Raw genomic sequence first — 206,973 nt, forward strand, 5'->3', positions numbered from 1 at the left:
ACGTGGCAAATTGCATCATACTTTTGCCATATGACGTTAGACACCGCACCAGCCAATTCAGGCGCTCCCAGTTCGAGCCTCCGCAGACCCAGCGGGTCAGCAACCCTACCGGCGAGCGCTGGGCGTCCCGTCAGGCCGCACCTGCAGCCCTCGCCTCTTCCCGTTTGCGACGCTCTCCCTGCCCGGCCCAGTTCCTCCCCCCTTCCCCGCCGCCCTGCTGACTGGCAGTTGCCTGCACCAATCCTAAGGCACCCCGGGTCGGGGGCGGGGCCTCACGCCAGAGTTGCCCTGTCAGTGCAGGTGGAGGCCCCCGAAGGGGCAAAGTGGCAGGAACCTCTTAAAGGGCGAGAGCGGCGGAGGGCGAGAACGCGGCCCGGCCCGGCCCGGCCAGGTCCCCGCCCAGTCCAGCCCAGGTGAGCCTGGACCTCCTGGGGGACGAGCCCGGGTCCCGGGAGGGACGGGGTGAGAGACAGACGGACGCACTCCCCAGGGGCCCGGGGCGTCCCGCGGGGAGCGGGGAGAGGTCTGGTTCTCAGGGTCGGGGGTGCTATAGAGGTCCCCAGTTCCGAACTGGGGGTCCAGTGGGGGGGGGGTCTGGGATTCCTGAAGTTCAGGGTGCGGGGAGGGGCAGGGGAGTCAGGAAGGGGGTCCTAGAGCTCGCGTCCGGAGCTGGGCGCTTGGCGCGCGGTCCCAGCCGGTTCCGGGCCTGTCTGGGGCGGGGGTCCAGGGTGAGGTCTCTGCGGAGGGCTGCAGCCCAGGCTTCCCCCACCACCACCCCCTCAACCCCGCCCTGTCGGCCCCGCGTGCTCCGGCGGGGCGGGCTGCAGCGCCACTGGAGCGGGCGGGAGGGCGGCGTGCGCCGGGAGCGGGTAGCCGGGTCCGGGCCCCCGCGCCCCGCTCCGGGCCTTACGTAACTGACTTTGAGTTTCCGGACTGAGGGACCCGCGAGCTGGGGCGCCGGCTCTGCCGGCCAGGGTGGCTCTGCTGTCGCCGCCCCCGCCGCACACTCTCCCTTTCCAGGCTGGGTTTAGGGGACTTCTCTCTGCCTCCCGTCGGCCGGGTCTCCCTGTCGGGCTCTGGTTCCGGCTCGCTCTCATCTCCCGGTTCCCTGTGACTCTCGTCTCCTCTGTGTGTGGCCCGGCCTCTCCCGGTCCTGCCCTCATCTACACTTTCCAGCAGACCCCACCTCTGTGGGTTGGGATAGGACTTCTCTCCTCCAGCAAATTGGAGGCCAGGACGTGTCCAGACCGACCTCAGCCCAAGCTTGCCCCAGGAGGGCGGGGAGGACTACCTGGTAGGATTGGGGGAGGTTACTCCGGAAGCCCACAGATTCTTCTGGGAGAGGAGCGACTGAATGTGACCCCTTAAACTCCCAGATTAGAGCTGAAGGCAGCTCCCCACCTCCCCCACCTTTGCTTCTGAGGCCTTTTTCTCCAGGAGGAGGTTTGGGGAGAGCTTGACCTGGGTTGGGGCTTCGGGCAGCTGGAAGTCCCTGGAAGAACTGCTCAGCTGCTGAAGGATGAGGGTGGGTCCCCGGGCGGGGGGGCGGGCGGCCAGAACACTGGCGGCAGAGCCCTAGAGGTTACTTACTGCATGCGCCTACCTTCACCCCAGTTACAAGCTGGGGACTGGCCTTGGCAGGAGGCTGGGGGTGGGGAGGGGATCAACAGGAGGCCACCAGAAGACTTTTCATTGGCCGGGGGTGGGGGTGGGGTGGGGAGGGAGGTATAAGTGACAGACTCTCAGGTCTAAGGGGCACTTAGTGGGGTCACTCTCTGCCTTCAGGGTCCTTCTGAGGGTCAGGGAAACAGACACCTCAATAACTCCTGCACCGCTGCTGTCCGGTGCATGTAAACAAGGTGTTAAGAGCACTGGTGAGGTGGGAGTTGTTCATTCTGACCAGGGGTGGGGAGGAGAGACTTGGCAGAGGGGGTGGGAGTTGGGGAAGAAGGGCTTTCCGAAGCTGTAGGGAGCAGAGAGGAGGGACAGAAGGGCACTTCGGGGACCCTATAGACTTTTCTTGCAGCAGAACTGGGTTTGAAGCCTGGCCCTGCCATTTTCTTGCTATGTGACCTTGCATGAGTCACTTCACCTCTCTGAGCCCCAGGTTCCTCCTTTGTCAATAATCCAGATCTTACAGGCATTAGCAGAATCAAATGAGCACTGAGTGTGCAGTGACCAGAATGGTAGCTGGTCTGGGAACAGGCCAGCAGGGGTGCATTAAGAAAGGAATAGAGTGAGGAAGCCCTGAGGTTTCCTCTGTGTATACAGGAGAGTCAGGCAGGACCTGCCAGGTCCCTGGCAATGTGGGATACGGGTGGAGTGTCTTGTGTGGGTGACACCCATCTGTTTTCTGATCAGTCCATCTCTGAACTGCCTAGACCAGGCTAGCCTCCTTCCTGAAGGCCCCAGGCACCAACAGAAGCTCCCAGGCTGCCTCGCTCCCTAGGCCAGTGGGAATGGGGCCGTGGCAGGGCAAGGCCAGCACCCTGTTTGCAGAATGGACACTGGCCGGGAGCCTGGCTGCCTGCGCTGGGCAGGAACATCCCAGCCTGGCTGGGAAGATGCTGACACTGTAGAGGCCTCTGGAGGCCCAGAGCTCTTCTGGCTGGAGTTGGGTGCGGCTGATAGGATCTGAGACAGAGGCTGGCCAGGGTGGGAGCGAGGAAGGGAGGTGCAAGGAATGACCCCCTGGAGGGGGAGCCTGAGCAGAGCGTGGAACCAGAGAGGAATTTCATGTGGTTATTCCCCAGACCTTCCCGGAGCACCTCCTGTGTGACTGTATGGCTCTGCTAACCAAAGGGCTGAATGTGCTGTGCTGTGCTTAGTCACTCAGTCGTGTCTGCCTCTTTGCAACCCCACGGACAGTAGCCCACCAGAATCCTCATGGGGATTCTCCAGGCAAGAATACTGGAGCGGGTTGTCATGCCCTCCTCCAGGGGATCTTCCCAACCCAGGGATTGAACCCAGGTCTCCCGCATTGCAGGCGGATTCTTTACTGTCTGAGCCACCAGGGCCAAATAGGATACCCATGAAAGGCTCACCGCAGAAGTCATGGTGGCCTGAGACTTGTTGGGGGTTTGCGGAGTAGACCTTTATGACGGTCCCCTGGGGGATGGGTCACTCAGAATTTCTCCAGGGCCTAAGATTCTGATGTTGGTTAACGGGGCAGGATTCTACTCCCTGATCGTCTCTGGGCAGTCACTTTTCTCCCCAGGGTTGCAGTTTTCTCTTTCTGTGAAGGAACGTAGAGTCTCTAAGATCTTCCAGCTTTCATTACTGCAGCCCCCAGGACCTAGTTTGGGACTATCCTCACCCCACGTGAGGGGAGGGGAGAGAATGGGGATAAGGGCAAAGTTGAGTGTAATGGGCGCTCAAGTCCTGTTCTTGGCCTGTGTTCTCAAATCATAGTTAGAACTGTAGCCTCTTGAGCACTTGTGCAGGGTGCGCTATGCCAAGCCTTTCATATGCAACATTATGTATTCCTCATCATCCCAACATCCTTGTGAGGGAATAGGTATTATCCCTATTCAGGGAGGTGAATTGACTTGAGCAGAGTCACATAACTAGGAAGTGACTGGGCTGCGATTCTAAGCCAGGTCTGTCTGACTCCAAAGCCCAGATTCAGCTACAAGAGGGAGACTCCACCCAGTAGGTACTGAGGCGCCCGCATTACTTAACCCTTACTTGCAGAACCTGCCTGACCCCTGCTGGGTGAGCTCACAGCTCTGAGATGTTCAGGCTAGGGAGGTGGGGGACAGGCTGTGTGGGTGCCCTCTGGGCCCAATGAGCAGGGGGGAAAGGAACAGAAGGAGCAACTTGTGGGTCACGGCCTCACAGGGAACTTCTCCAAAGGGCCAGTAAGAGCTGGGCATGAAAGGCACCCTGGGGTATATGGCCAATTTGGATCTCAGTTTTTCCATCAGGAAAGCATGGGTTTGGAGTCTTTGAGTGCAGACATTCCTTGGCCTGCGGGTGAGTGGCTGAAGTTGGCTATGGGGTCAAGGGTTAGAGGAGGGGTCAGGTAGCAGTGACTGAGCCTGTGGAGGGAGAGCTTGGATCCTGGGCTGGCTGTTTGACATTTGAAAGGCTTGGCACAGAGCGCCATGCACAGTAAATGCTCAGGAGGCTGCAGTTCTAATTATGATTCGAGATTTCAGATGAGAAGGGACTGAAGCTGGATATGTGCAAAGGCTTGTCTGGGGCTAGACAGATAGTATTGCAGAGACTGAAGGGAAAAATGGAAGGGAGAGCAAAATCCAGGCAGGTGCCAGCTGGACTCTTGGCTCAACCACTGACCTAGGTTTGGAGATGTGAAGTAAGGGCCCAAGAACGCACAGAGAAGAGTCCCATCACCTCACTGTGCTCATCTGTAAAATGGGAATAGTAATTCTGTCTTGGTCCACTTCCTGGGTTACTGGGAAGGTCAAAATGCCTCTTCGGCATTTGTGGAATCAGATGAGAAGGTGGGGGCTAGTTATTTTTCAGTTCAATGCTGCAGTTCTGGCTGTATGTTTGTGGGGAGGGAGCATTTCTGGTAACAACTCTGCAGAGATGCTTTACCCTGGGGATGCATTGGAGATCAGCCCTATTTATGCCACCAATAAATGTCACCGCTATTTATTGAGTATAATTAGTTACCATACACCAGGCACTGGGCTTAGAGCTTCACCTCTTGTGTCCTTTCATCTCTACCTTCTCAGGTGGCCTGACCCACACTAGAGGCCTCTGAAACCCATGCCTACAGCTCCCTATGGTAACAGTAGCAAACATTTCTGAAGAGTTTACTCTGTTACTGTGTGCCAAGCATTCTTCAAAATGTTTTACATATATTAACTCAATCTTCAAAACAACCCTGGAGGTGGGTACTAATACTTTCCCCATTTTACTGAAGAATAACTGAGGTGCAGAGAAATGAAGAAATAGGCCTGGTATCACAAAGCGAGTGTGTCGTAGAGCCAGGGTATGGACCCAAGTTCTTAAGTCTCCTCCTTGAAGCGCTCATCACAATTGCAATTCAGTTTTTATAAGATTGCCTCCTCACTGACTGTAGCTTCCATGAGGGCAAGGACTGACACCTGGAACACAGTAGGTGCTCAGCTAATGTTTGTGCACAGGGATCCCGCTGCTTCCAGTGGGCTGGGCCCTGGGAGACCTCATGAGCTCAGGGTAGATTATCAGATTGCTGACCAAGAGGGTATCTGTCCCAAAGAGCCCCCGAGGCAGAGGGAGGGTTCCTCTGGGCCCATGCTCAGGCCAAAGAGGGACCCCGAAGACATGTTTGTTGGCTGTTGTGTGTCTCACTGATGTCTTTTCCTTCCATGTGCCACTGTGGCGATGGCTCCGCGGCTTCTCCCCGACGGCTGCGTGACCCCGTGGCTGCTTCTGGGTGAGTACTGGTTCTGCTAAGGAATAGCCACATGGCTCTAAGGCCACTGGGAGGTATAAAGGGAGGCCTGGGGTGGGGGGAGGAAGAGCCGTGGGAGGGTCCTAACTCTGAAGTTAGATTACTGTCACAACCAGCTGACTTCTAGCCGGATGCCTAACATGCTGATGTGGTGATTTTGGGGTCACGTGACACAATGCAAAGGTCTCAGGGGCAGATTGGCCTGGAATGGAATCCTTATTCTGCCATGTGCAGGCTAGGTGGCTCTTTGCATCTCAGTTTCGCCTCTGTGAGGTGGGACTATTGACACCTACCTGATACAAGCATGTTCGTTGTTTTATTCGCATGAACCCCACGAGGGCCAGGATGTTTGTTCTCCTGCTCACTGCTGTCCCCTAGCACTGAGGATAGAATGGCTCGTCGTAGATGTGCAGTGAATATTTCTGAATGAAAGCACATATAAATTTGGAATCACGGTGCACTCATCGATGTACTTTGTATTGGATTAAAAGGCTAATGCATGTGAAGTGCCCAGTGTTATAGGGGCTCATGAACATGAATCCCCTCTTTGCTCCCAAGATGGTGAACTCCTTGGGGTCAGGTCTGTGTTAAGTGAGCCCCGGGTCCTCTGAACTGAGTGTGGGGTCAAGTACCAAGCAGGCATCAGGGAGCAGAGAGAGTGGCCTAGGCCGCTAGACTCAGGGCCTCTGCTTAGGTCTGGGGAAGGAGTGGTGAAGCTTCTGGATGTCATCAGAAGGGTGGGGCTGCTTGCTGGGGAGGTCTAGGGCTGAAGGCGGGAGGGATGAGGAGGGACTCTGCCTCCCAAGACTGCTACTTTCCTAGCTGTGAGACCTCGGACAAGACACAACCCTCTCTGAGTTCTGGAGACCTCATCAGAGACATGCATATCCTGACACCTGCCCGACGTGGGCGGCGGGAGGAGCTGGGGAGAAGTGCTGGACACAGGCCCTGCTGGGTAACTGCTGGTTTCCTCCCCGCCCTGGGCTCATTCTGGGAGGGGACGAAGCAGAGAGTTCCTCTTTTTGGCTCCTTTCTCCTACTTTTAACTTCCCACCCAGGAGGAACTAGAATCTAGGGGTCAGGAGCCCCACACTCCCCAGCAGGCTGGCCAGGGTCCAGGGATAAGGGCTGGCCTCTGCCCAGTGTGGGAGTGGCTGAGTGGAGGACTCAGCTCTGCCATTTTTTTTTGTTGTTGTGTGACTTGATTCAATAACCCACCATCTCTGGGCCTCGGTTACCTCACCTGTTAAAATAGGGTGAGTAAAACATACTTCCCTAGAAGGATTATTTAATGAGCAAATGGGTGGAGCAGGAACTATCCTCACTGTTAGTGTTTGGCCCTGGAGGTTCCAGTGGGGGAGCCTGGAGAATTGCATCCTGCCTTGGCCTGGGGATCCTGAGATTGGAGTCATCATATGTACTATTGCCGCTTATTGGAATTTTTTACTATGCTGGGCTGGTTATTATATGTTATTCTAGACACATTATCTCATCTAGTCCTCCCAGTGACCCTATGAGGTAGGCATTATGGCCCCTACTTTATGGATGATGTAATTGGTGCTGAGTAAATATCAAGTGAGTTACCCAGAGTCACAGGGTTATTTGGGAGTGGAGTTGGGGCTCAGACTCAAGTCTGCTCACCCCACGGCCACAGTTCTTAGTGTGAAACTCACCTGCCCCATGAAGGTAGAGGCTGGGTCCGAGTCTTTTCTGTCTGGGTCCGAGTCTTTTCTGTCTATCTCCATCACCCAGCACAGGGTTGGTGGGGGCTGCTGGACTTTCTGCTACACACACACACACACACACACACACACACACCCCACCCCCACCTAGTCTGGTGCTCCAAAAGTATTGAAAGGAGAGAATAGAAAGCCAAAGGCCTGACAGCGTAGTAGTCGAGAGTCAGATAGACCTGGCTTTGAATCCTGGATCTGTTGCTTTCTAGTTGTGTGACCTTGGGCAAGACATTTAACCTTTTAGAATCATAGTGTCCTTATCTGTAAAATGGGGATAAAGAAAGAACCTGCCTACCTCTTAAGAATTCTTATGAGGACTAAATGATGCACGTAAGGCACATGGTGAGTACTCAATGATCGCAATTATTGTTATTATAGTTATAATTATGAGTATTATTTTGGGATTACAAAAACATCCCTCTTAAGACAGTGGAGACCAGGCATGGGAGGAACCTGCCGGGGATGAGTGGGTAGTCACCAATCTAACAGGTTCTGAAAGGCGCCCACATGTGGGAAGGGAGGAGGCCTCTTGGAAGTAAGAATGTCCTTCCCTTTCCTAGCTGTCTGCTTTCACTCACGCCCACTCTACCTGGCTCCGTTCTGGGCATGGGGCACAGAGGTGAATCTATGTCATCTCTGCCCCCACCGTCTCCTGCCTTGAGGATCTCAGAGTCTGGTTGGGGAGGAGGACACAGAAACTACTAACTCCACCTCTGATTGATGCAAAGTGTGACTTGCGAATATCTCTTCAGGCAAAGACCAGGAGAAAGGGCTGTCCTAGTGGAAGGAATTGCTTTGCCAAGAATAGAGCCGTGACCTGCACTTGGGGGAACACGGCTGAAGAGACAGGTTCAGGGGAGTTAGGGGACTTGACGTGGAGGCCACAGGGGCTGTTGGACAGGAAGCTGGGGAATGGGGTGGTCAGGCTTGTATTGCAGGAGGATCACTTGGTGTGGAGGACAGACAGGAGAGAAGGGGCAGGGCAACTCTCCAGGTGAGCGGTGCTGAGATATGGGGCCTGGGACTGAGCTGGGGAGGGGGGAACACGCACCATGGGTGGTTGTGAGCTCTGTCCAGGAAGCAGAGCCAGAGCCTGCAGGGCGTGTCAAGGGACCCCTATGGGCAGGCAGGAGGGGACAGAGGTGAGAGTGATGTCTTAGGTCTGGGGGTGATGGGACTCCCTGCTGGAGTCTCTGCTGAGGGACACAGCTGGGACAGGGGGTAAAAGCCCCTTGTCTGCTCCTTGCACCTTCTGCCTCAGTTCCCCCAGGGCCCATGCCCCTCCTCCTGCCTTAGGGGTCCCTTGTGGTGACTCTGGCAGGGATGAGAGCTCTTTGGGGGTGGAGGCTGGGTGGGGCTGTGAGATGCAGACAAGCCTTGGGTTCTAGCCCTGCCAGTGCCACTGATGTCTGTGTGGCCCCTGGAAGTCACCACCACCTCTCTTGCCCTGTTGTCCTCGCCTTGGAAGCGTGGATGAGAAAATCTGTTTTGGGGGCTTCCCTGGTGGTCCAGTGGTTAAGACTCTGTGCTTCCACTGCAGAGGGCATGGTTTAATCCCTGGTCAGTTGGTTGGGGAAGTTCTGCATGTTGTGAGGTGAGGCCAAAGGGAAAAAAAAAAGTGAAAAGTAATAACCTTTTTAAGAAAAGAAAACCTGTTTAGCTTGCCTCAGCGTTTCAATGAGAAAATACAATCAGGGACAAGAAACATCTATCGAGCGTAGACTGTGTATTAGGTTCTGTGGGTGGGGGTGGGGGGTGCACAAAGGTGATGCAGAGAGGAGGTTCCTCCCCTTTAGGAAGCATGAAGCGACTAAGCCCAGAGCAGCAGGTGGTTAACACTGGGCATCAGGGGAAGAGAGAGCTCAGTGGGGATTTGAAGGATGAATAAGAGCTCTCTAGGTGGGCAGCAGAGGGAACAGACTCCTAGCCTAGAGAACAGCGTGTGTGAAGGCTTGAAGCTACCCCACGTGCTCAGGTGCTAAGTACCTAGTTTGGTATGGCCGGAGCAGAAAGGGAGAGGTCGGTGCTGATTTTGATGAGGCTGGACAGGGAGGCAGGCCCAGATCCCACACTTGCTACCCTTTTCTTCTTGCGCCTTCGTAGCTGCTGCCCCCCTCACTGAGACTGCCAGGGCCCTTTCCCCCCGCTCCTCTCCCCACCCACCCTCCCCTTCCCTCCTTGTTCCTCTCACCCCAACTCTGGTCACACCCAGCGGCTGCCTCTCTCAGGAGTCAACAAACTGGGTTCCCTGCTGGCTCTGCCATGTATTGGTTGTGTGGCCTTTGGTCGTTTTGCCCTCCCTGAACCTCAGTTTCCACTTCAGTGAAATGGGGACAGCGGCCTTCCTCACAGTGAAGAGTGGAGGCTTCAATGAGGTAAGCCCCACAAATGGCCTTGTGGGGTCTGAATGTCATAGGCACCCGTCAAAGGCAGCTTTACTGAAATCATCATGATTTGGACTTCTTGGTCTCCCTGGTCCCGCCCACTGCTTCCCCTGCCTCTCCTGGCAGCCAGCGCTGGCCAACAAAGGAAGGAAAGGATTAAGAAACAGCCCCATATCTCCAGCGGGTCCTGGCCCACAGCCGAGGTTGTTCCCTCCTGTCCTTTGCCCCCCTTGGCCTCGGACCCAAGGACATGTGGTTTTAAGGCCTGGGCTCCCCCCAGCTCCCCACCCAGGAAGCCCCTCCCAGACTAGAGGCCAAAACCAGCAGCAGCCCTGAAAAAGGGACAAAAATTTTTTAAATACGTAGCTTAATTTTTTTCCCCTGCAAGCTGATAATCAGGCTCTTTTTTTTCTGGGTGATTGGGAGAGGAGCAAATGTCATGTCCTGTATCTGTGGGTGGCCCCGTAGTCTGGGTGGAACTGGAGCCCTGAGCCTCTTGGATTTTACAGCAGAGGCTGGTGACCAAGTCTCTTTTGGTACAGATGTGGGAAACTCTGATCAGAGTAGGCGGCTGATGGCACAAGCTCACGCAGCAGGAACGTCGGTCTCGGGACCTGTTTTGCACTGTCCTGTGAATGCTTGTGATGCTGGCTATCATGGCTCCTCCCTGAGCCTCGGTTTCCTCTGCTGTGGGATGGGGTGACTTTACTGTGAGGACTGGCAGTAAGTGAGCACTTACTGGACTAAGTGAGCACTTAGCCCGGGGCTCAGAACAGTGAGGCCTCAATGGTAGGTTGTTGTTTGGTCACTCAGTGATACGGGATCATTGTGTGTGTGTGTGTGTGTGTGTGTGTGTGTGTGTGTGCGCGCGCGCGCGTGCACGCACCCGCGTGCGCTCCGTTGCTCAGTCATGTCTGACTCTTGCGACCCCACGGACTGTAGTCCCCGAGGCTTCTCTGTCCATGGGATTTCTCAGGCAAGAATACTGGAGTGGATTGCCATTTCCTTCTGCAGGGGATCTTCCCCACCCAGGGATCGAACCCGCATCTCCAGCGTCGGTAGGTGGGTTCTTTGCCACCGAGCCACCTGGGAATTCCCAGTGGTAGGGAGCAGCTGTGATTGCTGTGAGAACTGCCGCCTCTGAGAACATCTCAGTCTAGGGACTTGGAGTATTTGATAGTTTCTTGTTGAACAGGTGACGTCCAGTAGACTGGTTTCAGAGTCAGAGGCTCAGCATCTCCCCCACCACCCTCCCACCCCCCTGCTTCCCCCTTCCTGGTTGGCTGGAACACTCTAGCCTCACCCTCGGCCTGATTTTGGCCTCTGCCCCTGGCCTGTCTCTGCCCTCCGGGCACCACGCCTGCACAGCCTCTCTTCCAGGAGTCACACGAGGACAGAGTTGCCCTTCCGCAGCCTCCTCTGCTCCATCGCCACTGCAAGTGCTTGGGAAAAGCAGAGTCGGGAGGGTCTTGCGTCATCCAGGCTTTGGCTGGATTTATTACTGTGGGGACAGATGAGGGCTCAGGGGCAGAGGTGGCTTCTGAGCTCTCTGGCGCTGTCCTCGGGGAGCTAAGCAGACACTAAGACTTTCGCAGAGGCTGTGAGATAGGTCTCGAGGGGCGAACCGGGTCCAGGCCTCAAATCTGGTGGAGTGGAAGAACCACTACAGTGGGGGCTGGAGGGCTGCGTCCCTTCCCCATGCCCTCTCGGAGCCTCTGTTTTCTGATTTATAAAAGGAAGGGGTTTTATGTCAGAGGTTTCTACTAACATTACAGGATTAAAAGAAGGGATTTGGGGGCCAAGAGAGAGCTCCATTTAAATCGCAGCTTCACCACTGACCAGCCATGGGGCCCCTAGCAAGGTCTTCTCCCTCAGTTTTCTCACCTATAAAATGGGAACAATATCAGCAGCTTCTCATGGGTACTTAAGGGCTCAACTAGATAATTCAGGTAGAGTACTCCTTCCATAGCAGGCACACTGGAATGACAGTTACTGTTGTCACTGTGAGATTAGCAGAGGCAAGAAGAAACAGCCAAGGCCAGTTATGGAGCAGTTCATGGAGAAGGCAGGGCTTGAGAATGTGCAGGATTCACCCATCCGTTCATCCCCTTGAAACAGACGTAGTTAGATTCGCACAGACAGGGCACAGAGACGAGGGCAGGGAGGCTGGAGAAAACTGGAGGCAAGCAGACCTGCCGCTCTAGCGGTGTGATGCGGTTCACTGTGAGCATGTGTGCTCAGCCGTCTCCGGCTCTTTGGGACTCCATGGACTGTAGCCCGCCAGGCTCCTCTGACCATGGACTTTTCCAGGCAAGGATACTGGAGTGGGTTGCCATTTCCTATTCCAGGGGATCTTCCCAACCCAGGGATCGAACCCGTGTCCCTTGCGTCTCCTGCCTTGGCAGGTGGATCCTTTACCACTGCATGGCCTGGGAAGCCTCTGTGGGATCATTACCTCTTTTCTTTGGGTCTTGTTTCCTCAACCCTAAAGCAGCAAGACAAGTGAGCGTCATCCTTACCTCTAGAGCTGTCCCAAGATGTAAGAGAGCTCAAGTACACGGTGGGTGATCAGTCTATCTGATGCCTTTTCTTTCCCATTTCTGTTAACGACTTGGAGGTTTGATCTCAGGTGCTAAGTCCTTGAATCTACCAGCCACACTGCCAACCCCAGGGCCTTTGCATGTCCTGGTCCTTCAACCTGGAACACCTACCTCAGATCCTTCCATAACTCGTTCTCTCATCTCCTTAATTTTTTTGTTTAAATGTCACCGGCTCAGTAAGGCCTTTCCTGACAACTCTGTTTAACAATGTGTCCTTATAACACCAACATTCCCTATCCTCCCTCCCGGCTTATTTTTCTCCACATCTCTTACCATTCTTTGACCTACAATATTTTATGGAACTTATACAAACTTATTGTTTGACTCCCCTCACTGGCATGTAAGCTCAGAGACGATGGTGATATTTGTCTGTCTTGTTCAGTGTCATATCTCCTGTACCTAGAAGAGTCTGTGGTACATGGTAGGCGCTCAACAAATATTTCTGGAGCGAATTTTTAAAGATTAATTAATTTATTTTTGACTGTGCTGGGTCCTTGTTGCTGTTCACAGGCTTTCTCTAGTTGCAGCAGGCAGGGGCTAGTTGCGGTGCACGGGCTTCTCTTTGTGATGGCTTCTCTTGTTGCGGAGCATGGGGTCGAGAACATGGGCTCAGTAGCTGTGGCGCATGGGCTTCGTTGGTCTGTGGTATATGGAATCTTCCCAGATCAGGGATCGAACACCTGCGGTGGAAGGTGGACTCTCAACCACTGGCCCACCAGGGAAGTCCTTGTGGAGTGAATTAATGAATACATGAAGCTCTCTTCTCTAGCACTAATCTGAGTGTGTGTACACATGTGTGTGCGTGCACACACACACACACACACTAAATTAATAAATAACTGTGTGAGTGATCATCATTCTCTGCATTTGCCAGATAATACTTTGGTTGGGTCAATCCTGAAGCCCTTTAGCTTCTGACATTTTCTGCCAGGGCATCAGTTTCCGTTGGAGTGCCCAGATCTTTTGTTCCTGAGTCTGAGCTATGCAGAATTTCTAGTTGGGACTGTTTGGCTGTTGGGCCCACATGGTTATTATGTCATTATTGGTAATTAGCACTTAGGCCCAGAGGATTGAGCTTTTTGTTTCTCAGCAGAAATCATAGCAGACAGCTGTGCTGGCCAGTGGGGCCCCAGGCCTGGAGCAACTTCCTCTATAACCCCCCACTTCCAGCGATGGGTCCATGGCTTAGGGAGACCAAGACAGACGTGCCCAAAGCTAAGGGCATCTGCATAACCAGTTTAATTGCTGTCTTTCCCAGGCAGTTTTCTGGAAAGTTTCTTCCCCCTTACACCCTTGGTTTTCCATGCCTGGCTTGGTTTAGAAGGGATCCCATGCCTCTGGAGGAGCTAGGTGTGGTTTCCAAAGGTCTAGCTCATAGGGGCATTTTCTTTCTTTAAAAAATTTTTTTTTTAATTTATTTTTGACTGCTCTGGGTCTTTGTTGCTACACGCAGGCTTTCTCTAGTTATAGCAAGCGGGGGCTACTCTCTAGTTTTGGTGCATGGGCTTCTCATTGCAGTGGCTTCTGTTGTTGTAGAGCACAGGTTCCAGGGCATGTGGGCTCAGTAGTTGTGGCACATGGACTTAGTTGCCCTGAAGTATGTGGGATCTTCCTGGACCAGGGATCAAACCCTTATCCCCTGCACTGGCAGGTAGATTCCTAACCACTGGACCCCCAGGGAAGTCCCATAGAGGCATTTTCTGATGCCCAGGATTCAGATATTATGGGTGAAGGAAATAACCCAGTGTTTAAGACTCAGGAGCCTGGGTTCAAGTCCCTGCTTAGCTGCTGAGTTGTTGGGTCCCTGCAGGCTTTTTGTTAACTTTTGCTGGGCTTCAGCTTTCTCATCCAGACAGAGATAAACAGATAAAGACACCTACGTGGCTTCACTGGGGAAGAGAGGCAGGATAGTGGGTAAGTGGGCAAGGATAGGGTTCTAGAATCAGACATACTTGGCTTCCCCACTATAGCCCTTCTTAGCTGTGTGAAAGTGAAAGTGGCTCAGTCATGTCCGACTCTTTGTCGGAATACTGGAGTGGATAGCCTATCCCTTCTCCAGGGGATCTTCCCAACCCAGGGATCAAACCCAGGTCTCCCACATTGCACGCGAGTTCTTTACCAGCTGAGACACAAGGGAAGCCCAAGAATACTGGAGTGGATAGCCTATCCCTTCTCCAGTGGATCTTCCTGATGCAGGAATTGAACCACCCAGGAATCGAACTGGGGTCTCCTGCATTGCAGGCGGATTCTTTACGAACTGAGCTATCAGGGAAGCTTGTGTGACACTAGGCAAATTACTTCACCTCTTTGACTTTAGTTCCCAAAGCTAAAGAATGGGGTTAAAATAGTACCCACTCCATAGGGTTGTGAGAACTAAATAAGAGAATTCAGGTAAAGGATCTAGGCATACAGAGAGTGCTGTCTACACTGGTATTACTGTAATGACCATTACAGAAATGCAAACAATCTGTAAGAGCCCCAGCAATAAAGCCAGGCAGATGTGGGTTTGAATCCTGATTCTGACCCTTACTACCTGGGTGATCTTGGGGAAGTTTTTCACTTCTGAGACTCTTATTTCCTTATATGTAGAAAGGGCACTATAGTCATACCTTCCTCAAGGGGCTGTTGTAAAGGTTCAGTGACATGTTGCATAAAAAGTACTTGGTACAATGGTTGGCACGTCATCCTCATTTTGCAGATAAGGAAGAAAGGGGTGGTGACTCGCCTGAACTCACATAGCATCTTAGTGGTGGAGCTAATTTTTTTAATAAGTATTAAATATATATATTTAAATTTGGCTGCACCGGGTCTTAGTTGTGGCATGCAGGATCTGTAGTTGTAGCATGTGGGATTTAATTCCCTGACCAGGGATCAAACCTGGGCCCCTTGCACTGGGAGTGTGGAGTCTTAGCCACTGGGCCAGCAGGGAAGTACCAGTGGTGAAGCTTTGATTTAAACCCAGGTCTGCCTCCCTTAAAAGCCCCCGATCCTTTTACCTCTTTTTGCCATCACCCGAATATGGGATGAGGAGGAGGACGTTTGTTCTTGGGGCTGCTGGACTCATCTGATTCATTCCATGGTCCCCAGTACCTACACATAGGGGGTGCTCAATACATGTCTGCTGGCTGAAGAAAGGGGGACCAGTGTGCCCTCAGTTCCAGGGAGGCTTTTGCCTTGGGATTGAGAGGTTTTTTCCCTGCTTGGTCAATAGCAGAATAAAATAAAAATAAACTCATACTCAGTGCAGGTGTGGGCCTGTCATCTGAAAAACCCTTTGCACCTCCTACATAATTGATCCTTCTTGCTACCCTGTGACATCCTGGATAAGCACTTCCCTTCAGTTGGTGTGGAAATGGGAGCCCAGAGAGGGTGTAATGGATGAATATTTGTGTCCTGTCCAAAATTCATGTTGAAGCCTTAATCCCAATGTGATGGTATTTGGAGACGGGGCCTTTGGGAGGCGATTAGGGTTAGATGAGGTCATGAGGAAGGGCTCTCATGATGAGATTAGTGTCCCTGTGAGAAGAGACACCAGCAAGCTCCCCCTCTCTCTGCCATGCTCGGGGCTGAGAAGAGGTGGCTGTCTACAAATCAGGAAGAGAGCTCTTACTGGAATCTAACCAGGGTGGCACCCTGATCTTGGACTTCAGACTCCAGAACTGTGAGAATATAAATTTCTATTGCTTAAGCCACCCAGTCTATGGCATTTTGTTAAGGCAGCCTGAGCTAAGAGAGAGGGTAAGTGATTTGCCCAGAGCACACAGTGAGCACTTACTGCAGAGCTGAGGCTGGAGCTTATTTGTAGTCATTTCTCTCTTTTTTCCCCCATGGAAAAACTTCAGTCACTGGAAGGCTTAGAAATGGAGACTAGCTGAATGCAGGACAGACAGTTCAGGAACTGTCCTGCTTCAGCAACTCTGGAGGATCTTAGGGCAAGTCAAGCCTGGCCCCCAGTCTCTGCCTGCTTCGTCATAGCTCCTCCTCTGCCCTCTCCCCAGGGAGGGTTGGGGCAGGCTGACTTCCGCAGGTTTAGAAGGGGCTCAGCTAGCTGATGTCACCGAGCCTGTCCCATGTTTCTTGGGAAGCCCTCTGGGCCTGGAGGGTTTCCTGCCTGAGGGAGAGAGAATTAGTGGGTTAAGCTTGAGTGAGCTGGAAGCTTGGCTGGATCAGGGCCATTAGGCTCAGTCCAGCTGGTAAGAGAAGGGGGTTGGGAAGGGTCATGGGAGGTCAGATCCTTGGGTCCCGCCTTGAATGTCCCAGGGCTCCAATCAGAAGCAGCCGCAGCAGCCTTTCCCTGGGGTCTTGGGACAGACGTTGATGTTGCTCCTTCATCTAATTTCCAAAGTGCTTTCTTGAGAGTGACATGAAAGCCGTGTGTAGCAGAGGACATTGGTAGAAGACAGATTTAGCTTAAGCTGTGTGACATTGGGCAAATCATCTAATGTTTCTAGACTGTAGTTTCTTTGACTGTAATTGCGGCTAACAACACTTTGCAGGGTTGCAATGAGGCTAAATGCATTAATGCATATAAAGTACTCAGCGTGTGCCTGGCACATAGTAAATATCTAATAAATATAATGGTCATTATTTTTAATAATAAGTTATTTCCCTTCCGGCTCAGACAGTCCTAGGTTTTATGGCTGTACAATTTATTGTGGCCTCCAACTTCAGAAGAGAAATGCGCTGGACTTAGAAGAAGGAAGTGAACAGAATCTGTAGTGGGGGTCAGAAAACTTGAGTTCAGGTTTTGGACTCTGCCACCCCTGTGCTGTGTGACCTCAGGCAAGCCTCTTCCAGTTTCTGGACTCCTTTTCCAAATTGTTTAAATGTAGCTTGGGCTTGCTGATCTCTGAGGGCCTATCTAGTTCAACATTTTGTGAATCTGGAGGCCTAAAGAATACCTCAGTGACTGTCCACTGGAATCTCTTTCACAATATCAACTTCCTTCCCGTTTGCCCCTTGTTTCTTGGAGTGTCTTCATAGAAGAAAGGACGTAACTTGCCAACTCCAATACATGTATTTTGATCATATTTACCTTTTTTTTTTTTTTGCTTTTACTATGCACAGAGAACTCTAAAACAGAGCTTAATGCAGTTTTTGTAAGCAAAGTGCATTCTATCAAGAGGTCAAAACATGCTGTGTTTTCAAATATGAATGAGTATTCATTTAAGATATTGTCTTTCATTGCATCTGCTGATTTCTTTTGCTTTTATCTTGAAAAAGGCTAGCACAGGCAGCCTTGTATGCTGTAATGAAAAAATATATATACATATGTTGCAGTCAATGCATCCTAAAAAATAATCATGGGTATAATTTAGACATAAAAAGGATATTTGTATATTTGTATTTGATATTTGTATATTAAGAGAGAAAAATGGGAAAACAGAAAAAGAGAAAGAAGAAAAAAATGAGAAAAGAAAAAAGTAAAAAGAGAGAAAAAGGGGAAATAACCTAAACGATTAACATTTAAGTTTAATTAAATTACGGTCCATCCACTTGAGGGCACTGTGGGTGTCATAATATATTGTTAGGAGAAAAAAAAGTTGGTTCTGAAACAATACGATCCGAAACAATAAATTTTAAAAAAGCATTAGGCCGAACCATATGCAATTGCTAATAACTTATAAAATCAGCAATTTCATGTGACTTAATATATATAAACAAAAAAGTATATGACAGGAGAGGTATTAGAAGGGAAATCTCTCACCAAAATATTGATGGTAGTTATTTCTGATTGATGGCTTTATGCTGATTAAAATTTTTAAATTATTTGACTTTTTTTTTGTGAACACTGCAAGTACTACTAAAAGTAATCCCCTGGAAAGACATACCATTGTAAAATTAGCAATTTTTCTGCCCTGTTATAGCTTGCTTGATTTATCATTTGTGTTTAAAAGTTGTAAAATGACTTAAATTCTATTACCAGGGGCCGTATGGAAAGCTCTATTCTTCATGTACTTTTGGTACCAGGGTTGGTTTTTATTCGGTAGTGACTGTTCAGAACACTTTGCTGGTGGGCCCAGCTTTTCAAAGCCCTCTTCATCTCTTGCTACCCCCACAACCGACAAATGCTTTCCATGAGCCCTGTCAGTGGGGCTTCAGGCCAGCTGTGTCCCTAATCCACCCACGTCCCAGATTTGGGCATGGTTCAGTCTCCAACTGTTCCCCCACCTACCCCTGCTTTCTTCCAACCTCATCTCTTCCAGGTCATCGGAGGCCCCATCTCCCCTCCCTGGCCTTCCTCCCTGGTCACCACCTAATTTCACCACCTAATTTCACCCTCTTCTGTGCAGCTGGTGTTGCTTTTTTGCTAGAGCTCAGTTCGTAATGGGGAAGGATTAGGACCCTTTCATGCCGTCTTTTTTCTTTTTTTTCCCCTTAGTGCCCTTGACCGCTCAGGGGCTGAGAGGCAGCTTGCAGGGCCTGTATTCCCCAGGAAGAAACAGGAGGGGCGGTGGGGGAGGCAGCACTGGGCTCAGCTGGCAGGCGGCATAGAGGTGGCCACTAGAGACCCCGTCCTGGGGCTTGGAGCGTGGCACAGCCGCCACCCAGATGTGAGCACAGGACAGGCAGGGAGGGAGGGAGCTGGGTTTCTTCCTAGGAAATTAGCTTCAGAGATGGTGCTTGGGACCTTTTACTCAAAGGCAGCCTCTTCGGAGTGAGCGGGGACCAGATGTCTGGTTTGCAGAGGCCTCTTCTGAGAGGGCAGATGGGCACAGGAGTTAGGGTAGTTTCTCTGCCTTTGATTGGGCATGACTTTTCCTCTCACTCTCTATGTGTTAGGCCCAGTTATGCTCAAGGATCTGGCACTTAGCCTAACTAGTTATGGTGTGTACCTAACTAATTAACAAAAATCCCTCATGTGTGGATAGTACTTTACAGTTTACAAAGCCCCTTCATCTCCAGTCTAAGAATTAAAAGCCAGGATTAGATTTTAAATATTTTTGTAAAGATTCTAAAGCCCATGCCAACAGTTTTTGGTGTGGTGTCACATGGCAGTCTAAATTTGAGTGGTTTACATCTGCCTTATGTTTGGCTATTTTCTTCTAGTCTGAGACCCCCACTTTTTTTTTCAGGGTGATGATTATTAAATATTACCCACTCCAACAAAGCCTCTTTAAATAGAAGCTATTATCCTTGCCTAGCCGTTCATGGTATAGAAAATATTGGTTTTCATGAATCTGTATTTGCTGGATAACACGGTGATGATAGTGGTGAGCTGTCTTGTGATTGATCTTCAGGATTTGTCCTTCATGGCACCAGATTTCCAGGTCTGATAGGTGAAGGGAACCTCTGAGGCACACAGGTGGTAGAGCTAGAGCTCCCTGAACCTGAGGACCTGAGGCAGGGGACCAGAATATTCAAGCACAGGTGCTTCACCCTAGTACACAGAATGACCTTGGCCAAGTCACCTAAGCCTCAGCTTCCTTTTATATAACATGGGGATAATTCATTCACTCATTCAGCAAATATTTATTGAGTATGCACTGTTCTGGGAGATGAACAAAAAGACAAAGTCCCTGCCCTCCCAGAGCTTGTGATCTAGTGAGTCTAAACCGCAGCAATTTATTGAGAGGGACAAATAGATAAATATATAGTAGAAAGTCAGGTAGAAGTGCCATGAAGCAAAATTAAAGCGTGGCAAGGGTGTGTTAGTGGAGGCTGTTTTAAGATAGGGTAGTCAGGTGATCCTAAAGGGTCTCATGTTGTTTCAAACAGATAACCATGTAAAGTGCTCAGCCCAGTGCTGACAATTTAGTGCTTACCAAATATATTATTGTTAGGTCAGCGAACCCCACACCTCTCAGTCCATATTTTAGTCTCCAAATAGCAGGAATAATTAACACTTAGGTAGATCTTACTGTGAGCTAAGCCCTTTACATATTTTAACTCATTTAATTTTTACAGTAACTCTTTGAGGTAGGTAGGAGTTTGTTACTATCCCCTTTTATGGGTTGGAAACAAGCACAGAGGAGGCCAAACAATCAGGGAGACTGAGAATTGAACTCATGTAGTCTGTTTCTGGGAGAAGGCAATAGCGACCCACTCCAGTACTCTTGCCTGGAAAATTCCATGGATGGAGAAGCCTGGTGGGTTACAGTCCATGGGGTCGCTACGAGTTGGACACGACTGAGCGACTTCACTTTCACTTTTCACTTTCATGCATTGGAGAGGGAAATGGCAACCCACTCCAGTGTTCTTGCCTGGAGAATCCCAGGGACGGACAGGGGAGCCTGGTGGGCTGCCGTCCCTGGGGTCGCACAGAGTCGGACACGACTGAAGCGGCTTAGCAGCAGCAGCAGCAGCAGCAGCAGAAGTCTGAGCTTCCTTGGTGGCTCAGATGGTAAAGCGTCTGCTTGCAATGCGGGAGACCCAGGTTCAATCCCTGGGTTGGGAATAGCTCCTGGAGAAGGAAATGGCAACCCATGTCTGTTTCTAGAGGCCAAGCTGAGTTGTGAGGGGTTTAGGATTAGATACAAGGAAACAGCCTAGCTGGCATATACAGGCTCCCATGTCAGATTGCCTGACTTCTTATCCTGGCAGGTGTAAGCCTCTCTGCTTGGGTTTCTTCATCTCTAAAATGGGAACACCAGAACTATCTTACCTTATAGGGACCATGCTTAAAACTGAGCCTTCTTTCTGCTTGCTGGTTTAGACACCAGCCTGGCAGGGAGTGTGGAAGGTTCAAGTGGCCTCTGAAGCTAATGAAAGGAAATAACGGGCACATCAGGCAATTGTGAGAGCTATTCTAAGCTCAGCTGGAGACCAGATTTCCGAAGCTAAGTTCTCACGATTTTGAGGGTGTCACAGCAGAATTAGGAGACCCGTAAATGCAGAAGACAGCTAAAATCTTGGCGGGGCCGCAATACTCAGCATCCATTTCAGGTCTTACACAGCTGCCAGGAGAGGTCAAGTCTTATCGAATGTCAGGGTTGGAATGGCGCCTAGAGGTGTCAAGTTAGTAGATGGGGAAACGGAGGCCCGGAAAAACTGAATGACTTACCTAAGGTCAGTAGGTGCATTTGGGGGACAGCCAGCGAGCGTGGTTAGCTTGGGAGCAACTTCCAAATCTCAGACCCTTATGGAGGGGTGGGGAGAGGAGGGGGGAAAGGGCGTCACCTTCGTCCAGGGCAGTAGCTGCTCTGTTCCCCACGTGGGTAGCGCGGGGCCCCCTGGAACTTAAGGACATGAGAGAGTGTTCGACCTGCGCTTGCGCACACGCGGCTAGCCCCTGGCCTTTTCCCCTTCTTTTCCCTTCCGCTCCCCTCTCTCTACCGGCCTAGGGGAGGGCGGGGGGAAACGTGAGGAGCGAGAACTCGGCCTTAGCCAATGGGCTGGCGGGCCGCGGGCCCGGCCCCCTCCTTCCCTCCGGCGCCGTCCAATAGAAATTTACTACAATGTTGTGGCGAGCAGAGAGGGAGGGGCTCGCGGGGCGGGCTGGCTGCGGGCCGGGCCAGCCCTCGCCTCGCGGAGGGAAGGCGGGAGGGCGCGCGCCGGGGCCGCCCGCTCGCTCCCTTTGCTCGTTCGCTCGTTCCCTCCCTCCGGCCGGCGGGTTAGTCAGTCAGTCAGTCAGTCCGCCTGCAGCCCGTGGGGCCAGCGAGCCGCAGAGGCCCGAGCCTCGGACGCCGGCGCCTTCTCCTGCCATTGTTCGTCTGGCGGCTGCGGCGGCGGGCGCGAGAAGCCCGGGCCCCGGAACCACCGGTGAGGCTAGGCTGTGGCGGCGCGCGAGCGGAGCTGGGGTGGCGGGGTGGGGGGCGCGCGGAGCTGTCCCCGAGGGGACGGTCCTGGAGGCCGCGGCGGCGCCGCCGCCTCTTTGTCTCCAGCCCCTCCGCAGGCCCGGGCCAGGGGCGCGGGCTGCACGGCCTCAGCAAAGCCCTCTCTGCAAGCCGGCGGCCGAAGGGCTTGGAGCCGGGACGCGGTCGGTCTGAGGGGGAAATAAGGCCGGGGTGGCGCTGGGGGGGAGCGTTTAAAAGTTAGACTCCGGGTGCATTTTTGACGAGGGGGCGATCGGTACCGTCTGGCCAGGCAGTCATGGTACAGTGGGCAGGAGCCCTGGAAGGAGAGCAGGTGGGGGGGCGAGTTGCAGGTTTCGGGTGGCGAAGCTGTGGGGTGCAGCCGCAGAGCGGTTTCTCGGCGACGAGGTAGCTGGGCGGTCTGAAGTCAGGCTCAGTTGTGAGGGGTGGAGGGAGCCTGCAAGGACTTGAAGGCCTTCCCGCCACAGACACCCACATCATTAAAAAAAAAAAAGAAAAAAATCCGCCCCTCGCCCCCCGCAACCCCACGTCTCTATGCTCTCCCACCGAGTCTTCCCGAGTCCCAGAGACCAAGGGGTTAAATCGATGCTCTCAGCTTCGTGACCTCCTTTTTCAGTTTGTGCATCTGTCGGCTTGGACGTATTTCCTCCTGCTCGCTGGGCTGCCTTTACCTGTGGAGCGGGTAGGATCTACGCTCGTCCACCGAGGTGTATCGCCAGGCTGTTATTCCTGGTGGGGGTTTGCCAAAACAGGTTTGTTCTTCCCAGGAACCGGCGTTCTCTTGAGAGTGAAAGTGATCTCACGTGAAACAAATTGCGGAGGGATTGATTTCTGGCCACATGAATAGGGACTCTCATCCTGTTTTTTTCCTCTAACTGTACCCAACCGTAAATAACTAGTCTGTGGAGACTTGTCGTTTTTTGGCATGTATTGCTGATTAGGAGTTAGTTTTTTTCTTTTTAAGAGATGCCGAGCTTTTTTTTTTTTTTTTTAGTAGTCTGTGATTTCACAGCTGCTATTCTGTTCTGTTTTTAGGGAAGATTGGAAGAAATGGTAATGTCTTCTGTCTTGGATATTATTACAGTGAATTTATACTCTCTGGGGGATGTGTACTGTACCCAGTGCTGTTAATCATTACTGTTTTCTGTATTCTCAGTCTTGACAATATTTTTGATCCTTTAAATAAAATATATACATCTTTATATAATTCTCATCTCAGTTTTGTTATGTAGCCTTAACTCTTAACTTTTATAGGGAAACTTGACTACTCTTCATTTTCCTTTTCTGTAAGTTGGAAACATAATAAGTTCTTTGCCAGCTGACCAGTTTTGGTTATATAAAATAGTTTCTTGAGGTGTTATTAATATAATCCATATGGAGTACATAACAATATATGGCACTCAGTAAGCTCTCAATAAATGACAGATTAAAAAGTGAATTTAAACACTGAGCATCACGTTGCCTTGGTATCAAGGTGCTAATTCAGAATGCATTCTGCAGCAAGGTTATAATTAAGGTAAAGATAAGCATTATTTATATCCCTGGGGAAACTGAAGTATGGTATATCTTTGGTACTATTAAAAGTGAACTTACCTGTAGCACGCTAACCTTCTGATTCCTCTTTCTTCTAGAACAAAACTACACTTTTTGCTCCCTTGTATAATTGAATTCAGGCTTAGAAATATCAATAAATGATCTGACTCTTTAGACCTCAGCAAAATTCTCCCAACATTTATACCAGTGTTTTATAACTAAATGTCTTTTAGGTAAGTCCGTGCATAGAGTGGCCCCAGTCTGCCTTCCTACATTCTCTTTATTACTTATATTTTCTAGTCAAAAAGAACTAACTACTCAGTAATAACCCATGCTTTCTTATTTGTACCTTTGGCCATGAACTTCCGTCTGTGCTTGTCATTTATCAGTATATTCCTTCTGTTTTCAGTTCTCTTTAAGAATGTTCCATATTAATAATTTGAAGTGTGGGGGGAATGTCCATTTGTGAAAGGAACTTGATGGAACTTTTGGTTTTGTTTTGAGTTTTCTTTGAGCTTCATTAATATGGCCAGCTGGTTGAATTTGAAGTGGTGTTTTTTAAAAGGATTAGGTCCTAAATGCCCCATCAGTATGTACAACCCTTCTTGGTAGAAGATGGTTGATGGTAGATTAAGAAAACCTCTTAGGGTTCCATTCTGCTCAGAGCTAAGAACTCCACCAATTGACCAGTTGGACACTTGAAAACTCTGTCAACAAACAGACTAAACTAATAGAAGAAAGTTTTATCTCTTAGGTGGGTTTCTCTACATCTCTTCCGTTTCTCGGTGGTCTAAGAGCTGACATTGCCTTAATGTTTGTTAAACACACAAATAATATTTGTTGTATCGAAGTAGTAGATATGGTAAACAAGCCTATATTTTAAAGTAGGCCTGCATGCATGCTCAGTGGCTTCAGTTGTGTCAGACTCTTTGCGACCCCATGGAGCCCACCAGGCTCCTCTTTCTATGGGGTTTCTCCAGAATACTAGAGTAGGTTGCTATTTCCTTCTTCTCCAGGGGACCTTCCTGACCCAGGGATTGTCTCCTGCTTTGGCAGGTGGGTTCTTTACGACTAGCGCCACCTGAGAAGCCTTTATAAAGTAGTTCAGTGGCTCAGTCGTGTCTGACTTTTTGTGACCCCATGGACCACAGCTTGCCAGGCCTCCCTGTCCATCACCAACTCCCAGAGATTACTCAAACTCATGTCCATTGAGTCGGTGATGCTATCCAACCATCTCATCCTCTGTTGTCCCCTTCTCCTCCTGCCTTCAATCTTTGGCAGCATCAGAGTCTTTTCAAATGAGTCAGTTCTTTGCATCAGGTGGCCAAAGTATTGGAGTTTCAGTTTCAACGTCACTCCTTCCAATGAATATTCAGGACTGATTTCCTTTAGAATGGACTGTTTGGATCTCCTTGCAGTCCAAGGGACTTATAAAGTAGGCTTATCATCAATATAATATATAAAATAATGTAATATGATAATTTATATATTAACAGAATAGCACACAAATCTTCCTCCTTTCATTTTAAAGGTACTTGTATCTTCTTTCTTTTTCTTTTTAGAAACATTTCTAAGCTAACATCTAAATTAACAAATGATTTTAAATGATTCCTGTCCCAAAAAAAAAACAGTTGTGGCATTTTGTTGAGATATGACCTATGTATTTTTCCTGTTTTTCTCTTTTGTCAAGTTTACACCTCACATTTAGAATTCAGCAGTGTGTTGTTTTGTATGCAGCTTAACATTTTTGGAAATTACAGAGCCAGCCTTCCATTTCATTCCTTAGTTTATGGACTTAATTTTAAAGAGATTCATTTTATGGGAGATAGTGTACTTACAGTGCTGTTTGGTTTCCTAAAAACAGCTTCAGAGTTAAGCTTGTCAGAAGAGTTCCCTACAAGTCACAGGATTCTTGAATTCTCTGTAGGTACTTTGATATGCTTATCAGTAGACTGTGATTTAAAATAAGTCTGTGATTTGTGAAGAGAGTGATAGGGCTTGCTTATATTGCTTTCTGAATGTCCAAATCTAATTTAATATTGGTGATTCGATTTTATAACTTGGGAATATTGGTAGCTATCAGGGGCTGAATGTGGTTCTGAAATCAAGAGGTACATATGTTAGATCACAATTTGTTTCCTTATTATCTAAGAAGGTCAAAGCAAATGCTACCAGTGTATTTTTCCAAGAGTCCCATCAAATTCGTGATTGGTCACATGCCTGTTCAGATACAGATTCATTGCTACCTCTAAAGGATTTTTTTTTTCCACCTACTGCTTAAGCGTAGAATCATCTAATTTTATTTGTGAGCTAAATAAGAAGAATTCTAGCAACCTCTTTTTCTTATGAACAACTTTGCTTTCTTTCTCTGAATAAAGCCCCCAAAGATTAAATTTTTAAAAACTTTTAAAAGGGCCCTCTGAATTGATAAGTTACGAGTCTTATTTACGTAGAGAATCTAGAATTACTGAAAGGTAATTGGTTCATTGTGTTTGTGATAGCTTTTAGTTAGAGAAGAGCCAGATTCTAAATAGATATGTTAGTTTTTGTTGTTTAAGTTTGTTGGTACGTCACTGGTGACTTACTTTGTGTCCTTTTTATGAGTGGGTTCATAATGTGCACAGTAAAATGCACTGTAACAATCTACCTGGTATACACACTGGATTAGGTTAGTATTTTGATTTACTATGCTGTTTTTTGATTTACTATGCTGTTATTTAATGAATACATAGACAGAAAGATAAAAGAGGTATAGCAGTGAACACTATTCAGAAATTGGAGGTGTTGGAAAAGAGAACTTTGATGTTTTTAGTACTGGTCTTAGAATTAACTTCCTGACACTACTTCAAATGTTGGTTTTAGGGAAGTTATAGTGGGAAAATCTGACTATGATAAAAGTCTGTTTACACTTATTTTTTGCTAATTATTTTTATTTAAGTGGGATTGTACCCACCTTGAAGTATTTGAAAATAAATTGACTACTTTTTGAACTTTAAGGAAAAGCAACATTCCATGGTTGTGGCCAGTACAATTCAAGGAATGACTTGGAGAGACTTTAATATACCCTACCTCCTAATTTTCATCAGTTTCCCCCAAGTCACCCTAAGTAAATATGCCCCCCTAAAAAAGCCCCTTCCAAAGAGAAATTCCAGAGCCATTCTGGTATCATGTTTATTTTATTGTTTGATTCATTCTTTATTGTTTTATTAGTATATTTATTAAGACCAGCCCTCATTCTGCAGGTATCTCTTGATTATCTCCAACCTAAATCCATGTGGATTAAATGGTGATTTGTGTACTGAATTGTCGTTCTCTTCCTTCCATGGTTGAGGGCTCTTTGGGTCATTTCCTCCCAATTAATCTAGGCTGTCTTCTTTCTCAACTCTCAGGGCAATGTCTACTTATAGAAATTAACGTTGTTTCTGAACTATGTGGAGTAGAGCTTGGATAGGGTTAGTGTAATCTTGGCAGAGTGGGGAGGAAGAGGCAAGATTATCTGATAAAATAGAAACTATGATGAAATATAATGATAAAATTGGAAGAAGCAACAGATGCTCTATTAATATTATCTAATTCTGTTCCATCTACATTCAATGTATGTCCATAATTCTGCATTGTAGTTGATCCTTAATGCAGGGCTTAGGGGTGCTAATGTTCTGCATAGTTGGAAATCCATGTGTAACTTATAGTCGGACTTCTGTATGTGTGGTTCTTCCACGTATGGGATTCTGCCTCTGAGGATTCAACCAACCTTGGATGATGTAGTACTGTAGTGTTTACACATGAAAAAAATCTAAGTGAACTCACACAGTTCAAACCCCTGTTATTCAAGGGTTAACTGTGTTATCTAAAAATATCATCTGTTAATAGGGACAGGAACACCTCACTTTCTTTTGGAACTAGGTGGAAATAATAAGATAAAAAATTGGGTATAGTATATATTCCTGTAGTTTATTGTGATTCTAAATGCAATCTGTCCGCTCCTTGTGTCTTCCATCCCTTATAAAAATCCAAATAAACATTTTGGTAAGCCCTTTATACATCTGAATTGTGACATTGGACACAGTATAGACGAAGGTTTAGTTACTTTCTGCCTTAACAGTCACTCAGACACTTTAATATTATATTTTGATAGCATTACAGTTATAAAGTTATAACATAAAAGTTTTGAGTGAGAAATTCTGTGATTTAACAACAATAAAGCATAGCAGTATTTTGAATTGGTTGCATTTAAGCCTGTTACCCATAAGTGTAACAAAATGTATACTTTTGCTAATTTGTGACTAGGGAGTGTTATGCCAAAGTTCAGTTGTGATTGTGTTTCAGCTATTAATACTTGTGTAAATTAATAACACTATTATAATTCTTTTAACACAATGGGATCTTAAAAGTACATCATCTTATAGAGAAATGCTATTTTAATTTATATATCAGGCATGTATTTCAGTTAACTAGTTTGAAATTCTACATATATTCAAGTTAAAAGTGTTTCACCTTGATAATACACTTGGTACAGATTTTTGAAATTCATTTCCCCTGCTTGTTTTGACCATATGGACACAGGCAGAACTGTCAAGAGCTCCAAGGATTTAAGCTCTCAAATTTTACCTGCCAACCATTTCATCATGTAGTGGAGACACATGGAAGGCAGCTTAAAGTGAAGGCTCTTTGTTTTTGTTCGATACCACCCACTTGCAATTTCTTGCCCTTTTATGATTTTTAATGATTCAGAGGATCGACACTGTTGCTATCTTACTACCTGCAGAGTCCTGCGAATCTTGATGGTATTATATAATTATATAAACCTTTTGCATGGTGTCATATGATGTTGTATATATGTCCTCCCACACGTGTGTCTTTAGAGTAATTTCTTTCCATCTGGTGTTGGAAATGAGCTCTTTGTGAGGTTATTTTTAAATCTTCAAGCTTTCTGGCATCCTCAACACTTGAAATAACACAATTGCTTTTGAAGGCAAGAAAATTCACACAGTATATTTAGTGCTTTTTTCCAGTGAAAATGTGAATAGTATTTTATTTTTAAAAATCATATCTTGCATTCCAAACAGGCAAAATATGTGCTTTATGTTTAGATCATCTTAAGATAGTTTTGTTAGTAGGAAATAATCACTCAGTTGTTGCCGAGTAGATCAAGTAAAGGAGAAGTGGTTAAAGGAAAGGATGCCAAAGAGAACTGTTAGAAGAGAGAGGTTTCAAAGATATTTTATTCTCTGAAAGTTTATTGATATCCTTTTCTGAACTCTTGCAGCATTTGTTTATTACAAACCAAATTTGTCATGTGTTGCTTTGTATTGCACATGAAACTGGTGCTTCCCAGTAACATTGTCAGCTTCTGGAGAGCGGAGGGTCAATATCCTGTCTTTCATTGCTCTCCTCTTCCCCCCAGACACAGATACTGCTTAGAACGGTAGTTAGATACATAACATCGGGGACATCCTAGACATGGAGAAGTATAGTGAGAATCTGAATTCCAGGATAGTTAAGATTTAAGACCTGGTTATGAATCTGACTGCTCCTGATTGCCTTTCTATATTTGTGTGTGTGTATCATATTTTCTTGGAAAGTAAGTTGCAGATATCATGAAAATTTACTCCTGAAAGACTTCATTATGTGTCTCCTAAGAATAAAGACATTATTCTGCATAATCACAGTACCATTATCATACCTAAGAAAATGAACAATATTTACATAATAATCAATATCCAATCTATTTTTAAAAAGATGTATGTCATCTACTCAGAAAGAGTCATCCAGCTGTTTTTTTTTTTTTTCCTCCAGATGCTATTTTTGCTGACTTCTCTTTGCTAGTTGTATTATCTGTAATATGACTCTTAAGGTACACTGGTTAACTAGAAATGTTTAATAGTTAATGTACTCCCTTTGGTGTTTCATAAGATTGAAAAGACTAGCATTGGGGCGGTCATTGCATAATGATCATAGCATCATATTTAAATACATATCTTAAAGAGTATATTGGGTTTCCAAAGGTCAAGGTGTTTTTTTGTTTTGTTTTCATTCATGCAACAAAGATTTAGTGTGCCTCTGTTCCCTGGGGATACAGCAGTGAACAAAACTCCCAGCCCTCCTGCAGTTCACATTTGGTCTAATTTGAGATCCTACTGCACAGTTTTCCATTGATGAGAATAAAAGCTGGTCTTCCAAGGGTCAGGGTGTTTCTGGATTTTTGTTATGTGTACTATGGTAAGCAGCCTTTAAGATGGCCCAGTGATTCCCGCCTCGTGGTATTCATGCCTTGTGTAATCCCTTCCCTTTGAGTGTGCCCTGGACCTGGTGACTTACTTCTGATGAATAGAATATAGTACAGTGGTGGGATGTCACTTCCAAGTTTAGGTTACAAAAGGCTGTGGTGTCTCCCTCGGGCTGTCTCATCTCTGGCTCTCTTCCTGTCGCTCGGATCACCAGCTGCTATATCCTAAGAACATTCAGGCAGCCTATGGAGAGGCCCACATGGTGAGAAACCAAGTCTGTCAGTAACTACCATGAAAGTGAGCTTGGAGGCAGATTCTTCCGGCAGAGTTGAGCTTTGAGAGGAGCATAAACCTGGTCGACAGCTTGACTGCAACTTCATCAGAGACCCTGAATCAAAGGCGTCGAGCTAAGCCATGTGCTTGAATTCTTGACCCATAGAAACTGAGATAATAAATGTTTGTTGTTTTAAATCACCAAGTTTCAGAGGTAATTTGTTATATGACAAGAGGCAACTAATACATCTGTGCATGCTCAGTCGTGTCCAACTCTGCAACGCCAAGGAGCCTGCCAGGCTCCTCTATCCATGGGATTTCCCAGGCAAGACTACTAGAGTGGGTTGCTGCTTCCTCCTCCAGGGGATCTTCCTGACCCAGGAATCGAACCTGTATCTCCTACGTTTCCTGCATTGCAGGTGAATTCTTTACCCATTGAACCCTTGGGGAAGCCCCAATACATCTACCATTTATTAATTTAATAAAAATTCATGAATCATCTGCTATTTACCAGGTCCTATCCTAAGTGCACTGGGACATAACAGTGAAGAAAGTAGATTAGAAATGTCTGTTCTTGTGGAGTTTACATTTAGTGGGAGAGGACAAATAATAAAGTGTACAAATCAGGGCTAAAATGTAAGGTTTTAGTGAGGATCAGAGAAAGCAGGACAAGGGAGCGAAGAGGGAGGGAAGTGGGGTGGATATTTTAGGTAGAGTGGTCAGAAACAACCTCTCTGGTAAGGTAACTTTTGAGCAGAGTCCTGAATGGTATTTGGAGAGGAGCATTCCAGGAAGAAAAACAGGTGCAAAGGTGAAGGATGTTTGGTGTGTTTGAGAAGCATTAAGTAAGCCAGTATGGCAAGATCAAGATCATCTAGGGGCAGATGGTAGGAGCTGGGTTCAGAGAGGCTGCAAGTGGGAGGGCCAGTTGGTGTGGTGCCCTGGTGGCTATGCTACAGACTCTGCACTTTTTTCTGAGATGAGAATTTTTGTGAGGGTTTTGAGCAGAGGAGTGGCATGATCATTTAATTAATATATATTAATTGGTTGTCTGGGCTTCCCAGGTGGCTCAGCGGTAAAGAATCTGTCTGTCAGTGCAGGAGATGTGGGTTCAATCCCTGGGTCTGGAAGATCCTCTGGAGAAGGAAGTGGCAACCCATTCCAGTATTCTTGGTGGAAAATCCCACAGACAGAGGAGCCTGGCAGGCTTAAGTCCTTGGGGTCACAAAGAGTCGGACATGACTGAGCGATTGGGCACACACACGATTATCTACAACGAGCAGGACCTTGTGGGTGTTCAGTTCAGTTCAGTTGCTCAGTCGTGTCTGACTCCTTGTGACCCCATGAACCGCAGTGCGCCAGGCCTCCCTGTCCATCACCAACTCCCAGAGTCCACCCAAACCATGTCCGTTGTGTCGGTGATGCCATCCAGCCATCTCATCCTCTGTCGTCCCCTTCTCCTCCTGCCCTCAATCTTCCCCAGCATCAGGGTCTTTTCAAATGAGTCAGCTCTCCGCATCAGGTGGCCAAAGTATTGGAGTTTCAGCTTCAACATCAGTCCCTCCAATGAACACCCAGGACTGATGTATGTGATCACAAAAATGTAGAAGACATGACTTCTTTCCTAAGGAAGTTTAGTGATCCAGTATTCGAAATGCCTGGGCAGGTCTTCACTGGTGGTCCAGTAGCTGAGACTCTCTGCTCCTAAGGCAGGAGGCCCGGGTTCGATCCCTGGTCAGGGAACTAGATCCCACATGCCACAACTAAGAGTTCTCATGCCTCAACTAAAAATTCTGCATGCTGCGTCTAAGACCTGGCATAGTCAAATTAATTAATTAATTAAAAAAAATGACTGAGTATATACATAAAGCTTAGGAATAGAGGCATTAGGTCCAAAAGACACATGGTTATGGGAAGAGCACGGAGTATAACCTGGATTAAAGTTCTGGCTCTTTGTTTTAACACCTTTCAGCCACAGTTTACTGGGGGGTTGTATATGCTTGGTAAAGTAATCATGTCAATATTTATCGATGACTTATTATGAGCCGTGCTCTGGACTGTGTTCTTTATAGGGATGACATAGGTATTGAAGGTTGAGGACTTGAATGCCTGGTTTTAAATTCTTGGGTGTGTCACTTCTAAACCGGTGGTGACCTTGGGCAAGTTACTTCTGTACTTCAGTTTACTCATTGTATAACATGTGGACGATAAAAAATGCTCTTTAAGGTTGTTATGATGATTAAATGAGTTAATATATGCGAGGTATGTGGGACAGTGTCTGGCACCAGATAAATGTTAGCCATTATTTTTACATTTAAGCCTCACCACAGCCCTGTGAAGTAGGTGTGAGTCATCCCATTTTATATTTTAAGTAGCAGGTTAAAAGTTAAGTAACTTGTCCAAAGTTTTATAATTAGCAAGTGAAAATTGGCCTCAAAGTCAAATTCTTAGCTCCCTGAGCAGGGGTCAGACCTTTGCCCCCTGCAGTGGGAGTGCAGGGGTTAAGACCACTGGACCTCCAGGGAAGACCCCCAAATTCCTTACTGCTGCCCCTTTACTTAGTACAACCACAGACTTGTTAGGAGAGATGCAGGCTTTCTGTCTGAGATGATTTCTTAATGATGTGATCTTGTGAAAGTACTTTACCATGCCTCAGTTTACTCTTCTGTAAAGTAAGGATAATACATTACACAGAATACATAATAATGACAGAAACAAACCTTGCAGTGTGCCCATCATCTACAGATAATCAGTGAATGTTAGTTCCCTTTTACCTTTGATAAAATCTGACTTGTGAACATGGGGAAAATAATCTTTGGTTAAGAAGAAGAATTTTTATATCTTGCCCCATACGTTTTCCCTACTTCAATTGGGCATCTATGGTGTCAGTTGGTAAAGAATCTGCCTGCAATGCAGGAGACCTGGGTTTGATCCCTGGGTCAGGAAGATCCCCTGGAGGAGTGCATGGCAACCCACTCCAGTATTCTTGCCTGGAGAATCCCATGGATAGAGAAGGCTGGTGGGCTACAGTTCATGGGGTTGCAAAGAGTCGGACATGACAGCAATTAATACTTCCACTTGCTTTCAAGTGTAATATAGCTCTTTAGAAACATATATGCTTTTGTCTATCTTTGGATTTGATTCAGACCTACGCTGTAAGATTTTTAAGCCTGTGTGTGAGTATTCTAAAGACCCATTTCACAGCAACTCTGGCTTCAGAGGTTCATTTCCGGGTTGGTAGGACACGATCATGTGGTCGATGTCCCCATTGTTGCTTTTATCTTTCACAGCAGATGTGAAAGTAAACATACAAGGTTGAAAAACAGGAAGAGGTTTGGCTGATGTTCGTTGGGAGGGTATTTTTGCAGGGGAACTGTACACAAGCCACCTGAAATCTGAAGTGCCTTGAATCTTTCTGACTTTTAGAAGATACAAAAGATGTTATAACTTATTGACATAGAGTAATAAAAAAGTAAATGATTTTGCAGTTAATGAATTCGTGAATTTGTGTTTCTGTGTTTAAACATGTTGGAGAAGTGAGATAATGTGTTCCTCTTTTTGTTTGAAACAGAGGACTGATGTATCACTTTATAGTCAGCCCCATTCTGGTTTTTTTTTCACTTGCAGAGTACTTTTTCAAGAAGAAAATACAGAGTTTTTGTCATCATTGTTGTTGGGTATCTGTTCTAATGTCACTACACTTTAACTTCTTTAAAAGCCAAAATTTAAGACAGCATTTTTCTACTGGGCTCTTGTCTTTGTTCTTAAAGAAAATTAATTAACACATGTTAAATGTTAGCTGTGTACTGCTCTTCATATATGCTAACTAAGTGCATACATTAATATTAACTATTTCCATTTTTGACATTCAGTCTGCAATGAGTTGTTTTCATTGCTTTGGAGAAATCTCTTCCTCTTTCCTTTCTCCTCCTTCTTCCCTTCCCTCCCTGCCTCCCTTCTTCCTCCTCCTCCTAAATCATTCTCTCCCATATTTTTGCTGAACAGTTTTCTGTTAATATTATTTTGGAGGCAGTGTGATGTAGCAGCCGGTAACAATATGGATTTTGGAATCAGATAGACCTGAGTTTACAGTTAGGCAGTTTTGATAGGAAAAAAAATGCTTTCTCTCTTAGTAAATAAGAGCCAGGCTCCTCCAGAGTTGGCTTTTGAAGGAGATTCTGCACATGGGGTAGGATAATTGGAGCTCCCAGCAAGGACTTCTGTTCCTAAAGGTTCACCTTTCCCTGGGGAGTCCTTTGCTGGCCTCAGGGAGTGTTTCTTTCTTTTTAATTTTCGGCCCCAGAGGTGAGTCTTCTCTTAATACTCCTGTAGTACACGGCTGAGACCAGGCTGGAACATTTAGGGCTCTGCTAAAGGCTAGGAGATACGAAAGGGAAATGAGCACCGAGTTACTGGAATGTTTCTGTATAATCTGTCTCACAAGATAAAACTCCTCTTTAATTGGTGGTTTTCTTTTGGGATGCCTTCCCTCTTAACTGCAGCACACATGTCTCCCTTCCCATGGCAGAAGCTGTCTTCACTAATATTTCTACCTGAAAGTGCCTACAGCATATACAGGGTGCTTTAAACCCAGAGAAGGCCAGGAGGTGAAAAGGGGTTCTCTATTTTGCCAGCCTTTGGTTATATTTGAGAGAGGAGCTACTTCTTGCTTGTGATCAACACTAGGTATATACAGCCCTTAAGGGAGACCACTGTTACTCATAGCTTATTTAATTAGCATTTACAGAAAGAAAAAACAAAACACAAAAAAAAAAGGTAGAGGAATTTGGGAGTAAAGGTGGGAGGGGGAGCTTCTTTTTGATCATTTATCTCAGATAATATAATCTCTGATTGTAACTCAGAAATTTGAAACAAAATAGCTCTCAGTAAGTATTCCCTCCCCATATTTTGATTCTTAGCATAGTTGGATGCCTAAGGAGCTATCCTTTGAGTTTGCTGTAATTTTATCTCAGGGTTTGCTTGAAGAGATCCTAGTCCTTAATCAGGTCTAGAGTTGGGCTGAGGACAGTGGCAATAAATGTAACTTGTTGTGATCAAGATGGAACACCTGGTGCTCTTGAGTAGTCTAAGTTTAAATGTTAAAGGAAGTGTCTCTTGTATCACAGACTATTATTTCCAGAGGGGGACATGTAACTAGGCTATTGATACAAGGTTCCTGGCTTGTTTTAATATAGCAAAAGTAAAATAGAGTCAAAGACCTTTGGAGTCATAGACTTGTTTTATAATCCTGGCTCTGATACTGTTTAGCTGTGTATAAGTAACTTATCCTCCCTATTTTTCAGTCTCTATTTGTTAAATTTATATAAAATTTAACATGACCTACCTTTTAGAACTGCTGAAAGACGAAATAATATGTAATACGGTGGCAGGAGTGGTAAAGAATCCACCTGCCGATATGGGAGACATAAGAGACACGGGTTCAATACTTGGGTCGGGAAGATCCCCTGGAGTAGGAAATGGTAACCCACTCTAGTATACTTGCCTGGGAAATTCTGTGGACAGAGGAGCCTAGTGGGCTACAGTCCATGGGCTGGCAAAGAGTTGGACACAAGTGAGCACACACACACCCACACAAACCTGGTGTCAGGACACAGTGGATGCTTAATGAGTAGGAAATAATAATTATTTCTATTTTCAATGACATTTCTGTAAAATCCATCTTCTCTGATTTATGCATATTCTGACCTTGTCATTTTTGAGATAAAATTAACATATATACTCATTTAAATATACAATTCATTGTTTTCTAGTGTGTGCAGCTATCATCTCAATCTAATTTTAGATCATTTTTCTCCCCCAAGAAAGAACTCCGTACCCATCGGCAGTCAATACCTATTCCCCAACCTGTAATCCTAGCAACTGCTGCTGCTAAGTCACGTCAGTCGTGTCCAACTCTGTGAGACCCCATAGACGGCAGCCCACCAGGCTCCCGTCGCTGGGATTCTCCAGGCAAGAATACTGGAGCGGGCAATCCTAGCACTAGGCACCACTAACTATTTTGTGTCTCTGTAAATCAGTCTGTTCTGAACTTTTCATATAAATGGAATCATACCATATCTGGCCTTTTGTGGTTAGCATCTTTCAGTTAGCATAGCATTTTTAGGGTTTGTCTATGCAGTATTGTATCAATAGCTCATACCTTTTAGTTGCTGAGTAATATTCCATTGTATGGCCATGCTACATTTTATTTATTCATGTTATCAGCTAGTGGACATTTGGATTGTTTTCACTTTTTGACTATTATGAATAATGCTGCTGTGACCATTCATGTACAGGTTTGTGCGTGAACATATGTTTTCATTTTTCCTGAGTATGTACATAGGAATGGAATCCCAGGCCTTACGGTAATTCTGTGTTAACATTTTGTAGAACTGTCTTTGATTGGTTTTAATCATGTTTTCCTTTTTGACTGCATGATTTTCTATTTTTTGCTATGGCTGACAGCCATAGCCATCTTCACTGTTAGTTACCAACAGCTTACTGAATTTCTTTTTATTATCTTCTTACTGTTCAGCTGTATCCTGTTTTGCTCAAATCAATAGTCATTGCAAATGAATCTCTTGTGTTGTTTTTTAATAGATTATACTACCTATCCATGAAATGTTCTTTTCTATTTCATCACCCTTGTTACTTGTAGTCTCTCCCTGGCTGAATATGGATTTAGAAATAAAAGTTCTAAATAAGTTCTATTGAAATTTGATCCATACTTTGGTCTACTTTACCTGGTTATGAATAATACTGAAGATCTATGATAGGAGGAGAGATACTTAAATGAATAAATATTTGGTGCTAAACATATGAGGCAGGCTAAATTATTCCATCCATATTCAAAATGCTTAACAACAGGGGCTTTTAAAAGAAAAAGAATAGAATATTAGAGATAAAAACAAACGTTTATTCAGAATGAGAAAATAAACCACAATCAATTATATTTTTTATTTATTTTTCTTTTGGTTGTGCCATGTGGCTTGTAAGATGTTAGTTCTCCAACCAGAGATTGAACCGGGCCCCTGGCAGTGAGAGCTCTTGAGTCCTAATCACTGGACCACGAGGGAATTCCCTAAACTATATATTTTAAAAGCTGAAAAACCCAGACATCACAAAATTCAGAAAAACAGCATAATATTTTTTAACTACCTGATACGCTGCTATAATTTCCCCTATATTCATGCTGCTAAAGATTTTCATATTATGACTTTGCAATATCATTTTTATAGAGACTATAGAAAGACAATTCAGTCTTTTATCTAACACTTGGCCTTGGCAGGGACCAATACAAATGAGGACCTTGAAGCTTAAGCTTCTTTAGCTTTATAGTAAACCTACCTCTGCATAGTAAATAAGCTTAAGATATTATCTAGGAGATTGTAAAATGCTTATTCTGTGTTCTAATCATTGATTATAATTATTTATTAAAAGATACTTCCCATGAATCATTCTTGGATTTAATGTTTAATTATCCATTTATCTTTGTAAATTTTTATAATATCTTTTCTTTCAGGAGTGTACAGTACTAATGAATCATCCTTAACTGTAAAGGGTTTTTTTTTAACTCCTTCGCCCATCCCAGATGCAGATACTAGCTGGGTATTTTGTAGAATGCCCTTTATTTTGTCGGGTTTTTTTTTTTTTTCATGGTTAGATAGGTTGTGCATTTTGGGGGAGAATACCATAGAGGTAATGTGTCCTTGTCACATCATGTCAGGAGATATATGGTATCAGTAGTTATTATTCTTGGTTAAGGTAAAGTCTGGGCTTCCCGGGTAGCTTAGCTGGTAAAGAATTCACCTGCAATGCAGGAGACTCCGGTTTGATTCCTGGGTTGGAAAGATCTCCTGGAAAAGGGATAAGATACCCACTCCAGTATTCTTGGACTTCTCTGGTAGCTCAGCTGCTAAAGAATACGCCTGCAATGTGGGAGACGTGGGTTCAATCCCTGGCTTGGGAAGATCCCCTGGGGAAGGGAATGGCTGCCTACTCCAGTATGCTGGCCTGGAGAATTCTATGGACTGTACAGTCCATAGGGTTGCAAAGAGTCGGACATGACTGAGTGACTTTCAGTTTCACTAAGATAAAGTCTGCTAGGTTTCTCTACTGTAAAGTTACTAATTTTTTTTGTGTTTTCTAAATATCTCCTTTTCCTAAAAAGTGAGTCCCTAAGTCCAGCCTAGATTAAAGGTGGCAGGAATCAAGCCCCATCTCCTGAAGGGGAGAATCTGAAAAAATTTATGGGCATATGTTAAAACTGCCACAGGAATTAATAAATATTTCAGGGGAGATACTTTGAAACTATGCAGATATCATGTGTGCACTCAGTCGTGTCCAACTCTTTGTGACCCCATGAACTATAGCCCTTCAGGCTCCTCTGTGCATGGAATTCTCCAGGCAAGAATACTGGAGCGGGTTACCATTTTCTTCTCCAGGGGGGATCTTCCCGACCCCAGAATTGAACCTGCGTCACTTGCGTCTCCTTCATTGGCAAGTGGATTCTTTACCAGCTGAGCCAAGGGGGAGGCCCTGCAAGTATCATGTTTCTCTGTAAAGTTTTGCTGACTACTTTTAGTCTTCATCAGGGATGTTGCCTGCAGTGGCTGTTGCTGTGGTGTTCTAATGGTGATTTTCTGTTTTGGGAGGGCTTCTAAAAACTAATTACAGGGCCCTATCCTGACAGTTCCTGCTTCAGTAGGTCTGAGTGGATCCTGAGAATTTGCATTTCTAGCAAGTCCCCAGTGACACGTTGATGCTGGTCTGGGAATTTGAGAATCACTAATAGAAAGCATTATCATAATCTCAGCAAGTTCCCTGGTGTCCTTCCCAGCTAATCCCTGCCTCCCTACCCCACTTTAGGAGGCAATCTCTTTTCTGATTTTTATGTATTTTTAGTTACATGTTAAACACAATGAATCTCTTTAGGAAAACTCAATTGATGAAAATCCAAATTTTTAAAAAGATAAATTAGGGAGAGTTGATAGTTTGTTAACTTTATCATTATTATTTATTTATTGGCCGTGCTGGGTCTTCTTTGCTGCGCAGGGGGCTTTCTTTCGTTTTGGCGAGCAGGGGCCACTCTGGACTTGCAGTGCGGGGGCTTATTGCGGGGGCTTCTCTTGCTGCCGAGCACAGGCCCGAGGCGCTCGGGCTGCAGCGGCTGCAGCACACCGGTTCAGTGGTTTCGGCTCTCGGGCTCTAGAGCGTGGGCTGAGAAATTGTAGTGCGTGATCTTAGTTGCTCCACAGCATGTGGAACCCAGACCAGGGGTCAAACCGGCGTCCTCTGCATTGCAAGGCAGATTCTTAACCACCGGACCACCAGGGAAGCCCCAGGGAGAATTGATTCTCATCAAAGAAGGATTTCTTTCATTTTCTTCCGAAAACTTTTGCAGATATATGTGACATATACTGCCTTATATAATTTTTCCTGTATGTAACAAGCTTGTAAGTGTGGGGACTTAGTCTTGTACTTTGTCACAGTCCCTGTGGCATCTAGAAATCTTAGACATGGTCAATACATATTCTTTGTTTTTTTGGCCATGCTGCCTGGCATGTGGGGGTCTCAGTTCCCCCATCAGGATTAAAACCCGTGCCCCCTGTGTTGCAAGTGCTGAGGCTTAACCCCTAGACTGCCAGGGAAATCCATACTGGTTTTTTTTTGTCTTTTTTTTGTTTCCTTTGCTCCCTTTTTACTAACCTTTAAAATAGCAGATGATTTCTCATTTAGATTTCTCTTCTACTTCATTTTAAATTATCTAGAAAAACAGGTATGACAAATGATAGATCATTGACTCTCAGGAGAGACAATGTTCTATGACCAAGACAGACTGGTTTTACTTTAGTGTATAAAAATAGACCTTCCAACACATTGAAAAACTTTGCCTTTTTCTCCATATTTTATCATCTATTTTTCTAAGATTTTATGTATTCTTAGAGGTTCTATTAGGGCTTCCCAGGTGGCACGTGTGGTAAAGAATCCCCCTCCAATGCAGGAGATGCAAGAGATAAGGGTACGGTTCTTGGCTGAAGCAGTTGACTCTAAGGTCTGCATTTTCCAGTCTTGACACCCATAGTCCATATTCCATTTCTGTCTTTTCACTGTCTCTGGGATAACTTCGTTTGGGTATTTTGTGCCATCACCTCTCTCCACCATTCATCTTTCCAATATTTTATTCTTTGCTAGTCACTGTACTAGAAATAAGAATTTCAGAGATGAAAATGGCACAATTGCCACCTTCAAGGATACTACCAGCAAAAGCAGGAATAGCTCCATAAGGAGATATGCACAGGACATTATGGGATTACAGAGGAGGAACACCAAGGAAAAAAAGAAAATTCTACTAGGCACAAGGGAGTGGCCAAGGGAAGGCCTTCCAAGAAGTGACTGAGTAAATTCTTGAAGGACACATGAAATTAGCGTTGTTCTGACTCTATTATAAATAGAATTGTTTTCCTAATTTCATTTTTGCATTGTTTATTGCTTATGTATGGAAATGCAATTCATTTTAAAAAACATTTACTTATTTATTTTTGGCTGCACTGGGTCTTTGTTACTGTACATAAGCTTTTTCTAGTTGCGGCAAGCAGGAGCTACTCTAGTTGCAGTGCATGAGCTTCTCATTTCGGTGGCTTCGGTTCTAGAGTGTGTGGGCTCAGAAGTTGTGGCACATGGGCTCAGTAGTTGCAACTCCTAGGCTCTAGAATGTGGGCTCATTGTGGCCGAGGGGCTTAGTTGCCCCACGGCCTGTGGAATCTTACCAGAGCAGGGATCGAACCTGTGTCCCCTTCATTGGTTAACCACTGGACCACCATGGAAGTCTGAAATACAATTGGGTTTTTGAATGTTGATCTTGTATCCTGCGATCTTGCTGGACTTGCTTCTTGTAGTAGGTTTGTGTGTGTGTGTATGTGTGAATTCCATAGAATTTTCAGTGTACAAGATTGTGTCATCTGTATATTGATATAATCTTACTTCTCCCTTTCTAATCTATATCATTTTTATATATTTTTCTTGCTTAATTGCCCTGGCTGGAACTTTAAGTACAATGTCAAATAGAAGTGGTAAGAGCAAACATCCTCGTTTTGTTCCTGATGTTAGGGAGAAAGCTTTTTCCCTGTGTGTGGTATGTATTGATGTTAGTGGTAAGTTTTTCATACTCTTTATTAGATTGAGGAAGTTTTCATCTATTCCTTGTTTGTTTTTTTTTTTTTAATCATGAAAGGGTGTTGGCTTTTGTCAGATGCTTTTTCTGCATCTATTGAGATGATCATGAAGAACTTTTATTAATATGGTGTATTACATTGATTGATTTTTGTATATTGATCCAAACTTTCAAAGAAAAAAATGTAATTTCATTGGTTTTCTGTTGGTTTTCTGTTCTCCATGTTGTTTATTTCCACTCTTACCTTTTCTCCCCACTCTTACTGTTTTTTTTCTTTTGTTTTAGTTAGCTTGCTCTTCTTTTTTTCCAGTTTCTTAAGGTAGACGTTTAGGTTATTGATGTGGTACCTTTTTTCTTTTTTAGCGTTCTTTTTTGTTTATAGCTGTAAGTTTCCCTCAGATCATTGGTTTCTCTGCATACCATAAGTATGTTGTGTTTTCATTTTCATTCATTTCAAAGTATTTTCTAATTTCTTTAGTGATTTCTTATTTGATCCGTTAGTTATTTAGGAGTGTATTGTTTAATTTTCACATTTGTGAATTCTCCAAATTTCACTCCATTACTGATTTCTAATTTTATTCCATGTGATCAGAGAATATACTTTGTATGACTTTGATCATTTCAAATTTATTGAAGCTTGTTTTATGGTCTAATTTATGTCTTTTTTTGAGAATGCTCTGTGTGCACTTGAGAAGAATGTGTATTTTTCTGTTGTTGAATGGAGTTTTCTCTAAGATGTCTGTGAGGCATAGTTAGTTGGTTTATTCTGTTCTGAAAGTCTTCTTTTTCCTTGTTGGTCTTCTGTCTAGTGGTTCTGTCCATCACTGAAAGTACTTTTAAGACCTTGATATTTAAAAATTTTAAAGGGCCACTACAGTATTCTTGCCTGTAAAGTGCCAGGGACAGAGGAGCCTGGCAGGCTTTGGGCAGGACTTTGTGAAAGTGGTTCATTTCTGCTCCATGTGGTGTGAGCTCGGGCAGCTTCTCTCTTTCATGCGGTGTAAGCACCAGTGGCTGGTCTGGAGCTGGAGGATACAAGTTGGCCTTAGGTTCATGGCTGACGCTTCAGCTCGGGTGGTTCATCATCTGGAGGCTGGCTGGAAAACGGGCCTCATATTGTGACTCTAATACTTGATAGGAAGAGTTGGTGGCTGTCTTTGTAAGCAAACTACCGTAGCTCTTAAACAAACGTTAAATTGGGTTGAGAGCTTAAATCTTGAATTTAACTGTTCTTTCCTTTTTTGTACACTACTTTCAAAATAATTCTTGGAAGTGCTCTGATGACACTTAGGTAACATTAAAATATGTCACCTGAAATCAGATAGCAAAATATTTCTTGGGAAATGATTGAAATAACCAGTTTTGCTGTTATGTTTGGTTGGTTCAAAGCTTGGTTTTGAAATCAAGTCTGTTGGGGAAACTTTTCTAGTCTGCTTCCAATTACATTTGATTATAAGATGAGTTATTCTAGTCCTAAGTAGGGAAACCAAAATATTCAGAGATTGGTTGTATGTTGCGTGACTAAAAGAAAATGTTTACAACTGTCTGACTTGTGATGTGCCAGGAAATGTGTATTAGGATATTCAATGTGTTGCTTGATAAGAAAATGAAAGCATGACATTTACTTTTTTTTTTTTTTAACTGGGGACTTTTCATGTCTCAAGGTCTTAACGAATGAATTACCCATTACCCAGAGGTATGGGATATGAAAAGCACATAAGAAGGCCCCAAGGAAAATCACTAGATGGTGATTTTGTCTTTGAGACATATTTCTTGGTATTTGAGAGCATACCAGATTATAAATACCTTTTATTGTGGAGACAAACAATGAGGAAGAGTGAGTTGTAGGTAGTTGTAGGGGAGATTTTATTAAATGAATATTCTTTGGAGGAAAAGCTTTTTTATTGAGTCTGTACTGAGTTTTAAGAGATATTTGTCAAAAATTACCTATACCATGTTATTAATTTGTCAGCAGAAATAGTTTTCTGCAAAGGAAATACGTAGAAATAAATGACTTAAAATGCCTTGTCTGTTTAAATTTTAAAAGTAATAACTGGAATTTTAGAAATTTGGAGCAAAATAGAAAAGTATAAATGCAAAGTTAAAAATTACACATAAAGTATCAGTAGCACTGTAAACATATTGATGGTATTTCTCTCTTGCCTTTTATATTTTCATTTTTTTGAGATAATATGGAGCCTTATGGATTTCATCCCTCCAACCCCTCTCATTCTGATTTCTTTGGGAAGTCTTACTTTGTTCTTTTAATTATAATAGGAATAATAATAGAAAACTCAGTTTACTAGAAAAAAGAGAAAAGAAAAATTCCTTCCCTACATACATGCTAGGAGTATAGCTTTCAACCCTGGTCTATGGAACAAACAAAGAAAATCTAATGTTAGTTTGGTAAAAGCCTTTGAAGATAACAGTTCATTTGGTTCTAAGGGAGAAAATCAAGATTTCAAAATGAATTTGTAGAAGCAGAATATAATTCTATTTATAACATCTATAAATTTGGGAGTAATAAAAGTAGTTTTTAATAGTGATGATATGAACTGAATTGCTTCCGATTATACTATGATTGGCTTTATGTCCATGCAACCCCTATTGTTACTTGGTTAGTTATCAGGTGATAATTCATGCAGACCATCCTTTGTATAATATGTGTTGCTGAGGAGAACCTCACCTAGGATATAAGTTGTCATTTTTCCCTTTTTGTCTTTCTTCTCCTTCATCCTCCCTTTGTCCTTCTTCCTCCTTTGCTCCCTCCCCCTTCCCCTCCATCTCCCTCCTCTCCTTCATGTTGATAAAGATGGTGTATACATCTTTAAGGATGTTCAGTTCAGTTCAACCTGTTACATAATATGAGTTCAGTTAATGTTTGTTTATGACAAGGACTACTTGGCAGTTTTTAGACTGATGGTTTTTAAAGGAGTTGTTTCCCCACCCAGAATATTGTAAACGGAAATAGATAGAAAAATATCTTACACCGTAACAGTGACACTCTAAAGGAAACAAAAGGAGTTTTATAACTCTAAAAGAAGAAAGTAGTGTGCACCAGTAGAATGTACTAGGTATAGGTATTTAATGTTCTTTTTCTTTTATTTTCTTTTAAGTTAAAAGATGAGCTATACTTATTGTACTGATGTGTATTACGAAGTTATCGTTCGATCTGTTAACAGCTGATTAGACCTGCACTGGCAGTAGTGACGCCTCTTTTCCTTTCACTCTGGTAGCAACTGTGTTTTGTTTCACGCCTCCTCCTGTACTCCTTCCCGTCCCCAACACTCAGCATAAAGCTCTGGCCAATAAAAATCAAGTGATGAAGAGGATGGCTAGCAGGTTCAACTCTCAAAGGGCTCTCCAAGGGTAACCTGGCCTCGTTTGTGCTCTTGATCTATTATAGACATTTATAAGGGCAAGTTGGGGCTCAGTGAATACCTCAGGTGTTTTATGCTTTTAATGTGGCGTGAACTAAACCCACACAAGAGGAGAGAGGTGGAGAAGCCTGCATCGTGGCTGAAAGGAAAGCTCCTGTGTATGGCGAGGATAGGCAGAGTGAGGCGAAACAAGAAAAAGTCAGACAAGGGAGAATGCATGCTTATTCAGATGTGGGCATGGAGCAGCTGTGGGTATGTGCAGAAGGGGAGGCCAAATTAACGGATGAGTGTAACTTTAAATTCTTTGCTTAATTATGAATTTTAAATAGGCCTCTTAATCCCTGGAGGATGAATGGTTTTCTTTTTGTTAGGTACAGCTAGGGACACTTCCAGTGTTTAGATGCTATTAAAAATGTGCTAATTTTAGATATTCTATAGAATAGATTGGAGATCTTAATGTTTACTTTTAGGATATTTCACATTGATTCTGGTTAAGTAAATTGCTTAAATTATTTTAGTGTATTGACTAGAGGGCATTTTGGTTTGCCACAAATTGAAGTTACTTAATAATTACAAATGTGTGTTTTTCATGTTCTCTTTAAACATTTCCCTGATGCCTTATAAAGCATCATTGTGGAGGTTGTCACATCTTAGCTTTTATACTATTCATACTATAGCAGTTATGCTTTATATGTCTCAGATCATGTGGAAATTTTGTTTCTTTTAATTAAGTAGTTTATAGCTGTGCTGGATCTTCACTGCTGCCCTGGCTTTTCTCTAGTTGCGGCAGGAGGGGGCTACTCCGTATTGTGGTGCTTGGGCTTCTCGTTGCGGTGGCTTCTCGTTGTGGAGCACGGGCTCTAGGGCACACGGGTTTCATAGTTGCGGCTCCTGGGCTCTAGAGCACAGGCTCAGTCATTGTGGTTCAGGGGCTTAGCTGCTTTGAGGCACGTGGGATCTTCCCCGACCAGGGATCGAACTCGTGTCTCCTGCATCGGCAGGTGGATTCTTTGCCACTGAGCCACCGAGGAAGCCCAGAAATTTTGTTTCTTCAAATTTGTCATGACTTTGAGAGAAAACAAAGCAAATCAACAGTTCTTGGGAAGCTGGGAAGGGCAATACTATATTTACTTGTCTTTAGTGGTGAAAATTGGTTCTTGAAACTCTGAAATGGCAACTATGTGGGTGGAACAAGAATGGAATATCTTTTTATTTTTTTGAGTATCTTTTTTTAATGATACTCAGCACTCAGTATCCTTTCACACTCTTTTTATATGCCTAACATGTGACATTTGATACATTAAAGAGTATATGAAACATAAAATGTAATTTGGAAAGTATAATAATAAAAGGAATACTTGTGAACCTACTGTCAACTTAAGAACTAGGACATTACCAGTACTACTCCACTTTCCTATCCATTCTCCTGCCTTCCCCTCAGAGATAACTGCTGCTGTGCATTTTGTATTTTCATTAATTAAAAAAATAATCTATTATATATGTATCCTTATAATTATAGCACTTAGTTTTGCTTGTTTTGAGATTTATGAAAATGGTATGTTTTGAATTCTGCTATTTGCTTTTTTCACTCTACGTTGTTTCTAAGAGGTCCATTTATGTTACTTCATGTGATTGTAGTTGATTCACTTTTACCATGAAATAATATTCCATTGTGTAACTGCTCCTCAATTAACGTGTTCGTTTTCTCGATGACAGACATTGCCATGCTGCCGCAAACATTTTTGTACACATCTACTTGTATTTGTGTGTGTTGGATGAGTAGCCATGGATGAGCACCTCAGCGTTTCTCTAGGGTAGATACTTAGGAGTAGAACTGCTGCCTGGAAAAATTTCATGGGCAGAGGAGCCTGGTGGGCTATAGTCCATGAGGTGGCAAAGAGTCAGACATGACTGACCACACGAGAGACAGAGACAGCATACATGTTTGGCCCTACAAGATTATACCAGGCATGGTACTAAGAACTAGTATTTAAAAATCAGAACAACTCATGACTTAGCAACAGTTTAATAAAGAAACAGCGGCTTAGAGATGCTACGTGTCCAAGAATGGGTAGACAGTTGGCTGAAGAGATTCAGACTCATGTTTGTCTAATTTAAAACCAGACTCTTAAAATCAATTGTTTTGCCTTTCTCTGGTAAGTGTCCATAGCCAGATTTTTGATAGGGTGTATCAGAATGCTTTTTCGTGTGAATGTTTAAGTCATGGATCTATTTTAGAGAGGAAAAACCTATGTGTATTGTTGTTGTTCAGTCGCTAAGTCATGTCTGACTCTGACCCCATGGACTCAGCATGCCAGGCTCCCCTGTCCTTCACTATCTCCTGGAGTTCGCTCAAATTTGTGTCTGTTGAGTTGGTGATTCTATCTAACCATCTTATCCTCTGCTGCCCTGTTCACCTTTTGCCTATGTGTATATTTAAAAAAAAAAGCTTTCTTGGTCCCATGAAATTAGAGACCTAGTCTTCTAAATTTATGCTCTACCAGCCTTAACATATGGCTTCTATTCTGAAGGTCGTAAGATGATTACTTATACTCTAGCCAGCCATCTGTGTTCTAGGCAAGAAGGCAGTGGGGGGAGGGTAGAAGGCCAAAGGGCAATGACTTCCATTTATATCCTACGGGTTGCCTCTGTCTGTGAGGAGAGCTGGGAATGTAGCCTTTTAGTCAGGCACATTCTGCTCTTAATTATATGAGGATTTTGTTAACAAGAAAAAGAGAGTGACATATAAGACAGGCACCCAGCAGTTTCCACACATGCCTATCAAGGCCAAGTGAAGAAATACAGCCCTCTTCCATTTACCAAGGATGGTATTATAGTTGTTGCTTTTTAATTATTGAGAAAAATGTGCTTATAAAAAACCTACTTGTACATGTGATTAGTAATCAGATTGAACCCAGCATCAGGTTGAAATTGTAGGTAGACTCACGAAATTTTAGTTTATTTTTGCGTTATCCCATTTTATGTTAGTGCTTAGAAGTAGGGCAGGTTTTAAGCAAAAAAGATACCAAAAAATGAAATGATCTGATATATTTTGGAGACAATGAAGCAAGAGACTGAAAGGAGAACAATAATAGAGCAGAAGCAAATCAGTTAGAAAAGCCTTGAAATGAGAGGGATAGCTATATGGCCCAGAATTGGTCTAGAAAAAGATTTTAGCTTCTGAATATATCTTGAAACCAGGAGAGTTCGAATTCAGAAATTATTTGAAAACTAATGTTACCTACCCTTTGAAGGCAACCTATGGAGAAACGGAGATGACTTTGTCTTCTTACTTATGAGGAGAATAAAGAAAAAGATGTCTAGTTCACACTGGGACTATGAGCAAGGGTAGGACTAAAAGAAAAACAAAATTGTAGCCTATGTATTAAACTGGTCCAAATTGAGTTGTGTAATGGGATTTATAATTCACTACATAATGTGGTAATGTAAGTTTTTTTCTGTTCCTGAACTGTAGGGATTCTTTTCTTTCCCAGTTATCAAATATTATCAAAGTGATAATACTCACATTGTAAATCTGGAAAATACAAGAAAGGGGAAAGGAAAAACATCCCTTTACAGACAGATAAGCACCATTTATTCAAGAGAACGTTTTAAAATATGCTGTATCCATAATGTCAGTGTTAGGTTATCAATTTTGTATATTATGCACATTTCAAAAGAAAAGCATTTACAGATAGTGGCTGCTCTCTAGAAGTTTTTCTCTTTCTCTTTATTTACCCATTTCTTTTTGTTAATAAATTACTTATATAAATTAGACTAAAGATAAAGATTTAATTTGTCTTTTCCTGGAAACAATGTGACAGATTTCATGCAGGACCTCAGCTGTGGTTTCTCCTTCTCCCCATTTAGGGGAGAAGTTGATAGAGTGGCTCAAGGGAAGAACTAGCATATGTATAAACACTACAACCACTTAATAACATGATGGGCAGCTGAGGTCATCAGCGTAATTATCTGTGTGGGCCTAGACACTCAGATGGTAAAATACTGGTCATATTGTTGTTTCTTAGAGAATTACGAAGACTTCGGAAGGCTGATCTCGTCACAAGAATGTACTTTAGCCATTTCTTTCCTTAAATTGCAAACTGCAGTGCTTAGATTTGTGTTTTTAAGTTCTAAAAGTCCTAAATAGACTTAAATGTTGGGTCTTTTCCTGATTTCAGTATTTCAGGCAACACTTGGGACAAACGTTACTGTCATAGCTTCGCCAATCTCTTTAAACTTGATTTAGTTAAAAACCTGTATAAAATTTTTGAATAATTTTAAACATATATAATAGAATAGTTGACAGTGTACTGTAATGAACCCCAGGTACTCATCACCCAGCTTCAACAGCTATCGACTCACAGACAATCTTATTTCATCTCCATCATCCACCTGCTTCTCTTCCCCGTGTTATTGTGAAGCAAATCTAAGACATAATTTTATATGTAATAGTTTGGTTTTTCTTTAGAGATAACTCTACTTAAAAAGCTTTAGATCCTGAACTTTCATTAATCTGTGTGTGTGTGTGTGTGTGTGTGTGTGTGTGTGTGTATGTGTGTGTGTGTGAGCCAGTGGTGAGTAATGTCATTTCAATCACATTCGTAGTAGAATCTTAACAGATTAGACATTCCAGTTAGTGTGGTAAGAAATTTTCAGTTCCTGAGTAACATTTTTCTAAGGAAAAGCTCTAGCTTCATATGATACACTAATATTTCTATTTTACATTTCACAGATCTCCCACTTTTAGGGCTGAAAAATTTTTCACCAACTTGAAAAAGCATGCAGAAGGGTGATTTCAGAGTTCACATATTTAAGGCCATGTTCAGTTTAGTTCAAGAACACATTTATTAAATAACTCCTATGTGTCACCAGCAGCAAAAATGACTTATGCACAGTTCTAATTCAAGGAGCCCAGTCTCATGAAGTGATTTTCTACCTAAGGTTAAGATATTCAACTCTTATTTTCAACCTCAATAACCATTAATTATGTAGACGTCTCTTTAGATACAACATTTTAGTAGATCTTCAGGGGATAGTAACTATAATTTTGGTAATTCTTGATTAGCAAAATACATGACAAAGCTATTATAAATCAGTACATCTTTTAAATATATTTTGATTTTATTAAGCATAACAACATCTATATACATTTGAGAAACAGTAATATATATGGAGGGCTTCCCAGGTGGCTCAGATGCAGGAGACCTAGGTTCGATCCCTAACTTGGAAAGATCCCCTGGAAAAGGAAATGGCAACCCACTCCACTATTCTTGCCTGAAGAATTCCGTAGGCAGAGGAGCCTGGTGGGCTACAGTCCATGGGTCGCAAAGAGTTGGACACAACTGAGCGACTACCAAGTATATATGGGAGTCATTATTTAGTCTACAGGCAATAGTGGTACATGTGGCTTTTTGAACGTTTTATAAACTTCCAAGGCCTCCAACAGCCCATGGGGCCTTTACTTTCAATAAAATTGGTTATTATTTTTATTATTAACAGCACTTGGTAGTGCATGCTCACAGACCAGTTAAAATGGGAGTTTGTACAAGAATGAAGGAATTTTCATTCCTATTGCCATGAGGGAGAAAGGGGCAAATGTTTTCTTCCTATTTCTACTTGTAAATTAAATGTTAAGAAGTGAGTTGTTGTTTTGTTGTGTAAAATCTGATGATTTATTTCACTGCTTGGCTCTCCTCCATTTTCTGAATGGGTGAGGCTTGGAATTTGACAAGGTTAATGACTGAAGGAAAAGTGATGTTGGGTGGGAGTCAGAGGAGACTGGGCGGTGATGGGACTAAACAAGGTCCAGAGATCCTGCTTGTATATGTTGTCTGTGTAACTGTCTTAAGCACTGATGAATCAGATTGACTGAAAACCATGACTTAACAGGAAAATCACAGAAAACTGGTAAGTAACAAATACTGTAACTTTTGTTGTAACTTGAGAAGCAATTTTCTCAACAAATCTTCGTTAACTTTATTAAGGATTGCTTTGGGACCTGTATTCATAATTTTACTTTGTCTCAAGTAAAGTAAGTCCCTCCTTGAAATTAGATGTGTATAGAGTAAGAGAAAGGGATGAATCAATCTCCTGTCAGTGTTGTGAGTCAGCTGCAGCTGCTGTGTAAAACGTTCCCATTTAGCTATTGAAGTCTTGCATGTGCAAAATATTCCTAATTTGTTAGGAATACACATGGCTGTGTGTGTATACAATGTCATTGTGCTGTAGGCTGTTCTTTATTAGAAAAGTATAGATCCCTGTGGGGTACTGATTACAGCTTTGGCTAGCAAGCTGCAGAAAGGCAAATAACAAAGGCGAGGAAAATATGAACAGAAAAGAGGGAGCGATCTGGGCTTTGCTGTTTACACCTCTCGCATAAATGAGCCATGGTGTGAGTAAACACAGCTGTGTGGAAAAATTAGTTTTGAGGAATAAAGTAAATAACTGCCGGCTTATTCAGCAGATCTAAGAACAAGAACCTTTTCTTGAAACTATAGAACAGTCGCAGATTGATCTCTTTGTCTCTTGGGAAGTCGCTTGACATTAATCTTTGTGTTGGGCTACAGTTAGTGTTACTATTACGGCCTTTGTGCAACACATAACTACAAATATCGTTTAGGAATTCCGCAATCAGAGGATTATGTGTAAAGGTTTACTATTTATGTGATTATAAGATAATTCACAGTAAGAATCATCTAAAAATACTGAGCACCTACTGTGCATTTCCTCTGATTAGATACTGTGGGATGTAATGATAAACCCTACTATCAAGGAGTTTGCAGTCTAGTAATATACATAAAATAAAGAGGACAAAGCAGAATTTAATAAAATGCTGGATAATGGGACATAAACAAGCTCTCTAAATTCCAAAAAGAGGAAGAGCAATTACTGAGGGCTAGAGTTTAGGGAAGGCTTCCTGGAAGAGCTGCAACTTGAATTTGGCCTTGAAATAAGCAGTGAGAATTCTATCAGCAAGACATGAAGAAAACTTTGCTTAAGAAAGACTAGACTGTATGTAGTGTGAAGAATGGATTGGAGTGTGGTTGAATCTGGAACGTGAGCCCTGTTGGGAGACTTTTGCATTAAAGCTTGAGTTGGTGTGAGCAATGTACCCTATAGGTGCACCTTAGGTCTATCATCCCTGGTTTTGATGGGATAGAACCACACTGTGTAGTAAAAGCCTTTCCCATGAGGGATGCTGTGCAGGGGAAGTTAGAGAACGTTTGAAGTAGTTTTAGATGTCATCATGGCATATGGAGAGGCTGTCAAAGAAAAAGAAGAAAAGAATGCTCAATCTGCCTGACAGAAACATAGCGAGAACATTTTTATAACAGGCTGTTCGTTTTAAGAATGGGTCTTTAAAAATAGCCAGTTTCACTATGGGGAAAAAAGAATCAATTTCAGTGAACAGTTAGTGAACCTGTGCTAGTCCCCCAATTCTTCATACCCTTTTCTTTCTTTAGTTTGATTACCTTAACCTTTTACATAGTGGAAGTAACCATTATAGTTCTAGCAAATTTCTTTCTGTGCTGTTGGAGTTTTCGAGTATTACTTTTTTTTTTTTAAGGATCAACAGGTATTATCCAGCCAGTGGGATTATAGAATTATTTTCTTCATGTAAAAAAAGGTAATGCTTTAAAAAAGGGCTTTCCAGGTGGCACAATGGTAAAGAATCTGCCTGCTGATGCAGAAGACACAAGAGACATGGGTTCGATCCCTGGGTCGGGAAGATCCTCTGGAATAGGAAATGGCAACCCACTCCAGGAATTCTTGCCTGGGAAGTCCCATGGACAGAGGAGCCTGGTGGGCTGCAGTCCATGGGGTCTTTAAGAGTCTGAGATGACTGAGCGACTGAACATGCATGCATGCTTTTAAAAAAGTGTATGTCACCTTTGAGTAAAACCTGTGACATTTATACGGTGGAATACTGTGCAGTTATTAAAAACAGTGAGCTGGGGCTTCCCTGGTGGCTCAGTGGTAAAGAATCTGCCTGCCAGTGCAGGAGACACAGATTCGATCCCTGATCCAGGAAGATCCCATATGCCGTGGAGCAACTAAGCCTGTGCACAACTATTGAGCCTGTATTCTAGAGTCTGGGAGCTGCAACTACTGAAGCCCAGAGCCTGGAGCCTGGGCTCCGCAATGAGAGGCCCCTGCAGTGAGAAGGCTGTCCACGACAGCTGGAGCAAGTAGCTCCTGCCACTGGAGAAAAACCTGTGTGCACAGCAATGAAGATCCAGCGCAGCCAAAGAAGCAAAAGAATTTGGAGATCAGTCCTGTTTCCCCATAAACAATGGATTGAATTGGTTGAGTGGCTGGTTTAATGAAGGAGATAGTAGCACACTAAAGCTAAAGAACATTGGTTTAATGAATGTAAGTGAAAGTTGCTCAGTCGTGTCCAACTTTTTGCGACCCCCGAGGACTATACAGTCCATGGAATTTTCCAGGCCAGAATACTGGAATGGGTAGCCGTTCGCTTCTCTAGGGGATCTTCCCAACCCAGGGGCCGAACCTAGGTCTCCCACATCGCAGGCGGATTCTTTACCAGCTGAGCCACCAGGGAAGCCCTGATGAATGTAACCCAGGCTAGGAATCAGAGCACCTGGTTTACAGTCTCAGCTCTAACATCCCGGGATCTTGAATAGGTTGTGTTACACACTAAGATTAAATTTTTTGATAAAATGGGGATAATATCTGTTCTGTCTACTTCATAGGATGAAGTGAGGTTAACACTGTTGACTGCTGAAGTTGTGTCCTTCCATGTGTGTGTTAATGTGTAATACAATTTTCAAAGATATGTATATGAATGTTTAACTCAACTCCTACTTTCATGAAGGAAAAATAAAAAATTCAGCTTTATACTCATGCAAATTACTGTCATAACTCAAGTTTGAGTCTCCCTTTCCAGATCCAGATCCAGATCCAGGAGTTCAGTATGTCTTGAGAGTGCTTTTAAAGTTTTAGAGGAAACTGTCATCAATTTGCTCTTCTTATACAAAAAAAGATATACAATGTCTTTCATTAATAGAGAGATATATCACACTTTAGTTAAAAGGCCCAATAGTGTAAAAGTGTCATTTTCCAAACATTGCTTTACAAATTTAACATTATGAGAAATATATAAGTGGAATTTTGATAACTTGAAAAAATTTTAGTGTTCATCTAAAAGAATAAACAGACTAGCCAGGAAAGGTTAGAAACTAAGAAATAATAAATGAGGAACTTCTGCTATATTAATACTTACAGTTTATTGTAACAATATGATGCTTTTACAACAATACAGACACGTATCAGTAGACTAGAATACCAGAGAATAGGGAAAAAATGGGAAGAAATACACCAAAATGTTAGCGATGGTTATATGTAGTGAGGGTTTGTATAATTTAAATCATTGTCTTTCATGCTTTTCATTGTTTTAAATTCTCTGTATTACATATTATTTTTAGTGAGGAAAACTTACTTTACCTCAAATAAAAAATATTGAAGAAAAAATGTAATTTTATTGAAATATATTTGATTTACAATGTGTGACTCTCTCCTGTTCAGCAAAGTGACTCAGTTTTATATATATATATATATTTTGTATTCTTTTCCATTTTATGGATTAGCACAGGGTATTGAATATAGTTCCCTGTACTATACAATAGGCCCTTTTTATTTATCAATCCTATGGGCTTCTCAGATTGTGCAGTGGTAAAGAATCTGCCTGCCAGTGTAGGAGATGCAAGAAACGTGGGTTCAGTCCCTGGGTGGAAAAGATCCCCTGGAGGAGGAACTGGCAATCCACTCCAGTATTCTTACCTGGAAGACTCCATGGACAGAGGAGCCTGGCGGACTATAGTCTATGGGGCTGCAAAGAGTAAGACATGACTGAGCATACATGCTATGCCTATATATAATAGTTTACATCTGCTAGTCCCAAACTCCCAATCCTTCCTTCCTCCACCTCCTTCCTTAGCAAGCACAAGTCTGTTCTGTATGTCTGTGAACCAGTTTCTGTTTTGCAGATAGATTCATTTGTATTATATTTTAGATTCCACATATAAATGATATCCTACGGTATTTATATTTCTCTTTCTGACTTACTTCACTGATAATTTCTAGTATGATAATCTCTAGGTCCATCCATGTTGCTGCAAATGGCTTTATTTAATTCTGTTTTTTGGCTGAGTAGTATTCCACTGTGTGTGTGTATTCTTTACGGTTAAATGTATATATACATACACATTTCTGTGTGGCATATATATATACACACATGCACATTTTCTTTATGGTTTTTGCTCTTAAAGTATTATAATTTGTGGGTTTTAATATGGTCAAAAGTTGTACAACCATCACTACCATCTAGTCCCAGCATATTTTCATCACCTCAAAAAACATCTTAACATATTAGTGATCACTTCCTATTCTCCCCCCATACCCCAGGCCCCTGGCAACCATTAATCCTCTTTCTCTACCAATTTGCTGGTCTGGACATTCATGTAAATCAAATCATCAATGCGTTGCCTTTGTGTCTGTCTTCTTTTGCTGGTGGCTCGGTTGGTAAAGAATCCACCTGCAATGCGGGAGACCTGGGTTCGATCCCTGGGTTGGGAAGATCCCCTGGGTTGCCATGGATAGTATCCTTGTCTGGAGAATCCCCATGGACAGAGGAGCTTGGGGGGCTACAGTCCATGGGGTCGTAAAGAGTTGGACATGACTGAGCGACTTTCACTTTACTTTTTTCGCTTAACATGATGTTTTCAAGGTTTACCCATGTGATAGCGTGTATCAGTACTTCATTTCTTTGTATTGCTGAATAATATTTCACTGTATACATATGTACATACCATGTTTTGTCTGTCTATTCCTCAGTTGATGCACATTTGGAATGCTTCTTTTTTTTGGCTGTTACAAATAATGCTGCTGTGAACATTCACGTACAAATTTTTGTGTGAACATGTTTTCGTTCTCTTGGGTTTATACATGGAAGTGCTGAGTGAGTTATGGTAACTGTGTTTATAGGCAACTTCCACACTGTTTCCTGCAGTGGCCCCACCATTTTACATTTTACACTGTTTTCCACAGTGGCTATACCATTTTACATTTCCGCCAGCAAAGTATGAGGGTACCAGTTTCTCCACATCCTCAACAACACTTGTTGTTTTCTGTTTATTTATTTTATTATTTTTATTGTAGCCATCCCCTTGGGTATGAAGTGTTATCTCATTGTGGTTTTGAGTTGCATTGCCTTACTGGTTAGTGATGTTGAACATCTTTTCATGTACTTGGTGGTCATTTGTATACCTTCTTTGGAGACGTGTCTATTCAAATCCTTTGCCCATATTAAAATTGGTTTATTTTTCTTTGCACTGTTGAGTTGTAAGAGTTATTTATATATTCTTAGGGAATCCCCTAATAGCTCAGTTGGTAAAGAAACTCTGCAGTGCAGGAGACCTGGGTTCAATCCCTGGGTCAGGAAGATCCCCTGGAAAAGGAAATGGCAACCCACTCCAGTATTCTTGCCTGGAAAATCCCATGGACAGAGGAGCCTGGCAGGCTACAGTCCATGGGGTAGCAAGAGTCGGACACAACTTAGCAACTAAACCACCACCAGAAATGTGCTGTAAGAGAAATGGCTATTCCCTTTGGCATGCCGTTAACTTCTATTCAGCTTTTCTCTCTCTTAACAATACCAATATATTTAAAAATTCAGTGTTTTATTTGACATAAATGATTAGCCAAAGGCAAATCATAAGTCTCTGTGTTGTAGTCTCCTTAAAGGAAAGGATGATGTGTTACTGATACATAATAAAATATATTGACTGGTCCTGAGAGAATTAGGCCCATGTTGTTCCATTGGCCTGTCATTGTTGAACTCCAAATACAAATATTATGCTATGTTTATCGGTAACTGGAATTGATAATCTTTTGAAATCTTATCTCTTTTTATTTGGTATTATATGTTTTTATGTTATTTTGATATCTGCTTAATCTGTTCATGCTGCTGCTGCTGCTGCTAAGTCATGTCAGTCGTGTCCGACTCTGTGTGACCCCATAGACAGCAGCCCAACAGGCTCCTCTGTCCCTGGGATTGTCAAGGCAAGAATACTGGAGTGGCTTGCCATTTCCTTCTCCAGTGCATGAAAGTGAAAAGTGAAAGTGAAGTCGCTCAGTCATATCCATCTTTTAGCGACCCCATGGACTGTAGCCTACCAGGCTCCTCCATCTATGGGATTCTCCAGGCAAGAGTACTGGAGTGGGTTGCCATTGCCTACTCTGCTGTTCATGCTAGCCTGTATTGAAGTGTACTGAATTCTGAAGCAGTATATTTTTAAGAGAAAGTATACTTTTGACAATATCATAAAACCTACCTACTATAGATACATTAAGATGTCTACATATAAAATGGATAATATAGTATAGATATAAAAGCAGATTCTACTTTAATGAAATAGAATGAATTTATTAGCTAATATAGACACCTGTCATTTATATAACTTACAAATGTAATAATATAAAAGTTAATCTAGTTTTTCTATCAGAATGATAGCTGACACTACTGTGTATTTTCTCATTTAATCCTAACAACAGTTCCCTAAGTTCATTACTGTTTTTCAAATGAGATGACAGGTTTAGAGAAATTATGTCCTTTGCTCAAGTTCCCAGGTTGGAGGAAACAGAACTGGGATTAGATCTCAGGTCTGTCAACATTCAGAGCCATTGCTTCTCAGTCAGGTCCTCATGACTGAGCTCCAGTCTATGTGGAACCATCAGTAGTTGAGTATGGAATTCTCTTTTGCCACATATCTTTTTTTTTTAAATTAGGTAAAATTAAATAAATGTTGGCACAAATAAAGGTGTGTTCTATTCCTTCACTTAAAGTTGTAGGCATTTATTTATTTCACTTTGAATGGATGGCCTTGGGATTCTTATATATCTTTGAGTTCTCAGTACCTTGTTTGTAGGTGGTAGTGGCATTTATTGAATTAAATTGTAATGGGATTCTCTTACATTTAAACAATCAGTTCTCATTAGGAAGAAAAATTTCAGAAGTAAAACAGCTTTTCATTTTTTTTTAGAAAAGGGAAATAACAAAAAAACCCCACAACCAATGCTTCTACTTCTTTCGATGTGCTAATAATGCCTATTCTCTTAGTACAAATGGGAAACAATTGACTACTGGGAAATGCCGTTGGATCTAGAAAGCCTGATGAGGGCTACAAGCTGTGGTCAGTAAAATCTGAACTGTATGTGTCTGTTTGTGTATGTGATTTTAACTTGCGTGACTGATTTGTTGTTTAGTTGCTAAGTCCTGTCTGACTCTTTGTGATTCCGTGAACTACAGCACGCCAGGCTTCCCTGTCCTTCACTATTTCTCAGAGTTTGCTCAGACTCATGTCCTTTGAGTCGGTGATGCCATCCAACCATCTCATCTTCTTTTGCCCTCTTCTCCTCCTGCCCTCAATCTTTCCCAGCATCAGGGTCTTTTCCAGTGAGTCGGTTCTTCACATCAGGTGGCCAAAGTATTGGAGCTTTAGCATCAGTCCTTCTAGTGCATATTCAAAGTTGATTTTCTTTAGGATTGACTGGTTTGATCTCCTTGCAGTCCAAGGGTCTCTCACAATCTTCTCCAGCACCACAATTCAAAAGCATCAATTCTTTAGCACTTAGCCTTCTTTATGGTCCAACTCTCACATCTGTACATGACTACTGGAAAAACCATAGCTTTGCCTGTATGCACCTTTGTCAGCAAAGTGATGTCTATGCTTTTTAATATGCTGTCTAGGTTTGTCATAGCTTGAAAGGATCATGTCAGTTTGCTGGTGATAGTGGAGAAAAAAACATATGGAATTGAGAACCTGGCTTTGGGTTTGGGCTTTGCTTTTGTTTGCAGTGAAAGTGAGCAAAGCCAAATTGTATTTCTGTGCTCCATGAGGAGAATAGACCAGGAGGTTCTGAACCAATTATTGGGAAGTTTTATCTTTGAGGATTTCTGAGGAGAAGGTCTTTAGCTTTCATCAGATTCTCATGACAACAAAAAGATTAAGAATCACTCAACTAGATGATTTATGAATTCTGATTGAGGTTTAGGCATTCTCCAATGTTTCATTATAATCCTGGTTAGATCAGTTTACATACCCAAGGTTAAGCATGTATACTTGTCGTGTTTACACTCAGGATTGTTTTTGAAAACTCAGAACAGCTTTAACTATTTTGGATATGCTATAGACTCCTTAACATGTCTAAAAACAGAATAACCATCTTTCACTTTAAACCTGTTTCTTCTTTTAAATTTGCACTTTTCTCATCTATTGCTTTGGTAAAAACCTGTGCCTCAACCCTAATTTCTTCTCTCTCATGACTTACATTCAGTCATCAAGGCCTGGTCACATTACTTTATGAATAATAATTGCTACCATAAAGTTAGTGTTTACCAAGAGCAATTACTGAACTAAGTGATTTACATTTTCTCGTTTAATCCTTGTAAAACACTGTGAAGCTTGGAGAAACTGAGTCTTAGAAAAGTTAATTTGCCAAAGGCCATGTTGCCAGTGAGTAGTTTTTCTGACTCTCAGCTAGTTATAGCCCACTCTGTCATACCGTCTTTTTTTTTTCAGTAGTTTAAGAATCCATCTTCTTTTTCTGTCTCAACAACCTTGGCTCAATCTTGGCTTGTTTTGAGAGTTTCCAACCAGTCTCTTTGTTTCTGGTTTCTCCCATCTTCTGTACTCACTCACCAAAGAAAATTCTCTTAAAGCAGTTTTTACTGTGGTACTTCCATGTTTAAAATCTTTTAATGGCTCTCCATATTACAAAGAGTAAAGTATCGATTTTTGAAGTTGCAAAGGAAGGTCTCCCCTAATCTACCCCCTTCTAATAGTTGCAAGCTTGTCATGTCCTCTGTGGGAGTCTCCCTTTCTCCACTGTTTGCTTTCTGTGGTTTCAGTTATCTGCAGTCAACTGCTTCCTGAAAATACCTGCATAAGATATTTTGAGAGAGAGAGAGATCACATCCACCTAACTTTTATTTTATAATTATCTATTTCATTATTAGTTATTGCTTTCACCTCTTACTATGCCTAATTTATAAATTAGTCTTTATCATAGGTAGGTTTGTATAGGAAAAACATAGTGTGTATAGGTATGTGCATGTATGTTTAGGTTTATATATATATATATATAGGTGTGTGTGTGGGTGTATATATATATATTCATGTATATTAATAGGTTTTGGCACTATCTGGTTTTGGTATTATCTACAGTTTCAGGCATCCATTGAGGTCTTGGGAGGTGTCCCTGAGGATAAGGGAGGACTGCAGCACTATTTTCTGTCATCCTATATTTTACACTCTAGTTGTGGGAAACCGCTTATTGTCTCCCATTCAGGTGTTCATGCCCTTTCTAGGTGCTCACCCAGATGACTGTGCGTTTTCTCTTTTCTTCACCTCTTCCTACTCATCCTTTAAGACAGCACAGATTGTCTCTAAAAGGACTTCCCTCATAGCTGGTTTAAATGACTTTTTTCTGCCCTGCTTAGTTTCTGCATATATTACTACATTAGTGCTTATTCTTGCCTGTCTTTTTAAAAATAGATTGTGCATTGTTTAAGGATAGGAGCCACATCTAGGCTTTTAGCTTGGTGCCTGCAATATTAGTTACTTAAGGAAGGGGAAAAAATCCTGTCTTCGATACTATAATTTTCTTGGCATCCAATGAGAATTTTATGATACTGCTTAAAAATTTTCATAGAGTCTAAATAATGCAGGGAAGTACTTTATAGTTACTTATTTTTTTTTATATATAATTATTTTTTAAAGAATTTTTTTGAAAGTGATTTCCTGATAGGGTTTCTTAAAGGGCAGTTACTTAAAAGAATCAATTTTAGTTCTGAGACTGTATTCAAGAGAAGAAGATGAATGAATCAGGATAGATATAGAATGAGTTAACAGCGTTTCTGGGTATCTAGTTTGGTTCACGATTCTCTCGGCAGCACTGAAACAACCTCGTTTTTTTTCTTTTCTTTTAGAACACATATGAGTGAAGAATGACCTAGAGGCTAGGTAGGAATGGCTAGACCTGCTTCTTTTTGGACTCAGGCTCCTGGGAGCTGACCCAGAACTCTATACCCTTAGGGAATCTGAGGTCATCACCACTCGTGTTGACCCTTATCACTCTGATTTCCTTTGCGTGCTACCTTTGTTAGGGACTATCTGGACAACCCAAGAAATATTTAGAATGAATGAGCATATTTAAGGTTTTGGCACATTGATTTCATTTTGCCGCTAGGCAACACAGTAATTTAGCTAATTGTTTTGTAATTAAATAACAAAAACATTTTCCTGTGAGCAAATGTTTTTCTTTCAGATAGTATGTAAAAAAATACTTTAGAAGAGTAACACAAAGTTTCTAATTTTGATTACTGCCCATCCTCAATTTATCCCAAAAGAAGGAGTTAACCTGTCCACATCTGTAGTATCTGAGTATTTTGGAAATGTAAATAAACCTTTTGTATTCTTCTTGAGCATCTGGAGTATCTTAATTTCTTTATCCTTCACCAAATGATGTATGTAAATCTCTTATCATGAGGAAGATAGTTTCTGGCCTTTAAGCATATCAGTATCAGTTTCTTTCATTTGCTCATTTATTTCTTCAACTGATATTTATTGGCTCCACATTCTAGGTACCAGGGATGTACTAATGAACAGAACAGGCAAAATTCTTTTTTCCAGTGGAGTTTCAGCTGGTAAATAATCTGCCTGCAATGCGGGAGACATTGGTTCGATCCCTGGGTTGGGAAGATCCCCTGGAGAAGGGAAAGGCTACCCACTCCAGTATTCTGGCCTGGAGAATTCCATGGACTGCATAGTCCAAGGGGTCGCAAAGAATCAGACATGACTGAGTGACTTTCACTTTCATTTTGTATATTCTAGTGGGGTAGACAGACAAAAAACAAACTAGTAAAGGCTATATAGTATGTCCTTAAGGAGTAGTAATTGCTATGGAGAAAACTAAAGTAGTAAAAGGAAAAGACATACAGTGGGGACTCCAGTTTAGGTAGGCTGGTGAGTAGAGCCTCACTGAGAAAGTGGTATTTGACTAAAAACCTAAAGGAAGCAGGCCTTGTGGCTACCTGGGAAGCAGAGAGAATAGCGCATACAAAGGCTGCGTGCAGAGTGTCCAGCAAGTTTCAAAAACAGGGGGAAGACCAGTGTGGATGGAGCAGGGGAGGTGGTGGGAAAGACTCTGGCTATTTTTCTGAATGATATGAAATGTCCTGGAGGGTTTGGGGACAGTGGGTAGGATTTCCCATTCCATTTGGGTAGACTGTGGTGTTTGAATTAAAAGCATCATTCATGATATTTGGTGTTAACTTGAGATCATTGTAGCTAAGAGGGCGATTCATTCTACTTAACTCTGTCTTGTGTATTGTTACCCTGAGCTCCGGCGGAACTCTGATTTAGTTCATAGGGATAAAGCCTTATATTGATGTAATGAAAGTAGCATTGGTCTGAAGGTTTTAAGGCCTGCATTCTTACCACCCAGACTTAGTTATTAGGTGAGTTAATAGTTATTAATTTGCTATTAAAGTCACTATTAGCTGAGTGACCTTAGGTAAATGACTTTGCTTATCTTTTTTCGAACCATAGTGACCTCGTATTTCAATGAAAGATAGTTGATAATTAAGGTATTTTTCAGTTATACATTTATTAATACGTGATTTCAGTAGTGATACCAAACTAACTAAAATGAAGGGATAGCCATTTCAACACTGGGTTATCAGTCAGAAAACAAAAAATGTATTCCTCTCAGTTCAGTTGCTCAGTCGTGTCCGACTCTTTGTGATCCCATGAATCTCAGCACGCCAGGCCTTCTTGTCTATCACCAACTCCCAGAGCTTACTCAAACTCATGTCCATTGAGTCGGTGACGCCATCCAGCCATCTCATCTTTTGTCGCCCCCTTCTCCTCCTGCCCCCAATCCCTCCCAGCATCAGGGTCTTTTCCAGCGAGTCAACTCTTCGCATGAGGTGGCCAAAGTATTGGAGTTTCAGCTTCAACATCAGTCCTTCCAATGAACACCCAGGACTGATCTCCTTTAGGATGGACTGGTTGGATCTCCCTGAAGTCCAAGGGACTCTCAAGAGTCTTCTCCAACACCACAGTTCAAAAGCATCAATTTTTTGGGGCTCAGCTTTCTTCACAGTCCAACTCTCACATCCATACATGACGCTGGAAAAACCATAGCCTTGACTAGATGGATGACTGGATCGTAAATTCCTTGAAGGCACGAATGAACCGTATCTTTTTCATTTTTGTATCCCCTCAAGTATCTAGAAAGTGTTTTTATTTATTTGGCAATAACCTGAGTGTCAGTCATTGTGATAAACACAAATAATGTGAAGATTAGCAAGAGATACAATTACTGCCTTTGTAAAACATTTTAAACAAGCAATTGCTATATAGGACAGTGTAATATATATGAAAATATTAGAACTGCAAGGGCACATGTGAGCAAGGATTTGAAAAGTTAGAAAGGATGTACTCTCCCCTTTTAAAAGAAAAAAAGGGAAAACACACATAAAGTTTACCATCTTAAGTGTACATTTCAGTGGCATTAAGTATATTGACATCGTTGCACAGTCTTTACCACTGTCCATCTCCAGAACTTCTTTATCCCAAACTGAAACTACCCATTAAACCATAACTTTCCATTCCTCCCTTCCCCCAGCTCCTGGTAATCACTATTCTACTTGCTCTCTCCATGAATTTAACTACTATGGGTGCCTTAAATAGGTGGGCTTGTATAATATTTGTCCCTTTGTGTCTGCCTTATTTTACTTAGAATAGTGTTTTCAAGATTCAGCCATTTCATACCAGTATATGTTAGAATTTCTTTTTTTTTTTTTTAAGGCTGAGTAGTGTTCCATTGCATATATACACCATATTTTATCCATTCATCTTACTCTTGCTTTTATATTTAGATAACTCTAGTTTCTCCCTTCAGTCTTGTTAGCCTCCTGGGAAAAAAAATGAGAAAAAAATCCTCACCTCTTTTGATGGATTATCTGCAGTTATGGTTTTGAGACTACTCGTTATTCTGGTCATTGGATATACTCAGTTTGGTTAATGTCTTGCTTAAATTGTAGTACTCAGAATGAAACAATACTCTGTGGTTAACTATAAGGAATGCAGCAGTTCAGTTAATTCCATAATCTGGATACCACACTTTCATCAAGATTATGATAATTCTTTCTAGAAACCACACTGCATTTTTGGCTCATAAGAAATCTTTTAAAAATAATGCTACCAAGTTGTCTTTCCCATAATATAATTATGTAATTCTTTAAATTTTTTTGTAAAATGTTTAAGAAATAGAAGGAGATAAACATTACCCAGTTTACAAAATAGAACATAATTGATAAAGCTGAGTTCCTGTGGTACCTCTCTTCAGTCTCATTACTCTCCCTCTCTTTGAAAATAACCACTCTTTTACATTTTGTGACTGTGCATTTTTTCATACTTTTGTTACCTATATGTTTCTAAGCAGTTTATATGATACTGCATGTTTTTCAATTCTATATAGATAGTATTACACAAAATATATTCTTCAATATGCTTTTTCCCTCAAACATGACATTCCACTTTGTTCATATGTATAGTTATAGTCCATTTTCACTGCTATAGTTTCCATCCTATGAATTTATTATTAATAACTTCATCTGTTTTCTGATTTTTTTTTTAATAAAAAAATTTTCTGGGGGGTGTACAACACAGCATGTGGAAACTTAATCCCTTGGCCAGGGATCAAACTCGTGTCCCCTGGATTGAAAGTACGGAGTCTTAACTACTGGACCACCAAGGAAGTTCCCATCTGTTCCCTGATTGATGGGCATTTGTTTCCACTTTTTTTCTTTGTCATTATTTTTCAAGCTTCAATGTGGAAACCTTACATTGTTTTTAAATTCCTTCTTGTTGGTTTTGATGCATCTTTCCAGCTTGAGATATTTTTGAACTCTGATTCAGTCATACTAACTGTGAATTTGGTAAAGACCCAGGTTTATTAGTGAATCTTAGATCAAATTTGGCAAGTCACTTCTGAAGTTTGAAATAAGGTTTTTCTGGGACTGGAGAACGAAACACATTTTAACATGTAAGTTTACGTATACTAGCCTAAATTATCATTGATTATAATTCCTCCTTTATGTTGTTTGGTTTCAAAGAGCACAGTTAATTTTGTCTCTGGCACATGTTAACATTATTCTGTTTTTCTCTCAAAGCTATAGTCTGAATTTGACCTTCCTTTTTTCTTCTCTTTCCTTCCCTCTCCTTTCTTTTTTGCCATTTTTAGAAATTTTGTTTGTTCTTGTTTTTTCTCTTCCTTCGGGCATGGGGGGAATTGCACCAGCCTTTGTTAGGGTTCAGACTTTTGATCATTTTTTTAAGTAGTCCTTTGGAATGCTATTTTTAAAACTTCATTATATATTTCTATAATCTCCCTACTGTTCATGACTATGTCTCTAATACTTTCCTCATGTTTTCTAAAAATTTCTGATTGTGTAGAGAAAATTTCACTGCCATACCCCCAGGGCCTAGAAAAGAATCTGGCACTTAATGTATATCTGTAAAATGTAATGAATGAACTTTACTTGCTAGAATTGCCTTATCTTGAGAAATTCTGTATGCTTATAGATTCCTTGGCCATGCAGTCATGGCTTACTTTTCTTGAAGTGTTTATAAATTGGTTTATGGGGACTTCCCTGGTGGTTCAGTGGTTAAGAATCTGCCCTCCAATGCAGGGAAACAGGTTCGATCCCTGGTGGGGGAACTAAGATCCCATATGCTATGGGGCAATTAAGCCAGCCAGCCACAACTAAGACCCAATGCAGCTAAATAAAATAAGTTTAAAAAATAAAAATTTGTTTATGATAAGCTCACATATTTGACTATGACCTACCTCTTTTCTCAGTATAAAAACTTTGTGAGGAATTCCCCAGCAGTCCGGTGTTTAGGACTCCATGCTTCCACTGCAAGGGACCTGGGTTCTATCCCTGGTAGGGGAACTAGGATCCTACAAGCCACTTGGGGTGGCCACAAAAAAAAAAAAAAAAACTTTATCAAATTACTTTTTCTGCCAAGTTTCCTGATACATTCATGTCACCAACAAATTATTCTGTATTGCTCAGAATTAAGAACACAATAATAGGACATTTCCTTTTTGAGAGAGAAAAATGTCATCAAGCTTAGTCAATAATTTTATTGAATGCTTTTAGCAAATAGTGGGTTGTTTGAAATACTCCATCATTGTTGAATCTTGTTTCTGTGCCAGTGTTAACACTGTATGACAAAGCATTTTATCTTCTGATAGACTGTAGTGTATTTTTCACATTTAACAATACTGGATGACAACCACAGTACATTTTCCAGTCTTCACAATATCTGCTAATGCAAGCCATGATCCAATGTTTTATTCATACATACACTCTAATCAGATGACATTTGATATTTAATTATTTTACTGTAGTTTTCTGGCTAAAGTGAAGTTTGCCAGTATAATAAATCTTAGGGAATTTCTTGAATTAAAATTAGTAAGTATTATTAGATTGAATTCTCTAAGATAATAAAATAAAAACAAGAGTGTAAGAAAAGTTCCATAGTCTTAGCCTAACCCCCTTTGTAGCTAGAAATTTTCATGTTTTGTTTGTATTTACCTTGAGATTTTTGATGCTATTAGGTAGTTTTCCTCCTTTTCTGGTACATTTTCAGGCTAAACTATTACTTTGTTTTTGGTTTTCCAAAAGAGTTTATATGAATGTAACACTTTATATAAATAACGGTATTAAAGACTCTTGATCTCTATTTGTAAAGAAAGAGAATGTCATCTATATTGGGGTGATTTATCTGAAAGTCATCCAACAGTCTCAACTAGTCACAGTATAATGGGAACCTCAAAGCAGGTTTATATTTGAAGGGCTGAGGTAGATACCACAAAATCCATGGAATTAAATTATTCCAGTGAATAATGTGAAGCATTAATCTTACTCTTCCTTTGCACTTCTTTTATTTTTTTACACAATTTTAACACATTTGTCAATTTAACCTCCTAATCAATGGTATACTAAAAGACAGCAGATTAGAAAGGGAAATGTTGGCAGCTACTCAAAGCGATGGTTTCTCCAGTGGTCATGTACAGATGTGAGAGCTAGACCATGAGGAATGCTGAGTGCTGAAGAATTGATGCTTTGAATAGTGGTGTTGGAGAAGACTCTTGAGAGTCTCTTGGACTGCAAGGAGATCAAACCAGTCAATCCTAAAGGAAATAAACACTGAATATTCATTGGAAAGACTGATGCTGAAGCTGAATCTCCAATACTTTGGCCACCCGACTCACTGGAAAAGACCCCGATGCTGGGAAAGATTGAGGGCAGGAGGAGAAGGAGACAACAGAGGGATGAGATGGTTGGATAGCATCACGGACTCAATGGACATGAGTTTGAGCAAGCTCCGGGAGATGGTGATGGACAGGGAAGCCTGGTGTGCAGTCCATGGGGTCACAAAGAGTTGGACACAACTAAGCAACTGAACAACAACAACTCATTGGCAGACCATCTTGACATCAGCAAGAAATGCAAGTTAATTCTGCAGATGAACAAACAGTGAAACTGTTTAAGTTCAGATACATACATAAACCACCCTCCACCCCAGTCCTCAGGTATCCATATGGCAGAGTTCACCATCCCTATAAACCTTACTAGTCCTTGAGGACATTAGCTCTGCATAGTAATTGAGGTTCATAACGATGAATAAGTCAATAAAGATTTAATATGTTCTCTGGTTTTTTTTTCAACATTCAGAAAACTAAGATCATGGCATCTGGTCGCATCACTTCATGGCAAATAGATGGGGAAACAGTGGAAACAGTGGCTGACTTTATTTTTTTGGGCTCCAAAATCACTGCAGATGGTGATTGCAGCCATGAAATTAAAAGATGCTTACTCCTTGGAAGGAAAGTTATGACCAACCTAGACAGCATATTAAAAAGCAGAGACATTACTTTGTCAACAAAGGTCCATCTAGTCAAGACTATGGTTTTTCTAGTAGTCATGTGTGGACGTGAGAGTTGGATTATGAAGAAAGTTGAGCACCGAAGAATTGATGTTTTTAAACTGTGGTGTTGGAGAAGACTCTTGAGAGTCCCTTGGACTTCAAGGAGATTCAACCAGTCCATCCTAAAGGAGATCAGTCCTGGGTGTTCATTGGAAGGACTGATGTTGAAGCTGAAACTCCCAGTATTTTGGCCACCTGATGTGAAGAGCTGACTCATTGGAGAAGACCTTGATGTTGGCAAAGATTGAAGGCAGGAGAAAGGGACGACAGAGGATGAGATGGTTAGATGGCATCACTGACTCAGTGGATGAGTTTGGGTAAACTCCAGGAGTTGGTGATGGACAGGGAGGCCTGGCGTGCTGTGGTTCATGGGGTCGCAAAGAGTTGGACACGACTGAGTGACTGAACTGAACTGGGTTTTTTAAAAAATGAAACAAGAGGCATATAATCCATTTAATAAAGATCTCCATTCATAATGGATAACACATTTTGACAATTAAAGGGAATAAAACTCAGTTCTGTGGGAAATGAATGTTTTGGTGTCACATCTTCAGTGATTCCTATCATGAGGGTAGTGCACTCTTCTGGGAGGGCCCAGGTGTTACGCTTTTAGAATATGTCTAGACATCGTCTAAGTACAAGCTTGAATTCTGTGGGGAAGTAAAGAGCATATTTTGGTCTTCTTAGAAGGAGATGAGTAAGAGTTTGTTTATTTAAAAATATCTTTGAATGAGTTGGTTCAATGGTGTTAGTCACCATGGAAATGACTTAAATTAAAAATAAAGTTGTTGAAAACAGTATGTTCATGCTGAGTGACATTCCTGATTCACTCAATATGGCAAGAAAAGTTCACATAAGGAGTACTTTAAGGTCCAAAAAATTGGGGGAGGATGAAAGAAGAATCACAAATAAGTTCTTTTGTGTATTTTAAGCTACCATTTTAATATTTTACATAGATGGTTTTCCTGTTTTTCTAAAAGTGCTAATTAGCATACTTAAATTGAGTTACAAAGGAAAGACACTTTCCCTGTGGTTTTGAGATTGATTTTATTGGGAAACAAACTATTTTCTAGCAGATATTCTGAGACTTCAGTACTTGAACATTGTTTTCTTTCTGTGTGAAGAAATGTTACTGAGTTCTGTTTTCTGATTAGAGAAGTAAAATGGCCTTTTATCCTTTTTTTACTTTTGGTTTTTCCCCTCTTATTTTAACTCAAATAGTAACTCTGACTTTATAATATAGTCTTTTAAAAAATAACCCAATTGCATCACTATTCTAATGTCCCTTTTGTTTTTTTCCTTACCTTCCTTCCTATCTGTAAATCTTAGCATTGGATGGAATCTTGTTTTTCCGTCGCTAATTTGTGTCTGACTCTTTGCAATCCCATGGACTGTGGCACACCAGGCTTCCCTTTCCTTCACTATCGAGTTTGCTCAAACTCATGTCCATTGAGTTGGTGATGCTATCTAACCATCTCATCCTCTGTTGCCCCCTTCTCCTTCCCTCAGTCTTTCCCAGTATCAGGGTCCCTTAGAGGTCATTTAATGCAAGAACCCACTTTAGTGGAAGAATCCTTTCTCTGGCATCCATGACAGACAGTCATTTATCTTTTAAGCAAATATTTCCAGTGATAATAAGCTCACTATTCCCAAGCAGGTCACTTAATTATTAGGTATCTCTAATTATTAGGGATCTCTTCCTTTTATTTTGAGGTTAAAACTATGTCTTTGTAATTTCCACTGACTAATTTGAGTTTTGCTCTTAGGAATCACATAGAATTTGACAACTCTGGAAATTTGTGAGGGCAACAATCACTTCCCTGTTCTCTATTCTCTTTTTCTAGGCTAAGTATCCCAGTTTCTTTCAATTATTTACCTTATGACATGGTTTCAAATTCCATCATCATTTTATAATCTCTTCTTTGGACAGACTCTGGCTTCCTTAAACTGCCCAGAGCTGAATGTAAGATTTAAGATGTAATATGTATAACAAGAACTGAGACATTGTTACTTTCCATGACCTTGTGATTGGAGAATGTAGTCCAGGAGGTCAGGAATTATGTTTGTCTTTCTCACTGTTGTAGCCCACTGCTTACCATATTGCCTAGAATACTGTAACATTCTCAGAAAATATATGTTGTAGAAGCAAATGAGTGCTTTGGCTAATGTAAATCTAGAAATACAACTAAAGATTGTTAGCTCCTTTAGGATTTTATCTCTGTTGGAGTATGTACAATCAAAACCTTAAAATTCTTATGTACTATTATTAAATTGGGCTTCCCTGGTGGCTCAGCTGGTAAAGAATCTGCCTGCAATGCGGGAGACCTGAGTCCAATCCCTGGGCTGGGAAGATCCCTTGGAGACGGGAAAGGCTACTCACTCCAGTATTCTGGCCTAGAGAATTCCATGGACTGTATAGTTCATGGGGTCCCAAAGAGACACTTTGGAGTGACTTTCACTTTCACTTTCATTGTTAAATTGGACAACCTCCATCCTGAATATGTATAATTAATATGGTTAAACCTAAGTTTAACCTGATGCTGGAGCTCCAATACCTTGGCCACCTGATGAGAAGAGCCGACTCACTGGAAAAGATCCTGATGCTTGGAAAGACTGAAGGCAAAAGGAGAAGGAGGTGCCAGAGTATGAGATCGTTAGCTAGCATTACCAACTCAGTGGACGTGAATCTGAGCAAACTCCAGGAGATAGTATAGACAGGGAAGCCTGGCATCCTGCAGTCCATGGGGTCACAAAGAGTTGGACACGACTTAGCAACTGAACAACAACAAACCTAAGTTATTATTTTTCCTATTTATTTATCCATTTGCTCAACAAATATTTAGTGAGTATCTGCAGTGTTCTGTGCTAGGTATTAGGTTCTGTTCAAAGTCCTAGGTTCTATGCTGGGTAGCAGCACAAGTTCTGTTCGAGGTACTAAGTGTACCTTGGAAGAGAAAACAGCCCTTCTCTCAGGGCTATCACAGTGTGGCTGGAGGTGCTGGCGTGGGGCAGACAGACATTAAGCAGGTAAATGACAAGTATGATTGGATACGTTGAGAGGAGGACTGTGAAGGAAGTAAGTAGGTACTGGGATAGAGAACTAGGGAAGGGACTTATGGACAGACTTATGTAGACAGTAGGGCTGTTAAGGTAGGTTGCTTTGAGGAGTTATTTAAGCCGTATCACAAGGTATAAGAAGAAACCAGACTTATTGCAGGGGGTTGGGTGTATTCCAGCCCAAGGAAATGGCATGCACAAGCAACTTTAGCCAGGAAAGTGCTTGGCTAGCATGACGGTAGAATGGAGGCCAGGAGGAAAATAGAATGAGGTGAGGGTGTTGAGATCATAGAAGGAGAAGCGAAGGAGGCTTGCACAGATGTGATAGTGATGCAGAAGGTAGAAAATGGACTGAGTCTAAATCTATTTGGGAGGTTGTAGGACTAACAGATGGACTTGATTAGGAAGGGAAATGGAGGAGGCTGAGCCAAGGATGACACTTAGGTTTTCTGGTTAGAGCATCTGGATGGTATGTTTGAACCTGGGATAGAAAAAAGAAACCAAGAGTTTAATTTTGGACATGTATTGAAGATGTCTGTGAGATATCCCTCTCACTTCTTTTCTCTTTTCTATTTTGGTTCTAGTGCTAGACCTCTTCTATTAAGCCATTTGTCAGAGTGGGTCAATGAAGTGTTATAAAAATGCCTTCAGGCTCAGACATGAAATTGCCTGTGTTATTGAGAAACATGCTAACGAGAACAAGCTAGAGAAACTAAGGGCAGTTGCAAGGCTCTTCAAGTTTATCTGCTCAGGATTGGTTTCAGCTTCCCCAGGGATACCCATTGTGAATTTATTCACTGATAACCTGAATTTACCCAGTCATTTGTTGAGCTTCTCTCTGCTTCTAGGTCTGTCCTGCTTCCACTTTGTTTACCCGCTTCCCTGTTTAAAAATGTCCAGTGGTTCTCCACTGCCTTCAGAATAAAGTCTGAACTGTTTATCCTGATATTCAAATCCTTTCATAATCTGCTTTCTTTGTCTATCTTTCCTTGTCTCCCCATTCCATCTTCACATACACTCCATGGGAAGAGAAATATGTACATAAATTGTGAACTTGAAATTGGTGGCAATAGGGGTAGTCTTGGCCAGATTGAAAGCCTGTCCATAAATTCTTAACAGAAATTCCCTCCTTACTTCCTCCTCCTCCTCCTTCTTGAAGTGTACTTGAATTACAATATTGTGTTAGATTCAGGTATACAGCAAAGTGATTCAGTTATATGTATATTTTTTCTTCAGCTTATTTTCCATTTTGGATTATTAAAAAGTACTGAATATAGTTCCCAGTGTTATATAGTTGCTTATCTAATTTTTTGCATAGTAGTTTTTATCTGTTAATCCAGTTCAGTTCAGTCACTCAGTCATGTCCGACTCTTTGCCACCCCACGGACTGCAGCACATCAGGCTTCCCTGTCCATCACCAGCTCCCAGAGCTTACTCAAACTCATGTCCATAGAGTTGGTGATGCCATCCAACCATCTCATCCTTTGTCGCCCCCTTCTCCTCTTGCCTTCAATCTTTCCCAGCATCAGGGTCTTTTCCAATGAGTTAGTTCTTCGTATCAGGTGGAGTTTCAGCTTCACCATAAGTCCTTCCAATGAACACCCAGGACTGATCTCCTTCAGGATGGACTGGTTGGATCTCCTTGCAGTCCAAGGGATTCCCAAGAGTCTTCTCTAACACCACAGTTCAACAAAGCATCAATTCTTTGGTGCTCAGCTTTCTTTATATTCCAGCTGTCACATCCATACATAACTACTGGAAAAACCATAGCTTTGACTAGATGGATCTTTGTTGGCAAAGTAATGTCTCTGCTTTTTTAATATGCTGTCCAGGTTGGTCATAACTTTTTTTCCAAGGAGCAAGTGTCTTTTAAGTTCATGGCTGCAGTCTCCATCTGTAGTGATTTTGGAGCCCCCCAAAATAAAGTCTCTCACTGTTTCCACTGTTTCCCCATCTATTTGTCATGAAGTGATGGGACCAGATGCCATGATCTTAGTTTTCTGAATGTTGAGTTTTAAGCCAACATTTTCACTCTCCTTTTTCACTCTAAACAAGAGGCTCTTTAGTTCTTCTTCACTCTCTGCCATAAGGGTGGTGTCATCTGCATATCTGAGGTTATTGATATTTCTCCTGGCAATCTTGATTCCAGCTTGTGCTTCATCCAATCTGGCATTTCTCATGATGTACTCTGCATATAAGTTAAATAAGCAGAGTAACAATATACAGCCTTGACGTACTTCTTTATTGACTTGGAACCAGTCTGTTGTTCCATGTCCAGTTGTAACTGTTGCTTCTTGACCTGCATTCAGATTTCTCAGGAGTCAGGTCAGGTGATCTGGTAGTCCCATCTCTTGAAGAATTTTCCACAGTTTGTTGTGATCCACACAGTCAGAGGCTTTGGTGTAGTCAATAAAGCGGAAGTAGATATTTTTCTGGAACTCTCTTGCTTTTTCAATGATCCAGAGGATGTTGGCAATTTGATCTCTGGTTCCTCTGCCTTTTCTAAATCCAGCTTGAACATCTGGAAGTTCATGGTTCACATACTGCTGAAGCCTGACTTGGAGGATTTTGAGTATTACTTTGCTAGCGTGTGAGATGAGTGCAATTGTGCGGTAGTTTGAACATTCTTTGGCATTGCCTTTCTTTGGGATTGGAATGAAAACTGACCTTTTCCAGTCCTGTGACCACTGCTGAGTTTTCCAAATTTTCTGGCATATTGAGTGTAGCACTTTCACAGCATCATCTTTTAGGATCTGAAATAGCTCAACTGGAATTCTATCACCTCCACTAGCTTTGTTCATGGTGATACCTCCTAAGGCCCACTTGACTTCACATTCCAGGATGTCTGGCTCTAGGTTAGTGATCACACCATTGTGTTATCTGGGTCATGAAGATATTTTTTGTACAGTTCTTCTGTGTATTCTTGCCCCCTCTTCTTAATATCTTCTGCTCCTGGTTAATCCAGTACTCCTAATTTATCCCTCCCCACACTTCCCTTTTCTCCTTTGGTAACAAGTTTGTTTTCTGTGTCTGTAAGTCTGTTTCTGTTTTGTGTATGGATTTATTTGTATTAGTTTTTGATTCCACATATAAATGATGTAATATTTGTCTTTTTCTGATTTACTTCACTTAGTGTGATATTCTCTAGGACCATCCACGTTGTGCAGATGGCAATGTTTTATTCTTTTAATGGCTGAGTAATATTCCATTATATACACACACACAACCCCCCACATTTTCTTAAATCAGTCGTCTGTTGATGGGCACTTGTGTCATTTCTATGTCTTGACTATTGTAAATAGCGCTGCTGTGAACATTGAGGTACATGTATCTTTTCAAATTAGAGTTTTTGTCTTTTCTGGACAGATGCCCAAGAGTAGGATTGCTGGATCATATGGTAGCTGTATTTTTAGTTTTTTAAGGAACATCCATACTGTTTTCCATAGTGACTGTGCCAATTTACATTCCCACCAACAGCGTAGGAAGGTTCCAGATAGAGGTCTCTTTAGCAGAGAACAGTGGGATAGAAGTACCCAGATTTGGAAAGACAGACACTATTCTGGGAATTTACAATAGAATCACCAGCTTGTAGTACATTAATAGTTTCATTAAAGCATGGTTTAATTCTGTGAACTGCGACAAAAAATTTAATCTCCCCAGAACCAGTTTATATTTATCTGGGAAATGAAAACACCTACCGTTTAGAGTGATTCTAGGATAACATGGTAAATTGTGTGATGTATGGTATTTCATAGGTACTCAATAAATGGTAGCTACTATTATTAGTATTTCAGTTAGAATTCATTTTAAATTGTATCTATTCTAACCTTATGTCCTTGTAGCCCCATATCACCTAGTCTGGACTACCTAAGTAGTTCTTAAATAGCTACAGTATTCTACTAATGCTAGTTCAGCTCCTCATCTGGAATTTCATCTGTTCTTTGCACTTCAGGTTGCTTTCTATTGACATCTTGTGCTCATCCTCCAAAGCACAGCTTAAAAAACGGTTTCTACAAGACTTTTTGTGATCACTCTAGTTGAAAGTACTTTGTATTTCTTTGGTGCTTAATTGGTTCCACTCATGAAGCCTTGCCTGATTAAGCGCCAAGTACTACCTTGTGTTTTGGTTATTTGTGTATATGTCTTGGAGAAGGCAATGGCACCCCACTCCAGTACTCTTGCCTGGAAAATCCCATGGACGGAGGAGCCTGGTAGCTGCAGTCCATGGGGTCGCTAGGAGTCGGACACGACCGAGTGACTCCACTTTCACTTTTCACTTTCATGCATTGGAGAAGGAAATGGCAGCTCACTCCAGTGTTCTTGCCTGGAGAACCCCAGGGACGGGGGAGCCTGGTGGGCTGCTGTCTTTGGGGTCGCACAGAGTCGGACACGACTGAAGTGACTTAGCAGCAGCAGCATATGTCTTATCTCCTTGAGAATTGTATATTATCCTTTTTGTTTCCCTCAAAAAGACCTGAGCCAAAACCTTATATATGATTAGCATCCAGTAAACACTGATAGATGTTCAGTGAACTAATTTGAGGAGTATTACCAATAATTAAATTCTATCATTAAATGGTGACTGTAAGGGAAATTTTCTTAGTCATTCCAAACTGTAGTGTTTTTACCAAGTTTTCCACCTAAAAAACATGAGTGGAGCACTGACTGTACTGTTAGAAAGAGATACAAAAAAATGAAAGATGTTGTCCGGCCCTTGCAATCTGCTCAGTATCAGGTTTGTGAAGATCTGATTTGCCTGAAGTCAACAGATGTACAGTATTAAAGTAAGTGTATCTTTGAGAGCAGATGGAGTATAATTCCTCGGGTTTGAAGGATTAGGATCATAATGGAATGGGACCACTCATCACTGTCTTTTCGGCTGTGCCGATCTTTTTTTCCCTTTTTTAAAATCAGAAGACATCTTTCTGACATTAAATAAATAGATAACTCCTTTTGGTTTTGTATCCAGGATAAAAATAGTATCATTTACACAGGAAGAGCCTGTTTGTAGAGCATTTATCCTGTCTTTGCTGCTTGACTTCTTTGTATCTCTTTTCCTGGTTACCCATCCTATCTTTTGCAATGTGGAGAACCTGGCTGCATGTGTAACAGATTTGTCAGGATTAGTTTATTTGAGCTTTTAGGAATTGGTCCGTAGGACTTTATTTTTATTTTTTGCTGTTTATTTTTTGTTTAATTCTCATCAGTATCAGAGTTAACTGGAGAAACTTGCCTGATGTATTGGTTTCAGTTGTTACACCCCCATCCTCCCTCCCTCCTTTTGCTCCTGTGACTCTTAGTAAATGCATTGCTACCCGTATGTGCCTGGCTGGAAAGGACACATATGAAAACTGTCATTAATAATTAATTTTATTCCATTTATCCTTGTATAGATTGAATTGTAGCATCTCTGCTGAATCTGTGTTGTCTGATTCCCTGGTTGTTTTCTTGCGTTTATGATGTTACCTGAGGTTGGTTTCTGTATGTTCTAAGAGAATTCTTTTACCCTTCTACTTGTTTACCTGTTCCTTATATGGTATTCTCATCTCTTTTTTACTTGCATTTAGGTTTTTTTTAAAAACATGAGTGTAATTATGTGTGGCGAAGTGTTTTGGTTTTGTACTGATAGATGTGTTTTCTGATTCTTTATTCATATGTCTTGATTATTCCTTCCTAAATGTGGCAAAGAGATTCATATCAATGGAGTTGTCTAACCACCCAGGAGTTGAACCCATGTCTCCTGCATTGGGAGCAAATTCTTAACCTGCTGAACCATCAAGCGAGCCTCACAGGAGATCATATCAATGGAGAAAGTCAAGTGTCAAGTAGTCAAGTGTCAGGGCTGCATGGACAGCTTGAAATTGCCACAGATTTGTGGTAGAAAAATTCGATTAACTTTTGATTAAATACCAGATGAGTTCTAAAAACATGTTAATGGTCAGCTCCCACATTTAATAGTATATTGCATTCTTTGCTGACTCATTCATTAATTCAGCAAGCATTTGTTGGGCATTTATTGTGTTAACTATTTCTCGCTGTTCACATTCCACTTTCTGAAGGTTGCTTTCTCCCATCTTTGTTTCTCAGACATTTTGAGTATGATTCCAAAGAAATAATAGTTTTCTCTGCCTTGCTAACTCAAAGTGTGGTCAGTGGGCCAGCAGCATTGGCAATATCTGGGAGCTTGTTAAAAACGTAGAGTCAGGCCCCGTTCCAGAACTGCTGAATCAGAATCTGTATTTTAAGATTACTGGGTGGTTCAACACACATTAAATGTTAACAAGCACACATATAGCATACAAATTGTAACCGTGTGTGCATTTTAAACAGTTGAGTACTCATACTCATTCAGCTACTTTGAGATGACATCTTTTCATGGGAAAGAAATCATAGGAATATCCTTAGAAGATCTTTCCTGTTTTTTTAATGATTAAAAAATGGAAAACACAAGAAAAACACTCTTTATTTATTGAAAAATACAAGTAAAAGATTGTTAGAGTTGAATTTAAGCGATTTTCATGTCTGCTAAAATGTTCACGAAAGGTTTATAATTTTTTATGGATCTTTGTGAGAGACCTTGTTGTAAAGTCTGTTGTGTAGGAACAGTTCCATGGAGAAGTGGTTTCTGTGTCTTTTCAGTAAGATGAATGATAAAGTCACATCCAAAATCTGTGGAAAATAGTGCTCAGTCCTCAGCCTGTCCTCTTGTTTATTTTTGCGAAGGAAGTTTGAAGTAAATTGGTACTCTCAAATCAAATCATAACTCTTTGAGAGTAACTGGTGGTTTGATATTCACGTTTTCTTTCTGGGTCAAGTTTGATTATTTAGAGATTAAACAAAAAGAACCTTGGAAAAATCAATTGCCTACTCCTAATATAAGGAGGAATTAAGACAAGTGTACCTCACTCAAGGGTAGCAAATTCAGAATATACATTGGTTGGTAAATATTTAAGTAATGTTTATAAAGACCTTATTGTGTTATTTATTAGCACAGAGTAGTTTTGATGACTTAATAGATGAAACTGGAGAATATGCTTCTGTGAATATTTTGATTATTTAAAAATATTTTTAATGCTCAAAATAGAATAATTTGAGTAGATCAGCAGTAAGAACTCACATAAAGGCTTTTCCTTTTATTATACCTTTATTTATTTCAATATCACTTACAGTGGTTTGTCACCTACTATCATTGTGACCTTGGGCCAGTTTTACTCTGAGTTTGTTTCCTCAGCGATGAGATTAAGCAATTCCATTTTCCTTTTCAGAGTTATTGAAAGGCTTACTTTAAATAATGTAGATAATGTCCCTGACCCCAGGGCTTGGCACAGAAATAGTGCTTGATGCCATTAGCTTCCTTCTATTTTCACTGCTTTGTTCCACTTATACATAATTATTTAGATTTCACTCATTATAAATAAGGATTCTCTTAAATATTCTTTCATTATACTGATTAAAGTTGAATCAAGACTATAAACTCCATGATAACATAGACCTACTTGTTTTGTTTACTGTGTTGTATCCCTAGCATAGGACTAGGGAGCATTTGAAGCAGATTTACTTGAATAATTTAGAGAATACCTTTGCAATTTTTTTCAGGTATATTCAATTGAAATTAATTTATTCAACAGACTTTTTTAATACTTGTAATGTGCCAGGGACTGTTCTGTCCTGATGGAACTTAAATTTTAAGTTCTTTCTCTCAAAACTCCCAGTACTATTAGTCAAGTCGCATAATAATGCCAAAGAGTAATGTCACTAAATGGGGAGAAAGAAGACAAAAACCAGTAAACAAGTTAACAGGTTAATTGTAAATAGTAATAAATGCTATGAGACCATCCGGAGGGCCATTAGTTCAGATAGGATGTGATTGGGAAGCCTTTCTAAAGAGGTGACATCTGAGCAGAGGCAGTAATGATGAGAAGGGACCTGCTTTCAAATATCCAGGAGTGGAACATCATAGAGAGACCAGCAAGTGTAAAGGGTCTGAGGATGGAATTGGCCAAATATGGTTCATCAGTTCCGATTTTTAGCATCCAAATTAAATCACTTCATCTAAACAGCATGGAGCAGAAGCAAAGACATTGTAAACACTGCTTTTTGAGTGGAGTACTTTTAGGTATAGCCGTTAAGTGTAACGCCATTATTAGTCGACTTCATTGCTCAGTGGTTCCCTGGTGTGGTGGTTACCCTTTAGGGACATTACTCTTTGGCATTATTATGTGACTTGACTAATAGTACTGAGAGTTTTGAGAGAAAGAGACTAGAAACCAACAAGTTTGAAATATGTGAGCCCTACAGCTTGCTTTCTCTTCTCTTACAGTTGAATCAGTATTTGCTTTCTAATCAATATTTTTCTTCTCTATTTTGCATCTTTATTTTTCTCTATTATCTATTTTCCTCTCGTAATAGTTCACTGCTGCTCTTAAAAATGAAGAGTATTCTAAATCATATTTGTCAGAAGGAAAAAAGATCTTAAAAAACTTAAAGTCAGAGACTTCGGCAATTTAATGTTGTAACACGAAATCCTAAGGATATGTTTTGTGATTATTTTAACTGTATACTTGTCATTGCTGTTGTCAAGTCTGATAACAAATGATCAGAATTCTACATTTCTGTTCTTAATATGCATTCTGAGAAATATAAACAATAAGACTGGAGAGCCGAGGAATCTTTTAATCCCATCAACTCTTGGGATGTAGAGAATTTTGCAGATAATTTCTACAAACCTTGTACCCGCAGATTGATGCTGTCAAAGAATAGTGTATAAGTGAGATCTTTTTTTAGGAAGGATAAAACTGTGCTATACATAGTTTTGAGCTTTGAATTTAAAATATGCATTTCACTAAGCTGGCTTTCAGGGGGTCCTATTTTAAGCTAATTTCTCTATGTCATAACTTTAGCAAGTCAAGCATTAATAATTTATCCAGGATGTATAGGTAAGATATTTTTGTGCTTTAATGGAAAGTCTCCTGTTTAATGGACGAGAGCACTGTCTGTTGGTGGTTAAATACCTAAAAATACTAATTCTGTCACACTTGACCTGATTGAGGGTTTTGCCTTCAGTAATGCGTTCTGTTTCTAAGAGCCCCCCCTTGCCATCTTCTTTTTAATAGCAACATCATGACAACAGAGAAGAGTTTAGTGGCTGAGGCTGAAAATCCACAGCACCAACCACAGAAGGAAGAGGGTGAGGGAGCCACAAACTCCGGTCAACAGGAAACTCAGTTGGAAGAGGCTTCTCAAGCAGCAGCTGAGGGAGATAATCAGTGTGAGCAGAAGCTGAAACCATCTAATGGAGACACTCCGACACATGAAGACTTGACCAAGAACAAGGAGCGGACATCAGAAAACAGGGGCCTGTCACGGCTGTTCTCCTCATTTCTCAAAAGGCCTAAATCTCAGGTGTCTGAGGAGGAAGGCAAAGAAGTAGAGTCAGCTAAAGAGAAGGGTGAAGGAGGTCAGAAAGAGATAGAATTTGGAGCTAGTCTTGATGAAGAGATCATTGTAAAGGCCCCAATTGCAGCTCCTGAACCTGAGCTCAAAACAGACCCATCCTTGGATCTCCATTCATTAAGCAGTGCAGAAACTCAGGTAAGGGTATGCGGCTGAGTGGGAGGCGAAAGCAGGTTAAACAATTTTCCTTCAAGAACATTTGGTTTTTATTTCTTACTAGCTAGTTGACTTAGGTATTGTTAGCAATAAGTAACACAATGCTTTGGAGTTTCTGCTCTAAAGAAATTCACGCGGTCAAGATACTTACTTATGTTGGGGACTTCCCTGGCAGTGCAGTGGTTAAGACTGCACCTCCAGCACTGGGGTCGCAGGTTCAATCCCTGGTGGGGAAACTAAGATCCCACATGCCTCTTGGCCAAAAGAAGAAAAATGAAACAGAAGCAGTACTTTAACAAATTCAGTAAAGACTTAAAAAAAGATACTTATACTGTCTAAATCAAAAAAGAGAAAATGAAAGAAATGTATCAAATGAATTTATATTTTGCTACAATAATGGAACAAGTCCAGGAGTTTTAATGGTGAGGGGGAAGGAAGTGAAGTGGTTTAGAGTTCATTTTAGTGGAATTATTAGAAATGGGATAATTTATCAACAAACATAGTTCTTTTATGGAAATCTTTATAAAAGCCTTGGGATAGATTCAGGCCACCCAAAAGTAGGTAATAAGTTTGAATCATGTCTGCCTTATCTTTGTTGTTTTCTACAACTAGATCATATTTCCACAGAGTGTAAGATATAGATGAAGAAATTTAGCTCTTTTGTATCACCTTTGTAATATATAGTAGTTGCGGGGAGGCTTAGTTGTTAGTGTACTTAAACTGAGAATGAGTTGTGAGTCTGGTCATCTGTCCAAAAAACTTGGGAAAATATTAGTACTGCAATTCAAACTATTTTCTAGGAGTGTCATTTGTTTTCAGGCTTAATAAATTACAAATTAAGAATTATTTTCAAAGTATTTTATTTTTGAAACATGCGGGCATTATGTACATTGTAAAATGTGTAAGTCCTATATGTTTCTATTATAGGTTTCAGACTTGGGCTATATAGTTTTATTAGATTTAAAAAATAATATATGTATTTCTGGAAATATTGCTTGCATATTAAAAGTTCTAAGTAAAATTTAGGATAAAGTTGTTATTATGTATTTGCTATTAGGGGCTTCCCTGGTGGCTCAGAGGTTAAAGTGTCTGCCTGGAATGCAGGAGACCCAGGTTTGATCCCTGAGTTGGCAAGATCCCCTGGAGAAGGAAATAACAACCCACTCCAGTACTCTTGCCTGGAGAATCCCATGGAGGGAGGAGGCTGGTAGGCTACAGTCCATGGGGTCGCAAAGAGTCGACACGACTGAGCGACTTCACTCACTTATTAGTGAAAGTAGGTTGAAGAGAAAGTTTTATTTATAGTATGTGACTAGAAGATTCAGTCACAGACAAGTGACACTTCTGTTTTATTTTCTCCTCTGTACAATGAGGATAATAATATTCACCATACTTGGGCATTATGAGGATTAAAAAAGATACATATATCTGACATACTATAAGCACCGAATAAATGTTAGTTAATAAAAATATATAAACAGTAAAGGCAGAGAAACCACATCTTTTAGTGTCATTAATTTATTTAATTTTAGGAATGCCAAAGGAGTTAAATTATGTTTCAGGAAGCCTGGTAGTTTCAAGAGGTTTTAGCTGCCTTTTTCCCCCTTTGCTTTATGTATGGAAAAGTCTCTATCTTGTTTTAGTTAGCATTTGAATCAGGATTAGTCTGTTTTGTCTAAAGATCATAACATTTGTACTTAAGTTGATACAGATGATAAATTTTAGATTTAACTAAAATCTTATTCATTGATTTCATAGTAGAATTTCATTTGAATGGTCCTTTTCTATATAGGATTTTTAAAATTGAGTTTGCAAAAAAAATAAATAAAATTGAGTTTGCATTGTAGGATTGCACTGGCCTTTATCTAGGGTACTTTGGGTTTTTTTGGAAACCATGCGTCATTTTTTAATACTTATTAATTTATTCACTCAACAAATTTACTGAAAACCTACTGTGTGTGCCAGGCCCTAAGCTGGACAGACATTGGTAAACAAAAAACTACAATACGGCAAAGAGGTCATGAATTCTGGAGTCTGACTGGTATGTGACTTGTTGACTGTATGATCCTACCTAATTAACTTCTCTGCCTTCAATTTTTTATTTGTCAAGGGGGGATAATAATTGTACATTCCCCACAGGGTTAAATGAGTTCATGTAAGTAATGCTTTTAGAACAATAATGACCCATTGCAATTTCTGTTTGTTTGTTGTTGTTATTATTGAACAAACATGACCCCTACTCTTGATAACTTTATTGTCTAATGGAAGAGACAAAAAAAGTAGTAAATACAAAATAATTATTTATCGTCATAAATGTTACGAAAGCAACAAACAGGGTACTGACATGAAGAGTACTGGTAGAGTGGGGATAGGCCAGATAGGATATTCCACGGACAGAGGAGCCTGGGGGGCTACAGTCTATGGGGTCGCAAAGAGTCGGACATGACTGAGCGACTTCACTTCAGTAGTATCTAATGCAGGAGGAAGTGAAGTGAAGTCGCTCAGTTGTGTCCAACTCTTTGCGACCCCATGGACTGTAGCCTACCACGCTCCTCTGTCCATGGGATTTTCCAGGCAAGAGTACTGGAGTGGGTTGCCATTTCCTTTGCCAGAGGATCTTCCCAACCCAGGGATCGAACCCCGGTCTCCCGCACTGTAGGCAGACGCTTTACCATCTGAGCCACCAGGAGCAGGAGCCAAATAATTAAATCCTTCTCAAACGTCAACTATGTTTTCTTTTGAAAGGAAAGGATTAGTAAGGTTTAGTTAAGAATAGCAGTTTTATTGTGTTAAAAGTACGTAGGGGTGTGCCAAAATGTCTCACTTACCTGTATTACTTTGGAATGACTTAATGATTGCCCTAGGGGATCTAGATTTCAGTCTCTTTTGCTGCTTTGAATCTTCTTTGCATTTGTCATGGTTTATACCTAGGAAAAATTAGATCATTAGTATTTGCAATTGTTAGCCTACTACATCTGTTGCCTTTTCTTTAAATTGGTCAAGAACCCCTCTTAGCCATTCATAAAATTTAGACTGCATGACTAATAACAGCCTGTTTTGCAATTCATAAGGCCACCTCATTAGAATTGAGGAGCAAGGGGCAAAGATGTTTAAGTTTTGATAGAGTTTAATGGTATAGCCAGTAAAAATATATAGTGCTGACAGCAACAGATTGGTATGTTCTAGTTTACATGAAACCTTCATTTATTGATTTGAAAAATGACATTCCACCTGAAGATAGAATTTTACCTTATATCAGGGGCCTTCCATGGTGGCTCAGCTGGTAAAGAATCTGCCTGCAATGCAGGAGATCCAGATTTGATCCCTGGGTCGGGAAGATCCCCTGGAGAAGGGAATGGCTGCCCATTTAGGGAAAAAAAAGAACAAATTTTACTTTATATTATAAAGTTTTGGGACTAGCAGAGTCTGTGGATCTTTGGGGAGATCTTGTATAGAAAATAATTATTTAGCTCTTGTATAAAAATAATTATTTAATCTCCTTATCACTTGTATTTGTTTTAACAGTTTTCTTCTTCCGTTAGTGCTTTTATTGGTAGCCATATTATAAGCAAACAAGTGTACAGCATGTTGTGTGAAGTGTCTTTATTACTGACTTGGTGATGTCATGGCTATGTAGCCTGCTCAGGAAGAACACAGAGAAGATCCAGATTTTGAGACTAAGGAAGAAGGAGGACTTGAGGAGTGCTCTAAAATAGAAGTAAAAGAAGAAGGTCCTGAATCAAAAGCAGAGAGAGAATTAAAGGCTTCCCAGAAATCCATCAGAAGGCATAGAAGCATGCATTGCAAGGTCTCTCTGTTGGACGACACAGTTTATGAATGTGTGGTGGAGGTGAGTGCATTTTGATTCCCAGTAGTTAGAATGCTTACAGATTGTTTCATGTAGGATTGGATAAAGTGGTGCCATGGTCTGAGGTAAGACCCTATGTAACGACTGTTTCTATGGACTGAAATGTTAATAGTGATTTTGGGGGGTGGAGGTATGAAAGGATTATGAGTGAGTCTTATTTTCTTCTCCAGTTTTTTCTATATCTGCCAAATATATGTATTGTGAATTGAGTGTTACTTTTATAACCCAAAATAATTTTAAGAAATAAAAAAGATTATTTATAGAGTGACCTTTCATGACTAGATTTCCCAGGATAGCCTCAGTTTCTAGGTCTAGCAGTCCCCATAATTGTATTTGTAAAAAAAAAAAAAAATTACTACATGTTCATTTTTGCTCTCCCAGATCTAAACCTTAATAAGCTTTAGTTTATTTAATGTATTTCTTTAGCTCCATGAGATAGGATATAAAAAACTTACATCAAGTAATGCCATTTGTTAAAATTCTCTATTATTTCCAGGAAGAATAAATAATTGAATCAAGAATAGAAAAGTCAGAGTTATTAATATTTCAATTATTCTTTTGCTTCAAGACAAGTGAAAATCCTTGAAAATCTGTCAGCTGTTTTTTTAAATTAGAGCAGTAATTATCAATTATAATATGCTTGATAAAAAGCAATTGTTGAGATTATTTCTAATACATATAACTCATATATACTTGTATCTTAGGTATATAACATTATTTTTAATTTGATTTATTTATGTGCAAATATATCAAAGCACAAATAAGTAGTCTAAAATATTATATTGTATTTATTAATAGAAATTCCCTCTTGAAGTTTTGAAAAACAAGAAAAATACACTGTTGCATTTTAAAAATGGCTACTATTCCTGGTAACTAGAGGAGACCCGGGGTCTGCTCTTTCTGCTTCTCACTACTAACTAGTCTGGAGATGGAGAGAGCTATTCCACATTCATCTTTCACACTCAGATCAAAATCTAGATAGGAATCCCTTTATCTGAAGCATGTGGGGGTGGATGTGTTTCGGTATTCAAAATATTTGGGGCTTTAGAAAAGCAATAAGTACATACTCTGGAAATTTTATAATACACCCAGCCAAGTGTGTAGCAGTAGGCACATGACCAAGCATGTTATTTCTGTGGTAAAATATATGAAGATCCTAAGTTGGATAAATAAAAATAAAAACTAACCCATAATGGATCAGGTTAGAATTTGCCTTCAGGAGAGCTTTGAACAAAAACAAAATAAACGTCACCTTTTACTTTTTAGAACTTCTGAATTTTGGAAGTATAAATAAGAGAGTAGGGACCTGTATGTGAAGAATTCCCAAATCATCTCTGTCCTTTAGAATGAAACATAGAAGGGAGAAGATGAAGAAAATGATGTAATGTAGATGGGATAAGTCTAAAAATGATTTAGCAACTATGTGAATTACTAATAGTCATTAAAAATAGCTCATTGAGAGAAGGGTATGTGTCATGTACATGTGCCAATGATTTCTAATTTTTTGAAAAATTTAAACTATATTTCTCGGAAGGTATTAGCATGTTTAATTTTTTCAACATTTCCAGTTGTTAGGTAGGACAGATATAAATATTCTTATCATCTTACAGATGAGAAAGTAATGTTCAGAAATATTAATTGAATCAACTCTCGTTGTTTAGCTAGTAAATGAAAAAGCTGGGACTTTTTGACTCTAAATCTCAGCCCCTAAGTTACGGCATTTCCTCTCTATAAACAGGAATATAAGTATCTCAGACTGGTGGTGGTTTGATTTTCTAGGTAGAGCAATGTTAAGAGATTATTTGTAGCACAATTATAAGAGTAATGTCTATGCTATGTAGGGCTTCCCTGGTAGCTCAGCTGGTAAAGAATCTGCCTACGTTAATACAAGCGTCTCAAATTGGTGGTGGTTTGATTTTCTAGGTAGAGGAATGTTAAGAAATTATTTGGAGCACAATTGTGAGAGTAATGTCTATAGAGCATCTAAAATCTTATAGTTTATGCATTTTTCTGAAATAGATGGCAGTGAGTTGAGACACAGTTCATTGACTTGGGGCTTTTGATCTGGGAATGATAGTCTGATGATTTCCATAGCCACTGTTAACTATTAGAGTCGACAGCTGATTTAGCTATTTCAGGTGCTCACAGTGACTGACAGGAGCCCATAGCAAGCTTCAGGAAATATTGTACCAAAAATAAAGAATGTAATGTTTAGGATGGAGGGCGGGGGATGCTTGATGCAGGGAATGTGGGATTTTGCCTCGAATTGTAGCACCATTTCTAAGCAACCACGTCTGTGTTGCATATTTAAACTGACAAGTTAAGAAACAGGATTTTTGTTACATTGTTCTATTTACACTGGGTAGCCATCTGAAAGTGTTTAGTAACCAAGGAGAAAAAAGGAAGTTGGAACCTGACATTTTATGTTATTTCATGATAAATACAAGAATAAGTGGAAACCTCAATCAAAATATGTGTTTCTTTGCAGAAACATGCTAAGGGACAAGATTTACTTAAACGAGTGTGTGAACACCTCAATCTTTTGGAGGAAGACTACTTTGGTCTGGCCATTTGGGATAATGCAACCTCAAAGGTGAGAAGACTGCTTGAAATATAAGAAACTGAGCTCCCCAAATTGCTTTTTTTTTTTAATTATCAAACATATATTTGTATTTCTTCCTATGCTGATTTTGAAGCGGATAACTACAGCAACTAGCTTGGTCCTCGTTGCCAAAATTGTTTTAACTCATTTATTGTTGTTAAGAATGTATTTATGCCTGCCTCTCCAAGATACAGTGTAACTTAATAAGGTAAGCTTGAAGTTAACTAAAAAACAATGTCTCTAAAACCACAAGATTGAGGGCAGGAGGAGAAGGGGACGACAGAGGATGAGATGGTTGGATGGCATCACCGACTCGATGGACATGGGTTTGGGTGGACTCCGGGAGTTGGTAATGGACAGGGAGGCCTGGCGTGCTGCAGTTCACGGGGTCGCAAAGAGTCGGACACGACTGAGCGACTGAACTGAACTGAAAAAACAATGTCTCTAAAACCACAGCGAAAAGCTTTCTGCAGCTGTTAGAAAATTCTCCCATGAACTGAGAAAAATACTCTGAGAAGTGTTTTGTGTTATACAGTCTCAGTGAGATAAAATCAGATGTTTTTATATTATGTGTGTGTACCCCATTCAGGTTTATGTTAGAGTATCTGAGAACACTTGAATTTGGCATATAAATGAAGTCAATGAGTGCCGGTGCCTATTTTTTTTTTTTTAACATCATTGTTATAATTTTTCTATGAACCAAATATTCTTAAATTGCTGGGAACTCGTTCATCTGAAGGCATTCAGCAGTGAAAATTCTTTCAGTTTACAGTTGAACATCCAGGGCTTACATTGGTACAAAACTGTTAGTTGCGTTGAAAACTTTTCGCCTTTGTTAGGGTCATATGCCCTCTGTCATATCAGCAAGTTTTATTTCCTTATAGTAGTTCTTACTACCCTATTTATTTTTTAATGAGAAAACATTAAATTGCTTTATTTATATTAATTGATGTGTTTATGTATAAAGTAATGTTAAAAGTGTCCAATATAAAAGCTGAATTTGTTTGTTTATACAGCAAAGTACAAATCTGGCTATGTAAAAAAGGGCTTATTGTCCCCTTTCCTTAGATAAAATATTTCTGGGCAAAAAAGTTGATGTCTCTGAATCATCATCTAGTTTCAGCTTCTCTCATGTTTGCAAGAACCTCTTCTGGGGAAGTCAGTGGACTAGTGAATTTGGGAAACATAGGGCCTTTCCCCCATTCTTTTGAGAAACATTTTCTGTCTCTAAGAATTAAAGATGTATTGATTGTTCACTATTAACCTTTTCTATGGGCTTCCCTGGTGGCTCAGATGGTAAAGAATCTGCCTGCAATGCAGGAGACCCGGGTTTGATCCCTGGGTCGGGAAGATCCCTGGAGAAGGGAATGGCAACCACTCCAGTATTCTTGCCTGGAAAATCCCCATGGGTAGAGGAGCCTGGCTGGCTACAGTCCGTGGGGTTATAAAGAGTGAGACATGACTGAGTGACTCACACACACCTCTTCCATTAGACTGACAGCCCCTTGAGGACAAGCACTATTTTTTAAGGACAATCACTATTTTTAAATCCTTTTCTGTAACTTTGGTGCCTAGCACATGGAGGTATTCTACCAATACCTTTTGGCTAAATAAAATGCTCTGAAGTGAATAACTGAACCTGGGTCCCCAGCACTGCAGGCAGATTCTTCACCATCTGAGTCACCAGAGGAGCCCTCAAAGTAATATTTAATCAAATGTAAGATTGTGGTGACCAAGCTCACTCCTTGGGTAGGGCGGGGATGGCCACCTTGGGCTTTGCCCTTGGTGGTACAGGGTGACAAAGAGACACCTTGCTCTTCTAAATACAACTGAAATTCCATTCTAAACTTTTGGAAGAGGGAACAATGAGGGGGCGGGGGTTGGGAGGAGGCATGGAATGGGCTCCTAGGGTGCCGATAATGGTATATGTTCACTTTGATAATTTATTGATCTGTACACATGTTTTATGTACTTTTTTGTATATGTCTTATGTCAATAAAAAAATCTCTTAGTTCAATCTAGAAATTTTCTGTCTTTAAACATTTCTCAAGTTGCCTGTGGAATGGTGGGGCTGTTTTAAAGTGCTGTTAATTTTGCATGGTGGGTTGAGGAGTCCTGCCTTCGTGGTGTGCAGACTTTAACTGTGGTTGGAGAACAGTGAAGGCAGAAATTAGTGTGGGCCAGAGTAGTCAGAGAAAGCAAAACAGTATTCATTCAGTAAACATTAACTGAGCACGAACTGCGTACCAGGTACTGTGCTGACGTGGAGAACTTGAATGATACTGGAGGTTAAAGTTGGAGGAAAAATTAAGATCCGGGTGATAGCAATAATTCTGGTTGTAGAGCCTTACAGAATAATAAAAATAGCAAGTGCTTATTTAACATTTCTTACTAAAAACTTTATATATATATTAACTCTTTTAATCTTCACAATAACTCTGAGGTAGGCACTACCTCTAATATCGCATTTTATTTCCTCTAATAGATGAGGAAACTGAGGTACAGAAATGCTTAAAATCACTAAGCCAGGAAGTAGTAGACCTAGGATTCAAGCCCAATTGTCTGACTCCTTGTTTCTCTGTTTAGAAGTGCTATACTATGTGAAACAAATGCAAAGAATGTTGGAAATGTAGGTTGACCTGGAGACACTATTGGAGATGATCAGTAACCCTGCTTTTCTGTGGTTAATGTATTTTGGAGTTCTATGTGAATGCCTTTTCTTCTTTTTACAGACATGGCTGGATTCTGCCAAAGAAATAAAAAAGCAAGTTCGTGGTAAGTGAATATAGCCATTTTATGGTGCGCGCTCTCTTTTTTTTTAAGTAGGTCAGAGGATTTCCAGCCTTATTCTGGTGGTGAGTCACTTTAGAATCCTGGCTATGGCCTATGGCTTTGAAATTGAGATAAAGCCTTCCTTTGAAAGGTAGAGATTCATAATAGAAAAGTACAGCAGAGGTAGACACTATTGAGATGTAGGTCAGATCTTGATTTCTTTTTTTTTTTGACAACTCGGCAAAATAGGGGAAGATAGGAATGACAGAGAGAAACAGAAGATGGACACGAACAAAGAATAGAAAAGAAAAGGATTTGGAGCCAGTTCTCAAAACGGGAGTGATTGAAACCATAGCAGCCTGCAGTTGGGAGTTTGCTGCCTGATCGTGTTCCGTTTAGATTGTCCTGGACTATTGAGTTCTAACCTTCTCCATGTTTTCCTCTTTGTAGTTCTTTTTTGTTCCTTTTCAGCAGTCTTTTTTCAAATCAAACTATGTAAGGAACTGTGGAAGGAACAAAAAGAATCGAAGAATGGAAATCCTTTGCCAGTGACCCTTTTTTTGTTGTGGCTTTCTCTTTGCTCTGAGCCCATTGACACAAAATACTGCTGAACACCATGCTCAGACTTGCATGTTGGGATAGATTTTTCTAGCTTGAAAATGTCCAGATGAGTATTTTTATGAGCTTCACAGGTGGCACTAGTGGCAAAGAATCTGCCTGCCAGTGCAGGAAATGCGGGTTCGATCCCTGGGTGGGGAAGATCCCTGGGAATGGCAAATGGAAACCCGCTCCAGTATTCTTGCCTGAAAAATTTCATGGACAGAGGAGCCTGGCAGGCCACAGTCCATGAGGTCGAAAAGAGTCAGACATGACTAAGCACATACATGGTATTTTGTAGCCCCTGGCCCAGTAGACGAAAGGGTAGAGACTTTTTCCCTCCTGTTTATGACTAGATGTCCTTTTAGTTTAGTTTAACTTTATTTTTATTTATTTATTTTTTGACCACAGCATGCAGGATCTTAGTTCCCTGACCAGGTATTGAACCCATGCCTCTTGCAGTGGAAATGTGGATTCTTAACCACTGGACCACCAAGGAAGTCCTTAGTTTTGTTTATTTTTCAGGAAACTTGTAGGAACTGCAGTAAATGTTATTAATCATGATTAGTAAGTTGTAACTGTATCACCTGAAAACAAATTTTGTTTTTCATTTGTTTCTGAAAGAAAACACTTTTGTTTCGGTAAAATGTTTCCCTTTAGACCCTGTTTATTTATATTTCTTAATTTGGACTGGCAACTCTCCATATTTGTTCCCTGCCTGTAAAATCTCATTTTAAAATGCAAGTCAGAATAAAAAATATTCAGAATAGTTGAGACATGACAAGAAAAAACATGATTCCAAGCCCCTTTCAATGAGGATACTTTTTATATTCAATATTACTCAGGAGTAAATGATTGCACAAGAAAACTCTTTATGAAGAAAAGTTAAAACAGAGTTTATGATAAGTAAAGAAGAATATCTAGTAGATTATCTTCCAAGCTATTGGGGAAAAAAACTCTTTCTAAGAAAAATAACCTCAGTGCTTGTCTTTTTTTTTTTTTTTTTTTAAGAACTTTGCAAAATAGTAAACCTCTTTCCTTCAATATGGGAAAGAAAAACCATATCTGTAACAAAAACTTTAGCATCAAAATGTAAATATTTCATTGTGCCAAAGAGAAGATTGATATTTATCTATTGCAAAGATTTTCAGTTCAGTTCAGTAGCTCAGTTGTGTCTGACTCTTTGTGACCCCCTGGACTACAGCACGCCAGGCTTCCCTGTCCATCATCAACTCCCGGAGATTACTCAAACTCATGTCCATCGAGTCAGTGATGCCATCCAACCATCTTATCCTCTGTTGTTCCCTTCTCCTCCTGCCTTCAATCTTTCCCAGCTTCAGGGTCTTTACCAATGAGTCAGTTCTTCGCATCAGGTGGCCCAAGTATTGGAGCTTCAGCTCTAGCATCAGTCCTTCCAATTAATATTCAGGACTGATTTCCTTTAGGACTGACTGGTTGGATCTCCTTCCTGTCCAAGGGATTCTCAAGAGTCTTCTCTAACACCACAGTTCAAAAGCATCAATTCTTCAGCACTGAGCTTTCCTTTATGGTCCCACTCTCATATCCAAATGTGACTACTGGAAAAACCATAGCTTTGATTAGATGGACTTATGTTGACAAAGTAATGTCTCTGCTTTTTAATATGCTGTCTAGGTTGGTCATAGCTTTTCTTCCAAGGAGCAAGCGTCTTTTAATTTCATGGCTGCAGTCACCATCTGCTGTCATTTTGGAGCCCAAGAAAATAAAGTCTGTCACTGTTTACATTGTTTCCCCATCTATTTGCCATGCAGTGATGGGACCGGATGTCATTATTTTAATTTTCTGAATGTTGAGTTTTAAGCCAACTTTTTCACTCTCCTCTTTCACTTTCGTCTAGAGGTTCTTTAGTTCCTCTTTGCTTTCTGCCATAAGGGTGGTGTCATCTGCATATCTGAAGTTATTGATATTTCTCCCTGCAGTCTTGATTCCAGCTTGTGCTTTATCCATCCAAGCATTTCACATGATATATTCTACATATAAGTTAAATAAGCAGGGTGACAATATACAGCCTTGACGTATTCCTTTCCCAATTTGGAACCATTCCATTGTTGATGTCCATACAAAGATTTTGGGTTTTTAAAAATATAATTTTATCATATAAGTAATAATATATACTCGTGAAAAATTGAAACATAGTGAAAATATATCATGAAGAAAGTAAAAGACCTCTAAATCCTACCCTCCAGATAGGATCACTACTAAATTGGTGTAATCTGCAAGATTTTTCTAGGCATATATAGATTTTGCTTTTCAAAAACACAGTTATGTTGTACATTGTTTTGTATTGTGTTTTCTGTGTGTTATGTCATATGTACTAATAGTTTAAAATTTTTAAATATGAAGTATGGAATTAAAAGACCCAGATGAATATGAAACAAGATAAATTTCCCTTTTTCCCCTGTCCTTTAACTAATTTCTTGTGTTCTTTCCAGAGATGTTCTGAGTGTATATAGACAATACATTTTAATATAAATATGTATTTAATGTGTATATTATATTTTATATATAATATACTTTACAAATATATTTTGAGATAAATATGTATATTCTATATGTATTTAATATGCATATGCAAGTAATCTTTAATATAAGTTGGATACTCTTTATATTAACATATATAAATTCATTTCATTTGTTAAAATTTTTTTAATGATTATAAAGTTTTAGCACCATATATATATATATTGGGTTGCAGTGAACATATATAAAGGGCTTCCCCAGTGGTGCAGTGGTAAAGAATCTGCCAGTCAACGCAGGAGACACAAGAGACTAGGGTTAGATCCCTGGGTTGGGAAGATTCCCTAGAGTAGGAAATGGCAACCCGCTCCGATAGGTCTTCCCTGGTTTCTCAGACAGTAAAGAATCTGCCTGAAATGCAGGAGACCCAGGTTTGATCCCTGGGTTGGGAAGATCTGGAGAAGGGAATGGCAACCCACTTCAGTACTCTTGCCTGGAGAATCTCATGAACAGAGGAGCCTTATGGGCTACAGTCCATTTGGTCACAAAGAGTCAGACATGACTGAAGTGACTTAGCATTTAGCACTCATGCACCTAGATGTATCTGTAGTAAATTCCTAGAAGTGGAATAAAAAAGTATGAATATTTAAATTTGTAATAGATATTCACCAGCAAATTTTTTTTCTGTATTTCAAAAAAATATAGAAAAGTATGAGTTAATGTAGCATATACCCATGTACCCACCGCCAGAATTAACATGGGTTAACATTTTACATTTAAAATAGAACAGTACAGGTAAGGTTTATCTCTTTTGTTTTCCTCTGCAAAATCTGTCCATGGAAATGTATTTTCATGAATTTGGATTCAGTCCATGTTCTATTTTTCTTTCACATATACATACCCAAATACAATAGACAGCATTGCTTTGTCTGTGTTTTTGAAATTTCCCTCCAACCTAATTTTTTTCCATTTGAACTTTCTTCTAAGGTCTATCAGTCTCTCTCCCTTCTCCCAGCTTAATTTTTAGCTTTCTTTAACTTCCTTGGTTCTGAATGAGAGCAATCTCCCCTGCTGAGTTGGGCTAGCTACTTCCATCTCTTTCTGACATAGCACAGAGCAAAAGCAAGAAATACTTATACCTTCTGAAAAACAGTGATATATAAAAGAACACAAATTATGTTTAAGAAATTCTATAGCCCAGAGTTTGCTCCTTCTAAATGCATCCCCCTCTCCTTCCCCTGCAGAGGTCCTGAATTTTGTGTTAATGATTCCATCATATTTTTTAAATGTTTTTTTAGTACCTGATGTATGAATGTTTCATACAATAAATATTGAAATATTAAAATTTATGTTTTACCTTTTTGAACATCATGTGCTGTGTGCTGAAGTAGCTCAGTCATGTCAGACTCTTTGTGACCCCATGGACTGTAACCTGCCAGGCTCCTCTGTCCATGGGATTCTCCAGGCAAGAATACTGGATTGAATTGCCATGCCCTCCTCCAGGGGATCTTCCTGACTCAGGGATCGAACCTGCATTTCTTATATATATAAATTAAATTATATAGCAGTCATAGTGACTAGCTTTACTTATGAACATGATTTTGAAATTCATCTCAGTTGAAAAGAAAATTTCACAAATCAGTTCTTATTCTTTACTATAAGTGATATCCTCTGACTTTTTTCTTTTCTGGCTGTGGCTTGCATGGTCTTGCATGGGTCTGGCATGTGGTTTGCAGGGTCTTAGTTCCCTGACTGGGGATTGAACCTGGGCCCTGGCAGTGGAAGCACCAAGTTCTAACCACTGGACCACCTGGGAATTCCTCTTCTGACTTTTTTTCTTTTATACTCTATTTCATTTTTAAAAATGCTGATTTTGACTCACTAAACTGATTTCACAGTGGGTCATGAGTTCACAGTTTAAAACACCCCTGATTTAACCTATATACCTTAAGGTGGAATTGCTAGATTATAGAGTATGTTTGTTTTCAGTTTTATCAGATATAGCCAAATTGCTGTCCTTTAAATTGAGTGTAATCGTTTACATCTCCACCAGTAGTGTATGAGATAGTTCCTGTTTTCCTGTGTACTTAGAAGGCAGAAATTAAAATGTTTGGATATAATTTCAGACTTAAAAGTTGAAAGAGTGGTACAGAGAACTCCTCAATACCCTTCAGGAATACATTTGATTCCTCAGATGTTGGTATTTTACTACATTCATTTTATCTTTTTTTCTCTTTACTTATACACACACATGACATTTTTTCTGAACCAGTTAAGAGTAAGTTGCATCATAGCAGCACTATTCACAATAGCAAAAAGGGGAAAACAACCCAAATGTCCACCAATGGATGATGGATAAAAAATGTTATATATATTCTATATATACCATGGAATATTATTTATTCTTGAAAAGGAATGGGACACTGATACATGCTGCAGCATAGATAAACCTCAAACATGATGCTAAATGAGAGAAACCGGACATAAAAGGCCACATATTGTTTGATTCCATTCATATGAAGTATAGATCCATAGAGACAGAAAGCAGACTAGAGGTTTCCAGGGGCTAGGAGGAGGGTGGCAAGGCTTAATGGCTACAGAGTCTCCTTTGTGGGTGATGAAAACGTTTTGAAATAGAGGTGATGGTTATACAACATTGTGAATATACTAAATGCCAATGAATTGTATCATTAAATGTACTAAATAGTATACTTTGAAATGGTTAATATTATGTGAATTCTACCTCAGTTAAAAAGAAAAAACTGTAAATTGCTGTCACAATAGCTTTCTACCCCTAAATACTTCAGTTTGCCTATCCTAAAAGCTAGGATTTTTCTCACATAGCCATAATACAATTACTAAAAGCTGGAAGTTAGCATTGAAACAATACTATAAATTATAGACCTTGTTTGTTAGTTGTGTCAATAATATTCTTTATAGCAAAAGTGCAAGGTGATGCTTTGCATTCAGTTGTCACATCGCTCTAGTTTTCTTTAATCTGGAACAATTCCTTAGTCTTTAAAATATTTCATAACATTGATAGTTTTGCAGAGTCCAGACTAGTTATTTTGTGAGTGGTCACTTTGAGTTTGTCTGATGTTTCCTCATGGTATATGAATCCTCAGGTTATGTACTGTTGTCAGGAACGTCATTAAAGTTTTGCTGAGGTAGAGGGCAGAAATTTTAGTGTTAAAAAATATTAGAGCTTTTCCAGTCTCCAATTTTTTCTAGTTCAGAATTGTGAAAGGAGTACAACAAGGCTGTATATTGTCACCCTGCTTATTTAGCTTAAAAGCAGAATATATCATGTGAAATGCCAGGCTGGATGAATCACAAGCTGGAATCAAGATTGCCAGGAGAAATACCAACAACCTCAGATATGCAGATGACACCATTCTAATGGCAGAAAGTGAAGAGAAACTAAAGAGCCTCTTGATGAGGATGAAAGAGGAGAGTGAAAAAACTGGCTTGAAACTCAGCAATCAGAAAACTAAGATCATGGCATCCAGTCCCATTACTTCATGGCAAATAGAAGGAGAAAAAGTGGAAGCAGCCGTAGATTTTCTTTTCCTGGGCTCCAGAAGCACTGGGTATGGTGATTGCACCCACGAAATTAAAAGACACATGCTCCTTGGAAGAAAAGGCTTAACAAACCTAGACAGCATATTAAAAAGCAGGGACATCACTTTGCCAACAAAGGTCTTTATAGTCAAAGCGATGGTTTTTCCAGTAGTCATGTACAGATGTGAGAGTTGGACCATAAAGAAAGTTGAGTGCCAAAGAATTGATGCTTTTAAATTGTGGTGCTGGAGAAGACTCTTGAGAGTCCCTTGGACAGCAAGGATATCAAACCAGTCAATCCTAAAGGAAATCGGTCCTGATGAAGCTCCAATACTTTGGCCACCTGATGTAAACAACTGACTTATTGGAAAACATCCTGTTTCTGGGACAAATTGAAGGCAAAAGGAGAAGAGGGTGACAGAGGATGAGATGGTTAGATAGCATCACTGACTTTATGGGCATGAATTTGAGCAAACTCCGGGAGATAGTGAAGGACAGAGGAACCTGGCAAACTGCAGTCCCTGGGGGTCACAAAGAGTCGGACACAACTTCAGCGACTGAACAGCAGCAGCAGCATCCTCATATGACCTTCACAACAAAGCTGTGAGATCAGTTACTTTATGTCATTTGTTCACTCAACAAAAATTTCTTGAGCCTCTGTGATATGCCAAGCACTGTTATAGGTGCTCGGAGTATATACCATATATAAAACAGAAAAAAAAAAATCTTACCTTCAGGAATTTCCTTTATAGTAGGAGACAAAGATTATCCTTTAGAAGATGTGTGTGCATGCACACACACACAAAGTGTGTTCACTGGTATAAAAGAGTGTATAGTGAAAATGGGTCTCTCTCTTACCACTTCCCCCTCACCTCTCAGTTTCTCTCCCCAGGAGTTCCCCTTTCTAGTTTTGTAGCCACTATACCTGGTTTACTGTGTATCCTTATAGGGACAGTCTTTGCCTAGATAATCATTCCTGTAATATATACTTTTTTCTACCCCCAACATTTACAGTTGCTTTCTGTATATACTGTTCTTTGCCTTGATTATTTTTTTTACTCAACAGTATGTAATGGTGATGTATCTTTTCTTGCTAAATAAATATATTTAGGTTGTTTCCAGACATTTGCTGTTACAATGTCTTATACATGTATCACTTGACCACTTTTAAGTGTTTGTTTAGATACATTTATGGAAGTGGAACTGCTGGGTAAAAGGGTATATACATTTTATATTTTGATAGACATTGTCAGTTGTTCCCTGCAGTGTTGTACCATTTTGTATTCACATCAGCAATAGAAGAAACTATTTATTTTCCCTGCCAACCGTGGGTGATATCAAGCTTTTTATGTCAGTTAGCTCAAAGAGGGGAAAAAAAATTACACATTGTAGACTATTGCTTATTTGCTTTCCTTAATGTTAGTCTTCCTACCCTGTTAAAAAAAATGCCATTTATATATGTTATGAAATAACTAAATTTATGTTTAAAGTTCTTAAATGCTGAATTCACATTTATTGAACATTCTTTTAGCTATCTTGTTTCCCACATTGCTTTGTTTTAGCCAGTACATTTTTTTTATAGGTAGCATAGAAGTCACCTTTTTTTTTTTTTCATTTTTTTATTAGTTGGAGGCTAATTACTTTACAATATTGTAGTGGTTTTTGTCATACATTGACATGAATCAGCCATGGATTTACATGTATTCCCCATCCCGATCCCCCCTCCCACCTCTCTCTCCACCCGATTTCTCTGGGTCTTCCCAGTACCAGGCTCGAGCACTTGTCTCATGCATCCAGCCTGGGCTGGTGATCTGTTTCACCCTAGATAATATACATGTTTCGATGCTGCTCTCTCAAAACATCCCACCCTTGCCTTCTCCCACAGAGTCCAAAACTCTGTTCTGTACATCTGTGTCTCTTTTTCTGTTTTGCATATAGCGTTATTGTTACCATCTTTCTAAATTCCATATATATGTGTTAGTATACTGTCTTGGTCTTTATCTTTCTGGCTTACTTCACTCTGTATGATGGGCTCCAGTTTCCTCCATCTCATTAGAACTGATTCAAATGAATTCTTTTTAATGGCTGAGTAATATTCCATGGAGAAGTCACCTTTTTTTAAAACCTATATGGGAATTATGAGTGAACAGTGATTAAATTGATATTTTTATCATATCAGAAAATGAAACAATAGATAATGTTTTACAATATTTGAACTGTAAATACTACCCCCCTATCCATTTGCCCCTTTTATGGGAAATAATTATGTGGTTGCTTTTCTATCTAAGTTCCATTTAAAGTTTTGGAGATATGAAGCATTAAAAGTGAGCTGATGGTAGACATTAAGAGTGACTAGATTTGAGACAGGTTTGTTGCACTGTCTGGAATTTGCCTTTTAACTCAATTTTTGAAGGAAAATTTCAACCATTTCCAAGAGACTCTTGTATTAAATGTTTCAGATGTTTAAAACTACATATTCATTAAGACATTCAAACTACTTCAGGTTGTAATTTGCATTTTGTCATTGCAACCAATAGTAATAAAAATGATATTTGGAGATTAAATACTATGGATGTAAACAGAACAATGTTTGAAACATATGTATGTTATAGGGTATAGAGTCCAATGGTTAAAAGTATGGGGTTTGGAGTAAGAGAACCCTGGATTCATTAGCTATGTATTTTATTAAGCCACTGTTTCTTCATAAATAAAATGAACTAATAGTAGTACCTACCTTTATATAAGAGAGCTAGCTTAGTGCCCGGCAATGCAGTAAGTACTGAACAAAATGAAGCTCTTATCATCGTAACCAGTAATACTAAGATCAGGCACTACCGTTTGGGAAACCAACAGTCATGTTAAAAAAACCTAGAACTGGCAGCACGTAGCTGGAGAAATTGAAATGCATTCTCCACTTAATTTTTACTCATAACCCCTGATTTTCCTTGTATATTAAAAGTGTAAAACACTTGTATGAGTTTTAGGATTGAACTCTTGTAGTTTTCATACCCAAAATATTTTATTAGAACTATAGTTTCTAAGAGCCACGTATATTGCCTCTTCCTTCTTATTTCTAAAGTAATCTCCTAATCTCACCCATATGAATGGGAAGAATGTTTTTGTTTATTTGACATAATGTTGAGAGATGTCACAAATAAGTAATGCCAATACCAAAAGGAAACATCCATGAATCACTTGAAGAACTTTTAAGGGCCCAGAGTGGTATATAGATCACATTTTAAAAACCATTGCTACAAACATGTTGACCTAGAGGATAGTTTCATGTTATTTTGCTTATATTGTGTATAAGCAAAACTATTAAGTGTGATAATAAAAAATGAGATAATTTCTTAGTTGTTCTCTAAACAACTTTCTTATTTTTCTTTTTAAATAAGGGTAGTATTTTATCCACAGAGCAAAAAAGTATCAATATTAGAAGACCTCAGGGGAAAAAAATATTTTAAAAAATGTTTTTAGGTAATTCTAACAACCAGAAACTTGGACGTAAGTATAAAATTCTTTATTTTTACAGGTGTCCCTTGGAATTTCACATTTAATGTAAAGTTTTACCCACCTGACCCAGCACAGTTAACAGAAGATATAACAAGGTAAATAATGTATTAAGTTAAATATGTAATAAGTAATTTCATTATCATAAGGTCTGGGGAGTTCTTCATTCAGAATTAAAGAATTATTAAAACTAAGATAAAAAGTTTCTAGTTATTTCAAGGCAGGCTTACAAATAAGTGAGCCTAAAAACCTCAAATATCTGTGACTCACCTGGAGGAAATTGGTGGGGAATTAACCTTGCTTATCAAGGATATTATGCCATGCTGTGGACAGGGACTCTATAAATCATACCATCCTCCAAAGAACAGGACACAAACAGAGTGGCAAATAGCTCTGCTGTTTTTTGTTTTAAAATCTCTTCTCTCGTGATGTTCTTTCTTAAGGGATCATAAAAGCTAAAGTCTCAGTTTTCTTATTTTTTCTTCATATTCCTCTTTTAAATTGTAGGATTAGGTATGTGAACTGAATCTTTCTCAGTAATTTTTGAGCCTGCTTAATTTATGAAATCTTGTAAATAAAAATTTATTTATGAAATAAATCTCTTTAAAAACAGCTTACTGATTCCTTTTTAAAAAGTGTCCTTTATTGGAGTCTATGTAAATATTAGCAAAAAAGGAAAATGGGAAAACAGTATCTAATAAAAAGTACTATAGTACATATTTCTATTCATAGCATCTTACGTAGAGCCTTATATATACATAGTAGGTATTTGGCAAATGTTTGTTCAATTGAATTGTTGTTGAGAAACTACTTTCTAATTCTGATTTTGCTGTCAACTATCTGATTTCAGACAAATATATTCTCTCAAATAAGAGAATAACCTAAGACTCCTAAAAAGTTTGGTTGTTAAGTACTGTGAAGTGCCTATACCATTAAAAAAGTTATCTAGTTATTCTTAGTACATTCTTGAAGTTGAGATGCCATATTTCTGCCTGAAAAAATTATCTTGGTTATTTCTTTTTCACAAGTAATACTTTCTCTTAGAGTTGTTACTTACTCATCTTTCTTTCAGAGAAGGCAATGGCACCCCACTCCAGTACTCTTGCCTGGAAAATCCCATGGACGGAGGAGCCTGGTAGGCTGCAGTCCATTGGGTCGCTACGAGTCGGACACGACTGAGCGACTTCCCTTTCACTTGTCACTTTCACACATTGGAGGAGGAAATGGCAACCCACTCCAGTGTTCTTACCTTGAGAATCCCAGCGATGGGGGAGCCTGGTGAGCTGCTGTCTATGGGGTCGCACAGAGTCGGACACGACTGAAGCGACTTAGCAGCAGCAGCAGCAGCATTTTTCTTTGTTAAGGTTTATTACATATACAAATAACAAATCCCTAAAATTCTGTACTAACTACCTATGTTTTAGAGGAGTTGAAGACTCTTACAATTTGATTGGCATTGCTCTGACTTTTTAAAAGACATGTGTGTAGTGACTAATCATAGACAGCAAAAATGATTGCTGATACATATGTTATTCAATATCTTCTTATGGTCAAAGCCAAGATATGATTCTAATTACTCACGGCCCTGACCTCCTCAGCCCTTGTTCTGACTGAGTTAACCAATTCAGACTCTTTTACCAAACAGGAAAACTGGAAGGTATGATTAAATTGGAAGAACCCAGTTCGGGCTGTCTGACACTGAAACAGTACGATGAACAACCGTATACCTTCTGCTTAGATTGAACAGTTGTTAATATTAACTCATATTTACTTAGCTGCTCTTTTCCTTCCTCCCTCCCTGTCTTTCCCATTTTCTTCCCTTCTCTCTCTCTGTATTTTGTTATTGTTTCCGTCGCCAACATAGTAACGTCTTTTCTCTTTTGGCTGTAGGTATTACCTGTGTCTTCAGCTTCGGCAGGACATAGTGTCAGGACGTCTGCCCTGTTCCTTTGCAACCTTAGCGTTACTAGGCTCTTACACTATCCAGTCTGAGCTGGGAGACTATGACCCAGAACTCCATGGCACAGATTATGTTAGTGATTTTAAACTGGCCCCAAACCAGACCAAGGAACTTGAAGAGAAGGTCATGGAACTGCATAAGTCATACAGGTAAATATGTCTCCAGGGTTTGGTCTGTCTTTACTTTGACAATAAGTTTAAATCCTTGACCTGGGATGATTTTAGTGTTTGCTTCCGTGGGAACTGGTGATATAGAAAGAGTCAGCTCGAGCTCAGTTCCCTCCCAGTTCTTTGGGATTCTAAGCCTTCTGAACCTAAGTTTTCAGAGTAATGGGTGCTGCATTGTTGGATGAAAACTAAATGAGGTAATATATGTAAAGCACTAAGCAGAGTGTCTGGCACATAGTAGGTGCTCAATAAATGGAAGCTATTATTACTATTGCCTTTTACCTTTTTTTTTGTTTTTGTTTTTTAGATTTAAATGTATTATACTGTATTAGATACCTTGAGATCTTTAGAGCAGAGGTTCTTAACTTGGGGTCTTTTTGCAAGAATAGACTTAAGAGGGCTCATAAAACCCATGAAGATATTTTTTAATTCTTTCTTGAATTCATTAATTTTTTTTTTTCACGAAAATAATTGGTAATGTGAGAGGTATAACACAGTGATCAAGAACAAGGGCTTTGGTCAGACTGAGCTGGGTTGAATTCTTGTTCTGCTTGGTTCTAGCCTTGTGACCTCAGGTAATTCACTTAATCTCTCTGAACCTCAGATTCCTTATATGTCTGATAGAGATCATTACCTCAGAGGAAATAGGGTGATCCATAGGATTAGAAAAGGTCATAGGTGTAAAAACTTAACACAATGTCTTACACATAGTAAAAATGTAATAAACATTAGCTAATATTAAAGTCCCAGAAAAATGTGTTTATTCCTACCATATAGCCTATTGTTATTTGAGTGACTTCTCCGAGCTAAATTTTATAAGCTGCCTGGGGATATCAAGGAGAATGTCTGATCCTGGCCTTGAGTTGGCACCTGGAATTATGTTAGCATGAATTAGGCTAGGATGCCCCAGAAGGTCACACTGCTGAGAAATCCTGAGTGGTCCTACAGTAGTCTATCTAGCTGTTGAACCATCTTATTTTCCCGAGAGTGGTTCCAATAGGATTGCATGGATTCAGATACTTCAAATAAGAGAGTGTTAACTCAGGGTCCCCCAGTTCTAGTTGCCTTATTCCCGCTGTAGGCTCCAGTCCCATAATAATGAGAACCATAATAAGAACTTTAGAGTCTTTCATCTATGTAACAATAGTCTTATTACAATCACCCCACTCTCATGAGATCACGCTGTTTCTACAGAGAATTGCCAAGGTTTGTTTTTCAAGTTTGGGTATATACATTACAATGCTCTGATATCTAAGACCACTAATGAATCACTTTTAACTAGTTGATGATTCTAACTTAAAGGATGTTGTATTGTCCTTAAATACGTGTTTGGTGATGGCAGTTTAGTCACTACATCGGGTCCAACTCTTGCGACTCCCATGGACTATAGCCCGCCAGGTTCCTCTGTCCATGAGATTTCCCAGGCAAGAATACTGTAGTGGGTAGCCATTCCCTTCTCCAGGAGATTTTCTCAACCTAGGGACTGAACCCGTGTCTTCTGCATTGCAGGTGGATTCTTTACTGCTGAGCCACCAGGGAAGCACAAAATATGTGTTTAAGATACTTATTTATATTCTGATTATAATTCTAGAAATTTATATATATATATGTAATCACACACACAAATACATGCACACAAAAGTAAGTGGTAGAAAGAAGCAATCAATTAAAATTATTTGTTAGAATGTCAGGATTGTAGGGAAGTGTTCTTTTTATCTAATAATTTAAAAATAATTTTTATTAGTAGTAGTATAATCTTTGAGCAATCAATAAAATGGTAAAAGAAAATATTTTACTGCTGCTGTGGAGCACAACAGCAGAAAATAGTGGTGTTGGATTATGATTGATGCCTTACTTCTGTCTCTGATGATTTCGATGTATATTTGATCACAATAGAATTTCAGGTTTGGGAGGACTTTGCAGTCTAAATTTCATGCAATGTTTGATTCTCCTTTATGCATTGTTAACATAATCATCATCATATCCTAAGCAGGTAATTATTATGTGTCTGTTATTATGTGCCAGATACCATGCTAAGCACTTTATATATAATGCCATATTTAATCTTTATAACCACCCTTTGAATTAAGCCGTGCACACTCAGTCACTTCAGTCATGTCTGACTCTTTGTGACCCTATGGCCTGTAGCCTGCCATGCTCCTCTGTCCGTGGAATTTTCCAGACAAGAAGGGGTTGCCATTTCCTACTCCAGGGGATATTCCTGACCCAGGGATTGAACCTGTGTCTCCTGTGTCTTCTGTATTGGCAGGTAGATTCTTTACCACTGCGCCACTTGGGAAGCCCTTTGTTGAAATGGTGGAGCACAGATCAAGGCGGTTGGCACCAAACTGTACTACTAGTCATTACATGCTTCACTAGGATGCACTTTTATTTTTTAACTTGCAGTTAAAAGATGAAATATTTTAAAATCTGCCTGTTCACTTAAAAATTTTCATGATGAATAGTAAAAAGTATTGATTCTTTTAAATCTTAAATACATTCTGCTTAATATTCTGTGTGATTTAATAGGAAGTACCCAGAAAGCATTTGTACTGCATACTGAGGTACAACAGTTATCTTGAGGAAACACACTTGTATAATTGTTTTATGTTCTCAGCTGAATTAGTCACTTTTTTTTAATGCAACACCTTTTTCACTTGAAAAAATAACTGTAATTAATGACTATGATTATTCAGATTTGGTTGTTTGGCATACATTTTCTCAAAAAAATGAAATGAGCCAGTGCTTTAAGGGTTGGTAAACAACTATTTGTTGCTAATGAGAAAATTCAAGCTTTTAAGAGAAAATCAGAATTTTTTAAAACTTCTATTTGCCATCATGGTCTTGACAGGCTCCAAATACTTAAAAGACTTTTCTGATGGAGTTGGTGATGACTCTAATGCATGTGATTCTCTTCTTTTAATACTGTACAATGAAATGTGTTAGCATTTGAAGGACTTGGATTAGTCAGCGAATATTTTTCAGATGTGAAATGCATGATGTTACAAAATCATGCATAACTATAAAAGGTCCATTCGAAATGCAAGATAGGCCAATGGATTTTAATATAACAGGTTACAAAAGTTCACCATTATGTCTCCAGATTTCACATTGGAAACCCTCTTAGGAAACTGCCATTGTTGAGTTTTAGTGTAGTAAGTATCAAAGAAGAGTATTTTTAATCATCAATTCCTTTTCCAACTACATATCTGTATGAGCTCAGGTTTCTTCTTATACTACCATCAAATTCAAATATTGCAACAGGTTGAATTCAGAAGTAGTTAGAAGACAGGAGAATCCAGCTGTCTTCTAAGTCACACATTAAAAAAATTTTATAAATGTGGAAAACAATGCCACTCCTTTACAACAGTTTGGGAAAATGCTGTAATTTTTTAAAAAATTGTTAAAATATGAGTTTTTGATTGTTATTCTTTAAAGATTTAATCAGTAGTTTCAAATTGTATTAGTTTTACCTTCTGTTATAGTAAATATTGATAGAAATAACCCGCATTTAATAAAAGCTCTTTAGAGTCCTCAGTAATTATTGAGAGGGAAGGGATCCTGAGGTCAAAATTTTGAGAACCATTGAGCTAGGCACTAAGACAAAAGCCTGGGCTCTGGAGTCAGCCTGTCTTACTTTGAATTCAGTCTCCATTCCTTATTAGCTTTATGATCCTTAGTAAGTTACTTAAGGGCTTCCCAGGCTTCCCTGGTGGTTTAGATGGTAAAGAATCTGCCTGAAATGCTGGAGACCCAGGTTCAGTCCCTGAGTTGGGAAGATCCCCTGGAGGAGGGCATGGCAACCCACTCCCAGTACTCTTGCCTGGAGAATCCCCTGGACAGAGGAGCCTGGCGGGCTACAGTCTACAGGATCGAAAAGAGTTGGACACAACTGTAGCACACATGCATACTAGTTACTTAAGCTCTCCAAGTTTCCATTTTTTCATCTGAAACAAAAGGATGATACTGTGATTTTTGTGATTGTTTAATCAGAAATTCATGTGAAGTGCTTTGCACAATGATTAGTATATAGTAAAATTTCCAATATTTGTTAGGATAATAATAATTCTTATTCCATTTTGCCAGTAATAAGTGTGAGTCTGGGTTTAGAGAACTGCTCTTGGAAACTGACTTTAAATCCAAATAGGTGAAACAATCTCAGAGGACAGATGGATATGTTCCAGTTGATGTTCTGTGAGGTGTATGGATAGAAATTGAACAGTAATGTATCTCCATGATTAGAAAATTTAGAGGTCTGTCATCTTGGAATTTACTTGCTCCTTTTTGGAAAGATTAGCAGTCCTCACAAACAGAAAGTCAAATGGGAATTTTAATTATGTCCCAACAATGTGACATTTTAACCCGTCCAAAGAGACTTCTGCTGAGGCAGAAGCATTTACAATGCGTTGATCCCATTCCTCAGATAAATAGAAGACAGCCTACATACATGGAATCCTTAGTAGTGGCCCTTTATTTGCCTAGACAGAAACTGTGAAGCTATAATTCACATTAAACTTACATGAGCAAATCAAGGTTTAAAACTAATTGTCCTCCATTTATGGGGACTAGGAAGGTAATGTAAAATTGTCAGTTGTCCGCTACGTAATTATTTGAAACCGCAGTCTTTAATTTGGAGATGCAACAATGTTATTAAAAGGCTGTCACATCCCCCAACAAATGAAAACTGTTGACTTGCAAGCATGTGGACCCCAAATTGGTTGAAATCCAGAAGATGGGTGATGCTTGAAACTTTGCCTTTATGCCAGCCAACCTGAGCATTGTGCACGAGCTGATCATGCAGCCTGTAGCCCCCTCCCTCACAATGCCTTGAAAACCTCTGTCTCCTAATGGGCAATGTGGAGATGATTTTAGGACATTAATCCACTGTCTCCCCAGGTTGCTGGCTTCCTGAATAAAGCTTTTCCCATTTAAAAAAAAGGAAAAAGGCTGTCACTTAACACTGGAACTCTCTGAGTGGCTCTGTATCCTGACTCCGCTTGCTCAAAATAAATACAGGGAAACTTTGTTATAACTTCTGTCTTTAATGAGCAAAAATTAACCTGTGCCAAATCTTTCTGGTTAGGTACTTCTTGTAAGGTGCAGTAATTTCAAATAGTAAAGTATTAAGTGGTACTGAATAAATTCAAAACAGTACTCCTAATAATTTAGAGCTGTCTAATCTCTTCCTAGCTATATTGTTACTACTTTCAAGAGTCTTGGAAAAACCATAATCTTTAAAATGTTAACTTGAAAATAATTCAGTTTAATTGGTGGTTTATTTGTAAAATATAATTGCATTTACATGCACAGGTACCTGTGGTTGGTGGGATTATGGGAAACTTTGTTCTTTTTTTTTTTTTTTTCTATGCTCTTAACGATATTTTCCAAATTTTATACAATGAATGTAGATTTTTATAATCAGAAAAAGTTTCCTGAAACAATTGTGTTCTAAAGCCATTAGGTGGGATAGAGCAAGATAGTCATCCATGCTGGGAGACAGTCTGGTTGGGGATATCGGGGCCTAAACAGGGTGAGGAGAGTGTTCGTTGTAGGGGGCCAGCCTTGCAGGAGAAGTCAGAGCTCAAATAGGATGAAAGGGGAGTCATAGGTGGGCATGTGGCTGTGGTTATCAGAGGCAGGACAGAGTGAGAAGGGCATCCATGTAAGAGTAAGGCCTGCAGAGGACATCCACATGGGGTGGTACCTGATACAGGTGTTGAATCCTGAGCAGGGTGAAGATGATGTCTATGGAAGGGGTAGCCTAGCACCAGGGGTCAGAATCTGAGTGAGGTAAGGAGGACACGTGTGGGGAGCAGCCTAGCATGGGGAATTCAGCGTCTAAGCCAGTGAAGAGGGCATCCATGTCAGGGAGGAGTCAGTGGCAGGAAGTAGAGATTGGTTATGTACCAGGGAGCAGGGGGGGGTTGATCAGATTAGTGTATTAAGGATAATGGGAGTCAAGTTTCTGACTGTCAGTAAAGGGAAATAGAAATTACAGTGAGAAGGAAACTAAAATGACTCCTAGGGTATTGTGTAAAACTGCAAGTTTCAGCAAAAACTGTTTTCGATGGATGGGTGGATGGATGGATAGATAGATAGACATGTAAATAAGTACACACACACACTCCAGCTACATCCAAAGATTAAAAAAGAAGAAATCATTTCTTATACTAGCCTCAGGAAGTAGGTATTATTACAGTTCTTACTTTATAGGAGATTGATGTCGCACTCTTAAATGCAGGAGCCAGCTCTAATGATGTGACTTGGGTCCTGGCTAAAGCCTGCTGCCTTAAACTAAGAGTCATGACTTGCCCATGATCATGTAATCCCTTGAGCCCTGTTTCTTTATCAGCAAAATGGAAGTGTTGGACTCTATAATCTTCCAACTCCATTCCAGCTTCAAATTCTAAACTTCAAGCTATCAGTAATACTAACAACAAAAACAAAATACCCCAAATCTAGAATATGGGAGTAACCTTAACTAGAAACGTATATAATTAAAGTGAGAGAAGAAGACTATGAAACTTTCCTGAGATGGTCTTAATGACTTGAACATGCAGAATTGCTTGTTCAAGTGCTTATTTTCCCATTCTTTTTGTGTGTTCAATTTTAGTCATTAATAGCATTCAGGTGCGATGTTTTGGCACTTGCAGAAAGAAGGTTTTATTCAGGGGTGCTGAGTCATTAACAAGTATGCAGTTTCTTTCCTGATTTTTTTTTTTTTTTCTTTAAATTGGGTGGTGGGGGGGTTGTTATTCCAAGGAACCTTTTGTTCTTTTTTGGCTGCACCAGGCAGCATGTGGGATCTTAGGTCCCCAACCAGGGATCAAACTCACACCCCCTGCATTGGAAGCATGGTGTCTTAACCACTAAACCACCAGGGAAGTCCTCCTTTGTTCTTTTTAATGAGGATAAAGACAGATGGTTTTGAAAGAGACTTTCTCTTGTTAAATGAATAGGTTACCGCTGCTTTTTTATAGCTTGAGGCAGGCAGTCTTTTGGGAAACAGGCATTTACGGTGGTTTTTCTTTGGGGGTGTGGCTGCATTATTGTTACTGTGAAGTTCTATTTGATTGGTTCTGAATTGTGCAGCACTAGGAGTAATACCTTTTTCTTTAAAGCTCAGCCTAGCTCATGAGCAGTTTTCAAAAGAGAAGAAAATTATAAAGGAGGAGGAAAGACTGTCCTAGTAAGTGTTTAGACTATGAGGCTGATTGTTTTCAAACAAATTTAATTCATTATCTGCTTTGTAATGAAGATATCTTAATAACAGAGAGGCAGCCCTTTTATCTACACGCTTCTATTAGCCAGTTTATGTTGTTTAGATCAGTGGGCAGGACACCATCTGTTACCAGAAATTTTCTTTTCATCAAGTCTGTCCCCCATTAAGAATCCCCAGTTAAGCAACTTCAGCTGCCCTCCTGTTTAATTTCCATAATAACTCAATTCAGGGATATGGAGAGAAAAGGGCAGCTAAGAGGATATTGTAAACTGTATCATGCCCTCAGAGGATTTAATTTGGTCACCTCCTTGGCAAGATAAATTAGTGGGAGGAGTTTATGTGTGTTGAAGAAAAGGGCCAAGAAGAGGGAGGAGCAGAACTGATGGTAGATTGGGCAGTTTTAAAGAATTTTAGGATTTTAAAAAAACTTTTCTTCTAATAGCTTCTTGGTAACTTTTTATTTCTCCAAGAGCTCTTTTTCTAAGGCATATTTCAATTATTTAGACACAGGTAGTGATAAGACTCCTTTTCCATACATAATATTCTATTTTTAGGACCATGAAATACATCTACATACCTATTGGTATGTATATGCTTATATGTTTATGTAAAGTAAAAGTGATATACAAATGCTATTCTTTTAAATATTGACTGTGACACTGAAAGTTTTTTTTTTTTTTTTTCTTCTATCAAAGGTCCATGACTCCAGCTCAGGCTGACCTGGAATTTCTTGAGAATGCCAAAAAGTTGTCTATGTATGGTGTTGACCTTCATAAAGCAAAGGTAATGGTAACTTATTAATATGCATGTATCAGACCTGTGTCATATAATACCGCGTACCAACCTTTACCTAGGGTATTACAAAACATTCAGAGGAGATAGTAATTCTTGTTAGAATGTTATCTGTCAGTTGAACAGTCAAGTGTATTAAGTGTATGAATTGAATTGCCTGTTTGCAATTCCACCAACAGAACGAGGTTTCACACCTAAGCAACTGTAAGGATCAAAAGATATAGTGCCAAGAGCAGAAGAAATGATAACTTCCTAAAATGCAGATACATTTGCAAATGCAGCGTGACAGTGAGGCTTGTTTTGTAGCCAGTCACCTACCTCAGAATCACCTGGGGTATTTGTTAAATATACAGATTCCTGAGCTCCTCCCAGATACACTGACTGACTGTGAAGGAGAGGCTTAGTCTCCAGATTTAATGAATATCCCAAATGATTCTCCTTCATGCTTGAATCTGAGGATCACTGGTATGAGGCAACAGTTCACAATGTGTGGTCTCTGAACCAGCATTTAGCATTGTCTAGGAACTTGTTTGAAATGCTCATCTCAGTTCCCATCCCAGAGTTACTGAATCAGAAACTCTGTGGGTAGGACCCAGCTATCTGTTTTAATAAGCTCTCCAGGTGATTCTGATGCACACGGGAGGAACACAGATAGCTCACTTGAGAACCACTGGGTTAGGTAATTGGAAACTTGAGCTTTCATCCCCATTCAACCCAAGGCAGCCTAACACAATGAATAATGACAGGATGTCGCTTGACTTCTCTCATCTTCAGCTACTGAAATGACTGGGGAGGTTGAGGAGCTTGTGAGAGAAAAGACTCAAGGGGTGATCGGAGGTTCATTCAGAGAAATTTAACTAGGATGTACGGTGAATCAAACCCATGTCCAGTGAGAAACAGGCAAAAGAATAGGGATACTTAACCCACAGAAGGGAAAGTTTAGGGAAGATATAATAGCAGTCTTTATGGATTTCAAGGATTAGTGTGTAAAGTAGAGGTTTTACTGGGCCTCCAGAATGTAACACTGGAACAGGTAAACTGGAAACTCCAGGGAGATACTGTTAGCTCAGTTGGACAGTTTGTCTAACAGAGCTGTTTCAAAGGTGGGATGGGCTATCTCAGAAGGGACAGAGTTCTCTGGAGATATTCCAGGTTAGGCAGAATAATCACTTGGTAGCAATTTAGAAAAAGGACCTTCAAACATTTTGTGGTAACTGGACTAAAGTGACCTTCAGGCTTCTCCCAACCTGAATATCTGTATCTGAAGCTTCTTCCTTATTTAGATTTCTAATAACCTTAATAAGATTCCTTTGTATGTTAGTGAGTTTTCTTGATGTTGCTCTGGATTGTTTGGGGCTGGGTATTGTAACTTCTATGACTCTCAAAAGTAGATGGTAGAAAGATCAGATTAGGTCCAGAACTGAACTGGTTAGGTTTTGCTTCTCAATTTCTGCTGGAGGCTCGTGTCAATTCAATAGTTATCAGGAATGCATGAGGAATCAGGTAGCATATTCCTTTGCCAAATTCTGTAAAGCAAATGATTTTTTCAAAACATCTAGTTAAAAGAGGGATGTAATTGTACCCACAGGCTTTAAGAACTTAAGGGGGCATCTTCTGAGAAATCGTGTTATGTAGTCAATGAGTTGAAGCTGAATATTATTTCTTTTTCTCTCCATTGTGCTGTACATAGCACATGTAGACACTAATATGTTTCTCTGTACTCATTTTGGGGAAAGGAGTCGTTTAGAAGCATGTAGTGTCGGGTTTTTATTACTTACCTAAATAAATAGTCAGCTGTAGAGATGAACTCAGGTGAAATTTATTTTCCTTGAATCAATAGTGATTAATAATATGGGCAGGTAACAAACTCAATATAAACACTTACCGAGCATATTGTCAATAGCAGTATGGGGTGATAGGGAAATGATTTAGATATAGTTTCTACCCTCAAGGACTGAATTTTAATTTTTTTCTAGTTGTTTTCCTCATTATAAAGGTGATATATATATAAATACTTATATGTATGTATGTATATATTGGGGTTTCCCATGTGGTGCTAGTGGTAAAGAACCCGCCTGCCAATGCAGGAGACATAAGAGATGTGGATTCAATTCCTGGGTTGGGAAGATCCCCTGGAGAAGGAAATGGCAACCCACTCCAGTATTCTTGCCAGGAGAATCCTTTGACAGAGGACCCTGGCAGCCTACAGTCAATAAGGTCACAAAGAGTTGGGACACAACTGAAGTGACTTAGCACACACACAGCACACATATATGTATTATGCACACATAGTTGTATGTGCCTAGTAAATAGGATAATTCAGGAAATTATCAAGTCAGTACTGGTTATAGTTAAAGAGTATGGAAAGACGAGAGTAGATTTTTAAAATTTTACGCATTTCTGCATTATTTGAATTTTGTGCATACATGTGTTAGTTTTTTGACATTTGAATGCTTTTTAAAAGACAATACGTGTCTATTGTAATTAAAGTGTAGAAAACTAAAATAAAAAGTTGCTCATAATTGTACCACCTAAAGAATGGCATTATTAACATTTTGCTGTATACATCTTTCTTCTATGAAAATCTTTTATATTTTTGAAATCAAATTACATATGCAATTTTTTCCTGCTTGATTTCACTTAATGTTAACAACATAGTTATTTTCCCATTTATCTTCCAAATTCTAGTCTAACTATTTTAATAGCTGCATCATATTTCACTATATAGATGGACAAAATTTAACCCTAATGCTTGGATATTTAGGTTATATACAGTTTTACACTCTTAAAACATTCTGAATAGTATCATGTATAAAGCTTTTTCTGTGATTTGAATTATTTCCTTAGAGCAGATTATAGAAGTAGAATTAAGGAGTCTCATTTGGAATTTTAAAGATACTTATGATAGGTAATATCATTGATTTTTTTAAAACGTGGTATAGTAACAACATTTTGACATAGACCAAATAGTTCCATGGGTTATGGTTGTTAGGTTAAGCTTTATTTTTCAATGTGTACTTTGTAACTATTTTGTGTTGTTGATAGCTTCAGATTGTCTAATACAAGTCGGCTAAGTTGAGCATTTGGCTCAAGACTGATATTCTCTTTTTTTCCTCAGGACTTGGAGGGTGTGGATATCATCCTAGGTGTCTGCTCTAGTGGCCTTCTGGTTTACAAAGAAAAGCTGAGAATTAACCGCTTTCCTTGGCCCAAAGTGCTGAAGATTTCTTACAAACGTAGCAGCTTTTTCATTAAGATTCGACCTGGAGAGGTACAGACAGAGCTCGTGATCCCCTTTCCTCCTGAATCAAGCACAGATGGTGTCTAAAACATCTCTTCATGCCTGTTTTCCATGCTGTCATCTCTGAGGTCTCTCTCCAGCTAACTATTTAGGCGCTGGTATTTTGTTTCCTAAAGTAACCAGTCCCATGCTGCTGCTTCTTTCCTTTACTGTTGTTGGTTTTCTGGGCAGTTCTCTTCATGTAAGCAAATACACCAAGGCCAGAAGTGAAATTTGGATTAATAAACTTGTTCCTTGTTTACTCCAGGTGAAAACTTGATGGAAAATATTTTTAAATTAAGTAGCATGAGATATTTCAACTGTGAGGTTAGATTACTTACATTTTGCACCACAAATCCCTTACCTTATATAAATAAATTTATTTGTATGTGTAGTTTCTGGTAGTGACTGGAAATGTGTTCCAGGGTCAAGTTCTAGATTCGTAGTAGAGTTGGATGTTCAACTTTGTACCAGATAACTCAGTTATTAGTTGGTAGTCAATTTTCAGGATATACCAATGTTGGCTAAGTTTAACTTTTATATTAAAGCACTGTCATGGTATAGCAGAAACTTGTTCAAGTAGGAGTTAAATTAAAAAAAAAACTTCCAATACCTATTCTGCCACCTACTAAGTAAAAGACCCTTGACAGATCTCAGGCATTCTTTATCACTCAAGGGGGAGAGTACCTCCTCTGTCAAAATTGATTTGAAGATCAAATGAGATGACAGCTATAAAAGCTCTCTACAGAAAAGCACCCTACTAATGTAAAGAGGCTTTTCTGTGTGTATATCACCATCTACTGGTGAAAAATGACTCATTGTTTCAGCATGGAAATACTGAATGTGCAGCCTTAAAATTTTGGATAAGGATTATCACTGAAGCATTTGTTTAGGACTGTAATAATTTACCTGTGCCTAGCAAAAAGGTTAAGGAGTTCCAAATACAAGAGTCATTCAGTCAACAAATGTTTTCTGACAGCATCCTTTGTGTCAGACACTATTCTAGGGGCTAGGAACAGTGAATAGAAGAGTCTGTTCCTCTGCAGGCTTACCTTTTTTATGTTGGAAGGCAGAAAAAAAACCACACCATATATATATATATAGGAAGGACTTCCCATGATGGGAAGTTTATTTAAATGTTTATTTAATGTTTAATGTTAAATGTTTATTTAAATTTATTTAAATGTTAACTATGTAATATATACTAAAAATTCAAAAGTCTTACTTTAGAAAGCAATAAAGAACAACAGGAGGATTTTGAGAAGTGTAATGTAATATTATGACTACAACAGATGATTTAGAAGTAGTGTGGTGTAAGGGAAACCATGAAATTCTGGTTCTGCCGCTTAATAGCTGTGAGACTGAGCAAGTAACTTCTCTGATCTCAGTTACACATGAGTTTCCTCATGTGTAAAAATACAGATGATACTATCCAATCACAGTGCTATTGGCCATCATAGGCACTAGAAGTTAATGTCAGTTTCCTTCCATCGTATAAAGCGTGCTTAAGGCAGAAATAGAGAGGCAAGAGAAGCAGGACAGTGTTTCCAGTAGCCCTGCAAGATGTGGTTTGCTTCAGTCAAAGAGGTTATCTAGGTAAATTAACGACCAATCAAAGAAAAAAAAAGATATTTAATAATTCAAGAATCTGGTTTGAACCACAATCTTTAGTTCCTATTTCTAAAAATGACTGCATAATAATATTGGTTGACTGGAAGAATCATCTGTTATCCTAGGCCCTGATTACTGGGTAGCCTAGTATCCTAAGTGCAGGAAGAGCAGTGTCTGGATGATCAAAACATGACTTATTTATGTCTCAGAAAATGTACGGTGTATGTATGCCTGTGTGTTTCTGAGCAAAATAAGATGTGTAAATAGTATAAGATGAAAAACCACTCTTAGTGAATAAATTTCTTTTGTTAAGTAGGAAAAAATTTCAAGTGCTGTTTTATGTCCTTAGACTAGTAACATTCTTTTTATTTGCAATGATCTCCTCTGTAGCACTGTATTTCTCTGGTCCGGTATCATTGCAGTTGAATAATACTTTGTGTTCCATGTTTATTTGTATACTTACAGCAAGAACAGTATGAAAGTACTATTGGATTCAAACTTCCCAGTTACCGAGCAGCTAAGAAATTATGGAAAGTCTGTGTAGAGCATCACACATTTTTCAGGTATTGTTCTCACTTCAGTATTTTTCAAGAATGAATTATTTATGCATGTTTCTATTTTAAGCCTGCTGTTGAAATTCCCTTCTTTGTATGGCTGGCAGTCTTCTTTAGTTCAGGTGAGATCATCTTAAGCAAGACAAAATGAATCTAGTTCTCCTCCTTCGGGTTGAAAAACACGGCCTCCACATTCCCAGAGCATCTATCTATGTATGGTGGAAGAAGGAGGGAGAAAGGAATAGAAGCCTGTGTTTACATGAGGCTCTGTGATTGCCCTAGGGGGCTAAATCCAGCCCTACCAGGAAGAGGTACCCTGACTGACCTCCACATGGAATTGCCTAACTACCTGCTGTGGGTCTGTTACTCTGGAAGATTAAAGATTTGAAGCTGATCATTTTCTTGGTTCTAATCAACCCCAGAAAGGGAGCACAGAGAACCATCTTTGTAGCCTGATTGTTATCAGATAAACAGAAGACAGAAGGAAGTTTCATCTCCTTCACTTTCCCTGATGCCACATACTTAACCCCTCTGTTCATTTGCCAAGCATTTCCTGTGTGCTTACCCTTCATATAGACATTGGGAATAACCACTAGTAGTTCTAGTCCCAGTCCTAATGGAACTTAAAATCTAGCAGACAAATGATTACTTGTGTTGAAAGGAGAGCCAACTAGTTGTTGTCATTTAGCCTTTTTAAGAAAATGAAAATTGCATGTATAGCACAGTGAAGAGAATAATATAATGAACTCCCCTTGTACCAAACCCCAGCTTCAATAATTATCATACCAGTGCCAATCTTGTTTCATCTGTATCCCCACCCACTCTTTCCTACTACTTCCTAGATTATTTTGAAGCAAATGCCAGACCTTATGCCATGTCATTCATAAATAAACTTGACTCTTTATAAATGGCTCTCAAGAGAGAGAACCATGATATCTTTTTCTTCTATTTGTATTTTTTATGTCATACTTAGCACTAAAGAACAGTGTACAGAAAGAAAAGTCAGGGAAAATAACATTTCAATTCTCATTTCAAATAAACCATCAGGCTACACATTGCACTCAATTAAAAAATTTTAATTATTAAAAAAAATCTTAATTATTGACATTAAGATAGTTCTCTATGCTTCCATCGTTTACCTTAAAACCAAGAAATAATGACTACCAAATACTGAGTATCATTCCCTGTGCTATATAATAGATCCTTGTTGGTTATCTGTTTAATATAGTAGTGTGTATATGTTGATCCCAAACTCCTAATTTATCCCCCCACCAAAAAAGAGTTATTTTGAATGTTTAATACCTATGGTATAGATTTCAGTTGGATCCAATGTATTTACTTGTAGGATAGCATATTTATATCCACTACATCAAAATAAGAGGATATATTGACATGTAATGCTTCATTGGGCTTCCCTGATGGCTCAGTGGTAAAAAAAAAAATCCTCCTGCCAGTGCAGGAAACTCAGGTTCAGTCCCTGGGTCGAGAAGATTCCCTGGAAAAGAAAATAGCAACCCACTCCAGTGTTCTTCAGAGGAAATCCCAGGGACAGAGGAGCCTGGTGGGCTACAATCCATGGGTTTGCAAAAAAGTTGGGCATAACTTGTGACTAAACACAATGCTTCATTATATAAAAGGAAGTATTTGCTGAATTAAAATAAACTACCCCAAATGGGGGGGGGGGGCTCTCTTTTTGGTAGTATTTGATGTAGCAATGTATGTATACATTTATTCAGCAAACATTCATTGAATGCCAGATTCATGCCAGGCACTATGCCAAAAGTGAAAACACAAAGACGAGTAAGTCGATCTTTATTCTTTACCCTTAGAGAGTTCACAGTCTCATAGTGGAGACTAGCACACAGATTGTTTCAATTCAGTGTAGTAAATGCCATGACAAAAGAGAGCAGAGAGTACTGTGTAGAAAGAAGATGAGGTTTCTGAGTTGAAAATACACCAAAAAACCTATTAAATAGATTACCAGGCATTGAGTTTGGAGTGTGTTTGATAAAATTATTATTCTAGGAGAGTAGAACAAGAGCTCTGGGCTTGAATTCTGTGACTACCCTATTTCTTAACAGCTATGTGACCTTAAGCAAGTAGCCTTTTTTGAGGTTCGGTTTCTTTTATATATAAAATGATGAAAATGTTTCAGGGGTATAGTGATAATTCTTCAAGAGATGGGAATACCAGACCACCTTACCTGCCTCCTGAGAAATCTGTATGCAGGTCAAGAAGCAGCAGTTAGAACCAGAAATGGAACAACAGACTGGTTCCAAACTGGAAAAGGAGGATGTCACAGCTGTATATTGTCACCCTGCTTATATGTGAAATGCCGGGCTAGATGAAGCACAAGCTGGAATCAAGATTGTCGGGAGAAATATCAATAACCTCAGATATGCAGATGACACCACCGTTATGGCAGAAAGCAAAGAAGAACTAAAGAGCCTCTTGATGAAAGTGAAAGAGGACAGTGAAAAAGCTGGCTTACATCTCAAGTTCAAAAAATGAAGATCATGGTATCCAGTCCTATCACTTTATGGCAAATAGATGGGGAAACAATGGAAACAGTGAGAGATTTTATTTTCTTGTATTCCAAGATCACTGCCAATAGTGACTGCGGCCTTGAAATTAAAAGACAGTTGCTCTTTGGAAGAAAAGCTATGACCAACCTAGATAGCATGTTAAAAAGCAGAAGCGTTACTTTGCCGACAAAGGTCCATCTAGTCAAAGCTATGGTTTTTCCAGTAGTCATGTATAGATGTGAGAGCCGGACTATAGAGAAAGCTGAGTGCCAAAGAATTGATGCTTTTGAACTGTAGTGTTGGAGAAGACTCTTGAGAGTCCCTTGGTCTGCAAGGAGGTCCAACCAGTCCATCCTAAAGGAATCAGTCTTGAATATTCATTGGAAGGACTGATGTTGAAGCTGAAGCTCCAATACTTTGGCCACCTGATGCAAGGAACTGATTCATTGGAAAAGACCCTGACACTGGGAAAGACTGAAGGCAGGAGGAGAAGGGAATGACAGAGGATGAGATGGTTGGATGACATCACTGCGTCGATGGACGTGATTTGAGCAAGCTTCAGAAGTTGGTCATGGACAGGCAAGTCTGACATGCTGTGGTCCATGGGGTCGCAAAGAGTCGGACTTGACTGAACAACTGAACTGAACTGATAGTGATAATAGTACAGTGCTATAAAAACATTTTGAAAACCTAGATCGATATAAGGTTATATCATTAATAAAGGCCACAAATAAATTATACATATTTCTTTGAGAATGACAATTAAAATAATGATTACTTGGTTGGAAATTTGTTTTAGTTATTATAAGGAAACTATGAGAGTTATGAAACTTTTTAATTCTTGATTTTGGCTTTAATTTCAGTCTTGTTAGAGTAAGATAATGTATATAATATATGATTATTATGTTTTTTCCCGCCAGACTGACATCTACAGACACCATTCCTAAAAGCAAATTTCTTGCCCTGGGATCCAAATTCCGATACAGTGGCCGAACTCAGGCTCAGACCAGGCAAGCTAGTGCTCTGATTGACAGGCCTGCCCCACACTTTGAGCGCACAGCAAGCAAACGAGCATCCCGAAGCCTTGATGGAGGTTTGTACCGAGAATTAATGATTTCTTGTCATCCTAACTCTTTAGAGAGAGATAAAGGAAATGTGGTTATCAGATGTGATCGGGTGCAAAGAAAGTACAGTTAGCTATAAAAGAATCAAAGAATCTCAGTGGAAAATGAAAAGGATCTTCCTAATTGTATACTTTAGTGAAATCACCCTAAGAAAAGGAGAAGAAAGGTTCAGAGAGAGTAGTAACTAGATCAGGGTCCCACTGCTAGGTAGTGGTGGGTTAAACACCACTAGAATTAGAATTCAAAATTCTCTGCCACAGGGCAAAACCTAATGTAAAATACTGCACTAAAACCCTCTTGGACATTCTTAAGTAGTTATTTTTCAAGTAGAAAAGAGGGAGAGGGTCTGCCTCACTCTAGTGCTATGGAAATCATTGAAAAAGTTTAGAATATTTGTCATGTGTCAATTATAGACAGAAAAAACAATCGTATTCTTGGAGTCTCCAAATTTTGTTTAAATAAAAGGAGGAGGAAATAAATGTTTCATGATTGTATATATTGACAGAAGATCTGTTACAGTTTTTCTAAGTTTAGTCTTAAGGATTTTAGAGCATTAGCATTAATGAAATGAAGTAATAAGCCATATTCATTTTTTTTTTTCCTGGCCATGCCGCATAGCATGCGGGATCTTAGTTCCCTGAGCAGGAATTGAACCTAGGCCTCAGCAATGAAAGCACCGAGTCCTAACCACTGAACATCCAGGGAATTCCCAAGCCATGTTCAGTTCTTTATGCCACTAAAAAGAGGTAGCTAATAAGTAAAAGTTCAGAAGGCCGTAAGCAAAATAGAGTATTGCTGATTGTAGCTCTGTGCTGTCTACTGTAAAAGCAAGATGCATGTTCTAGTAGTTAAAGGTTTGGGTTACAGAATCAGACCTGGCTCCCAGTCTCAGCCACTGCATTTATGATTTGTCTTCTTGAATGAGTTACTTAATCTGTTTGAGTTTTCTCATTCATAAAATGGGTATGATGAGACTATAATATTACCTCGAATTTTCATGAGAAATAAATGAGATGATATGCTTAGCACAGTGGTTGGCACTTAATAATTGATACTAAAATATTAAGCATCATTGAGATATTGTTAATGTTCTGGCCACATAATTATTATTTTGTTAATTATTATCCAGAACTATGCTGCTGTATTCTGGTTTGTTGCATTGTGGGAGCATATATCAGAAACACCTAACTCACTTTAAAGGAATCAGGAATGGGTTAGCCGCACTTGGAAATTATCCAAGCAGTAGAATTTTTGTTTCTGTACTGCACATCAAGTTTCTTTCTTTCTGGTGTTTCTCTACAAGGCAGATTGTAGTCTTTGATTTATTTATTCTTCATGATAACACTAAGAATTAAGTTCCCTGGTGGCTCAGATGATAAGGAATCCACCTGCAATGCAGGAGACCCAGGTTCGATCCCTGGGTCAGGAAGAGTCTCTGGAGAAGGAAATGGCAACCCACTCCAGTATTCTTGCCTGGAGAACTACCTGGACAGGGGAACCTGGCAGGCTATAGTCTATGGGGTCACAAAGAGGTGGAGACAACTGAGTGAATAACACACACACACAGAAATTAAGCTCAGAGATTAAATAATTTTTCTTAAGATATGATAGCAGGTAAGTGGGTTGGAGTACATGTTGGTTGTTGGATACTTAACTCATTTACTACTTTGTTCAACAATTTGTTGTACGTTTCTGTGTGTCGGGTATTATTCTGGTTTCTGGGGATACAGATGTGAACATACATAGTCCTGCTCTTGTGGGGCTTATGTTTTATGGGTAGAAACAGAAATAAAACAAGTTCAGATAGTGATAAGTGCTGTAAAGAAAACAAAATAGAGTAATGGGAGGGAGCGTGTCTGGGGGTGGGGCAGTTGAGAAGCTGTTTCAGACTGAATTGTTGTTCAGTTGCTCAATTGTGTCCAACTCTTTGTGACCCCGTGGACTGCAGCATGCCAGGCTTCCCTGTCCATCACCAACTCCCGGAATTTACTCAAACTCATGTCCATTGAGTTGATGATACCATCCAACCATCTCATCCTCTGTCATACCCTTTTCCTCCTGCCCTTTATCTTTCCCAGCTTCAGGGTCTTTTCTAATGAGTCAGACTGAGTGGTCCAATCTAAATTCAGAAGGTTTCTCTGAGGAGCTTCATCTGAACTGAAACCTGAATTGTGAGGTTAAATAAATAAATCTGGGGGAAGAACATTCTTGAAGAGAGAGTAGTGAGTATGAAGCCCTGGAGGTAGGAGTGAGCTTAGCAGGTGTCTAGACCAGTGCCGTGCCATAGAACTTTCTGTGAGGATGAAATTCTTCTATTTTGTAATGTGCAGTTTGATAGCCAATAGCCACCTGTGGCCATTATGAACCTGAAATGTGGCTATGAAACTGAGAAACTCATTTTTAACTAAATTTAAATAGACCCATGTGGGTAGTGCAAAGATCTACTCTACTCCAGGCGTAGAAAGGCAGAATAGTGATGAAGTCTGTTGCTGGATTTGCATGAGAGATAGCAGCAGCTGGGACTTGAGTATTGTCATTAAAGATAGTGAAAACGGATCAGGGATATAATTCAGAAGCCAGGCCTGACAGAATTACAGGTAAATTAAGTGTTGGAGATGGTAAGGAAAAGAAAATCAAGATTTTTTCCTAGGTTTCATCATTTAGTACGGTGGGAAAGTCTGAGAGAGGAGCAGAGTTGGACATGTTAAATTTAAGGCATGAAGACTCAGTCCTCATGTCTGCCATATTCTTTTTTATGTATTTATTTTATTATTGGCTGCACTTGATCTTCATTGCTCTGCATGGGCTTTCTCCGGTTGTGGTGAGTGGGGGTTACTCTTCATTGCAGTGCACGGCCTTTTCACTGCAGTAGCTTCTCTTGTTGCTGAGCACAGGCTCTAGTTTCAAAGGCTTCAGTAGTTGTAGCATGTGGGCTCAGTAATTGTGGCACATGGCTTAGCTGCTCCGTGGCATGTGGAATCTTCCTGGACCAGGGATCAAACCCATGTCCCCTGCACTGGCGATTGGATTCTCAACCAGATTCTTCCCTTAACAAGGGGAGTCCTGCCATATTCTTATAACAACATAAAGGCATCGCCTTCTTGACCAGTAAATCACCCTACCTCCAGTTTACTTTAGTTTTGGAGAGCTATCATTCCCATTATTTTATCCCCATTTTTCAGTGAGAAAACTATAATTGGAAAATTTAAGCAGCTTGTTCAAGACCTCACAGATAGCTTAAACAAAACCCCACATCTATCCAATACCATATTCCATGGTGTTTTCCACTTAATGAAATTTCATTGTTATATAGATATTATGCCTGATGTATCTTTTCTTTCTAATAGCAAAATAACCAACAGTTCAAGGGTTATTGAGCTTTGGTAGTTTGACCAAATTAGAAAGTTTTACTTAGAAAGACTCTTCTATTACTTGTAGAAGTCATATGTTGATTGTTTCTCTTTTTCTGGCTGTAGAAACCTCATAGATCAGGATTTTAAAAAAGCTTGATGTCTCTGTCTATTGACTAATATTGGCCAGTTCTTATTAAGTTATACACTGTGTTCTTAGGGGGGAAATCTGTAAGATATTATAGAAAAACCCGAATGAACTTTTTTGACCATAAAAAAGTTGTCACTCATATCCTGATGACTAATGAACTTAAGTACCTTTTCACAGTTTATAGCTACTTGCATAGCATTATTTCTGAAGTGCCTGTTCAAATCTTCTGCTCATATTTTTATTGGGCTGCCTGTCTTATTAATTTGTGGGTGTTCTTTATATACTCTTGTCTTACTTTCAATCTCAGGGAGAAAGCATCAGTATTTCATCATTAAGTGTGATGTTTGCTCTGGGTTTACATAGCTACCTCTTATCAGAGAAGGAAACTTCTGAGAGTTTTTATCATGAATAAATGGTGACTTTTATCAAATGCTTTTTACTTCATTAGTTGATATAGTAATAGGATTTTTCTCCTTCTTTATGTTACATGATGGCTTACACTGATTGACTTTCCATTGTTAAGCCTTCTTGGCATTCTTGAAGTAAACTCAATTTGATCATAGTATATTCTTCTTATGTCAGTTAAGGCTTTCTGCAGTGATGTTCATGAGAGAGATAGGCCTGTAATTTTCCTTTCTTGTAAATGTTGTCAGGTTTTAGTATCAAGTTTATGTTGCCCTCAAAGTAAATTGAGAAGTATCCCCTCTTTCTGCTCTCTGGAAGAGTTTGGATAAGATTGGTATTATTTCTCCCTCAATGTTTGGGAAGAATTCACCTATAAATTCTAGCCAGCTGGTTCTAAAGATTCCTTTGTGGCAGGGTTCTTTGCTTTCAGATTCAGTGTCTTTATTATAAAGGACTATTAAGATGTTCTAGTTCTTGTTTCAGTTTTGGTAATTGTGCTTTTTCTAGGAAATGCCCGTTCCATCTAAATTTTCAAGTGTATTGCCATAAAGTTCTATTTTTTTTAATATTTGTAAGATCTACAGCAATGTCCCCTTCTGTGTTCCTCATATTGGTATGTTATACACCTATCCCTCTTTTTTTTTTTTAAACAAGCTTGTAACTGATCTGTTAATTTTATTAATCTTTCCAAAGAACCAGTTTTGGGTTTTGTTTTCTTTCTGTCATATATTTTTAATTTAACTTTTGCCAGCTAGTATTTTTATTATTTTCTTTTTACTTTTTTTTGAACTGTTCTTTTTCTAATTTCTTAAGAGAATATCTGTTGATGTTTATTATTTCTTACAGCCTAACCTTAGAATTTAAGTGACTTGCCTAACATCACATAGTCAGTGACAGAGCTCGGAATATCTAAAACTGTTCTGCCAGTGCCATGGTTTTTATCCTTCACCAAGATAACTTCTTTTCTGTAGAAGAGGAGGGATAAACGATGTCATTAGACAGTTCATTGAGCACTTAGTATGCTCTAGGTACTGTTCTAAATGTTTTATATATATTATCTTTTAAACATCTAAATTGCATATAAACTGAGTAGGACACTTTTTGTAGTTCTGTTTGCAAATGTCTTCTGTTTCTCTGTGTACTGTCTGCTCAGTATAAGAATTTGAAAACGTGTCTATAAAAACTATTTTTCCTCCTTTTCCCAGATCCTTTTCCATTCTTCTTATTAGAGAGACTTTCCCCTATTAGGCCTCCCCCCTTTTTAAATTAACATAAGCCTCTAAGCTCAAGATGGTGTATTAGGGAAACTTTAATAAGTATTACTTTATAAGAGACCTCATTTTAATGAACATTCCCTTTCTCTTTTGTTCTATCTGGTGCTCAGAGCATCTGCTTCACCAGCTAAAGAACTAAAACTGATTCAGATACCAATTTGTATGATAGAGTAGGAGGTCACAAGAATATGCTAATAATGATGACAAGGATTTTTCAGCTTATATTTTTGTTGCATTTTTTTCTTTTCTTTTCTTTTTTTTACAACCTCTGACAGGAGCAGTTTATTAAACAAAATTATGTTTTTATTTTAAACCTGCCTTGCAAAGAGCAGGGGCTACAATTTCTGGAAGGAGCCATAAATAAATAAAAAAGAGCCATAATTCATGCAAAGAAGCATTTTGTAATCTGTTTACAGTTCGGTTGCCTCACCACCTTGTAACCCAAGCCCTGAGTCAAATAATTGTAGAATTGTTGCTCAATTTGAAAACCTTCCTGGAGTCATGTCTTTTTTTTTTTTTTTTTTTAATTAGTTGGAGGCTAATCACTTCACAACATTTCAGTGGGTTTTGTCATACATTGATATGAATCAGCCATAGAGTTACACGTATTCCCCATCCCGATCCCCCCTCCCACCTCCCTCTCTACCCGATTCCTCTGGGTCTTCCCAGTGCACCAGGCCCGAGCACTTGTCTCATGCATCCCACCTGGGCTGGTGATCTGTTTCACCATAGATAGTATACATGCTGCTCTTTCGAAACATCCCACCCTCACCTCCCACAGAGTTCAAAAGTCTGTTCTGTACTTCTGTGTCTCTTTTTCTGTTTTTCATATAGGGTTATCATTACCATCTTTCTAAATTCCATATGCATTTTTTGATTTTCAAACCATTTCTATATATTCCTATTTAGTGCCAACAATCTAATGGACAAAAAGCATTTAGGAATTCTTGTTTTACTATTGAGGAAACTGGGGCACAAAACAGTCATATAACTTCCTAGGTTCACACACCAAGCCATATCCATCCTGTGAGTTGCAGTGATTCTTGCCAGGGGAATACATCCATGTTGTCTTAGGAGCTTTAAAACAAAACAAATGCCCAAGCTTCACTCAGATACTACATCTGTCTGTGGTGGAGATGAGCATCAGCTGGGTTTTTTTGTTCGTTTTTTCAAGATCCAAAGATGAATCATGCTCCTCTGATAATGGAACCACTGACCCATTGCATACCTATTGTACCTGTGCCATCCTAGCAGAAATTGTGCTAGTCACAGAGCTAGAACTAGAATTTAAGACTCCTTTTACTCAATATGATCGTTTTGAGTTTTACTCTTCACTGCCCTAATAAATAATTCGATTCTATTGTTGTCAGATAAGAGCAATATAATACTGGAGTTAATGGGCCCACAAACTGATCACAACCAGGACTCTTCTTTGTCTAGACCTTCAGAAATGGGAAATAATTCAATTTTTAGAGTTAAGTGTTCTCTGTATATGCACCAAAATCTTTTAATAGCTAACAAATGAACTCATAAAACTGAAAAGCCAGAATATCTTAAGAAGTAAGCACTACCTCCAACACTGATATGAAAAAGCATTGAATTAGACAGTCTAAATGGGTGAATTTTATAGTATGTGACTTATATCTCAAGTTGTTTAAAAATACAAGAAAAATAAAAAAATAAAAAGACAAGAACCACAGTCACTACCATGATTCTCTGTTGTGATCCACACTTTTTATAGCCTTTTTATGGAGAAAAGGAATTTGCTTCTCTCCAGAGGTCCTAGGTGATATTTTACGCTTGAATTGCATATCAATGTGTATTTTTACTCAGCATACTCTTGAAATAATATTAACCTGTAAGAAAAAAATACAAAGATCTACATATGACTTTAAAGTTATTAATATTTAGTATTTGTAAAGTATTTTTTTTTATTAGTTCTACCACTTTATTGCTACCAACCCATTTCCCTCCACCCTCATGCACACATGCTCAGTCATGTAATCCCATGGACTTCAGCCCACCAGACTCCTCTGTCCATGGACTTTTCCAGGCAAGAATACCGGAGTGGGTTGCCATTTCCTTCTCCTGTAAAGTATTTTTATATCCAACTTTCCCTTAGAGTTGGGGAAATAGATGGGGAAACAATGGAAACAGTGAGAGATTTTATTTTCTTGGGCTCCAAAATCACTGCAGCTGGTGACTGCAGCCATGAAATTAAAAGATGCTTGCTCCTTGGAAGAAAAGTTATGACCTATGTAGATAGCATATGAAAAAGCAGAGACATTACTTTGCCAACAAAGGTCCGTCTAGTCAAAGCTATGGTTTTTCTAGTAGTCTTGTATGTATGTGAGAGTTAGACCATATAAAAAGCTGAGCGCTAAAGAATTGATGCTTTTGAACTGTGGTGTTGGAGAAGACTCTTGAGAGTCCCTTGGACTGCAAGGAGATCCAGCCAGTCCATCCTAAAGGAGATCAGTCCTGAATATTCATTGGAAGGACTGAAGCTCCAATACTTTGGCCACCTGATGCGAAGAACTGACTCATTTGAAAAGACCCTGATGCTGGGAAAGATTGAAGGCGGGAGGAGAAGGGGACGACAGAGGACGAGATGGTTTGATGGCATCACCGACTCGATGGACATGAGTTTGAGCAAGCTCCAGAAGTTGGTGATGGACAGGGAAGCCTGGCGTGCTGCCATCCGTGGGATCCCTGAATTGGAAAAGACTGAGCAACTGAACTGAACTTCCCATAGAGTTAATATCTTCCATATTTTGCAAATGATGCAACTTTCTGCCTCTGTTTCTAACTGCCAGTTACCACACTTATACCTACTTTTCCTCATATAGCACAGATTGCCAGGGCTAGGAATACTGAAAACTTAAATCGTTTGGCTCTGCAGTATTAGTGTTGGATTAAAACCAAATGCAAGTGGCAAAATAACACATGGTGAAAGCATGGGCTATGCTTCTCTGATGCCAGACAGAGTCGAATTAATTCTTTGAGAGGAGGTGTGAATACACATGTATAATGATACTTTAACACAACTGTGAGCAAAATATTTTGTCACATTCCCCTGTGTTGTTAGCTTTGGTCTGCCATCTGCCATTCTTGCATTGACGGGCTTAGAGCACCCATGAAGAGCAGGGACTTGCAAGAGGCTACAGAGTTTCTACTGAAAGATAAATTAGATCCTTGGGTTTCTGTTGTTTTTTTCCTGTGAATCCCCTGAGGAGTGATTTCTTTCTCTAGAGCTCATTACAGTACATCAAGCATTTCTTTTTTGGTGTTGTGTATATGAAATACTTGTGAGTTTCAATTTTTTAATCTGTCCTGATTCATGGAATACCTTTTGTTTTACCTAATTTTTACTGCTTATGAATCTAAATTTATCAGGAAAAGTTAATTTCAGTATACTCAATGTAAGAATGGAGGAAAGTGTGTAATAAAAATTATACAGATTTCCATGTAATTTAATTAATATTTTAAAGTCTCAGCACATGAAGGTTAATGATCAGAAATATTAAATCATATGGAAACACACTACATTTCTAGACATTGCCAGTGGGCTCTTACTGCAACGTGTATGGATGTCCTCTTTTAATTGCTGAAAGAATGAAGATAAAAAGCATAAAAAGAGTATGAGTGATTGTTTTTAAGTGAGTGATGTGAAACTTAGATGCCCAGTAATCCAAACCAAAACAGCTCTTAACTCTGTGAAAAGATCAAACTTTTGTCATAAGCATATATTGTATATTCCCTCTAGATCAGTTCAGTCTCTCAGTCGTGTCCGACTCTTTGTGACCCCATGAACCGCAGCACGCCAGGCCTCCCTGTCCATCAGCAACTCCCAGAGTCTACCCAAACCCATGTGCACTGAGTCAGTGATGCCATCCAACCATCTCATCCTCTGTCGTCCCCTTCTCCTCCTGCGCTCAATCTTTCCCAGCATCAGGGTCTTTTCAAGTGAGTCAGCTCTTCGCATCAGGTGGCCAAAGGATTGGAATTTCAGCTTCAACATCAGTCCTTCCAATGAACACCCAGGACTGATCTCCTTTAGGATGGACTGGTTGGATCTCCTTGCAGTCCAAGGGACTCTCAAGAGTCTTCTCCAACACCACAGTTCTAAAGCAATTCCCTCTAAAGCAATCTATATATAGTCTTTGCCCTAAATTAGGGTTAATTAACCTAGCAAGCTTATACATTAGAGCCAGTAACCCTTCCTACTTCTCAGCTGTGACAACCAAAAATGTTTCCAGATGTTGCCAAATGTTCTTGGGGGGGTGGGCAAAATCACCCCTGGTTGAGAACTGCTGCTCTAGATATATTAGAGAATGGGAGCAATGATGCAGAGTGATAAGACTCTGGAAGAGAGTAGGGTGGAACTTTGTTGTTTTGATTATTTTAAGGACTAAAGACCAAAGGTTTTGAATTTATTTTATTTTTTAAATTAATTTTTATTAGAGTATAGTTGATTTACAACGTGTTAGTTTCTGCTGTACGGCACAGCGAATCAGGTGTATATATATATATATATATGATATATATATATATATCTCCATTCTTTCTAGATTACTTTCCCAATAGGTCATTACAGCATGTTGAGTAGAATTCCCTGTGCTATACAGTTGGTTCTTTAGTTATCTGTTTTCTATGTAGTAGTATGTATATGTCAGTCCCAATCTTCCAATTTATTCCTCTCCACGCCTTTCCCCTTTGGGAACCATAAGTTTGTTTTCTACATCTGTCAATCTATTTCTGTTTCATAAATAAGGTCATTTGTATTGGGTTGGCCAAAAAGTTCATTCTAGTTTTTCCATATGATGTAATGGAAAAACCTCAATAAACTTTTTGGCCAACCCAGTAACACTGTTTTTTTTTTTTTTTAATATTCCACATATGAGTGGTAACATGTGATACTTGTCTTTTGTGTCTGACTTCACGCAGTATGACAATCTCTAGGTCCATCTGTGTCCTTGCAGATGGCATTGTCTTGTCCTTTTTTATGGTTGAGTAATATTCCATTGTATATACATACATACCACATCTTCTTTATTTATTCATTCATCCATCGGTGGACATTTAGGTTGCTTCCATGCCCTGGCTGTTGTAAATAATGCTGCAATGAATATTAGGGTGTATGTAACTTTTTGAATTATGATTTTCTCCAGATACATGCCCAGGAGTGGAATGGCTGGATCATATGATAACTCTGTCTTTAGTGTTTTAAGGAACATGCATACTGTTCTCCATAGCGGCTGTACCAATTTACATTCCCAACAGCAGTGTTGAAGGGTTCCCTTTCTATACACTCTCTATAGCATTTATTGTTTGTAGACTTCTTTGATGATGGCTATTCTGATTGATATGATACTTCATTGTAGTTTTGATTTGCATTTCTCTAATAATTAGTGATGTTGAGCATCTTTTCATGTGCCTCTTGGTCATCTGCATGTCTTCTTTGCAGAAATGCCTGTTTAGATCTTCCACCCATTTTTTGATTGGGTTGTTTGTTTTTTTGACATCGAGCTGCATAAGCTATTTGTGTATTTTGGAAATTAATCCCTTGTTGGTCACTTTGTTTGCAAATATTCTCTTCCATCCTGTGGATTGTCTTTTCGTTTTGTTCATAGTTTTCTTTGCTGTGAAAAAGCTTTAAGTTTAATTAGGTTCCATTGGTTTATTTTTGTTTTTATTTTCATTACTCCAGGAAGTGGATCAAAAAAGATCTTGCTGCAATTTATGTCAGAGAGTATTCTATAAACTGATTAAATGCCCCAGCCAAAAGACATAAACTAGCTGAATGGATTGAATTTTACATTTTAATGAAAAAGTTAAAAAGAAAAATGTCTGGTTCAAAGATTTGCTCTTAAATAACCATCAAAAAGTGTACATGTCTTATAAGAAGATTCCTTTATCCCAAGTTATTTTGTAATCATTCCAAGTTATTTTGTAATCATTCCAAGGGGGCTTAACAGAAAAATCAGACTTAATCCTCTTTTCTAGAATATATTTTTAGGTTACTGAAATCACCTATAAGTAAATGCATCTTTATTTCAAAAAGTCTTCCTGGAAGAAATCAGACTTAATTAACCCTTTTTCTCCTTCATAGACTACCTTGCAAGTTCTTGAAGCTAATAGATTACAAGGTTAAACAATCTTGCCAACTTTTTAATAAAATGAGCTTTTCATTTTTTTTTTCGTATTTTGCTGTCTACACTCAATCCCCCACTCCCCACCCCGTCCTGCCTCCCATCCCACCCTTTATAGAATATGATCATCATCAGGAGTTTTTAGCTTTTCTGTCAGGGTTCTTCTAACTTTTTTATGGCCACTATAGCTGTTGGTCATTTACCAGAACATTAATAATTCATTTTTTTACCTTCTATTTGTTAGCCACTGGACATTGTAACACTCATATGTGTTCTGAAGCCACAGTTATTTCACATGGTGGCTGTGAAGGTGGTACAGTGACTCTCGCCTTCACTTCTCTTTCACTTTTGTCTTCTTCATGCAGCAGCGGCCGTTGAGTCAGCAGACCGAAGTCCTCGGCCCACCTCTGCACCAGCCATTGCTCCGAGTCAAGCCGCAGAGGGCGGTGTCCCAGGTGCACCTGTCAAGAAAGCACAGAAGGAAACAGTGCAGGTTGAAGTGAAAAAGGAAGAGGCACCACCTGAGGATGCTGAGCCAGAGCCCACAGAAGCATGGAAGGTATGTCGTAAGCCCAGAGGTCCAGCTCACTCACTTTCTGATTCAGAGGTGTTGACTCCTTGACCAGGAGGGTTCTCAAAGCACTGGTTTTTGTTAAATCCTAACAAAGTTATTTCTTCCTTACTCTTTCTGAAAGAAGGTAGCTCCCTGTAAACCTGTAAAATATTTTCAAAGAATTACGTCATGAAGACTGTAAGCTGTCCCAGATGTTTTCAGGTGACACACAGCTTTACCCAACTTAAATTTTAAAAACCGAGTCTGTGAAACACACCAGCACTGTGATCATCTGCTTTTAAAAATAATTTTTACTCATCCAGAAGGAATCTCTACATTCCTTTCTAAGAGTAAGCTCAGCTAGTATGATTAAAATATAATTTGATTTCCTAAAATGGATATATGTGTAATGTGCCCAAAGAATATCCAGATATTATATGAAGCACATATATGTGGTTGTTCAAATCTTAAGTAACTTTATAAAAAGAAGATCCATTATGTAAGGAAAGTTATGCTACTGAGTTGTTTATAGTTCTGAGTTGATTGTACCACAGTCACTGAACTTTGTTGAAAAATCACAAGTTTCATTAGTAGATTTCCCAGGAGTAACTGTACCTGAACTCATCTTTTATATGTTGATGAACTTTTAAAAATACATTTAAGCAGCGATAGAGTTGTGGTGTCAGTTCAGATTTATTAAAGTAAATACAAGTCTCACTGTTGACTACAGAAATTAATAGAAATGATCTTTATAAGAAAAGCTACGATTTTATATGTCTGTTAAGAAATGTAAAACTGTGTAAGACCTTAGTAAGTGCTCTCACCTTGGCAGATTGATTAATTCTGTTCTTTTGGAGCTAGTTCAATATCTAGTTTATCTATAAAGCGTGGCCAATCTGGCTCTGTTTTGATTGTATTAAAAAAGTATTTGGTGTGACATAGTTCTCACTGTCCTTTGAGACAAACTTGAGTCCAGAGGTAGGGGAGAGTGAATGAATGGTAAGTGTTTGCATTTTTGTATATAGCCAGATGTGCTTGCCATTGGCCACAAGGTTCCTCATCAACAGTGCCTTTTTGATGCTAGACTACTTCAGTTTTTAATGTTAGGGGAGCTCACCTAGCACTTTGACCATCTTTTCATTTATATTGCTAACTGAAAATGTTGAATTACTGGAAGTAGCAAGGGAATCTTTCTGGTGGCGAAGATTCCTTTGGCTTTGTGCTAACTTCCTTGTTCTTTCACCTATCTGGCAGACACAAGTATTTTCATGAATAGGTTCCCTTTGCTTTTGGGACCTCAGCAGAGTGGAGAGATCACTTCCTGTTATATGCTCACCATTTAGGTGCCAGTAGGGGGCCTTCTTGCTGGTTAATTCTATATAAATACATTTTGAGACACTTGTATTGAGATCAGACTGAAAGCCACTTCTGATAACCTTCTATTACTGTACTGTTAGTGACAGAGCTAACAGTGAGTTGAGTTAATTTTATTTGTAGCAGTTGGAAACTAATTGTGGCATTTGCCTGAAGCTATATTTACTATATAAAGCTGCAGTAGTAATAAAGTAGCCCTGTAATTGTGGCAATCTCATTACCTAACACTAATTTGGTGCCAGATAGAGAGCTTTTTGGCATCTTGAGTCATTTGACAAGACCTATTTTGCAGGTGTGGAGACAGGACCTTTCCTCATGTGCATATTTATCTCAGTTAATATTCTCTATAGGAGTATACACAGAACTATTGTTGTTGCTTTGGTCTCCATTCTTAAACTGATGTAGAGGCTCTCAACTTCTTGCTATTGGATTGCTAAGGACCCAAAGCAAGAAGTCATTATTCATTTAAACAAGTAATTTAAGCTTTACCAAATAATTCAAAACTTCCATTTGCTAAGCATTCACAACTCTATGAAGATATTCTCTCCATTCTATCAATAAAAAACTTGAAACTCAGAGGTGAAATGACTTGTGAATAGCCACACAGCAAGTCTACTGGGATTCAGAGCAGAAGTAACCCAAATTGTTACTTACCCCAGCAGTTAAAAGGGCTGTAGCCAGATGTGCTTGTGATTTGACAGTGTCACAAAAGTTTGGTGTCATCTTATGTTCCTTATATTATGTTCCTTATATTCTGTCCCAGAGAAAATAGCACAATGACATTATATTCTGAGGTAAGGCTGCCAAACGTGATCAAGAAGAAGATGTCAAGGAAATTCCCTGACAGTCCAGCGGTTAGGACTCTGCGCTTTCACTGCTGAGGGCCCAGGGTTCCATCCCTGGTTGGGGAACCAGCAAGCTGCTTGGAAGCCAAAAAAAAAAAAAAAAAGAATATGTCAAAACTACAAATTAATGAAGTTCTGTGAAGAATGTAAAGATACAAAGTGATTGATTTGACCCTTAATAAAAACATTTTTCTCATTTTGATATATCCAGTGCTTTAGGCATTGCTTACTATTATTATGCTTTCTCTTAACAATCTTGTTTTTTAAATTTATGCTTACTCTACTTGGGGCATATAAAATGACTGCTACTAAAGGTATTTCAAAGCTAAGCAGGAGGCATTAGTTACTATCTTCCTACTACTAAGGATGAATCTTTCACATCCACCGAACACATGGGCTCCCACTCCCTGGAGAGGAGAGTACAGTGTGTTGAATGTTGCAGCTGAGCCCTGTGTGTGCTTATTTATAAATCTGCCTTGGAAGTAACTGCATGCATCAGTAACATTTGCATTGAGTTTATTTTGATGTGTTGTTGTCTAATAAACTCAAGGGTTAAACTGCTTCCTTAAGTAGATTGATCAACTAACAGAACTTTTTGTATTTACCTGTTTGGTGTCCTATGTGATTTATTTTATGTGTAAAAAGCTTTAAGTGTAAAGATTTTCTTTTTGTTTCTGTCATGTATGTCACACATGGATATCTTCATTTGTATGTTTGTTTTTAACTGTCATTTAAAATACTTCTACATTTTTTGAAAAGGAAAACATGACTTTTTAAAGCCTAAGTTATTATTTTTAGTAAGTACTTTTTAAGAAACAAATAGAAACATGTTTTCTTCATCAATAGAATAATTACCTTAATTTTTTTTTTTTTTATCCTTTGGCTGTCCATATTACCTCTTTAGCCGTCCATATTACCTCTTTAGCCTTGAGAATGTGATGGTGAACTGACAGATTGCTATTGAGAGCAGCGTCCTTCTCTGTAACACCCCCTGTATGATTGCATCATTATGATTACTTATCAGTTTATTTTACAACCACCTAAAGATGTGGCTGTTTTGGAAATAATGCCATTCATAGAAACCTACTAACCTGAAATGTTTTTACCACTTTATTTCTTAAATGTAGGTGGAAAAAACCCACATCGCGGTCACAATACCCACCCCAAATGGTGACCAAACACAGGTTTGTGCCAGCAGGCCACTTATTCCTTTTTCCCTCCCTCCCTAATTTTTCTTCTCCCGTCTACCCTGCTCCTTTAAAAAAAAAAAAAAATATATATATATATATATATATAAAATGAAGGTTCAAACAAACTTCAATGAGTCAATATTTTATCATTTTTCTTTCTTTTTTTTTTAATAATGGCAAAACAGAAGCTTGCAGAAAAACCTGAAGATCTGATAAGAATGAGGAAGGTTAGCCATTTTTCACTTTCACAATATCATATTACCATCACCCCTGCTGACTTTCATATTGCATTAAAAAGACAGTGATCCATTCTTTTCATTGATTTCTCTTAAGCTGGGAGTACTTTCAAGTAGCAGATGTATACACACACATACACACACACATATACACACAAATGTGTATATATATATATATATACACACACACATATGTATACTAAAGAAATTATAATCCTGTACTATATATTGAAAATAATCATTAAAATAAACTTTTTCAGTGTGAAAACACCTTCTTAAACACAGTGAAATAATAGTGAAGGCCAAATCTATCCTTTAAACTATATAAGAAATATTTCGCAGTGGCACCACATGCTTGGAATCAACAATACGCATTCAGTATTTATGCTCAATGGACTTGAGTTTGAGCAAACTCTGGGGGTTCGTGAAGGACAGGGAAGCCTGGTGTGCTTCTGTCTATGGGATCATAAAGAGTCAGACATGACTTAGCAACTAAACAACAACATTATGGAAACCATCATAGCAGCAACTCCCGGTATTGCTAATAATTACGGGTTTGGCTGTTCTGTGTCTCACTCTTCTCAACCAGGGAGTGGGATGAGTGTTTTTACTGAATAGAATATTGACTGATATGTATAAAATGTCCTTAGATCTTTCTTATGGAAGGTGTTAGAGATGTACGTACTGCAGTATTACTGAATATGAAATAATGTCAAAAAGCTAAATAATGTTTTAAAACATTTCCTTACTCCATGGAACACAGAGATTCAAGACTTCTTAAAGTCATGCGTTTTAAGATAACCCTCAAACAGCTTAGCTTCAAAAAGGAGCATAAAACAGCTTGTTATGTAAGAAGCCAATGAAGCCAGGAGCACTGTCTGTTTAAATAACATCATCGCATTCTCCCCATCATTCATGAACAAGGCCATCCATTTTCTGCTGGTAATCGTGTCCTCTGTGTGTCCTTGTGGTTCTGTAACCATTTCATGTTGGCATATGCTTCGCTGTGGACATTTAATTTTAAATATTTTTTTGGTTTGCCAATTTGCAGTTTTTTCCCGCAAGAACAACATTTTAATTTTTTATGCTTTTCTGTTTTTCCCTCTTTCATTTTCACAGAAAAAGAGAGAGAGACTAGATGGTGAAAACATTTATATCAGACATAGCAATTTAATGTTGGAGGTTTGTATGAACTTGAAGCTTATTTCAGTTGGTTGCCTGTAACCTGCATTCTTCGCTGATCCCCTTTCTTCTTTCTGGGCTGTGTTTGGTTTTGCATGCCGTTGCATGAGAGAACTTTAGGTTTAAGATGCTTTTGCATGTTGGTAAACGTAAAGATATGCAACCATCTCTACTTTTGAATCTTTAGTTTCCATTTCTCATACTTATCCGAAAATATATGATTGGGACTACCTCTCTGCATCCCATGGTTCCATTGTTTTACCCACTTTTAGAAAGAACAGTATCACTGTTTAAAAGTTTCTTGAATTGTCCAAGAGTATAAGTGTCTCAAGCATCAAATTTGTATGGTTTTTTAATCGTCTGAACTTAGAGAGTGTGGAAAAGTATGATCACAATTCAAAATGGACTTATGAAAATGACAAAAGAATAGTCAGGGGAAAAAAAGTAAAATACAGGAAGGAAAGAATGGAGGCTGGCATTTAATAAGTAGTTCATATGATATAAGATAGTTTAATTATAAAACAAGTCTGAAAGTGAAAGTCGCTCAGTCATGTCCAACTCTTTGTGACCCTATGGGCTGTACAGTCCATGGAATTCTTTAGGCCAGAATACTGGAGTGGATAGCCTTTCCCTTCTCCAGGGCATCTTCCCAATCCAGGGATCGAACCCAGGTCTCCTGCATTGCAGGCAGATTCTTTACCAGTTGAGCCACAAGGGAAGCCCAAAACAAGTCTATGGGTATGGAATTTTTATTTTAAAGAGAAAATTGAAGCTTAGAGAAATTAAGTAATTTCTTTGCGGTTATAGACTAGTAAATCGGTAAAGCTCAGATTTGTGTTAGGATCCATCTAATTATTAAACTACACTTTTCTCCCATTCAGAAATAGCAACATACTATCTGCTATAGGAATTGTAAGGTCATTATACTCAATATTGATCAGATTTTCACCAAACTTATATTAGTATACCTTATCCAGTTTCAGACTCCACACTGGATAAGGAAATATAAAACTAACTAGAAGATTAGAGGAACTCTATGAGGAAAAATGAAGGAAATTGGAGTGATTCTATGAAAAAACAGATCATGTTTACACATCAGAAACTCTTCTCTGATGACCTAATTATGACTCCACTCAAGACAAAACCAAAAGAAATAAATATAAATTCTGACATCATGGATTTAACTCAAGTACAAAGGAAATAAAACTGTGTGGGAAGATGATAAATGGTTCTTGCCTTCAGGAAGCATACAATATAGGGACAAGTGGAAGGGAGAAACAGTGAATAAGTAAACTGATAAAATGATTACAAGTTATTATAAAAGCTGTGAAGGAAATAGACAGTATGGTATGCTAATAAAAAGGATCTGCTCCAAATCAGGTGGACAGGGACATTGTCTCTGATGAGGTAATGCTTTGCTGAGACCTGAAAGATGAACATGTGTAACAGTATTATTAAAGTGGAAGTTTGAAGAAATTTTTTTAGATAGAACTCAGCTTCCAGGAATTAGTTAACCTCATCTAATTCTTTATCAATACATATATTTTGAGTGCCTGATAGGAAGATACTTTGATAAAAATAAACTATGGCCAGTTTTCATTAACCATGTACTGCGTGGTGGGCACAATACTAAGTGCTTTATATATGTTTTCCTCATGTAACGTGAAATTTTCTTAGGCTGCACCCTAGGACATTTTAAACTTGGTATCTAGATCTCTTTGCTTTAGCATTTTAGTAAATGAAACTAGGCCTGAATGGTTCCACTTCTGAGATTAGGAAGAATAACAGATGTCAGTTGATCTCCTTATCCTCAAGCAGTGTAACATCTCCCAATTCCAAACATGCCTGTTTCTTGGCTTGCCTGTCTTTGATTCCTCCTAACTGGAACCTGCAGTACCAATCATATATTTGTCCTTTGTTCCATGAGGTGTGTTATGGCTTCTGAGACTCACAAAGTCCCTGTGTGTGATGTGTTTTTCCCAGCATTTCGTTGACAGCCATGAGAGGGGATTTCTCAACAAGTGTGTGTTTGAAAATTAAAGCTACTAACCAGCTTTTCAGAATATTTTCTATTTAATGACGTGTTTGGTTTGATTGCTGCTAAAGTTATAGGATGATAGGCATCAAAAGGTGTCTCACCTGAAAACAGCCAAAATAGTTTGGCTAACCATCATTCTCTATATTGTAAAAGGTCCCCCGCAACCCCCCCCCCCCCACTTAAGGAAATTCTCTCAAGTTATCTGTCATACTAGCAGATTTTTACAAGTATTCTCTCCTCCCCCTATTCCTACCCCACCCCCACTAATGCTTTGTTCTGGCACAAATAAGGTCGAGTTCATTTTTAGATCTGCCGCCGCCTCCTCCATCTCCCAAAGAGAACCTGTAGCAAGTGTCTATGACAATTTCTATTTGGAACAGGTCCCTTTGAAATCTTAATTTTCCTCTGTGCCCCCACAGGTTTCCAACAGAGCCAGCTAAAAAGGTTGGAGAAAGCTCCCTCAGAAGCTACTGATTTTATTGAAACATTTATTTTCTCAGATTCCAAGCCAAACAAAAGCTAAGCAGGCCAAGTAACAAATCACCAGTCTCTCATAAGTAAGAGGCTAACAACCCAGAGAGTTATGGTTTTATCATAGCATCTCTTGATCATTTTTGTTTTGCTCCATTCCCACCCTTAGCCCTCCCAAATCTGTTTAGTTGTTCTTGGCCTGAGCAGATTTGATTTTTGTCCGAAGCTAGGTCAAGAACCATACATGTCTGGTGGGTCTCAGTTGTTCAGCCAACTATGGAGTTGTTGACAGAGCTTGTTCCTGCTTTTCTTTAGCTAGTAAACATGATTTTCTTGCTTTCAGCTAGAGCAAAAGTGCAAACTGTGGTTTCCCCTTGGTGACGCCCATTTCATGAGCTATACTCACATGTCACCCAGCAGGCAATGGGGGAGCTACAGGATTGCCCTTTTGGGGTTAGTTTTCTCTTTGATCTCAGATCACATAAACCTCTTTCAGTCTTGCAAAAATAAATAGACTACTAAATGAATTTTCTGAATTAATATCTCCTGAATCAACATTGTGTCATATGCCTCACTGATTCTTTTTCTTATACTGTATTCTCTTTGACATTGCTTTTGAAGGAAATTTACTTAATTGAAGCCTCTATTGCCCCAGGAGAAACTTTTTAAGCAAATTTTTGTTTAAACAAGTTCCTTCCCCACCCCACCCCCCCCAAATGAGGCTGTTCCCATGGAGCCAAAAAAAAAGACTAATCCTCAAAATTCACAGAGCATATTAAGAGATATATTTAGTATTGTGCTTTTCTTGGATACAGAACTGCCTTGATATATAATAAACACAGAATTTTTAGCAGTCATCAAGTGACAGGCTCCCACATGTTTTGATTTCAAGCACAGATCTTTTGAGTTTTTTTGAAGAAATATGCTGGACAAAGAACATTTGAGTTTTTGTCTTCACATTGTATTTCCCAGATTATTTCTGGCCTAGTCTCTCTTTTGAAAGTTGGTTTCTGCCTCCTGTTACATAAACTTGAATGCTATTTATTATGTCATTTCTAGCTTTATTTGTCCAGTTTTGATCATTTCTCCTTGGAATATCCCCCATGAGAGTTTTTCCCTAGTTGTCCGGTAGTCACATCTGCCCGAATAGTTATTTTAAGTTGTCAGTGAGACATAATAAGGTATTTGACAAGTTCTTATTAAATTGCTCCCCATCCATTGACAGTTACTAGAAGACAGTTCCTATTTTGAATGGTACTAAGGGATGAAGTAAAGCTGTCAGAAGGTAGAAAACATAAGGCTTTTAGTGTGTGTGGATACTATTGACAAAGAAAAAAATTCCATTATACTGTATACCCCTGAGTAATTACTCAGAGATAATAATAATCTGCTCTGGAGGCTTGAGCCAGGAATTTCAATAATACATTTTTGTGTCGAGAAGAGGTTATTCCTGTTTACTGAAACCCAACAACAGCCACCCAGTAATAAGAAAGCAAAACTCTCTCCAGGTAGAGATAGAGGGATACTGTGCAGTTGCAGTTCATTAAGGCAAGGTAGCCAGTGGTGGGAGTCAAATCTTTCACCATGTCCTTCCTGTTACAGTTTCTCCTTATCTATTGCTATCTCCACCCTGCCTGAGCTGAGCCTTAATCAGTTCCTATCAAGATGAGGCTGAATGGGCTGTAGGATTACCTGCTTGGAATGAGGAATTGGAGATCCAGAGCTGTGACATGATGACATGATGGAAGAAGAGTTGTAACATTAAGGAGTGAGCTCTTTATGGGTTCTATAACTGCTAAGAGCTATAGGGTGATGATGCTTTACTGCTTCCAAGAAAAGCACCATGTTAAAAAAAGAAAAAGACAAGAAAATATACCATATTGTATATTTACAATTTGAATGCAATTTATGGATTAATAACATCTATCCTGGATGTGGAGTTTTTTCTACCAGTGCCCATAGTATTCTATGGGCTTCCATTCGTGTGGTCTTTTCCCTGAGTATTCATTATTTTGCATCTTTGTCCTTTCAACTATAGGATTTAGACAAAAGTCAAGAAGAGATCAAAAAACATCATGCCAGCATCAGTGAGCTGAAAAAGAACTTCATGGAATCTGTACCAGAACCCCGGCCTAGTGAATGGGATAAACGCTTATCCACTCACTCTCCCTTTCGAACACTTAACATCAATGGGCAAATCCCTACAGGAGAAGGAGTGAGTACTTTGTCTGTGTGACGAATGATGAGAATGAGTGAAATAAATGCTTTTGTATATTGATAATCTGTATCTGAAAGTTTAGAGCTGAAATTTAGCTTTGGTGTCTCATGAGTTCATTCCAGCTTTAAAGCATTTGTAATCAGACACTTACTTTTTAAGTCACGTGGACCACCCAGTCCAGTTACGGGAGCCATTTAGAGCGACCAGTTGATGATTAGGCCCTGAGAACTGTCTTTGCAGCTGCATGCTTCTGGCTAGTGTATGTTTACAAATTGACCATAAGCCAGTAGGACTTTATGTCCAAACTGTGCCTTCAAGGACCAGAGACTTTACTAAATTTAGTAAGATCAAAATTGGAAAGGGATAAGCATTTTTTAAAAACTTTGTTTGAACACTTGCACAACTTAGAAATGTCTGGAATGGTTGACCACAATTATATAATAAACTGAGGCGGCCTCTAAGCCAGAAAATGGAGAATACCAAGTCTTAATGATTGTATTTCAGTTTTAGAAGAACTATTGATGATTTATTTTATGAGTAACATCAAATTTAATATACTATTTTTTTTGAGATAGTCACAGTTAGAGGTGGTGATACCTTTTAGAGGCTGTCCTTTTTCTATTGTTGTCATTCCCTATTTTAAAAATCCTACACCTGAATAAATGAATCTGTGTAATGAGAACATATTGAAAGTTACTTTGAGCACATATTCAAAAATCCTTTACTTAATCTTTACCCTGTACAGGTTAAGTATGTATGTGTGTGTATGTATATATATAGTCATAGTCACAGTGTAATGATTTTAAAATTATATGCTTATTTTCCCTGAAAATAATAGCAGTTCTATTTAAGAAAGGTAAAGTGATATCTTAATAACTTTTCAAAATTTAGTTTTTATATTCAGAGTTCATGGTAAACTATTCCAACTTACTGTTTAGTTTCTGGAACTGGAGAAGATAGTAAAAGATTGTTCACAAAGGATACATTTTATATTTTTCAAAATGTGATTAAAATTGGCTAACAGCTCTCCAAATAGAGTTGAACCACTTCACCAAGAAGGCTGGAGAATTCCTGAATGATGGGCAGTGAAAAAGTTACCAGGGATGATAGGATGCAGTTTTTCCTATTCTCTGTCCTCTCAGCCTCCACTCCCTGGTCCTTAGTTCCGATCCCAAATCTGGAGCACGTGCCCTGGGCCATGAGACAGTGACCGCCTTCTATAAGCCCATGACCTCATGAGAAAGCACTCGTTGCTACCTCACCTGGCTAACCCTGCAACCCATAACTGCATATTTTCTAAATATGTTTTCTTTTGACTCGTTGCAGGTAATAAAAGATGGTCAAATACTTTGAAAAAGTAACTTAGCACCCTCTTGGATGAGGTTTGGTAAATTCAAACCAGTCTCTGTTTCCAGAAAATAATCTTATGTCTTAATAGAAACCCTTCAGAAACCATCTCAAGGCTGGTTTAGGGAATATCTGTTTCATTCTGTGGATTTTGAAGAAATGACTTTTACAAATTAAATTAGATCAATATGGAGTCCTTTAGCTCTAGGGTTATGGTATTCCCCTCTAAATGAATAATGTAATAAATTAGACTATACTGTGATAACCTTTTATGTAGGTTAATTCCACTTTCTGGCATATCTTACTTTTTCTTTGATAATTAGGGCAGTATTTCTGTTCTCTGGGGATACCTCTTCCACCTTTGACAGCATTGTTGTTGCATTGCAAGGCAACTGAATTTTATATAATTTGTGTGTGACCAGGTGAAGAAAACCTCTGTCCTTCCCTCGGAAAGAAAGGTTGGTGGGCCAGAGGTAAAGCTGCTGTTATGACTTGTGCTTCTCCACCAAAATTTGCTCTTGTCATGGCACTAAGCAGAGAATCCCCCCAAAACTGGACAGCAGCTGCTCAATGATTTTTTTTTTCTTTTGGCTATACTAGTAGATTCATATCCACCGCCTTTGGACCTAACACACATAACATTTTCACTGCTGCATTTTGCAGCTTTCAATTTGCTTATTTCGGCGCATGGCTGGTTGAAAAGCTGCATGAAGATGTAAATATGTATTCAGAGAGAAAAACGAATTTAATTGTACCCTATTCTTTTTATGTTGTCTTTCTTCTCCCTCTTATGTTCTTTTAAAAATCATTATAATTTTGCATCCTTTATTTTCCTTTTCTTCCTTTTTTTGCTGACCAGTCCCCCAGCTACTTTCTCCCTGATACATATCACTTAGGGGTGTGCAAAGAACCAGTGTCGAACTTCCGAACAGATCAGAGAAGGCTGGCTCAACTGAGAGAACTTAGAGCCAAGTTTTTCCTTTCATAGAAAACATCTGTCTTGACTGGATGGCAGAGTACAGGAATTGCTGGGGGAGAAAAATTTCTCAATTGGGAAAAAATAATTTTCCTTAAAAGTATCAAAAACATTTGCTTAATGTGATGTATAAACCTTTGTGATGGTCCTTATTATTATTTTAAATCATGATTCTGAGTGGGGGGGAGGGAGTTTGTAACTATTGAGATTTGTGAGGGTTTGGGTTAGGGTTTTTTTTCCTGGTAGATCTTGGAGGCTCATATAAACTTTTATACTTTTGTTTTTCTTTTGCAATCTTTGAAATGTATAGGATTAAGATTTTTATTCCCTTGAGCAAAAGTTAATTGCCATACTGAATGAACTATTGCAGTTTTTTTAAGCCTATATGAAGAGATATGAGGATAACATTTTATATTCTGCCATTCTATTTGTAATAAAAGTAACTTTTCTGATGGCAAAAAGAATGCTTCATTATTAATTTGTCCAATTAATCTAAGAAAAATTGGCAGCACCAAAGCAATGAAAAATGACCGAAAATTTGTGTGAATATCCTTAAAAGAGGAATAAATACTGTAACTAATGAAGTCCAGTGATTCCTTGAACTTTGAGGACTTCTGATCTTCATTCATTCACTCAGAAAATTACCTATTGAGTACCCTACTGTGTTATAGAAACTTTGCTAGGATAATTGCCAAAGCAAAGTAAAATACAGTGTCCAAAAGATCTTCCCAAATCCTTTGCACATCCCCAAGTATCATTTTTGAGCATTTTCCATCTGTCATTTTGTTCATCTTTCTCTGTCTTTCTTGATCTTCTACCGTGAAAGCAGACACAGGAACGTGCTCTGTTAGTGCAGGACGAAGAGAAAATTAAAAGGCAAGAGAGATCTACTGAAAGAGCCTTGCCCCAGCAAGAAAACGAAGAAACTCTTCCCAAGGTTTCTATTCCAATCCCTGAGGATCACAAGTTTCTCAAAAAGTGCCACTTCTCCTCTAGTACTTTTTCATCTCCTCGTATTCCTTTCGTGATGTCTTTTCTCGTGGTTCTTGCATTGGCTGTCTGGTGGTTGGTCTTTCTGTGATCGGAAAACAGGGGGCTTGTCTGAAATGTCAAGACTAAAACCATTGAACTTTGTCGTTGGCTTTTACTATGTTACCTCCTGTGTGTTACCCTCTGATCTTGATAGTTCCTGTCCCAGGGGAGTGCTTGTGGTCATGTTCTGTCAATACAATGTTACTCTTTGTAAACAATAAATCATGGGGTACAAAGGAGTAGCCATGGATTGCCAAAGCCAGTTTTCCTCACCGAAGTTTAACAAGCTTAGGCAAACTGGACTTAAGCATGCGGCAGGTTGGTACTTTCCCCAGAAGCGTTCACTCTTTTATCCTGCATGTTCTTATTGTTTACTATTGCTCTGTACTCCTCTCCAGTGCTTCTCACAAAGCAGGGAATCCTGTAGACAAGTGTGATGGAATGTCTTCCTAATCCTTAATAGTTACTTGTGTGGCATGAGCTTTGTAGTTTAAGAAAAAATTCAACTTGCTAACCTTTCCAAAGCCTTAAAATGGTACATTTTAATCTATGAATCCATAACCACTCCTTTTCTTGAGATATCAAGCCAGTACATACAAAAGCCTTTTTCAAAAAAGGGCTTTTGACTTCCGTGGCCTTCTCATGTATGTTTCTGAGGTGAACAGGGACAAACAACTCTTATCCTGCCCAGTGTACAGAAGAGGTCTGCAAAAGTTAAATGCATTTTCCACAAATGTAATGTTGATGATGTAAGGAAAATGGTGCTGGTGCCTTTAACCTCCAGCCAGGGCTGAATTTTCCAGACTACTCTGCCCATCTTCAAAAGTCCTGGAATAACAAATTTCTTGAAGATCTGGACATACACATACCCTTCTCTGAATTAGAATACTGTGTTACTTCTTTATTGAATTAAGTAATTATATTGCTAAAAGCAATATTTAGCCATTATGATAAGGTTAAAGTATATATTGATCTATTTCATTTTTCTGATAGATTTCAGACCTGTTTATTCTTACATGTGCGTTGAAATTAATTGTCTTTAATCCATGGTCTTGTGAGCTAAGGCTCTGTTGTGACAAGTACGTGTCTTCTGTTTGCATGTTGATTTTTAAGGCTTCCCTGAAGTAAATATGCGTGTGCTGTCTCTTCACAACCCAACTCAGATGTCTAACCTGTTTTTCTCCCCTCAGTATTAATGAAATCTTGCATGTAGCCTGCTTTTTATGGCACTTGAATATACCAATGTGGATGATTTGGTTAATGTTGTCTCAAATATTTTGTTTTGAAATCCGAGTTCATAGAGTTGTCAAACTGAGATTATTGCACTTTACTTCTCAATACTTTCCAGCTGATGAAACTTCTAAACAAGACTTTTTAAGGTGGTAGCTTCTTAGAGTTAAAAAAAAAGAGAGAGAACAGTAGAGCCAAGACTCTTGTCCTTTAATACCCACCACTGTTATTCTATTTTTTTCTGGAGACGTATAGAAATAATACTCTGGCATTTACTGAAAACTGTGACTAGGTTATTATAGGCTCTCCAAAAAGATGGGAAAGAAGTGAGAAGCACGTTAAAATTTAAAATCTGGTATAAGTGTATATCTTTCATGTCATAGGCTATGTATGTTTATAAGAAATATTTTATAATTAAGCATATTTATTTATACTCATAATAAGGAAGGAGAGACCTCAAATCAACTTGAGATATTGCAGAGCTGTTCTGTAAGACAGAAAGTGATCGTAGTAATACTCCCTTTTATCTGAAATAGACATATGGGAACTTTCCTTATGAAATAACAAAACTATAGTTATCAGATTCTTTTAAATTTTTTTCAAGAAACAAGGAAATACTATTAGGATTTTATTGAAACTTTTATAACTGTTTCAGATTATATTTCCGGTTTTCATCCTTGTACATAGCTTTTTACTCATTATTATTGTAGGCATCACCTTGAGTTGTGTTTCCCTTTGTATTGGAGTTGATTTCAAGTCCATTAAAATTCTAGTGTAAGCCAGCAATACTTTTCAGTTTTCTGAAGTGCAGCAGGAGTTCTCAGATGGTCAAAGGAGAGGCCTTTTCTTCTGTTAATAGAGTAAGAATGGTTGAGAAGAGAAGGGCCAATCCTTTGACTAATAAGGTGGCCAGTGCAGTCTCAAAAGATATGCCTGTCACAGTTATCTTAGGGAAAATATTTTACGCTGCTGTCCATATGTATAACATAAAGCTGTAAATAGTCTTGGTTTTCCTCTCACACCTCATTTCATTCTTACTACCAGAAACAGATCCAAATAACTGTGTGTTGGTTTTAGCTTGATTCAATCTTCTTTTTTTTTTTTCCTTCGACCTTCTTAACAGCAGGTTGATGAGTAAAAAAAACAATTGGGACTAAGTAAAAAGTCTTGGGTTTTTGCCTTGGTTTTGCTACTAGTTTATTCCTAGGGTGACTCTGAGAAGCTGACTTAACTCCTTGGTGCCCAGAGTTCCACCTAATAATGTAGAGACAAACCTACCTCTTGAGAATGTTCCAGGAACCAGAAGCTCTGGTGGGCATGAAATGCTTGATCTTCTGGGGACAAGAAATTTTTTAAAAAAAAAAAACAAAGACACATTTGCTTCTTGGATTTTTTTAAAAATAAAAGTAAACGATTAGATAGCTGTATTTATTTCCATCTACTCCTTACTGATAGTTCAGCAAACATTTAAAACTACTAAAGTTAAGAATTCCTCTTACTCTTAGGCAATTCATCTTACCCCCATGGTATACTTAGAGTGGACCATACTTGAAAATAAATCCAGCATCTATGTTTTGGACCTGTCTTTTAGCCATCTTCTTATGCTAATGTGTGGATTATGAAGGAGCTTCAGTTTTCATGGGTCCGTTCCAATACTTCTTTGTATCTTTAGCAAAAGTTTTGAAGGGAGAAGATACTGACTCTGTTGACTAACATGAGACTAGGGATTATCTGTGGACTAGATTTTGTTGTCATCTTAGATCCTAGTACATTTCTTCCTATTAATTATTACTATACTTCCTATTAAACATTACTTAAATTCCTGTAGATGTAAGACAATTCACTTTTTCCTATATTCCTTAGTCACTATTTTAATATTTCCTACAGAAAAGGATATAAGACTTTTTTTGCATCAGAGGTTTGGTTATTTTTTTGAAGGCATAACCAATCAAAATTTATATTTAGACTTTACCAGTGACCATGTAATTACAAAAGGAAGACAGAAAATTCAAAAATAGTATGAAACACTAGGAAGTTGCTTTTTTCTTGCCAAGAGCATTGAGCAGAGTAAAGCTATATAGAACTTTTCTACCAAGTTTCCTTCACTTCTGTTCTTCATAGAAATTATAAAATCCCAAAGTTTTTTGCAACATTCTCTGTCAAACTGAGAGAGACTATTGTTGTGTTGATTCTATTACATACGGAAATTCTGCTTTTTTTCCCCACTGCACTCAAATGAGCCCTGTTGTTTGTAGTTTTGGTAGTAGAAGCAGAGACAACTCTTTATCTGTGGGCTGACTCCATCTGCCGCCTCTACAGTGTAGGGAAGAGTATCCATAAGTCTGGCTCATTTCTACTGCTTTTACCCCTCATTCCTAGGGATATTCTTTTTACTACATCAGAACATGATGCAAAAAGAAACAGGTTGGTGTGGACCTTAGGAATGGATGCGGTTAAGACGTTGTTAAAGTGAGGAAGCCATATAAAGTTAGGTTGGAAGAGGAAGAGGGGTAGCTATGATCAGCAATTACACATTCATGGAGTATTTAATTTTGTAAACAAAATTCCTACCATACTAGAACTTGAAAGAGAAAAAGAAGAGAAAGTAGAGTGGTTTTACTCCCACAGATCAGAAATAAAGGCTGAAAGCTAAGTAAGTTTAATAATAGTCTAACCAAACATACAGATGACAAATTGCCAAGGAAACATCTGCATTGAGAATGCTTTTCTAATCTTTTGTGATTGATATACTAGAAGGGAGCCCTCCAGTTTATCACAGTCAGAATCCCATTTGGGGTAAATAACAGGATAAATTTACTCTTAAAGATTAAAGGAGGTAGAGAGGCATAGAGACCCAACTCTCTTTTCAGGTCCCCCAAATCAGTAAAGGATGCAGTTAAATCTCTCATTTTCACTTCTACTGTCTCTTTAAAGAAGAGTTTCCGTATGTACAGAATCCCGTCTCAACACAGGGGATTAGAATTAAAGGCAAAGCACTGTTTACTGATATCCATTCTTCAACCACTGCCCTCTAGGCAATGTATTGCAGGGATGGGAAGCAAAGAGGCAGCATTATCAGAATTTTAGGATTGGACAGGTCCCCAGTCCAACTCCTCGCCCTTCCAGGGCTTGATTCTTTTGTGCAGTATCATGTAGAAATTCAGAGACCAAGGGGTCTCCCAGCCTGTGATTAATTATCTCCCAGGATTTAACATATTATGTCTTTGGACATCCCAGATCTTTGGGTATTAACCACTGATGTATTCAGTCAGTCTGTTTCCCTGTAGCTTTCCAAAGTCTGGGGCCTAAGTGGAGGCATTCTGAAGAATTTTTCATCCCCCACATATAAGCTCTTCACAGAGTGAAAAAATAAGCCCTGCTGGAACTAGTCACAGTTCTTGCCCTCAGATAACTTACCATCTGATATCCGGGTCTGTCCCAGTTTTCCCCCTAGCATGTTATCCTTCTGCTTTTTTCGGCCAGCTTTTCTTGTTTTATCAGCTCTTTTTCTTTCTGGCTCCATTGGTTAATTCCCAATGGTTTATTCAGTTTTATGTCCCTACCCATTGACTCTGCCTCTCTAAAAGAACATTGTGAAGTTCCTGGAAATCTCAACTTCACCATAAATCACAAGGCACAAGGGGGTGTTTATTTGTTTTTTAGATGAAGAAGTTGGGGCTGGGGTGGGATAGTTTTGTAGCTTTGGAAGCTTTTTGTAGCCCAGAACCTGTTGACAAGATTGTATTGCTGTTATTAGTATACCCTCATGAAGCATATCCCCAGAGTGTTCATTCAAAGTTTGCTTGCCTTCTCTGACAGCCTGACTAACCTTTGCATCCTCTGATACTCCCATGTGCTTTGATTTATTCCACTTTAATATGATACAGTTACGGAAACTTACTTTTTGTGTAACATTCTGATGATGATGTAGAGCCCCACCAGAGAAAGTGATACTAAAATTTTGAAATATTAATCTCTCTTAGTTTTGTCTGTCTCCTCAAAGCCATGAGGTTCTCAGAGGTGTGAAACCTTGTTTTGTTTTATTTCTTTGCCAAGATACCTCTGTATCTCAGATACATAACCAATAATTAATATTTGCCAAATTGAATTAAATAGTTCTACGGTAACGGATAAAGTCCAACTTTTCACTTAGAATCTCTTGTACCAGGGCACAAATTTGTAGCAAGTGATCCCCACATGCCCAATCAGTACATGCGGGTAGCCCAGACAATCCCTATTCAGCCCAGAAGCCTCTCTCCCACCTGTTAGTCCTGGAGTACAGTCCTTGGTTTATTCAAAGAATCTACATATAGTTCTATGATGTTGTCAGTCTGTCTTGTTAATGTCTTATAATTTGATTCAGTTAAAAGCTCTTGTCCATTTATCACAGTAATAATCAACTATTTTCACTACAGACTGTCAATATTATTGAGTCCAGAGTACTTGTTTATGTGTGTAAATTCATCCCGGAGTGTGATATCGTTAAGAGTACCTGTTATTTGACATTTTGTTTATCTAAAATACAAGAGCAGTTTGGTACGTTTGTCTTGTGTTTTACATGATATAAAAACACCAAATGTATCAAACTCTTGAGCTGTCAAGAGTTTTTGTGTATCAGATAGGCCAGGGGATCACAGACTTTTCTGTAAAGAACCAGATAACATTTTAGGCTTTGCAGGCCATAGCATCTCTGTCAAAACCACTCAATGTTGCCATTGTAGAGTAAAAACAGCATTGACAATAATAAACCAAGAAACATGAATGTGTTCCAATCAAACTTTATTTGTGGACACTGAAGTCTGAATTTCTTATCACTTGTATGTGTCACTAAATATTTTTTCTGTGTTTTTCCTAGCCATTTAAAAATGTAAAACCATTCTTGGCTCATAGCCGTACAGAAGCAAGGAAGGGGCTGGCTTTGGCTGCAGGCTGTAGTCTGCTGATGTCTAGAGAAACAAAACTGATTAGTTAGACTTTCTGCCTTTGTATTGTTTCAAACAGCTGTAGTCACTACCTTAGCATCTTCATTCAGCGTTGAAGTATTTTTGGTCTTGTTTATGATTAGAAATGGAAAACAAAAGACGAGGCACTCATTCCTATTTATCTGGCCACCAGGATACACGTGAACTGTAAGCTAAAATATCATCACTAGCGCAGGACCCCACCTCTGTCAGTTTCTAGACTATTCTCTGTTAACTATGCTCTTAACATATTCAGTGACAAATTCAGTTAACCCCTCTGTTCTGTTGGATTTTTAAGGTTCCCAAATTCACCTTCTCTTTAGCCAGGTTTTAAAGATATCTAATGAACATGGTAAGAAAATGACATGATTTTCACTCTGAACTTTTAGTACACCAAAAGTGTATAAATTTAAGGTTGGGTTATTTGAAAGGTTCCCCTTTCAAAATAAAGAGATTTCTCTGAGAGGAATTCCCTAATTCAGGGCCTACTTGGGCAGTATTTACCAGTAAGTCAAAATAAAGTTATATCCTTTTGGAGGCATCTTTGTGCCCTAGTCAACATGGTTGTGTTCTAAAGGATTTCTTCATATCTGTGACTAGCTTTGAGAGGTGCTCTGTAATACATTCCTAAAACTTTGTTCCTTTCAGTCCCCTGGTCCAGGATCCTTCAGCTATGATACTCAGTGGAATAAATTGTTTATACATTAGCAGTTGAGCAAGATATACTTCTCCTTTGGGGATATTTTCTTTGATGTTTTTTCACGTTATTTGCTCTGTTATTATGTAAATTTATCATGAATAAATCTTATTGCAAGTCTGATTCTGGTTGATACTAATCATTAAAGAAACAGAAGTCAGCGATACTGCACATATATAGACCCACTACCCAAAAGCAGGATGAGGAGGAACCTCTGCTTCAGCAGATCAGCAAGAGATACTGTCAGCCAGTCTTTCTAGAACAATTCTCTTGTTTTCCCCATATTTTCATTATTTTCTGTGGCCCAGTAATTGTCTTACACTCAGTCCTAAAACAGAGATAATTTATTGACATGCATTCAGTTCTGAGAATATTAATGTTTTAAATCTGCTTTGGAACTATTTGACTTGTTTATACCAAGTTTTAAAAATAACTTTTTTCTAACCCATATAATCAGTCACTACAACACATGTAATTATCACATCTGTTAGAAGCATTTTTAATATGCTGAATTTGTCTTTTTTTTAAGAAGCACTCTACAAATTAGTAGTTATTAATACTGCTCTGATCATATTGAGGAATGAAGATACGTTGCAGGAAAAAGAGATTTTTTTCCTTTTCTCTCTTTTTACTGCAGCGGATGGACAGGTATGGACATGTGGGTGTGCAGAGAGCTTGCTTTTATAGTTAACAGAAGGCTCACTGCTCAATCCATCCCTTATTTCACCATGGGCAAACCTTACCTCTTATCTTCCTCTCACGGTCCTAGGTTCTATTGTATTACCCAGGTGGTTACTTAAAATCAACACTACACATTTTGAAGTGGCATATTTACTAGCACAAAGTATGTACCTTGTGGCCATGTCTGAGTAATATAAAATTTTATAGTGTTTCTCTACATTCCTTTTAGGAATTGATTGAAAGTGTTAACATGGAAAGCCATTTTCATTATTATAGGATTTTTCAGGAAAAGAAGACACAGCTAATTAATATCTGATCCTTGTTTTCTGTTGTATGTAGTTCTGTGGAACCAAGATGCTATTTTCTAGATATCAGATCGGGGTATCATGTTTTTCTTAAGTCCTTATTATGGCTTTAATCATTTTTGGAATTGGGACTTCTGAGAAATCCTGCTAAATATGTTTGTGTTCCATACTAAGTGATCAGAGTTTCTGTGCTGATTATAGCTTCTTGCTCTCCATCTCTTCAACTCAACCCTTCTTAGTATAATGAAATAAAATTGGCTGACCAAAGGCTTCTGGTCTCCTAGACGTGTTTAGTATAACCTTTAATATATGCTCAATCACTTTGATTTCTATAGCTCTATTCAGGTTTGAGAGCCCTCATTTGATCTGTGGAGTCCTTGCTGGTGAGTGCAGTGTTAAAGCAAAATTTTCTATTATGTAATAGTTAAAATTTTGCATCAGGCACTGATATTTTACAGCAATTTGCTTTTGCATTCACCTATTCTGGGGATAATCTAATAACAGCACTATTTAGGAAATGATAAAAACTATTTTTGAAGGATAATTGTCATTGGCAAATTCCATTTGCTGGCATTCATGAGAGGCTGCATTAGAGTGATTTTCCTGCAATAGGCAGTTCTACCAACTGTAATTTAATAAAGGCCAATGTCTTCCTAAATAAGCTCCTTTATCCAGATGTAGTTTTTATATGCCAGAGAATAGCATTGGACCATGAAAATGACTCAAATTTTGTGGAGAAGCTAGCGAGCACCCCCAAGGATGAATTTCTAGCCAAGGACCACCAGTAGCACACCAGCTTTATTAAAAAAAAAAAAAAGAAAGAAAAAAAAGTAGGAGAGGATATAGACAAGAGAGAAAATTTAGGATGAAGATAAACATATTGTATGATTAGGAATGACACCCTAGAGGGGAAATCCCTGGCAATCCAGTGGTTACAACTAGCACTTCACTGTCAGGAGTCTGGGTTCCATCCCTGTTCACTGTATGATGTGGCCAAAAAAAAAAAAAAAACATACTAGAGAGGAAAGGTAGAATTCTAAAATCATCTTTTGCTAGCTGCTTGGTCACTCTGTTGTTAGTTTATCCCCATCTTGAGTGTTTGTGGTCCTAATATCCTTTTCTAAACTGCCAGTTGGTCTGAGTTTTCCACCAAAAGTGTATCAAAACTATTATTTATGAAGCTTTTGGGGGTGGAGGGGCCAAGGGGTGTTTTTCTTTTGGGTGATTTTTGTTCTCCTTTCTTCATTTGTTTCCTTTTTTGGCTGAAGAATGGGCTACTGCTGCTTGACCTGTCATCTTTATGTGCTGTTTACACATGGCTTTTACAAAAGAAGCCATTACCACATCTGATTTATCTCTTATTGCAAGTGCCCCTTTAAAAGCATTTGTTTTAACTTAACAAATTAAAAAAACAAAAATCACCAGGTTAGCATTGTTATACAACCAAGGGAAATACTGATATTATTAATTTTTCAAAATAGGGATAAGATTATCAATATTAATAAGATAGTAAATGTTTAAAAGACATATGTTTTGTTTTTTAGAGCTTTTTCCGAAGGCACTTAAAGCCATTCTTTGCTGAGACATAAATTTGCCATATTTTGTTAGAGAGAAGTATGTGGAAAGAAAGCACTCGCAATTAACTGATTTTATCAGGATTGGAGTCTACATTTTTTAGTTTGCATGTTGTAGACCTTTTGGGGGTGTTATTTAAATACATTTTGATCATTTAAGTGACTGTAATATTTATTGTTTACTTTAGTTCAGAACCAGGAGCTGGACTCTTCTGCTGGGTATCTTCCTTCTGTGCTTTAGCAAGATAACCTCGATTCCTGCTGGTTCTGTGGTCATTTGCAGTGCAAAGCATTTCTTACTGGGTTTGCAAAGCAAGGGTAATGTGCTATGTGGGTGTATGTGTGTCTGTGCACACCCCTCCCCCTCAATCCGACTGCTACCTTCTGCTCATTCCCTTTGCCTTATCAAAACTTGTTTTTTTAAATTGTATAAGTAAGCCTAACGAATCCCCAAACCTCCTTTTTTCTGACATACAGAAATGCTGATAAAAGTTTAATGTATTAACTTTCCCTGAGATATTTGCATTTCAACAGGCCACAAAGTCATTGCAAAGATGATGGTGACATTACAGAGTTGATGGTATCATTAAGCATGATTTCCAAGGTCAGTTCTGACTCTCGGTTTACTTGATTGAATGGCAGAATAGAAGGAAGAGAATGGGAAAATCCGTGATAGTTTAATAGATGTAGGAGATTTAGGGTTCCATTGAGTGAAGTGATTATAGAGACAGTATGCTGACTCCAAGCTTCTTTTTACAGAAAATTTAGTAATTTCTGGAAGCAGAATCTGTGGGTAATAACACAAAGAGATATACTTTAGGCTTAGAAACAGCAATAAATCTATGAAGCTTTAAAATAGTAAATTTTGTAACTGATCAAAAATGTTCTCAAAACTATTAAAAACTGCCTATCCAGTGTTCTTCATGAGAATCTTGGCTCAGGAATACTTAAATATCTTCAGAGTGTATCAATTTTAGTTATTATCTTCTGTCACAATTTCTTTCTTCTAAGTTCTACCTGTGGTATCCTCTAAAATATAACAAGAACCTGATTCAGAACATGCTAAGCTGCAAGGCAGACCGGCCTTAGTTAAATCCATGCTGTTGTTGTTCAGTCACTAAGTAGCGTCCGACTCTTTGCGACCCCATGAACTGCAGCACCCCAGGCTTCCCTGTCCTTCACTATCTCCTGGAGTTTTCTCAGATTCATGTCCGTTGAGTCAGTGATGCTATCTAACCATCTCATCCTCTGTTACCCTCTTCTTCTGCCTTCAGTCTTTCCCAGCATGAGGGTCTTTTCCAATGAGTCGGCTCTTTGCATCAGGTGGCCAAAGTATTGGAGCTTCAGCTTCAGCATCAGTCCTTCCAGTGAATATTCAGGGTTGCTTTCCTTTATGATTAGTTAAATCCATAAGGTTGGCTAATTTGTATACTTAAGAAACACTTATATAGGAACCAGTTCTGGTTTGTGTTTCTTTGCAAAAAGGAGTATTTTGAGAAATACAGTACAATGACAAATAATATCTAGTATTTGCTTAGTACTTCATTTTGAACACAGTACACAGTTAACCCTCACAATACCCATATCAGATATATAGTGGTGTTCTGGCGTTATATGATAAAATTGAGTCTCAGAGCAGTTCAAGGACCGCTCAAGAACAGGCAGTTTTTAAGTGAGAGAACTAGAGCTGCAACGCAGCTTTGATGTTTCAGTTCAGTGGTATTCTGTTATGCCACAGCTCTATCCTAAGTCACTTAGTCCCCAGGTGAAAATGTGATGAAAGCTACAGAAAGTAAATTAAGAAGGCTGGAATTTGTGAGACTCTAGTGACTTATAAAACTACGTATTAAAAATGGTGCTTTAAGATCCCCAACCACTAATAAGTTGATTTATTAACACTGGACTGCCCTTAACTTGCCTTAAATCCCTCAGGTTGTTTCACAGAATGTCTCAGAACCTGAAATAGGATCTTTCAGTCAGTAGGAACCAGCAGATGGACATAAGAAATGAGGCCTTGGGACTTCCTTGGTGGTCCAGCAGTTAAGACGTTGCACTTCCATTGCAGAGGGCGTGGTTTTGATCCATGGTTGGGGGATTAAGATCATGCATGCCATGGTGTGGCCAAAATAGAGAAGAAAAAAAGAAAAGAAGCCTTGCCTATTGTTGAGACAGAGAGTCTGGGGGCTTTTTTTGGCCTTGGGGGTAATCTGGTTCTTGGTTTTAAAATCATTCAGAAGAAAATAGTTTGTTTGGAAGAAAATAGTTGTTTCATTGACACATTTATTGGAAATACTTATTAACAGATAGATCAATAGTTCAAATTCCCAGTAATTAAATCAAACTTCAAGTACCAGTTCTGAGGAAAATCAGATTTGTCCAAAAGCAAACAAACTAGAAACACGTTGTCATCAAACCGAAAGACATTTTATAACTGAAATAATTATTTGTTCTTCATCAAAGAGTATTTCTGGTTTTTTGTGCTTAAGCCTCTAAGTATATTTACGTAAAAGTGAAACTCTTGTTGATTCGGAAGAGAGTGTTAGAGGCTCTTTAAGATGGCACTGGTAAAGTGGGTTAAGACAGGATATTTATGCATTTAGTGACAGAATTTGTATTTTGGTCTGGCCAGACTAAGAAAATTCTCAACTTAATCAATTTGATAAAATAAAATGTCACCTTATCCTGTTAATTGCCCTTCTCTTAAAATTTGTCCTGCATAATTTCAGCAAGTGTAATGTTTATTAATTTGCCTATAATGTCTGTTTGCACATGCATGTGTATATATGATTATAAAATTTTCATTGGTATTCTAAAAATAGATCTTGGAAAACACTGAGTAGAATATGAAGGAGAAGCATTTTCTGAAAACTTAAGCATACCTTGAGTCCAAGGCTCTCTTTAGAAGTTAGCTTTGTAACTGATGTGACTCTATTTTCCTCCTCCTTTTAACATTGTTCTGTTAGCTCTCTAATTCTGCTAATGGTGGACTCAATAACATTGCTGACTGGCTTATTTCAGTGCTTAATGTCATGTTATAATACCAGAAAAGGCGCACACAAAACACTGTAATTAAGCTTACTGACCAGCTCTGATGAACGTTTGCCTTCTCCCCAGGCTTCCGACATTGCCCCAACCACCACATAGCTCCAAGTTTATCATGCAGACATACTTTACTGCTGTCTGTATATATCATTGTTAATATCTTCATTCAGCTAAAGTCCCCTGGAAATTGGATGACTTCCTTCTTTTATGTATCTCAAAATCACCTAAAAGAGGATTCTCTTCTGAGGTGACAATTAAACAGCTATTTACTGAATTTGGTCAGTTCATTCTGATGTCTTGTACTTAATTTCAGTAAGAGAAGATTTCAACCTGAGGTATAGAGCACTCAGCCAAAACAAACAAACCCCCCCCACATACAAAAGAAATATAAAGCATTCTGATGTGAAGTATAGTAGTGTTTATCCATAGTCAGTATCACTAATCTAGAGTTAATGTTCAGATCAGGTCTTGGGATACTTTAATATTTTATATTCCCAGTGGCTTTTGTGACTTTGGCAAGTGAATGATCATTTTCCATGTGTCTTCAGATGTCTAATAAGACATTCACAGAAAATCTGTGACAACTCACACATACAGCCATATTTTTATTCATATTCCCGAGAATATCACTGCCATATCTAAATCAGAAAACATTAAACAAAATGTAATGAAGCTACACTTTAAATTTGAGCTATTTTTTCCACTCAGATTAAGTCCGTCACCATTGACTTTGACTTTCAAAACCCACTCAAAACACTAAATTACTCGTGTTTTATAGTATATTCTCCATATAAAAGGATTTGTATACTGTTACCAGTTGCTGACATTTCTTTCCATTAACTACTTTTTCATTTAGGAAACCATTAAGGTCTATTTTTAACTGTTTTCAATGGCTTGGAGGATATTAAGGATTTATTAGCACTTCCTTCATAGATTGTTTACCAGACTCTTCAGGTTTTACAGATCATTTCATTACGAAACCAGTGTAAAAGCTTGCATAAGAAAAATAATTTAATAGCATTTTTATTATAAAGATAATGCATATTCATTTTTAAAAGGTTGTGAAATACAGAAAAACACAAAGAAAGAAATTAAATTACTTGCAGTCCTACCTCTATTGATATTTTAGTATACCTTGAGGTCTTTTTCATGTGTATAATTACACACATTAGAAAGTATAATTCTTAAATGGATAAGAAATAAAACATAGTATATTATCAAGAGGAAGATTTAGTCTTTGAAGTTAGCATTTTTGCCTTCTTCCCTCATTCCAACAATCTAATCATGGTCCTGAAATCAAAGTATATCCCTGGAATCATGTGACAAGGTTGACAGTGAAAAAGTTGCTGTTCTTCACTTGGTCCTTAACTGCCTACCCAGGATTTTAATATATATGAAGATAAAGTGAGACAGTAGCAGGTTCTTTTCTTTTTTTTAACAGAGAAAGAAACTATTTCCCCATTGCCATCTAAAGGTAAAATTGGACTTTACTAAGCAAGGAACAAGTGACAAAATGGAGAGAATTACTACATAGACCCTCCAGGAAAAAAAAAAAAGTATATGGCTCTTGCTTATGCAGCAAAATTTTAGAAAGATTTCAGGATTTATCTTCATTGTGATGCTTATAGGATAAGAGAGTCTTGTCAGCATAACTGTACTTATTTCAATAAAATATATAAATCCCTTCCTTCAAAAATAACCTAAAAAGGAAGACTCTGGATTGCATTTAATGAAATAACAGCAAAATACATATAAAATACCCGTATCCCACTTTTAATAATATCTGTAATCCCTAAGTCAAGAGAGAGGTTATTTATAACTCATAAAGACACATACATGCTCAGGGCTTGATGATCCTGTGACATAATCTGTTTGAGTGAGTCATTTTCAAGAGAAAGCCTTTAAGGAAAAAAAAAAAATTTCCAAAAAAAAAAAAAAAATCAAGAGATTTTTCTCTCCCAAAGAAAATACTGGTTTATCGTACTTAGCAGGAACTATTGACTTTCTAAGTAAAACAAAGTTTTCAGTCAAACAATGTTCCTGCTCACTTAAATACTGGTCTAACATTTTTCCTTCTCATATTCTTGAAACCAACTAGACAACCTGTGACATACCCTTTGGAAGATCTGTTTAAAGTTTCCAGGCCAGTTTGGTATTTGGAGCTGTGCAGAATCTTATATAATCCAATGGCCCATGCTGATGGTCATAGCCAAAGGCACAGCACTGTCAGTTAAAATTCTTTACTCATGTTAGATGCCAAATTGTGGGTGTCTTATGTCATAAGGGTTTTATATCTTTTTTGCCCCAATCTCTTCTTCTGGCTTTCCAGCCATCTGCTTATGTTTCAAAGTATGGTGTCAGCCACTAAAATCAGAGTCTACTAAGAGGACTTTGGGCAATAAACCTGAAAAGTCAGGTTTATTGTATATTCTTTTGAACATAATAGGACGTGTCCTTTGGGCCTACTAGAAATAACTTTCCGCTGCCATGGGAAGAAATGGCCTTTAGAATCAGACACTGACCTTAGGGTTAGGTTAAACTCTAGTTCCATTAGTTCCTAGCTCTCACCTGCTTACCCTCTCTATTTTTTAATCTATAAAATAGAAATCATGACTACCTCGTAATGAGGTTGTGAAAAATGAAAAGAGAAAACATGTTAGAGTAACTGTCACATGGTGAACATGCAATAATGTTAGTTTCCTCTTATTTTACTGATGTAGAACATTGAATGCTAGTCTGTTCAAGTGGACCACTTTTTATGTTCTTTCTAAATGAGCCTTTTCAGTTTTTTAATAGCTCGAGGCAAAACACTTCTCAGGGCTCCTGAGTTTATCTAGTATAATTTCAACAAGTTTTTACTGAACATCTATTATGTGCCAAAAACTGTGCAAGAGAGATATAGAGCTAAGTCCTTATCCCCCAAGGAGCTCAGTCTAATGGAAAAGACAGATGACTAAACCAATAATGACAGGGTACAATGGGAATGAAAGAGTAATGGTATCTAAACATACTTTAGGCAGGCAGAAGGAACAATACAATATTGACAAAGGCACAGAGGCAAAAGAAAGCATGCTCTGTTCTAAGAATTGCAAATTTTCTTGCATTAGTAGAGAGAAGGGTGTGTGTGGAGGTGTAGCAGAGTGAAGCTGGAGAGAGAGATAACAGTCATATTTTAAAGTATTTTCTGTGTCTTAGAAAAGGACCTGAACTTTAACGAAAAGTCAGTGAAGAGTCACTGAAGGACTTTAAGCTGAAAAATGGAATTTCCAATGTTTCATTTTTAGAAATAAACACTTTCACAGCAGAATAAAGGATGTGTTCAGGAAAGGGTTGAGATGAGAAAGAAAGAAGGAAGAAGGAAAAGAAAATTTGTTTAGGGAATTAGTAGTAAGCGGGGTGAGGCATTATAAGAGCCTGAATGGAGACAGTAAGTGTGGGAATAGAGAAGAGCAGATAAGGGACATACTAAAGTGGACTGGGTGAGTTTAGTTTGGGGCGTATTGTATCCCATATGCCTGGGAGAGTGTCCAGCAAGTAGTTGGCTGTGTTGTCCCATAGATCTCGACAGCAGAGCCAACTGGAGCGGCTGATTCGACCATATGTGAGAGTGCTCTAAGTGGTAATCCAACCCAACTGTTATCAGTTTTCCTTTTATTTCCAATGACTAATACGTATTCAGTGATCAGTAAATATTTGTTGAATTGATATTACTGTGGCCACAGCTTTTACGCTTGTCTCCTCTATTCCTGCTTTGAAAAAAATGATCGATCTATCTAATTTTACTCAGCAGTAGGCAACTTTGGGACAGGTGGTGCTGGCCTCAGCAATGTTTGATTCACACATGGCTTCTTGATGACAGACCACTACTTATCACTTGGTCGGACTGGTATAAAATTGGCTCTTCCTTGATTATCTTAGGCGTTTTCCTGGTTATTAATCAACCTTCTCAGTTGTGACAAAATTATTTGGAGGAGCCTCTGCATGTGAGTGGGTTTGGATATGCTGTTCACAGCATTAGAGCTAGCATACAGCAATTTGAGAAAGCCTATCTGTTTATTACCAGTGAGTCTATTTTGGGCAGCTCCATAACAGCTTGTCTGACTCAAAAGAAATGGTGAGATAAGTGCCTTAGAAAGTAGTACAGAGTGTTAGTAACATAACAACAAACTCATTCTGGTGTCCCCCAGGCCCTAGCCTATTACTGGTGCTCAGATAATGTTGATTGAATTCAGTGAATCTACATGGTAACTGAGAATTTACAGAGTGCTTTCATATGCTATTGTATTTGATCTTCAGAACCCTGTGAGTCAAACCAAGTATTATTCTCATTTTAAATATGAGGAAATTCATATATGCTTAGCATGAATAGTTTATATATCTCTGATACATCTTCAGACAAAGACAGTTTCTCTTGTCATCTTTCAATTCCATTTTTCATGTCCTAAGTAATATTCATGATCAGTCAATGAAAGAGCTCCCCAATGTGAGTTCAACTTGTACCACCTTGAGATGATCTTAAGTTAGACTGTTCTTAGAAGTAAAATTGGCCTGGAGTTCTTAAGTGCAGTGCATCTTTTCTTCTCTTACAAGACCGCTGGTTTATATTCATCACAGTGTAGACTGGTTTAAAACTTAGGCAGCAGCAATGATTTTTTTAAAAATATATAATACATATAGTGTGATTTCAGTACTAAAATGTGTAGGCTGGTCCAAGCAGAAGTTATTTATTCCAGGAGCACCTTTTTAAAAGAGTGCTTTTCTGTTAATTTCCTATATGGCATGTAATATGGTAAATTGATTTTACCAAAATTTCAGGCCTACGTGGCTTATTTATAGCTCTCTGGTGAGTACATGCCAATTTTCCTAACATTTGGCTTCTGTTAGATTGTTCATTTCTCAAATGGTTCATGTTCTTTTACTACTAGCATGAATTCCTACTCTTCTCCCAACCACAGCACTTTTCTTTAAACATTAGGAATAGGTCCACGTACTGTGATGTTATCTTCTCTTCCACATTCTCTTGAAAGTTCTTATTTTAGATCTGTTTATCCTTTAATGTGAGGCATTTAGCCCAAGAGGGAACTCTGTGTTTCCAGGATTTATTTCTCTCAGGAGTTGGAGACATTGTCATTCATCTGTGGAGAAATACTTCTCAACTGCTGATAAACCATGTTTATTCTGTTTAAAAGCATTGTTTCATTATTTCTGATATTATAGTTAATTCTTTGACCATGGTTGGATTGTCTGTGCTGGATGTACTTACCTTCCATATCTCTGCCAACCAAAGTCTAGATTTCAGCTTCTCCATCATGGGCCAGCATGATGATACATATGACTTGGAAATGTATGGAACATTTTTCAATCTGATCAGACTCATCCAGCTACGTTTTATTGACTCATAAATTGCACTGTATCCTGTGCATAGTAATGAGTTAGGTATTTAGGAATAGTGCCCCCTCTGAGTATGAAGAGTGTGTTATACAGAGAAGACCATAGTAACACAAACTGTTCCTCTGTGAGGCACATTGAAATCATTTCTCAGATTAACCATGTTGTAGAACTATGACCAAAATGAGGTTGGAATTGTTTAAGCTACTGACATGTTTAGTGAACAGCAAGTAGTTCTTCCTTTTGACCACCTTTAGGAGCTAAGATTCCTGGTTTATAGAAGTATTAATATTTTTGAGCCCTCTTAGAAATCATTGTTGATTCTCAGAGTTCACTGTGCTCCCCACCTACTCCTAATCTTCTTGCTCTTGTGTGTGTTCATTCATTTGTAGAACATAAATGGCATTCGCACCGAGGAGGTGGCTGCCGTGTCCACGGGGCCATCTACCAGCCCTGACTCTGACTGGGAGGGCCCCAAGCGTTCAGTAATTCCTAGTAAGAGCCAAATGACCACTTCACCGGAGTCTCCAAAAAACTTTGACTTTGGCTCCCTCTCCGTAAGCAGCAAGGAGACAGAAGAGAAGGAGCTGGGGGCAGCTGGCTCTCTTGATATTAAGGAAAAGCTGAGAGGTCCTGGTGGGGAGTGTGTAGGAGTGGAGGAACGGGCCAGTGCCTTACAGGCCTCAGTATCACCAGCTTCCTCCCAGCTGCAACTTCGTGAAAAAAAGGCAGAGAGTAGTGAACAGCGTGTTACACCAGGAGAGCCACTTGGAAAACAAAATGGATCATTTCTTGACTCTCGTGTGGGTAACCAATTCCCCACCCTCATTCGAAGTTTCCAGGTAGTAACTGATTCAATGATGCAGATCTAACGACTCACTTTGGGAGAGGGCCAGAATCTATTCTGCGGAGGCGGTGGTGGTGGCAGTGGTGAGGTTAGTTGCCTCTTGGCTGTTTTCAAAAATCACAGAATAAAATTGAAGTTCTTGGTTATTACAAAGAAATGTATTCAGAGTCATTAACACCACCCCCAAAACTCGTCTCCTTGATCGAGAACGGGCTTCGTAAAGAGGCAAGTTTCTGAGACTTCTGTGATGAGGGGCCTTCAGTGTTCTGAGACCCTGCTCAAAAAATTCAGATACTCTTAATTAATTAAAAGGGGTAGTTGACTTTTTAAATGAGGAGTCAGGCCCCAAATAATGGTTTATGTATTGCAACCACACGGTGCAGCCCACCACTCCCACTAACCCCACTCACGGGAGCTTCCATGATCATAGGCACTAATCTCCTATGCTAAGGTGGATGGCCACTTAACTTTACCACAATCATATGGTAGTTTCAGGGTGATTTATAGTCTTGGGGAAAGTGAGCTGATGGACAGGACACCTTTGATATTTCGCTTAAGTTCATTCTTCGGAAATTCCGAGATTAATCACCAGGTGGTGGTAGAACTGATTATCTTCTCTCCACTTCTCCCAATACTGTTTTCTTTTCAATAACTCCAAAGTGAATGTCTGACATTGATTTGAAAGAAGTTAATGAATTCCAGGGTAATGTGTTCCAATGCCAGTGCTAGGTCATGTACCATTTGTACTAAGGGGAGGAAATGTGGCTGATTTCCTTAATTTTAATGGTGCGGTCACAAGGACAAACAGAAGTGACTGCTCTTTGGCAAATAGTTTTATATTCAAATTCCGAAGGTCCATCTGAAGTGTTTTATATCACCAGTTGTAACTGTCTGATACTACCGCTTTCCATTAAGCCTGCGAGAGTGAACAGTAGTGCTGTTCTTTAATGTCCTTGGTGATTCGACACCTTGTCAGGGCTACACGGGAATAGTGTCCAAGTCTTGGGCAGAGGTTGAGCTCGCCCTTTGCTTGATCAGAGCAATCACTTTGATCAGATCAATGTCAGAAGATTAGCTAGCCACAGCCTTCAGAGGACTCCGGTAACTCTGTTTCTTTACTGCCTCACAGCCTCCCCTGGTAAAGACTCAGACCGTCACCATCTCAGACACTGCCAATGCTGTGAAAAGTGAAATTCCAACCAAAGACGTCCCTATCGTCCACACCGAGACCAAGACCATCACGTACGAGGCTGCCCAGGTAGGACACGGTTCAGTGTTTCAGAACCAGAGACTATCCGGTAAACGTGATAAATCACCTCTCTTCACAGGGCTTCTCATCACTCGCTGCACATAATGCTAGGCTTTTCTGGGGCAGTGCTTTTCAGAAGAGATCACTGATCTCAAGATGTCCCCAGATACTTTATTAAAAGCAAAATTATCTTGGATCTGATGGCTTATATCCACCCAGTTCAGTTAGGGAAGACAGTCCAGTGTGATGTTTGAGAACATGGGCTTTGGGTCAAACAAACCTGAGCTCAGGTCCCAGATTCTCCATATATTAACCTAAACAGGCGGTTGAGCATCTGGGAGCCCTGATGCCCTGCTCCGCCCCCCACGGCCACCTGCGCTGTGTTAGTATCTACCTTGTGATTCTGTCGTGAAACTTGCGTAAGACGGTACTTGGACACAACACCTGAAAGTGTTAAGTAAAAGAAAGAAAGTGAAGTCGCTCAGTGGTGTCCGACTCTTTGTGACCCCATGGACTGCAGCCTACCAGGCTCCTCCATCCATGGGATTTTCCAGGCAAGAGTACTGGATGGGTTGCCATTTCCCTCTCCAGGAGATCTTCCCGACCCAGGGATTGAACCCAGGTCTCCTGCACTGTAGGCAGATGCTTTACCATCTGAGCTCCCAGGGAAGTCTAAGTAAGTAAGAGCTAAAATAACTGTAATCAATTTACTACAATTAAATTTAAAATCATATAAGAAGTTAGTGCTTAAAGTTTTATTTACCTCCTACTTTTAGTAAAATTTCTCCCTCCTTGTTAATAATTTGAATGAACTCGTCTTGCTTAGGTTGAGTCATTTCCTTTTTCATTCACAGAAGCCAAAAGTGCAAAAAACTTTTCCGTCTGTAAACTGAACTGTTTATTCACTACTGCAGCAAATATTTGTTTCAGCATTTATGTATTAGGCCAAAGCAATATACAGGGTGGACACAGGCCCTTCTCTCTGGAACTGACATTCTAGTCTGGAGAGACAGGCAATAAAACAGAGATGTATACATTTCAGACAGTGATAAGTGCTTTAAAGAAACTAAAATAGGATCAAGAGTCAGACAATATGCGATAACATGAAGAGTTGCTATTCTGAGCCTAGAACAGTCAAGGAAATCCTCTCTGAAAAGGTGACATTTTAGCTGAACCCTGCACGATGGGAAGGAGGCAGCCGCATGGAGCTCTGGCTGGCCGATTCCACACAAATCCTTTCGGTTAATCCTTACATCACCATAAACTGGGTGATGACGTCCACCTCTGGGAAGTGGTGTCACTTGCCAATTAAAAACACATTCTTTGCAATTAGACAAATGGAATTTGTATCCTAGCTCAACCATGTACTAGCTGGATAACTTTAGACAAATCACTAATCTCTAAGCCTCTGTTTCCTGCCTGTAAAATGGGGATAATACTACCTACCGCCGCAAGTTTGGGAGGAGGATGAAGTGAAATGATGTCTGGACAGCACTTGGTGTGTTCAGTTAACGTTGTATGCTTCCCCCTTCTCCCTCTTGTGGTCTAGACTATGGAATTTGAGTTTGATAAATAATGACTTGCTCCATTGCTTCAGGTTTCCTGGCAGTGGTGATAAAGTAGCCTCATTTAAGCGGTGGTTTTGGAAGATGGTTCCTAGAGCTGTGTGCTGAATCTGTTAAAGGAGGGGCTGCCTGGGCAGACAGGGATAGGGCTTCTGGCAGGTTTAGGGGGATGCTTGTGAAGAACTGAAGTGTAGCCTGAGGAAACGAGAAGAAAGAGCTATGTCAGGAGAGACAGAGATGGACGACCAGGACTTGGCAGTGGAGGGGACTGCAGAGAAGGCAGAGGACGTTCCTTTAAGACTGTGCACACAGTGAGCTAGGAGTGCTTTGAAAAGAAGTACTTGCTTAGGGGAGGGAACTCTTTAAGCCGTCACTACCATGGAAACAACCCGTCCGTCAATAGAGAACAGGTTTGTAATTTATAGTACATCCAATTAAGGTAATTATGTGCAACCATTAAAAAAAGCTTCTGATGGGAATAATCTATGTGGTAAGTTGGTAAATGAAGAAAATGCAGTACAATATGGTATAAATAATATGCTGTTTACGTGAGGGAAAAGGGTTATATGTACAGGTATGTATATGTGAATATACTGTCTCTGAGTGGGTGCTCAAAGAAAACAAAAACCCACCACTGGATGGCCTGGGATAAAGAGGGGACTTCAGTCTGTGGTCAGGAGTGGGAGGGACACTGACATTTCATCTCCATTTTGAATATTTTAAATTTTGTAATGTGCATATCAAAAAAATTTTAATGGTTCAAAATAAGTTACTTAAAAAACTGTTAGCGCCATTCTGCCCACAGAAGCCCGTGTATGGTTTGAGTGTAGCCCATACAAAAATTCATTTTAAAATATGATAGCATGTAAGAGAAATACAGAGGCCCCATGATGTACAAGATAAAGCCTGTGGGCCCTGGAGTTAGAGAAACTTGGATCTTCTTTAAAGAAAGAAAAAAAATAGTCATTAATTTATTTAGCTGCACTGGGTCTTCATTTTGGCATGTGAGATCTTTAGCTGTGGCATGCAAACTCTTAGTTGTGGCATGTGGGATCTAGTTCCCTGACCAGGGATGGAACCCAGGCTCCCTGTGTTGAGAGTGCAGAGTCTTAGCCACTGGACCACCAGGGAAGTCCTCAAGAAACCTGGATCTTAATTCCAAAACCTGCTAGCTTTGTGACCTTTAGCAAGTCACTTAACCTCCAAGCCTTAGCTTTCTCTTCTGAGAAATACCTTTATAAGATTATTGAGATAAAGATAGTATTTTCCTGGTGCATAGTGGCTATTCCAAAATGGTAGCTATTATTATATTGTTATGCATCTACCTTTATTTCACTTTAACCAGCTACCTCGGGGCGTCCCTAGTAGCTCAGCTGGTAAAGAATCTGCCTACAATGTAGGAGACCCTGGTTTAATTCCTGGGTTGGGAAGATCCCCTGAGGAGTGATAGGCTACCCAATCTAGTATTCTTGCCTGGAGAATTTCATTGCCTGGCAGGCTCTAGCCTTATAGGGTCGCAAAGAGTCAGACACAACTGAGCAAATTTCACTTGCATACATCTACCTTTATTTCACCCTAACCAGGCTTAAGACAAATTTGTGATTTGTCTTACTTCTTATTGACTAGACAGTGGAGTATGGTGGGGAAAAGTGTTGACTTTGAAATTAGATTTACTGGATTTGAACCTGTTCCATCACTTACTAGTGTCCAGTCAAGTTACTAAAATCACTTTGTGCCTCAGTTTCCTCATTTGTAAAATGGGGCTAATAATAGTTCTACCCCATAGGGTTGTTGCAAGGAATGAATAAATTAATGCACATAAAATGTGCATTTCAGATTAAGTTGTCACTACCATGGAAATAACCTAAGTGCCCCTCAATAGGAAACAGGTTAAATAAATTATATATAGTACATCCAATTATGGTAATTCTTTGCAATTAGTTTTTTAAAGCTTCTAATGGGAATGTCTACAGGATAAATTGGTAAATGAAAAAGCACAGTGCAGTATGGTATAAGTAATATGTAGAAAAAAGTGACTGGCACATGATAAGCACCAGATAATTATTTGCTATTGTTACTATTTATTTACTATAATTATTTCTGCTTCTGTTTTTATTATCTTGCCAGACAAGTAGACCTGGGAACCTTATTTCAGTCGGTCCATAATTCCTATACTTTGGGACATGGCGAGAGGAGGTGGGGAGCCAGAATAGGGTTTTTTCCTTTTTGCATGTATTTGTATGTATGTGTACTTGAGGTAATATTTACATACAGTGATATGCACAGGTGATGAGTTTGGTTTGATTGGTTTTGGTAAATTTGTCTATCTGTGTAACCAAGACGTTTTGGGGACACAGAACATTTCCATGACCCCTGAAATTTTCTTCTTAGCCTTCTCCAAATCTTTGCCTATTCTTGAACTTCATATAAATGAAAGTATACAGTCATACCCTTTTCTGTCTGAACATGTTTTTCAGAGTCATCCATGTTATATGAATCCATAGTCCACTGTTTTGTATTGTTGAGTGGTATTCCATTGTACAAATATACCACAACATGTTTATGCTTTCATTTCTTGATGGACTGTTGAGTTGATTCCAGTTTGGGAGAAATATAAATAAAGCTGCTTTAAGCATTCACGTGCAAGTCTTTCTTTGGACACGTGTTTTCACTTATCTTGGGTAAACACCTAAGAGTGGAACTGCTGTGTCATAGGATAAGGGAATGGTTAACTTTATAAGCAACTGTGAAAGCCACAGCACCCTTTTTAGGAAACACTGGTAAGAAAAGAGGCCCCATGTGGGAAGAGTGTAAGTCAGAAATCAGTGTCTCCTCCCTCTTCTACCTTCTCAAGACAGAAAAGGAGGAATAAGGGGGTGGGTGACGGTAGATGATAACAGATTCTCAGGTTTAGTAGAGGAGGAGTTCTTCAAGAAGATTTAGCCCTCTTGGCACACAAATTCTTTTTTTTTAATTAAAAATACTATTGACCTGTGGCTGATTCATACTGATGTTTGGCAGAAACCAACACACTTCTGTAAAGCAAGTAGCCTTCAATTAAAAATAAATTAATTGAAAGAAATAAATAAATGTAAAATTAAAAAAGAAAAATATTGAAATATAGTTGATTTACAGTGTTGTGTTTCACATATACAGCAAAGTGATTCAGTTATGCATAAATATGTATACACATATGTGTACATATATGTCTATACAGATATGTGTGTATGTGTATACATATATGTGTGTATACATGTGTGTGATGTATATGTGTATATACACATATGTATATGTGTGTATATACACATATGTGTGTATATGTATGTGTATGTGTGTATATACACACATGTGTGTGTGCATGTGTATACATATATGTGTATATATATATATACACAAACACACATACATTCTTTAGATTCTTTTTCATTATTGGTTATTATAAAATATTGAATATAGTTCCCTGTTGGTTATAGATAACCAACAGTAAGTCCTTGTTGGTTATCTATTTTATATATAATAGTTTGTATTTTAATCCCAGACTCCTAATGTATCCCTCCCCGCTACACACCCTTTCCTCTTTGGTAATCATAAGCTTGCTTTTGCTATGTCTTATTTTTTTCTGTTCTGTAAATAAGTTCATTTGTATCATTTTTTTTTTTTTAGATTCCACATATAAGCAATATCATATGATATTTGTTTTTTTCTGACTTCACTTAGTATGATAATCTCTAGGTTCATCCAAGCTGCTGCAAATGGCAAAATTATTTCGTTCCTTTTTATGGTTGAGTAATAGCCCATTGTGTGTATGCTAAGCTGCTGCTAAGTTGCTTCAGTAGTGTCCGACCCTGTGTGACCCCATAGACAGCAGCCCCACCAGGCCCCGCCGTCCCTGGGATTCTCCAGACAAGAACGCTGGAGTGGGTTGCCATTTCCTTCTCCAGTGTGTGAAAGTGAAGTCGCTCAGTCATGTCTGACTCTTTGTGACCCCGTGGACTGCAGCCTACCAGGCCCCTCCATCCATGGGATTTTCCAGGCAAGAGTACTGGAGTGGGGTGCCATTGCCTTCTCCCCATGGTGTGTATATTGAGACACAAATTCTTAACAACTTACAATGTACTTTTATTTTTCAAATTTCTTTTGATCTTCACAGCTACAGTGGAAGCAGGGCACAAGATTGCCTGTTGTAAAAGTGAGAAAAACTAAAACTCAGAAAAGTCATAATGACTTGCCAAGATCCCATAGCCAGCCACTGTCTGAGCTGGGACCTGAACCCCAATCTTCAGACAAGAAGTCTTTGCCCTCAGTCCTAGTTCAAACATTTACTAGCATAGAAATCCTGACAGTTTATTTAACTTCTCTGGACCTCAGTTGTCTTAAGTTTCCATATACTTAAGTTATAGAAAGTTAACTTTCTATATAGTGTAATAATAGAACCTACTTCAGATATTGATAGATGTGATTGAGGTAACAGCTGCATTATATGCTTGGCATATAGTGTGAGTGCAATAAATATTAGTTGAATCTGAATCTAAGGTAGATCGGTGGGTCTGGGCTGAAGAAAGTGTTAGTGAACTAGTCAGTAATATGCCTGGTATGAGGGTGGCTGGCATGAATGAAAGACTAGGTGACACAATCAAGTTCTCTCTGTTCTGTCCAGATTCCTACCTGGAAGGGAACCCAGCCAGGGATTCTCTCCTAATTCTCTTCTCCTCTTCCTGCCCTCCCCCTAATGCCTCAAATTTTTGGCTCAATGAAATGTGGTCCTTACTTAAAAGGGCTGGAGGCCTCTGCTTATAATATAAATGACTTCTGTAAAGAGGCAGAGAAAGAGAGTAACTGACACATTGCTTGCTGCAGGCTGCTTTATGAAAACGATTGCAGTTCTCTAAATCCCCCTCTGAGTCAGTGTATGATACCAGTGTTGGGTAGTTTAGGTCATGCCAGTCTGAAAAGCATGTAGCTGTAGGTAGCCTCCATCCTCCTCCCCTCATTTGTTTTCATCTTGGTCAGGGGTTGTCAGCAGCTCTGAGTCTGCTAATGGCCCAAATGGTTGCTGATAACTGTTCATCAGGCCGAGTCTGGCTCCTGCCAAACATTTCTCTTCCTTTTTTGCTAATGTCATTTCTCAGCCTGATCATAATATATTTATCTTGCCCTCAGTAGAGTGAGCTCCAGAGAAACAAGAAGTAGCCCCAGCCCATGTTCTCTGTGTAGATTAGTTGTGTAGCCCAGCATTTTAAACACTTTTAAACCCTTCCTCTAATGAGGAGGACCCATTTCAATGATACTTTTGGTCTCAATAATTGTCATTGAGATATTCTATGTATTTCCCCCTACTTAGCCTTGAAAGAACATACCTCATGTGCTCCAGTCTTCCATATTGATCTTCAAAGAAGATAGCCCGAGATTCCTTATACCCCAGCAGGGACCTTTCCTGGTTCTTTTTGGAAAGTTCTGGCATATGACTCAGAATCTAGCCTTGCTTTAGCAACCAAGAGTTTATACCTTTTCTTCAAGATGAAGTTTTGAAAGTCATTTGTGAGCTGTCACATGCTCTATACAAGTGCATAGTTACTGTCACTGTTTTTGAATCTGTGGTTACACAGCCTCCTCCGTTCTCTGATCCACTCCTGTCCCTGACCCAGTGCTGAGGAAACTAGATTGGTCCAGCTCTTTTGGGAGCTTTGTTCCCAGGGGATTCCTTTTATTTACTAAATAAGAAATCACTGGAAGGGAATTGGGGGTTTGCTTTAGGATGTGCAGCCGCAGAGCAAAGCTGCATCTCCAGCATCTGCCCCCGAGGCTTCCCGAGAGGCGTGCTGATGCGTTGTGTCTCCTTCTGCAGACGGACGACAGCAACGGCGACTTGGACCCAGGAGTCTTGCTGACAGCGCAGACCATCACATCCGAGACCACCAGCAGCACCACCACAACTCAAATTACCAAGGTAACAGACAGCTAGAAATTCCTTATGAAACCCAGTGGCATGCCAGGCTTGCTGCCTCTCTGTAAGAAACCTGGTCCATAAACAAGGATTTTCAGCTTTATCTTTACTGAGGCAAGTTATTCCCCATGTTCAGGTGGAAAGGCCCTGGTGCTTTCCCCAGTAATAAACCCAGAGAGACCCTGGGCATCCCTACCTCCTTAGTGGTCTCATAGAGTCACTTTTTCTCTTTACACTTTCCTGTCTCCCTGGTCAGTGGGTCCTCTGTCTGGCTGGGGAAGTCAGTTTAAAGGCAAGTTTTGTTGGGATTATTAAGCAACCATATTTTCCAAGCCAAAAGTCAGAACTTGGGGTCTCACAAAGAGGGTCTCACAAAGAATTTTTATGTCATGTCAAGGATCGAGGCCATGGGAACTATAGTTCAGATGCTGAAATATTGGAATCATTAGAATATTGTTTATGGGGGCAAGAAGGACAAAGTATCTAAAATTGGAACTACTCCCAGAAAATCAGAGATAATCCATATTTGCAGTGGCACTAGAGGAAAAAGCATTTTCTTATAAGTAAGAAATCTAGATTCCTGACCAAACATACAGATGACTGGAAGCCAGTTACTTCGTGTATCTAGACCTTGGTTTCCTCATATGTCAAGTAGGGAGCATTATTTGAGAATCTTTGACATTAGTCATAGGAGACTGTTTTAAAACAAAGAGTTTAGTTTCAAGCTGCATGACATTTTTGTTTATAGTCTTCTGATTTTTCTCCTCTTGAAAATAATAAAAATATACAGGAAAAGAGCAAAAAGAAACACCTGTTCTGTTTACTCAGAGAATTATGTTTAGCTTATTAAAAATTTTTAGCAATACAGAGGAACAGAGGTGTGCTCATTTTAGCAGATCTAGTCCAAATTGTGAACAAGTGTGTGAGAAAGCTATTCTATGCAGTACCCCACAGCAGATTAAAATTTGGAGTATAGTTTTCAGACTGATTTCTTGCTGTTATTTCTTTTGCTGTTTGGGTTTTTCTTTTCTTCTTCCTTCCTTCCTCCCTTCCTTCTTTCCTCCCTTCCTTTCTTTATTTCTTTCTTACATAATAACTTTTCTCTTTGGTTTCAGACTGTAAAAGGTGGGATTTCAGAGACCCGGATTGAAAAGAGAATTGTGATCACAGGAGATGCGGATATTGACCACGATCAGGTGGGGATGCCAAGGAGATTCTGAATGTGGGAAGGTTTCCCAGTGGGTTGACTGATGGATACCAGAGTTGGCTTGCACAAGACAACAGCTTTATCTCCAAAGAGCCCCCTCAGCTTCTCCAGCCCTCAGTTAAGAAAGAGGATAAAAGGGAATCAGATCACGAGACCTGTGGGGGGTGGGGGGGCGCCACAGATTGAGGAAGCAGCAAACATGGGCTGCAGACTCAAAAAGACTTGAGCTCGGATCCTAGTTCTTACCAGATTTTAGCTCTAACTCCCTCAGCCTCTGTTTCCTCATCTATAAGCTAGATCTTCCTTCAAGGATGTTGGGAGAATCAAGTGAGATACAGATGTACGCCGTGTGGCACGCGGTGGACTCCAAGCAAATGGAAAAACTGCCGCTGTTCAGGGGGGATCGTGTAACCTGTGCTGGAGGCAGCAGAGGCGATCAGACCAGCCTGTGGTCTCTGCGCTGGGAGGGGCCAGCCAGCGGGGACATGGTGTGAGAGGCTGGGCCTCCGGAGACTGGGAACCTGCTTTCTTCTCAGACCTGTCACGAACTTGCTGTGTGACCTTGGGCAAATCACTTTACCTCTGATTTTTTTTTTGTTTGTTTGTTTCGTCTCCTAAAAGAGAGTAGGTTGATCTAGATCATTTCTGGGCCCTTGTGAGTGCTAAAATTCTATGCTTTTATGTTAATTAGGTGCTAATTGTGTGCTTGAAGCAATTAGCAAATAATAAGGTCAGGATTAATGTTCCCAATTCTCTGGCAGCTGAAGTTAGAACAGTGAAGCTGCAGAGAAGAGGGGGTGGAAGAGACTGCATGCAAATGCTTCTGGAATCATTGACAGGAGTGCTGGAGCCATAGTTCTGTGGCCTTTATGCTGATATGCTGAGTGCCTTAAAAAAAGAAAAAAAAACTGAGCTGCAGTGCTGGCCGTTCCCTGGGTAGCAGGATTGAGACTCACAGCTAAGAACACTGGGCTGAGCGTCCCAGCAGTGAGGCTGCAGAAGCCCAGGTGGGAACCCTGGCAGCCTGTTTGCCCCAGGTCAGGGGATCCGGCTGCTGTTACCAGCCTGCACCCACCCATGCGGCTGATGTGATCTGAGCCCTGGCCACGTGCTCAGTCTGTGCTAGACGGCCTGGGAAGGAGCTTTGGCTTTGCCGTGAGACAGACCTGGGTTGAATCCTGACTCTGCAACTTACTGGTTGTGTGTCTTTGAGCGAGTTATTTGGCTTATCTTCTGTAGTTTTGCCATCTGTAAAATAAAAATAACCCTAGGTTTCTTTCAGGTTATTGTGACAAAGGGACATGCATACCTTGATAGCCCAGAGTGGTACTCAATTGTCCTCCAGTCCCTGAGACATGGGGACACATGGAACGAATAAGACATGGTGGGCTCTGGATGGGGAGGGGGCTCTTGAAGAAGATGCAGGCTGTCAGAGAGAGCAGGTGTAGGTCAGAGGAACCAGAGAGAGGGCTTGGGCGGGGCCTTGGTTGAGCAAACAGGATGAGGGGGGATGATCAGGGCTCTGTAGGAGTAGCAGTTCCAGCAATGGCTTTCATGGAGTCAGGAGACCAAAAGAGGGATTTCCCTTCTTCGCATCCCTCCTAGAGGTAGTCTTAAAAGCCAGAGTCAACAATCAGCTGGTCAAATCTAGCTAGAGCCCTTTTTGATGGGGGTGGGGTGGCTGCGGCACAGGCTGTCTCTCAGAATCCCATGCCACTGTCCCCCAAAGGCTGTATTGGGCTCTTCCACCCTGGGGTGCTCTGAGCTTGAGGCCGAGACTTGCAGCCCAAGGGGAGTAGCAGTGTCATTGTGCATGCATGCGTGCTCAGTCGCTTCTGTCATGTCCGACTCTGCGACCCTATGAACTGTAGCCCAGGCTCCTCTGTCCATGGGATTCTCCAGGCAAGAATACTGGAGTGGGTTGCCATGCCCTTCTCCAGCGGATCTTCCTGACTTAGGGATTGAACCTGGGTCTTTTGTGTCTTCTGCGTCTCAGGCGGATTCTTTACCGCCGAGCCTCCAGGGAAGCCCAGTGGTATCATTACTCTTCTTTAACTTTTCATCTGCTCCTTTTCACTTTCCTAAAATGATCAAAACTCCTCCAGATACTAAAATAGGGTCATCATGCCCTTCTACCTCCCGCTAAAACTGAAAAACAGTCTGGTAAAGGGGAAAGTCTGATAGATTTAAGTGAAAATCCCCGTTGTATTACTTAGTAGCTCTGAAGCATTAAGCATTTTAACCATTGAACCTTGGTTTCCTCATCTATAAAATGGAATTAAGGATACTACCTTGATTCATTGAGTTGTTGTGAAGATCAAGAAATAATAATAAGTAATGGCATGTCATACACCCTCCCACTCTTCCTTCCTTTCTTTTCTCTACTTCAGCCAAAGACATCTCTTCCTCCTTGCAGCATGCTTCATTATCTTCCTCTCCTGTCCTGAGCTTCCCGGTTACCCTGCGCTGAGCACAGATTTTTTGCTTTGTTCTTTAGACACCCTATCTTGAGTGAACCCTCCCAGACCCACCCAGGCTGTCCCCTCTGAAGTCCTCCCTGATTTCCTGAAGACAGCTCTTAGCTTTCCCGTGTCTGTCTTTTAGCCCAGCACCCTCCCTAAGCAGCATGATGGCTGATGGGTTCAGCCATCATCAGTGTGGCTCAGCCTACACTCGGCCCTGGTTCTGCAGATGGGAAGATTGAACTCGCCAGAGACGTGGTGTCCCATGACCCTTTCCTTCTTCACCAGCCAGGCTGCTTTCTGCCTGATGGGCGTCATTTCTGTCTTCCTCAGGTGCTGGTACAGGCCATCAAGGAGGCGAAGGAGCAGCACCCGGACATGTCAGTGACCAAGGTGGTCGTCCATCAGGAGACTGAGATCTCTGAGGAGTGAGCTCAGGTGGGGGCTGTTCTTGTGCAGCGGACCTATCCCTCCAGAGGGGTCCACACTGGCACCTGATCAACTGAAGGCGAACGAAGCCTGAGGAGGAGGGTGTGGGAGGTTGCTGTTTCTGGTGCCCAACTAAAGCAGCTAGGTGTCCTCCTGCCCTCAGTGATAGGCTGGAGGAGCTTCCCCACGCGTGGATGTAAACCCCACCCACCTCTGGAATCTTCCCTCAGCTTCCTGCTTCCCCATCTCCCTTTCTCCCTGCTACTGTGTTCTCTGCTGTCACAGGTCTGTCTGAGTCTAGACCTGGGAGGTCAGAGGAAGAGAACAAAACCAAGAAAAGCAGGACTAGTTGTCTGGAAATGAGGCATTTTGGGGGGTTGGAGAGAGATGGCTGAAGCCCTGGGGCCAGACTAGAGAGTTGGAAGCAGGGTAGCTGACTTTTGGGGAGCCAGGATTCCAGATAAATCCATGCCTAAAAGTCATTTACAAATAATTTGAAGAAGCCATCAGTCACCAGGTAGGATGGAGCTCTGTAAAACCCGCTCAGGCCCTGATTGTCACCTGTGGCCTCAAGAACTTGGCAGGGGGATGGGGAGGTCTCCTTTGCAAGATTTTAAAACTTTGCTTCTTTCTTTCCTCTAGGAACTCTCCCACCCTCTCCCCGCAACCCCTAACCCCCTGCCCATCCCAGAGAAAAACCAGCGGAATGATAAAGAAGCTAACCAGCAATAGTTAGACTTCAGACTTTTAAGATGATTGATTCTAAACCACCAGAAAATCAATTTCTTTTTCTATTTGGAGTTTATACCAAGAAAGTCTTCTAGACATCACTGATCCTTTTGAATACCTTTTTCTATATTGTGATACCAGAAATGGTGCAACTTTTCACTCTGTGGACTGTTTTTAAAGAGCTTTTCCTTTTTTTTTTTTTTTTTTAATGGGGTGGTTTGGAACCCCTTCAGACCAGCCTCTCCCCACTTACACTGACAGGGTCCATAGCATTCTGGAAATCCTCCAGTGACACTGTCAGCGTGTTGGGGGGACAAAGCTAGCTTAGCGGGGCCTCCCCGATCCTCGCCTGGTTTATACTCTGCAGGAACTTCACAAGCCAGCGCTTCCTCGGAGCCAGTGATGTCCGTTTGAGAGAATGTCAGGCAGGGCGGCCGCCCTAAGGCGCAGACCCTAGGCCAGTGTGCCCTTCGCCTCTGCTCGGATGGTAGTGCTGTTTTCCTGCCTCTCCCCCGCTCTTTCTCTTTGGAGCCTCTTTAGATCAAAGACATAAGACGTTGCTTCCGACATACCTGATACTGTGAATGTTTGAACGTATCCGTGGCCTTCGTTCCTTCCTGCCCTCCTGCCCCTCTTACCTCATCAGAATCAGTGGCTCAGCTAAGCGCTCCCCCGCCACCTCCCATCTCAGGAGACCAAAACTCATGGGAAAATAGGCACTTTGGGCCAGAGGCACTGATAGCACATGTTTCCTGGCGATGTGGACAAAGCAAGCTGACGAGATTTTTCTTTTTTCTTTTTTTTTTTTTAAGGTTTTCTAGTTCTGGGAATGTGCGCTTGACAGGGGGCTTGGTGGGGTTTACCTCAGTCGGATCTGCTCAGACGTATTTCCGGGAGACCATCCCTGGGCCTCTCTCTCTAATCCTAGAGTGCCAGGGAGTGTAACCCAGCAGGCGACTGTGGTCCTTGACCTTACTGCTCACCATCGGCACCTGCCTGCAGATTGCCCTTTCTGGAGCAGGGGGATGGCTTTCAGGGGCCTCCCTCCCCACAAAACCTGCCTTGACAAAGGGGCACAAATGCCAGCTCCACTCATTCCCACTTGCCATCTGAGCTCTGTCCAGTTTTGTGGCTTGATTTTTGTGGTGGGTTTAGGGTTTCTTTTTGCTTGTTTTTGAAAATGAGGAACTGATGCCCCCAATTCCACTATTCCTGGTAAAGATGTGTGTGTGGGGGGGGGGCATTTTTATTCAGTAGGCCTTCTCTAATTTTCCAGCTCGTTTCCCACAGACCGATCTCCCTACACGGTCTTAGGATCCTAAGTCTAAGACAGAAGCTCATCTCCCTGAGGTGGACAGTGGGTCACACCCAGCCGTCGCTGGGAGCTCCAGGCGGTGAGCAGAGATGGCTACAAGCCTCTGCTCCCCGCAGTGGGACTCAGCAGCACATGCCTAGACTCCACGGGCTGAACTTTGTCTCGACAGACGCAGTTGGTTTGAACTGATCTCACGTGTGTGCGTTTTTCTCTGTCCTTCCTTGAGACTGTTACTGACCCACAGGTAGCACTCTCTCTGGGCAGGGACGGGGAGGAACTGAGGTAGGATGTGTGACTGGCTGGGGGGAAGGAGAGCGCCCTGTCTCAGGGACAGACTCACAGCCTGGGAGCGTAGGTCTGGAGCGGCGGGGCTTTCCAGGCGGTGCCCAAGCCAAGGGCTTTGTGGCCCGGAGCGGTGGCGAGGTTGGAAATCCAGCTCACATCAAGCAGGTGTGCCAGGTGAGCTCGCTTGCCTGGCCAGCTCTGCTACTTGGAAGAGCTGCAGGGGCCCAGAGCTGACAGCTGTGGAATGGAGATGGGCAAAGGAAGAGGGCAGGGCACGTGCGTCGGGAATCTCTGGCGCACCTGTATCCCATGGTACCCGCTCAAAGTGGCTGCTTTCACAGCCCAGGACCACACATCGGGGGCCTGAACTTCCCCGAGGTCCGTCACCAGCTGGCTTCACTTCTCCCTGCTTCCCTGACTATAAACTGGACCAGAAGATCTCCAAAGCCCTGCCGGCACTGAGAAGCTACCATATGGACAAGCCAGCGCGAGGAGTGTCCTTCCAAGCCTCTTTCACCTTCCTCCCTCTCTGGTTGATGAACTTGGGGTTTGGCAATTGTTTGAATTTTTTTTTCTTCCTGCAATTGTGTGCATGCATGCGTGAGAAGAAAAACAGACTGTCCAGGTGGAAACGGTGAAGAGGGGAGAAGAGTTCATTTCCAGGGTCAACAACTTGGCAGCCATTTTCCTGAAGTGACTCAGACACACCACAGTAACAACTCTCGCTGCAATTTGATTTTTATTCCACTTGAGAAATAAAGATTTCCTCCAAGCCACGTGAGGTCTCTGTCAACCCACCCACTCACAAAGCAGGACCTGAATTTATCAGCTGAGGGTCCACAGAGCCTGGCTGCAGGGACTGTCAGGGAATCTTTGCCCGCCCCCAGTCCCTACCGTGTGTTCTTCGGGGCAGCTAAGGGTGGCGAGGCAACAGTCCAGCTTTGGAAATGGAGCCAGAGCTACAGCCTGACCAACACCAAGGAATGCTCATGGGAAATACCTGCCCAGTATCTCAGTCCCCGGGCTGGCTGGTTCTACAAATCTCTCTCAAATGTTTTATTTTGGTGACAAAAATGAAGGAGCTTTGTAAATTAAAAAAAAAAAAAAATTATGAATCATATCAAGTAGTTGTTTACATTTCTCGACAAAATAGGAAACTATGGCAGCCGAATCGAATTGACAAAAACCTTAGATTAAATAGGCAATATTTAGGTCTGCCATCTTGGCCTTTTGTAGTAAGAGAAGTGGTAGTGTTTAGATACTGTTTGGTCTTGCTTCTTCTTGTATTGCATTTTTCAATAAACTTAAAAAAAAAAAAAACAACTGACTCTGTGAAGATTGATCAACTCTTAAAGTTCTCTTCCCCTACTAGCAACTTAGGAAAAACATGGGTCAGGGAGACCCAAATCCAAGCCATTTTCTAAAGCTAGCCACACTGACCAAAATGGTGCTTCAACATATAAAAGGATTTCTGAGAACTGGCAAATTCTTTTTGCCACCTGGAGAAAGATTTCATGGCATGGGCCATGACAAAGGAGAGAAGGGGGCTTCTCAGAGCTGCTTGGGGAGGGGCAGACCCTAGTATAGAGGCATTGGCAGTAGTCTAACCCTTACCGGGATGTACCCAGCATGGCTGAGGGAGAAAGAGGTTTAGGTGGTGAGAGTTAAGGGCTCAGTCCCAGATGGCAGTGGAAGGTCTCAACTCTACCGCATTGCCCATCTTCCCAGAGGCTCAAACCCCAGCACCAGTGCCACCTTGGAGGGAGCCTGCCCCAGCCTGTAACATCATGACCTACCTTCCAGGTCTGAGGATCCTTGGGGTTTGCCAAGACACCCACCAGATGCATCCCCTGGACCTCCAGCCCCCTCAGGTACCTGTCCAGGGCTAAGGCCACTTTTGGAGGCTGAAGGAATTCCTGACGCTGAGTCATGCTGGTCTCCAGGGTCCACATTAAAACACATCCTCTCTAGCTTTTTGAACCCTTGTGCAGTTGGCATTTCTTTGCCAACATGCAAGTCAGGAGGCCTTGGCAGCTGCTGGGGAGGGAGCATCATCCCCCCTGGCTGGGATGTGACTGAAACCTCTACTAGACATCGGACTCCTAGGGCTGTACCACGGTCCACGCTGCAGCCTCACAGCAGGCTGTCCCCCTGCTCCTCAGACCCGGGCCCCCAAGTCCCCTCCTGCTCCCAACTTGGCATAACCCCCCAGACTGAGGCGGTCCAGCCGTGGCCAACTTCGGTGAGCACAGTCCCGAGCCGCTGGGGCCCCCAGCAGGAGCTCTCCGAGGCCCAGATCCAAAGACTTGGAATGTTCGATGCAGGAGCCAGAAGGTTGCACGGTGATGATCACATGGCCGGCCTGGGGCCGCGGACCCCAGGGTGGGTGCAGTCCTGAACCCTTCAGCGGGTAACTGTTAAGCAGGGCAGGTAACCCCAAGCGAGGATTAGCTGGCTCTGAACGCAGACTCCGCACTGACGGGACGGGTGAGGTACCCCGACGCGGGGACAGGTCCCAGCTTTCTGGTTCCACGCAGCCTACGGCTCGGGGAGTCCTGGGGCCTGGGCTGGAGAGAAGCGCGCAGTCCCAGCCCGGGCCGTCCGGGGGCCGCAGCGCCTGAGCCCGCAGCAGCCCCTGGCGAAGCCGTCGCGTCTCCAGGTCGCGGTTCTCGTAGAGCAGCGTGTTGGCGCAGATGAACACGAACAGGCCAACGCCCATGACCACCGGCCCAAGGAGTCTCAGCCGCTCGTGCGGGCCGTGAGCTCGGCCGGCGCCGCGACCATCGCGCCGCAGCTCGCTCAGAGGAGGCGCGCTGGCGTTCGCAGCCCGGGGTCCCGGGACTCCGGTGCGGTGCGGCCAATAGCCGGCCACCGCGATGCCCATGCCCACCAGGACCACGAGCGCCCCCAGAGCCGCGAACGCCCCCGACGGCGAGCGCAGCCGCAGCCGCGCCCGCACCCGCAGGGGCTCAGGAGGGGAGCGCGCGCGCCGGCGGCGGCCCAGGCGGCGGCCCAGGCGCGAGACGCGGCCCTCGGGGCTCCTCCGCACCTCCCCGCAGTTTCCGGGGCTCCCGGCCGTCATCTCGTCGCCGTCTGGGCACTCTGCAGAGAGAAGTGGGGAGGCAGGGACTGAACCGACGGGCCTGCGGTCGGAGCGCCAGGTCGGGGGCCCCAATCCAGGAGGGAAGATGGGACCTCCTCGCCCAGGACGCTTGGAGATCCCTGGCGGCCACCCCCGGATTTTCCCGGGCTGCGAGGCGGGGAACCGCCCCCGCTCGGGTTTTCCGCAGCGGAGCTCCGAGCCAGGGACGCGCGGCAGAGGCCGGAGTTGGCCGGGACCGCGGGCGGAGACGAGGGAGGGGGGCGCGGGCTGCTCCTTGGCGCATCCTCGGCTGCGGGGTTCCGGCCGCCGGCGCCCTCTTGGCCAGCTTGCGGGTCCCGGGCCCTGGGAGGCGTGAGGCCCCCGGCAGCGGCGCCTGTAGGGTAAGTCCCGCCCGCAATCGAGCTCACCCCCGCACGTGGCTGCACCTTAGTAAAGGAGGGAGGGGGCACTTGGCCGCCCGGGTCCGCTGGGGTCGCTCGCGGGCCCCCCTTCCCCCTACTGCGCTTCACGTACCGCAGCGGAGAAAGGGGGGGAGGTGTCACGGACTCCAGCCTCTTCCTGCCCGCCCCCTCCTTCCAGACCTCCTCAGTCAGCACTGAAGCTGCAGCAAGACACACTTGAGCTAGACTCTGAGAAGACCGCTCAGACCAAAACCAGCGGCAGACTTTGCGCAGGATTTCTTGAAACTCTGCGAAGATACCCCTTCCCCTCCTCCAGCCGCCCGTCTACGACCCGGGCAGGGGGCAGGGGGCGGGGGGCCGCGGGAGCCAGGCTCCGGGCCTTGCCGGTGAGCTCCTTCCTTTCCTGGCTCTCCCGTCGGCCCAGGCAACACTGTTCCCCTAGGTTGCAGCGTTTCCAATTCGGGCTCCTCCGGATGAATCATCCCCCTTTCCCGCCGCCTGGCCTCCTTTCCGGCCTCCTCCGCCCGAGGCCTTAGTGGCTCGCGTCCCGGCCAGAGCAACACCGCCCTTGCACCCCAGGGTCTGGGCCGCCCGGCGTAAGCCCTTCCCAGCTGCTGGTGCGGCCCGGCCTGCGGCTTGAGGGACTGAATCCGGGCCGGGCGGGAGTAGCCGGGAAACGTGTGATGTGACCCCCACGAAAGACAGGGTGTGGGAGGAAACGGTGCCCCGGACCAGGCGCTCGGGGCCCCGCAGGAGAGGAGGGTTAGGACCTCGCTCTCCAGTGGTGAGTCCTGACTGCCCCAGTCTGGTTTCCCAACAGCTGCATCGCTGGAACCCGTAGCCGAGGCCCCAGGAAGGAGGCCTTGTTACCCTTCTCTCTCCCCATCCGCACCCCAAAGCTCAAAGCAGGACATCCCATCCCTGCCTCCAACAGGAGCGCTGAAGGCCCAGGCCCTTGCATGGAGCCCGGCGTCTTCCGCGTCCAAGGCCTGGGGTTCACAGAGAGAAACTGCGGCCCGGGGAGACGGACGGGTCTGCTGGGGTCACGCCGCGCACGCCACGCAGAACGGGGGGGGGGGGTCCACACAGGACCCAACCGTGGGCACTTCTTGGCACAGCCCTGAGAGCGTCCTAGGAGGAGGCGAGGCCCGTTCCCTGCCTGGTCTCTGAGTATGGAGCCCTTTCCCCAGCCCCAAACTGGAGAAATGACCACCCCCGCCCCAGCCCAGAGCTGGCGCCCCGGTCCCAACTCCCTAGCCCGAAGGAAACGGAGGCCTGCCGAGAGAGGATGGGACAAGCTGAGAAACACAGATTCTGGAGGGCGTGAGTCGACGCTGGGGACCCCGGGAGAGGCAGCAACTTGGAGACACAGTCCGAAGATCCCTGGTCGCAGGAAGTTGCCGGGGGCCGGATTCCTAACACTCCGGGGTCCCGCCTCCGCGCGCGTCCACACTCCTGCCGCGGGAAAAAAAGAGAACCCCGCTCCCGCCCCCACCCCCACTCTCAGGGCCTTTCTGGAGGGAGCAACCGAACAAAAAGTTGGGGAAAGTGGAGGGGCGAACCCCCCAGGCCCCTAGTTTCGCTCACCTGGCGCTCAGCGCCGGAGTTGGTCCGGGTCCGAGTCCGCACGCCTGGGCTCCAGCCCTGCAGCGGTCTCCGTGGACGTTTGGCGCCCGGCCCCGCCCCCTGGCCCGGCCCCGCCCCCGGTCCGGCCCCGCCCCGCCCCGCCCACCGGGAGCCCCCGCGCCAGTTCGGCCAGTATCAGGCCAGTGTCCGGCCAGTATCAGGCCAGTGTCCAGCCAGTGTCTGGCCCGGCTCCACGGCTGAAGGAGGCAGCGAGTCTCAAGGCCGAGGCTCGAAGGTAAGCGCTGTGTGCGCGCCCGGTGACTCGGAGGATCCGAGGGCCCCAAGTTCTCGGCTGACGGCTTTCAGAAGGCCTGGGAGGGTGTCCTCCCCACGTGGGAAGACTGAGACTCCTGCCTCGCCCCGCAGCCGGAGCTGCGGAGCAGAACCAGGATTGAGGCCGCACGCCCTCCCCCGCCTCGCACCGTCCGTCCCTTCCAGGCGCCCCGGAGAGGACCTTCGGGCAACTGAGAGCCCACAGGTTCCAAGCGCCGTGCGGGGAGCTTCCGGAGGAGGCGGCCAGAGTTCCCGCTCCGCCCGACCCTACTATCTGAACCTTCCTTCATCTGAACCTCACAGTCTTCACCTGTAATATGGGCGTGATGGTCTCTGCTTCGCAAGATGCCGAGGGTTGAAAATCCGGCGTTAAGGGCGGGGCACACTAGACGGGCACAGCCCGGGTACGCCCCCGAGCGCTCCGGAGAGAAATCACTTTGTTGTTGTCTAGTTGCTAAGTCGTGTCCGACTCTTTAGGACCCCCATGGGCTGTAGCCCTCCAGGCTCCTCTGTCCATGGGATTCTCCAGGCAGGGATACTGGAGTGGGTGGCTATGCCCTGCTCCAATTACGGGGAGGATAAATAGAGAAGAACCGGATTCTCAGAGCCGAGGGAATCGGATGGAGCGTCGCCGGCCGCCCTAGCCTCCCCGAAGAAGATGCTGCCCAGCGGGAGTGGGGAGGCGGTGCTCGTCTCAAATCAGGAGGCGGGTTCGGAAATCCGCTGCGCCCCCCGCGGACCGGCCCAAAGGGGGCTGCCCGGCCTTCGTGTCCCGCCCGCCCCCAGAGGCAAGAATGTGGCGTGGAGCCAGGGGGTCGGCCGGCGGCCCAGTTTCCATGATGCCGGGGGCGGACTCGGAGGAGGAGGGGGCGGGGAGGTGCGGGCAGATTGCCAGCCTCCGCGCCGGCCGCCCCCCTCACCCCACTCCCGCAGCCCAGCTAGGGCCCCTCGGGAGGAATTTCCGGCCTGGGATTGATTATAACCCGCCCCTCCCCCGGTCGCCGAGACCCCCCGGCCCGCGGGGCGCTCGTGAAGGGGGATGGGCGGTAATGAGACCCGGCTGTGCGCCGGGGGGCCAGGAGGGGGAACTCTGGCCCCCCGCCCCAAGCCCCCCTGCCGGGTCCCGGAGCCACACGGCACAACTGGGCTTCGAACCCAGGCTCCGGTCCTCTGGCTCGGCAGAGGAGACCAGGGGTGGTCTAGGCGCCCCGGAAGCCGCCTCGCCCCGCCACCGGCGACCGAGCATCCTCGGGAGAGACCGAGGCCACTGCTGGGGGCGGGGCCTCCCCCGGTGGGCCGACCGCGCGGAGGCCCGGGTCCCCGAGGAGGCCGCGAGAGGGGGAGGCTGAGCCTCGGCCCCAGGAGCCGCATCCCTGCGGGTCCGAGACCGCCTTCCTGCCGCCCGCGTGGGCCGCGAGGCTCGCGTCTGGGCTGTGGCCGGCGCTCCACCGTGGCCGCAGCCTCCTTCCTGCCTCCTCCCGCTTCTTGCTCCGCTGGAGGACCTTTCGTCTCGCTTTCGGTCCGCTCCTTACACACGGACCCCACCTCCGCCCTCTCAGCGTTTCCCCAAGCCCCACCCGACCCCGCTGCCCCTCCCGGCTCACTGGGTTACCAACTCCAGGGGCTAACCCGGGGTCTCCCGGACCTCGTCCCGCTGCCCCGCCTGCCCTGCCATTTACCACCTGTTCCTCCCGCCTTCTGCCCTCCTCAGCACTCTGCCCTCCCCAGTGTTGGGGCTGCTTCCATCCTGGGCCCCAGGAGGAGCCCCGCTTCCAGCAGCCAACCATCTGCCTGGACCGCGCGGGGAGCAGTCGGTTCCTGCTCTTTCCTTCTCCTCACTTTGTGAATGGCCCCATCACCCACCCTAAGGCCAGATACTTAAGGGATCACCTGGGGCACCTTCCTTTAACCCTTCTGTCTAATCCATCAAGCCTCTGTGGACCCTGGTCCAGGGGTCTTGAATTAGCGCCCCAGCGCTCCTGTCCTGCTGCAGGCCAGGCCTCCGTCTTCCACAGGTGGGCACGGAGCATCTTTCTACTAGGGATGAGATGAGCCCAGGTCTCAGAGCTGGGTGAATCTGAACTCCTCACTCACTCCCTGCTTCAAGCCCTCAGGGGCTCCCCAGTTGTTTTCCAAGTGTAGTTTGTGTGCTGTGTGCTCTGTCGCTTCAGTAGTGTCCGACTCGTTGCAAGCCTATGGACTGTAGCCCGCCAGGCTTCTCCTCCGTGGAATTTTCCAGGGAAGAATAACTGGAGTGGAGTTTAGATCCCTCTTCCTTCCGCAAACCAGCCCCGCCCCTCTCACTCCTGCCTCCTGGGTAGCTGAGCTTGTTTCTATCCCCAAACCCTCTGTGTGCTGGCCTCCTGAGCTTGGCACTTGCCTTGCCCCCTGTTGGGAGCTCCTATGCCCCTGTGGTCCTCTTGCCTCCTTCTCATCCTTCAGACCTTTGCTGGGCTTCCCCTGGGCCCCCAGCCCAGCCCGTCCTCTAACCTTCTGTTACCCTCCCCCCGCCCCCACCACCTACACACACACACACACACACACACACACACATACACACACACAAGACCCTGCAGCAGCACTGCGCACAGATGAATTGAAATCAGTGTTTGGGAAGTCTAATTCCTGCCTGTGTCCCCTGTGGCCATGAGCTCTCAGGGGCAGGGCTTGGCCTGTCTTGCCCACTGCTGGCCTTCAACTGGCCTGTCTCCCCCACCCCTGGGCACCCTCCTAATTTCTACCCCTGGGGCCCATTTCAGGCAACAGGAGGTAAAAAAAAAAAACAAACAAAAAAAAACCCCAAACTTCTCTGTTTCCCCATCTGTAAAAAAGCAGGGAGTAATATTCCCGGGGTTGTTTTGAAGATTAGTGTGTAGATAGCCAGTGTCTCAATATTGTGACACTGATCTCGAATTGTGCCCTGGCCTTGTGTGACCTGGACCCCTCCACTTCTGAACCAGGAGGGGCCTGGGTGAGCTGTCCCTTAGGGACCGCAGTGGTCAGCATGCTACCCTGAGCCTTCTCTGTGAAGGCAGAGAAAGACACGGTGACCCTGAGGTCCCTGCCTAACTGAGGCTCCAGGTACTTTCCAGAAGCCACCATGGGGAGGAAGCGACTATTGACACCTGCATGTCCCAGCCCCACCCTGGGGGAACACATCTGCAGGACCTGGGAATCCATCTTCTCTCATCTTCATTTTCAGGAACAGTGCATCTGCCCGGCGCTCGTTTGCCCTGGATTTCTTGCCTGAGCCCCAGAGGTTTCTAAAACCTTCACAGCCCTGTGCCAGTGGGCTGCCTCTCCCACCCCCACAACAAAGCCACAGCCTCAACTAAGAATTCAGAACCCTGGTTCAGAGTGGAAGCCTGGCTCTGAGCCCCAGGTTTGATCATGCTGCTCAGTCATTTGCTGGGTGCCCTCAGCCAGGTCACAGCCCCTGCATGTGTAACGTGACCTTCCCAGGGAGGAAAGGGCTGGTGTGCCCATTCAGTGAGTGGGTAAGTAGAGTCCAGAAGCCCAGTCCCGAGGCCCCCTGGAGACCAACAGCTGACCAGGATGACCCGGCTGGTAAATAGCGAGCTGGGCTTCAAGCCCCAGACTCACAGGTCCCACCGGGGCTCAAGGCCTTAGAAGGCTCTGGGATATGGACCCCAAAGCCGTCTCCTCCCACCCAAGGAAGCTCTGAGCTGGGCAAGCTGGGCTTCTCACCAGGTGTCTCGGGGCCACAGGCAGAACCAGCTCCCCATCTCCGCTGCCCTCCGCAGTCCAGAGAAAAGCCGGGGTGACACTGGAAGGGCAGGGAGCTGAGACCCGCCCCGCTGGGGGGACAGGATGAAGCCAGCCTCCTACCTGAGCCCCTAGACAGAGAGACAACAGCAGGAACACCACCATTGCGCCGAGCTCCCCTGCTGCCGGGCCCTTTATCCCCGTTACCTCCCTAAGTGTGCCAGGCAGCTGTGAGAGTGAGGCGCCGCCGTCACCCCTTGTCACACATACAGAGACAGGGACAGTGAGGTCCAGGCTTGCCTGTGGTCACACAGCCGGTTGGTGGCACAGCTGGTGACTGGATTTAACTACGATGTCACACAACCTCCCACTAGTCCCGTGACTGCGGCCCAACCAGCTCCCTGCTTTCTGCCTCTGTTCCCTACTCTGCAAAGTGGGGACAATGGTTGGAATGACCCCAAAGGGCTATGATGAGGATGGAGGCCCACGTTAGAGTTTTTCTGGCCTTTAGCTGGTTCTTACACCAATAAAATGTGAAGCTGAGGCTAGCGATTGTGTCTCCTTAGCCACCTCCTGTGGGTTGGCTGTGGGGACCAGAGAGGCATCAGCCCTGGGCCCCCATCCAGATGCTTCTGGTGGGAGTGGTAAAAAGACCAGCCACCAAAAGTTGAGGAAGCAGCAGCTGACCCCATGTCGGGGGCAGGCAGCAGGGAGGACTTCATGGAGGAGGAGTCCTCCTGCTGGATCTCAGGGTCAGAGTAGTTTTCCGGCTGCAGAGCGGGGAGACATTCCAGGCGAGCAGGCAGGCAACCTGGAGGCATGGGTGGGGGTCACATGCTAGAGGGGAGCAGAGGATGGCATGAAAGGGGGTCAGGGCCAGATTACAGAGCACCTCAAAGCAGGAGACTCAGAATCTGGGGCTCACCCCCCTGGCATGGCGAGCCCTTGGAGGTTTGAAAACAGGACAGGCTGGATCCCTGTGAACCTGGGGAAGGACTTTATAGATTGTCGGTGTGAAACCTGAATTGTTTCTCCACGAGCACGTGAGAGCAGTGGCGGGATGCGGCGCTGGGGCTGACCCAGGAGCAGTGGGGAACCGTAGCACCTGCAGAGGGAGATGAGGCCCCCGGAAGCCACCGGGAAGTGTCTGGAAGCAGCAGCCCCCACTTCCCAGGCCCTGTGGTTCTGTTTTTGAAGCCAGCTGCTTTGGCCTCTGCCCACCCAGACCCCTCCCAGTTCCCTTGCTTCACCCCTACTCTGGGACCCTCCTTGCCTCCTTTTTCAGAGACAGGAGTGAAGGAAGGTAGAGAAAGAAGTGATTTAGATCAGGGCCCAGACCGAGGCATCTGAGACTGAGGCTGGAACTGTGGCTCAGCCGCTTACCAGGCTGTGTGGCCCCGGGGAGACCACTCTGTGTTCCTGAGCCTGCCTTTCCCTTCTCTGTAAAACAGTGTTGTGATATAAACATAATCCCCCGCTCCAAGAGGATGAAGGGGGACGGGCACAGGAGGGCTCGGGACCCGGTTCCCACCCAAAGCGGGCCCTGCCCTTAAGGAGGCCGATCTGCAGGGAAGGTGGACACACGAAGGGAGCCCCGCTCGTGGTCTCTGGGTTTTGTCCAGCACTGGGGGCCCGGGGCATCTGCAGTGGAGGAGAGGGGTGATGAAGGCTTTCTGGAAGAGGAGGTATTTGAGCAGGGACTTGGAGAAGATCAGGCAGAAGTCGCTGCAAGGGCAGGGGCGTGGAGGCGGGAAGGAAAGGAATTGTGAGTCATTTGGAGACGGCTGGGGGAGGGCGGGGGATGGGGTAGGAGGGGGTCTGGTACCAGGTCTTGAAGATCCTGGAATGTTCAAGAAGTTAATCCCAGGGGAGACAGAGGTATGTGTGCCCAGATAACCTCAGGGCAGTCCTTTCCTCTCTCTGAGGCTCAGATCACTTCATCTGACTCCGTGCCAGTTAGCAGGATTTCATACTTGTCAAGCACTCACAGATCCTACCCAGAAGCGCCTGATACACCTTAGCTGCCGTTATTTTCACTGTTACTATTTCTACTGCTGTTAACTTAGTTTCAATATTCTATCTCATCTTCTGTGTCCTTTTTCAATTTCTTGAATATTCGGATTGGCTCAGCTTGGATCAGGTGTCTCTCCCTGGTCCAAGGTCCCAATGAGTAGGGGCTAGAAATATAGATTCTCTCTGAAGCCTGGGGGAGGGTGCTGGGTCCTGACGGTGACTGCCAGGCTAGGGGAAAGAGATGGGACCTTGGGAGTTGAGTGATCTCCTAGCAAGATTTCCTGCTGGCCAGAAATGTGACCTTGGGCACCTATCTGCCACCCATGGCTTCAGCCATGACGTGTGCCCAGCAAAGGACAGAAGCTGGAGGTTCCCAGCGAAGATCTTTTCCCCCTTCATTCCCTCTGGAGGGCTCACAGCGGACAGGTCACAGTAGGAACCTCAGAGCAAGAAACCTCACCCAAGAAAATGACACCTACGTGTTTCCCCTCCTCCCTTGTAAGCTAGGAATAGCAGCACTGTTCAGGGAGGCATGTCTTCCAGTGGAGCAGGGCTGGAGACAACTCACACCGCCAACGTGTAACACCATCAGGAAGCCTGTGTTTGTTGTACACCACTGAGATTGGAGTGATTTGTTACCGCAGCATAACCTAGTGAAAGCTGACTAATACATTTGGTGCAGTAAGCACCTGTTAAATAGTAGCTAGTCGTGTGATTGTCTTATTTCAATGACCTAACAAGGAAACTGCTGATGTTGCCAGCGCAGAAGTTAAGAACAATGATATTAAGCAAGTTAAACATGTATTTCTCTTTATAGCTGGAGCACTAGCCGTGCAGTGTCAATAAGGAGACCCCCCCACCGGAGTTAGAGACCCAGGCTCCTTCCATCTTTCTGCTCTGTCATCTTTAGGGTGCAGCACCCTCCCTATCTTCATCATTGAAGATGCTCAATGTTCCCTGTCCGAGTCTGCAGACCAACCAGGGAGAATGGAATGCTTCTTTCCCATTGGTCGGAACTGGGGCCTGTGGCCACACTCAGCTCCAAGGGAGGCTGGGAAATGGATGCTGGGAGACAGCTAGGAGTCCTTGCCACGGAAACAGCAGGGGGGTGGCTCCTCCATTTGGAGACAGATCACACTGCAGATGAGCCAGGGAGCTCCCCAGCACTGGTGAGGGGGGCAGGGACCAGAGGCTGGCCCTCCGCAGTCTGGGATTCTCCAGGTGAGAGTCCTGTGGGCAAGGCCCCTTGGTCAGGGGAGCCCTGGCGTTGGCAGCATGCCCAGCCAGACATCCTCCCATCCTTTGTGCCAAAAAAGCCAGGGCCCAATGGGGACTCTCTGTCTGTCCATCTACCTATCAGTCACCCCAGTCCTGCGGAGAGCAGCTCTCAGGCCATACGGTCCAGTTTCTCCGACCCCCACACTGCAGCCCTGAACTGATGCCAGTTCTGTCTACAACCTGGGGTCAAGGGCCAGAATCCAGAGATCGTGAATGAACTGCTTTGTGTACTGTGAAGATAAAGTAACAGGCCCAGGGAGGGTGGGTGTCATGTCTGAGGTCACATAGCTCGATGAAGAGTCAGTTCAGTTCAGTTCAGTCGCTCAGTCTTGTCCGACTCTGTGACCTCATGGACTGCAGGATGCCAGGCTTCCCTATCACCAACTCCCGGGGTTTACTCAAACTCATGTCCATTGAGTCAGTGATGCCATCCAACCATCTCATCCTCTGTCGTCCCCTTCTCCTCCTGCCCTCAATCTTTCCCAGCATTAGGATCTTTTCAAATGAGTCAGTTCTTTGTGTCAGGTGGCCAAAGTATTGGAGTTTCAGCTTCAACAACAGTCCTTCCAATGAATATTCAGGGTTGGTTTCCTTTAGGACAGACTGGTTGGATCTACTTGCTGCCCAAGGGACTGTCAAGAGTTTTTTCCAACACCACACTTCAAAAGTGTCAATTCTTTGGTGCTCAACTTTCCTTATAGTCCAACTCTCACATCCATACATGACTACTGGAAAAACCATAGCTTTGACTAGATGGACCTTTGTTGGCAAAGTAATATCTCTGTTTTTTAATATGCTACCTAGGTTGGTCATAACTTCTCTTCCAAGGAGCAAGCGCCTTTTAATCTCATGGCTGCAGTCACTATCTCCAGTGATTTTGGAGCCCCCAAAAATAAAATTAGCCACTGTTTCCCCATCTATTTGCCATGAAATGATGGGACCAGATGCCATGATCTTAGTTTTCTTGGGAGGGAACACAGCCCCTACTCATCAACAGAAAATTGGATTAAAGGTTTACTGAGGATGGCCTTACCCATCAGAACAAGACCCAGTTTCCCCCCTCAGTCAGTCTCTCCCATCAGGAAGCTTCCATAAGTCTCTTATCCTTCTCCATCAGAGGGCAGACAGAATGAAAACCACAATCACAGAAAACTAACCAATCTGATCACATGGACCACAGCCTTGTCTAGCTCAGTGAACCGATGAGCCATGCTGTGTAGGGCCACCCAAGCCTGACCGGTCATGGTGGAGAATTCTGACAAAACGTGGTCCACTGGAGAAGGGAATGGCAAACCACTTCAGTATTCTTGCCTTGAGAGCCCTATGAACAATAAGAAAAGGCAAAAAGATAGGACACTGAAAGATGAAGAGTCAAGTCATCCCAATTCACCCTGTCCCATCACAGTGAGGCAGGACTCCAGTTCTAGGCGGCAGTCCCCTGCCTCCGTGCCATGCAGAAGGCTTGGTACCCAGGCCGGAGGCAGGGGCGAGGGGCGAGAAACGCATCACAGACACAGCCGTGGAGCCAGGGAGCGGGTGGACGGGCTGCCCCTGGAAGCCTGGACGCGGCGGGCCGTGCGGGCGCCGCCTGGCGGAGAGTCCCTGGCACTGCACCCAGCCCGCTGTCGCCCGCCGGGGGTCGCCGCGCCCGCGCACTCGGAGCAGAAAAGCGGCCGCCCAATGCCGTCCCTCCACCGACTCCCCACGCTGTGATCCTGGGTGCGCACGTGTCGGTCTTTGGCGGACATTGCGAACCCGGGGTCGCCGGCCTTGGGCTCTCACGGATGAATTCTCTGCAAACCGCAGTTTGCCGGCGACAGAAAGGATTGCCCCCCGGGAACGTCGGGGGAGACGGAGCCGGGTCGCTGGGGACAAAGCCAGGGGTGGCCGTGGGGTGGATGGACGCTGGGGTCAGACTCGCCCGGCGTGGGAGCCCCTGCGATGTCCTAACGGCCCAGGGAGGGCAGCACTGGCCCAGCCCAGCCCTGCGATCGGCTTGGAGACACGAAATGGTACCGACAGGGCTGGGCGGGCCCCCAGGACTGTCTGCTCTCAGCCCAGACTCCGGCCCTGGGTTACTTGCCCCAGACTCGCCTACGCCCGCCCCTGCCCACCTCCACGCTCGTCCCTGGCCGGGTCTCCGGCCTGCAAACCCTGGCTTTTTTTTTTTTTTTTTTTTTTAAATCAGACAGGCTGCACGTCCTTTGACATTTATGGTGACTGTTTTCCCATCGAGGAGGGGACATCCGAGGCCCCTTGCCCCGCCAGCCTTCACTTCCGATGCGGGAGGTGCGGAAAGCAGCTCGCCCTGGGGGCACCCGCATCCGTGTGGCTTTGCTGCCCATTTTACAGATGACACGAAGAGGACGGACGTGGGGGGCTGCAGTGCCCTCCCCGATGCCCGCACCTCCCCGCCCCCAACCTGGAAGCTCCAAGCGGGAGGTGGGGGCCGGGGGAGGCAGCCCCCACGGAGGAGCTGATGTGGGGCGGGCTCTCAAGGTGCAGGAAAGGCACCTGGAGCTGGAGGAAATCCTCACTCACTGAGCTCTCTACACCGGGCCTGCAGGAGTCCACTGACCTCACTCCCTGCAGGTGTAGCTGGGACTGGATTACTTCTGGTTTCCAGGTTCTGCGGTGAAGTGACCTCCGACCCTCTAAGTCACATAGTGTATGGAGCAGTATCAGAGCTCTGGGCCAAGTCTGTCTGACTTCAGAGTCTTTTCCACACTGAGTTGGGAGATGGGGGATATGAATTATTATTCCTGTTTTCCAGAGGAGGACACTGTGGCCCAGAGAGTTTAATTGACTTGTCCAAGGTCACAGAGCAAGAAAGTAACGAGAGTCCCAGCCTTCCTAGCATCTCTCGTGTCCTCATTTGTAGAATTTGGACAGCACACGGACCTTACAGAGCTGGTGACTTGATGGGTAACCAACCCCCCCCCCCTCCACTGTGCCTGGCACACAGGTGGCATTAGATCATTCACTTGGTCCCCTACTGATATTTCCTGGGAGCCTTATGTCCCAGATCGTATTCCAGTAAGAAGGGATAGCCAAGAGGAGGAGGAGAGGATGTCCTCAGATAGTCGCAAGTCCCGGCAGAGTTTCTTCGCTGGCACCCTGGTGCCTCCGGCCATCAAGCTAAGCCGCCCCTGTCTGGAGCACTCGCCGTTCGTCTGTGACATTGTTGGCTCCGGCACAAGTTTCTGGTTTGGAAGAACCACTGCTGATGCTCCGAGAGACTGCTCAGATTTCTTGCCAAGAGGTGCTTGAGGGAAAACCTTAAAATGGCTAAAAAGTCATTGAAAGACCCCACAGTCAACACGAATGGTGGCTAAATGACAAAGATAGCATATATCAGAGCCAGCGATGTGTGTGGTCATGAATTGTCCATTTCAAGTAATTCAAGCGTTCCCAATAAAGGTGATTCGCTGAATGATATTTGATTCTTAAGCCTTTGTAAGATTTTTCACAGACATAAACTCAGGGCTGAGGGAGGGAATTGCACACTGATTTGGGATGGGGGGCTATGAAACGGCCTGGGAGGGGCCTTAGGACACAGGTTGTGGTGAGTCCCTTGTGGTCCCGCTTGGATGGTTCCCATGCATCTTCTTGTTATAAATGACACCAGTATAAACACCTTTGTATATACTTGGAGCTCTTTTCTTTGAGTTGTCGCCTTAGGATGAAAGCCTGGGATCGGGGGTCCCAGCGCTGCCCCCTCCTGCTTCCCTCCCAGTGCCCACTTGGAATCACAGCCGGGGTTCATAATGGATACCAGGCAAACACACTACCAATGGTTGTTCTAATTTGCATTTCTTAGGACTATCCTCAGGTTCTTAATAGACTCTCTGAGAAACACCAGGGTCTCCTGCAAAGTGTGAAATAAGGATAAGGACCCTATCTAGGAAAAAAGGAATTTCGAGTCCCATGGACCTGATTCAATCTCCTCTTGCCTTTTGGTAAAACTCTTTCATTGTGAATATAACACACATCCAGGAATGCACATAAAACCTGAGGGTCCATAAACTTTCCTGAAGCAACCCCCCCACCCCCACCAGGCACACCCCAGGAGGCCGTTTCCAACTACCTCCTCTTCCCTCTGCCCTAAAATACTCACTGTTCTGACTTCTAATACTACAGCGTAGTTTTCTTTTCTTGTTTTAAACCCCTACAGTGTAGGAGAAGTTTGTATGTGCGTTCTAAGTCGCTTCAGTCGCATCTGACTTTTTGCGACCCCATGGACTATATAGCTCGCCAGGCTCCTCTGTCCATGGGGTTCTCCAGGCAAGAGGACGTGGGGTTAAGGTCATGTCCACCTGTGTGTCTGGCTTTTCTAGTTTGTAAAATCCCTCTGCGTTTGTAGTTTGTTCATAGTCATTCATGAGGCCCTCTGTTACAGAAACACGCCATGGCTTGTCCACTTTCTTGTTGGAAAGACTTCGGGGCTGGTTCTAGTTCTCGGCCCTTACAATTAAAGCTGCGAAGGACATCCTGTACCTGCCTGCTGCTGGCAGGCCCACACCAAGGGGGCAGGCGCTGGCTTGGCTTTGCTTTTATTTTGTCTTCTCTTGTTTTTCTTGTGTGACTTTGCTTTCCTGTGATTTACCTAGCATGTTGGGTGAAATGAAACGTCCTACATTTCAAGTCCTGGCATTTTTGCCTCATCCAGCTAGCTCTCCTGTACCAAGCATGGATTACTTTAAATTAGAATTTTAGCATTAAAAATGAGGCTTTCTGAAACTCTTGAGGTTCTTAAGAAATTTTTATTGAAAAATATTTTAAATTATTTGTGTATGTGGTTTTGGCCGTGCTGGGCTCTAGAGCACATGGACTGCAGTAGTTGTGGTGAGTGGGCGCATTTGTTGCAGCTCACAGGCTCTAGAGCTCATGGGCTCAGTAGTTTGGCACACGGGCTTAGTTGCTCCAAGGCATGTGGAATCTTCCAGAACCAGGGATCAAACCTGTGTCCCTTGCATTAGCAAGCAGACTCTTAAGAACTTTACCTCCTGGGAAGTCCTGAACTAGAGTTGACGTATAACATTATATAAGTTACAGGTATACAATATAGTGAGTCACAATTTTATTTAAATTTTTAAATTATTTATTTATACTATTGGCTTCGCTGCCATAGTTTGTGGGATCTTAGTTCCCTGGTGAGGGCTTGAACCTGCACCCTTGACAGTGAAACGGTGGAGTCCTAACCACTGGGCCACCAGGGAATGCTTGGTTCACAATTTTTAAAGGTTATACTTCATTTATAATTATTATTAAATATTGGCTGTATTCCCTGTGCTGTAGAATACATCCTTGTAGCTTACTTTATACAAAATAGTTTGTACCTCTAAATTTTCTACCTCGTTTTGCTCCTCCCCCTTCCCTGACCCCACTGGTAAACACTAGTTTATTCTCTATATCTGTGAATCTACTTCTTTTTTGTTGTATTCACTAGTTGTTTGTGTTTTTTAGATTCCAAATAAAAGTGGAATCCTACAGTATTTGATATAAGTGATATCTTACAGTATTTGTCTTTGTCTGATTTATTTCACTTAGCATAACCCTCTCCAAGTCCATTCATGCTGCTGCAAATGGCAAAATTCATTCCTTTTTATGGCTGAGTAGTATTCCATTGTGTGTATGTGTGTGTGTGTGTGTGTGTATACACACACCTCCTCTTCTTCACCCCCTCATCTGTTGATGGACACTTAGGTTGTGAAGCTTCTTGAAGAAGAGTCCCATGCTTGGTTCATCTCTGCTTCATCTTTGAATCCTCCTCAGGACGCGACACCAGATTTTGAGAATAGGTAGCAGAACTTTGCGGATGTTTGACTGCCCTCCTCCCAGCCTCCTACTTCTGCTTTGGGGGAGCTGTCCCCATTATAGAGCATCTTGGGGAGGCAGTGCCATGCCTCTTTCACCAAATCTGAGGGAACTAGATCCCCCTCTACCAGCCAGTTAGAACTTGCCACTGGACGTCCTGAATAGCCTGGATGCTCACCCATCATCCAGCAGGTCCCCCAGTTTCTGCTGGAGCCCCCATGATCTAAGAACATTATGATTGTTCTGTAGTTTCATTACAGGTGGCCTGCAGGATCTTCCTTTAAAAAAATCAGCTTCACTGGGGATTTCCCTGGTAGTCCGGGGGAAGTTCTGATACAGGGGTGACGGTTCTATCCTTGGTTTGGGAATTAAGATCCTAAATGCTGCACAGTGTAGCCAAAGAGTAAATAAATACAGTGGCCTATGTTTTTATTGTTGAGGTTGAAGAGTCCCTTGTATATTTTGTATACAAACAACTTTTACAACTCAACAACAAAAAAACAAATAACTCAGTTGAAAAATGGCAGAAGACCTTAATAGATTTTTCTCCAAAAAAGACATTAGATTGCCAGTAGGCACATGAAAACATGCTCAACATCACTAGTTATTAAAGAAATGTGAATCAAAACTTCAATGAGGTATCACTTCACACTGGTCAGACTGGCTATCATTAAAAAATCTACAAATAATAAATGCTGGAGAGGGTGTGGAGAAAAAGGAACCCTTCTACACTGTTGGTGGGAGTGTAAGTTGGTACAGCCACTGTGGAAAACAACAGGGAAGTTCCTCAGAAAACGAAAAATAGAATCACCACTTGTTGATCAGTGGCTCAGTCATGTATGACTCTGCGACCCCCTGGACTGCAGCACATCAGGTTTCCCTGTCCATCACCATCTCCTGGAGCTTGCTCAAACTCATGTCCATTGAGTCGGTGATGCCATCCAACCAACTCATGCTCTGTCACCCCCTTCTCCTCCTGCCCTCCGTCTTTCCCAGCATCAGGGTCTTTTCCATAAGTTGACTCTTCGCATCATGTAGCCAAAGAATCAGAGCTTCAGCTTCAGCATCAGTCCTTCCAATGGATGTTCAGGGTTGGTTTCCTTTTGAACTGATTGGTTGGGTCTCCTTACAGTCTAAGGGTCTCTCAAGAGTCTTCTCCAACACCACAGTGCGAAAGCATCAATTCTTTGGCCCTCAGCTTTCTTCATGGTGCAACTCTCACATTCCTACATGATTAGTAGAAAAACCATAGGTTTGACTAGATGGACCTTTGTTGGCAAAGTAATGTCTCTGCTTTTTAATATGCTGTTTAAGTTTGTCATAGCTTTTCTTCCAAGGAGCAAACATCTTTTAATTTCATGGCTGCAGTCACTGTCCACAGTGATTTTGGAGTCCAAGGAAATAAAGTCTGTCACTGTTTCCTTTTTTCCCCCATCTATTTGCCATGAAGTGATGGGACCAGATGCCAAGATCTTAGTTTTTTGAATGTTGAGTTTTAAGCCTATAACCCAGCAATCCCACTTCTGGGAGTATACCTGTACAAAACTATAATTCAAAAAGATACATATACCCCTATGCTCATGGCAGCGCTGTTCACAATAGCCAAAACATGGAAACCTGAATGTCCATTGACAGATGAATGGATAAAGATGTGGTACATACATATAATGGAATACTACTTAGCCATGCGTGTGTTAGTGACTCAGTCATGTCCGACTCTTTGTGCCCCGATGGACTGCATGCAGCTTGCTAGGCTCTTCTGTCCATAGAATTCTCCAGGCAAGAATATTGGAGTGGGTTGCCATTCCCTTCTCCAGGGGATCTTCCCAACACAGGGGATCACCCAACGAACCTGGGTCTCCCGCATTGCAAGCTGATTCTTTACCATCTGAGCCACCAGGAAAGCCCCCCAAAAGAGCAAAATAATGCCCTTTGCAGCAACACGGATGCAACCAGAGATTATCATACTAAGTGAGGTAAGTCAGTCAGAGAAAGACAAATGCCATATGATATCACATGTATGTGGAATCTAAAACATGGCACAAATGAACTTATCTACAAAATAGAAACTGACTAACAGACATTGAGAAGAGATTTGTGGTTGACAAGGGGGAGGGGAAAGGGAGAGGAATGGACTGGGAGTTTGGGGTTGGTAACTGCAAACTATTATGTATGCAGCGGATAAACAGCAAGGTCCTACTGTATAGCACAGGAAACTACATTCAATATCTGTGATAAATCATAATGGGAAAGAATATAAAATAAAAAATATATATGTATAACTGAGTCACTTTGCCGACACTGACAGAGATTGGCACATCATAAATCAACTATACTTCAATTTAAAAAATATTCCTTATATATTTTGGATTCAAGTCCTGTATCAGGTATGTGTTTCGCAAATATCTTCTCTCAGTCTGCCACTTGTCTTTTCACTCCTTTAACAGTCCCCTTCACAGAGAAATTTTTAATGATCAGTCCAGCTGATCAATCTGTCTTTCATGGATTATTCTATCAGCATCTTATGCTGGAAAGTCAATACCAGCCCCAAAGTCACCTAGATTTTCTCCTCTCTTATCTTGTAGCAGTTCTGTGCTTTACATTTTGTTCTACCATCTGTTTTGAATTAATATTTTTGTGAGAACTGTGAGGGCTGTATCTAGGTTCGTTTTTCTCCCTGTAGATGTCCCGTTGTTCCAGCACCTGTTTTTAACATTTATTTACTTCTGGCCATGCTGGGTCTTCACTGCTGCGTGCGGGCTTCCTCTAGTTGCCGTGAGCAGGGGCTACCCTTCGTTGTGCTGTGGGGGCTTCTCTTTGTGGGGGCTCCTCTTGTTGCACAGCCTGGCTCTAGGGCTCGGGCTCACTAGTTGGGGGGCACAGGCCTAGTTGCCTTGGGGCATGCCGAATCTTCCTGGACCAGGGATGGAACCCGTGTCCCCTGCGTTGGCAAGGGGGATTCTTCACCACTGAACCACCCGGGAAGTCTCTTCTAGCACCTATTTTTGAACACTCCTTTCTGGTTAAACCATCGCCTTTGCTCCTTTGCCAAAGACCAGTGGGTCTATTTCTGGGCTCTTCATTCTGTCCCAGTGATCTATTTTGTCTAGTCTTTAGCCAGTACAAATCTTTCTTGATGACTGAAGCTTAGGGTAAGTCCTTGAAGGTGGGTAGTATACGTCCCCTGACTTTGTTTAACTTCAGTTTGGTGCTGGTTACTCTGGGTTTTCTGGTTGCCTGTGTAAACTTGAAAATCAGTTTGTTGATAGTGAAGCCGTGGGTTAAATCCATTTCACCTGCCTTCGCTAATCGAGGTTAAGACTGGCATGACCTCCAAGTGGCGCCAGCCCACATGATCACACATTTGCCTGAGTTATTGTCTAGGAACTTGGAGTCAGCTGCTTCTAGGTAGTTAAGACTGGCTAGGACCCCTGACCCTCCAACCAGGCATGTGTGAGTGTCTCCTTTTTGCTATCAGAGGGCCAGAAACTCCACCCTCTGAACTCACTGAGGCCTGTAACCTAGTTACACCTGCGCGGAATGGTAGTTACTGCAGACTTTCCCAATCACCTTGCCCCACGCCCCTGGTGCCTCAGGCCACCCTGCCTCTTTTTTCTTAATCCCACGAACACCCTAAGCTCCTTGCCTTTTGGGGAGGTGGACATGAGCTTTGTCCTCCCATCTTCTTGCTTGGCTGCCCTTTGGTAAAGCCTCCCTTTGCTGCAAACCTCGGCATGCCAGTGTTTTGGTTTGCTGCGTGACCAGCAAAGGGAACCTGGTTTGGTAACAATTGCCCCAGAATGACTTGCTGGGATTGCGCTGAATCTCTGGCTCAAATTGGAAAGGACAGACCCTTTTTTTTTTTTTTTTAACAATAGTGAGTCTTCCCACCTGTGAACACGGAACATCTCTCCATTAATTTTTGTTCTCTGATTTCTTTCACCAGAGATCTTTGTACAAATTCCGTTAGATGTATATCTAAGTACTTAATTTTGGGGGGTGTTAATGTAAATGGTATTGTTTTTCATTTCAAATTCTAACTTTTATTGATGTGCATAGGAAAGCAATTGATGTTTGTATGTGAATTTTGTGTCCTGGAAACTTGCTGTAATTGCTTATTAGTTTCAGGAGTTTTGATGTCATTTTTGGGATTTTCTACAAATCATGCTATTTCCAAATGGAGACCATTTAAAATTGTTTCCTCTTCTACCTGTGTACATTCTATTCCCTTTGTCTTAGTGAATCCGCTGGGACTTCAGCGTGATGTCAAATCGGAGTCCTTGTCTTATTGCTGATTTTAGGGAAAAGCATTTAGTTTCTCACCATTAGGTATGATGTTAGCTGTAGGCCTTTTGGAGCTTTCATTATCAAGTTGAGAAGCTCCTCCTCTCTATTTCTAGTTTGCTGAGAGTTTTTTTTATCAAGTGTTGAATTTTGTTAAATGCTTTTCCTGCAACTATGTCCATGCAAATATGCCCATGTCGCTTTTTTTGCTCATGTGATGAATTTTATTAACTGATTTTTGAATGTTGAAAGTCTTACATAACCTGGAATAAATTTCACCTGATAATGGTGTATAATTTTTTCTTATATCATTGGATTCTATTTGCTAATAGTTTGTTGAGGATGTTAGTATCTGTGTTCATGAATATTGGTCTGTAGTTTTCCTTTCTTATAATGTGTCTGATTTTGGTGTTGGGGTAATGCTGGTCTCGAGTTAGAAAGTATTCCTTGTGCTTCTATTTTTGAGGATTGGTATAATTTCTCCTTAAATGTTTGGCAGAATTCACTAGTAAACCATTTGGGCCTGGAACTTTCTGTTTTGAAAAGTTATTATTGACTCAATTTCCTTATTTTTTTTTTCCTATCACTGCATTTTTTTTTTAAAGCAAGTATTTTAATTTTTTTGACTGCACTGAGCAACTTGTGGGATCTTAGCCTCGTGACCAGGGATGAGACCTGGGCTCTGGCAGTGAAAATGCTAAGTCCTAACCACTGTACCGCCAGGAAATTCCCAGCTTCAATTTCTTTAATAGATACAGACATATTTGATTATTTCTGTTAGTTTTGGTATATTGTGTTTTTCAAGAAATTATTCCATTTCATGTATATTGTCAAATTTATGGAGATAGAGTTATTTATAATATTCCTTTATTATCCTTTTAACGCCCATGGGATCAGCAGTAATGGCACCTTTCATTTCTTTCTCTTTTTTAATGCCCATGGAATCAGCGGTAATGACACCTTTCATTTCTTTCTCTTTTTTTTAATTGAAGTATAGTTGACTTTCAATATTGTGTTAGTTTTAGGTGTACAGCATAGGGATTCATTAAACAAATTATATTCCATTATAAGTTATTATAAGATATTGGGTTTAATTCCCTGTGTTATATAGTAACTTTGTGGTTTATCTACTTTATGTAGTGTTGGTGTAGTTTGTTTCTGTTAATCCTGTAATTCCCAGTCCACTGGCCTTTAAAGTAATTTTTATAGGTATATACTTACTGCCATTTTATTTCTTGTTTTTCAGTTATTTTTGTAGTTCTTTGCTCATTCCTTCTTTTTGTTTTTCCTTTTGTGAATTGATGATCCTGTTTTGTGGTACGCTTGAGTTCCTTTCTTTTTGGTTTTTGTGAATCTGTTATTTGTTTTTGATTTGTGATTACCGGGTTCATGTATGTCAGCCCATAATTATGTCTGCTCGCTTTCAACTATTAGTCATTCCAGTTCAAACGTATTCTACAAGGTTTACATTTTTAGACGTAGAGCTCACATTCTGTAATTTTTTTATGTCCTGTTTTTACATCTTCATTTTACTCTTTATTTACTCATTTACTTGTCTTCTTACTCTTTATTGAAGCTATATCAATTTTATAATTTTTGTGTGTTTTAATCTACATACTGTCTTATTAAGTGATCATCAGTCTTTACTATATATTTGCCTTTCCTATTGGGATTTTTTTCTTTCCTACAGATTCTTGCTTCTTTTTCATTTAGAAAAGACCCTTCAATATTTCTTTTCAGATAGGTTTAGTGCTGTTAAATTATTTTACTTTTGCTTGTCTAAGAAATTCTTTCTCTCCTTCTATTCTAAATGATAATCTCGCTGGGTATCTCAGATTGCAGGTTTTTCCCTTTTAGGACTTTGAATATATCATGTCACTCCCTTCTTGCCTTTAAATTTTCTGCAGAGAAATCAGATGATAGCCTTATAGGGCTCCCTTGTAAATGGCTCCTTTCCTCCTGCTGCCTTTAGAATTCTCTCTTAACTTTCGCCATTTTAATTGTGTGTCTTGGTGTGGATCTGTTTGGGTTCATCTTTCTGGGACTCCCTGCTTCTGTTCCTGGTTGTTTCCTTCTTTAGTTTTGGGGAGTTTTCAGCCATAATTTCTTCGTATCATTTTTGATCCCCTTCTTTCTCTCTTCTTCTAGAACCCCTATTATGCATAGGTTGACATGTTTTATATTATCCTATATATCTTGTATGTTGCTTTTTCTTTCCCATTTGTCTTTCTGTCTGCTGTACTGATTGAGCAATTTCTATTTTATCTTCCAGTTCACTTATTTATCCTTGTTATTTAGTTTGCTATTCATTGCTTCTAGGTTGCTTTTTAGTCTTGGAAATTGAATTATTTATTTTGATTGGTTCATCTTTACAGTTTCTAGTTCCCTGATACAGTGCTCTGCATTTATATTGATATTCTTTCTTAATTCAGTTAGCATTTTTATTACCACCTTTTTGAACTCAGGATCTAGTAGATTGGTGAGCTCTATTTCATTATTTGTTCTTTCAGGGGACTTCTCTTGCTCTTTAAATTGAGACTAGTTCTCCTTTCTTTTCTTTTCTTTTCTTGACTTTCTCTGTCTCTATGAATTTAGGAGAAATAGTTACCTGTTGTGGTCTTGAAAGGGTGTTATGTGGGGACGTCCCTGTGTGGACCATGTGTATCCAGTGTCTGGTCCACAAGAGCTGGTTTTGATAAGGAGGCCAGCCATGGCTTTCCTCCGGGTGTGCGGCCGCTATCACTTTGATAGGGGATGTGGTTGGTGTTGGAGAATCTAAAGCCTGTGCAGGCTGTGAGGTGGGACTTCCTCTCGGCTCCCTTGGCAGTCGCTGCTCTGTCAGGGCTGGGGTCTGCTCCATCGTTGTTGGAGTAGAAGCCTTAAGGGTCAGCTTAAAGGTCAGAATGACTTAAGGGTCATTCTCATTGAGTGCCTGCCCTGCCCCAAAGGATGGGAGAGCTGAAGCACGTGAGGCCCTTGCACTCAGAGGTCAAATGCATTGCTTTTGTAGGTGTCTGGCTCAGCTCAGGGTTTCCCAGCTGGCGCTGGTGGTAAAGAACCTGCCTGCCATTGCAGGAGACCTGGGAGACACAGGTTTGATCGCTGGGTTGGGAAGATCCCTGGGAGGAGGGCATGGCAACCCACTCCGTATCCTTGCCTGAAGAATCCCGTGGACAGAGGAGGATGGCAGGCTACAGTCATGGGGTCTCAAAGAGTCGGACACAGCTGAAGCGACTTAGTATGCTCAGCTCAGATGTAGCCCAAGGTCACTTCTCCGTGGTGGTTGTACGTGATTTAGTGCAAGCCTGTGGCATGGGGAGGCAGCAGCTGGGGTGTTCGTGAGGCTGGCAGTCAGGGCATTGTGGCTGCAGGAAATCAAGGTGGCTGTGCTGTTGCCCGAGACCTGGGGTGCCTCTGTGGTCGTCCTTTCCCAGGGTCTGTCTGCCCCAGATCCAGCACCAGAGTGTGGTGTGGGGTGGGTGGGGCTGGAGTGTTCTCCAGGCTGGGAGACCGGACGCATCATGCTGTCTCCTGTGGTGCTGCAGTGATGACTTCGGCCTCTGCCACCCCACTCGGGCCATGCCCCAGACCCCAAGCCGCCTCTGTGTCTTTCCCAGGACCTGTCTGGCCCGGGTCCCACACCAAGCTGTGGTGTGGAGTGGGTGGGTGGGGTGGCGGTGTTCGCCCTGCTTGCAGTGTGGCAAGGCGGTAGCTTGCCAGTGCAGAGCTCTCTCTGCTCTGATTGTTGGCAGCCCAGCACCCACGCACCCTTCACGAGTAGTCTAGGCTTCTCCAGCCCTCCGTCCCTGCAGTTCTCCCAGCAGCCAAAGGCGCTTGTCTCCTCTGTGTAGGACCCCAGACTGGGCTACCCAGTCTGTGACTTGACCCGCTTGCTCCCCAGGATGAGGGTCCACCCATGCAGACCTTCTCTTCCTTTCAGACCCTTCCCAAGGCTGGAGGTCCCGACCCTATGCCTTTTGTCTGTCCTACCTGGTTACATGGAAATCTTTCTTGCACCTTTGGTTGTATAGACCTTCAGTTAGTTTTTAGTGAGTGGTTCTGTGAGCGCTGTTCCACATGTAGATGTATTTTTGATGTGTTCATGGGGGGGAGGTGAGCTCCTAGGTGTCCTCCTATTCTACCATCTTGATCTAAATCCTTATTTCTGATATTAGTAATCATGTCTTCTTTTTTTTTTTTATGGGTTAGCGTCGAAGTTTTATCAATTTTCTCAAGGACTCAGCTTTTGTTTTCTGTTGATTTCTTGCTTTTAATTTCAATGATTTCTGCTCTAGTGTTTCTTTCAGCTTCCTTTAGACCTAATTTGCTTTTTCTAGTTCCCTGAAGTAGAAGCTTATTGATATCAGTTCTTTTTAAATAGATGCATGAGTGAAGTCGCTCAGTTGTGTCGGACTCTTTGCGACCCCATGGACTGTAGCTTACCGGGCTCCTCCATCCATGGAATTTTCCAGGCAAGAGTACTGGAGTAGGTTGCCATTTCCTTCTCCAGAGGATCTTCCCGACCCAGGGATCGAACCCAGGTCTCCCACATTGTAGGCAGACGCTTTACCATCTGAGCCACCAGGGAAGTCCTAAATAGATGCATTTAATGCTATAAATGTCCCTGTAAGGACTGCTTTTGCTGCCTCCCACAAATTTTGATGTTATATTTTCCTTTAGCTCAAAAATATTTTTCTTGAGACTTCTTTGATCTATGTGTCATTTAGAAGTGTATTGCTTGGAACTTCCCTTTTGGTCTAAGTGGTTAAGACTCTGTGCTCCCAATTCAGAGGGCATGGGTTTGATCCTTGGTTGGGGAACTAAGATCCTGCATGGCACACGGCACGGCCAAAAACAAAAACCAGTGTGTTGTTTAATCTCTAAGTAATTTGGGACTTTCCAGATATCTTTCTGTTGATTTTTCTAGATTAATTCTACCGTTGTCTGAGGACATCCTTAGAATGATTTCTATTCTTTTAAATTTAAGGTATGTTTAATGGCCCAGAATGTAGTCTGTCTTGGTGAATGTTCCATGTAAGCCTGAAGAATGTGTGTCTTCTGCTGTTGTTAGGTGGAAGTATAACTGTCAGTGAGATCCTGTCATTGATGGCACTGTTCAACCATGTCAGTATAATGAATAGTGAATTTGTCTCTTTCTCCTTATGGTTGTTTTTGCCTCATGTATTTGATGCTTTGCTGTTAGGTGCGTACACATTAGTCCTATCTTCTTGCAGGACTGACCTCTTTATCATTAGGTAGTGCCTTTGTCCTTGATAATTATCCTTGCTCTTGTCTGCTTTGTTTGAAAGAGAGCTATCCTTTGGTTAGTGTTACTATGGTATCTTCCTGTACACCTTTACTTCTACTATACCTGCAGGAAACCCATTTTAAGTAATAAAGACAACATATCGTTGGGTCTTGTTTTTTAGCCCACTGTTACTTAGAATATTATTTGAAGTGATTACTGACATAGTTTTCTACCACATTTGCTAGTTTTCTAACCATTATCTTGGTTCTCTGTTCCTATTTTTGTCTTTCACTCTTCTTAGGAGGAGGGGGAGAGGGAGATTAACTATGGAAAGAAGGGGACTTCAGGATTTTGAGCATCCTGAGTTGACTTATAGTGGGCATTTGTATTTCTTTGGCTGCTTCCAATTTTGGGGAAATTCCCTATTGAATGCATTTTTGTGGGCATGAATGTACTATTTTCCTTTGTAGATGCTAAAATGAGCCATCCTCTTTACCATTCTTCTGCATCTAGGATCTGGGAATGATGACCTTGGCTTGGTCAAATGGGCACTCCCAGGCATGCCTGTGAGTCTTGATGGAGTGACAAAGCAATTCAAATTTAACCACAGCAGTGGGCTAGTGGCATTGATCTGCAGCAACTTAAAAATGTTTAAGGGAAGCAGATTCTTGTAGAAACTCTTGCTTGACTTGAACCTGAGCTCGAATCTTTGGTATTGTGACTTCAACTAAATGTCTTCTAAAAACTGTATCAAACAAAGATGATAAAAATTTACAAAAAGAGAAATTTAGAGATGACTCCTAGCACTAACTTGCTCCCTTGGGCAAGTCCCTTCCTCTCCCTGTTGTCCTCATCTTTTATGTACATTACTACACAGTCCCACTTTAAAAGTACCTAGCTCATAGATGCTGGTAGGTGGATTTAATCAAACTTAGGGTCTTCCTTTTCAGCTTCCCAAGGTCCTTCTTCCCTTGGAGGACGGGTTTCAGTGGGAGGGGAGGGTCAGCATCACCCAACTTCAGTCTTGAATGTCATTGCTACCCTCTGGCTCCGTTTGCTGTCTAGGGGGAACAATGCAGTGTAGAACGAGTTGTATTTAGATGACTTTTATTGACTGCACTGAGAGATTTGTGGAATCCTAGTTTCCTGACCAGGGATTGAACTCACGTTCCTGGTGGTGAAAGCAGAGTCCTAACCACTGGATTGCCACGGAATTCCCTAGAAAATGTTTTCTAAGGGGCAGCAGGAGAGTCAGTTTGCAGTGATTTACTAAAGAACCAGTGAACACTGATTAGCCCACAGAAGGCACTCAGTCCCAATCCCATCGTGGGCCAAGCCTTCTGATCCCAGTCTCAAGCAGTGTGTATTTTCTGCGAGAAGGGAGGCCCTCCTTGTCTTGTTCACATTCTATTCTCAGTGCTTTAAAACAGAGCTTGGTCCATAGATTCTACCAATGTTAACCTAGCAGTTGTTGGGGTGGGTGGATATCATGACAAAGTTCATTAAATTACATGAACACAACATAACTGTTTAAAAATGAATATGAACAATGATAATTTGGGAAGAAAGTTGTGTTAGAGATTTGTAAAATTAAATTTTTAAAAATTAGGCTTAAAAAAATTTAAACTTGGAGGA

The 206,973-nt window shown here is 41.5% G+C and overlaps 2 protein-coding genes across 12 annotated transcripts; one reads left to right on the forward strand and one right to left on the reverse strand.

Annotated features, from left to right (window-relative positions):
* The first annotated feature begins 268 nt into the window (after positions 1–268).
* On the forward strand, positions 269–178,892 carry EPB41 (erythrocyte membrane protein band 4.1). Of its 9 annotated transcripts, none has more exons than XM_061148393.1 (20): positions 269–413; positions 79,746–80,206; positions 83,862–84,074; positions 86,581–86,685; positions 89,427–89,469; positions 99,653–99,728; positions 101,521–101,739; positions 109,675–109,762; positions 112,890–113,042; positions 115,128–115,225; positions 118,662–118,834; positions 130,563–130,756; positions 135,515–135,577; positions 140,125–140,301; positions 161,930–162,379; positions 163,514–163,642; positions 171,044–171,145; positions 172,258–172,338; positions 175,145–175,249; positions 175,883–178,892. In XM_061148393.1, exons 3-19 carry the CDS (start codon positions 84,021–84,023, stop codon positions 175,241–175,243), a joined length of 2,304 nt encoding a protein of 767 aa, XP_061004376.1. In that variant the 5' UTR covers positions 269–413; positions 79,746–80,206; positions 83,862–84,020; the 3' UTR covers positions 175,244–175,249; positions 175,883–178,892. The 9 variants fall into 9 exon arrangements, with proteins under 9 accessions (XP_061004376.1, XP_061004377.1, XP_061004372.1 ...); XM_061148389.1 differs by lacking the exon at positions 269–413 and adding an exon at positions 21,580–21,829 and having other exon boundaries at positions 79,729–80,206; XM_061148390.1 differs by lacking the exons at positions 269–413; positions 161,930–162,379 and adding an exon at positions 142,074–142,124 and having other exon boundaries at positions 79,729–80,206.
* TMEM200B (transmembrane protein 200B) lies at positions 178,287–183,492 on the reverse strand. 3 transcript variants are annotated; one of them, XM_061148397.1, is made up of 2 exons: positions 183,283–183,492; positions 178,287–180,671 (listed from the first exon to the last, which is right to left on the reverse strand). In XM_061148397.1, exon 2 carries the CDS (start codon positions 180,649–180,651, stop codon positions 179,728–179,730), a length of 924 nt encoding a protein of 307 aa, XP_061004380.1. In that variant the 5' UTR covers positions 180,652–180,671; positions 183,283–183,492; the 3' UTR covers positions 178,287–179,727. The 3 variants fall into 3 exon arrangements, 2 of the variants coding, with proteins under 2 accessions (XP_061004380.1, XP_061004379.1); XM_061148396.1 differs by lacking the exon at positions 183,283–183,492 and adding an exon at positions 182,661–182,753; XR_009693816.1 differs by lacking the exon at positions 178,287–180,671 and adding an exon at positions 182,819–183,071.
* Positions 183,493–206,973: the final 23,481 nt, after the last annotated feature.

This window comes from Dama dama, chromosome 8, assembly GCF_033118175.1.
Source record: "Dama dama isolate Ldn47 chromosome 8, ASM3311817v1, whole genome shotgun sequence".
In the NCBI taxonomy this organism is placed as follows: domain Eukaryota; kingdom Metazoa; phylum Chordata; class Mammalia; order Artiodactyla; family Cervidae; genus Dama; species Dama dama.

Excerpts from the sequence above, each read along its gene's own strand:
- EPB41 (XM_061148389.1), top strand. The coding sequence starts at position 79,736 with ATGACAACAGAGAAGAGTTTAGTGGCTGAGGCTGAAAATCCACAGCAC. Across the intron at positions 89,470-99,652 it reads AATAAAAAAGCAAGTTCGTG|GTGTCCCTTGGAATTTCACA; the intron begins GTAAGTGAATAT and ends TTATTTTTACAG. Across the intron at positions 140,302-161,929 it reads AAATCCCTACAGGAGAAGGA|AACATAAATGGCATTCGCAC; the intron begins GTGAGTACTTTG and ends ATTCATTTGTAG.
- TMEM200B (XM_061148397.1), bottom strand. The coding sequence starts at position 180,651 with ATGACGGCCGGGAGCCCCGGAAACTGCGGGGAGGTGCGGAGGAGCCCC.